Source organism: Buteo buteo, chromosome 1 (genome assembly GCF_964188355.1).
Source record: "Buteo buteo chromosome 1, bButBut1.hap1.1, whole genome shotgun sequence".
NCBI lineage: Eukaryota > Metazoa > Chordata > Aves > Accipitriformes > Accipitridae > Buteo > Buteo buteo.
The window spans coordinates 17,698,767-17,987,124 of NC_134171.1; the positions used below are offsets into that span (position 1 = coordinate 17,698,767).

Here is a 288,358-nt window from a genome sequence, read left to right on the forward strand (position 1 = left end):
TGACGTCACATGGTATGGAATATCCCTTTGGCCAGTTTGGGTCAGCTGCCCTGGCTGTGTCCCCTCCCAACTTCTTGTGCCCCTCCAGCCTTCTTGCTGACTGGGCATGAGAAGCTGAAAAATCCTTGACTTAGTGTAAAAAATACTTAGCAACAACTAAAAACATCAGTGTGTTATCAACATTATTCTCATACTGAATCCGGGACATAACACTATACCAGCTACTAGAAAGAAAATTAACTCTATCCCAGCCAAAACCAGGACACCTTACAAAAAAAACCAACTCATGAGGATTTGCTGTTGATTATAGTGTTTCTGTAGAGTGACTATTTCTCCAACATAAAATAAAAACTTTTAGAAAAAAGTTAACACATAAGATTCTATGTTACTCTCATACTTGTGCATACAGAATCCACTTCCTGCTCTCTACAAGCAGAAGAAGATTAGGCCAGATCCATATGTTTTAAAAGTTAATACAAAATACAAACGACTCACCTTTAAAAAGCAGGTATCTGTTTTAAACATACATAAATGCATGGTAGTACATTAAGTCAGGAAAAAACTGCCACATGTATAAATGATTTTAAAATTTATTTTTAGCTGTAAAATGGAACGCTTTTTCTCCTGCTGCTGCCCTCCATTCTTCACATACAGCTCATATACCCCATAATTCTTGACACAATTATAAAGAGAAAATCATTCCATTGTTTTATTGATAGAAAGGTGCTGCTTAAAGAAAACACTGGAAAGATTCAGATCTGGAACAACACTGACCCCTAGTGCTTATCTATTTTATTTGTTAGGTTTTTTTTTCTTAGCCAAAACCGACCCTTCTTCGGGATGGGTTCTGCCTATTTGACCTACTGTCATTTGCTGGTAGGTCATCTGTCCTTACAAACTAACTGTCATCACTTGAGGTAATCAGACACTTTTTTTTTAAAAGCCAAAACACATAAGAGATCTCAAATACCTAGTGTCCACAGTTAACTACTTCTATTCACATTTTTGAATGCTGTCTGTAAGTCTGTAATTAATATATGCTCAGAATGTTTCCCCTCAGCTAATCACCCCCTGCCTTGCTTCTCATTGAATATCAGTCCCTGTCTCACAGTATGTTCTGTAACCATAACATGTCTCTGGAGTTTGAGCTTAGTTGTCTTTCCTGTTTTTAATAAGACACAGAATTTATTACTATTCTCAATTTAAAGGATTTATGGGAAAACATTAGGTTCACAACAAATGCCTGAAAATTTTGGGAATATTTCCACTAGTAAAAGATTCAGACTGGAAGGAACACAAATATGCATTCCAAGAAGCCAGTTATGCATACTATCCATCTTTTCAGCCCCTCCTTACAGCTGATATAAAACATAAGGATGTTTCAGTAAGAAACACACAGTCTGCAAGTTGGATTCAGCCTAGGCAGTTCATCCAGGGAACTAAGTAACCAGTTACTTAACTGGTAACCTAGTGAACTTAGTCCCCTTTGTTACCTAAATCTTTAATATAGGCAAAAGTTAACTTTAAAATAGACAAACGTATCTCGCTCTAGATACAGTAGCTGAGCACTTTTTGTGTCACTGGATGACCATTCTCCAAAGGACACAGGCTGAGCTTTCTTGGTTTGCTACCCCAATTGCTTCGGTGTAAGGCTGCCGTTTACAAAATGCAACTGCACTCATTTTTCCAGATGATCGCGTCCGGAGAGGACTTTGGGAGAGCGGCTGAGGGCAGCACCAGAGTCTGTCAGGCTTATTCAACTATTTTGCACCAACATACATTCCGGAAATCCTCTTGCCCGACGCTTCTCCTCAGCCGCAGCAGAGCCGGTACCGAGGCTGCTTTGAAACAGCCGCTGCTGCCGTCAGCGCGGCCCAAGAGGCGGAGGCGAAGCCGGCCGCAACTACGCCGCCCCAGCCGCTGCCCTCGCCCTCTCGGCCCTCCCCGGAGGAAGATGGCGGCGGGGAGCTTCCCGCGCGCTCCCCGGCTAACGGCCGCTCCGGCTAACGGCCGCCCCGCCCGCCAGCGCCCGCCCTGTCAGCGGCGCGGCCCGGCCCAACCCCCGCCCCGCCTCCAGCGCGCGGAGACGAGCACGAGCGCGCGCCCGCGCCTCACCCCACCCCGCCCGAGTTTCTCGCGAGATCGGGAGCGGTCCTCGCGCCCAGTTTGAAGCTGGTGGCGCGGGCGCTGCGGCTGTTGCTGGTGCGCGCGCGGTGGCTGGCGGGGGACGGTTTCCGGTGGCGGCCCCCGGGGCTGCAGCAGGCGGTGAGGAGCGGCCGGGTCGGGCTGAGCTGAGCTGAGGGGTGGGAGCCGCCGTCCGCTTGCGGTGGGCTCGCCGTCGGCCGTTAGGAGCGGCCTCGCCGCTGTAGGAGCCTGTGTGGGAACAGCAGCTCTCCGCCTTCCCGGGGCGGCTCTGCGCTGAAGGGAGTCCGGAGCAGGGGAGTCGTTACCTGACCGTCCCCTTTCTCTGCAGCCATGGGAGCAAAAAAGAAGCTTCTGCAGATCAAAGAAGCCTTTCAGCTGGCCCAGAAGCCTCACCAGAACCACGCGAAACTTATTGCGGCTTTGAAGAGAACGTACGATCAGGTACGCTGGCTCTCGGGGCATGACAGCGCCTGGGAGGAGCGGTGACCCCCCGGGCTGAGGGGAAAGTGAGGGCAGGGCGCTCAGCAGCTGCTCTGATGTCCTTTAGAGGGAAGGGGGCCTCTTCGGCCTTGTTTCCCGTAAAACAAGCATTGAGGCCAGTATGCCTAAGAAAAGCCCTGCGACTTTAAAAAAAAAAAAAAAAAAGTAGCTACACGCTAAACTATTACGCATGTTTGTCTCCTGCGAACGTGGGTGTTAAGAACAGCCCACGGCAGATACTAATAATGTTGCTGGAAGGTGTTTGGATACCCGAGAAGGAGGTGTGACACAGGATAATAATGGATGAGGGTGTCGGTTGCCGTTCTGAAACCTGTTAGCAGGTAAATGTAAACTCCGGAATGGAGCTCGGCAGTCAAGACACATGCCTGCTGTGGAGTTAAAGTAAGCTATTCAGTGAAGAGTGCACAACAGCCGATGTGCCCTAACTGCTGGCTTTAGAGCTTTAAAAATTTAAATGGAAGCTGTGAATTATAAACCCACTTATTTTATTTTTCTGTGGTACTGCTTTTGAAAGATGAACTGGGTAGTTACCTTTTGTTGTGCTTTGATTTTTTTTTTTTTTTTTTCAGTTGGAAGATAAGAAAGATTTTCATGAAAAATTCATTCATTTCCTTAAGTATGCTATGATAATCTACAGACGGGAACCAGCAGTGGAACAAGTGATGAATTTTGTGGCTAAATTTGTTACTTCATTTTATCAAATGCAGAAAGAGGATGGTAGTGAGGAGGGAGAAGAAGATAATTTACTTATGAATTACATGTTTAACTTTCTGCTTGAGGTACTGTAACACTTATTAAATCTTTAACATAACAAATGGAAATGTCATGCAGTGGGGAAAAGATGCTGGCACTTGGGATGATACTTACTAACTAGAATTTAAGAAGTAAAAGCAAGGCAAAGCTAGTGCTTTGAGTAACACCACTCTCCGCAAATCCAAAAAACCCACCACACCTCCCCCAATAACCCAACAACTGGATTTCAAAAGTTAGGCCTGTGAGAAAATATGAACAGTTTTCTTATTTGGCTGTCCAATGTGTCATTATAGGCTTTACTATAGGTGCATTTATAAGTGTGAAATTGTGGAAGTGTTGTGGAAATTAATTTATACTGTTTCTTTGATAAGTAAGAATATTAGAAGATCTTTCATACAGGTGTGGTTGGCATATGTATTATTCCTTTCTGCTTATTGCAGGTGTTATATAGAATAGATGATCAACAGTTCCAATAGCATGAAAACACAAGTAGAATTACATTTTCTCAGACTAGTGTTTTGACATGGAAAAATTATTGATCGGGCCAAGATCACTAGTTGTCATTGCCAATGTATTTTTTGTTTTTTGCTTCTAATTTTTTACGGAGACAGAGTGGTAAGTTAGCTAATGTACTGTAGTCTACATTGAGTGGTAAGCTGTTCCTTTCTTGGTGAAGGCATTGCTAGTTATGTAAAGTGCCACTGATACAGGTGATGGGCTGTAATTGTTTTCCAGTTCTGTGACTTCTTAATCTTATTAAAAAGAAACTTAAATAGGAAAAGCTTTTGAAATACAAAAGTGCATATTTCACATACTGTATAGAATAGTAGCTACTTACATGTGCATGTTAATAGCCTTATGTTGGAAATGAGAAAAGTGTGATTATGAGAATACTTTTTTTTTTCTTTCCCTAAGTCTCACAATGCGAACAGCCATGCAGTTAGGTTTCGAACATGTCAGCTTGTTAATAAGATTTTGGGAAATATGCCAGAGAATGCCCAGATTGATGATGACTTATTTGATAAAATTAATGAAGCTATGCTGATTAGACTTAAAGATAAATTTTCAAATGTGAGAATTCAAGCTGTGTTGGCCCTGTCGAGACTTCAAGATCCAAAGGATGAAAACTGTCCTGTTGTTAATAGTAAGTAGTACTGTTTTTTTTCTTTTGTTTAGGAACATTTGTTGATTTACATTAAAACGTTTTTAAGCATTTTTTTAAGCATTGAGTAAACAAATCTTAGAGGGTATTCTTGTGATAATTTGTAAACTGTGGAGCTCTTTGCCAGAGGAGGTTGTAGATGTAAGAGTTGTGTATGTTTAAGGGGAAAAGACAGAACTGCTTCAAGGAGAGATCCACTGGGGATTAAATGACAGACAAATCATATTGGGCTTTGGCTATTCTGTGAACTGAATGTAGCTGAAGGATGGTGAGAATAATGGCATGTTGCGAATTGGGGTGGAGACATGATACATGCTTGCTCAGTTCTTACCATCTAAGCACCCTTTTTGTACTATTAATTGAATTGAATTTGTACAAAAACACTTAGAGGAGTAAGGATGATAATAGAAAAAACTAATTTTGTTTCAAATTATGGCTGTCTGCCCCATGAGAGAGGCAAACTGGTTACTGCCATTGTCGACCTATGCTTTTTTTTTTGCCTTTTTTTGGGGGGGATGGGGGGTGATCTCATCTTATTCATGGATCATTTCCTTTAAGAGACCAGCACCTCTGGAACCCAGGTTTCTTGATGTTGTTTTTGTGCTGTTTGTGGGTTTCTTTGGGTATGGTATGATTCTTGACTAAGCCTCTACTTCCAATGCCTCAAGGCAGACGGACTGTAGGTTTGTACCACCACAGCTATTATGTAAATTGTGCCCTGATTAAACTTTACATACTGTCTTTTGTGAAAAGAGTGAATTAGTTGGGGGTTTTTTGTTATTAAGGTACCTTCTTTGAAATTATATTTTCTAACTGTTTATAAGTTGCTTATTTAGGACCACATAAATTTCATAGTCAATCATCGTCTCGCAGAGCAAGAAGATGAATTCAAGTATTCTCTGATTAAATGCTTTTTATTGTTGGTTTTAATTTTGAAGAATGGTCAAGAATGTAACAAAAAGCATTATGTGAGAGATTTACTATTTAAGTTTTGGTAGGTTTAATGGAGATTGTAGTTTTCCATTTATAGGAAAATTTCAGGATCTACCTCATAGGTAATGATGATGTATAGCCAGTGAATAGAGGTCTTAAGGGGCCAACATTTGGAAGCTCTTTTTTTTTTTTTCTCTCCAGTAATGACAAAGTGGTTATTTATAGGTGGGATCTAGAATAGCAATTTTCAGAGTTATTAACTGAAGATCCTACTTAAGATTGTAAATACTGTTTTCATAGTTGAATTTCTTTTGAGGTTGTAGCTCAGCATGTAATTGCCATATAATCTTGGGGTTGTGACCCTAAAGTTTTCCCTAAATTTGTATGAGCTATGCAGGGGCACGGGAGGGGTTTTAATAACAGCTGCTGGTTTTGGGGCTTGGGGTAGGTTTTTTTTGAGTATTTTCTTGTTTTTTTATAATGTTTCAGACTCTTCCAAAAACATTATAATGACTATTTTACTTTCAGTTTACAACACGTTGCTTGAAAATGATTCAAATTCAGAAGTGAGGCGTGCAGTGCTGTCATGTATTGCTCCATCAGCAAGGACTTTGCCAAAAATTGTAGGCCGCACTATGGATGTAAAGGAAGCTGTCAGGAAACTGGCATATGAGGTAAATTGGATCACTTAATATTATTTCAAAGAGTGACTTAGGAAAAAAGGCTTTAAATATTTTATTATATTTCACTGGTTAAACACCAAGAATGGTTAAATAATTTTTTTTCACTTACCAGAATTTTGAGGGGGAGTAATTTAATACAAGTTTTCAAGATAAAACCCCTGAACTTGACTGCAGAACTTGCTTGATAGAAATTACTTTTGTCATAGAACTTGGGTCTTTGGGATCAGACAGTAAAAATATAAATTATGTATACAATCTATTATTTTCTATCTATATGTTTTGTGATGTTTGTGAAGCAATTTGTGTTCTCTGTTATTGCATAAGAGGTAATTAAGTACAGTTAGGATCACAGCAATACTAGTGTGAAAAAAAAAATTTGGTATTCCAATTTTGAGAAGTATCAATCATTACTTATGTTTACATGTAGAGGTAAGGGCAAGAAGGTACGCTACCATGTATATTTCTTGTGCAGGCATCTTTGGTGAGATCTTAAAAATGTTCTATTTTTTTTCACACAGACCTATCTTCTGTTCTTTCTTAACTTGGATTAAATTCTGTTTTTTAATTGAATCTCTCTGTTAGCAGGCTTACTTCAGTGATTTCATTGCATGTATTCCTTGCTCTTGGAGCTTTAAGGAGAGAGAATAGTTTTCATACCTAGGTGTTGCATTCAAGCGGAGCTGCCAAGCTTCTAAGCTATTTGTTAACTTTATTCTTACTTTATTTTATTTTACATTTTCTTCCATGCACAAGAATCTGCTTGTTAATGTATTGGTACAACGCTGATGGTATAGGTATTACAGGCTTTTATTGACTTATGAATTCTGTGGATGGATAAAACTGAGAGTTTAAAACCACAGGTAGTTAATGAATTCAGTTGTTACCGTTTGTAGAAATGCATTTTAATGGTTTGTGTGTTGTTTTTTTTTTTAAGGTTTTGGCAGAAAAAGTTCACTTGAGAGCTCTGTCAATAGCACAGAGAGTAAAATTGTTGCAACAAGGACTTAATGACAGATCAGGTAAGAGGTCATCTTTCTCAACATCTTAATACAAATGTTTAAGAGAGAATACTTCTTAAGGTTTTGGGGATGACTTGTGTGGAAGCTGTGATGGCAATAATAAGGAGCTCAAAGGGATTCATGAGGTACCATGAAATGTTTAAGCACAAGAAATTCTGCTTGCTGCTTTAGTTTTCCAGTCCCCTTATAGTGGATAAACCAGAAAAGGATTGCACTTTCAAAAAACTTGAAAGCCACTGAGCTTTAAAATAGGACCAAATACTATTAAAGTTAAAAAACAGCAATGTAATTATTTAATTCAGTGTCTTTTGAAACATGTTTCATTACAGATATTTTTGCAACAAATATATTAAAGAATTGAAATGTAAACATTAATATCAAATCTTCTCAGCTGGTTAGTTTTTTGTTTAACTAGCTTGGGTTTTTTTAATGAATTTTTGATTGACCCTCATTCATTTTGTCATGAAGCAGTTTTATTCTTTTTGATGTCTTCTGTACTGCATCATTTTTATATAAAAGAGCCATTCAGAATGTACCCATAATTGTGTGTAGTGTCGTTGCCAGAAGATCAAAAGATCACATGCATCTGAGTGAGACAATTTTGGCCTGCCTACATAGAACATGGCTTTTTTTTTTGCAACAATAGCAATTATGTACATGAATTTCACAATAAAAGCTGCCAGTTGTACTAAGTGCTACTGTGTTATCCACATACTTTGTTTGGAAACTCTGTACTAAGCCCTGTTGAGTTTTACTCTGAGAATTTTCCTTGCTTAGTATATGTGCTGTTTGTGAACTTTAAGAAATATGACCTATGTAGTTATTCACTTAGAGAGCAAAAGTACTGTGTTCATTGGTAACTGGAGCTCTTAAAGGTGTGTCATGTATGAGTGTGTTTTTATTGATCTACTTTTCTTTTTGGCTAGTTGGGGATCATATTAGTATGTTCTTGACAGCAAAGGAAGAGAGGGTCACCTGAGTGCTTTCTTATGCTGTATAGAACTACACTTAAAAAGAAGTCCTCCTTCTGTATAATAAGTTTTAATTAACGTTTTTCCCCGCCTACCCTGAATTGTTCTATAGTAGTCTAATGAAGTTTGTCAGGTTTTGTTTTTGAAGTCCAGCACTGAAAAACCCATGTTCTGAATTACTAATCCTTTGAATTACTAATTCTTATCAGTATACTAGTTTGCTGTAACTAGTTGCTGTTTGTCTGCTGGCTGCCCCCCGCCCCCCCCCATAATACTTGGTCTTGACAGATAATTCTTTAATTCTTTTGTCTTAGAGTGAATGCATTTCTGTCTTAATAATGTTTCAAAACTGGGGGGGAAGCTACCTTCACTATTTTTTCCATGATCCTTCATTTGCCAGGAACAAGGGTTTGTTGTATTCCCTTACTGAGAAGGTACAACCTTTCTACATGGCCTATATTTCCGTGACATTGAGGTGTTCAACATGAAGAACTGCCTTCTTTTATGATCCAGAGCAGATACTTTTCTGTTGGTGTCTGTCTCTTCCTTAGGATGATTCTTCATCCCAGCTGTTGAGGACTTGTTCTTTTTCTTGACACCTAGAATCCCAAGGGAAAATATCTGTCAGAGTACGTAGTGTCACTCATATCTTTGATATCATATGCTCTTTGCTGGGCAAAAGAGGTTTATGTTCCAAATTGGCTGCATTTATATATATATACGTCCACTAGTATTCCCTCATTTTGATCTGTTTTGCAAATTCTATGATCTGGAATATGTGTTTCTTTATCAAATTTGCTTCTCTGAGTAACTCCTAAGCTAACAACAGAGGAACCTGCTTGTTCAATGTTGGTAGGTTGAAATCTTGGATGTTTTTCCATATCGGCTTCAGAACAAGGGTTTATAATTACACAAGACCTAGAAGACATAATCCAGATTCTGCTAAGTTCTTTTCAGGATGCATTCAGCTGTCAATTCTCCGCTCTCATTCTCTTTCATTTTACTACATTCTGCTAGTTAATGCTTTTCACCACCTTGGAGAGGTTTCTCATTCTTAGGACCTTAATTTAGCTCTTTTGAGGCCTTTTTTACAGCTCTTTTTGAACTCTTGACTGTATTGAAGTGCTGTCTTTATGTTATCATAAGTTACGTATAAGATGAAAGATGAATGTTGTCAGTGTGTGTGGACTTTATTTCCCTTATATTGGATATTGTTTTCTAAAAGTCCTAAGAGCATACTTATATCACTCCCTAGTTATTATGTTTTTGCTTCCACCAGACTATTAGCCTTTGTACTTCCCTGCTTAAATCTTTGTATATGTATTAATGATGTATGTATTCTAGATGTTCCCATAAATACTTTTTTCCTTGATTAAATAATACTCTCCTGATCCAGAAGCTATCTGTTCATTGTGGCAATGGGGAGGAAGGACTTAAGGTATCTTTATGTAAATTTTATAATCCAGTTGCATAATTGAATTAACACAAGAATTCTGTGTGGCAGTTCAGACTAAAGGTCTGTGCAGTAGTATCCTGCCTCCAAAAGTGGCCAATTCCTAAATGCCTGAAACAAAGCACATATATAACAATGCTTCCCCAGAATATTTCCTTGTTCTACAAAACTTCATGGTTTGTAGATTCTCTGGGTTGAGGTGCTGTCTTTTAGATGTAACAGTTTTTGGATAAAGGGTTGTTTTTTTTTTTTAATTCCCTGTTGGGGGAGGAAAATGTTGTCTCAAAAATGTAGTAGTGCTCCATAGGTAGTTTTTATTTAACTGTTGGGTTTTTTTTTTTTTTAAGGTAACGCTAAGTTCAATTGTATAATAACTTCTTTCCAAAAAGCCTTCTGTAGAAAAATGATTTGTGAAAGTATGTTGAAAACTTGGTGGTTTTTTATGTTTAATGTTTTAAACCGTTTAAATTCCTGTCTTGTTAGGTGCTGTTAAGGAGGTAATGAAGAAGCTGCTTCAAGCCTGGTTACAATTCACTGAAGGGGATGTTTTAGAATTGCTTCATCGACTGGATGTGGAAAACTGCCCAGAAGTGGCCATCCCAGTACTAAATGCTGTGTTTTCATTATCTCCACTTCATGAATTGGTTCAAAACTGTAAACACCTTGACAGCAGGTATGCAGATCAGTTTTCATTTCCGAAAGATATTTTGTATAAGATTGTTAAATTAAAGGTTATATCTAAAAGGGGAGCAGAGTAACTGTTACCTGTGATAAAAGACTAATATTGTGGTGTAAGCCATGATGTCTCCCTGGTGTTTGTGTACTTAAGTGTTTTGGATAGGCTTTTTTCTTTTTTAAAAGATCTGTGTTCACCAGCTGAAAATGATTGTGCCAGATAAGCAAGAGGAAGAAATGAAAAATGACTTCTCAGTTCCTGAACACCCCAAAAATGACACTCTTAGAATTTAGAAGGATGCAGTAAATTAATCAACTAAACAAGCTTTTGTATGAGTAACAACTTAGAGCCTAATTTGTTTTATTTCATATACTGTCTACAGCTTACAATAAAGGCAATGCTTTAGTTTACCCCCACAAATGTAATTTCCTGTCTTAACCTGTGGTACTGAAAAACTCCTTTGCTCCCATTTGTCCTCCTTCTCAGTAAGGCTTCTGGTCTTTCTCACACATTGGCTAGTCCTCTTTGGCTTCCCTCTATCCTTTTTGCTGAGCTAGAGGCAGCACAATTTGGGGCTGGTTCAGTTATCCATGAACTGTTTGGAGAATCAATCAGAATGGAATTATTTGGCTTGTGTTTCAGCCTTCTTTCGGAGGTATTTTACTTGTAGTAACAGAGCTTGACAGAAGTTGGTATATTAGAGGCTTCTTCTCCTGTGTTAATGTTTGGTAAAATGAGTTCCTAAGCTATGAAGAAGATGGCATGGTGAATATTAAGATCTATAAAGCAAAAATGAAAGGGGGAAGAAAACAAGAAATTAGAAGTTGTAGGAAATTGCTAAGGGAGGCAAAAAGGGGTGAGAAGAAACAGCTTGAGTTAATTGAGGCAACCAGAGTGGAATGATTATTAACAGTGGTAGGATTCTAATATTAGATGATAAATGACAAATTGTCACTGATTAAAAAGTGATAACAAAATATTATTCCATGTTTTGGGGGAAAACGTGTAATGTCTTCATATGAAGTGTCTTGCCTTCTAGTAGTTTATGACAGATGGTTTGAAATCAGTAGTTGTTACATGCATTGTGCTCCAAAGCTATAGATGGGGGCCTGTCTGGCTTTCAAAAGCATCAGTAATGGTGAAATAACTTTCTTAGAGCCTCTGGAAATGTGCCAATATCTTAAGAGGTTCAAAGGAAAAATTTATGTAGTTATGGACTTGTCAGTCTAACTTTGATCCTGCGCAAAACAAGGCTTTCATTCTGAAAGACTGGGCTAACTGAGAATTTTTTTTAAATAGTGGATCTGTTAGACTAATGACATTTTGAGAAGTGAAATTATTCAGCTTGTAATGAGACTATTTGATTTATGGAAAATATTAGGCTTGTTCTTGTATGACGTTTCTGACTACAGCTTGAGTGATGCAGTATCAATATGATAAATGCTTAGATTTTTGAAGTCTATGATTTCTGTTTGTTAAATTTACTTTTAAATCAAGACTTTTCAGATTAATGGGAAGCCATCAAATGATCAGTTTTCAGTTTTCATCTACATGTTGCTGGGGGTTTTCTGTTTTGTTTTTGTTTTTTTTTTTTTTCTTTTTTTGTTGGTGGGGTTTTTTTGTGTGTGTGTGAGGAACCTAAAAGAAAAACGGAATTGTTATTGGTAGTTTGCAAGTAAAATGAAATTTGAGGGAGTGAAAAGTACCACTGACAGTGATACTCCGCTTTTTCTGTTTTGATTAATGCACAACTTCTGCTTCTGAAAACAAAAATTATATGCCATGCTTAGCATGGAAAAGACTATGATTATAAAAAGGAGTGGCGGTCCTATGACTGGTAAATAGAGGATGAGCTTACAGAGATGCTGAGAAGCAGTTATGTTACTTTTTGCATTTGACATACTATGATTGCTACTGGAATATTGTGTGAAGGTCTTGTATTAAGAACAGAAGAAACAATTCATAAACTGCAGCTGAAAAATAATTTAATGCAGTTGTTGCATTTCTGCAGATTAATGGAGTTCAGTATCCCAGGCTTGTACAGTGATAACAATGTTTCATAGAGTTAAAGTACTTGGGTGGTTGCTGTAGGAGGTCTGAAGGGCTGAGCAGAATCTTTCTGCAAACTGATATGAACAGCCTTGATTTAAAATAACGAGAAGTGCTCCGTGAGCACTCGGGGAGCTCCATGTCCTCACTTAAGAAAGAGGAAGTTATTTTCGTCAGTCCTTAAGTATTTCTGTGGAGAATACCTTTGACAAGATTTTATTTTCGTCTTGGGAAATAATCTATTTCTGTGCATTTGTTGTCTTTGACCCTATTTTATTTATATCTATTTATTTTTGTTTAGAAAACTGATTCCACTGGAAGACTTAACGGCTGAGAATGTGTTATATTGGCGATGTCTTTGTGAATATCTAAAATCAAAAGGTGAAGAAGGTGAAGATTTACTAGAACAGATGTTGCCAGAACCAGCTATATATGCAGATTATTTATTAAGGTACCTTTAATTTAAAAATAAATCTCTTGCCACTAAAACAGATATGTGTGTGTGTATATATATATATATATTTTTAAGTAGAGAATATTTCTTTTATTCAACTCTTCAGGTTTCCTCTGAAGCCAAAGTTGTGCTTGAACAGTGATTTTTAAATTTTTTTAAAACTTTTTTATAAGATTTTTGAGAGGATTTTTCTTGTTTTAAACAAAAACTGTAAAAGGCAAATTTGTAACTTGAAAACCATTTTTGGAGTGTCCTTTCTCATGAATTATCAGCAAAATGGACTTCTGGATCAATAGCATATAATTCTTTGCCAATTGAGATAATAGAATAATTGTCCTGTAATATGCAGCTATCCTTTGTCCATCTGCTATTATCTAGGTTACTATGTGTTTGCAAAGAGCTTGCAGAAAGAGGTTTTTAGAGTCTGCAGAAACTGATATTTTTTTAATTGTTGTAATTTGTGAAAATAAAGTAAAATTTGGCTGCTGTCCCCAAGGGAAGTGTTTTTGAAACTGAGAGTTCATTATCTTCTCTTTCCCCTGCTCAGGCAGGCATGCTTCTGAAAAACTTATGTTTGAAGGCAGTGACAGAGTTGCTAAATGAGCCAATTACAGAACATATAATTGGGGGGGAAAAAAAGAATGTTTTCTTAAGTCAGTCTTTTTACCAAAGTGAAGAAAGGTACATTTTTTTTTTTTTTCCTCTGAGGGATACTTCAGTCTTAACATAAAATTTGAACACAATTTATGTTTGTGAGCATGGAGAATGCTGAGAAATCTTAACTGAGGTATTGTACTTGCAAAATGTAGAGTGAAGTTTCCTGAAATGATTACAAATCAGATCTGCTGAAAAATGCATTGTTTTGATAGATGTTTTCAATTAAAAATATGCATACTCTTTTCTCACTTCAGTGGGTATAGTATATTAGTAGTACATACAGATATTATTGCTACTTTTCTATGTGGAATGTGCTAACATGTTTCATAAACATTTAATAAATGAAGCATCTGTGCTTCCTTAATTTTGAAATGTGGATCCAGTCTGGTGGGTGTAAATTGATTCATTCATAATTAATTTAAGAGTCCATAAAACATTTGTCCTCAAAAACCCCCAGTTTTCTTTTTTTCTATCCAATCTTACTCAAAATGCCTTCATTTATCTTCCCCTTCAGGAAGAGGCTGAGTAAGATTAATTAGGTTTGCTAGTACTTGTTTGTAGTATCAACTGTTAAACTATTCATTGGTGAGCTGTGCCACCAGTTGTTTCAGGTAAGATTTGCAATTGTACAATCCAAGTCTTTATTTGCACTGTGAGAGTATCAATTACGAGGAGCAAGAAACTACGAGTCATTGATACTTAAGAAAAAATGCAGGATTGTAAGCTTCATTTAGATATTTCACTATTATCTGGTGCAGGTAACATTATTGTTAAATTATCAGAAACAGCTGCCTACATTGTTGTAATTTCAGATGTTCTTAAATAGTAGCTACGTGCAAAGTTTTTGTCCTAACTTTGAAGAAATGTTTAAAATTTGCTAAATTTAATGAGCTGTTGCTGGAAAGTATCTGCAAAACTGTGGTAAAAATAAGCATCTTTTTCGCAGCTCATATCAGTATTTGTATTTTATATATTACACTACATTCAGTATTGAATTTTGTACATGAAGTGTTTCACTCCAGATTTTCTGAACACGTGTGCTTTCATTGATGGATAAAATTTTGATAAAAGAATGACTCTAGAAAAATAAACAAACAGAACAAACTGATTACACTTTCCATGCTATGTGGCTGAGCACATCTGACAACAAATTGTTGGTTTTCTGCGATGGCATACTTGATCAGCTAAAGAATTTTAAAATTCACTGCACACTTTAATGCTGTTCTTGTATTTTGTCTTGTAGGCAATATAACAAACACCTCTGAACATGTAGCAGAATACATGATACCTAAATATGCAGAAGACCAGTAGTTATATATATGAAAAATGGTACATGTGTACATGTATTACTAAGATTCTGCCTTTATGCAGGGGTACGGAACTGAAATCACATGTACCAGCATAACTTGTCATTTTCTGTTTCTTACTATTTTGTGTTTTCAAACAAGCGTTTTTTTGATGAAGTGCATTATTTTTAAACTGTACATTATTTGGTATAAATAAATTTCTGGAACTATTAATCTATGAAAAGGCGAACACAAACATTAATTTTAAGGTTTGTAACTAAGGTAACCACTTGTTTATAGAGGACAGGAAAATGGTGTGTGTTTGGGTTTTTTTGGGGGGGGGGGTGTGTGTTTGGGTTTGGGTTTGTTTGTTTTTTTTTTTTTACTTTCCAGCAGTGGTTCTGAATGTAATTATGTGTGTTTGATTTGGATTCAGTTACCTTCAAAATATGCCAGTTCTTACTGAAGAACAAAGAGAAGACTTTACTTGTTTTGAAAAGCTGATGACAAAAGAATTTATAGGCCAGCAACTGATTGTTATCATAGGCTGCATGGATACCACAGAAGAGGGAGGAAGGTAAACTTAAATATAAAGTCTTTGTTATTAAGCTTATGGCACTCATGCCTGTGGACAGGCATAGAGTCTCCGTTGGGAAAATAACCTGATCAAGCAGACAAAATACAATTCTAAAGCTAGCTGGAAAAAAAGGCACAGTCTCTCTAATAGAATTGTTCCCAAAAGTGTGCCAAATATCATCTGCTTACTTTTATTGAAAAATGAGTTTTAATGCAGATACAACATTGTTTGGGGAGAACAAATTCAGTTGTTTTCATAACATGTTCTCGAGATTATGAAGTTACAAGACTGTTCATTTGGAACGTAGTATATAAAAAGATAAAAGGAGATAAATGGATTACTTCTCGGCAGATGGCTTGTAGTGAGTAGCCTATATGTTTCCGTGTTTTTAAGCCCAGTCTGCGAAGGCCTAAAAGGTTACAGATGTTTTGGATGCCAAGCTGAATTGGACTGTGTTAACTGAGTCATTCCTATAATTTGAACAGCCTTTTGATGTGAAGTAATAAGACTGAATAAATTTGGAAGTTCATACCATCACAGACATTTTATGAAAAATTGCAGTTATGATAGTACAAACACAGCAATAACTTCAGACTCTGTGGAATGCATTATATGTATGCTGGACTGGCAGGATAGTTTAACTTGTAATTTTTTTTTTTTTTTTTTTTTTTTTGTAGTTTCCAGCCAGATAATTTCTATGAAAGCATTCTAAAGTATTGATACTCTTGACTATTCTGCTGGTATGACCTTTCATTGTACAGTAGTGACACCTGATTAAAAAAAAATCAGCATTTTCTAAGCAAGACAAATAAAGTAAAATTCCCAAAAGACAAACATTTCTAAGTAAGAAGACATATTCAGCAGTTAAGAAAAACTTCTCTATAGCTATATTATAATGTATTGTAAAGTCTTCATTAGACTAACTCTAAGTGGGTAAAATACTAACTCTTAATGTCTTCTACTTTCTTGAATAAGCAAACAGATTATTTGTTTTTTTTTTTTCTTTAATGTAGAAAGCATCTGTTAGTTACTTTACAAAAGATTCTCACTCTACCTGCAACTTCAACAGCCCTTATATCTCTGCTTGTGGAAAGATTACTCAATATTGTTAAGGATGATGACAGAAGGATTCAAATTGTGAGTAATTCTAAAGGCTCATTGTTTTCTAGGCTCTACCTTCTCTGTATAGCAATCAGCCTTTACGAAGCATTGTAACAGAAATATTGGGAGTTCAAATATTTTTAGTTTAGAAAAGCATTTATGTCCTCTCCCCTTTCTTTTTTTTCTTTTTAGCGTAGCTGCATTTTTGTCATTGTCTAAAGATCTTTATCTTTAGAGATTTGGCTGGTGTTGTAAATGTAATCCTCAAATTAGGAAAGTATTAACACTTCAACAGTCTGTTTCAGAATCCTTTGTCATATTAGATCCAAACAGTTTTGACTAAAACATTTGAAGTGAGGATAATGTACATTTCCAGGTTTCAAATTTCTCTTCCCTCCTTTTACCTAAGTACTAAAAATCCTTATAAGAAAAGTATTTTATATAGTAGAGTCTTTATATACAGCAGAATTATTTAAACTTGACTCCTGAAAAATAGACCCTTGGTTTTGCTCAAATATTTAAAATGAACCCTGGACTTAAGGAGAGAGACCACTTTTGGAAAACCTCAATCCAGTGGTTAAAGCTAGGATATAGGTTTGTTACATGATTATGTTGGAAGAACTATGGTAATCTTAGCATTATAGTACAATAGTACTAGTAAATGTGTGCATTTCTATCATGTAGTGAAATACACTGATTCAATACATTCCATTGATTTGGCACAGCTTGAGAGGAACTTAAACTGAGGTGATCTGATACAAGATAAATTAAGACTATCCTGTCTCATGTGGTCTTTAGTTTTCCTCATGTTTCATCTCATTTTTTAATGAACATAATGGGTCTGACTTTAAAGAAATCCCCTAACCAACTGAAAAACTCTCAGCCAAGTTCTGCTTCTAGTTCTATGCATGTATTTGGCTTGAAATTAAATTGCTTACGTGGCTTCTTATACTACATATGGTGGCTTATAGACCTTTAAATGATAGTGTTCTTTGTTGTATTTTGATTGAAGTAGTAACAGATGAAAAAACTTACTCGTTACCAGTAATTCTTTTTAAAGCATGTGTTCAGATCTAGAGGAGATAGTGCCTGTGAACTGTTGGCATAGAAACCGCTGAACGTATTTATGGATATATGGTCTTCTATTTTCTTGCTTACCTAGGTGAATGGTAGAAAACACTAGACTTTCATGGTTAGACTATGTATTGTCAAAATGCGGACTTATTTGCAGTGAATTAGCTGTTAAGGGAAACTGCACAAATGTTCAATAAGTTTTCAGAAGGTTGGTATTTAAATTTGGAAAAGTTAAATGCATAGTATCTGACATCTGAGCTGAAATTAATGGGACTAATATACCGTTTGTAACAACAGATTGCAGAAATTATATCAGAAGTTCGTGAGCCAATTGTTACAGTCAGCCAGCCTGTTGATGCAGCCGAAATAAGAAAGTGGGAGCTTAAGGTAAGCAGATTTTAGTCAACAAGAAAAATATTTTTTAAGCATATCTATCTAGTAAGAGTTTTATATAGTAGCGTATTATTGACTAGTGTCAATAGTGTATTGTTGGCTAATACCACAAAGGTTATGGCATTACGTTAATTTTCTTTTTACTTTGTATTTCAGTTGGCTGAAATAAAAGTGAAACTTTTTGAAGCAAAAGAAGCTTTGGAAGAATGCATTACTCTGCAGGATTTTAATAGAGCATCAGTACTAAAAGAGAAAATAACTGAGTTGGAACACAATAAAAATGATCTGATAAAAGAAGCAGAGCAACCTGAAATTAAAGAAATGCGTGTGGAGAAGGTATATTCCTTTCCTGTATTCGCATGTGCTGGTTAGGTCTTGATGTTTACTCATAGTTTTAGAAGAAAGTGTAGTTTGGCCTTGTATCATCTAAATTTTTAAAACTGAAAATGAACATTTATGGTATTGGTATTCTCCTTCTGCATGTATAGAAGCTGATGGTATGCTCTAGCAAAAAAATGAATTGTGGCTAAACTGCTCTTTTGTCCTTGAGTAACTAAAGGATTCTAAAAGGGTCTTGGTTTTACTGTTTTTGACTAACTGAAAACATAAACCTGAATCTCTTTTCATCATAGTTTATAGACAGATTTTGATTAATGTTCTTGTACAGCAAATGTGTAGTGGACAGGAAGTGTTTATTTGGGTAGGGAAAAATTATGATTAATGTCCCCGTTCTCCTTATCACAGCCACCATTTGTATTAATAATGTTTTTCTTTTTCCTGACCTACTTGAAGAATGATCCTGAAACACTGTTGAAGTGTCTGATGATGTGTTATGAGCTTCTGAAGATCATGTCCCTTTCTAAAGGAATTGGTCCAACCATTAATGAAATCACTGAATCTCTGGTATGTAGGATTAAATACTGTTTACATTATAATAAAAATGAATACATCATAGCTGGCCCTTAGGTGCTGGCAGGATGGTTTGTGGTTATTTCACAATCACTTTGCTGTATCTGTAGTGCTGTGTCTGGTTCTTTTAAGCCTTCTCAGAACCTAGTGTCCTGGAGGTGCAGAAAGACTGGAACTCATATAGACCTTTCATCCTTCCATGTACAAGGAGAAGTTTGGGGGGATTCCTTCCCACCCCCTCTGTTTTCTTAGCACCTTTGAAAAGCAAAATATTTCTGTATTGAAAAATAAGGCAGTGGCATTGCAGGCCTCTTACAGCCTACAAGATATATTTCCTAGTTTTCATTGTGAAGAGTATGGATTTTAAGATGAACATTTCTAAATATCACAGACTTTTAACTGTTACTGAGTGTGAAAACAAAATGGGGAAAAAAAATAATATGCCATTGTATGAATGGTGCAGCCACATCTGAATACTCAGTGCAATTCTTATGCCATCTATCTAGAAAGTTTATATTTGAATTGGAAGTGGTCAAGAAAAGGGCAGCAAAGAAAAGCATGGAATGGCTTCTGTATGAAGAATGACTAAATAGTTTACCTCTTTGTAACCTGGAGAAGAGAGAAGTTAAGGGCAGGGTCTAAGAGAGGGCAGAAGTCCTAAGATGTGAGTATTATGGAGAACATGAATAAGGATTGGTTGATCAGCCCATAAAGCTAGCAACCTCAAAACAAATGAAATAAGTTGATTCTTCACATCATATGTAATCTGTGGAATTTTTTGTCACAGGATGCGTGCGTGGTGGGCACTTGCATAAATTTCAAGGAAGACTGAGCAAATTCAAGAAAAATAAATATTATGGAATGATTAGGTAGATAGGAACAGCCTCCCAGCTCTGGTACCTCTCGGCTGCAAAATGTTGGGACCTTGACAAGAATTCTTGGGAAGTATCTACTTAGTCTGTTTATGTAATACTTCATAGGAATTTGGTTTTGATCTTTTTTGATAACAAGACAATGGGCTAGATGACCTGAGTCAGTATGGGCACATTCTTAGAATTCAAACTGCAAAGAAAATTGCAACACCAATTTAGAGTAACTTAAATGTAGTGGAACCATACGTGATTTGTTTCAGATGTATAGAAGTATTCTTAGAAATACTAATTAGTGTTATGTGTCCCCCAGAAACCTTTTTTATTAGGTCTTTAACTTCCACATTTGTTGTTTATTCTACTTTTCTTTCTCCAAGATCCTGCTTTCCTATTGTTGTTCCTGCTGGATTTTCACATATTACGTGATTTGGGATATCTTATTTGTTGTTTTAAACTCGAACTCTTTAGTAAATGCAAAAATATAAAACGATGCCATTGTAGCATTCACCCTGTATCTAGTCTGGCTTTTCTTTTGTGTGGATTTTTACCATTGTCTTCTCAAAACTATTTCAAGTACATGAAAGGGGCATCTGTATTTTTGCAACTTGAAACTGGGTATTGTTTCTCTGCAAGAATGCTAATGTCTTTTATGAAGAAATGTGTACGTTTGTTCTTGTGTGGTTTTTTTTTATTATTTCACAATGAGTGGTCAATTCAGTTTTGTTTGAAAACAAATATTTATTAAAAACAAAAAGCAAAACACTCATGATTTTTGCCATTATTTTATTACTGATTTCAAATGGCATACTCGATCTGCTTCTGTTTGTATCTAGATAAACAGAGTATATTCCAATCCTGTATCAAACTAAATTATTTTTAGTTTCAGGGTAAGCATGTTTTTAGTAGTCAGTTTTTTTATTTTCAATTTATGTATTTCAACTATAAGGTCTAATATTATTGTTTCCAGATACTTCCTGGCATAACTAATGTCCATCCAGCTGTGAGAAATATGGCAGTTCTGTGTTTGGGTTGCTGTGCCCTTCAGAACAAAGACTTTGCCCGACAACAGCTTGCATTGCTGTTACAGGTAAAATGTCTGATGGGGAATGGAATGATGGTCTGTGTGGCTTAGTAGATAAAAATAGTCTTGTATCTATAACAAACTATTCTACACAGTTACATTATTTGAGAACCAGTGATTCCTGATTTCCTAAAGATCTGGAGAGTGTGGTTTCACGTAGATTCCTCTGATGTCTAATAATATTCAAGCTGATATTGTGTCTTGGTAGTAGCATGCCTTTACTTTGTAAGGTTACCTGTTGTCTTCAAAGTTTGTAGGAATTCTTCATCTGTAAGGTCTCGCTTTCTCTTCTGAATCTGGGTGAAATCAGTCATGTATTTCTGCTATTACAACATAGAAAAGAGAAGCTGTAGGATTGTGTAAGCCTTCCTTCCTTGGGAGACCAAATTAAAAACATGACTGATTGTTTTTACATTTCTGTTGCATACTTACCTGTGATCTTGGGTGTCCAGTTTAATTTCTGAATTATTATTTTGTATGGATTAAGGAAGGGTTGTTAATTAGAGGATAAAGGAGTATTCAAACCAACAAATGATAGCATGGCCAAACATCTATGGATGTGGAACATGTTGGATGCCATAATACCCACATCGCCCACCTTTGTGGTAAATGTTCTGATGCTGAGCTAATTACATAAAAGATGACACAATTGTTAACTTTTCAGACCCTGGCTTCGAGAGAAGCATAGGTGGCCATCATGCTTTATTAAGAGTACACACTCAAGAGAACTGACAGCAGGCATTGAGATAATATGCTTGGCTCAGACAAGATGATAGAGCTGTCAGTCACCATAGCAGGAAAACTTTCGGTTCCCAAAAAGTTAGCATATACTACTGCTTTTAATTTGCCTTTGAGTATGTCTCATTAAAAATCATTTTGGTTGTTTAGGGAGGATTTTAGTTGCTTTAGCAACTTAGACTTTAGATTTAAGTAACTTCTGTAGGTACTAAACCCCAAATTCTTTGTGTAGGCTGCCATCAAAAGCAGGGTGTTGGGCTAAACAGATCTAGGATCTCTAGGCTAACCCACTATGTATGGTTTTTATTTGAATGTTAATTTGAACTATAATACCTGTAGTAACCTATGCAACTTTTGACTTTTATTACTCTTTTGCTCCCTGCTGTCTTTTCACATACTGTTTATTTTAATTAAGCTATACAGTATTTCAGAGCAGGGATTGTCTTATGTATTTTTTCTGTAGTGCTTGTGTTAGCCACTGTGGAGCTACTACAGGCAAATAAACTTTCTGTTTGTCCAATGTCTGCTTAGAAGCTGAACAATAAAATTACCTCTCACACATGCATGCACGCTCCGTGAGTGAAATTCAATTGATTTTATGTAATGGAAAATGCGTAGATGACTTGATAAATTATTTCCCAGACTGTATTACAAATTCAGGTTTAAACTTGTATTGCTGAGTCTGAAATTTGTCCCAAGTATTATAAAAAGTTTCCCAAATTAAACAATCTTATTAAAGTAAAAAATCTTATTATGCTTAATGTTAACATGGGTGGTCTACTGTAAGATGATGTATGTATTTTCCTTATTAAACCTAGGTTTTACAAATAGATAATATAAATGTAAAGCTCAGTGCTTTAAAGGCAATCTTTGATCAACTAATGCTGTTTGGAATTGAGCCATTTAAAGCCAGAAGAGGCAATGACTCTCAAAGTGAAGATGCACGCATTAGAGCTGAAAATTGTGAGGAAGAAAGTGAAACAATAGAGGAAGGAGAAGAGACTGCTACGATTCACAGCCTCCTGCAGCTTCTTTCTAGTTTCTTAGACAGTGAGGTAAGAAATACTATAAAATTTGCCTTAGTCTTGTTTAAAAATGATTTTTGCAGAAGGCTTACCATCCCATTAAGTTGCCTGTGAATATTACATGATGTGTAATTGAAATTAATGGTCTAATGTCAAAACAGTTGTCCTACAAAATGACCACAACTTTGTCACTGATACAGACTAAGCTCTTGAGCTAGCTTTGAATTCTGTGCAGGTGGAAATATGTGAATGTAGAGAATTGATTGGCAAAATAGAATGTAGACTTATACAGCATTAGTGAAAAACACTGTGGTTGGTGTGTTCTGTAAATGACCAGTTCTTTCTTCAGTTTTCAGAACTTAGGACAGAAACTGCAGAAGGCATAGCCAAACTGATGTTCTCTGGGAGGCTGATTAGTGCCAAGCTTCTTTCTCGTCTTGTTTTGTTGTGGTATAATCCTGTGACAGAAGAGGATACTCGGCTTAGACACTGTCTAGGAGTTTTCTTCCCTTTATTTGCTTATGCAAATAGGTATGGCTTTTGTAAATTATTATGTGAAAACATACATTGGTCTAGCAGCTTTAGGAACCTTTTTTGATCTTGCACAAGCAGAAATTGCACAAATGCAAATTAGACCTAAGGGTCTAGTTCAGCCTCATATGTGTGTTACTTTTGAACATATATAATCTCAACTATGACTATTCTGAAGACGTTCTATTAATTCCTTCTTACCCTTGTGGCCTTCCACTTTTTTTTTTCTTTCCTAAGCTTATGATTGAAACTGTTCTTCAAGATACTGAATAGAGATTAATTTAAAAGGATATGCTTTGCTTATTTACGCTGTTGAGCACTACAGGTAGACTTTGTCACTAAAAAGTAGCTAGCAGGAATGCTTCAAAAGAAAATAATCGGTGCCCAGCAGATATCAAAGCAGCAGGCTATTGCTTGTGGATTGGTTTTTTGTTTTGTTTTTGTTTTGTTTTTTATTTTTAAACATTTAAGCTTTTAACAGTGATAATCTTTTACCCTTCTGACCCTGTGAATTGCCCTCTCTCCTTTTTTTTTTTTTTTTTTTTAATTATGAGTCCTAATGATTGCCCACCTGAGTAATTCTGTGTATTTCAAAGTCACTTGCAAATGAGGCAACTCCTTCTGGCACCTCATAGATGATCTTTTTCTGGAAAAGAAAAACATAGTGTTTGCTTTAGGCAAAAATTGGAAAAATCAGCGGAGAAAAAAAATCCTAAATCTTAGTCTGGCTCATTGATTTGGAATCTCTGTTTAGTTAGGAAACCTCATTAATTTTCTGTCTCAAAACATTATCTGCATTCTGGATCACAAACAGTTCGTTTTAAGATGAATCATGGATTATCTTTGTTTAGCAATACTGTATTTTCAGAAAAGAATTATTAATTACCATGTGTAATTCAGAACTGTCTGCAAATTTGCCACTTGGAAAATGAAAACTCAGGTAATGAATGAGATTTGGCTGAGGTTCATACCTAATTTAGTACTGATCTCTCACCAAATTTTAAAATTCCATTTGTTTTCTGGGTGCTGCTCTGTTAACCTCATCATCTGGTTGCAGATATAATCAAGAGGTTTACTTTTTGAAATTAAATATTTGAATTCTGTATGAGGGGGGGAAAAATGTTGATGCTGACTTCTGTAAATATTCTGTCATGTCAATAGAGTGGCGTGGCACGCTAATAACAGGGACAAGATTCTGTAACCAGTGAACAATTCTTATTTGTGGAATGTTTTTTAAAGAGTAAAGAAAACTCTCTGGCAGCCTAAGAGGAGAAAGTTCTGCCTTGTGGCTATATGCTACTAGACTATTTCCTGTAAATTAAAAAAAAAAAAAAAATCTAAACGATTCTTTAGTTATGCTTGAGCCAATCTAAAGCCTTAAAGCTGCTGAAAGGGAGAGTTCTTGCTTCCATTCTTTCTTGCCCTGGTTTTAGTGCTCAAAAGGTCTTTTGGTCAGCTGATTTGGCTCAATAATCCAGCAGCAAACAACCTGCTTTTTTTTTAATTATTTCTTAGTTTTCTCCTGTAGTTATTTGGGTTCAAATATGAAGTTAAGAAGTATCAGAAACAAAAAAGGCTTCACTTCACCTACTAGTATCTTGTAGTTTTTGACACCCTACCTTTTAAATTGTTTTGACCTGTCTTGTGGAACTATGCTTTTAGACAACTTGCTGCAGAACCAAGTGCAACATGATTTTTAGGTTTGCTTGGCAGGAGTTACTAACTTCTGAGAAAAGAAAGCACAAGTATTTCTTCCAAAAATCTTGTTAAGCACTGCATTTTTTTGCCAGGCTTCCTTGCTTTCTTACACAATGAGAAGTATCCCCAAAGAAAAAAGCTAGCAGGAAGGAGGGATGAGCAGAAGACAGATTAATCTAAATAAAAGATTTAGAGAAATGTATTTCTGTCCCTTAAGAGAGAATGAGTCTGTATATATCAGTTAGGTTTTCAGTAGTAAGGATGAACTTTCAAACTGTTCAGAGGCAGGAAGTGTTACTTAAAACTTGCAATACCATGTGCTGAAGCTTAAAAGAAATTGGTTCTGTGAAGTAGTTTTGATATCTTGATCCTGCTGGCTGTCTCTACCAAGGTTTGCTGCTCCCACTTTGCTTTGATTGATGAATTGTAGTAGGTCTGTGAACTTTCATCATAGAAGAGAAAATTTAGGGGCAAATTAAGGTTTGTCTCATTATGCTACTAATGTTTGACTCAATTGAAACAGGTCTAACCAGGAATGCTTTGAAGAAGCTTATTTTCCAACTCTGCGAACACTGTTAAATGCTCCTGCAACTTCACCTTTGTCTGAAATAGATATCAGTAATGTTTCTGAACTGTTAGTTGACCTGACCAGACCAAGTGGACTGAAACCCCAGTCTAAAAAGTCTCAGGACTATCAGGTACAGTGTGTTAAACTGGAGGAAAACAATATTCGTGTCTAGAGATTAGGAACTGACCACCTTCACCTACTGCTAGCTGTTTGGGCCTTTCTGAGATTCCTAGTGTCAGAAGCTGGATTAAATGAGTGACTGTTCAGGTAATGAAATCTTTTAGCTTGACCTCCCTGCCCTCCCTTCCCTCAATTTCCTCTCCTTCTTACAATTAAAAAATGCTAGTAGGAACTTGCACCATGGCTAATTGTCTATATTGGGAAAAGTATTTATAAAAATCAGTTGGTGTATGTACTCAAAATACTGCATTTTAGTAAAATGTTTACTCTGTAAAATTAGTCATTAGCTGTTTAGATCAGAATGATCTCATTGCTATCTTTTGTAAATAGTTCCAAGTGAAACTTCTGATATCTAATTACTTTCCTTTACAGGACTTAACAGTGCATGACAGTTTAGCAATGAAAATTTGCAATGAAATCTTGATGGACCCAGCTGCACCAGATGTTCGGATTTATGCAAAAGCTTTAAATTCACTAGAACTTAGTAGCTCTTCCACAGAGAATCTTCTGGTTCTGCTCAATGAGATTCTAGAGGTAGTACATAAATAACATGGTTCTTACTTCTTTAATCATTAGCAATCTGATACCTTTTACAGTTTGGATGGCTTATCTTTAGTTACTGAAATTTTACGCCTAAACTTACGACGTAACTGTAAGATCATTAGGCAACATGAAGAGGGTGCTTGATTTAAGATGAAGTGGGAGGGGATTACAAGAGTGATGTGAAAGTTTTTACATTGATGCTTTTATTAATATGGGAAAATAAAGTAAAATTTGGGAGTGTGACAGAGGAATAGTATATAGAAATGTTGAAAAGAATGCTGATCTACTATGGGCATATTATCCAGAGGTAGCTATACTCCAGGACTCAGCCGGAAAGGTCCAGTTGCTTTAATGTTTTTTTAGGTTTCCTTTAAAAAAAGAACAAAAAAAGTATTTTTGGTTTCAATGCCTGGTGTTGATGGAGAAAGTGTTCCTCCTTTCAACTTGACTGATCATCTTCATGTCACACATTGTATCCTTCATACAGTAAATTTAACTAATCCTATTAGTGGGTAAACTTAATAGATAAAATAAATAGTTGTAAAATTAAGTAGCATTTAACATTAAATGTGACTTTTCCAGAAAGTGAAAGATAAACTGTGTCAAAGAGCTATTGAGAAGCTAAAGATGAACTTGACCAAAGATCCTAATCTGGGCAAAGACCACACTGAAAGGACTGAGGAAACAGGGCTCTCTGAAAGGATACAGGAAACTGACATCACATTATCTGAGAATACTATTCAAAATGAAGAAGGTATACAACTGACTTGTTTAGATGTGTATGAAAATAAGTTTTAGTTTTCCTGCGTTAAATTAATCTACTTTTTGAAAAATGGGAAATGGTAACATCCAGTAAATATGTATACAGTTTAAAATATTTGTACTGAAGTAATTTCCATTTTTTTTATTGCTTTTTGATCCAATTCTATTTTCCTGTTCTCCATATTACTCTAGTATAACCAGTGCTGTATTTTGAGTCCTAAGCTCTGCCCTGCAGCTCTCTCTTTTTAACAAAGACAGTATTAAAATAGGCTGCTCTTTTTTTTTTTTTTTTTTTTTTTAAGCTGTTTGGCACACTTGTATGCCTGCTAAATACTGGTGTTGACTAACTCATCTTTAGAATGTGACTTGCTAACTTGGAGAAAGAAACAAGTACTTTGTGGGGTATTTAGACTTTGGAGTTACCATGCCTGTGCTTCTTGCAGACTATATTATAGCAATATATAGCTGATATCTTCAGTGTTGACACTGGTCTGTCCTTGTTAGGAGCTCATATGTTGGAGCCAGATTTGGTTTTATTGCTATTTAAGAGCTTGAAGTGGAAGTAGCTGGAAGACTTTCCACAGTTTATGCAGCAGCATGTACCTTAGCAGTGTACATTGTGCTGATGGCACAGAAAGTCTAACATTTTTCAGCAGAAAAGCAATTGGATGAAACTTGTTTACGTTTGCTTGCAGCAGTAAAGCAAAGATATTGACAAGCAACTGTTTTAAGCAGATCATGTTTTCTTTTAACATTTCTTCTCATTATTTGTTTATATCTTCTAGTGAATTATTTCAGGGCTTTAATCTGGTGTTTCTGGAAGTGTCAAATACTTTTAATTTCTTATATCTTCTATGCTTATGTCTTCAAATATTTATTGGAAGTATGCTTTTGAGAAATAGTTGTACTGTCTTCTAACATCTGATAATACTTTTTGGTATGAATTTCTAATGGAAGAGAATTTTTGAGCACTTTTAAAAAGCAGGTTGTAGGAGAAAAGCATTGTTTCCTTCCCTTCTCCCAATCCTCCCCAGATACATTTGGAATCATTAAAAATAAAGCAGCATTTACTACTTCAAATTTTTAAGTGATAGCTGTGAGCAAAAAGGGCAACAGAAACTATTTTTGTCCTTCAGGTGCTGCAAAGGAGATTTAGATTTGATGGTAGGAGGAAGGCTTCCTAGCAATAACAGAGATTGCTGAAGAAAGAGATTTCCTGAAATTTTTAGAAATTTTAAGACTAGAATAGAATATTTCAGTTGGAAAGGATCTACAATGATCATCTAGTCCAATTGCCTGACTGCTTCAGGCTGACCAAAAGCTAAAGCATGTTAAGGTCATTGTCCAAATGCCTCTTAAACACTGACAGGCTTGGGGCATTGACCTTCTCTGTTGGAAGCCTGTTCCAGTGTTTGACCACCCTCTTGGTAAAGAAATGCTTCCCAATGTCCAGTCTAAACCTCCCCTGGCACAGCTTTGAACCATTCCCACACGTCCTATCACTGCATACCAGGGCGAAAAGCTCAGCACCTCCCTCTCCACTTCCCCTCCTGAGGAAGCTGTAGAGAGCAAAGAGGTTGCCCCTCAGCCTCCTTTTCTCCAAACCAGACAAACTGAGTCCTCAGCTGTTCCTCATGGGATATTCCTTCTAACCCTTTCACCAACTTTGTTGCCCTCCTCTGGGCACATTCAGGGACCTGAACATCCTTCTTAAATTGTGGGGCCCAGAACTGCAGACGGTACTCGAGGTGAGGCCGCACCAATGCTGAACACAGCAGGATCATCACCCCTCTTGACCGGCTGGTTGTACTGTGTTTGAGGCATCCCAGGATGGGGTTTGCCCTCTGGGCTGCCAGAGCACACTGCTGACCCGTATTGAGCTGGCTGTCAACCACCACCCCAGGAATAGTTTACATGTGATTAACCTGTGTTGGGGCAGGGTTATAGCTGAGTGACATTTTAAGCTTCCTTCTAGCCTTATTCTCTAATTTCTAGTTTAAGGAAAAAGTGGGGTTAAAATTGTGTGGCTTTTTTTGTATAACAGCCAAAACTTAAAATACTGGTACTTAAGATAAATTAAAATTTATTATCTATGACTTCTGCATGTGCTATTCTGTTTAACAGAAAATAATAAAGATGCTCTTCATACTCCAGTTAATGAAGTTAAAAGTAAAGCAACTGCAAAATTGAAATCCACAAGAAACAAAGCTGGCAGAGGTATGGCTTTTTCTGGCTACAATACTAGTTGTTTTTAATAAAATAATTTCATACTAACTCTGTGAAAATAAAGATATAAAAACAGTCAGTCTTCATACTCTGTTTTTAAAATTTTATTTGTTAAAAGATTAAAATAGTTTGTTTTGTGGAAATTTTTGTGCTGTTAGCCTCTCCCAACAACACAGATTTAAAAAAGAAAAAAAAGTTCGACTACAGGATTTCAAGATAACTTGGCCACAGTCATCTACAGTAATGTACAGGTGTTTATGGGAGAAGTGGTACATTGCAGGATTTTTGTTGTTGGTTTCGTTTTGTCACCACGTTCTAACTGTGGTGACTGCGTATTTATATGTTTCAATGCAATACCAAACACTGAAGAAAGATATAAAACTAGTTTAAGAAATGGTATCATGATATGAAAAGAGACTTTTGCTTATACTTAGGACAACGGAAAGCAGCAGCAGAAGCGAGGTCTGTGAGCAGAAGAAAACCTGGCACAACTGTAAAATGCAGTAGTGAAAGGTAAAATCCTTTTCTCTCCACCATCAAACCCATGATGTCTGTTCTAGCAAGGAATTTTTAATTCAAATGTTTTTCTTACCCCAAACCTGCATCTTTAATATCCTCTATTCCTAATACACAGATAAATATTCAAGAAAAAAACCCCTTTGAACTGGTACTTCTGAAACAATAGCAGGTTTGACAGCTTGACTTTTTAATCATTGTTGCCTAAGAGTCTGTAATTCTTTTTTTAACATACCTTTTGTGCATAGAGTTAATATACATTCTAGCAGACAAAAGTTAGTTTTTTGCCTTACATTGTTACTCTTCTTCCAATCACTTTTTCTGCTTTTTTAATAACTGTTCTGTGGAGGAATCAATTTTTTTATTTAAATTCTTTTTTCCCCTCCACATTTTTGTTGCTTCTTTTTCAACATGTAGTTGATAAGCTTCTACAAACGACTGGTAAGTGAATATACACAACGCACTCCTTTGCTTATGATCTTGTAGGAGATAAGCATTAAAACGACATTATCTTTGTAATTTTCAGCTGTGCTCACTCTTTCTCAAGCAAGTAAGCCACAGACTTTAGGGTGACCAGGGTCAATCATTCCCATTTGCCTGTTCAGTGTGTTTACTTTGATACCACCTAAACTTTTGGGGGTTTTGCTTATTTTGTAACTGCTAACACTTGGTTATCTTTACTGATACTGCTATGTCACTTAGAAAACATTAATATATTCCTCTCAAAAAATAAAAAGTTTATAATTAAAAAGAAGTACTTTTGCTCTTTAAGACCATGTTTCAAGTTTGTTAATATAAAAACTCTTCAGTTTGCTTAGTCTTTTTGGCCTTATTTTAAAATATTTTACATTTCAGTGGTGATGAAATTCCAGAATCGGTCCCAATGTCAAGTTCAAGGCCTTCAAGACGAGCAAAAACAGTGGCACTTGAAAAAACAAGAATGAATCTTTCAAGACTTTTGAATAGGGAAGCAGATCAATGAAGACAAAAGGAGAGAAAGTGTGCTTTGCTAACGCTGGAAGTTAACATCAGACTTGAAAAATAAATCTGTTGTTAGTCATATTTAACTCTTTTTATATTATGATCATTTATAATTCTAGATTTTTCTAGGAACTTAATTTTTTAAAAATAGATGCTTTTGATGATTTTTCACACTATGAAGTCCATCATTCATGTAATAAAAACATATTAAAATATTACCTGAACAAAATTTGGTTTGTTTTTTTTGTTGTGTTTGTTTTTTTTTTAACAGAGAATACTTTTTATCTGCAAATAAAAATTGCTGTTGGTGGTAAGTACTTAAAGCTGTTTTGATATTTAACATTATTCAGAGAGAATGTTTGACCTGGAGTGGTTGCTTGTGATGGCAGCAATTTTGAATGTACCTACCTTTTATGCACATACTTTCTGCATTTATTAGCCTGTGCATTGCTGACCAGGTCTTATTGTTCATGTTAACGTAGAATAGAATTGATCTTAACTGTGAATTCTGCTTTCTGCAGATATGTGTCCACTTTATTTCAAATAATGTTAAAATGGTAAAACTGAGTTGCTGATTTTACAAACCTAAGCCTGGAAGTCTGCTAATGATCTTGACCTTGTTACGGAAAATCAGTAAGGTGCTTTTAGAAAAGCATAAAAATACTTGTGGTATAAAATAAGATCCAATAAGGAAAGGAATACCTAAGTACAGAAAGGGCAAAGAATGAAGTACTTCAATAAGGTCTGTGTACTGTCTTTTTAAAGTGGCTTACAATTTTGATTTCTTTGTAGCTTTGAAGTTAACAAACCTTTTTCTAACAACATACCTAGGAATAGTCATGAGTTTTAGAGAGACAACAGAAGAGTAACTTTAAACTGCATGTAGTAGTCACTGGTGGCTGAGCAGACTGAGCAGACACCCTGGACATGCTAGTTTTTTGGTGTGGAAACACACTGTCAATCATGTCTGTTACAATATAGATAATTTCCAAGGCAGTTGGAGAAAAATGTCAATTGCTTGACAGGTGCATCTCAACTACTGATGCCGAATGTAGCTTTTGAAGGAACTTGCATTTAAAATAAGTAAATATACTGTAAATGATCTTTGGTAATTCTCCGAAATGGCTTAGGGACACAAGTGAAAAGTAGCGCTCCTGAAGGGTAATGCCCAAACTGTTACGCTATTTTCAAGCTTGCATATAGAAAACAGATAGAATTGTGTTGCTTTTCTTCCCTTTCAGTTTTTGTTAGAAACTTGTTAAACCACAAAATGCTGTGACACACTTTTCTGCTGATATGTGCTATTCAGAAGTTAATGTAACTGGTGAATTATTTTTATTCATCATTTTAAGCAGAATTTTGAAGTCCTGAGCTCCCTCTTTTGATAATTCTTCTCTTCAAATCTCCAGCTTGTGTTCTAGTGTGAGTTTGTGTACATGCAACCACTTGAGATCAGAGACAGTGTCTGTCCCCTGGAATGCTGCCTGAACGTAGGTAAAAAAGGTGAAGTATATATTTGATTGTCAAATAGAGCTTTCCTTGTGCTTTAAAGTTTAGTTTTGGTTTTTTTTTTATTTCAGTTGCAAGTTCTCTCTCGCCCTCACTCTCGTGAGTGGTTTGCTCCTCTGCCACAAATATACTTTCAGCAACTGCTGCTAGTCCACTCATTTTTGGTTAAAATGAGTTTCTAGGAAAAGCTGGAGCAATTAATTTATAAAGGCTTCTCTGGGAATGCCTCAGCTTTGCCTTCTTGCTGTTCTGTTGCACCTTCCCACATATGCAGGTTCTGTCTCTGGCATCTCTTAGGAATCCTGTACTGAGAAGATCAGGTTTCCCTGAAGTCGCCTGCCAATCAGTGGATGTCTCTGCTGTGGATGTGGCTTCACTGGTGTGTATTAATAGAAGAGGGACATTGACAATCTGGAGTGAGTTCAGTGGAGGCCCCCAGGCTGGTCGGGGCTGGAGTGCTTGCCCTGTGGGGAGAGGCAGAGGGACCTGGGCTTGTTCAGCCTGGGGGTGTTGGGAGGACCCCCAGTTACCTGCAAGGCGTCTGTTGAGGAGATGGAACCAGGCTCTTTGCATATGATGGGAGGTCAAAACCCAATGGGCATAAGTTGTAACTTGGACCAGAATACAAGGAGAAAAAGGCTGTGGAACAGGCTGAGAACAGTTGGAGCAGGTTGCCTGGAGAGGCTGTGCAGGCTCTGTCCTACGAGGTTTTTAAGATCTGACTAGGTAAGTCCAGAACAATGTGCTCTGACCTCACAGCTGGCCTGCCTTTGAGCAGCATGTAGAACTACAGACCTCCTGAGGTCCTTCTATGCCCGAATTACCCTGTGATCCTCTTTCAGGCTAGAAACTTGACCAGCAACTGGCATTTCCTTCCCCTCTGGGCTCTTCCCTTGCCCTGCGCCCTGTCAAGGGATAGGTTTTCTGTGCAATAGAAAATTTGGTATGCTCTTGCACAATTACTTCATCTTTTGAAGAAGGATGGCTGCTTAATTACAGGATAGGATGATCATATGTGTGTTGTATTTTTCAAAGCTGATTATTAAGCAATAATTAAGGTCTAAATGTATGTAGCTGACTTTCAAGCAAGTCACATGTGGTAGCAATAGTGTCCATCCAAAGGTGATAAGGAGCCAAGTCTGCAAGTATCTTACTACCTGAAGTGAAAAAATCTTGACTTAGTATGCATTACTCTCTCTAGCTAAAATAATGTTGCCGATTTTTATTTACTTTAATTCTATAGGTTGAAAGTACCTAACTTCCTGGCTGCTTAATTAAGAAATAAGATTTTAATCCCTAAAAGAATCTAATTGACTTAAAAACAGCCTCTTTGTTGCTCTGAACCAATTACTCCTTTTGCTGGCTGAACACCACATGGTGTCAAACATGAGGCATATGAGATCTAGACTTGATTCCATATTAAATAATGATAAATAGCAGTAGTCATTTGTTGTCAAACTTAAAATGATCCCATGTTTATTCCTACACTAGTTTTTTTTTCTTAAAACCAGTTTTGTGATTGGTTTTGTTTGCTTGCCTAGTCAGTCTCTTCAGACTACAAACTAAAAGACTTTCTCTTGATAAGTCTCCTTTGCCTGGTTGCTATCTCAAGGTGAAAGGTGAGTGCTGCACCAAGAACATTTCTTTTTCTAATTTTGTTGTTTATTGACTGACTTAAAGAAGTGGTTAGTGAGCTTGGGTTGTGCCTGCATCTGACTCCCACCTGAAAACCTTTTAACTCATCAGCTAATTGAAACTCAATATGACACAAAGGAATAGATCATAATTGTTAAAAGTTAAAAAACCAGACAGCTGCTTGGAGGTGAGACAGACATGTCCGTAACAGAAAGGTTCTGGTATTTACTCGGTCTTTGAAATGAATAAATCCATGTGGCATCTGCTTCTCCAGGCACACGAACAGGATACCGGCTGCATTAGTCTCACTGCTTGAAAGACTGTTTTTATGTCCCTCTTTGGATAGCCCTGACTCCTGAATGTTCCTTGTGCTTTGGTGGGGCTCCACGGAAGTCAACTTCAGCGCCTCTCCCCCAGGAAGTTTAATTCTCTTGTTGGCTTTCTTGCCCCATGGAATGCAAGTGCATTAAACAGTTGAGAATACATAAAGACCCTCTAGACAGTGTGGCATGATGATGAATGTTCATTCTTTTAATCATGTTCTGTGCTGTCTTAACAGCTGAGTGACTCAATATCCTTGTGGGATCTTGTGAGACTTGCCAGAATTCACAACAATCTTTATTTCAGTTACTGGATTGCACCTGCAAACCAACAAACTTGTGTAAAGAAGAACTGCATCATCACTTAAGTAAGATGATAATTCTAAGTGAATCTTTAAAACGTTTGTTTTATAAAATACAGTGTCTTCCAAGGAAATTTCCTTCTGGAAAATGACTTCTTGTTGGCAAGTAAAGGACAGACAACTTATTAGAAGTTGAACTAAGAAACCTCTACTCTAGCTGTTGAATGTATGACTCCAGAGAAGAGAAATATATCATATGGTTTTATTCTAACACTTTTGTTATAGCTCTATTAATAATAAAGTTTTGATGAATGACGTACATGAACCTTGCTGAAGCTGATCTAAGCATGGAATGTCTACAATGTTGTCAGCTACAACCATTTACTACTACTTTGAGTAGAGTTTAAAATTTTGATGTTTACATTGAATTTCCAAAGTACACGGGGGGAAAAAAATGAAATAGGAAGACCATTTACATCCATTTTAATTGGTGGCAGGCATAAATTCATAAAAACAAAAGGGGAAGAAAGACCGTTTAGCAGAAACCTCAAAAAGTGCAGATACAGATTTGTTGAATGACAATCTTTCGAGAGATTCTCCTGCAGGCTTGGCCTTTCTTTTAGACATTATGGTCATTAAACACTGTCACACAGAAGTTCTCAAGATAAATGAAGATGAAAGCATACTGCAGAAACAAACTGGTTGTTTGATACATTTCAATCCGTTTGCAAAGGAGATCTCCTCAGATAATTTACCTTTTCTTTTTACTGCTTTGCTTCGAGGTAGTCGGTCTCCACCTGTTACAGATTTGTTTGAATTGTTATTACCATAAATCTTTACATGGTGACCTATGCCACAAATTACATAATATATTAACTTTCGTGCACAAAAATAAAATTGGGAAATAATAATTCAACTTAAAGAGCATAGAAAAATCACAATACTATTAAAGGGGAACATCTGATTCTGATATAAATTTGTACTGCAAGAATTTCATGATGATCAGATGTGAAACTTTATATTTAAAAAAAGAAAAAGTACATCAAAATGAATAATGCTAGTAGTAATATAAAGCCAAATCACACAAGATAATTTCAAGATCAATGTAATAAATGCTTATTATTCAGCAGAAAAAAAAATCAGGAACAATGTACAAAATAATAGTGCAAGAACAGCTGCAATCTATTTGTTCTCATCAGTTTTGAGATTTTGGTTAAAAACTTTACAGCTGGCGAGAGATGCTGCTGAAAAACTCAGATTCCACTCAGTGGGCTGATTAAGGCACATCTTTATGGACTTCAAATGTTCATTTTCTGTGTTCATGTCTATTGAATTCTGCGGCTCCGAGACTTTCACTTGTAGCGTGCTGTGAGAAAAGAAGTGGGGGTGGGAGAGGGAAAAAAATGAGAAAGAGTTTAGTACACTTTCCTCTTCCCTTGCAAACAAGCAAACTGATAGGAGGCAAGATGAGGTGGTGGCACATTGCGTATATGGTTGGGGTTTTGTTGTTGTTTTACTGCACTATGTTCCAGAAACACCGAGATCAGAACCTGACTGTGCTGTGCTCTCCACGTTGTAAAAGTAGAACAGGCTTGTTTTGTGTTGAAATAGCTGAGGTCCTGTTAATTTGCAGAGACTGTCGTAGGTCAGTCTCCTGCTCGTGCTATTCCTTTGCACAGGAAGAGGTGTGTTCCGCAGGCTGGCCTTCCTTAAGTCGTGTCCAGCTGAATACTGTGAAACCACAGCAAGAACTGGGTGAGAATTTGGGGTTGGGTTTTTTTTTTTTTTGCTGGCATCGATAATTTAGTACAGCCATGAAAGAACTCGTATATAGACAGTTTTTATTTTGTTTCAGATCTAGGAAAATAAGTAATACAAGGGAAAGAAACCCAGCCCTTTGTGGGGATCAGTAAGCAGACTAGGATGTATATGTGATTGAATCATACTCTCGTTACCATACAGAATCATAGAATGGTTTGGGTTGGAAGGGACCTTTAAAGGTCATCTAGTCCAACTCCCCCTGCAATAAGCAGGGGCACCTTCAACTGGATCAGGTTGCTCAGAGCCCTGTCCAACCTCACGTTGAATGCTTCCAGGGATGGGGCATCTACCACCTCTCTGGGCAACCTGTGCCAGTGCCTCACCACCCTCATTGTAAAAAATTTCTTCCTTTAACATATAAAGCGCTGTAATTGTGCACACTCAGAAGAGAAGGTAGAGTTTACAACCCCTCTATCCCTACTATTTTTTTTTTAACTGCCTACCTCCTGCAGTGATCTGTGTCCTATATGCAATTCATTGTTTCTTGCCATCCTTTTCAAAGATTTCAAGAACTGCAAGAATGATACAAAGTTGGAAATATTTCTAATTACTGAGATACTAAAAATAAAGCTCTGTGTATTTTAATTAAGGGTAAGAATGATCATGCTATAAACTACCTGCACACAAAGGAGTGTTTAAGCTGCAAGAATACCTTAATGGCTCTTACTTGCTGCATTTCAGGAAACCAGGTCCATTACAGGACTTAGGTGCAAACTATCAAGGATTGACTGCTGAAGTATAGTGTTCACATGGGTGAACAGTCTAGCTTTGAACATTCAGTAATTTTAAGACTATAACCTGAAACATGGTAGCTTGTGTTACTCAAATACTGTTGACTGACTGATTAAACTTTTTCCTATGTCATGGCGTGAGGGAAAGACAGCCCATGTAACACCTGAAGTGACAATTCATTGTTCCTTTTCACACATCATCTGAAACACTTTTAATTCTTTTACATTTCTATGCAAGCTCTTTAGAAGGCTGTGTGCCTTTCTGACATGGCAGTGAAACAGGCATTTCTGATTTACTAACCCTAGCTCCTAACGCTCTTTAACTGGGGTACTTTTCCTATACCCTGCATTTCTTTGTGTCTTTATTCTTCTGCCTCTGTCTTTTGTCTTGTTTTTGCCTTGTACCATTTTCCTTCCTTCTTTTCTGGTTTGCATGCACTCTTGTTGCTCTGATCTTTTCCTTCCTGTAGGAAACACTGAATGCAAGCATAGGTGACAGAGAACACTTTAGTCATCAAGGTTACTTTCTTGAATTTACAGCCTCTTCAGACTTGAACCTTTGCCCTCGCTTGCTGTGAGGAAAGTCAAAGCCTTTTCTTAAGACTATGAGATTAAGTGTGTATATGAGCTGGTCCTAGTGCTGACTTCTGAAGTCTTTCCTTACCCCTACTGACTATATGCTTTCCAGGTGTGGCCAGGTTGCAAAACTTAAACTCTTAACAGAAATAATCAACAGCTAAATGAAGAGATAGAGCTGGAATGTTGTTTTGTTTTGGTGTTTGTTGTTGTGGGTTTTTTTTGTTGTTGTTGTTGGTTTTGGTGATGTGTTGGGTTTTGTTGGGGTTTTTTTTGTTTTTTTTTTTTCTTTTTTTTTTTTGTGGTGGTTGTTATCTGAAAGGAACATAAATGCCTTAGGAATCAAGAAATTGCAACCTATGAAGTAGTATATACCTGCAAAGTGCTTTACAGAACAGCATTTCTACTGTCTTTAAAGCAGTAAATACATAAACTTTTTTTAATGCTCAGCAAGCGCCAGACAGAAAAAGCTAAAGGTTCAGGCTTCTCAGATGAGTTGGCATGTTACTTCTGCATATAAAATAAGAATTGTACTTAGTCAGTATTGCCCATTTTCCAAATACCACTGCTAGTAGTAAGAGTGTATACTAGGATTTGGTGTAATTGTGACTGTAATTCCTCCCCATTGGCTTGGCTGCAAATGAAAATGCAGAGTGCTATAATACTACCAAACAGCACTTTCTGAGTAGTCGACTTGCCATAAGACTGTCCTACTCTTTATCTGTTAATTTTTGTACAAGTATCTGTACAACATGTAAAAGGCAGGACTGAACTTGCAAAACTAGAACTGAAGTATATGCTGGTAATTGTCAGGCAGTAATTTACCTTTTACAGAAGAACTCTGTAAATTTGGCATTTTAAGACAATGCATAAAAACAGGAATAGAAAAATGTTACATTAATGTTTTCATTTTTTTTTTTTTTTCAGTTCCCCAGTATGGGTAACATCAACGTAAAAAGCTCAAGTATTTTAGGAAATTTTACCTTGATAAAGTGGAAAATAATATGGCTAGAGATCTGCATTAATATATCCATTAACCAAGAAGAACCTAGTCTTTAATTCTTTTACCTGTAGTGATTTATTTTCTAGCTGTTGATGTAACAAGGTATGAAAATGGTGTATTTAAATAGTATTTTTAAAGCAGAGAATGTAATTAAGGCATAAAATTAAATAGAAACAGTTGAATTTCTCCAGCCAGATCCATCAATAGATTCTACTCTAAATTTTATTCCGCTCTGCTTACAAAAGCTTTACTGTGCATGAAGCATTCCTAGCAAAAGAAAGAGATGTGTCATACGGCAACCCTCCTGTCAGGAAGAACTGCAGGTTACAGCCTGATGCCACCAGGAGCTATGAAGCCTGTTTCACTAGAGCTTGGAATTAGGCTGTAGAGTCTCTCTACATCCTTCCGGAGTTCTCCACCACCACTGCTTGCACCAGTAAGAGGATGGAGGTCCCTTTAACTTCCTAGACAACAGGCATTTATTGACCTTATATAATGGTCTCTAAAAAGGTTAGAATTTTCAATTCTGAAGTCATCTGTTTACTATTCCAGCAATTATAATCTGTTTTGTTTTTATTCACTTAGGATTGACTCAGTTAATCAGCTTCCGTGCATATGATTTGTGGAAGTCAGGTACAGGTGGTTCTGTAATATGGAACATAAATTCCAGCCATGTTCTATTCAATAGTTCTGCTTTCACCAGTGAATTTGAAGACAGGCCAACAGTGCTAAAAGCCCAGTGAAAAAGAATAAAACAGGCTTTATTTTTTTAAAAATTCTTTGTATGATAAACTAGTGATATTTTTTGGAAATTCAGATGCTTTTCTTCATCTTGGATTACACTGGCCTTTACCAGCCCTTGCCCTCTAACTACTCTTGAAGTGCTGTAACATATTTAAAAGATTTCATATTTCAGAGTGTACAATAATTGATCCTGATCATTCTTGTCTCTTCTTAAGAAGTAAAAATTAAAAGGAAAAAAAAAAGTATACGGAAATTAGACTATACCTTTTTGATCTGAAAACAATAGCACTGTAAAAAAAAAAAATCTTTCAGGGAGCCAAGTTGTGTGTTTCTGCAGTTCTTTAACACGTGCTATATCCCTGCTCTGTATAAGGAGCACATTCACTCTTACAAAGATTTTTTGACTCCTCCCTGGAAGTGAGCATATGTGAACGAGCGGAGAGGCAGGAGGGGCCAGGTACTGCACGGAGGCTGTGGACACACGAAGGTCGCGTACAGTGACAGGACACACTGTTTTGTCAATGCACGCTGAGGGTGACCTCACATGCTCTTGGCTTTCTTTGGATGCTGCTGCACACAAACCCAATGGCTCTATAAAACTGTCAGTGATGACACCAGGATTTTTTTTTTCATATGCTGCAACCCTCAGTTCCCAAATGACCATTACTGAATCATCTCTGAATTTACTATCTTTCAACAGCGATGGAAAAAGAGGCAACTGCCTATGTTACTCTGACAAATCATAGCAGCCAAATCAGAATAATGCCAATGGACTCTGAAGTCCTATTTAGTCTCCCCTGGCTAAGCAGACAACTCTATGTGTGGTTAAGTCTCCAGGCCTGCTATGACCTAAAAGGAGCATCTCTCTCCACAAAAATTTCTTCCTATCATTAAAGCAAAAGGAATTAAACAGAAAGGTCTTTGAATTCAACCTTCTACTAAAGCAAGCAACAAGAGCTAAAGAAAACACTGCTCTTTTCCACACTCCCAGTTAAAACTGCTTGAATACAAGTATTTCTTTGCGAAATTTTGCATTTCTTTCTTTAGTTTTACCCAAATCATTGTTATGATAACAGAAATACTGATTTTTAATAGGAGCACATGAGAGCAATACTGTGTAAGTTGATAGGCTGCCAAGCACAAAAAGAAAATAATATTCTTTGAGCTTCTTATTTTCTGTGCAGTTTGGAACTGCGTTCTTCAGGAAAACCAGGAATTTGACACCTGTTGTATGATAATGACAAAGTTAAAAAAACCCCTAGATCAAGTCCATACATTTGCTGAGTTAATCTGTGTCTACGATATGTCAAGGCCATGCAGAGAAAGTAGGAATAGGGATAAATATTTCTTATCTGTTAGGTGACTCCTCAGCATTTCCTATCAAAGAGATTACCATTGAATGTTGTGTTTGTATGCTGTAAAATGACTAGGAAAGTATCACTGTAGAGTTATATTTCTCTAAATTTTTTGCAACACTTACTTATTTTATAGATAAAAACAACTCCTTCCCAACTAGCTGAGAGCTAGGTCAAACTGGTTTTTACCATCCTGTCTGACAAAAATTCTGCAAACTGCACTTGTTAAACACCACCATCAATGATGTGCAAATTGATAGCTTGGAAAGCTTAAGAGCATTTGTGATATATAGCACTGATTTGAGGCTTTTACAGAAATGTTTCAAAAATACTGAGTAGAAATAGTAAAACTTTAGTAGCATAAAAAAATTTTCTCTGTACAAACTACTCAAACATTTCCCAGAAGAGGAAATAGTGGAATATATTAGGTTAAAAATCTACAACGACTATACTAGCCTCAGCACACTTTCCAATAGAGATTGATTCAGTAATGCAACATACACTGAAACTAAAGTAAACCAAGCATGCACAGTCAGATTTATTGCCTCTAAACTCATCTTTCCACAATGCCAAAATGCAACAACAAAGAAATCTACAATGAAATTTTTTTATGTCTCATTTCCATTTATCAAATGGATTCTCATTGTAATAAGAAATAATATTTTTCAGCTGAGTGGACGGAATCCCATTTGGGAATCTGAGAGAAAAAAAATGCCCTGGAAATAGATGGCATACTCCACTAGATCAAAGCAAGCTGGGGAGATAAGCAATATCCAGGGAGTCTTTTAAAAATTAGACTCAAGAGCTGGGTTTAACACAGCTGAAGTACTAAGATGAATAAAATGGGACACAAGACAGAACCAAGACAGGAGGTGAACAGAATGGAGACAAAAAGACAGGGTAAGAAGTCAGAAGCAGCCATAGTCCCAGACTGAAATTATGATAGAAAAGCTTCTTTTGCTCTTCACACTAACTCAGTAAATGTTTTCTTGGTTTGAGGAAAAAAGAAGGGTGGTAAGATGAAAGGAAATAGGAAAGAAATACATACAAAATATATGAGAAAGATAACTAAAGGAGGCTAGTAGGAATTTGCTGAGCACTTCTGGCACATCAGTGAAAGAAGATTACTTACTGGTAGCTATTTCCTGAAGCTATACTGAAATTCCACACGCTGTTCAAGCTTTAAGTTTTACTTGCACAGAGACAAAATCATATAGCAGTGGATTTTGGTTACACCCTTTACATCACTAATTCATCTTCAAAGAACACAGCACAATAGGAAAACCAAACAGCATATTGTATGCACTTTCAGATAAAAGTTTGGGAAGTGGAATAGGTGACAACAGTTTCAGAGTGCAGTCACAGAAACAACATGACTTTCTCCCCAAAACCAGTCAGCTACAGAAAATGTTCTCAGTCCCTTAAACATAACAGATCATAGGTAACATAAAAGGTTTAAATTGCAACTTCATTGCAGAAATTGGGAACTGAACCATTTAAAAATAAGTAAATAAATAAATAAATTCATCAGACTTGCACAGCCATGGAAGTACAGAGCTCACTCCTGATGGCTCCCCAAAATACAGGACAGACTGAAACGTATGTTGACAAGTTCAGATAAAGACAACATTCCTGCCCCCTTTTTAAGTTATAATTATTCAATGCAGCCTGACTTAGAAAGTAATTTAGAACTGTGATCTTTTTGACAAGAATCACTATGTTTTGTGGTAATACAGATTATTTAGCAGTCCATAGAAGGCACAGGCTTCTTAGAGAACAAGGAAGCAAAATATTAATGTAAGCTGTCACTGAAATGGGCATAAAAAAGTGATAAAATTTTAGGGCATAATTTACTAGTGATGATAGTATTAAACCTGTTAAAGAAAAAAATAGTCCTATAATCTCAAATTGTTCATACCATGCTGCCTTCAAAGATCTTGGAAAGAAAAAAAGCTAAGAATCTAACAGTTGAAAGGAAGCATCATTAATTTTATGATGAACATAATTAATTCTTAGCATCTAGGCACCACCATGAAACAAGTCTGCCTCTGATCACCAGTTTCATGAAAGAAAACTACCTATTTTCTATGCATTATCAGAAGTTAGTAGCCTGCAAATAAATTTAAAAAACCCTAAATGCCTGTTGTGCAGATGAGTACTGTTGGATTTGCCTTAGAAACACACTATAACAGAAAAAAGTTTTTGCTATTTTTATTCTACTTAATCATAATTAAAAATGGTTTTGAACGAGGTACAATAAGGCTAAGGCTGGGAGGTTCAGGACTACTCATGCTGGTTCGGGCTGTTCTCAGAGGAAACAGAATGCCACCATCTCAATACTGTGATGAATGCAGCTATGTAAATCTTGCCATTTGAGCTGGATTAATCTCAAATCTTTAACTTATAATAGTTTTTTGACATTACAAATGCAATTATGTCATGGAGGGAGATAATCTTAGAAATACGATGAGACAGTCCCTGGGTAGTTCATAACCCACCAGACTTCTGAATTAAGGAAGGTCAAACAATAATTTACAAATAAGTAATTTCCTTTTCTGAGATTTCTACTACTTAAATATAATTTAAAAACAGCTATGAGTAGTCAGCTGATAAATATGAAATCTCAGCAACAAATATGATATACAAAAAAATTTCTTCAAACACACATCTCTAGAATTTTAAACTAGAAAGACAGGTAACAACAACCACCACAATTTTAAGAATGGATACCTTAAGTATAGCTCTTACATCTTTACTTGCATGCTTCAATTTTAAAAATAAATTATTATTACTGAATGTTTGAAATTTATGCTAAGTGCCCCAATAAAAACACTGAAACCTAACTTTACACACCCTCCCCCCCAATTTATCCTCCATTCATAAGTGAGCACCATCTATGTGAGAATAAGATTTTTTTTTTTGATTAAGAAAAATATCCTGTGACATTCTTACAGCTTCTAGACCAGAATTTTTCAGCTAGGCTTCCATTTCATGTACAGGAAAGTAATCCATTATTTGAAGCAAATAATCAAGATTTCAATAGTTTCAAATGGACAACTTTGAGGGCAAGTCTGTGTCAGTAAAATATCAAGTATAATCTCTGTACATTTATGAAATCCACACCTTAGATTATAGGAGCCTGTGTCAAGATCCATCTGAAAAGACTGATTTCCCTAAGCATCTTAATTTTTATGTATGCATGTATTTTAATATGAAATGTGAAAGTCTAATTATTCTAATTCCTAGCAGGACCACAATTTAGAAATACTCTGCCCTAAGCTGCAAAGTGAAAACCAAGAATAAGAATACCTACCTAACACCTGCTTGGAAAGACATGAATGTAGTCACTCGCTACTGGCTTGGCAACTGATATAAAACATTTGAGACCAAGGAGAAACGCATAGGCTTATACTTTTGAAAGGATTTTAAGTCCTAAGCTAATGTTAAATTAAGGCCATTTCTACTGGTAGGCATGCAATAAGAAAAGCAGGTCTAAAGTCGATCATTACTGAAGAAAGAGCTACAGCCAAGTTAAGATACCTGCCCCACTTACAGATAAACCACGATAAAAAACAGAAGCAGTTTCCTTTTAAGTATGCCTAGAAGTGGAGACAGAAAGGAGCATGTGGCAGTAAGTAGAGGATGGAGGGTAGGTGAGCTGGCACAGCCATTGAAAGAAAAGTTTGTGAAACTCCTGTCTACATTTAATTTGTGGCAAGGAACCAATAAAGCTGAATGCAGACATAAGTCAGGTGAGTTTCTGCTGTTGAAAGAACAAATCAGACAGGAAAATCTGTCAGATTGACAAAACCAAAAAGAATACAGAAAAAAAGCCTACGTCTCCATAAAGCATGGAGTTTCTCACTAAAGAACTACACCCTCTTAACAGGGCAAGAGATACCATTATTTGTACTCCAAAGAACATTGAAGAATAATCTAAGCAGCCTTTACTGATGTCTAGAACATGAGAGAAATCAGCATCAGAAAAAGGTCCTCTTCCTTCAGTTATGAAAAAATGGAAAGAGGAATACAAATGGCTTGACCTGTTCCACAAGAACAGAATGTACAATTTGCCATGAGAATGGGAGCAGGAACAGTAACTTTTCTAGAATTAGTGTCCAGAGCTGTTGGCCCAAAAGCACGCAGCTGGGACGACAAAGTCCGTTTATACATCCTGATTTTGGAAAGACATGTACCTTTATACTGTAGAAACAAAATTAAAAGTTACCTGGTCTTCAATAAGAAAAAGTGGATTAAAAAGTAGGTGTGGCTATTTAGAAAAAAATTTCCGTACCTGGGTTTGAAGAAATCTATGACAAAGGCTGAGTGACATCTTGTTCATATGATATTATAAATCTCTTATCAGGTGTTAGAGACTATGGACCAGCAGAAGTACACAATGACAAATATGCACTAAAAAACAAAACAGGGAATGAAATTTGGCTGTGCTCATTCTGCAATGCTCCTGAGAGTATGCTTTGGCACTCACAAACAAACAGCTTGGAAAAAAAGAAAGCTGATGTGTGATCTGAGAATCAGTTGAAGTTTGGTACCAAAGGAGAGCAAAGTATGAAGAGGATGCAGATGAATGTGCAGATCAATGTCTGAACGGTGGTTCAGACATGGGTCTGAACAAAATAAATGAATAAAAGGAATGGTATGAAATAAACAACAGTTCAGCAGGGACCATGGCAAAGTACCAATGCAGGTTAGACAGTTCTGTAACAAAGGCATAGGTGCCTATAGTAGATCACATATGAAGCACAAGTCAATGCTATGTTGCTGTAAAAATACAAGTAAGTAGCATGATATATAAAAAGCAGTGGGACAGCTAACATTGGAAGAGATAGCCAAAGACAATGGCGTAATTTTCATTATGGGAGCTGAGCCGTTATGAGAAGTGGTTAGACATCCTGTTTGGGCTCATCAGCCTCCCTGAAAAAGTGTGCTTCTGTGAGAGAGGAGAAAAGGTAGAAAGCTGCAGGGAAAACATAGCTGGTCTGATTTATTAAAGTGAGTAATATAAAAAATAATGTTGACAAAAATCACACATTGAGAAAAAAAATAAAGTGAGCATTTGGATGAGAAAACAAGTCAGTCAGCTGAAAGCTTGCAATCCAATAAGGAGGAAAAAGAAATAAGAGATGGAGGACATGAAAACTGAAGTAATTCAAGATGATACCTTATGTATGTACTGAAAGAAGAAGATGGAGAGGGATGTGTCTTAAGAACAGCATTACTTTATCAATGTACTGCAACCAATCAGAACATCATTTTGAGTCATGACCTGTTAGGAACCTGATAAAAATGTTTGGAGTACATTTAAATTATTGCTCAGTTACAATAACTTCAGTATTTTATTTGACTAGCAGTGAAATTAATTTCTATTTTCTTTTCTAGCTTTTTTATAAGGCAGTATTAAAAAAATTCTTGTAAAAAACAACAAAGTAATTAAAAAATTCAAATTCACTTCTAAATTGGGACCTCAATCTAGGTTCTATTTACAGTATTTCAAAGAAGTGATTTTCTCTTAAAATGGTACATTAGAAATGTTCTCAGTTCATAGGTAGCACATATCCCTATACAAATATATAGAGGTACAGGTCTATAAATCATACATTTTTATATACTTGTATTTGTTAACAAACAGCTTGGGTTTCCAAACATTTTCTTGTGATTTATCTTAAAATATCTAATAATATCTCTTAAATAACTAGGAAGTAAACTTTGTTAATGAGGAGTCTATAAACTTTCTTTGCTAGATTACACACCCAAGAACACCATCATGTTTTATATTACATTGAGACCACAAAGCATGATACTACCTCAATTACCACTAAGGGCAAAACTGTCAAGCTGTGATGTTGTAGTGGTGTGTGCATGTGAATGCAAAATGCTGCTCTTAAAATCTTGGGCTTCCCATATACAACAATTTCCATTCAGATACATCCATCTAATTAGTTGTTGATCACTGTTAAATATCTGGCTTAATTAGAACCTGAAGGCTGTCAAGACCTCTCAGAAACACTCAGTATGCTAGGGAACACTCAAGATTCAAGGCCATTTTAAAGGGCAGAGAGCCTTTCTTTTTCATGTTGACCATAGGAAACACCAGAGAAAAAAAAGCCTTATGATAAGAAAATGCTGTCCTTGAAATATAGCAAAAATCTTATTTGTATTAAATTAATATCCAGTTACCAAATGAATACAAGGAAGAAGGAATATAAAAAAAGAAATATAATTTCTAACAGCTACCAAATGTTTACCTACATTTGAAACAAAATCTCAGGTAAGTTAATAAGATTTAGCACCACTCTGTGAAGCCCTGCAAACAAATAACTAGACTTTCTCCTGAAATACTTTAAAATAACGAAAACATTTCTATTAGTCTCAAATCTTGTTTAAACAATATCTTTGAGGCACAACTCTGTAATTATAGCAAAATTAAAGGACACCGCTAGCAAAAGGATAAACAGTGAATAAATGTGGCATTATATTTGGCTTGAAAATCTGAAGGTGTTGAATCATCAAAGGACAGACTACAGCTATCTTTTGACTGAGTGAGAGGAATTAGGGAAGGAAAATCTAGCCAAGAATACATGCAAACAACAGCCCAGTCATCTCACACTATTTTAAATCTTCTCCTCGATTCTGGAACCAGAATCTGCTATTTTTGAATGTAATTAACTGAAGATTCTATTATAAGACACTTTACAAAAATTTGATGAAAGAAAAAAACCCACCACTACCTTTAGCACATAAATGATAGAGGAATGCAAACAAAGGCACAGCTACACATGCTTCTATGAATTAAGGTATCTCTCTTGAACAGGAATATTTTACCAGAGCTCAACACCAAAATGTGGAATTGTCTCAGAATAATTAACCTGCTTTGTGATGGTCAGACTACATAAATACTTTATTTACAAGTTAAGTCATCACAGGCTGTGTTGATTGACCTCTATCTAATATCTACTGAAGCTCCACTTTAAGGCTGTAAACTCTTAATAGAAGCGAAGATTTTCAAAAGGATACGTACTTGTCATATTTTCAGAAGTACTTGTCAGGCCTAGGAAAACTACTATTTTCTCTTCTAGAGAAAGGCTTAAGCAGAAAGACAGAAGCCTGCCCATATTATATAGCATTAGCAGTTCCCTAAAGAAAGCTTAAAAATTTAACCATTTCCTCAGGACTGAGGACAAATGGGAAAGCGTGAGTATGAGTTCCTCAGTTTTTGAGGAAGTAAAATTAAAAAGAGATAACAAAACAATACTGAATGATGAACGCCCCCCCTTATATATAAAACTGGGTATATAAATCCTGCACAAAGGCTTAATGATCATGACCCTAAACTACAGAAATGTCCTTGCAGGTAAAGGAAATGAAAGACTTCAGAATTGCGTTCTTTGAAAGAAGTCTACTATTCAAATAAGCAAAAGCAAAATTCCTTAGCTCAGAACCCTCAAAAGAACATGAAGAACAGCATACCCTAAGGCAGTATGTAAATGACCACAGTTTAAAACAAGACCGCACCCAAAATTTATACACCTCACACTAGATGCCATGATAGGAGAAAAAGACAAGGGAAGGAAAGACTATATAACTGCATTTGGCAAGTGGAATTCCAGAGTGTAAAACAAGGAGTATCAGACTGTGGTATTACAGCTGCTGTTGTTGCATTAAGGGGAATGAGGCAGAGATCATTAAGTTCATTAAATGAGTCAGGATTTATTATACATGTACAGTCAACTATATATCAAGTCTACCTTTCTGCTTTTATACTTTTAAAAATGGTCCACTTACTGAGAATAGTCATTCAGTTCACTATCGTTCCTACATTTTCTATTAATTTTCTTACAGTGTTTTATGGCTGGCTGTGAAAAAGTAACTTCTTGTCTGGTAATCACAGTTATGAAAATTTCTATCTGCTTACTCTGCATCACAGGTGAAACTTATTCTGCAGCCAAGTAACCTTCTGATGAAAAGCCTTTGTGAAAAAAGGGTTAAGACAGGGCTGTTGAAAAGGATTTCTGAAAATCAACAGATTTAATGACTGTTACACAATGTCTCTCTTGCATTTTACCTAACCCAATATTTTAAATTTGTCCCCTATTAGGAGTGTAGAATGTGCTCCTTCATGAAAGAGAAAGCTGAAGAGACTTGCTAAAAACAATCATTTTTGTCACTAGATCATTGGTGTGAGACTGATGTCTTCCGCAGTAGTAGGAAACTGATTCACATTGTGTAGCCTTATCACTACTGGATTGCACTACCATAAGCAAATAAGCAACAAACAATACTGGAATATTAATGCCATACTAATATAGATGTGTAAAAAGAGTTCACAAAATTTTCCCTCCCAATTTTAAGAAAATTTATGGTAATGGAAGTCAAGTTGAAGAAAAGTTTTGTCTGTTGTCATATTAATATAGATGTTATTCTACATGCACGATCAAGAGAGCAGTTAGACTCATAAAAATACCAAGTTTTCATAGTTAGATTCCTAACTCTTGTAGTCAACTTTGAAATGATTGCAAAGATTAGCAAATTCTCATTTTAAGTACTGTATTAACTTGATCTCATTAAGATAGCATTTAAAAACAGCATTCAAATATAATGAAAAATTAAAATTGAAAATTTATATTTTCTGCCAACAAATACAATAGATTTTCTTCTAAAACTCCAGACTACTTGAAGAAAAGCAAAATTACAAGGGAGAAAATGGAAAAGCTCATTTTTGATGAAGAAAATATCCTAGCTTCAAGTGACTGGAATTGCTTTTTAAAAGCTTTTCTGTGTGAACTCCCACCCTGATACAAAGGCTAAGTAAACAGGTATGTCATGTCATCCCAGCATGCAGTACTGCCTGCTACTGTACTAGGTCCACGGCCTCCTTTGCATCTGTGATAAATCCACACCCTCTGAAGTAGATTTTTAAAATATTCATTACATTCTAAGTTCCTAAAATGGAGTCTTTTATAGTGACCAATTTTATTGTTGGATAATAGTTTCTCTTATTTTAGCTTGGCTCTCTTGAAGCCTTTTTGGATCTAGTTTAGCCAAGTCCAAAGAACGTGAATGCGGTCTTTAGTGTTATAAGGAAACACAGTGAACCACTCTCATGGAAAAAAAACATAAATGCTTTCCTAAAACATGCTTACGTAATTTTCTTTGCCACCACAGACAGTAATAACATTTCAGTGTTGCTAAAGAAATTAAAATGGCCAGAACATAGATTTACAGTAAAAGGATACTGCCCCTCAACACATCAAATACATTGTGGAAGCAACAGTTCAGAAGTCAAGTAGTAACAAACAGCATATGGACCAATGTATCTACCATCCACCTTATCTTGAATAAAACAGACAATATGAAAAAGTGATTAACTCTCTTCTGTTGCTACAGTGAGTACATGGCTAGTTCTGGTTGCTTGATACTACCCTGAGCTGCAAGAACTCAATTGCTTTATTCCCACTTGTACATTCTAAGAAAAATTGAGTATACATAAAAATTTAATAACAATGTTCTGCCTACCTGCCACAATGCTTCACAATAAAACAGCATCACAACATCTGCCTCTTTCAAGAATATTTGGTAAGACACCGAGATCAGTAAAACTTGGAGAAAAACTTTAAATATTGACCATAAATGTGTATATAAGAACAATTCAAGTATGACAACAGAACAATGATATAATTTATGATATCACATCAACAAAAATACAGTCCAAAGAACATATGAATGAATAATGATGTTTTCATGTGCATTTAACTTCCAGATGCAGGAATTATGTTTGAAAATGCATGCACAGCTAGAAATCATGTTCCCTCTTTTTAGCCAGTAGCTATACTCTAGACTAAAAATGTTAGTATGATTTCCTTGGCTAGTGCAGACAGTACACAATGTTGAATCAACATGCCAAAACAAGACATCCTCTTCTATATCACGCAATCCCCTGATACTGCAACAGTACCCCTAAAAAAGATTTGGGGTTACAAGTGTGTAGAAAATTCCAGAATTGTAATTCTTTGTCTTTTAACATTTATCAATGAACTTTCTGTCATATCCTTTCTAGAGACAACGATTGATATGAGAAACTATGAGTAAAAGGGAAAATAACAAAAATTGTAAATGAAATAATGTAAAATACCAAAATAGTTATCAGATTTCCTAAAGATCCAAAACTAAAGGAGGAAAGTTATCAGGTAAATAAAATTGAGTCCCAATTAAAACTAACATGAGAGCATATCACAGTAATAAGTCTTACATTGCCATAGCAAGAAAAAGTTTAAAGATAAATATAATTTGAATGTGAAACTTTCTCAACTACAGTCAAAATTATGAAATAAAAGTATGAGAGAGCTCTTTCTTAATTTGCAAAAAAGAAACAGATAGATGTTGCCCTTTCCTTTTCTAGTTCTGGCTTTTTTACCGCAAAGTTGTGTCAAGGTTTGAACTTCTCAAAAACAAGTTTTTTATGTTGTTTCACCCCAAGTCAGTGAATTAAAATACAAAAGAATAGTCTAAATATAAAAAATGCTGTAATTTGGAAAAGCAGGGTTACATTGAATGATCTTAATATGAAGAATTTTATATATCACATAAAGCACAAAAGAAATAAAGAGCCATAACAAGAGCCATAATATTGTTTATATTACAACTTAAATTAACTTTTCAGTTTATTATCAGGGACAGTCTTCCACAACACAGAATACAAAGGGGGATGTAAGATTTTGCTCTAATATTTTGAATATGGTTTCTTTTCCTTCAGGCAATATAATCAGATTAGCTAATACAATATTGTTTCTACAACTGAATACTTCTGCAGTAATTTAATTCCTATTGCAGAACTTTTTTTTTTTTACTTGGTGAGTATTTCACACCTTAGTTATTTTATTGAAATGAGTTGAGACTTCTGTTTAAGGAGATCTCTTCATCCAACAGGAGAAATAATTTCACAAGTGTACCCTCTTTGTAAGTAATATAATGGCCTTTCTGAGATCACAGTTGTATTACAATGTATTATAAATATCTAGCTTTAAAAATGGATTTAATTTCACACTAGCCTAAAAAGATGCCAAGTCAATACATTTAGCATAGTAACTGTATATTGTACTTGTCTAGAATAATTTTGCATTTTAAATTGCTCTGTAAGGATTCAATGCGCAAACCCTTTAGAGTCAGCAGATTTCATTTGGCATTGAAAGGATACTAAAACGGATCTCTGAATGAATACTTCTCAGAAGTGCACAGTACTATTTTTTACTGTATAATTATAAAACCATTACAGATTTATATTATAAATCTTTCACTGACAATTTTTTTTAAACAACTATATGTTAATACATTGAATTTCTGCTTCCTTTTATAATTTACCCCTCCTCACAATATGAGAAACTACACAGCGGAATGAAATTCTGTTCCTTTTGAAATCAGTAACCATTGCAACTGACTTCAGACATGTCAGAACTTGATTTGTTGTCTGTCTGAACTATATTAGCTAGCTCTTTTTATCTTGCTGTGTTATAGCTTTCATAGAATGTAACACACCTACTGTAGCCAAAAGATGCGTGTAAAATATTATATAAATTTTAAAAATGCACTTTCTGCATTATTCTGATGCTATACAATGTTTAATTTAATGACTTCTCTGAAATTAAAATTAGTATCATGCAATAAAAAAATAATTCCAAAGTGCTTAGTTGTCTGACTTCTCCAATTCTTTAAGATTGCAATTTTAAGATGAAGGGGGGAACAGGAACTTACCTACTTGGTACTTTGGGTAATAAGTTGCCATTTGTCCACTACTGCATGATTGTCTCTTATGCCTTTTTCTTATATTTGTATCAGTGGTCTCCCATTGTGGACTTTTTCTTTTGTTTATTCTGATAAGAACTTCAGAACTACCAGCAGGATTGTCATCATGGTTTACATCACTAATAAATTTTCTGCTGTGAAACTGGTCATCCAGCCTTTCAGTCACTTTAGAAGAATTAGATCCTTTAGATGTTTCCATTTCATTTTCTTGTTTCTTAAATGCATTTTGCTTAGTAGAATGGGACCTTAAAAGAGGATGTCTTTTTTCTTCCATATAGGCCTGAGTGCTTTTACTTTCAACAGCTTCGGGAGAATAAATGACATTATTTAACTTAAATGAATTGTGCTGCTCAATATGGTTGATTTTTCTCAGAAATATCCTACAATCTTTAAAGGTTTTGGCTTTCCAAGTATTTTGAAACAGTTTATCTTGGCTTTGCTCTTTGCTAACATTTTGTTGGCAACAAATTGTTCCGTTTGTCTCTGCATGTGACTTAAGTATATTTGCTAAACCAGGATGTGGGTTAAAGTCAGAAGATCCCATCATCTGTTGAACAAATGCATCTCTGGCTTCATTTTCAGTTGGCAAGAGGCTACTCTGAGATTCTACCAAAGTCTGAGTGGGCTGGATTTCTACTGTATTTTTTTCCTGGAGCTTGGGCATTTCATCATTGGTTTCCCCACTTGTACTTTTAAACAACTGGCTTTGGCAAAAGAACTGCAAATTTTTCTTTTTTGATTTCCAGCCTCCAGGAGCCTGATTATAGAGCTTTTTTGTTTGTCCCCACCTATCACGCTGTAGCTTCTTAAATTCGTTTCTTTTTAATCTGGCTAATGTGAAATTACTTTTCATGCTTAAGACCGGAGACCTCACCATGTTATGTAATATTTGTAATTTCCCTGCTGGTTTTGAAGGAGAGGATAGTGCAAACTTTTTAAAGTGCTTTCTGAAAGGGCAAGTACTAAGATCAGCTTGTTTAGTTTCCATCTTTATCTCTCTAGTACTAACTACTTCTAAAGGATTGCGAGCATTTGCCTTTCTCACTAGAGAGAGAGACTGTGTTTCTGTAGTTTGCATAAACCAGGTGCAGAGTTCATTCATATTACACTTTTTCTGAAAAAGCATTTTTATAGGTGATGTTTCAAGTTCTACAAGGCAGGAGTCTAAAGGGTTTGACATTTCAGTATTACAGTCTTGTTCAACGGGATCCCTTTTTTCACATACACATTTATCAAACTCATTTCCCCCCACTCGCAACCAGGTATTATTTATCTGTTCAAATCTATTATTTAGTTCTTCCAACAAAGTGTCACTTGAAGTGGAAGTAGCCCACCACCTGAGAGAGGGATTCAATGAAAAAATGGAATCCGATGATACTTCATTAATGGGCCCGAGTTCACCCTCCTTAAGATCCTTTTTTGCATTTCCTGAATTTCTCAGTTCTGAGGTATCTTTGGATGCTGTGCTCCGATTTGATTGCCTATGTTTTTCTTTTCTATCTTTAGCTTTTCTCAAATGGACTTTGTAAGATTTATGTAGTAAGGCACTTCTACAAGTAAATGCACTAGAAGATGCTAATGAATGTAAAAAATGCAGTGAAGGTTTTCTGTCTCTAGCAGAATGCCTCAATGGAATTTCACGTTTTCCTGACACTGTTGTTATAACATTGTTTGATCCATCCTCTCTAGAATCTTTCTGTGTGCTCTTTACTTGACCCATATTATTGCACAGTTGATTTTTTCTCTCCTGTGGTATGTTTTTTTCTAACACATTCTGCTGTTGTAAAGGAGGCAAACAGTTGCTAATACTCACTTTTCTTTCCTGAGGTGAAACTCGATTAACAGTCACTGATATGCCAGAGATTTTTACTTTTGCTGGCCTACCAGGTTTTCGAATGGTGGTTAACGGTTTCTTAATTGGCCGTATAATATTGCTGCAAGGATGTGGCGATGCTAAGTTACTCTTGATAGGTCTGACATAGTCATAACCAGAGACCTCGTTTTCAGTGGAAGAATTCTGTAAGGCTTTTACTATTTCAGTCAAAGCATTTTCAGTTTCTGCATTGTGCCTCGCTTTGCTGTGGTCATTGGCAAAAGTAGAATCAATGTGTTGTGTGGGCAGAATGCTGATTACGTTTAGATTACCTTCAGAAACATGTCTCTTAGTTCTTCTTGACCGTCCGAAAACAACTGTCACAGTAATATTTTTCTTGCTGTTAACTTCTTCCATTACTGCTGCATCAGATTTGGTACTTTTACCGTCACTGCTAAGTTCAGGTCTAGGTTCTGTGCTTTCAGTCATGTCTATTTTTGGTTTTGGAGGCCGTCCAATAGGTCTCTTAACTTGCTTAACAACTTGAGGACCTATCTTCTTTGGTCTACCAGGTTTTCTTTTTAAAACTGATTCACTGCTACTGCTTGATTTCTCCACAACTTCATCATTTTGTTTCAAGTCATTTAAGTTAGTTTGATCAACTGGACAAGAGCTTGTAATTGCTTCCGCATAAACACAACCTGACTCCTCCTTGGTATCGTTTTCACTGTAATCACAATCCTTGATGCAGATTGCATGAGAAAGGTCTCCTGCGGCCTGTTTGTCTAACAAAGTGTTTGCGTGCCCCTGAAACAAACAAATATCTGTGCTTCCTTTAGAAGATGCAGCTGCAGATGTCAAAGTATATTTGACTCCTTCATTACTATTAACCTCTGAGACAAACATAAGCTTAATAGGACTAGAGTAATTTAAGGGAGATGAGATCTGCCCAGCTTCAAAAGTTGTATGCAAGTCCATGTTATTGGAAGTTGAACTGGATGAATCAAAGGTCAGAGATTTCAAAAGGCTGTCGGTAATTTCTTGATCTATAACCATTTCTTGTCTGTTTGTTGTCACACACAGAGTTTTGATTTTACTGCTGCTTGGCACGTGCAAATGTGGAAGGAAGTTTTGTCCTGTGTATCCCATTTCACTCAGAGGGAAAGGTAAGCCTCTTCTAGCAGCTGGGTTCATAACCTGTTCATAAGCATTATCTTTTAATTTCTGGCTTATTTTGTAACTATCCAGCAATGAGTTGTTAGTCTTTCTGGCTAGGTTTATTGTATCTTCTAAACGTTCTACAACAACTTGCAGATTTGTGTCTCTCATAATTTTGCTTATGTTTATGTCACTGCATCTTTCGGCATGAACATCTTTCTTTATTTTCATTTTTTCCAAAATTTCTAAAGGCTTTTTTGCATTGGATGACTTTCTAAACACAATATTGTTCGTTACATACACAGAGTACCATCCAGGAGGCACAATGTTACGTTTAGTTCTGCCCATGATTCCGTTACTCTCATCCTTTAGAGGAATCTGATCTGTCTCGCTTAAGGTTGCACAATCTCCTTGTGTTTTTGCGAGTTTTGCCTGGCTGGCTGCAATAGCACTGTTTTCTGAAAGAACTAGAAAGCCGGAGCTGGTCTGAAAATTAGGAAGAGGTAGTTTGAAAGACTCTGTTTGGTGTACTGGAAAGCACATTGGTTTGGTTTGGCAATTCATGCATGGATTACTTTCAAGATGTTGCAAAGCCTTATCTTCTATCACAGTAAAACTGTGTCTTTTATTTGGATATATTTTATCAATTTTTTTTGTAGACTTCTTTGCATTTCTCTCAGAAATTGACTTTTTTCTTACAAGAGTTTCATCAAGGTTTGCAAGCTCCCTCTTGATTTGCAAAGACTGTCGTCGAATGAGTGGTGAATCAGGAGAATTATACATTGCAAATAAAGTTTCCTGACGCTTGCGAAATCTTGTTTGGATAATTTTATTTTCCATTTGTTTATCATGTTGGCGAAGTAATTCCATAAAGCTGTAATCACTTGCCTTAGCACTATGCAAAAGAGAGGTTATGAAGTCTCCTAATTTGACATCATTTTCTGGTGCCCTGTCACTGCTAGAAAGTTTTACAAGATTTGTTGCTATATCTGTAGTGTCTATTGATTTTAACTTTTCATTAATACGGTCCATTAAATCTTGAAAAATGGCAGAATGTTCACCTTTCTCAGCCTTCTCAGAATTTATATAATAATTGTTGCTTTCTTGGTCTATTGATAGCAACGTTCCATCTGAATATTCGGTCTCTTTTCCTCTGCATGTTTTACCTTCATATTCAAATTCTCCTTTGCTTCCTTCAGCTGGCAAGAGGGACGGAGGCTGGCTGATGGATATTTCAAGCTTGTTATTGTCTAAAGTTGGAAAATCTATAACTGATCCTTCTGATGATTCAAATTCTTTACTCTGTACAGGTGATAGCGGAGGCGGTGATGGGCTGCGAGATCTATTCGAATTTTTAATGCTGTTCAAGAGATCAGAGTCCTTAGTTGAATACGTACATGCTGCTGCTTTCACAGAATGCCTGTTACAATTTTGCAATTGTTCAGCACAATACTTATGAGAACTACATGCTTTGTTCACCATTGTCTTAATACATCCAATTGCTACAGCTTGGCATGACAAAGAATGGAAATCTTTAATACAAACAGACAGAGGTGGTAAACAAGTGTTTGGTCTTTGATTTTGTAAACAGCACCTTTTTGTCAGCATATGTCCATTGCAATTGCAAAATGAAATGTGAACATCCTCTTCAGTAAGGGAACTGGGAGTTTCAGAGTGGACCAAATGTGTTTGCTTACAACCGCAAACTATAGGAACATTTTCATCTTGTATTAAAAATTTTAACATAGCCAAAGTCTGTTGCCAGTGATATGAACAAAAAGACTCCAAAACTTTGTTTAATGTTGATTTTCCTTTTTCCAAATTAGCTGTTTCCTCTGAATTTGCATCAGCTGTTGAGCTTGAACTGAAAATGAAAACAAATCAAAACAAAATATAAATTACAGTAAAACACCATATCTAATGTTTGTTTTAATGGTTAAACTCAAGCCTAGAAACCTGAAGTTTGCAAAACAGTTCTGTTCTATTTGCACTATTAATCATACTTGCAAGTGTCACTAGCAATGATGTGCATCTTATCTATAGCAGTGATACTCTTACCATAAGAAAAATAATCAGGAAGAAATTAAGGGACAAAAAGAATAGTTCGAAACATAGCTTCTCGTATCTAACGTAATTACAATAATGTTAACTTTCTGATATTTCAAACTACCTTAGTCATTAATGAAGGAAAACCTCACTAAGAACCTGGGGAGCTTAGTATTACTGTCATTTCACAAACTGAGGCACAGAGCGGATAAATGACTTGCCTAAGGCCACAATTCAAGGTTGTAGCAGAGGTGAGAATGGATCCATCTCTCCTGAATCCCACCCTAAGATATTTATATACCAAATTGTATTGAATGCTCTTGAGGATACTCTTTAAAAGATCCTTCTAAAGACATTTTTATTTACATACTTTTTTTAAAAGAACACTAAATAGCCTAACAGAAAATGGAAAAAATAGCCACTTGCTACCGTTACTGTTCTTTGTGGATAAATTTCCCTTCTAGTTTTTCAATAAATTGCAGCGGTGCATCACAGGCTCTTCATTGCAATATATTACACACACACACGCGCGCGCACACACACACGGTTTTCTTCATTAAACAAAAACAGATATAATCATCACTGGAATAAATAACTTCTCTGATAAAAGTTAATATCCTTTAAATCTCAAATACAGGGTAGGCCTATATCTAAAGACAACTTCTGAGCAGTTGTTGTCAAAGATATTAACTCAAAATAAAATAACTTATAAAATACTACCTTAACTATTTAATTAATTTCTTATAAATTATTAAAACTAATGTCACTACTTACCTAATCATTTATATTGAAAAGCTGAAATTTTTCCATGGTAGAAATTAATACAGATATTTCTTCAATTAAATACAAATCCTTGTGCTGGATAGCAACTATCAACAGATAGTTAATACCTAATTCAAGTGTTTTACTGAAACCAATTGCACGAGCAGAAAATATTAGAAGAATTCTGTTTTAGAAAAGTATGTATTGTTTAAACATATCACCAAACTCTGAACATGACACTAACTTTTTGCCCTACTATTATCTCCTGTAATTTTTTGCATTTAAGCCTGTACTTTGGAAAAATAGAATTTTGATTGGGTTTACAACTGTATTGATCAAAGAACAAACATATTTAAAATTTAACGTGCTGTGTTTATATAAAGTTACCTATTCATTAATTAGCTCATATCCAATGTTATCAGCATCAATAATAACTTTCAGCTTCAGGTTTCTTACTTGAAGTTATACATACTTCTTATTGTCCTACATGGATTTTAAAGTTTAGAGCTTAAAACCAGCCAACTATGCTTAATAATTCCTCACGATTTTTCCTTCTCCTGCAATATTTAGTACGAAATGGTATATATTCAAAATCAAGCAGCTAGATGGTACTGACTCATAAAAGCATAAGATAATTGTGATGGTACTAACTAAAATTGCGATTATGTTTAAACTGAAATAACTGAATTCTTGAAAAGAAAAAAACCCTCTTTGCACTTGCAATCTAAAGTAAAACCAGCATTATTCAAGGGCATGTCATTGTCAGGATTCAACTGTTTTTGAAACACCACTTCACTGAGAAGAGTCTGAGTGTTACTCAGTCCAAACAACTCAGGAGTCACGAGGTGTTGAAATGTATCACTATGCTTGTGAAAACAAAGCTTATTCTAGTAATACAATTATGGATAAAAACTAATTGCCCTCCCCACCATGACTTTAATTAAATAATGTTCTGAAAGGCCAGATAGAAAAAAAAATGAACATGGCACTCAGTCTTCAGTATTTTGCTTGTAAATCACAGTAAGTGTGTTACGTAGAATTTGCTAAAAAGATGGCTATAGTACAGTCTTTTTAGACCAAATCTCTAGACAGGTATCTTTCTGTCTGTCTAGACTTGCAAGGTATGTCTAATGGAGTTTCACTGGAGAGCTTTAATTGTAGAGGACCTCTATCCGTAACTGCTATTTAAAATATGCTCACTGGTGGAAGAAACTTCCAGAGCCCTAAAGCCTTCTCAAAGTCAGTAACCAAAATTTCCAAAGGCCCCCAAACTGCTTTGAATTTGCTATGTGGAGATCAACCTGTTGCATAAAGTAATAATATCCTGGTTATCACAGACATACTGGATATCCTTCTAATATGATTTCTTTCCTGGTTATCTGCCCTTGTTTAACGTCTATAATCTCCTTTCCTTTAGGCATGTGTTAGTTTCTAAAGCTAACAGACAACTTAACTTCATCTAGCCTATTGTAATAGTACCACATTCCAAATGATCTTCCAAGTTTGTGAAAACACATCAACCCTTTACTTGGTCGCCATTTGGGAACAGAGCTTATTATGCAAACAAAGATTAAAGCAACACATTTTCTTTCAAGGGTCTCTCTGTAGAGCTGTCCATATATTTAAACAAACTATTTTTTAATAGCCTTTCAATAAAATTATGGAATTATATTTCAATTTCCTGTAATTCCTTCCTATGGCCCTTTAAATTTGTGTTGTCACACAGTAGTTTAGACTATCCTCAAGATAAAAGGCTTACACAATAATTTCATAGAAGGAAGAGCTATCACTTTCATAATTGCATACTCCCTTCATAGAACAGTCTTACACTTCCTACAAAAAAAGAGGGCGAGAGGGGTTAGGAAATAGAGGGGTTGAAAGGCGAGAGGATCAGTACGCACTGCTCCCCCACTACCTTTTGTGCACAATATCTCTGAAGACAGAAGTTAAGCATGGAATGACATTATTTCCCTGCTGGAGGGCAGGGGCAGTTAATACCATGGAGCGGGGATTGACTGGAGTCCAAAACTGGCACAAAGGCAGAGACATGATAAGGTTAAATACTAGCCTTTCAGCTTATTATTTTATGTATAAAAAAAGTAAACCTTTGCCTCCTCCACAAATCCAAAAAACTATCAGGAAAGAGCTCTATCAGAGGACTCCTAAAAGATGTCCTTCCCTAGCATTCTATCCTCTGTTGTCTCAGCCACAGACAAGATAAATCAATCTAGCAACTTCTTTGCAGACCAGGAACAGGAACAAAACTGAGAACAGAACATACTTTCAAGTACTCATATGAACAGCAGAGAACGATTATAGAAGTTTTGTCTTATAGAAATGTTTGGGTTTTGACTTTACTTAGTAAATAAATCCCTCAAAAAAAGCTATATATTATCTGTAATATATAATAGATAATTTTTAGCTGCAAACTAAAGGATGTAATTGTTATAAAATTAGTTTTCTGAATTTCTTCTCATTTATGAATAATGCGTCAATTCTGAGAAATCATCCTTTCTTAAAGCTACTATTTCTGATATATAAAATTATCACAGTAAATTAGTCATTATGTGCTTAGTTTGTACAGTTCTTGATCTTATGTCACTGCTAATAAACTTGTGCCTCAGGAGTAAGTCAAATGAGTCAGTGTACAGGCTTTCGTTTCTTTCTTTTTTTTTTTACTGAATGAGCAAATCAATCACACATCAGTGTTGTAAATTTATGTGCAAAAGCATTGAAGTGCTTTACTACAAATTACAACGTAGAAACACGTTAACTAAACAATTAAATTCATACAATCAGATTTAGGAATATAACAACACAAAGAAGAAACAGAATTACAGTACATTTACAACACAAGACAAATACATGGAATTCATTAGAAAATATTGTAATAAATAATTCATGAATTATAGTGCAATTGATTTATGCATAAATATAACTAATTGCCTAAAAATCAGTTGTTAACAAAAATCTGTCAAAAATCAAGGCAGCCACAGAGTTTTACTAAATTACTGCGACAATGGAAATACTGCAATTAAAAAACAAATACAAGTATTTGTACTGTAAACAACTAAAAAAATCAGTCTCACTAAAGTTAATATACAATTTAATATAAAATTGTCATTAGCTACCAGAAATGGTTTAAACAGCTTTACTGAGCAGTAGTTCTAAAAACAGAGGCACTGTTTTTTAATATAAAATACTTGAGAAACATTCAAATAAGTAGAAAGCATGTAGGGCTTGCTTTCGCCTTCATTTAAAATTCTGCTGAAACAGGAATTTTCAGAAATTGTCAATTACTAAGTAGTGACTGGTAACTGAATTTATAAAACAGTTCAAAATGTGTAATTTAAATGACATTTAATGGAATACATAGGGATTGGGGAAGGAGAATTTACACATTTCCCTGCCTTTCCTTAGTTGTGTAATCAAAGGTTAGCCTAATAATTAGAAACAAATAATTCTGTTCCTTTAAACACTTACAGGTTGAGTATCATCTATAAACTATCAAAAAATATTTTAATATACTATTTCTGACCAAAAAATAAATACAAGTACTAAAATGTTGAAAATTAATTATAATATTACATACAAAACTACTGAGTACTGTTAAGTCAATAGTAAAATGATCCCTGATTTTATGAATCCTGTTAATTTTTTGGTCAGGTCATCTTTTAAATGATATAAAAAAGAGTACTGTAACTTGCCTTCAATATAAACTTCTGACTCAAATTTATAACATTGTCTGAGAAGTAGAAAACATCAGTATGGTACAAATATTAGGCAATGTATTGAAGTCCCAAATTTTTGCAAGTAAAACTGTATAAAGACAGATCTTGAAACATTTAAGGTTTTTTCAACTTCATTTTTCTGTGAGGATATATTCACAAATTAATCCTTCCGTCCCTCACAAAATATGGCTTAATTCTTTTAAAATAAAAGATGACCCTGACGTCTGCTGTTTTGTGACCTCCTTGTTATCAGGTACAGTTCTGCTTAAGAAAAGGATTCATTCTGTAATATGCAAGTAAACCTTAATCACTGAAGAAGATTCAGTATAGATCTGAGAGACCAAAGAACTGAGACACTGGTTGTGCAGTTTCAAAGCATTATTCTGTTTTAAAATGGAAGTTGTTATTTTTCAGTAGCGTTAAATAAATATGGGCTAGATTTTGCCATCGACATTGCAGTATGCTCTCCACTGAATTTAATGGCAAGTTTATAAATCAAATTACCTGATGTGGCCCATATGTATCTAATGTCCCATTTCATTTATATAATTAACCTATACACATGCAAATTTAAGTGGGGAAAAAAATGTATGCATGTGCACCAAATGCATAAAAGTTGGAGAAAAGTCTTTTTCTATGCCAAATTAGATGCATACAGAAAAAATTACATTTTGAGAGGAAAAGGGCATTGATGTTCAGTATTGAATGTATGAAGCAAGCCCCCATTCTTCATATGTAGACATATACTTTGTGATATTACACAAAAAAATTAAGTATGATATCAAGTCCAATGTGAATACTTTGAAATTCATGTAAAAACTGCAAAATGAAGGTAATTGGTCTCCCTTAAATTCTATTAAAAGTTACGTATTTAAAGTGAACTGCCTAACTTCTAACTACCAAATTTATAAAGAATTTATATTACTGAAAGTTCAAAACAGCTTCACTGTTTAATATTTGTATTTCTATCAAGACCCTGAACTGCAAATTTGGTTATTAGCAAAATGATAATGTAACTTGGTATTCATTTTGATAAACTGAAAATGTTTTGAAATGTCACAGCAGCAAATACATTACAGTTACAGTGAGGTTTTTCAATAGGAGTGTGACACAATCCTTAAATAAATTTTAAGTAGTCATAACATCAACTAACCAGCACATTTAAACAAAAAAACCCAAACAAACCCAAACCATTCTCAAGCTCATTCTGTGCACATTATGAACATGCTCTAAGTTGCATTCCAACTTTCTTTTTAAACCTTACAAGTTACCTTATTTGTCAAACTAAAAAGGAAAATTATGTTAAATTATTTTATGCTCTTAGTATTCCATCTTATTTCATATTTAATAATTCTATAACTACAGTAATTTCTCAGGTTTCATAAGTGTACACTTTGTAAACACCAATTTCTTTCTAAACCAACAACAAAATTTTCTTAAAATGATAAAAAATGCAGTTTATGCCTGCTAAACACACATTTTAGTAATGAAATGTTTTTCTTACTTGTATTGGATACTTAAGTAACGATGAACTTTTTTTCTTTCACAGAATGTACTATATCCTACTAATACTTCACAAATCCACTTCCTTGTAAGGAATTAGCTTTTTTAAAAAATCCCTTGCTTTGTATAATCTGAGTTACTTACAATTTATTGCAAGTATTCTGTGAAGTATAAAAGTCTGCTAACCCTTGGTTGTGTATTTCCATAATAAGATGGATTATTGAATGGGTAGAGTGGTTCTTCACCAATTAAAAATTATGCTTCACATGACAAATACTTGTTTTCCAAAACATCTTTATGCTATTGACTACTAAATAAAACCTGAATCTTTTCACCTATTTATACAAGGATTATATTAAATACACACTATCAGAATTAAGTGAGCAACTCTATAATTCTGTCCACAGTGAAAACCCTGAATAAAACTATTTTTCAAAAGGCATGTATGTGGTTTTTGAACTGTATAATTTCACGTTTTCTGTCAGAGTGAGCATATGTATTTCTCACACTGTGTGTGTATACAGACATACATACACACACACAAAACAATTTGCTAACTATTATTCTACACAGGCTTGCTACTATTTTTGCAGCTGCCAGTCCCTGAATCTGTCATATTAAATAAGCCAGTATCTGGTAATCGGAGTTTCTTCTTCGGCGGAGTCTTCAATGTTCCAGATCTCTCTTTTACTTTATATTCTAAAGTGCTGTGAGGTACCCCATAAATTCCTTGTGCTTTGGAAACACTCATTTTCCCACTCATTACCATTGCAATTGCTTCTTCCATTATTTCATGATCATACTGCCGATAGCGGCCACGTTTTTTTCTTGGTTGCTTATTATCTTTACGATCCAAACTATCTTCTGTATTTTCTGAGGTTCCATCTACTGTCCCATTCTTAGCATTAAGACACAAAGGAGAGAGGTCCCCATGCAGAAAGTAGGAGTCAACACTTGAGTGAGTTACAGGTCCAGAACATTCAATTTTGTTCTGTTTAGGGAGTATATTTTTCAATTTTTGAAGCGCTGATCCTTCTAAGACTGAGGAGGTTTTAGAAACGTGGTACATAACATCCAGAAGACCAGCAGTATCAGACTGTGGTTTGGATACAGAACTTATTCTTAGCTGAGGAATTTTTAATTGTACAGTAGGACTTGAAGTTTCATATTGTAGATTTTCACTTTTTTCTTTAAATTGAGTGACCATTCTCTGTAGAGTTAACTGGTGGAGGTAACTGGAAGCTGTTGGGAATTTTAATTCTGAGGTTTCAAGTAGACTGAGTTTACTTTTTTCTGTGCGCTCTGCTTGAGCTCTTGCCCACAAGGCTACTTTTTGTAGGACTGCACAAGTTTCTTTACTGTCTTTAAATGAATAACTATCATTGAAATCTCGAGTTTTGTTTTTAAAAGGTGCAGGCTTTCCTGCTGGTAAGGCTTCTAAGTGGAGAAGTAAAGTTTTTTGAGGTATGCCATAAAGTATGCCTGCTTTATTTATGTCCAGTGCTCCAGACTGAATGTCTTTCAAAGCTTTTGAGAGCAAACCATCTGCAAACTCAGCACTTCTTTCCACATAGTCCTCTCTGTGTCTGTGTAGTCTCCTGGATGGATGGAATGAAACGATGGTAAACTGATGTATGAGAGACTCTCACACAGCTATGGAAGGGAAGGGTCCACTCCTTTATTATACTCCTTGCTTCGGTAACATCACTGCTTCTGATACTTTTAAGCCTTTGAGATGTGGTAGTTAAATGATTATCCTAGCAAAATGTTACAGTTCTGGTAGGACAGTGCGTCAAAAATCATACGGTGGCTTCTACAGCAGCCCTTCCAAGAACTTTATATCCTAGCTCAGTATTTGATAATATTCTCATGTGCTTGCTATATTCCCTTGTTCACATGCTTGCAGAGCAACACTGTTATAAATTTAATTATACAATTAACGTTCCATTAAATACCCAAATCCTGAAGGAGTTTTTGTTAGTAGAAACGTGACGTTACCGCTAAACAAGTAATAAAAGAGTCAACCCCCTCATAGAAAATTTGCAGCAATAAGTACGTAACTACACACAAACATCCCAGACTTACACAAAACTAGGCTTTCTACAACAATAAGATAAAGTGCTGTAGTTAACAATCAAGTCCATTTTGGCAAATTAAAACACAGTTTTAAAAACTTCTAGCCACTATTTACAGCTCTCTAATTACAAAGTCATACTCATTTTAAAACTTTTTCATATCAGCAAATTAATAAAATGCAATTTTACATCATTCAACAAATACTGCTATCATAGTCCTATTTGTAATAAGTTATTTGGTAAGACGTACAGGTGACAAAAAGGGTCCTGCTATGGCTAGTGGATGGGACGATGCCAAGATCATAAAAAAATCCAACAAAACAATGCGTTTCACTAGTTTTGTGGTAGCTTTCAGCAGATCCAATAACATTTTTCTTGCTGAATAAAGAAATTTAACCATTTGCCACCACACACCATAGTCAGAACCATGATGTAAGTATAAGCATGATGATTAAGAGCTCTCTCTCGCGCGCTTGCTTTCTCTCTCTCTTATTAAGGAATGTTATAGATAATAGTCATTTAACTTGTTCATGTTAGTTGAAGAATATTTTAAATCTAAATATTAACGTGGTCATTTTTGTCCAAAATTGAAGTTTCCTAAATAAACTCCGAAAGAATATATTTACATTTTCTTCTACTATCCTATTACTTTTAATGTGTTATGTAATCAATTTTCAGTTCATTTTTAGTAACATGAACTAAAGTTTGGTGATTGTTCTGATAACTTTTCTTTAAACAGAAAAAAAGGAAAAAGACAAATGAAACATATGATATATACGTAGACACACACTTATGAGTGACAAAAATTCTTCTGAAAGCAAAATAGGAACCACATGTGTGTGTCAGTATATACAAATATGTTATGAACATAAAACCTGACTTCACAGAAGAGAAACCTGGATTATCTTTTTTACATAAGCCAAAGAGAGTCCTAAACGTTGCTTACCCAGACACTGAGTTTTCAGAACACAATGGATCATATTTTGGTTCTTCCAACCTTGCGCTTTTCTTTGTAGAGAGATCTAGCACTCCATCCCCTGCAAAGAACGAGCAGTGATGACAGGAGTTGTTTAAGGATGATCTCAAAAATTTTGTTAGCAAATGTTTGTACCTATGGCACAATTTTTAAGCAGTTACTTTACCATGTAAAATTTCTGACATCTTATTCCTTTAACAGTGTCAGCCGTCAGCAAATGGTTTTATATATTTGATTTGTAACAAAACTTTTTAAAATTAAGAAAAAAAAAACCATTCAGAAATAACAAAATTTAAAAGAAGAGTCTGTCTGGAACAAAAACATGTGGCTGCTTTCCTAAAAATCACATATGCATATATTTTGCACTGTTTACTTTCAATGCAACCAAAGCAATACACTTGATATTATTATTCACATACTCATATTTACATACTGTAAACAAACAAGCCTGATACTTAAGTTAAAATTGACATAACTAAATCATAGGTTTACAGGATAATTCAGGCTACTAGTGATCTCAGGAGGTCTCTAGACCAACCTCCTGCTCAGAGCAGGGTCAGCTATGAGACCAGACTAGGTTACTGGATGAGACCCCAGTAACTGGGAAGAGAGCTTGAGCTCATTATAGAGTTTTAAGCAGACGAGACCTATGTCATTAACGGTTCTAATAGTTTGCTTATACGTATTCCCCCTGCTGCCCCCACATGTATGTAATAATGAAACCAGAGAAATTGAAAGACCTAAACTGGGGTGGGAGTCCACTCTGTTAAGTCACTGGCAAATGTTAAATTTAAGATTCATAGTTGGCTGTTGAAGTTCATAAAGTATTGAAATAGAAAAATGCATTTTTTTAAAAACCAACATTTAAAAACAGTGAAAATTAAAGAAACTGATTAGCACCTGAAATAGACCTTTTAGTTTTGTTTGGTTTTTTTTTGTTTTTTTTTAAATCACATTTAAACTATATATAAATCCCCTAAATGTATTTAATTTTATACCTTTCTTCCTTGATCACTGTTTCAAACTTGGGCTGTTTTGTGTGCCTGAGCTCTGTGAATCTAACTTGGAGTTTCAACATGTAGCTCAACACTCAACTCTACAAGCAACCTTATGCTAGCCCTTTTTACATTAGTGTCATTTTCATGTTACTGCATATTATTTCTAAAACATCAATTAACTGTATATATTTTCCCACAGCCTCAGATGCAGACATGATGCATTGGCTGAATAGTCCAAATGCCAACACTTGGAATAAGAAGTCAAAAAAATTGTTAGGGTAACTCTCCTTTATCCTGATACTGCACAGAAATACAGTTTTGTGTATTAATTTTGTGTATAAATGCAGCTATTTGTTTTGGACTGGTTTTAACAAATTTTTAGTGTTTTTCCTCAACTATGTATTATTTGAAGAAGAGCAGAGACAAAAAGTAGCATCGTAAGTGAGCATAAGGGAAAAATATTTATAAACTTGCCACTTGTCAAAGATGCTCCTTTCCTCCTGATTATGTTCCTTTCAAAGTCTTCCTTAACTCTAAGAAAGTTAAAGGAAGGACTAGTTAATGTTAATCAACTCTTCTGATGCAGTCATATTCCAGAAGGAACAGCCAGTTAAAAACACTACAGAAATATTCTACAGGGACTATTTGGCCTACCCAGCTGTAAAACATCCCAAATCCCTAAGCTCACAATGTGCCTGAGTCCTGTGTAACAGACAGATTTCATCTGTTGTGTTCTGTCAGTCATACATCTCCCTTTCTTAAGTGTTTGTGTGTTCCCTTTCACAACAGTTTCTCCATCTTGAATTGATATACACAGGCACTATGATAAAAAGGTTTAGAAGAGATCACTGGACAAACTCACTGGAAAAAAACTTCAAAGTTCACAACTCATCAAGTTATGAAGGGGTAATCGTCTATCTCTATTCAATCTACAAAAAAATTGAAGCTAACTAGATTTTTAGGAAAAAAACCCCAAACCTAACAACCAAAACTCAAAGCCTCTTGCAAGATTCCATAATGAAATCTAACCAAAGCAATTTTCATTTCCAATCTTTCAGAACTGGCTTTGACAATACAAGGCCACCAATAAGTTGAAAAATGACTAAAAAGAACACAGTACTGAAAAATGCAGGCCCCTGAAACAAAAAATTAGATACATTTTCATCCTCCAAAAGGTAAAAAGAACTGAAGAGTCATTTTTGGTTCAAGACAGCTGGTTTCTCCAACACAGCAAATATATTCATTAAGTATATGACACCTCCCTGAAGACAATGCTTTATGGGAAGATGATCCTCAGTGAAAAGAGTGAAAGAGAACCATGCAAGAAATTTGATATATGTACAAGATACCAGATAAAATCACCACAAACCAGGCTTTTATTCAGTGATTTTGCTCCAATTAAAAAGCAAGCAAACAAACAAAAAAAACCCCACACCACCACAAAACCCCCAAAACTGATGCAGAAAGGGCTGACAAGTCAAAAAGATTCATTAAAAATACACAGTAGCTCCTGGTTTTGGTAGCTCTTCCTGCTTTGTAGCAGTATCAATTATAATGAAGGAGCACCTACAATTAGTAGGAAAGTGAAAGCATTTGCTATAAAGCTTCAAGACATAATGAAATGCTCCCTAATAAAATGCATGTACGTATATATACACAGTAGAGACGTTCACCTTGGTTCATCAGGTACAGGACCAAAAAGTTTGCAAAAAAGCATCCTACAGGTGGATAATGAAACTTGAAAACCTGTTACTTGCAAGGTAGGAATAGTTTTTTTTTTAAACTGAACCAGAACTTTCTATTTTCTATCAAATCACTCAAAACGGGTATTTAGGCAAGAATTCTAGACAGGAACTGAACAACATCAGGAACAGAAAACCCATTCTATGAGGCGGTTTTAATTAAAGACATGGAATTACTCCCATTCTTCAGCTGAAGCCATGACTACTAAGACAACAGTCTTCATAAACAATACTAGGTAACACTGGATAATACAGAAAAAAAATTATTAGAAGTTTTTCAGGTCTGCTGCTCATGGTCTTCTAAGGAAGTTATTTCTCTGAAAATTAAATGATTTTGATCTTCAAAGAAATGGCTCAACCTCTGGCCTTTGCTTCTCAGCACCAGATCATCAGGTGCAGCAATATGAAGATATAACTAAGTGTAATCAAAGGTCATCTTCAAAATAATCAGGACCACAATCACTTGAAACTCCTCCAGACTAGTGATGTTAGAGAAAGAGGGGGAAGAGCAAGTAACAGAAACTGTATGAGTCAGCCTTGAGTTCCTACAATTGGTATTTCTGTACTGATTCTAGCAAACTTCTCTGTTTTTTATTGGGTTTCAGGAACCCTCTCACTAGCTATTATGAACTACCTTTTTAAGCCAGACAACCTTCTCTACCCAGTCTCCAGTTGTGGGAAAAACTCCACTCCTACCACAGGAGAGCACATCAGCCTGGCCACTACCTGCAGCTCATTCCTTTCCTGCTTTCTCAGTAGCTGCTAGCATTGGATTAGGGACCTCAGAGGTTCATCCCTGCCTACTCCAGCTTTAATTTCTGGCTTTGATTCTGTTAGCTGGGAAGTTGCCTAAGGCCTTTTTTGAACCCAGTGATGCTGTCCATCTCCACAACCTCCTATCACAGCACTTCCTGCTGTTCACAAACTGCTGTGCAAAAGCTGCTGTTATCTGTTTTTCTCTTCTAAGAAGTTTCGGCAAGCCCTGCCTAGTTCTAATATTGTGAGATTTAGTAACTAACAACTCTCCCTTTACCTTATCCATCATACTGTGGTAAACCTTGATAAGGTTTTTCATAGCAATAAAATGAAACTGTCTTGTCTTCAACACCCTTCCCCATGATGCCTTGCCTTTTGCTGGCTCTTTTCTGTGCTGCTGCCCATGGAAAAATATTTTCAGAGAACTGTCAGTAAGAATGCAAAAGCCTTTTAGCTACTTAACTACTGCTTTGACTAGCCCCTTTTTGCTGACCCAATGTGCTGTTTTGTAAAATGAAAAACTGCCAGATAAAAAGTATATGGCTGTATTTTAGGTGTCCATGGCAAGGGCTTGGCAGCACCTGTGAGGAGAGGCGAGGGGCTGTCCTGTGCTGGACACAGTTCAAGCCAGTTCCAACAGACCCACTGCTGGGCACAGCTGACCCCAGCAGCCTTTTGGGCAGAGCTTCTGGGAAAACATACTTCAGAAAGGGCAAAAAGTGCCAGATAGAGAGAGAGAAAAAGGGAACAAAAAGAATGAGAAAACAGCAGAGGGAAACCCAATGGCAGAGGAAAATGGCAGAAAGAAACCATTACGTACAGACTGTTGACACCCCATACCCATTTCCCTTACACCACAGGGGTGGTGGCAGTCACAAGGGAAGGTGGAGTGAAGCTGAGCCGGGGAAAGGGGGGAGGAAAGGTGGTATTGTAATGTGTCTTTTTGTTTCCACTACCTGAATTAATAATTAAATATTTATTTTAAAAGGCAATAACTTAAGTTAATTTTCCCCAAGCAGAGTCTGTTTTGCCCATGATGGCAAGCAGTAAGCAATGACCACATCCTTATCTCAACTCGTGAGCTCTCCTTCCTGTTCTTCCCATTTTCTCCCCTGTACCACTGAGAGGGGCGCAAGCAAACAAGCATCTGACAAGGTGCTTGGCTGTTAGCCACCACGGCAGACAAGGAAGACATAAACACCTACTCCCCTCAAAAATTTATCTTTTTAGGAGGACCTTTTAATACAGAAGTATTAAACAGTTTCCTGAATAGGTTTACCGCTCATACAATTCATGTTTGGGAACATAATATACGTACCTTCAAAAAGCATAGTTTTTTGCCCAATACGTATGGTAAGAACAGTATATTATGAAAATAAAAGGTCATTCTCAGTAATGTTTGGAATTCTTTCAGTAGCCCTGAATGTAGCAATCAAGAGGCCACACATGATGTAATCCCAGTTGCTGTAACAACTTCAGTGTGGATTTTCAAGAGATATGAAAACACTTCTCAAAAATTGAGTTGTTTCCAAATTCTGGTCCATTATTCAGAAGTCTTTATTTTGCTACAAATTTTGGTGAAATCACATGCACACTGTTAAACTGGATAATAAAATGCTATTTTAAATCATTTAAACAGAATTTTTGACTTGGTTATCCTTATTTTTCTTACTTCTTCAATAACAGTCAACAACAATGACTAAGCTACGGGATAGCTGTAAAAAGTTCATGCAGCAAAACGTCACACATTGCCAGCTACCTTCTGATGTCTTCCAATCTATGATGGATCAATGAAACAAGGAAATTATGCAAATTCTCTTGCATTTTTCTGCTATGTTTCTTCCTAGAAGATACAGCAACAAGAATAAGCTTGTGTGGCTAAACAGATTATTTATTTGTACAGTTTATACTTCTGCCTCTTGCAAATCACTTTGCTTAGCAGCTTGAGAGTGATCAACTCTCCCGTATCTATCAAGGGAAAGAAACCTCTGCATCAAAGTTGGCTGCTGCTGGGAACACTCCCCAAAGAGCTTGGCATCATGACTGCACAAGAAAATAGTAAGTTGCTGCAGGATATTCCAAGACTGTTCCTCACTCAATGTTTTATTCTGCACGGATGCTGCTTTTTCATTGGCTTAGTTTGGAAGACAAATCATATTGCAAAAATACACAATACCACCCTATTTTTGTTAGATGCAGTGCACGTAAAACAAATTTTCTTTTGCTATGCAGAGTATTCTTTTCAAGGCTTGGGCAGTCTTAGAGTTAATGGATTAGAAAAAAAAAAGAAAAAAGAGCAAGACACAGGTATTTCCGGAGACAGTTGCTTCTAATTGACTGACAGTGAAGTAATTGCCTGATTAGTTACCAGCAAGGTGCACAGGAATTAAACCACCCTGCTAAGTTAGCACAATTCCACATGTAGAAGCAGAGCATAATTTGGGACTCTGCCATCAGTCAGGTGCCAGCTGGACATACCTGGATGCCAGTGCTTAAATACTCAGTACTGAATGATTCAGTACCAGGGGTGCAATGGGTTGACCTTGACCAGTAGCTAGTACCCCACCCAGCCCTTCTCTCACTCCCCCTCCTCAACACAGAGAAGGGGAGAAAAGATGAAAGAGGTCATCAAGATAAATACAGGGAGATCACTTACCAATTACCATCACAGGCAAAACAGACTTGGGGAAAATTTAATTTATTGCAAATTAAAATAGATTTGCATAATAAGAAAAAGACAAAAATTAAAGGACCCCCCCACCACACATTTTCCCAGGCTCAACTTCACTTCCAACTCCTCTACCTGTCCCCATCTCCAGGTGGGCAGGCAGGATTGGGAATGGGGGTTATGGTCAGTACAAGTCCTCTCTACAACTCCTTCCTCCTCACACTTTTCCCCTGCTCCATTGTGGCTTCTCCACAGGCCACAGTTACTACAGGAAGTATCCAGCTGCTCCAATGTGGGGTCTTCCATGGGTTGCAGTGTGAATATCTGCTCCAGAGTGGTCTCTTCGATGAACTGCATGGGAATACCTGCTCCACTGTGGTCCTCTCTATGTGCTGCAGGAAAAGACCTGCTCTGGTGCCTGGAGCACCTCCTTCCCCGACCTTGTTGTTCGCCCTGCTGTTTCTCACTCCTCTGCCTGTCCAGAATTTTTGTTCTTTTTAAAATATGTTTCCACAGAGGCACCACAAACCTCAATGATGTGCTCCACTTTTGCCTGTTGTGGGTCTGCTGTAGAGCTGGCTGTGCCTAGCACAGGGCAGCCCCTGGCCTCTTCTGATACATGCCACCCCTACAGCCCTTGCCAGCTACCAAAACCTTGCCATGTAAACCCAATACACAGGGGTATCAGCTCTGGAAGTGTCAGACCTGAATATTTTGGGAGTACTTCAGAGATGGCCCACAGATACTGGAGGAAAGTAAGAAGTTTTCTTAAATGAAGATAAGATCATCCAGACATCTTCAGTGGTGGAATCTTTCTTCAGTATTGAGCTAGCACTTAGCTTAAATCTGCTCAGTGCAAAAAAGAAGAATGCTTCTAGTGATCTGGAAAATAAACCTTGTTCCTCCCTCTCAACTTAAGTCCAAGAATTATTGCCACAGTAAAGGAACAAGACTATTTTATTATTTAGATCATTCATTTTAAAGATGACTACTATAAATACAAAGCACCTGCCTAAACAGAAAATGAACCTGAAGTATTTATATTTAGGTCATTATCTGCTTCACAGGATTTGAATTAAAAAGATTTCAACTTTGAGGATCCATCAGAGCAATGTACAAATTTGAACTTCCTCCTCTGCTACTGCCACTTCATTTGGAAATTGTAACAGGAATTACAAATAGCAAATAATAAAGAGAGTTGCACAACTATTAAAAGACACTACTAAGAAGGGAACCATGCTACAGCTTTTGTGAGTCTCCACACTGACTATTATGTTAAACACAGAATAATGCATTTTTAAAAATAATACAATTAAAAAAAATTTACAATTCCCTACTGTAAGCATGTAACACTTCAATATATCTAAGCTTTCTTCGGGAAAAGGACAGAAGTGAGGGGTAGGTAGAAAAATAATACATAGTCATTGACAATAGCTAATTGAAAGAACTTTTCATGAATCATTGCACCTAGAACACAATGCAAATAAAAAGAACAGGCTGACTTTTCCTGTCTTGATCTTATTTGCTTGTGTTGCTACCACTACAGTGGAAAGCTAGAAAGCTCAAAAGGGATATGTTCATGGGAAATGGGAAGTGCAATACAACTTCCCTGGTAGATAAGATAAGATGGCTTGAAACCTTTCTCCAGCTACTGTCTTGTTTCAATACTTCCTTTAATTTCAGTAGCTCTCAACTTCACAGCAAGGCTACTATCTTTAACATCTGCAAAGCACTCCAGCAAACATGGCAGTGTAAGTTCAGAGAATCTACAGTATCTTACACAGTATACAAGTTTTACATTGTAAACTATGCATGCTGAGCACTTACTTTAGCCCCAGATTCTTTGCTGAAGACACGCATTTCTAAACTTGCTGTTTAGCCTCATTATAAGAAATTCAAATGATATAAAAAAAGATTTAAATACCTCAACCTCTCGACACTCTAAATTTTTCTTCGACAAAAGATCAATGGATTTTCAAATAGCTGAGGCTGGCAGCAGAACTTTCTTCCTGTCCCTGCTGACTTCCCTTTCATTCCTTAGATTTATGTGGGCTCAATGAGGACCAGAACCTGTCTTTGGGGACTTTGCTCCCTCATGGACATTTTAAACTACTTGTTCTTTATAACCAGCTGCTGAAGTAAGCAACAGGCTATAGTGCTGATATCAGGAAAGTACTTTTTATTGCCCTTGCAAAAGAAACATACTTCAACCTGGCCAATTGTAAATCTCTAAAATCTGTAATTCATCCATAGCAGAGGTATGTCAAAGCACAACAGATATTTTCTCAGGATTTAATCTGCACAAAGTATTTGCTAAACCCAGGCATGAACTGGTTTCTGCTGACCATGCAGAATAAAAGCAGGAATTCCACAATTTCTTAAGGCTTCTGCTGTTAAAGAGAAAGGATGCTTAAAATTTAAGCTAGAATAGGCATGTTTAGCAAGGTAAATCCATATCAGAGTTCCCCCCCTCAAAAGGATGTGTCAATTAAATGACTGCATCATTAAGCACACACTTATGAAATCTGCTTTCATTCTGACCAGTGTATTTTTTTTTATTTTTTTGAAAAACTTAGTTCTGCAGTTCTACCTTCTCTTAACTTTTTTACTATGATATGTGACATACAGGTAAACTTTCCCCTTTGGTCTGCAATATCATTGGATTAACGTGCACCCTTGTATCTGTAAAAGATAAAAGCTGCTTTTGCCACTGCTTTCAGTCACACATGACAGTTACAACCCTTCCTGAAAACAGCTGCTAATCCAAATCAAGTTCAAAGTCCAAAACACTCTTGTGATTCTACCAGTTTTGGATAGCAATATTCCTTGAGGCAAAGAAATTATTTCCTTTTTGTAAATGGTAGTGAGACAGATTTTTATTTTTCTAGCTTTACTCTCAATTAAGAAAGTTGCACTGCTCTAAAATGATTAAGGCACGAAGTATGGAAATTTCCTCCTAAATTAAGCTTCTTTCCACCATTCTAACCAGTCTGTATTTAAAGAATCAAAGTGTCTAAGGGCTTACACAGACAGAATGACCTTTGCCCTCTGAAATCCCAGTATCTCTTTTCTCAGAAGGCAGTTCTAAGAGCCACTTCTTCAACAAAATCTTGAGCCACTGTTACCTGTGACAACCACAGGTGAGCTGACTTAGATTCAGTATTCTAAAGCTGAGAAATTCCAGTGCCACTTAAATATTCTCATTTATGAGTGCCTGTGTTATCTGCTAACACGCAATATGAAAAATGTTTCTAGAAAGAATGTGGTGGGGTTTTTTATTTTAAAGTTATCTTATAACATTTTACCTGGTGTTTAAAGGAAAATGTATGAGTTTCCTTTAAGCGTTGATGCAATGCCAATTTTCCTTAAACCTTATTTTAATCACATAGCATAATTTTTTTTCCCTATATACTGATTACTAGTTTGGAAAGACAAAACTTATAGATATTTGACACAGACTTTTTTTTTTTTAAGAGAATAAGACATAAGGTAATAAATGACAGCAAAACACAGATAAGCAGATACAGAAATTTACCTTGCTGAGTATTCTGTTCTTGAGTTCGATTCACAGTGAGGTCTAGAGGGCTATCCTGTTCTTCCTGAAGGGAGTTTTCCGTTTGGTTCATTTGGATACTTTTACATATGAGACTTGGTTCAAACGATGAACCATTTCTGTTCTCTTGAATTTTGCTACTTTTTGAAATGTACTCAATCGCAAACTGACGGATCATTTTTTTCATTAATTCCTGAGCAACTAGGGGAATGTTAGGATCACAGTTCTGAGGAAGATCTAGGAATAAAAAAAAACAACACCACAGGCAACAGATGTATTAAAAAACCCAAATTTAATTACTTTTCTTTAAATAAAGAAAATCCTATAAGCACAATAATTGTGAGTAGTAAGTACACATGTAATCAACACATTCAGATGTCTAGGAAGTTCTTCTTATGAGCATTCCTAACTGGAGGTCACTTGGAAGAACATGTTTAGCACATACCAGTAATTTTTACCTTATCCCTCTGTCACAGCATGCAAGTAAAACCATGTGGGTAGATAAATAATGCAAGTATGGGAGTCAGAATCTGTATTTATTAGTCAAATTTTCATTTGCAGACTGTTCATTTTCAGTTTTGAAAATGGAGTTTTGAATAAAAATAGTGAAACTTAAATAAAGCTATGAACTAATACATAAAGAAGTTACTTTCAAAGAACAACTATAAGAAAAATAATTAAAGTGCAGTTCTATAGATTAGTCCTTTTCATAACATAAAACATTTGGACTTTTGAGGAGCTGATCTTAAAAAAAAAAAAAAAGAAAAAATTTGTTTCACCTACATGTTACATTATAATCCCCATTGTAGATTCAGGATTGCAATGTCAAAACTGATGTGATGCTACTTGAAATGTCCCATACAAACTGTAGTATACAAGCAATCGAATTCTAAAGTAAAGTTGTAAATTTTTTATTGTAAAACCTTACAGGAATTTCAGGATATTTCCAGGACATTTCCAGGACATATTCAAAGTGCTACCAATGAAACCATTTGTGAGAAAAGCTTTATTTCCTATTCTAAACTGGATGTACCCTATTTTTTGTTTGTGTATGTAACAGTCCCACAGAAAGAAGTGTTTTGTTTTAAAAACAGAAAAATAATAAAAGGATCAAACATGAGATACCTATGACTTTATTTTAATGTTATCTGTCAGCTAGAAAAAAGTTAAACCTCTTATTAACAAGCACAGCTGAAACTAAGTTTGTGAATCACTGAAAAAAGAATCCTAATATAAATAGAAGTACCAGAAAGATCAACAAAATAAAGATATACTACTCAGCATAAGTAACAATGTAATTATGAAACTCAGAGTAGGCTGTGTTACTCATCAATGCAATACTGCATTGATGACTGCAATACTTCATTTCACAAGACAAGTACAATTGCCCATACTCAAGGATCTATGTTCTTCCTTAAAGTGGCAGTAGTAGTACTCATTTCACTATCCCACTCTTCCTTCTTTCCTTTAACTCTACACACACACACACAAAACAAAAGTATCTTTTTCAGTGTTTTAACCACTGCCCATCCTTGAGTTCATAGGTAATGAGTGAAACCTTTCATCAAGAAGGGATAGAGATTTAAAGTGTGAATGTGATACAGAAGAATTAGCTTTTAGGTCAGCCTTGATTGCCCGAAAGAAATGCCAAAGGACACGGTGGCAGTTACTGGAATACTTAAATTAGCCTGAAACTGATAAGAGAGACTATAAACTGAGTTTTGTTTTTGTGGAAGCAGAGAAACTGAACGACTGGATTGGGCAGATGTTTGCATGTAAAGTACAAATTTCCTAATAGATAGTTTGGAATATCACACAGCATATCTGCTCAAACATTTTATGCCAATGAAGCTTTGTCCATCTACTAGCAAGAGAGTGACCACTGAGACATATCAAAGAATGCTGCTAAAGTTTAGGATGAATGCATAGAAGTTTAGGGTTTTTTTGTTGCATGTTTATTCAAAATACATTCCGTTTTGAGAATTTATTTTCACCAATACAGTATTGCAAGGAATTGCAAACATGCACATATGCGATCTGCTGTCTAAAGCATACAAGAGGGCAGCTGACTGTTCAGATGCTTCTTGTCAATACCTTTTGGTTGGCCCTTCAGTAATGCTTTATGAGATAAGGTGAAGCTCCAACACCTTCAAAGACTGAGTATACGCTAGACACCTTGGCTTCAAGAGACCTTATCCAAGGCATAACAAAACAAGCCTGCTTATGGTTGGAGCTCTACCTTCTGACAATCTTTCAACCAATCTCTACCAAAATTTCTAAAATTGATAGCAGTTTTTAAAGGAGAGGTATATGAGGTAAAATTCTAAATGGTGGAGGATACCTACAAAGAAAAATATCTCTCCCCATCATGTAACACCCAGGCACAGGTATTCTTTGCTTATTGGTATTTCCCAATTCCTAAATAATGAATCCAATAAATGTTCAACTGGAATTTTATCATCCTAGAGACACTCTTACGAGGAAAGAAAAAAATTCAACAAAAGATACTGAAACAGTAAGGCAATAGGTGAAAAAATGCTAACGTAGATGCAAAAAATAACAAAAGAACAAGGAAAGTTAAGAGATGGAATTGAAAAACCTGAATTATCTAAGAACAAAAGTAAGTGTCTGCATGACAGGGGAATCATAGCTTTAGACAATGAAAGGCTAAGCTATTGGTCAGTAGTTAAAAACAAACCCAAAGACAAGCAAAGAAAAATCTGGCAGACAGTAATCAATAAACTAATACAAAATGAAATATATGAAACATCATCAACACTGAATAGTCTACCAGATATCTGGTTTGGAACAACCCTGATTATAAAGAGAAATTAGTTTGTTGCATGCACCCAAGAAAAACTTCTTTGAAGATTTCTGAAGAAGTGATCATCAGTGGAAATGGGAAAGACAGTTACTTTACATCCTGGTATGATCTGTGCACTTAAAAAGCAAAGGATCATAAAGCACAGGGGATGGCTACCATCAAGTGGAAAACACAACACCCTGGAATAAATTTCTGCTTATTAATCACCATCCCCAGCATCAATTATTATAAAACTGCAAGACAAAACTGCCAAGTTTCTATTGCCTTTCTATTCCATTTTAGAATCTTCACACTGGTAATATCCAACCATGAATCGCTTTTAGACACTTGCAGGAGAAGCCTACTTCTTCCATTAGGAGCAAAGTCATCTTTTGACCTAGTTGGAATAACAAAAGACTTTTTTTTTTTCCTATTATTTTCTTTAATTTTTTTTTTCTTCTAATAATTTCCAAATACTCCCTATGGGAGAATAAATGCAGCAAAATTTCTCACATATTCAACTGCTACAGCTACTGACAGTTTACAGATTTTAAGTTAGTTTACTCTAAAAAGGTAATCCTGGGGTGGGAGGGAAGTATCTCGGAGCATATTATCTGGAGGATGTGCTCCAGGGGTGCATCTGAAGTGCTTTTGCTGCTAATGCAAATTCAATCTACAGGGCTAGACCACACAGTTAGTCTAAGCTTAACTGCCATAAATGCAAATAGTGTTGCTATCACATCAACTGTTCTATTGTGTAAGTGATTAAATCGTAATTCATGTTGGAAGGACCTTGGGAGGTCTCTAATAAAACTGCCTGATCAAAGCAGAGCTGACTACGAGATCAAATGAGGTTGCTCTGGGTTTTATCTAGTTAGGTCTTGAATACTTCCATGGATGGAGACTGTACAACCTCTCTGATTAGCCTGTTCCACTACTTGCCTGTCCTCATTTTTCCTTACGTAAAAAAGAACCTCTCATTTCAATTTGTCTGTAATCTTGCATTGTCCTGCTACGCACCATTGGAATGATTTTGACCCTGCCTTCTCAGTAACCTCCTCAGAGGTACTGGAAAGCTGCTCTTGATCCATTCCTATTAACACTACTTTGCTTCCTAATATAGAATAAAGCTGTGGATGCATAACTTGTATTATGAAGTAATAATTGTATTAAGAAGTAACTTGGAGTATTTTTAAGTTAGAAATAATTTCCCACAGCTCTCCAAAGGACATAGAACAGAAATGAGAGAGATGTTAGATATATTCAAAGAAAATAAGAGTTATATGGTTTCATATGCTATTTTCTTTTTACAAACTGTACATTTCTTTAAAGAAAATAGACTTTTTAAGGGTAAATGCAACTTTTATATAATGCTTTATCAGTATAAGACTCCTGAGTGATCAGGATAGGGTACACACACTTGAAGTGTATTATATAAAGTCTAATTACTTACGTTCAATGGCTGTAAGTCTGTATTATTATATAAGTATACAATGAAAACATGTAGAGACCTGTAATTTTAAGTTCACAGTGGTAAAAGGTTTCACTACACATGGGAAATTTGTAATTAGTCATATACAAATTTTAAATGCAATTTAATATATTTTGGGGTAAGAAAAGTATTAGGTCTCTGAGCTTAGTAACACTGGCAAATATTTCTTAATTGTTATCAGCAGATGGCACCAGATATACTTTGTATGACCTAAAAAGACTTTATTCTAAGATGTTTTATTAGGAGTCATGATTATAGCTACTTACAAAGTTCTAGATCTACACGCCTACATCTGTTTAAACTTCTGTTTTTCACAGAGTTGATTTAAAACACAAGGCAGCTGTAATTACTCCATGGAACATGTATGTACATACATACTACTTCAAACCCAGCAGAACAGTCTCTAAGGATTTGGAGTAAAAGGTAGCTCTGATGTTCCTCTAGTTTCTTGCAGATCACTGTAGACCTCCTGATATTATTAGGATAAGAGAAGGTTAAATGACACATTTGTGTGATATAATCTCTCTTGTGATTGTCAAGATTACAGTCAGAATGCAAGAGAAGGCAGTAATAGAGATGATGTGTAATTATGACTAATTGCAATGATTTATTTTAATTCAAAGCTCACATTTAGGATTAAGACTTCCTCATTTAAATATTCAAATCCATACCCTTAACTATTCTGTATATTAACGCTATGTGTGATCATTAGACTGCAATGCACAATCTAAGAACTGATTTAACTGATAGTTCAGACTTACACATGTATTTGGCAGGACAATGGACGAGGAGTTAAAAGCTCCCAAAATAGTGCTTCACAATAGTATTCTATTTCTTGAAAAACAGTGTTTTTTTCATTAAGAAGTCAATAGTGACTTAATTTCTCTTCTCTCTTCCTGCAGTGGAAATCAGCAGGGAATCACAGCCCCCCTTGTACCTTACAATCCTCTTGTGTGAGTAGCAGAATGAAGAACACCTGGTTGCCTATCAGCATGTTTCTTGTATTCACTTCAGCTCTCCCCTTTTCACAAAAAGGCCATGTTTTCTAGAACCACCCTACCTCAACAGCCACCAAACTGTCCCAGCAATATTCTTAGCTCTACTCATAAACTTGTCCAGCTCAGTCAGATCACCAGCAAGTTAAAAACAGAATACAGCAATTTATTCTGAGCCATGTATCATGATTAGTTAACTTGACTGGTCAACAAACATTGGGAATAAGGGCGAAGTTCACTCTAGTTTTCTGTTCTTGTAAACATTGAATGTTTTTCCTTCCTCTACTCAGATGGTAATTTTCATTACATACAGTCATATTTCTAAGGATTTTCTTAAACATAGTTGAAAATTACCAAGAAATTCAGAACTCAGTAACACTGGCAGGCAGGCAGTCAACACAAAAAGTATGTTTTACTTCCTTAAGAAAGCAGCTGAAATCCTGCTAAACATTCCTTCCTGATGAACTTGAGGGATAGCAAAGATGTCATACAAGTTTACTGCACAAGCTGTGACAGTTCTTACAGAAAACCTTCCAGATTTTTAAAGGACAAATTAGATTTCTTAAAATTAGTAATAAAAAGGAACTGCAGGTATTGGATCAAGTAGTGTCCACATTGCAAAACTACACCTCAGAAAGTAACACTTTTTTGTAGTCTGAGATTATGTGTGCAAGATCACATTTTCATAGGTTTGCCAAATTACATATACGTTGTGCCAGAATCATAACCAGCTCGTGACTTCTATGTATCTGAGATATAACGAAGTGAAGAACAGGAGAACTCGAAGAGTTAAATGAAGGTATATAGTATGGTGTAAGAAAGCCATAGTTATGAATGGAAATATTTTAGAATGTTAAGACAGATACCTAGAAACAAGGAAGAACTTCAAAAAGCTTAGAGGGAAATTATTTTGGTATGGAAAACATGGCACTGAGGATACTTGACAGAGCTGCTCACAGAATCTGGAAAGATTCAGGTCATCCTGACCATTTTCTCCCTCTAATCTTGTGTCTCAATTCCTCGATTTCTACAAAAGCTTTTCAGGTTTCTTCTTCTCCTGGCAGATCATGTCCTGCAGATAGAACCTGATTCACAACCGTGAATGTATCTAAATAATCTTTTATATTTTGTTAGTTTTGTTTAAGAAGGTCACGTTAATATTACATAAAAAAAAAGCTTCCAAGAACATACAATGTGAGTCACTACAAACCCAGAAAATTATTAAAGCATGATCAAAATGGGTGATTAAGCTCTTAAACAACTATAGTTCTGCCTTTTAATGATAAATCATATATGCCACAGTCTGTAGTATTCATAGGAAAAAACCAGAAGAGACTAATATGTATTTTTTAAAGCACATCATGGTTTTTCCTCATAACTGCTTCTTTGAAGAAAGAAAATGGATGTGTTTTAATGTTATGTAAGTGGAAAAATATCACAGGCTACTTTACAACACCAAATGGGTAAAGAGAGATGTCATACTTAGGAAGAAAGCATCTGGGTTTCAGATACATTGTTTAATGGAAACAATCAATGTTTGATGACAAAAATTACTTTGGCTTTACTGAAGTGTCTGCTGAGGATAGGCCTTTTCTACAGACAACTGCCTACCAAATTGGTCTTTCGCTAACACATAGTGAAGATAGGCTCCTAATAGGAAGACTTCGTTACTTACAGCCTCTCAAGAGTTTACCCATCTTAGCAGTAATTCTATCATCCTCTTAAAAGGAAAGAGGAATCATCTTTGTCTGAGATTCTAGAGACAAATCCTCATCTACGAATGCCTGAAGGTTGTGTGCTGTAGACAGTGATATAACATGGCTGCATGTTTCAAGATCTTCTGAACTAGTTTCCTGATGTCAAAAAAAAATCCAAACCCCAAAACCAGTCTGCAAATTAAAAATCCCAGCCATATACTAACTTGTTCTAAAATAAAAGGATAATGAGACCAATAAACGCAACTTTCCCATTTGCTCACTAGTCTTAGAAGTTGTTCAGAGGCTCTAAATGAAACCATGCTAATTACAATAGTAAGAGACAGTATATGATCTTGAGCAGTTTGCAACCAAAACAAGTGAAACAAGCGTTACTTCCATTTTAATGCCAGTCAGCCAAGAATTTTACATTTTTGTTGACAAAGGGAAACTGTTTCAGTACCAGGTATAAAAACTGTTCCTTAGCTAAACAATTACTTGACATTTTTTTGATTCCTTTTTTCTTAAGTTGCTAACTGATCTCAAAAACCTACAAAAACTCAGAAAGCAGACTTGGGATTTTCCTCGTAAAACTCTTCATCTTACTTCTACAAAGCCAAGACAATTACTTAAATTCCTCATAAATTGGTTTCACATGCCCTTTGCAGATACAAAATTTTTTTTCCTTTTCACTTCCCGTAATTTGAACAACTTAAGAGACTTTGCCGGAACCTGAACTGAAGTAATATTCTTAGAAAACTCTTCAGCAAAGTACCTCTTACCTAGGAATACACAAGTCCTTCAGAGAATTACAAGAACAATTGGAAAAGACTTTGGTTTTGTTTTTCTATAGACAAAACCTTTTTAACCTAGCATTACTGATCTGGCAGATCAAAAAAACCTAAGGAAGATGTTAAAAGTCAATGCTCTTTGTGAAAAACTTCACAGAAGTCACTCTGGTAAGGTGAGGTCATGCCAAGTTTCACTTCTCCCATGATAAAAGTTCCTCTCAAGGAGTATCAAAACCCAGCATCTCCAGCAGAAGCATAAAGCAGGCAAATGTTGAGAAACACTGTACATCAAGACCCAAGGAAAAAAAGAAGATCTGAGAATGTAGAAATTTGAAGGAATTAATATACCTGTCTAGGGAGATGCCATGCAGCTGGGCCTGCAATGAAAATATTATAAGAATTTCAGAAGTAATGAGGTCGCAACTTCACTGGACATTTTATTTTGAATGGAAGATAGTTGGTTTTAAAGAAAGCCAAGGAATGAAGATGGACTCAAAGTCCTGTTGCACTCCATTTAAACTTCTTTAAAGCCCTAAGCAAAGTGTAGGCTGACCAGACAGATACTCCATACAGAAGATCCCACTCACCCCATGTTCAAGGGCATAGTAATCTCTTCCTGCTACAGCAAGGTAAGGGAAGAAAGTTAAATTTGTTTTTTTTCTGCCACTTATGTGAAGGAAGAGAATGTGTCTGACTCTCTCTAATTCTTTGTTAGAGCAAGAGAGGGCTGTCACCCTAGTCATAGTCAGCTATTTTGACATCCAATTACACCTACTAAAGCCAAGAAAGTTGTAGTTACTGAATAGTGCTGCATTCACATTACTTACACAGAAATTTAAGGAAGAAAATGAATATTTTTGCTGCTGTTGACAGTGACTAGCTAAATAACTCACATGAACCAAGCTGACTTGTCAGTCACTCATGTACTGCTATAACTTGCTGAGTGCCAAAGAACAAGGATAGTCAAAGAATCAATGAGCTACTAAATACCATATTTTGACAAGAATTTTAAACCTTTGACTTGGATGTATTTGAAGTAGCAGCTTTTGTGTGAGAAGATCCCAAATCCCATTTTGTAATTTGTAAGACATTCTCTCACCTAAAACAGTCTTCCTGCTGAAAACTAGAAATGAAAGTTTAGGAACAAAAAAATGTTTAAATGCTTAGAATTCCAGAGAATTGCACCTGAAATTGGCATGAAAAAAAGTAACGGCTCATGATAAAAAAAGATAAAAATATATAATGAACAGGGATTCAAGAGTGTACCACACAATGCAACAGGACTAAGAGCAATGGCAAGTAGGAAGAATGGTTCTTCATTTGGTGATTCAAGTTAGCAAAGAAAAAGATTAAGGAAAATCAAAGGAATAAAGAAGAAAAACAGCATTCAGTAAATAAATAAAGCCTACTTAAGAATCAAAATCAACCCTAAATCATTTGATTCTTCTAGATTTGTGTCATATCTCTTGATATAAAAGACATGCTTTTATTACCTTTCTTTCGAAAGAGTGCATTTAGATAGTTTTCTGCTTGGCATTCAATCTTATCAGTGTTGGACTGGCCCTGAGATGACAGTTCCTCTGTAGGCGTTGACTGTGAAGAACCGATAACTGATGCACGATCCTAGAAGACATATGAAGAATGTAACATCTTTCAGAAGTCAGTCTACTGGCAGTACAATACACAATTAAGTTATTGAGCTATTGAGTAAAAAAGAACCACTAAAAAGATATTTACTATAAAGCCTTCACTCACTCTACGCTTCACTCTCAGAGCCAAACTATCTTGAGTCAAAATGAAGTATTAACCTATTGGCAAAATGCAGTTCTCCCATTCTTACTTTCATACCAAAAATTGGGTGTTGAGGGGAGTCATGCTTGAGTATCATGTTCATACTTACACTGACTGCTTCTTTGTGTAAGTTACAAAAGGAACATTTCTCATCCATAGACCAGTCAGTTAGCTCTTCTGGCTCACAGTCTTAAAAGAAGAAAAAAAGCTAGATGTTTTAAACAAGTAAAAATTAATTTTGAGAACAAGATACACATCCTACAATTCTCTTAAATAAACTCCATCATAATCCAATATGCATTTATTGGTACAACGTAGTCAGCAGTAATCAATTTTTCAGATATTTCCCAAGTCTTGTCTGTCTCACGTGGCTCAACCTGCAAATAGCAGAAGGCACCTTTCTTAAAAGGAAAGGTAAACTCATGCATTTCAACTGATTACCTATAACAGTTACCGGACACATCTGAATACTGTAAATAAAGCTCTGAATTCCAGTCATCGTTCCTTTTAACAAAATGTGCAAACTTGTAGTAAACTAAACTAGGAATTAGGATATGGACTCCTCACCATTTGAGCTACACGTGTTGTACTTACAATATTTTAATTGATTTGATACCATCACTACAGGTAAACCAAAACACTATACTCACTTGTAGCACTTGATTTATTTGGAAAACTTTAACTTCACATGTTTTATCAGAAAATGTACTTTGGTCTTGAGGGAATATAGGACTTAAACAGATTACGTATATCAAGTCCAGCCTTCTACCGAATGGAGACACACCATCTGTGTTCTTTAAACAAGTTATTAAACTCCATTTTAAAAGTTAAAGAGTTTTCCACCGCATACCTTTCTCTTCCCAAACCACCAATTGCTTTAAAGCTTTTCCCAAACCAACTGTGCTAATAGTTAAAATTAACCTTCTCATTTATTGTTTAAATTTAGTCACAGCAAGTTATTCCAGTTTGCTTTTGTGGCAACATTGTTCTAATACCCATGAACAGTAACTGTTTAGGTATTTAGCACTTTGATGTATTTACGGAGAAGATTATCATTATCCCCCCTTTACACTTCATTTTGCTAGGCTAATCTAGTCCACCCAGTTTTCTCTCCTAAGTCAACCTTATCTTCTCCGCACCATTCTCACTTGAACAACTGTTTCCTGAACACTGCTGACCAAGATCTCAAGATGATGCCTTTCTTTTACATTTACAGGAGACTTCCTTAATCTGTAGACAGTACTCTTCCTACACTATCCTAGTTGCACATGAGTATCACAGGTGAATACGAACCTGATTAATTACAACACCAAGGTCCTCTCCATCCCATTCATTTCCAGTTCACATGCTTACACCCTAAACAACTTATTTCCCTCCTTATTAATTACCAAATATGTTTCCTCCTTGTCTCTGTAACACTAAGTTACAATCACAGTTCTGTTAGGGAGGTTCTTGAGATTATCTGCTTTCAATAATGCTCTGTGGTAGGTTGACCATGGCAGGTTGCCAACCCCCACCCAGTCGCCTTCTCACTCCCCCTCCTCAACAGGGCAGGGGGAGAAAATAAGATGGAAAAACTTGTGGGTCAGGATAGAGACAGGGATATCATTACCAATTACTGTCACAGGCAAGCCAGACTCAACTTGGGGAAAATTAATTTCATTTATTGCCAATAAAAATAACGAGAAAGGCAAAACTAAAACCACCTTACACCCCTTCTTCCCAGGCTTCAACTTCACTCCTTCATTCCTGACTCTTTTACCTCCTCTCCCACCCCAAACAGCACAAGGAGGATGGGGAACAGGGGCTGTCCTCAGTTCACAACAGTTCTTCTCCGCCTCTTCCTTCCTCCTCACATTTTTCTCCTGCTCCATTGTGGGGTCCTTCCCACAGGATCCAGACCTTCATGAACTGCCCTACCATGTACCTTTTCCGTGGGACACAGTACTTCAGGAAGGGACCACTCCACAGGCCCACAGTTTCTGCCAGAAATCCTGCTCCTGCATCAGCTCCTCTCCACAGGACACAATTTCTGCCAGGAGCCTGCTCCAGCATGGCCTCTCCATGGACTGTAGCTTCCTTCAGGACATCTCCACCTGCTCCAGCATGGGGTCCTTCATGGACTGCAGTGTGGATATCTGCCTGACATGGTCCTCTACAGGCTGCAGGTTCTACCTGCTTCACCATGGTCCTCTCCAGGGGCTGCAGGGGAATCTCTGCTCTGGTGCCCACAGCACCTCCTCTCCCCTCTTCCTTCTCGGACCTTGCCATCTGCAGGGTTGTTTCCCACTCCCCTCCTCCCCCATGCCCCCAGCTGCTGAGCTTTTACTCTTTCTTAAATATATGACCACAGAGGCACTACCAGAAATAAGAACCTAATTTTTTTCGGATTTGAGTGCAAACATAAACCAAGTGACACTGTAGTATTATTTAAATCTAGTTTACTCAACTCTAAAACACTAATTTAGAACAGGATTCTGCATTAACATGTTATATGCTTCCAGGGATGCAAACCAGCAGTTTTGACAAGTCGGACAGCTGATGAACAAAAACAGACACCGGATTTTTCTTGACTGGACAATAACAGAAGATAATGAGTTATTCTTGCTGAATTAACGTAGTCGTCCCAGCCTGTTAGAGCTATTCCTTTAAGATGTCCACAGATGAAAAACCCCACACTATTCTTTCATAACAAGTTCATGTTTTCATAATTTTCCTTGCAACCACAATAAATTTACTTATGGATGTTGGGATTCTGCGTGTAACTACAAGACAGGTTTTCAGAGAAATTCTTCTGCCTTGGAATCCTGACATTCCACTATCAAAAGTCTAGAGAGCAATCCTTGTGTGTTGCCAAAAAAACAAACCTTGAGAAACATCAGCTCTACATAACACTAAATTTATTCAAAGAAGTACAAGCCATGTACAGCATAACACATTAAGCATGCCAGTGAGCTAAGCAAAACTACCATCAGATAGCAGATGTATACCACATATATCAAATGCCAGGCATCCAACAGTCTCAGGTCACCACCACAGGAAACATACTGAGATCAGTATTAGTTTTTAACTACAGATAGACACAACCATTATCTCAGAAAGATCAGAGGCACAGATGGCACTTTAAGCAGAACAAACTTTCTCTTAGCTGCATTCAATTTAGGCTCATGATCATCTCCCCTCCCCATTTTATCTTGCTTGGGGTCAGCTGATGAAAGATTTGCTAACAACCTACAACACTAGCCAGCCCATGAGAAAAAGTTGTTATGATTGTGCAAAGAGCATTTTAATACAAAGCATGGTACAGATTACTTGAAACCAAAGTCACTTAGTACAAAGCTGTTAAATCTATTTCAAGTTTTTAGGAATAAAATGGTGAACTTTGACAAAAAAATACTACCTTTATTCATTTCTTAAGCTATTCAAATCTTTGTTTCCCCAAACCATTTTTCCCAAGGAGTCATGCTGAATTAAACAAATACAGACATCTGTAGTACTGAACAGATTCCATATTTATCTCTTAAAATGTGAAATAATTGTCTAGTAAATCTAAATGAGATAGCTTAAAAAATTCAACCCTTACTTTCCAGTATTTTCTGCATTATTATAATAATGTCCCAATAAATTTTCCAGCTATTTGTCACAAATCTGAACAAATCATCCCCTTCCTTTTTATAAGGCACTACTGCTTCCTATTAAGTACATTAGAATATCTGAGGTATTTATCATGTATCTTCATCTTTTTAATTTCATAAAAACTTTTAGGAAACCAGTGTTTCTAATACAATTTTTCACTCCATTACTTTATACATGAATAAATATTCCAGACAACCTAAGGAAAAATAAAACACACCCTTAAATAAACCTTTCATCCTGTATAAAGAGGTTTTTTTTCCCTGGCAGAGAAAGAATGGTAAGAGAGCTGCTTTTCTCCCACAAGACACTGTTTTTCCTCTGTCCATAAGGGACTAGAACCCCAGCACATAATCCCCAAAAAAAGAAAATTACACACATACCAGATGATTAGAGGAAAAGCTTTCTAACAGTTTGGCTAAATATCTGTAAGTAAATTGTTACTCTTTACATTCAACATGTGAATCTACTTAGCTGAAAATGGGTATAAGCAAAGGATTAGAAAGCCCTAAGGATTCAATGACACAAAAAGCCTTGAGCTCGTTCAGAGCATGACCAAGGCCAGACACCAAGATATAGAACTGGACACCTTTGCAACCAGAAGCTGCACTATCAAAGCAGTTGGGAGAAGAGAAAAAAAAAAAAGGAAAAAAAAAAAGGTGCTGAACAATGGAGGTGAAGTGAACCATTTAAGCAAGCCTAAGGTAAGCCCTACCTATACATCATATAAGAATTTCAAGATAGCGAAAAAAAATCTTGCCATCTTCAGGTAACTATTTGTTATTACGGGTGGCTACTTCAGTTTAATTAGTTTGGCTTCTCAGCAAGGTAGTTTGAGGTTTACAAGGTATTTTCTTTGAAAATTAAAAAAACTAGTAAAACTGAAGTTTATGTTTTACCATTTACATTTGTCATTACAATTTATTATTCTCTCAAGCAACTTTGAGAGATACTATACAATAATTTAAACTATATATCAAATTCTATTTCAAGACAGAACTAAGGAGACAATATATCAATTAAACACACACATGTTACACTTTAAACACATTATTAATTTTTTTCCTACATTACAAACAATAGTTAAACCAACAATGTAAGAGAAAAAATGCTATTGTAGCTAAGCAGCATGTATTCCAGCCACAATTCTGGATAAGAAAGCCATATAATTTCTTGAGGTTTGTTCAAGGAAACATTCACTCTTGCTAATGAGGCATAATGCTGCAAGTTGACAGTACTGGTTCAGTGGTTATGATGAGGAAAATGGACATCTTACAAGACACAGTGATTTAGGGACATTGCTAAGAGTTGAAAAACTTGGGTTCCGATTCTGATTCTACCAACTATCTATTTTGTTACCTAAGGCAAGTTATTTACATTGTATCTTAGTTTCATTACCTGAAAAGTGAAAAGTGGCACTTAAATTACGACAGTGGAAAGATTCATAACAAATTTTACTCAAGAGTTCTGTATTGATCTTTATAATACAATTCAGACCTCAAATTAGAAACAGCCTTGCATCCTATACTATAAGGTCTACCTCTACTGTGTTTGTACAAAACATGGCAATTTCAGACAGCATTATTGAAGTTACTATATCTATAAAAAAGAAGCAAAAATAGTAAGGTAAGGTGGGTACCCCTTCATCTCTTCTGCAGTTGCTCCAGAAGTAAAAATCAGATATGTCAAACATAGAAATAGGCTTTAACTGTTGAAAAATTCAGGCACATTACTGACAGACATTCTTGCAAATTAGAGAAATATTAGTTTTAAAACCTTAAATTTTAGATAATCATGAATTTAATTTGCAGGACAGTCACTGGGGCATCAAATATCAAAGGTCCTCTGCAAGCAATCAAGTAGCAGATCTTAAATAAGTTACAAGAAATCTTCAACAGCATGAGGCAAAATAAGCTAAAGCTTTTTCCCATGAGACAGCTCAAATATACGCATGCAGGAACTCTAAAGAAGCAATATAACACCTTGTTGTGTACTATCAGGCTCCTTTAACAGTAACACTTATTCTGGTGATTACCTTGGTACTTTCTGCCTTCTTACACAAAAGCAAAAAAAAAAAAAAGCGTCCTGAATTTTCTTTCAACATGTAAACCCTTTGATGCAAAAGAATAACAAAGCTTTAATCACTAATCAGTGTAAAGCCCAATACATAGCAACCCATTGGAATTACAGCCAGAAAAAAAGATTCTGTACACTACTGTAACAATGCCCTGTTCCCTTTTCAAAGCAGTAATGTGCTTGCTTATCACAGCAGATGGGAGCACTACTCATGAAAATAAGCTTTAACCCAAATTTACACATTTCTTAAATATTTTTAAGTCTGACTAGTGGTATGTTTAGCTTTATAAGTGGCAAAAAAAATATTCTTAAAACATCAGTAGTGTTTCAAGTTCTCCCCCTTTCCCCTGAAAATATTGTAAAATATGCATATGATACAGGCCAAGAAACTTGCACAATATGAAGAGGACAAAACCATAACCAAGTTAAAGCCATCATTCCAAACCTATCCTAATCAAACATGAACAGTATATGCCACTCTGCCTCATGTACTAGCAGTATATAAGTTACATGCTTTACATACTACACTATCAGATAATAAATTGTAAAGAAATGAAATGGAACATTTTGAAGGTTCGATAACAGAAAGAACATCTTAAAGCCATGAAAATTAACTTGATGGAACACTTCTTTCAACACTTCAAAGCAATTTTGTGCTGGATTTTCCTCTTCTGCTTTTGTTAAAGACAGATAAATAATTTCATACTTAAGTAACTAAGGACTCGGGTATTGACAGCTATTCCAGCAAAACCAAACCCATTTGGAATAAGGCTAGGTCTTAAAAGTGTAATGGAAAATATATATACTTTTTTTATACATACACATACACACACACTCTGAAATATTAATACACTTTTTATATTTATACAAAAATATATAAAAGTAAAAAGCTTAATTTATATATGTATATATATAAGATTAAGAAAAAGAATATATATATAAAGCTTAAACTGTCTTGACCACTACAAGAAAACCAAACTAGCATTCATTACCTTCCTTTTCCCAATTAATGTCAATAGGAAGCTGAGCAGCTTGTTTTCCCTTTCTAAAAGCTGTCCAAAAAGTGAAGTGGGAGATACAGTATTCCCCAAAAGTAAATATTTCTCAAGAGAGCTTCTCTGGAAAGCTTAGCTAATCCAAAATTTCCCTACATAGGAAGAAAACCTACGTACCATTTTACCTAGTGTTTTGACTATGCACAGTATTGACAAGAACATGATGAAATAAACATTAGAAAGAAAAACAACTGAAGATTTCCTTTTTAGAATTCAATATATACTTCTAACTAAAAGAAAAACTAATAAATTAAGGTCATTGCACTAAAAGCTGGCTCATTTACCTTCAAATAAACTGAGGTCTCTTCGTAGCCTTGGTCCATAAAGCCCTTCTAAAATACTTTCAAAACCTGGAGACAAAAGAAACATTTAAAACAGTAAATCAAAAGTTTCTCAAAAGAAAGCAAATTCAAGAACACTTGCGCTAAGTATTCTCTAATTCTGAGAGCAATTCCAAAAATTGTTACATTTATCACACAAATATTTACTCCTTCCACTATAGTACTATTCAACAGAATTAGAAGATAAAAATAAGGCAACTGCCATCTGCACACAATCAGCCTATTAAGCCATGCCCCAACAACCTCATTAGACTTAAAATAACTACCACAATCTTAAAGGTGGGAGGATTAGCTTCATAGCTCTACACAAGTGAAGTAGTCTTTCACACTGAGAATTAGAATCATGTATGGAAGGGGAAAAAAAAGAAGAAAAAAGTAGGAAACGTTCAAAATCAGAGACTTCTCATTTATGATCACCTGAAATTACATAATCTGAGTAGGCTCATATTTCTACAAATATAAGGAAGCAAGCTTTTTTTGCTTTTGATACCATAACGGTTCTCTCTAGTCCTCTGTATCTGTACAAAAACATTTTAAAATTGAGGATTAGATAAATCCAATTATTTTCCAGATTTACTGGCTAGTCTGTTTAGGTATTTGGTAAAATCACATAGAGTAACAAGGGAGAATAGACATAGAGCAAACCAAATGATTAAAAAAACCCCAACAAAAAAACAGAAGAGGAGATGCATGACAACTGGTGAAATAGGGTGAGAATTTACATCACCATCATCAATATAACAGAAGTTTCATTCAATATAGAAACTGTTTCCAAGTGCCCCCTCTTTTCTCCTTCCAAATAATAAGCTTATTTTCAACTAAGAGGATAATTCAAAGCAGTATTTGAAGGTGCTCATTCTTCATACTCACGACCTGTCTATATTAAAGATGTAGCTATTTTGCAGTACTTTGCAAGACTATTTTATCATCGCACCACATAAAAGATACCAATATCTTCAGGAAACAACTACCTACCATCAACAAAGAACATTTAAATTATAAAATTTGCTCATCAGCTGTGATACCCTCTAAGACAACACAATATTCTGCTCTCTCATCAAAAGTGACATTTACTTTTTGGTTTAGATTGTATGTGTACTAGTATAAGGAAGAATAAATATGTACCATATCTTAAGTAGCATGTTAAACAATATATTAAAATCGTAACATAGACAAGAGAAGACCTTAACACACAGGAGCTTTTCAGCTTGACAGGTCACATCTCTTTAAAATTTACCTTTCAATTTTGTATTATTTTATAATTTTAATATATTTATATTATTAAATTAAATGGATTATAATTATACCTTCTATAAATCTCTGAGCTATAAATGTATTTATTTCTTTTTTAATTTTCCACTTTTCTTTGTAATAAATATAGTCCCATGCAAGAACACAGATTAAGTGATAAACCCACTGTCCTCTCACAAATATATATATATACACACACACACACACACTTTTTAAACACAGTCTACAAAAACTGGAAAGCAAAAATCCAAAGCCCAGGCATACGCTAAAAATTACCTCAAAGCATTATCCACCAACTCTTAGATTCAATGTAATATAAATTCACATCAAACTAGCATTGCACAAATTCCCAGTTCTTCTGGCTTCAAAGGGTTATGGACAAAAAAAAGCAAGAGAGATGAAGAAGTCTGAAGTTAAGGTAGCAATTCCCCAACACAGCAGTCTGGAGATATAAAACACGCTACGTATATTATTATGATAACTGATGTTATAAACTGCAAGCCACTTTAGCTCAGAAGCTAGGCAATACTTAAGTTCTTGCAAGTTATTGTCACTGGGTAAAGACGTGAATGGAGTGAAGTATCTCTTGGAAACAGTTGTACTTATTCCAAAAGAACAAACTCTAACTCCCATTTCTTAGCACTTTGTAAATCAAATAACAGGAAGCTTGTTCCTGTCAGCACCAGCATGCCAGTCAGCACCCAAAACCTCTTTGTTTTTTGGATACCTACCTTCTCCCCCCTCTCCCCAGCATGTGGAGGGCATTACTTGTTTCTGCCTTACACATCTGCTTGCCCTACTGCCTGCTCCTGCCTATGCAGAACCATGAGCACAGAAAAGCTAGCTCTGTGAAACAGCAGTTTCTTAAGGAAGAATGCAATTTCCAAATAGACTTCTATACAGCTTGTATTAAAGATGGCAATTAGCACAACATGCGTTTTTTTTTCCTGAGCAAAGGACGCACCAACCCGCTTCTCCGCTAGTTTGCCAAACTTAGTTCCATCTCACCCATCCAAAGCAACGCTTCTCTTGCAAGTCCTCCCAGAACTTCCCCATGGAGCCACAGTTTAGACTTACTCAATGTGATGATTTGCTTCCTCAGCTTTGGATACTGGATCCTTTCTTTTAAAAAGAAAGCTTACTTGTACAACCTAACAACATAGAATCTTTTTCCAGCCTTGCTTCTAAAGTCTTCCCAGAAAAGATGTGTACCACTTCCACTTTGTGCAGTTTCCTACAAAGTTCTGTGCTGCTTTTCAGCAGGATTGATACATTTAAGTTTACCCTAAACAGGAAGATACAGCTGAGTTTCCAGTACAGCTACTGATGAGTATGTGCTGGCACTGTTTCATAAAATGTAACCACCCAAACGCAGGCATATCAATAAATCTTTGTTTTACTTCATGAGACAGTATGCATGAACAAACAGTAGTAGGAGTTTTGGAACTCTTCAGAGCCTGAAGAGCCTACAGATACCAGTCAGAAATATACTTTGCTTATACCTCTTGTGATTCACCAATAATAATAAAAAAACAACCAAACAAAACTACTTTAAATTAATTCCAAAGAATATTTTGTGTCTCTTGCTGGCCGATTGCCTCCTTGATTCTCAACTACCTTTCTAACTACTGTTACTTGAGCCCTGACACTTTCTAGCTCCAAACTGAACAGAAACACTGTTGGCTTTATTAACTTTCAATACCCCGATCTGTCAAACTGCCTTTACCTCTAATAAATTTCTTTTGTTACTTGTCTTCTTGTGTCTTCATGTAAAGAGTATCAGCTTTCTTCATTACCTGACACCCTTTATGATCGAAGTCAGGTTCCTCCAACAGTCTTAATAAGCAGAAATTTATGATACAGTTAAAAGCTTCCACAGTTTGCTTTCCTGAACAAAGTTGCAAACAGTTCTTTTCCCTGCATTAACTCTCCCCCCACCCCACAACCACCCTCTACCAAATCTATTGCTTTCCTCACTCAGGGCTAGGATGACTCCCAGGAGGGAAGTTGTGACCTCCAGCAACAGGAACAGGGCTCGCTCTTTCCCATCAGAGGCCATTCAGGTGCTGAAAAGGCACACAGTCCAGCAAAGAGGTGAGGAGGAACAAGCTCTGTCAGGTGTGGCATCTAAACCTGATTCATGGGTCACAGCCAATGCCACTAGAAAGAAGCAATAGGTGACAGCAATTGCAGACTCCCAAGTGGATAAAGGCTTCTGCACAGCAGCCAGACTGGCTCTTAAAAGCTCTGCTGCTTGCCCATGGTCCAAATCTGAAACGTTGCAGAGAAACTCTTACAGCTTACCTGGCCATTGCAATATTATCCTTTGTTGTCCATCTACATGGCCACCATGGTACTGCCAAAGGAGATCTTCAGCAGATCAAAGCTAACTACAGGAGTCCAGGGACAATGGTGAATGACACCAGAGCCCAGGTGTTGATCCAGGGGAAAGGCTTTGACAGGAGCAAACACATCCAGTGGATCAGCATCTGACTACATGGCTGCAGGCAGGACTTCAGCTCTTAAGACATTGAGACCCTCAGAGAAACAAAGAGTGCTTGAGAGACAGGATCCATTTAATAATTCAAATCGTCATTGCCAACACACTTGCCTCATAAGGAGGGCTTCAAACTAGGTTTGCCAGGGAAGTGGAGACTGAAGCCTAGAAACTAGAAGGGCAGAGAGGGTAAATGCACAGAACAAACAGTAAGGATCTTACCATCCCCCTGAAAAAGTGGCGTAAGCAGGGACACGTCTTAAGTAGCTGTATATGAATGCATTCAGCACAGGTAGCAAGCACAAGGGATTAGAAACCAGAGTGCATAAAAATCTCACTGGGAGTATGCAGTATGGTGAGACGGTTCACACAACTGGACAACTGCAGTGGATGGATACTGGCTTTAAGAAAGGAGAATTGAGAAAGTCAAGGACAGCATTTACACTTTATGCAGAGAACTTCAACAAATGGAGCTTTAGTATGGAACAGGCTACAGGACAGTTGAAAATCCATGGGTCAGGATTCAACCAGGGGAACATCATGGTGAACACCTGTTACAGACTGCCCAATCAAGGGTAAGCAGATGAAGCCTTCAAAATAACCAAGAAAAAATGCTGCACAATCACAGGCTTTAGCTCTCATGAAAAATATCAGTCACCCTGACATCTGCTGGAAATGCAAAATGGTAGCACACAACCAACCCAGGAGATTTCTGTGGTGCTTGGAGGACAAACCTGATTGAGATGGTGGACAAACTCAACAGGGGAGGCACTCTGACAGAGCCCCTACTCATTATTAAGGAAGAACTGATCAGTGATGTGACAGTTAACAGTGGTCTTGGCCAGAGCAGCCATGAGATGGAATTTAAGATCCCAAGGGAAGCAAGGAACTTGAGTAGCTGAATAATGGTCCCGGGCTTAGCAGTCACTGACTTACACCCCTCCCCTGGGGGTAGGGAAGTGCAATGGAGCTCGAATTAGGACTGCTGTACTGTCTTGTCTAACCCAGAGAAGTCTTAAGTGGGCCAAGGGCCCATGGAAAGGTTTTTAGTGAGTTATCCTACTAACTCTTTATAAAAAGTCAAAGAAATTGCAAAGGTAAGAGTAATTACCACTACTGAGTAATTCAGAAACCATTACTTTGTGAATTGTTTCCCATATGTTATTTAAGTGTCTCTACAAGTTTACTCAGATTTAAAAGACTATTAAAATAGGATTATTAAATCCAAAGTAAGTCTTTAGACTGCCTTCACAACTTTAAAATTAAGTATTCTTAAAGACAAACTACCATTCAAGTGCTCATAGAACTTAAAACATTACGGAAAACTTTATGATTTATCACTGTAAACTACTCGGTGCCTGTCACATCTTAAAAGCCTACCTACAATGGAAAGTGTATGTTGCCACATATGAACAGTACAGGCTGTACAATTCTTTGTTATGAATAAAACAGAAAAACAATTAAACAGATACATTCCATGGAAACTTCCCAGATTGTGCACCTTACACAGACTTACAGAGGTATTCAAGGAACACAACAGGACTCTTCCTCACTGCATGACCAAATACAGCCATTTTTCACCTACTCTGTAGCAGTAGTGTGGCTATGTACTACAAAGGCCTCTTCCATCCAGAAACTAATAAACAGCTAAGCTGTACCTGTCACTGTGGAAGCTATCTATATTCTATGTTGCACTGAGCCTAAAGGAAATCATAAGGTGCAGACTTGGAATTTTTAATACAAGGCTGGCCTAGGTTAACTTTGGACAGATGTAGTAATTGAACAATTTTACAATACAAAATGAGGTCAAACAGGTTTAGTTAGACATTGGCTATTGCTTTGCTAAAAGCTGTACCTCCATAATATTCTGAGAGGAAATAGTTATTTTAGCCTTACAGTTGATTCAAATTTGATACCTTCTCAAACCGCCCCTCTCTTCCTTCCCTCCCCCACATCCTCTAGGTGACCACAACTGAGACTGCAAGTACGTTTTCAACAAATTTGTTTGAATGACTCAGACTACATGTTAGGAGAACAGCCAAAAAAGAAAAAAATATCATGTAATAAATGGAAGCTGACATTTGAGTACTCCTTTCAAATGTGCCACTTGGCAGGTCTGAAGACAGAAGAGGTAAGTACTATACAGTTGGGAAAGAGAACGGTAGTATATGCGCAGGTTATATTAAAATGTTTTTGATAGGTTTGGTACACTCTACATCATGCTAATTTCTTGAGTCCCCTAGTCTTGTTTACAGCCATATTAACTCCAGTATTTTTATATTCTTTTCAAAAGAAAGCCTGTTTCATAAAAGCAGATGTATTTGCGTTCACTTTTGACTCTTCATTCCTTCACAAGTAGTCTTCCTCCCCCCCCCCTTACATGTTTCTGTTTCAGAAATAATTTGATTCTAGGGCTTTAGCTACAAGGCTTTTTTTTGTTAAAGCTACTGTGACACATTTTACGAAAATTTAATCCTTTAGTAGAAAAAAATTATGCCTTTTTCTTTGCTCTTTTACTCAGTACTGGAACATGATAATACTAAAATCTCAAGGAGGGGCCTCACAAGACTTAGGCAAACTATAATAATTACAATTGATGCAGAGGCACAGTGAGATACTTGCCTAATCACTTTTAACAGGATAACTGGGAATCCATGTAACTAGCTACCATGCTGTAGCCACTGATTTAAAAAAACAAACAAAAAAAGTTGGCAAAGGAAACCCCTATTAAAAACCCTGTATTTCACACCGTCATCACACCAACGACCTCACAATAAGCCACCTAGAAAAACCCTTCACTTCTCCTTGCTCCCCCCTCCCCTGATCTGCTGCAGCTTTTTCCAGTTAAGGAAAGTATGAGCAGATGAACTGATAAAAACTTTCAGTCAAAATACTTATAAATAAATTCACTTTTTAGTTTGATATTTTTCCAAGCCATAAACACCATTTTAATCATATCTATGGGTGCATACCAGAAATGGTAGATGACTGTTCCTTACATAGGTAGACAAAATTTAAATGGAAGAAGAATGTGCTTAACAATACTGCTCATCTGATTTGTATTTACTGCTCTATTTTTCATCTTAATGCTGAAAGGTTACCCATTAGAAGAGATCATATTGTTCTCTCCAACTATTTGCTAAGGAATTTGGAAAATACCAGGTGCATGCAAATTAAGTTCTGCTTTTTCCCCTCTTCTCCAGCATATTCTCAATTAGGCATAGGAAAAGACTGCTGAACACTGCTTTGAAGGTCAGGGCATGCATGTGTATTTTTACTACAATTAAAGTGAGACTTTTAGCTTAAAGCACTACAGCCTCTGCAGGCACCGCAGAAAAAAAAGGATCTTGAGGCTCTGTAAAACACACCTTTGTTAACCCACCCAACAAAGTTAGCAGAATCATGTCAGAATCTTCACAACTTCCATGTGCCTGAAAATTAACTTACCACAGGAGCTTCCATCACTCTCTACTTTGTGGCTTACTATACCAAGAATCACATCTGAATTATGGTAGTTCAAATGGTTTTACTAAAGTCCAAATCACTTGTTATTTAGCTTGTCAAGTAAATTCAGGCCTCACCCCTCCTCATATTTAAGGAAAAGATGCTGTTAAGTAACATGCATCAGCAAGGAAGATCCTGTCTCCTCCTTGTTTTATGAGTTTATTCACTATTCTAAGCAGAGTAAATGGAATGAAAAGTTAAAGTAGAAAAAAATTGCACATTTAAGCAGTGTGGAGTTTAGCCTATTAATGCTGCTTTTTAAAATCAAAACTAATGTGAAAGTAGGTTCAGAATTGCTGATTTCAATTCTACAAGTATTGTAAAATTTAACAAATGGTCTTTAAAATGTAATTAGGGAAATCCAAAGAATAGGATTACATTTAATGAGATTGGGTACAGTACCGCCAGACAGAGCATTAAAATGAAACTTCCTTCTTTTATTTTCTGGTGTTCTGTAATAGTAGTTAGTGTTACTTTACCTAGCGGTTAGAGACATCTGATTACAACTAGAGAGTTCAAATCCTGCTTCTGCATTTTCCTTTGACCACAGGAACAGTTACCTAGTTTTCATATAAATTCTGTTCCCATTCTGAAGTCATACAACCCATATTTCGAGGTAGTATTTCTTGATCTATGAGGACTATTACATAAATTGTATGAGGAGTCTCAGAAACTAAAATCACATTGGAAAGAAATTATGAACAAGTAAGGACCAAAAGACAGATCATGCACACTCCAGTTTATTGCCCTAACCAATAGGCTAAACTCCTCAACTGCTAGCCTCCTTTGCCCCATATGCTTTTATTTAAGTAGCAGTAACTTCATGGCAAGGTAGAACACACAAACACACAGTTCTGAGCTAAAACTTACTGACATAACCTACATTACCATGGGAAATAATTTGCTTTGTATATGAAAAATATATAAGCAGTTAAAGACATTAAGCTTGGTTCTTCCACACCAGAGCAATAACTTAACAGATATGTCCCATCCCCCCCCTCCGCCTTGGTACTTTGCCTTCTTTCACTCAACTAAAAAGTTATCCCTTCTGAAAATTATGTGTAATTCAAAAAAGTATTATATATAAATGACAAACTTCAGTTCTACTTCTCCCCATTCTATACAGTTTCATGACTGCATTAGTTTGGCTCAGTACAGGAGTATATCTGAAGGAAGTTTTGTTGTTTGTATTACCAAGTCGGGTACCTTGGATTTAAACAGTCATACCACAAACAGAATTCAGCTTCATTAGTTTCATCAAGCATTAGAACTGCTTTTAAATTTTTTTTTTAATTTTTTTTTAAAACAAGTAACCCAGGCAGACAGACCACCAAGTCCCTCAGTTTCTCTGAAAGAAAAACTTCTGCTTCTCTTCAAATTCTCTCTCAATGATGCTTCAATATTTATTTTAAAATACAGGTGCAATAGTAGGAAGCAGTATTTTGTTTTGGCTTACTTAAAATGGCAAAGAAGTCATTTACCTTTCTTAAAAGTTCTCCCTTTCATAAGGAAGGGAATTGGAGCTCATGTTCAGTCATCTTTTAGCTTCTAATCATATAAATTTACAACCTTCTGAAGTATATGCCCCATTTTACAGGTGCTGGTTGCGCTCTGTTCCACCATATTTGACACTGCCTGTCACTGGTTCCCCTGAAAAATGGTTATCTGCTTATACATTTTGCATTTTTTTGTCTCCAAATAAAGAAATGGTCTCCTGCTTCCAAGTGACAGAAAAAAATAATTAATTGCATCAGAAACCCAAACCCCTTAAGAATATCTGTGTTTATTACTCAGCCATCAGCAAGCTCCCTTGATATGTCAGACCACTCTCAAATGATTTAGAAAACACTTTACAAGTTTTCTGTTGCACTAACTCAAAATTTTGAAAAGCATTAAATAGTTATCTCAATCTTTTTCTTTATTACACCTAGTTACCTTTATCCCACCACTAGGATACAAGCAGCAACTCCCTTACAACCTGTTAAAGGAGAATATTCTGTAGAGAAGAGTTATTTTCATATTTTTTTTAAGAGTAGAGCAGAGCATTTAACAGAATAACTTAAATTAGATGTTAACATTTCCACCTGTTTCTTCTGCCTTTCCCTTCCACAGGCCAGCAGCTATCCTTTCTGCCCCCACCCCAGCCATAGACGGATTAATAATCTTAGTCTTGTTTATATATTGACATCACTCTCAAAGTCACAGAGGTTTTATTGGTGGTGTGTGTGTGTGTGTATGTGTGTTAGTTTTGGGGGGTTCTTCTTGTTTGTTTGTTTTTAAGTCTACTATAACAACAATTTGGAAAGGATCAACCAGGTTACAAAACCACTGAAGCACTGAGTTTAATAAAACAAAACAAAACAGCAACCAACAAGCAAACACTCAAACAATCACCTTTTTGCCATTTATACAAATTGTCAGGAAAAGTAAACTAGCTTGCTGGGCAGAATACTCAAGATACAAAGCATGACAACAAAAGCAAAAATTAACACTTGAATAAAGATTTATTATCTTTTTCCTGTTTGTAATGCCACTACAGAATACCCATCCAGTAAAATTCATTATTTGATAAAATGCTGGCCAGATTCTCGGGTAAAAACCTGCCCATTTTTCTTGCAGAAAAATTCTTGGGACATAATTTAGGACAGATTTTACATGGGGGTGAGGTAGGGAGGGGGCTTCTGTTGAATATCTTGTCTAGTGTGAATCCAGTTTTTGCTTATAGCACTAAAACAAAGTACTCTGATAATAGAAAGTTCTACACATTTTACTTAATACACTCATTTTCTTTACCATATTGATTCAGATCCCTGAGCAAACAGGAACCAACATACCAGAGATTCCAATGTGAAAGGGAGGAAATCCTCTATTTAGACTCCAATACAAATTCTGAACCATCACTAAAAAAGATACTTGTCCTTCTCTAATGCAAATCTTGACTCCAAGAATTAATGTAGTTGAGGATGCTGCTGCTGCCACTGAGAAGAGATCGGGTGACCAAAAGTTAATGTAGTTGAGGACACTGCTGCTGCCACTGAGAAAATATAGGGTGACCAAAAGTTGAAATGAGACTACAGAACAGCTTCAGTTCTAACTGGCTACTTTTCACTTAGGATAAAGATCCTTGCTTTCAACCTTCTATGCTGTGCTTTATTGAGGGGATACAGACAGTGATGGAACATAGTTTCCAGAAATAATATATACATCAACTGAATGAGCTATAATATTACACAGTTCAACAGAACACAAAGAGGGAGTAATATTCCAGTGCTAGGGAGACTGACATCGGCCATACCTTGGAGGCAAAACAATAAGAGGAAGTGTCCTGCCTCCCCCCTAGTTGTTCAACAATTTTAAAGAAAAGGGTGTCAGCCAACAGGAAAAAATAAAATAAAATAAAAGATTTGTAGGTTCAGTAAAGACTGAGATTAGCATAGATTCTGAGTTCAGGTCTATTTTTCAGGTACTTATAAATTACAGTAAGAGAAATAAGGTTCAATAAAAAAGGAAGCATCTCCACACTCCAAAGTAATCTTCTATGCCAGTAAGAATGTATCCTTGTAGACTTGCAAATAGGAAAGCCCACATGACACCTCTTAGTGTAGCTTCCAGACACTGTCAAAATTAATATTAGATTTAATTTCTAATGTAGTAGCAAGATATTTTGAGAGATTTGTGTTATTTATAATTCAAAAGGTGTAAGGAAAACACTTCAGAAGTGACTGTGCTGCTCTGTGGATGGGGGGGGAAAAAACACTTCTAAGTGACAGTTACTAGAACTTAATTTCTGTTCTCTCTAAAACCTCTTCTTTCTTTGAACAGTGATGTAATCCCAGCTGTCACACAGGGACATTTAGATGTGGAATTAGTGTGAATATCAGTATTCTTCAGACACTGAAGCTTATCCTACTGCCTTTCTTTTTTCAAGACACTACATCAAATAGTTATCTAGATACCAACTGTTAGTCAGAAAACAGTGCTGGCAATAATTTGGGCTAGTTTACAGTTTATATCCTTAGAGAAGAAAATTTAGAGGGAATAAGTCACTGTAAAAGAAAACAACATCCAGCTTGGAAAAACGCTTATGACTCTCATTTGGTAGCAATTTAACCATTTCACAACATGAGGAGAATAATGCCCAAGACTAAAACAGAGTTAACAACTGTCACTTTCAGAAGACCATGTGCCTGAAGCACATTCTTCTTTCTTAACCATAATTTTAAGATATACAAGTTTGACTATTTTACCTAAAAAGTTTAGGATTGCCAGACAAAGGCTTCTTTTCTCCATGAAGGCCTAGTCAGATGTTAACTAAATCATCACAGAAAAGTGAAGTCCACAGCAAATCTGTAACAATTAATAGGTCACAACGTTGCTTTACTACTATGCAGTATCACACATCTAACCAACATCTCGGAGAAAGGCTAGCAGTCAACTAATGAATAAATAGGTCTGGCACACTTCCTGGATTGTCAGAATCCAAGAACATGAAGCTTTCTGCTAAGAAAGGAGAGCTAGCTGAAAGCTGTTAGAGAAAAATACAGTTATCAGAAAACACCGGTTCACTGAGCCAAAAAATATTTAATTCAAAGCATTCCTAGCCTGATAGGCTTTTGAGAAACTGAAGCTTAGGATTCCGTACTACGCTGTGGGTCTACTAAAAGCTAATGAAGTCATGAGCCTTCAGGAACGTTCCATGAAACTGATGTCTGACAGTAAGTTTAACAAGTAAATGGAATTTCCCAAGAGATTCAGAGTTTCAGGGGAATTTTCAGAAGGTTTCTTCTAAATTATAATTTCTGTGTGATTCAAACAACCTGCCTATTCCCGGCAACCTGAAAACCATTTTGAAATGATGAACAAGAGAAAAGTCATTCTTATCTCCCAGTAGATCCAACTCCCTCATATTCAGAAACTATTTGTTGGTTTCTATTACTTTTTTAAAATAGCTTGATATTTATTGAAATCCTGCAACTAGGCTGCACTAACATGGTGGTTCCCTGAAATAAATTGACACATCTCTTACCTGCTGAAGCTACAGAATAAAAGGCATCTTGTATCTAGATGCCAAATTGTAACACAGTAAGTGAACTATGAACCCTATAAATCTCAGTCCTGCATTCTTCAAAGTATTTATTTCCAAAAAAGTAAAACAAACGCTGAAAACAGTTTATTAAAAAATACTTTTAACAATACTAGACATACCACAATTTTACCAAGAAATGAGTGCAAACATAACAAATTAACTGCTAGTTTAAAGGTAAGTTTGTTATAAGTTTACTTTTCTGCATTTTATAATACCTATGCCATGTATTTTCACCCAGTTTATTTTTATGAATACCTGGTTTAAAACAAAACAAAAAAACAACAAACCAAGAAAACCCCAGACAGCCATCATCTTTGTATCCAGCCAAAATTTGGCTTGGCAAATTAGACAAAGTTTAGAGCTGGCAACATGTCAACTAGGTCAACAAGAATTGGACACTCTTAATCTACGTAAAAACTTCATTTGAAATAAAAAGTATTAACTATGTCTGCTCTCTCTAGAAGAAATTCAAGGTTAAAATTTCAAGTGCCTCAGATGCTCCAGTGAGATTGTAAGAACTCTAAATTCAGCTAAACTGTGATTTCAAACAAGTTCTTAAACATGCTCAGTGCATAAAAGAAACGATGACATTGTTCAAAGTAGGTAGGTAGTGTATCTCAATTTACATGTCATGGACAACCAACCTGTAATCTACATCTTCTAAGTGTACTTCTGTTGAACTTCCATAATATACTGAAAAGAATACACACAAGTTTCTAATCGTTTAACATTTGATTAAGAGGGCTATAGTCCCTCATTTCCCACTAGAGATTGAAAAAGCAGAAATACAGAAACGGAGACTTTAAATAGAAATTTTATCTTCACATCAGATGTAAGCAGAGAACAGGAAAAAGTTAATTAGTCTCTATTTTTTGCTTTTAGCATTTGACACAATTCAAAGATTAAGCAGGTGTGTTTGGGTGGGGTTTTTTTGTTGTTTTTTGTTTGCTTTTTAATGCTATTAGCACACATCTCTACAAACTTTTGGTAAACTTCCTCACAATCATTAAGTGGCACAAGACAAAGCACGAAACAGTAAGATTCAAAAGTGTGGGACTCAGACTCTCATCTGCTGTGGAACAGAAGTTATATAGTACTCAGATGAAACCATATACCAGCTCTGAGAATTTATTGGGAGACAAAAAAACTTTGTAACAATTCTGTAATTAATTTCTGATCACATTCTATAAAACTCACATTACTAACAACTGTCCGTCCTGATTTGGGGAGCAGGGGGTAGAACACCACAAAGGAAAAACAGATACATATTTTGAGTCCCTAGTGGCAAAATTCTGAATACTTTAATCACATGCAGAACAGACAAGCTCTTACACAAGGCAGATAGATTAAACAGTAGACTCTCCTGTCTTAGAAACGCTCTGTTCCTTCTGTATTCCAGCAGTGGCTTGTCCTTAGCAGAAGCAAACATTCATTATTTCCAGACATTGATACTCAGTTCTAAATTTGTTAGTCTGCTGTAAAAATAATAAGAAATACCTCTTCTTTTTATACTGTGCAAAAAAAAGGATAAAAGTTATGTCCCTATTTTCCTCCTTAAAACAAAAAAAAAAAGCTCAGCACAGACTCTGTACTAAGTTTAAGCAGCTGAAAAAAAAACCACAACCCACCACTAAACACAGAATCAGAAGCTTTAAGCAAAACAGCTGCTAGGTTTTTTGATGTTGGTTTTTTTTTTTTCCAGAAGGACCATGAATTTTAAGATAAATAGAAAAGGTAGAATCTTTACCAGATTTCACCATTCCATTCACAATCTAGGGAGTTTTTTTGACCTAAGACAGCCACATCCTATTGCTCCACACATGTAAAGCAAGGCAAAACAGGAAAGTTCAGTACTTTGAGCTGATCTGCAAGTAGGATACTTTTCCCTGTTAATGAAACAATTTAGAAAGACAGCAGCAACCGCTTAGGGAAACCAACTGAACTGCAAGGTCAAGAATACAGGAATAGGATTTCTTAAGAGAAAGGTGTGATTACAGTGTGCATTTCCAGCAAGAGGGAAACTCCTGCAGGAACCAGATAAATCTTGGTTCCAGCATTCTGGAAAACTTCATATGACGTTACTTATCTGGTACCAAACTTCTTAATCAGTCTCATAGGTCAAGGTCACTCATATCCCACACAAAGAGCAAAACAGTCTTTATTACTGATCTGCAAGGTTGAGAATTATGGAGGACGAAATGCCAGATTACCACCAGAGATGTACAACTGATGAAGCTATCAAGTATCCCATTCGTAATTGTTCTGTATGCCACATAACCAAGTCAGTTCAGTTGGTTGTTAAAGGGCAAGTGGAGAAGTACAGCACTGCACAGAACAAAGGACAGTTAACAGCTCTTCAAATACACCATCCAAATCACTACCAAGTAGCTCTTGCAGACAACAGTAGAAGAGGCTGCTCTGGCTCTTCTGAGTTTGTGACGATTTGTGACACTGGTGATTGCATGAAGCACACAAGGTGAGCAAATAGCGTGCAATCCATTGTTCCTACCTAGGAAATTAATAAAAAGGCCTCGAGAAAACAAACAGTCACTGTAGTGCTTTTAAGATGCTCTGTTAATATCAGTTTCCTCAAAGTGATTTGATTCCTCAGAAGAGAGATTCTGAAAAGTTGCCAAGATCACCTCCAGACAATATGAAAGAACTAGAAATGACTTCCAAGTGACATCAAGTACCAGCCCTCAAAATGCTACTATATGTGATAACCTGAAGTAAAGGCCTTATACAAGGTTGAGCTTGGGCCAGAAAACCCCCTTCCTGAACCATTGGACAAGTATTCTTAAAGAGGCATATTCAGCAAGTAAGACCACAGATTTCAATAACCAAAGTCATTACCATAAAGGAAGTTTACTCAGGACACCCTACAGTGGGTTTCTCTCTCAGCTTTTTCTCCTGCAGTGTCACTGCAGGAAGCATTGACCTGTGAACTAAGAAATCCACGATCCTTTGAATTTTCAGTTCACTCCCTAAAGGTTTGTGGGACAAAGAGCGCGTGCCAGAGATGACAACAATAATTCAGACATGACTGATATACAGACAAATGCTTCCTCAAAAACTCTGATATTTGTAGGATTTACTAAGCAGTTTATCTCTAATGTGAGTTCTCCAGTGAAACCCTCATGTTTTCTCCAGAAACCCTAGTTTTAAGAAAACACTCTGCTCTGTGCAAGTGAAGTAGTGAGGTACTAAATGCAGGAGTATCCAGGACTCAAGTAATCTACCATTGTTTCTGAGGACTATGCACAAAAGCTGATCTAGGGTCAGTGCTGCAGTGCAGTTTTTCACATCAGCCCTATGCTCAGAGCACTCTGGACACTTCCAATGTTTCAAGATAAGAACTCCTGATGCCACAAGTTATAAACAGAGCATTTCTTACTAAAACCCATTTCCTTGGGGCAGACCACATTTGTTCAGGAGTCAGTAGACTTAGATGTGGGTGCAGACAGGAAATAAAACTGCTTTCCAATACATCCTACTCAGTCTGGTGGTCTTGGTGAAGAAATTCTCTCTGAGAAGGTCAAACATTTGGCATTCCAACAGAGAAGGCCAGTATCAGTTTGGGGTGGGTGGGGTAGTGTTGCTGTTTAAAAAGCAGTAAGAGATTAAAATAAACTGCAGGAAGACACCTAAGGAAAAAGGGAAAGGCCAAAATCAAGAGCCACCTCACATTTGTCAGCTCCACATTAGACAGTTAAGAGGACCTGATGACATGGAACAGGAGTGCATGTTTTTGCACACAGCTATAGTGGACTGGTATCAAGTGCCTATGGCATATACATCAGAGTTAGGACAGATATATGAATTGGGATCTAAAGACAAAACTTTGTCAAGCCTGAGGGGAATTTGCACAATGCATGTAAAACAGGCAGGGAACTGACAAAAAAAATGAGGAAGACAACAACAAGTAATGGTGATGGAGATGGTCCAGCCTGGACAAGGGTTATTAGACTGTTTCCTTAGGATTAAGTTTTACCTTGCTAAATACAGTTTACCAACAATCAAAAGCAGCATACAAGTATACCTGAAGTTCTGACTGATTGCATCAGCACAGAACATGATGTAGGCCTCAAAGATAAACACATGACACTTCATTTCATATCCAATCATATGAAGTGCAGGAACACTCACCTGGAAACAAGTGAAGAACCCACTAGGAGTTGCATAGTTGAAATACTTTGACCAAAGGATCTCGTTTCCTGATAGATCACAGGACAACTACAAGCCATTAATTGAACAATTCCTCAGATTTAGGCATCAGCAGAAAAAGGTGTGGCAAGTCGTCAATCAGAAGAGCTTTGAAACAAAGCCTCCTGAACCTCTTCCTTTTGGCAAAACTCTCTAAATGTCACCAGAAAATCTCTGACCTCAAAAGCCAGGTACCACGACAGAGTGGAACACACAACAGGTGGCAGAATTCCGAAGTAAATAGGTAAGATGGTAAAAGTGAGTTTATAAACCATATTTCCCCAAGAGCCATTGCACTATATCACTTCCAAGCTTGTTCTTAGTCAGCTAAATATTACCTGTGAGTTCTGTACAGCTTGATCTACAGAAGTCTTCATTTTCAACTCCTCAGGCTGAGCAGCTAACCTTTCTTTCTCTCCATCCCTTTTTTCTCCTTCCCATTTAACTCACCTTCCAGCTTAAGCTGAGAGTTCCCATCTTGTGGCCGTGATGGTCCGCTACATCCTATAGTCCCTAGGGCCTTCCCTCTGCCAAGCAAGTTCAGTTGATGGTAAGGAAGGAACAGTCTCTCCTGCTCCTCAGAGGGCCTACCTGACCCAGTCATACTATGATCAGTTTGTATAAGAAGTAAATAAAACATACTTCTTGTAATAACAGCCTCTTGTTGACAGGACAAAAAAAAAAGTAACAACAACAAGAAAAACTGAGAGGAGCTTGCAGATGATACACCTGAACTAGTACTTATGAAGAAATCAGCAAGCTCATTACCTCAACATCAGAGGACAGGAAAGGGGCAAAACCTACACCAAGCAACAAAAAAGCAATCAGCAACTGTGTATGCCTATCTTATACTGGCCTGTACACTCCTACCAGACACCTGCTTAGAATATATGCCAGCAAAGGCATACATAGAATCATTTAGGTTGGAAAAGACCCTTAGAGAACATCGAGTCCAACTCTAAAGCTAACACTGCCAAGTCCACCACTAATCCATGTCCCTAAGCACCACAACTACGTGTCTTTTAAGCACCTCCAGGGATGGTAACTCAACCACTTCCCCGGGCAGCCTGTTCCAGTGCTTCACAAACCTTTTAGTGAAGAAATTTTTCCTAATATCCAATCTAAACTCCCATGGGGCAACTTGAGGCCATTTCATAAACCAGCAAGCCAAAGGTTCATAACTGGGCAAATAAAATCCAAAGAACAGAACTCCCAGATGCATAAAGAATTATAATGTATTACTGAAGACCCAATACAACTTCTGTGAAGGGAAGTCTACCTCAAACATGACTGAGTTATTTGAAGATGTCAGTAGGCATGCAGACATGGGACACTAAGAGTAAATCAAGATTTCAGAAAGACATCTATTGACATCCATCTCCAAAAGCTTTAAAAATTTCTCAAGCAACAGAGGTGAAGTCCTTGCATCAATAAGTAACTGGTTAAAAGACAGAAGTAAATGGTTAGTTTTCACAGCAGCAGGTCACAAAGAAGAGTATCCCAGGGTTGCCTTTACTCTTCCACCCAAAGAGATGATCCAATGAAGTGACAATTCACTGCCCAGTACAGTCTAGTATTAGCAGCAAAGAAAATCAAGAGAATGTCAGAGGAACTTCAAAATATTGAGGTACTGAGGTGGTAGAATTCAAGATGATTACTAAAAGCAAGTACATATTAAGCTAAACAGTGGCAAAAGCAAATATTCATATTACCTAGACAGTAATGGGCTCTTAACTGACTTATCACGCAAGTTTTATCTTGGGCTTTGAATACACAGTTCTGTAAAAGGATGAACTCTGTAAAGGCATGTGAAATGCTTTGACTTCTTAAAGGAAGATCTTCTGTGTTGTTCCCTGATTTATCACCACACAAATACACCTGTATCACACATCAGTGTGTATCTTGAATACATGTAGTTCTAGTTTCCCCATTTCAAGAAGAAAGCAGAACTAAGAAAACACAAGAAAGGAAGGAAGGAAGAATGATCGAATTTAATAAACAGCTTCTCTACAAGAACATGTAAGAACTCTTCAGCTTGGGGGATGACCAAGGGAAGATAGGTCAGGTCTTCAGAAAAAAAAAAAATAATTGGAAAAACCCCAAAACCACATGAATAGGAACCACCTTTGCCATCCCTTGCCTTTTTTAAGTAATGGTTTCATATGGTGCTTCCAATTCTTGTTTTAGGACAAACAGAAGAGTCGCATTAAAAAAACATAACCAGGGGACACCAGAGATCCACCGAACCTTTATGTTGCTGCAAAATCACACACCCACACAACAATAACTTATGGTAGGAAAATCTAGTAAATCAGTTATAAAACCAAAGAAAACTGTTTTTCTCCCAAGGACCAAGACAAGTGTCACTGATGGCTGGAAGATATTTCAGATATATCATTACGTATTATTTTTTTTCCTAGCAGTCCACCAGTGGCTGCAGACAATAAATCCTAGACTACACAGACTTGCTCTGATTTAGCAGAGCTGTTCTTATCTGATGATGCAGAGACAGATTATTATGACCCCCACTCAACATGGTCCAGACTATACTTTGTTTGAAATACTGTTTAGCATGACTCTGTAGAACCCATTCAAACTGGAACAGGAGGAAAGGAAAATACTCAAACAGATCACAAGAACAGAGAACTTATTATAGCCTCTACACTGCAACTGGGATTGTACCACAATGCAGACAGTAAACTTTGGACAATATCCACTATTAACAGCTTGCACAAGCTTGTACATTTGTAGCTACATTTTTTTCACTTGTCTGTGAACTACTTGTTTAAAATTCAAATCCACTACAGCAACTTTTGAGTCACTAGTGCTCATTATCCATTAACACTCAGTTTTTACTATGTTAAATAAGCAATAATATCTGAATAGGAATAAATATGGAAGGGGAAAGAGGAAAAATAGAAGGGAAGAACCCTAAAGGACAGTGTTGCCACGATACATAAAAACCTGGGGATAAATTAAGGCTAGAAGTGTCCTAACTTCTAGCCAGAATGAGTTTGGGATCCATTTCCAAAAAAGAACAATTAAGTCCTTCCAAATGGCTACCGATTAGTATGTGAAAGACTAATGACAAGGTAGCAGACTTCTTGACCTGGCAAGATTGCCAGAGACTGACATTTCCTGAATAAGGTGGTAGGAAGATGCATACACCCTTTTTCCCCCAAGCACCACGAGATGGCATATCTAGCAGGAGTACATACAGAAACAAACAGATGGGATTAGACACTTGGAGGAAGACATCACATAAGTCTCCTGGACCAAAAGATGGAAAGTTTAAATTTGCCTTGGTGAGCATGTTTGTGGTGTAATGCAAGTCAATTGTAAAGACACTCCATATAAAAACATATAAAAACCAAAAGCTGAGAGAAAACTATTTGTGGAGACAGATGAAGTTGTAAAAATTGTTTTCATGTCACTGACAATAAATAAAAGGAAATGTTTGGAAGTAAAGACAAATGGGTATTTTTAAGGAGAAGTCAAAGATAGGAAATGACTGCTTACGAAAGTTGAAGGATGGAGAGATAGGGTAGTCCAGGAAGAATAAGAAAATTGAAGGAGCATGAACCAGAATCACAGGTAACTCCACAGTCACTGCATTATTCAGCTGGTAGCACAGCAAACTTTTGAGACCAAGTTTGGCACAGTTAGCACTAGAGCCCTTATACAGAGCAGTCTAAGGCAGCAGTGGATCCTATTTTTCTTCCCCCTCATCAGATGGCTAACACCAGAATGACCTACATCTGAACTACAGGTCACGAAGCAGTAGCCATTTGATAATCCTCCCCCATATTCAGATTAGGAGGCTTAATAGCTACACTTAGGTAAAGTCAAATCTTCACATTTAACTGGGCCTTGCTGTGGCACGCTCTCTGTTCTGTGAGCCAAACTGATAGCTGCAATCACAAGTTGGAATCCTTTGGGGCAGTCTTCTACAATCTACATCATATACGGCAGCAATATTAGTTCCGTTAATCAAAAGATATCCAGTAGTTTCACACCAGTAGTATTTTAACCTGGCATTATGAAATGGTGCAGTGCTTTTAGAATGGAAAATAAAACTTTTAAATAAGATGTACAAAAATTTTTGACAGTAGTTATGAAAAGCAGCAGCATATTCAACCCTAGATTAATTACACTGCCCTCTGACCTATTAGTGGCTCAGCAGACTAGGAATGCACTAAAGCTAGTTTATAAAGCAATGGAATTATGATGGTGAGAGCTATTATTCATATGTAAGATTTTAACTAGCTTTTAATTAATGTGATTTGAAGAAGCTAGGAACTGTGGAATGAGGAAGATAAGTATTTATAATCTGAAAATTAAGGATTTTTAGAAGTAGTCAGTAGCATTTTAGAATAAAACACATTGCAAACCAACAAATTTTTCCACTGAACAGCTCTTTAAACATGAATAATCAATCCCTAGGTGCCACAAAAGCTAGGATGCCTCATAACGGGAAAGCAGGACCCTACCAAGCCATACAGAAACTGAAAGCTGAGGAACATAGTTAAAGAGGTCACAAATTCAGTGAGCTTTCATTTACCAACAGACTTCAAAAAAATTCACATCTAGCAACATTTACCCAACTCTCACTCCTACAACACATGCTGCTATGGAGATGCAAGCCTGTGGATGGATGTTGAGAACCAAACACAATTAAAAGCAGCAGCTGAGACTCCACAAGAATTTTGCAAAGAATAAAGTGTTTATCTAAGAAGGGGTTAATCCAGCTTCCCAAGATACCACACAGGAACCTGGTCTGTGCCAGAAGTGGAAATAAAAAGAAAGATGACAACCCAACACATGGGTCTTTGATCTGCAGAGTCACATGCTGCTGACCACACCTCATAAAAAGGAATTCAACCCCTACTGCTCAATGCAATTCTGCAGATTCAGAGCCCTCTACTCTTTGTAATACATCTTCTACCCCCCTACAGGCAGAGCCACTACCATCCATCTTCCCTTCCCTACTCTCTCCTCCCTTCTTCCTGGCTTCTCTATGCCTTTAGTGGATGGAAGGATAAAGTGGTAGATTAGCAGTAGGGGGAGGGGGGGAAGATATATCACATAACAGCTTTACAGCCTTAAACAAGGTTGGGGTTTTGTTTGTTTGTTTGTTTTTGGTTTTTTTTTTTTTGTTTTTTCCTTATGTATGTATGGTAGCTAAATTTATAATACCATCCTATTTTTCAGAAGTTTGATACTGGACATGTGAATCACACAAATTCAGTTCTGTTCCAACCTCTATCAATGTTCCAACCTATCTTACCAAAGTTCCCTCCAAGCACATGGAAGAGAACAAGGTTCAAGAATGACATAAAAGACAGTGGTCCTAACTGGGATGAAGAATTTTAAGTTCGTGAAGTCTACAAATCTCTGGCTGACCTCTACACTTTACATAAACACACTAAACTCTAAAGGTTAGAATAACAACCTTGTTTGAAGCCCAGATACTTGAGTCGTATTCAAGAAGAAGGGATCCATTATAGCTGTTCAAAACACCCATATAATACAGCTGAAAAATAAAAAATACGAGGGCGGATAAGGGGAAGAGGTACTAATTTTTCCCATTTTAGCTGTAGGCAGTACAAGCCCTGGCTACTTGCCAGTAGCTGGAATACAGCTCCTCAAAAGCATATACTGATCTGATAATAATAGAAGCATGTCATGCTGATCAATTTATTTCCCTTATACAACTACTAGTACTTATTACCATAGCAAGACAGCTCAGGAGACTCAACTAACAGAAAAACAATCCAGAGCAACAACAACAAAAATCACAGCAGGCCCCCCCCGACTAGCTTAAAACAGAAGGGCAGTTCACTGTTACATCAGACAAGTTCCACTTGTGGTGGGTTGACCCTGGCTGGACACCAGGTGCCCACCACAGCAGCTCTAACACTCCCCCTCCTTGGCTGGAGAGGGGAGAGAAAATATAACAAAAGGCTCATGGGTCAAGATAAGGACAGGGAAAGATCACCCAGCAATTACCGTCACAGGCAAAACAACAGACTTGACTTGGGGAAAATTAATTTCATTTATTGCCAATCAAATCAGCGTACGATAATGAGAAATAAAACCAAATCTTAAACACCTTCCCCCCCTTCTTCCCTTGCTTAAGTTTATTCCAGATTTTCTCTACCTCCTCCCTGCCAGCAGCACAGGGGGACAGAGAATGGGGGCTGCAGTCAGTTCATCACACATTGTCTCTGCCGCTCCTTCCTCCTCAGGGGCAGGACTCCTCACTCTTCCCCTGATCCAGCATAGGGTCCCACCCATAGGAGACAGTCCTCCACAAACTGCTCCAGCGTGGGTCCTTCCCACTGGCTGTAGTCCTTCAGGCACAGACTGCTCCAGCGTGGGTCCCCCACAGGGTCACAAGTCCTGCCAGAAAACCTGCTCCAGTGTGGGCTCCTCTCCACGGGGCCACAAGTCCTGCCAGGAGCCTGCTCCAGCACGGGGTTCCCATGGGGTCACAGCCTCCTTCGGGCACCCACCTGCTCCAGCATGGGGTCCTCCCCGGGCTGCAGGTGGATATCTGCTCCACCGTGGACCTCCCTGGACTGCAGGGGGACAACCTGCCTCACCAGGGTCTTCACCACGGGCTGCAGGGGAATCTTCGCTCTGGCGCCTGGAGCATCTCCTCCCCCTCCTTCTTCACTGACCTTGGTGTCCGCAGGCTTGTTTCTCTTACATGTTCTCACTCCTCTCTTCAGCTGCCATTTCTGTACCTGCCACCAACTTTTTTTCCCTTCTTAAATATGTTATCAGAGGCACTACCACTGTTGCTGATGGGCTCGGCCTTGGCCAGTGGTGGGTCCATCTTAGAGCCGGCTGGTATGGGCTCTGTTGGACACAGGGGAAGCTTCTGGCAGCTTCTCACTGAAGCCACCCCTGTAAACCCCCCCCACTACCAAAACCTTGCCACGCAAACCCAATACACACTACAAAGGGAGAACAAGCGGAAAGATGTTATCGTCAGTGGTACTGTATTCTTGCTCTTGTCAACAATCTTGTTGATTAGGATGCTGTTCAGCCAACTTAGTTTCCAGCTCACTTCAAACCCCCCCAAAACTGCTGTTAAAATAGGCAGTTACTAAAAAAACAGAAGCCTTGTTCTCTACAGTAAAGCTACTTATACTTGACTCAGGAGAAAATGCAGGTACATAGTAAACCTGATTAGGAAACTGATCTAAGTTAAACTAGATCTGACCTTTTCTTTCCTGTTCTTCCTCCTGCCATGTTTCTCACCCCGTTTTCTAGGTTAGTGTTAAGCTAGATTAGTTTTACAGTCTAGTTTGTTGAGCTGTTTAATAAATGAATGCTCATACCAGTTGACATAAATCATGAAGGTAGGTACAGTGAGTCCAGAAAGAAAAACAACAAAATCATGTTATGCATCAAAAAACAAACACCCCCCCAAAAAAACCAACCCCAAACCCCTAAAGTTACCAACCTCAAGCATCAGGACACAGTTAGTTACTGAATACCAATTCAAGGGAAGAACTGAAACTGCGTTGCAGTGACAATATCTATACTCCACATTTTCAGTTTACACAAGTTCCAGCTTAGGAAGCTTTTAGTGCCTACAATGTAGAAAGGCTATCAGAGTTTAAATTTCTCAGCTCACTATCAGCCACATAAAAAGTAAACAGCTACCATATAAGAACATACAAAAAGAAAATTCAAGCCATGCCTAAAAACATTGACAAAGATTACAGCAGTTCCTGGAACACTTAAAAATTGAACTGCTTCCACATACCAGTATCTAAACATAAGGAACACCAAAAACATAGTCACCGGTTTTATCAACACTACTGAAGATACGTATATCTACTTGCATGCTCTGCAACACATTTCTGTTCTAAGTGCAAAGAATTCAAACAAAGCATTGCTTGCATCCCACACAGTCCATGGATTAGTCTGTAGCAGGTACAGTTCTGTCTTTCATAAAATTATGCTCCATACATCTTTAAAATTGCAGGTTCACAAGAGATCAGTGAACTAGTAGTACTGTATCTAGTGCTAGATGCACAGAACTGCCCCCCCCCCTTTAAACTAAGCCTCTGAGTGTCATTACTCTAACTTTTCTTGTAGTTTTCCCCAAGTAAAAACATCTCACTAGTCAAACATAAGAAATCCCTTCAAAAACACATAATGACAGCAGTAGGCAATTACTTCTGAGAGAAAAGCTGATTAGTTGAAACAGATTGTGAGAGGACATGGAAAAGAAGCTGATTTAACACTACATATTTGAAACAATGATAGTTCAACACAAGCAAAACAAACCCCATGTGTTTTCTCTTGTTTCAATCTAAAGACAGTCAATGTGATACATATACCACAGCAACTTCCAATGACATATATACACACACTGACCATTTTTTCCTCTTTTGTTAACCTGCTTAGTTCAGGGGAAATCAGGATGGTACTTTTAGCACTATGTTCCATTCCAGGCAGCTGACAGTGCCACGGGCAGCTAAACCAATCCAATGGCTTATTTCTGCTATTACCTATCCTGCTTCTGTCACACAGTTCCACCCCTGTCCTTGTGCTAGCACCAGCATCCATCAGACTTTTTTTTTTTTTTTTTGCAAGCCCCTAACTCCTCTCAACAGACAGTTGACCATCTACTGAGTTAAAACAGATCAGACAGGGGTCCAATGAGTGCTGATGCAGGAACACAAGCAGCGGGAGCATGCAGTCAGGAGTGTGATTTCTCCTTTCTGGTGAGAGTTCTGTGAGACTTGATGATGCAAGATGGCACTTTACTGTATTGTTAGATTGTGGTTTCATAATAAGTGTTCAACACTAATGCTGACTTACACACCTGCCTCTAATACTAGTTTGAGTTATTCCCTTACACGATACCATCTTCCCCCACTGCACCAAACACTGCTTGTGAACCTGTGCTGTGATTCTAATCTAGATTTAATCCCCGTTCCTCTTCCAACATTTGCAGTAACACTGAAATTACTTCCTTGATCTGTTTTACACTGGAATCACTCCAAGAGTTTCACATCACAGCTCGAAGCATGACAGATCCACAGGAACCCCTTACCGCAGTATTGCCGCCCATCATATTGGATGATGGCACTACGGCCATAGCAAGCTTGTTCGCCGTTTAAAGAAGCTGGAGTGCCAAGGAAGCAAAACAGTTCAAAGCAAGTATCATTTTGAAGTCATTCTTGCATACAGTCTGTTAGTGGCTTAACAGGTAATAGAGCATCAAGCCATCAAAACAATCACTAGTAGACAAGAACATTACAGATGTATAGTAAAATAACTATTTCTCCTACTACTACTGTAGCAACCATGGAAAATCACCTGCAACCGCAGCAGTATTACAAAAAAAAAGTGACACTAACCTACTGCAAAATACTTACAGCCACAGCAAAAGTGAGAACACTTCTGCATATTGTGGGAATAAAGACATAAACTACTTAATGCAGGAGTGTTGCAAGTGTGGAGATAATGTCAAATAGAGTAGCTACAAATCTTTTGCTTGGGGGGGAATTCTTCTTCCTGGAAAGTGCACTTGAGAGACAGCTTGTTCAAAAATAGTAAGCAGGAGCAGAAGTTTAAATTTTTTTTTTTTTAAATATTTTAAGTCTAGATCCATCAAAACAGAATTAGATGCACCAACACATCCTAGTTTAGAGGGGAAAAAGTCTGGAAAAAAATACAAGAGCAAAGAAATATTTGTCGGCTAGATTTCAGAAGCATACAGAAATGGATTTTCACTTTGATCAAATTTCAGTTTTCATAAGAAAGTAATACCGAGGCTATTTCCTGTCAAGTGTGTGCCCTTGAGGTGCAGCAGAGGAACAGTAAAACTTCTACCCTTCCCCTCCCCCCAAACAGCAATATATTTATTTTTTTTTAAAGTAGTTGAGATACTATTTTAAACTTTCATTGTGAAAATGAGGCTTTTATATTTTAACAATACAATGCAAGGCCCTACCAAGAAGATTACAACATCCATTACTGGAGTTACCTGGCACTTTCCGTTAAAGAGCCTTAAGTTACTGCTCCAAGCTTTACCCACAGAATACCGTGATAACATAGTAAAAAGCACCACCTCATGCTGAAGCTTTTTCTTGCACCCCAGGAATTACTAGGTCTCTCCTCTGTGCCTATTCATGTGGGGACTCAATGTACTTGCAATCATGCTACCTGTAAAGTTCAAATGAAATCGGTCAGTGGGATCAATGGCTGCTTAGAAAAACTGCATAAACCCTTTTTTCTTAAGGCTGACCACAGTATGAAGCTAGACTTTTATAGCTCCATACTACCAAAGCCTCTCAATCCAATGGAATGCATTTAACCAATTCACATTACAAAGTTTTAACCAAAGAGCACCAAAGAGCAATTTTCAACCATTCCAATATTCACCTCTATAAAATATCTTGCAATTTAAACCACCATGGAACTCAGTTGCTGGCTAAATTAGGTACTTCAACTCTGAGCTTTCTGGTGCTTTTCCATAAACACAGAAAGTGAATTAGGGTATTTCGTGAGTTATGTCACAAAGACCATACCTAGGACAAAACATACCAGTAAGCGCTGCTATAAAGAGTACTTGTTAGCACGTATCATGCATGCTGCAACAACACTGACAGAATCAAGATCTTCAGGTGCCTTCTAAGAGGATCTAGTTTTGAACTCTGATTGTCATGCAAGAGTTAGGTACATCCATCAGCACAAGTCTAGGCATCTGAGGAATGTTAGTGCTTAACATAACACACACAAGACTACCATCTGAACAGCCATTTTATACTGAACACCTATTTAGAATTTCTGTGAATATATTCCATTCATTTACAATGTGAAGTCTTTTGTACCTCCAAATGTTTAGATACCAAGCAAGAGAATTCTCAGTAATGTCAGTGAAATTTTATCACTGCTTTTCTTCTCAAATTCTTTAAATGCTTGAACATTTTGACCTGAGACTTTAAATCATATTCTGCAGGTCACAAATTAACATATAGGCTGGCAAAACCCAAGCTTTTAATTCTGAAGCCCATGCAAGCATTCAAATCTGTAGACAGGTTTTGACACACAATTCGGCAATCAAGCCCTTCGTGCAGAGGCCCCCCCCTAACCATCACTGACCCTCAAGCAAGCAGTATACTGCAGGCAGCTGAGCATTATTTCTGTCTCACTGTTGTGGATATGAACAATCTGTTGACCATGAGCCTCAAGCTGAGCAATCACGGTCTTGGAAGTGTTATCCCTGGCTCAGTTTACCATTTCCATAAAGTAAGTGGATGAGGACTCCTTTACAGATAAAGGATTACAAAGTGCTCAAGTGACTACACTACAGACATGCAAATATCAAATTTAGTATCAATAGAGTAAGTAATACAAGACATCAAAGTAAAGTTGCTCATCTAAAGGGTTTAGCAGAAACAATATGACATGTTCAAGGAGTCTGTACTTTCTTGCTTCGCCCTCTGAACATAATGCTTGACAAATGATAGTCCACAGAACCATATCACCTTTCAACATTTTTTTAATTAAAAAAATGCTAAAGGTGGAATGATCCGAGTTTTTTGTTGTTGGTGGTTTTTTGTTTGTTTTAGGATTGACAGGAAGCTAGTTCAAGAATTGGGGGGCTACTACTTTACCAAATAATTTTTCTCACTTTGCTACAAATGTATGATTCTTGATAAGGGCAGAGAAAGAAAAAATAAGTTATGCCAAATCCACCATATTCACCGCTCCTCCCCCCACCATGTTACTGTTTCAGCCATCAACTTGACAACTGTTTAGACCTTCCAGTTAATACTAACTTTGTTAGACTCTTCAAAACCTTAGGAATACTTCGCCGAGTGAGAACAATGAACCATTTTTACCTTGGAAGTTAATTTGAGCTAATGTAAGAGGTTATTTTACAGAAGGTAACGCTACAGAATTTCAAAGGAGTAAAGAAAAAAACCAAGCCACCCCAAACCTGTTAAGTGTACTCTACCTCCATTATCCTGACCACTCACTTTCTTGCCACTTTGTTTACACTTTCACTCAGATAAGGGCTGCTCAACAGGCATGCCAAGTAACAGTTCTTAACCGAGATAGCTCTTGACTAACTATTAAACCACAACCAATATCCTTCCTCCTTAGCAGTTCCTAATAATTTCAGGGCTCCTTTCTATTAACTGAGTTTTGCATCATGAACATACAAAGAAATCATATTGTAAATAAGTTTTCTTCTGCTTGGAACAAAAGTAAGTGTGAAGCAACACCACAGTGCAATCAGTGTAAAATGTAAGTAATTATGTTAATGGTTTTACACTTTGCAGTTCTCAGTAACAGAGTAACCCCAAAAAACAACTTTGAAGAAGTTCCCTAAACACAACGGATCTGCCCAGCAGAGGACCCAACATATGGTGGAATTTTGTCTTACGGAGCATTCATTACATTTCTTTGCAGTCCTTGTCAGTGTTGGTCATGCTGTGCAACTGTGTTCCCTGAAGACATCTGGCGGCATACCATTATCGCCTGAAACTCCCTTCAGTCATCAATTGTCAAACAGACTTTTAGGATTTTAGTTTACACGTAAAACTGAAATGCCATTAAAAAACAGGTAACCAGAGGAACGGCCACTTCTATGTTCTGAGATATATCGGTCCATCAGATTTAACAGTTTGTCACAGTATCTATGCCAATGAACTAGCTCTCCCTATACATTCTAACTAAACTGCACTCTTTCCACAAGAAGCATTATATAATGTATTAGTGTATGGAAACACATAAGCATTGTTTTCCTAAATCATACTATAACTCGAACGATTAAAAAGACAGTCACAAGCATACACAGGTATCATGATACATGCACAGGTGTTATAACGAGTGTTTGAAAGTGTTATTGGGGCAAAAGAGCAAGAACAAGAAGTACATGTGCACGAAGCAGCTACCAAGTTACTGAAAACAGGTAAAAATAAAAAAACACAAACCCGGACAAAGCTAATCGCCTGTAATTGTAAGCGTACCTACTTGTTAGGTGTTTACTTCTTACTTTGATCTCGTCCCAAGCACAGGCAGAAACACTGAATGAATCGCTGCTCACCCTCCCGCTTACATCTTAGATGTGTTTCCACCGCTCAGCCATCAGGGAGGATCAGTACTGACACTAGCATACTACTTGAAGATCAAGGATTTTACCTATTTCCCTAAGAAGGGAAATGTCTGTTGAAACGTTACAAATAAGCAGTTCCTGCCATCGAAGTGTTCACACACACACAGGCACCCCCTCCCCCCCCCCAACAAAAAAACCCCAACCGAAGCGTCCCCCGCCCTGAGGTGGCAGCGCGGCGGCGGCAGCACACGTAACACATGCCAGCGCTGAAGGCGGGCAGCCTGCCCGCTGGAAAGGGGCAGGGAAGCGAGGGCAGAGGCGCGAGCCGTTAAGCCGGCAGGCCGCCGCGGCACGGGTATCCGCCGGGGCGGAGCGGGAGCGGCTCCGGGCTCCGTCCCCCGCCGCCGCCCGTCGCCTCGGCCGGGCTCTGCCCGCGCGGGAACGCCGCCGAGGCGGCCGCCAGGGACCGCGCTCCCCCGCCTAGACACGCGGGGAAGTCACGTGAGCCGGGGGGGGACCCTCGCGGCACGAGAGGCACCGGGGCAGCCCCCCGGGGGGGGGGGGGGCGCGAGGAGGAGGGCGAGGGGAGAACTGCCGTCGCCATGACAACTTCCAGGGGGGAGGGAAAACTTCAAATCCCAACCGTCAGTGCAGGAGCGGCTCCCTCTTAAAGGCGCACACACACACACACGCTCTCACACACAGGCGGGCTCCCCCCCCCCCCCGCCCCCCAGGCACTGGCGATGGAGGAGGAGAGGAGGGGGGCAGCCACCGGCACTCGCCGCGCCAACGACGAGATGCCGAGACAAAAGGACCCGAGCCGAGAAAGGGTCTCGGTCGGCGGCGAAGGGAGGGACCGAGCGGCCCCAACCGAAGCCCCAACACCCACCCTCCGCTGCCTGGAGGCGGCTTAGGACCTTCGCTCTCCCCCACAGACCCCGTCTCCGCTTCCGCCCTCCAAGAAAGCCGCCGGAGCCGCTCCTCCATCCCCGCTCCCCCCCTCCGCCCACCCGAGAGAGCCGGGCTCGGGGCGCCTCGCCCGCTCCCCCCGCCGAGACCCCCCGCTCCCCGGCTCGCCACCCCGCTCCCCTCAAGGACCCCACCGCCGCTTACCCTCCCCCTCCCGCCCGCCCCCCCTCCCCGGCCGGGATACCCCGCCGCCTCCCCCCCCCTCTCTTACCCACACAGTGCATGAGCCGGTGCCGCCAGGAGTCGAGTTCTCGGCGGACTCCCCTGCGCTCCGCCGTGCAGCGGGGGCTCCGGCACTGGGAGGCGGCGGCGGCAGGAGGAGCGGGAGCCGCGGCGGCCATTCTGTCTGTTCCCTTTTCCATCTGCCTCTGACCTCACGCCCGCTCATTTACATACGAGCGCGCGCTCCCCCGGCTCCTCTCCCTCCCCCCCCCCCCACCCCCCCCTTCTTGCCTCGTCGAGAGCGTGCCCGCGCCCCCCCTCCCCCCCCCCGCCCGCTCAGCATCCGGGGCGGGGAGCGCGCGCCGCCTGGCGGGGTGACGGACACGTGTCCCCGCTCCCCGCGGCGCCCCCGCCCCGCCGCGGGCCCTCCCGGGCTCCAGCCCCCCCCCCCTCCTCCCCCTTTCCGCGGGCAGCGGGCCGGTTCGGTAACCGGGCCGAAACCGGACACCACCCCCCCCTCCCTCCCCGCCACCGCCCCGTTTCCCATCGAGGTCCCCCCGGCCTACAACTCCCGCAGGGCAGCGCGCCACCTGCTCCGGCCCAGCCAGGGCGGGCAGCAGCGATGCACGCCGGGAGTTGTAGTTCGTTGAGGGAGGGGGAACGGCACCCGCCCGCCAAGCTCTTCCCACCGGGAAGACACCCCCTCCCCTTCCCCCGCCCCGGGCGGCCCTTCCTAGGGCTCCACGCTGCCTGAGCCCCAGCACCGCGGGGCGACCCTCGCCCCACGCCTCCCGGCACCGCAGCTCGGTGGGAGGCAGCTCCGGGTTCAGAGGATTTCAACCACCGGCGCAGGTCTCGTCCTCGTCCCACGGCGCTGCCCCGGGCGCTGCTCGGAGCGGGGCTTGCTCGTGGCCCACCGTCCCCACTGCAGCCTCTTCCACCCCCACGCGTGACCCCCCGGAGCCGCTGCCCATCATGGCAGTCCGCCCCTGCTTCCATCCCTTATTCCACCACCTGCGTGGACGTGGCTGTCGCGCGAGGGAAGGCACAACGCTACGCCTTCCCAGGTCGCTTGCCGAATTCGCTCTGTCGGGAGATTTTCAAAGTTCTCCAAACTACTGCTCGGTTCACCAGGCTGCTTTTAACGGCTCTGCCTTCAGCCTGCTCGTCCTAAGGGTGTTGATCACATAGTGCCAGACAGGGAGGTGTGCTGGGGACCGGCGTCACGCGAAACAGAGCGTTACCTCCCACCCCCCCTTTGGAAAAGGCTAGCATGGAAACTAGAAGCAAGTCGGTTTCGTTCAGTATCTGGGAGCACGCCTGAGAAAGCTTGCTATCAACCTATGAATGACTTCAGAACTAAAGTCAGATTAAGGTAACTGCAAGAAAGTTAACACACAAACGTCAGACTGGATTACTTGGAGCATCTGACAACCTCTTGGACAGTCGGTTTTGCTGCTCTGCACGCAGCCACCCTCATGCTTTACCTCCAGACTCCAGCACAAGGCAGACATCCCTCAGCACCAGTCTAATGTGACAATTGCTACCCATGCCTTACAAGAGAGCGATTAGCAGTCTTGAATTCCCCAGACAGAAAAATCAAGAGCTTGCTGTTTTCTCAGATCCTGGTGCATCTCTGAGTGCCTCCTCCTCCCCCACGCTCCCCTTCTCAGAACAGTCTCTGTATGCAGTGTTACTTCAGCGAGAAATGGCATTTTCTGTGCCCATTTGCAGGTTGTGATAGAAAACAGGATTTAATGAGGCCATAGAAAAGACAAGACACCCTTGCTTCTCCCCTCCCTCCCCCATAAGGGCCAAAGGAGCAATGCTAGGAAGAATCCTGTCACCCCTATCTATACACAACATTTTTCTTGTGCTGGAGGATGAGCAGAGTTAACGACGGTGATACTGCGTCTAAGCTGCAGAAGGGCTTCAACTTTGAACAAAAAACGGGAAGCCGTTCCCCACTCATTCGTCCCTCTACCCATCTGTGTAGAGCATCACTGCAACCAGAAGCGGGGCTGTTTGGGAATGGAGCCCTTACCACCTTTCAGTGGAGCACTTGAGAATGGCGAGACTGGAAGTGCAGGTGAAAAGGCAGCCTATTGCTTCCTCCAGCTTTTCATCATGGCAGCCAGCAATAAATAGCAAGCAGCAGCTTGCCAGTGTCCTGGCTACCTCCTTCTTCACCTCAGATCTGTTGCGAGTATCTTGGCTCTCTTATTTGCACTGGACTTCCAAACAGCAAGAAAAACCATCAGCCTTGCCTCAGAGAAGTGGCAAAAGCCAAGGCAACTCTGGGAAGACATTGTCAAAACCCACACAAACTAAAATGTAACCTTATTTGGATAGAATGCATCAGTTTCAAACTAATAATATTCTCCAGTAAAAGATAATTTTTTTGCCATAAGGTGGGCTTAAAAAAAACACAAGCTGTCGTGCATTTGCTTCTCATGCAAACCTTCCATGGTGGGTATCTCCTTCTGAACTCCTTAAAGATGTTCTTTTTTGTGGGTGAAGGACATATTCAGGGATTGCTTGTAGAGCACAGCCCTGAAGATCAGCTCTGCTTCCACTGGAATGAACAAAACTTTGGTAACAGATGGCAGGTCACGTCTTTTTTTGTAAAGAAATTTCATAAAAATAAACTTTGTCACTTCTGTAAAACAGCTAATTGAGCTTAATGAATTCAACACACAGGAATTTTAAACACTATTCATTTAACTGAATCCCTGAGGTTATCTGACATGAATCAGTTTTGTAGGGACACAAATGCCCTGCATCTGAAGAGTTTTATTGTGAGATGTCTATGATTAAATAAAGAGTAGCGGAGAAACTACACCGCCTCCCCCCGCCACCCCGTTTTGTTAATTTAACACACTTTTTGTTGTAGTTTCAAGGTTCCTCCTGTTTGAGAGGATTCCCCATGCATGAAAGAAAAAAGAAGTAAACCTGGCTAGCAAAGTTGGCGGGCAGGTTTCAGGGAGCAGGAGGAGGAAAAGGGAAAGAAAGAATTTCAAACTGAATTTTTATAGTCGCCTAGATTTTGAACTCCTAGGCCTTCTGAAAATACTGCCTAGACATCAGATATGCTGTAGAGACTAGGTTTTGAACCATTCCCTCCCTTTGAGATGTTTTATTCTTCCAAACTTAAAACTGAACCAGGTAACCGAAGGATCTTGCTTTGTCAAACCATCAGGGGTGTTATTTTTACGTTAGCCGTACTGGTTTTTCTTCTCTATGAAAATGACTTTCCAGCCAAGAGGTCACTTCTTAGGTGGATTTGTACTTGATTTTATAGAAGTGATTCCACTTTTCTGAACAAGGGTTGGATCAAAACTCAAAGTCTGATTGAGGACAGAAGCTGGAGCAGTGAGGGATAATTTTGATTTAGTTAATTTTAGCTGCCTATCCTACCTAATTTTTATGGGATCAGGGAGTCAGTTACTTAGAAATGGCTCTGGAGGCAAAGTCCAGTGCAATTCTGTCTGAAGATACAGGAATTATTACTGCCATTCTTTCTGTATGTTTCATCTCATATTAATTTGGGGGTAAAGAGAAATTAAAACAGTCACAGATGCTGACAGTTTGATACCACAACCCCATCAAAATCTGACATTTTGAATTAATTTTTTTGAACACACATTGGGGAGATTTAACTCTCTTATTGAAACATTGCAAAATTGTTCATCACCAAAACCTCTTTATAATTAATCCCCAAAGGTGAAATTCACTTCTGTACAGACAGCTTTACATGGCTCTTTGTCGCGTAAGTACTGCTTTGCGGAAACTGGGGGTAAGATGAAGTGTAATTAAAACAGTCTAACTTGAACAGTCAAAACCCTGTAGTAAGTCTTTTGCAGATGCTATCTTGGAGTACCTCCTGAAGTGGTGAGCCCCCTCTTTCACATGAATGCAATTTGTAAACTTGGAAATTGTCAGTGTCCTGGTAAAACAAGAAAGAGTTAAATGATGAATTGTGTGATAGCTTTATGAATAAGTATTGCAGAGAATCATTCATACTTGAACGATACACCACAGCAGAAAATAAAAGGGTAAAAAAAAAATGACACTAGAGGAGATTTCACCATAAACACTAACATGATCATTTAGGTACAGGATCTAGCCAAACAGAATAAGGGTTATTTAGTAATTAGTGTGAGTATTAGATTGCCAATACAATACCTGACTACTTAAACCTGTTTGCAATATTCACTTTTTAACAATTTAGCACATTATAAAGAATTCAGAAATGCTCATAAGATATACCACTTTTGCAGTGTTAGATGTAGGAAAAATGTCATTTTCAGCAATCAAGTATATAGGCCATTTTCCCCCTTTTTTTTTTTAAATTGCCATTTTTTTTTCCTGATTGATCATTGAGGACTTAATCTAAAAAAATGCTAGGGGACTTAGCACATAGCTTCCACAGAAGAAGCTCTGACAAGCAAACCTTCCAGTTCTGTTCAGCTATCTGCACATGCTTTTATTCATGCTTTTAAGGCAGAATCCCTGTGGTCACTCCTAAAGGCACATTCATACAAAGTATTTAAGTTGCTCTAGAGTTGCCTGCATAAAGCTGAGTTCGAATTCAGGACCTGGAAAAGTACACCTATTCAAAAGCAACAGGATTTTTCAGGTGCAATCTCGTCCTTAGATTCAGGCTGTGATGAGTGGACAGCCAGCACAGCAGTTTTGTGACGGTCTGACAAGATGCAGAAGAGCACAGTCTCATCAGCTAGAATACCATGAATTTCAGAGATTTAAACTGATACACTGTACTGTGAAAAGCTGTGGCTGAGGAGGTTGGCAGCCTCCAAAAGAGAGGTAAGCACAAACAGCTAGGGAAGAATAATTATTTTCCACTGCAGCTGGATTTCTGTAGTTTGAGGCACCACTGCTCCACCTACTATTTCACCTACTGCCAGCAGATACCTCCACTATTCCAAATTTGATATACAGCCTATTCTTTTTCCTCCAGTGGAGGAGGAAGGTAACATCCAGCAGGAGAACCTGGACCAGCAGCGGTAGTGCTGTACGGCAAGAATGCTGTGAGAGGTGTGCCATCCCGTTACCTACTGCCTCCCAGCCTGTGGTGGCAAGCAGCACGGCCCAGGTGAAAAGATTATGCCTAATCTAATAGTTTAGACTTTGAATTTTCATAACAACCTCAATCAGTGTGAAGTTACACAAAAATATCTTTAAGATCCAGAATTATTTTGTAAAAAAAGCTAAAATCCTTCACAGTTAGTGGCTGACACCTGGGTTAGGGGCCATGTGAGCCTTGACACTTTAACCCAAAACATTTCCTTGCATTTTCATCAGTTCTAGTAAGGAAAGTGAAAGCTCAAACTCAAATAAGAATGATTGGAGAAGTTTCCACTTAACACACAGGTGAAAGAATTATCTTTTTAACAAGGCAGAAAAGTCAGGCGACTTCAGGTCTGCTCATCGGCTTTTGGATCACCAGGAAGAAGTAAGATTTGCAAGCGTTCCAGGCCCCTGAGGTTTAGGCCTTTTATCTCCCTGTGCTCCTGTAAAATTCAAAATAGTTTACAAATGGTGATGTGTGAAGGAGACACTATAATTTAATATGAAATCTCTTAAAGATGAAGAAAGAAATGGCACTTGTTTACATCTGAAATCTCAGGGTTTAATATTTGGTGTTCAGTGACTGTGTATTTCAGCAATATATATGATGAAAAGTACTGCTGTGTCCTAATTACAGGGTCTGCTTTTGTGAATCTCATCAGCATTAGCTGATATCACTATCTTTCAACATATGTGCACCACTGTGTCTGTGCACAGGTTAATAGAAAGCTAGCCAAGGTGAATTTCTAAGTGTACACTAACATTTTTTAGCTAAAACCTGCTCCTTGAATCTCTACCTAGAGAAAAGTACCAGGAAATTCATGAAGTGAAGCTTTCCTCAAGTAGAAGGGCAGCACTAAGCCAGTCAAGTCAGCGCTGTATTTGTGCCCCTGTTATTGACCTAATTCTAAGTACATGAAACATGATTATTGCAGGCAGATGACCGTTTTTCACAAACATCTTTATCCCTCGTACAGGAAGGCAAAAAATGGGAAAATGCTTCTTATCGTATGTTCTAGCAGTAGTGCTCTTAAAGCTGTGAGGATCTAAATAGGTAAAACAAAGTTTGTATCTGAGCGGATGTTTTCTTATCAGACCATCTAATTAACTTAGCAAAAAGCAGCCAAGCTTTCAAGAACACCAATATTCTTCATGTCCTGTCTACTTTAACTATACTAGCTGATTTAATAGAGATGTCACTTCCATGTATCAAACTAGCCTTGTTTGTAGCAAGCAAGCATTGTAATAAAACTCTACAGTAAATGTTCATGAAATAGATTCACTTGGTTTTACATGGGTAACTAAAACATGAATAGAGCTCTCAGTTTATACCATATTAGAATATACAGTGACATTTTCATAGGTTATTTTCAGATCTTTGTTTATCACTACTCTTTAGAGGCTAAGGTTCTGGTGCTACTGTGGCCGAAGCGCCATGGTCTCATCACACACATGTTCTGCTACGCCAGAACACACGTGTATGAAGGCTGCATTACATTTAGACAAACCCCTAGAGCTAGAAAAAAATCACACAACTTTTGTGGTGAGCTGAGCACATTTGGTCAGAGTGGAATCCAAATTGTTACTTTACAGAATCACTGCTTAAAGCAGAGCTACGTTTCAGTGCACAGTAAGGTAGAAAAAATAGGGCTTTAAACAATACAGGCTTGTAAGGTGAAATCAAATACTAATACACAAAATACACGAAAGACTATGGCGTTATCTTAGAAAAAACAGGACACTTTGCAACTAGAAATATAGCAACTTTTGTTCAGTACTAATTTAAAACATTTATTATTCTTAAAGTGTTCTTATGAGGATGATATATCCTATGCTTCAGTACTAGCCTGGAAGAAAAAGGTGTGTAAGTGAAAGGAGACAGCTTGAAATGCCAAAAAATAACAAATTAGTCTTCTATAGATTAGACTGCTGTTTTAACATGTCATTATTTGACTATTAAAATTAAATTTAGAGGGAAGGTAAAATCCGATATATACTCCTAAGTGATGTCTCCATAGCACTATCCATCAAATATGGCTGTTTTTTCCTTCCATTTAAACTGTTATCCTATGTTCCACACAGCTGAGTAATGTCACTCACTCTCTCTAAAGTTTCCCAAGTGGCCAAGTAATTTAAGTATGCCATCACCAGAGCAACTCTGCAGCTGAAAATATACTGCTATTAAACCCAGAGAGAATAGATCACTAATTGCAGCTTAATATTAGAGACAGACATGAAATACTGAGCCAGCCATCAGAGCATGCGCTGGTGATCCAAACTTATGCTATTATTGAAAAGACAACTGTTTACTGTCTTCATGAATTACTTTTACAATTACACTAGATAAGAACTCGCTAAAGCTAAGTCATACAAGGGCTGCTAGTCCTGCTGCAGATGACAGATTAATTATTATTTAAGCTAAAAAGGAAGTTTTTTCCCCCAAACGTACTCTTCCTTGCGTGGAATGTCACACTGGGTGGGTTTCCCTGGATGACAGTAGTGCCAACAGAGCATGTGACAAGATGCAGCACACTTGGAGCATCAAACAGAGGATGTGGTTCCTTCTCCCAGAAGGATTACAGTCTAAATAGAGAGGGAGAGTATCACATAAGCAACACCCAATCCACAAGCTTGTTGCTCCAGCAGAGTCATTGCCCAGGAAGCAGAGCGTAGGGTAACACCGCCTAGGTCTCTAGCATCTCCCCAGGAGTGGATGTGTGTGTGATTCTGGGAGGAGGAAGGTGTATGCCCATAACGGGTCTTTTGTTTTTGTTTTTACTGCAGAAATCCATGTTTTAGAGTCCTTTGCATCTCTTTCCAGCTGTGGTTTCCAGCATAGGCTACAATTTTATAGCCAACCCAAGCCGCATCTGCCATGGGAGGTGGTAGGAAATGAGACTGAATGGCTCATTGGTCGCTTGAGTAAAGCAGTTTATTTCCTGTAACATCACTTGCAGAGTTATTGCCTCTTGCAGTAGACCTCTTCATGGTTTGATTTAGAACAACTATTTTTATTACATCTATAAGCTTCATCTTATCAATTTTATGTATAACCTTTCTTTTAGCTGAATTTGTCTGTGGTTCAGGTTATGTTATCTTCTGAATCCCCCACTCAACTCCCTTCTGCCTCCTTTCCCACCAATTCCATGTCTTCAATTTTCAAGCTAAATATCTCAAATTGAAAAAAAGTAGAAGAAAGGAGGAACATTGTGGGTGAAATTCACAACTCTTTTAGCAAAATAAACAGAGTGCAACATGATTTCTCAGACCCAAACTAATAAGAAAATAAGGACCTGGTTATTCTTGAAATGCAACTATTTCACTAGCTAGATCAGTGCTGTGGCGTTTAGTTTTCTATGGCCTTGTATGGCTTCACAAAACTGCATTCTTGAAATGTTTGGGTTTTTGTCTGCTGCTTCTCAATAGGTATCTTTTCATGTGGTTTTAATCAATCTTAGTAGTGCTGCAAAAGGACTGAAAATAACATTTCTATTTTGCAAGGCAATTCAACATAAACAAGATATTTTCTTATTGTCCCTTTTTTTCATACTTATATTTTAAAATCAAACACATGGAATGATTTTTTGGTTCATGTTATTTCTCAAGTAGCTTTTTTAAAACTTGATTTTATGATTTTCTTACATTGTCTGACCATTTGCACATTAATTTTTAAAGACTATTTTTGTATTAGGTTAATTCAAACAAATTAACAGAACAATTATAGATTCACATTAAGTATTCCTTTTTGGGACTACATGAAGTAATCCCCTCAGCTAATAAAAAAATGAAGTCACAGTAGGCTGAGTATGACAGACTGAACAGTTCCTCATTGGATTCCTGCTGAGAAAAGCAGACGGCAGAGTAGATGTACTGCAGATCATCATAAGAAAAAGAGTAACATTGCTGTTGTCCTTTCCCATAATTTGGTCATCCCTGGAAAGGCCTTTTTCATTCCAAGTATTCATGGGTTCAGATGCAAACAGAACTACTCTTTTCCTTCTCTATCTTAAGCAAGTCCACTTCCTCTAAAAATGCAAACATTTGTTTCTTCCCTTTCTTCCTCTTGTTTAAAAATTTAAGCGTTTAAGTTCCCACCATTTGCCTTGAAGGATGTTTTCACAGCTAGATATCTATATTCCCTGGTAATACCTCCCCACAGCACAGAGCAAGATGGCTAAGAAACTGGTGTGCATCTAAGTGTGCTATAACCACTTCAGAGCAATGCTGGGATCCTGCTCCTTCAAGTTTGGGCACAGTGCCACAATGATTCAGATATATTCCTTCTCCATCCAGTTTCTCTATTGCATTACTTTCCATTGTGCAATTTTTCTTGCCTTGCTGCTTAGGCTTGAATCAAGGTATGTTTTCAACCTTTTCTGCACTATTATGTATTTAATTTCTTTCAAAGGGATACAAAGAGGCTCCTGTCTTCACTGATTCTACAGTCTTGGGCTTAAAGAAATAACAGAATTTGTAATGCGAGTGTGAGAGCTGGCAATGTTTTGCTCTTTAAGGTAGGCACTCTATCTTACACTGTAGTGTTTTACTATTAAAAATAAAAAATTAACCATAGACTTGAGTGTTAACATGAATACTGTTACAAGCCACGGCTGTACCACCACTTCAGATTTGGTTGACAAGGTTTCATACTGAGTACTTCTCACACCCTTGTAACAAGCCCTCTCTGTTTAGATTATTTCTCATATTCTTAGGTTTTTAGGCATTCTCACAGTCAGCTTTTCTCAACATTTATCAACCAGGTGTTGCTGCCATAAAATAGATTCCACTGTGATTCATTCAACTAGTCATTCAGACTGGAGAGTCAAGGGAGGTGGTAGGAATGTCTTAAACCAACAGCATCGGTTGCTGATGATTAAAGCGGGTTCTAATCTTCTATCGTTGTATCTAGAGGTCTATGAAAGTGGAATAGATTTAGCTACAAACTCATTGTAGAAAGCATACAAGCTTTTAAAATCCAAAGCAATTTTGATCTTTTTAAAAATTGTATTTATTTGGAAGATAGCTAATCTCTAGGGATGCTATCTCCAGTCCTCAGATTCAAAAAAGCTATAAGAGGTCATACACTTCCACTAGTAATTCAGCTGTTTCAATCTGGAATTCTTTTAGAACTCAAGTGAATACTCAAGTCCTGGTGATTTATTTTTAGTGTTTATTTTAGCAACTTGTTCCATATCTCTTGCACAGCCACTTTGATTTCAGACAACTCCTCTGCCAAGTTCCCTCCTCCCAGAAATAAAGGGTTCAGCATAAGGATCTCCCTAGCTTCTCCCACCTCCAACACTGATGCAAAGAACTCATTAAGCTCCTCAGCAGTGGCCTTGTCCCCTGTGAATGCTCCTTTTATACATGGAGCGCTGCTTCGAAAATAAATCTCAGCTCCATTTCGACATTGACCTTGTACAACTGTTTTGCATGGTTATTAGCAACAGATTATTGGAAATAGCATATTTGCACTGCTAGGATCAATATTTCTTATCAGTGAAAATATTTTAGTTTAAAACATCTTGCATTTCCTTTGTAGAAAAGGAAAGGGTAGGAAGAACTTACTAGCTGGAATATAGAGTCAGAATGTGACAGAATGTTCATTGTGCTTTCAGGGATATTAGGACTTTCAGCGGAGATGGTTTTCTGTTTGGTGTAGACTTACCAGGTGTGGCCTGCAAGACAGGAGCTTGATCTGTTGCTGGGGAATTCCTGTGTAGCTCTGTGTAGATCTGTAGGTTGCTTGACAGGAGCTTGTGCATATTTGAAAAATGATCTCCCCAAAACTACCTGATGAGCTAAGATGGAACTTGGCCTGTCAGGTAGAAACCAGTCAAGGTCAGCATAACCTGCTATGATGCACAAGCAGCTTTATGTGTAGAGTGCTACATAAGTATATAAATTCACCCACACAAAATCCCCACTCCCTGGAATTCCAGTGCTTACCAGCTTTCCCTTACCACAGCTATCATGTGCTGACCCTGGTTATCACCACCCTCCCCACAAAGGGTCCCTGGCTAGGTATGTCAGAGCTTCAACAAGGTTTGCACACTCCAGCACTGAAAAGGTTGTGCAAGTAGTAACTAAAACTCCTCTCCCCTTATTTTCATATATGGGCAATTAGTTGGTTAAGTGTGGGGGAAACTGGTAAAACATGTTATCTCCCAAAGATTTAGGCTAACTCTGTGCCCAGTCAGGGGATAACAGTAACAAGTTTCCTACCTCTGTGCAATTACAAAACATTTCTGAAATTTAACCAAACATGACAATTCTAATCTTGCTGTTTCTTGTCTCTGCAGAGCTAAATGCAGTCACAGCATTCTGGTTTTTTTTTTTTCCTATGACACACACTCTCCTGTTACTCTCAGCTGCTCAAAGCATTTGGTTAAAACAGCCATACTTTCTCTTGTTAAAGTTACCTAAGAGCACTGTGCTTAATGTTTAAACAGCTCCATGTGTACCCAATTATGAAAGCAATTAATTTAGTCAAAGACTAGATTAACTGCCATCTGTGGCCTGATTGTTTGTTAAATTTGAGTACTTCTGATCAAAATTGTCATGAACAAAGTCTTATACAGCATGTGACAAATCAATGTAGCCCAAGGATGTCTTGGTATGGAGAGGGTTCAACATTAAGTGTTAAATATTATTATACCACTTCTATCACCAATTTGTACAGCATATATTATTTGGGATGCATTTTATTTGTTTCACAGAAGTGAGACCTTGGAATTTGCTAATAAAATAATGCTGCTGTTAGTGGTGTAATAGATGATACAAGAACCATGGCTAGGATAAGATGATAAACATATACACAGTAGAGGACAAAAAACCGAGGGTAAGGTATAAAACAAAACCAAGCTGGAGAAACAAATGAAGCAGAAGCTTGAACTCCAATCAGCCCTCATGACAGGACCCTACATGGATATCCAGCTAGTCACCAAATAGGCAATGCAACTATTTAGCTAATCCATACAAAGTGGACACCTGTAAAAAGAAAGAGCACGTGAGTCAGCAGACAAGCAAGCCTTGCCCTAAGCCCTCGGTGGTATGATAGCTATCAGGCTCTTCTCAGTACTCGGAGATGTCTGTTCTAACTTCCTAGGGCAGAGGATAACATGCTTTGTTTGTGTCTCCCATGACCTGGGTGAACATCATAGACTGTTTTGGAAGGAAAACATGACCAAATGGCAGAGTTCCTCTTTCCCCTCCTACCCCCATGCCCCAGCCTTTGTTAAAAGTGCACAAAGGTATCATTTCAGGAACACCATCACTCTCAGGCTGAAAATACTCGAGGGATATGGTCAACATTTGTGACATTTTTCAGGTAGTCCTCAAACTGTATTTTTTAAACAGGTAAACAATGACAACATTCTTTTAAGAAACATGCTTCACCATGAAATATATTGATTTATATTTTGGAGTCACGTTTATTAAGTGGATGAGAGGAAAAAAATCAGGTTTGATATGGTGACTTAGAAATATTTTGGTATAATACTAAGCCTCTCATAAGTGAGAGAGGAAGCAGAGGTATTTCTACACTGCAGTTACAAAATAAGCCATATTCTAGAGTTCAAATTTATTTTTTTTTTAATGATCCTTGCTGGCATGTTTTCTAGATTCTCAATGCACTTAAAAAGGAAGAAGAAAAACAGGCAGCGGAATGAAAAAAAAAATATCTCAAAAGTGAGATATTGGAAGTAAAATTACTTCAGTTAAAGGATACTCATTACTTCCCTGCTAGAATATAACTGTCTGAATCACATTAGCCTTTCTAGAGGAACTCATGGGGTCTGTCCTATTGTCCCTGCATTTTTTTGACCATCACTGCCTAAAATATGGTTCTCCATTTTGTAGGAAATGCCTATGTTTCTTTTTTCCTATAAATGTTCAGTGTTCCACCTGGCTATAGTGAGACCCACATTTTATTTAATAAGCTGAGTACAGTGCAACAAGCTCATTCTCACCATCCTTGACAAATTCAACAAATTTTGCATCAGATGCACATTTTCATCTTTTGGATCTTCTGTTTACTTTCAGATCACTAAAGAAAACTTTGAAATAGCAATCCATTTTTTTAAGTATCAAATAGTGTTGGAGCTTTCTGTCAACCTTTACTGAGGCCTGCTAAACAAAATTATTCAGTAAGGATTCCCTATTAACCACTACATTGTCAGATGCTTCACATCTTCAGATAAGGATTAAAAATATTGTGCTATATTTCTAATAAAACAATGTCACTCAAGACAAAGTCAAATACAAAAGTATAGAATGTCACAATTTATAATTTTTCCCTCATTATTTCAACAGTCAATAACTTTATATGTGGTTTAATGTAGAGAGAATGGTAATTAAGTAGAACAAGAAATAATTTCCAATATGTAAAAGACAGGTGGAAAATGCTTTAGTGTAAAATGTGTGAAATTTAACACAGCCTTGAAAGACTGGGCTTTTATACTTAATAATATTACGAGGTAAATAAATTCAATATCTATTAAGACCTTCTCCTCTAAAGGTATGTAAAGTTTCTTCTCCCCGTTATTTCATGTCTCATTTGTCAAAACTTTTAATATACTTGGGATGATTAAGGCGTCACATCTAGTTTGATTTTGTTTTTCTCTTGCACGCTTCACAGTGACCCTTCATCCAGTGTCTGATGCAACTGTTCTCACCAACAGGGGAATTGGCTATACTGTCTACAGCTAGATTTTACTCTCGGAAGCACAGCTGTGCTCCCACTAGAAGCAGAAACGATGATGTAGTGGGCCTCTCTAAAGATATAAACTTAAGTGATGGTGGCGATTCCAGACATGGGAAAACAGTCACCCTTTTGGTTATCTGGAAAGACATTTCCTCTTGGTTACAGAGGTGTTCAGTCAAGAAATAGCATGCCTCGGAGCAGGGAAATGCATTTAAAACAAGTCTTCTGGAGCCAATATGCTTCCTTAAAATGCCAGTTTGTAACATTAAACACAAACAAACCTTCAAGGTGAAGAAACAGTTCAACTCTATGCAGAATCCTGATGACCTGCAGCAGATTTTTCTCTCTCAGAAACAAAGCCATATATATATACACGCACCTATCCCTAGGTACACACACATAAACCAGCAGCAATCCCTCGTCATGCAAGCAAAGCTCAGTATGAAAATGAAAGTAAAAAAAAAAAAAAGAATATTGATACATATTATTAAACATTTTTTCCTCCTTTACATTGCTTCTTATAAATATGACAGAATTAGAGAGACAGGTGAATATAGTGTTACGAAGTCTGCAAAAATATATAAAGAAAGGGTCATTATGACAAGTTTTTTTCTGCTGTATATTGAGAACAAATTTTGCTTCTTTGTATAAGTGACAGGCAAGAGTAGCTAAAGGAAAAGGTTATAAGGAAATCCTCTTGGTACAAGCTATACAAACCTCCAAGCTACATAAGCTTCCTGAAGTTTCATTTTAGTGAGCTTTCATTTCATTTTGATATAGCTTGCTTGAGAAATGATGACTTAGAAATCGCCTTTCCTCAAAATATTGAAGTGATCTGGTAGTCATCTTGCTTCTTTGCCTGAGGAGGAGTAAGGATCCTGGAGTTTATGGAAAGGTTGCTTGAGGATCTGCTAACTTGCCTCTAACATAACCAATGCTCCTGACTCCAGCACATATTGTGGGCTTTGTAGGCAGTGTCAGCAATTTTTTTTTTTTTTAAAAAACCAACAACTAGAATCAGAAAACTTTAATGTGCTATCTTCAAAAGAATTAGAGCAAAGGAAAAAGTATTCAAATACTCACCCAGTACAAGCACTGAATAATGCAAGGCACAAGCTAATCACTCCCCAAATGAAGGCTATAAACCAGCATCTCTTTTTTTTGTTCTTCCAAGAGAGACGTATTTCAGATTAGAAAATAGGACACAAAGGTTATTTTTATCTAACCTGATCACTCAAGCTTAGAGCTATAACCAGTCTGATTATGATAGTCAATTTAACTTTTTGTACACAGTTTACTCTATGTTGTGTTTTGTTAATAAACCCATGACTGGGCACAGAGAGAATAGCTACCTATCTGTATTGCTCTGGCTGTCACACTCTGGTTGGGTGAAGTCCATAGGGTAGAGGGAGGTGGTTCCCCTGGGAGTAGTTAACCATGTTCACCTGGGAGAAGGTTTAGGTGTGAAAGAATAGGATTATTACAATAAGTGATTTCTTTCATGAAGAGAAAAAAATCTTGCCTCTTTAGAAGGGTGAGAAAGAGTCCGAGGAAGAGGACATAGTGAATTTGCAACTGGAAACAAATTTGTAAAGGAGTTAAGTTACAGTAGTGTGAACACTCAAAGAGTTAAGTCTCAGAGGGAATAGAAAGAACATGGCTTTCTTGAGCAGATTATGCAGCATGTATTGAGTTTGGGAAACTTCTGGGTAAGAAAAATGGACTGTAAGGAAGGTCATAGCCTTTAGGGGCCCAGCAGGTAGGGAACAGATTTGTTCTCAAATCATTTTTCAAACATATGTCTTGATATTTCTGAATTTGCTCTAGTTACAGGATTAGTTTGTTCTCTTCCATTGTTATTTGTCTAATGGGACCTCTTTTTAGGGATTATAAATCTATAGCATCTTTGGGTGAGTTTACCTTTAAAAAGGGTGAAACTGAGCTAATATCAAGCTTCTGGCTAAATTTGGGTTCTTTTCTGAATAAGTTCAGGCCTTGCTTCTGCAAGACAATTTATGTGGACAAGTGTTTGCTCTTGTAGCAATTTTCCAAAAATTCCATCCTAGCTTACCTGACTGCAAATAAATGGATATACATATAGCTCAAAACCAAAGATATCTGTGTTCTTGTTTCATTACTCAGATCTGTATCTGCAAAATATTTCTTTTGTCATCCTGTAGCCATTTTTTTGTCACTTTTTCACAGGTGAATTTTTAGTAAAGCTTGGTTTAAAATATGCAAGACTGAGGCTATATGGTATCTTTTTGTTCTGGAGAAAAGAGTAACACCAAATCTGAAATATAATCTGCACAGGGATGGTTTTCGTACCCCTGAAATAAAATGTAGTGAGTATTTAGTAACCTGAACAACACTTCAGAGAGTGAAGATCAAACCTTGGACTAACAGGTGCCCTTGCTGATGTTGTAACTGCATCTGGCTGGATTCTGGTGTAAGCAGAATAAACTGCATTTACTGAAACCTGGGAGTTTTTCAGAATGGCTAACAATATTGTTTCCACTTTTTATGAAGTATGTTGGAGAGTGTTTAGCAAACACAAAGGTGTGCAAGGGTTTTTGTACGAATTCAATGAACAGAAAATATTCTGTCCTGAATGATCATTCTCAAGAATAAATGTTGTGTTGTTTACAGTGATCAATAGGATTATACTGACTCTAGCTCATGTTTTCTTATTTGTTTTGATTTTTCATTTGATTTAATCATATCAGCTTCATGTATTTCTTATTCTTTAAAAAAATAACATTTTAATTAAACTGTACTGAAATAATTTCTTTGTAAATATTTACTCAGAAAGCTGCTTCACCAGGGTGAGGCACAGGAAACAGCTCTCTGCCATATACACTGAACAGTTATGGTTGGAATTACTGCAAACCTAACAACTGTATCTATTTAGCAATAGAAGTAAGAAATGGTACAAATTATTATAATATGAGGAAAAATGAAAAGCAAAGGGGAAAGGAAGAAATGTTTTTCCTTCCAGGAATAGTCTATTGCTTAGAAACATATCAATCTCAAATGGCAAAAATCAAACAGATTTCTAAATAAAGGTCAAACTGGTATGACAGCATTAAGAAAGCCAACAAAACTAGTATGAACAGAATTTGCTCAGCTTCGTTCCCCCTTCTTTAATCTGAATACTTTCCTTTTCTGCTTCTGTATAGAATTATAAAATGGAGTCTACGTAAAGATGTAGTTATTGGTTATACCAGTGTATGGCTGTAAGTCAGGAAAGCACTTAAGTAGGTGATTAACTTCAAGCATCCACTTACCCACTTTCCTAATTATGAACCTAAGCACATACCAAAAGTTCTTTCCTGGATTGGTTTTATGCTATGCCTGTTGACTGCAGCAGAGCACAGAGCTATCTGAGCTAGTTTGAAAGCAGCTTGCTCAGGGGCTGGAAACAGTCTGTAACCACAGCTGCCTGGCGCTCGGGGTGATTTCACTGACTTGCTTCCAGTGCTCAGGCTGCCTTGGTAAAGCCTGTTAAGTTATGCAGCCTGCAGTATACGCTTCCTTCTGTTAGTTTGCTCTAGTTTCTGCAGAGCAGTTGCCTGCCTTTATTTTCCCAAGGTCCGGCTATTTCTTTTGTAGGGAAAGTACTTACAGACCTCAAAATCAGAGGAATCGGATAGAAGCTCAAATAAAGGGCTTATGATCATGAAGCCTAAAATATGATCCCAAAAGATCTTGCTCAGTAGCAGTTTCATTCTAGATGCACTTGACTTTCTTTGTTTCTTTGCCTTTAAAGGTGCAAACGTGTCTAGCCTTTTGGTTTTGTGCATGTCAAAGGCTGTTTGGAGCTTGCACTAGTGATCAGGTCTTATGTCCCCATTATTTATATTTTTGGAGGTTTACTTTGGAGTTGCTGTAGTCTGGCCCCATGGATTAGTTGTCCAGCCAGGAGTGGATACTATTAGGTGTGCTCCTGGAACATACCTTCTAGCTTAGTTTCATCTGAAAATAATGCACCTTTTGCACTCTAAACCAGCTCTGTAATGTGAAGTGGAGCATAGGATGTGGCAATAAGTGGGAGACAGGCTTGAAAACACTAATTTTTGATTGAACTAAAATGCTAAAGTAGGTGGTCCCAACATAATTTTCTTTTGGTAAAGATAATGATCCAGTTCCAACTTATTAATAGCGAAATACCTTGTCTGACAGTGTTGAAACATGAGTGTGATTTTACTCATAACCTCAGGTATCACTTTGATATATCTGAAAGAACTACGTAAGTAAATATATGACGGTAACCTCATACTATCTCAGAGCAAGAAATGAATTAAATGACTAAAGCATTAAGTTTTTTTGTTAGATGGGTGCTTATTTTCTAACAAAGTGAAGCGATGGTCTTTTAGCGTCTTTCAACACACAAACACAAAAATATTTTTTCCTAGTAGATAATCCTGCAAAAAAAAAACAACTCAAAACTTTTGGAAAGTCTTTTTAAAGGCTTGCTTCTGGCACTTAAGAATTCTTTGGTTTATTCTTTGGTTTTTAGTACCACACCACAATGGAGTACAATGTCAGCTGATTATATTTCAAATTAAAAAACTGTCCCCTCAGATTTTGTGCCTGAAAATGACCAGTTGAATAAGGTGTTCTGGATAATCTTTTCACAGCTCCAGTGATCTGTCACCATCTTCATGCTTGGTAATACTTATAAGTAGAAGGGAAAGCAAATTCAGGGGCACGTATTACCATACTCATTATAAGTGGGTGCTTTAGTCTACATTGTGTTCAGCTGCACGAAGCATGTACTTAAATACTATGTTGAATGAGAATGTATTTAGCACGGTTAGTGTAGAAGCCTGGCCAAACGGGAGCTAAACTGAAGTAGTAGGACTTTTGACTTCAAGAGAGGCAGTAGGGTTGAGGACACTTGCACTGGTCTTACATTAAAAAATTATTCAGAACTGGGGTAAAATAGGACCAGTGCTGATCTGCTGCTGGCTATAAATGCAGACAGAGTTTATGTGAGTTTAATTTTAACCATGTTGTTTGTAATATCTTATTTCTTGGTTCAGTATTCTTGCTGCTCTGCAAGAGAGCTAGTTTCACTTAAGTTAATAGGATTATTTGCTCAAATATCCTGTTAGTGGAAACCCTATGGCTGTTAAAACCCACATCTGCTGTTTGGAATTGTAATTAACTCATTGAAAGTGTTTTAAAGACTTATAAAAACTGTAGACATGATTTCAACAAAAAAGACTCTCAAGTCTGCATAGAAGTTTGATGTGAGGATGGAGTGTCAGCATTTAATGTCAGCTGGGTTACTGAAGATTTTGATCACATAATTGGGATTGTTTCAGTGCATTTTATTGCAGTAAATACACTAGGGCATGCTCAAGTCAATATGAATCATCAGTGTACTATCAGAAAGATATAAAGTAAATAAGTACTCATGTAAGTAAAGCTATTACTCACAGAAGAGACAGGTAATCGCATACATAAAAGTAACAACCTTGCTGCAAATTTGTCCCCTAGTTGTAACTCCATTATCTCTCTCTCCAGGTTCTCACTAAAGTTATGATGGACATTAATTTTGCACACACTGCGCTCAGTAGTACTGTCATCTTCTTCCCTTGTATCAGATAACTGATTTGATTTAGAAGATTTTTGCTGTATTGTGCCTAAGAAATAGAAAGAACTTCACTTTCTATATTCTTGCTATCAAACCAATGCCGGCATAGTATAGGGCTGTTTACTGTTGCTTCCTTGCTTCTAGTTTCAGTTCTGATAACTAGCAACTACTGTCTTTCCATACAGGCTATAAAGTCTTGTCACTTATCTTGCATGGACCATGTCTTGGTCACTCAATAGCCCAATATATTTTTGTATAAACATACATAATTACGTTTAAGATTTGTGGAATATTACTTCAGTGTTACAGGGTTGCATTTATTTCTAAATTTTATTACAGGAAAATTCAGGCAGTCTTTTGATTAATGTTATATTGATTAATGTTCTAGACTAACTAAATTTGCAGTTAAGAAAAAAATATCATTATTTAGGTCTTAAAAAGTGAGACTATGAATTGAGGATTTTGTTTGAGTTTTTGGGGTGTCACTGCTAAGTATAAATGAAACATTAAGTATATATTAAAACATTGACTCTCTTTTTAAAAGTTTATTTAATAAACAGGCACAATTTGTGTCTTAGAGCCATACTCTCACATGGGGAAGTGAAATAGCAGGTTATGTCTGTCTGGTTTTCTAGTTTGACCGCAGTGCAATTTAATATAGTGCTGTGCTCAAGCCAGCATATGAGTCTTTAGGGACCAGGTATTAACTGGAGACTGCCAGTGGGCAATATCACCCTCCATCAGTCTCCTGACTTCTCCTTCTGTCCCTGACAATACCTACACATTTCTGTAGCAGTGGTGGTAGAGACAGGGAGAGAAGGGGCTGGACTGGTGGGCTGAACGGAGCTGACCTTATTGGCTCTGTCGTTCTCAAAACCTCTTCTACGCTCTCCTCGCTCATACTGGGAAACTTCCAATCCATTTGCAAAACAGGGCTGAAAAGACCAAGACAGGGAAATGGCTGTTTATTATGTAAATTTATCTTATTTTTAGGTATTCTTGTGCCTTGTTAGGAGTTAATGCACAAAATTTTATTTGACATTCTCATTGTTTAATCCATTAAACAACTACTGTTTGCAGAAATGAAGTCTAATCTGGAAGTCAAAGCATTTCATGTTGTGTCATAAACTATTTTTGTGGCAAGTAAAATAATTTTTAAAGATGTACAGTATTTTGCAACCATTGTGAAAGAAGAATCAGAATAAATTATTTATTTTCTTTTAAAAAATAAGTATAGCATATTTTTACTGTGAGAATTCACCAAAAAATAAGCTTTGTAGACAGGATTTCATAGGTAGCATTCTTTAATAGCTACCTAAAAAAAAAAAGAAAATACAAATTAATACAGTATTTTGAGCTCCATAGTTACTCATTATAGTCTAATAACATATTACAAGTTTAAAGATGAAAACTGACATAAGTTGTTAAATACTTTAATTTTATCTGCATTTTTTGTGTCAAAAATAATTTTAATATTAAAGGACAACTGTAGACTCCTAATGACTTGAATATAGTTTGACTGTTTTCATGAAGTGCTCTGTGGGATGTCAGAATATTTAATTCAGGATGTTAAAAACATCCCAAAATGTCACAATAATTATATCACAGCAGGCAATTAAAACACTGGAAAATGCCAACTGACTAAGTGTGTTCTCTGTTATTTAGGAAACTAATGAGTGAGTGACACATAAAGCAGAAAATACAAATTATAACCACAGAATCCAATGTACATTATAATTAATTTTAATATAAAATGTATATTAAAATAAAGCAACCTGTCTTAAGAAAAGCAGAGAAATACTTATTTAAAGCTGCCATTTGAGCCTTAGGGTCTATAATTCCCCAGGCACAAGAAACTGTTTTTATGTTTCCCTTTCATTATTTAGTTAATTAGTTATATATTTGTATTATGACACTGTAATACGGGCTTGCTCATGAAGCCCTTACTAACTACAGTGGTTCCATTCACTGCACTGTAATAGCCTCTGCCAAATTCTCCATGTGTCCTTAAATTAGTCTAAGAGCAGCTAGGGAAGATCTGTGTGCTTGCGGAGTGGAAAATACAACTCCCTTCACAGTAGGTCAGAGGCACTGTAAATTCTGCATTGACTCAGGGAAGGTACAGTGCAAGTAAGGATGCTGATTCCTAGAGAGAAAACAATAGAGGCTTAGAGTTCTTCTAGAAAAATTCTTGCATTTGAATGGCAATGGGTTAATCAAAGTGGTGATGCAATAAGACTTTTGATTTAATTTGTACGGGGATTTAAACCATAATTATTAAACCAACATCCTATTCTAGCAGACACTGTGGAAATCAACTCATCCTATTCGACTTAGGGGAAAGAAGTGCTGTAAGAAGCATGACTATTTAAAAGAAAAGAAAAAGAAAAAGGAGGGATTTAATAAAGATGACAATAGGCAATTATTCTCATTAGTTAATGAGGCTGAAATAACTATTATTACTGCAAATGAATAGCTTAACAGAAAAATATATCAAGTGCCAGGCTGAAAAAGAAACTGCAAGAAGTGGCTGAGGAATCACTGTCACTGATCCTATGCAAAGCTACAGTAGGCAACAGTCTGTTTGCTCCATTTTAAGGTTTTCTGTGGCAACCATTACCTGGGGATCGAACAGCAGTTTAACTGGCATAAATCATCGTAGCTACTGAAGAGCACAGCCTTAGTTGTTTATTCTTGCCCCCTCCCTTGAGCAGACATGAACGTGCATGGAGCTGCAAGGTGAACTGGACCTGGCACTGATCTGGTTAGAAACTAACCCCCCAAATGCAATTTACATGGAGATGAGATCTCTGTCTGGTGCACCACGTGCCTTCCTGAGTGCTAGTGCTAGAACAAGAGAGGGGACAGGAATTGGGAAGGGGGGAAAGAGACGGGTTCAACTCCTTCAACAGTAGTGTGGATCTGCACTGAGTTAAACTAATTGGGGAATCATGACATAAAGTGTCACGTTGCATTCCTGATTGCAACAGTTCAGACAGAATGAATTGTTGCTGCATTGACCTGAGCACTGGAAACGTCTGTATTTAGCAGTCTTTTAAAATTACTACCCTTTTACAGTTCCTTGACATGAAATAATTCTCAGATTTCTGTAAGAGATCTGCATGCACTGAATGCTCAAAGCCGTCTCAGGAAAAAGAGTAACAGTTAATCTGTTTTTTGTAGCCTCCCAATGCTTGTACTTAAAAACTTAAGCAGTATTTTGCACTTCCTTGATTGTTTTTTTACATGCCCGGAGTTTTGGCTCTGGTTGGGGATGATCCATTTGTAGCTGAGTTTCCTTTTTGTATCTGGCATCATGTGGTGGTCAGCGATCACTCAGCCCTTACGCTTGCATTGTGTGTTATCTTGAGGTGTCTCATTTTGCTCCTGGATCTATATTCATGTCATTCCTTGGGCAGGTGGTTGAGACCTAGCATTTGGCTCCTTACACAGCCTTTGAGCATGACTTGTTGGTGGCAGGCCTTCAAGAGCAGGATTTTGGGGCCAACTGATTACCTGTGCTACTACTTCTGGAAAAAAAATACCCACCTACTCTTCCGTCTAGCTTTGAGTCAGACTGAAGGGAAGAGATCAAAATCTTGTCTTTCTTCATTTGGTTGCTGTTAGATAAGCGTACATATGACACCTACCTGAAGGGTGATTCCTATTCTTATTGAAGTCCGACCCAGTGCCCTGAAAGAGACCCTGGTACCCTGGGGGTCTAAAACCTAAGTAGCTGAGGCATAAAAACTGATATTCTTCCATGTCCTCACATACAGACTAAATGAACTGAAATAAAACTGAGGCTCCTAATTCTGTCACTTTTATCTGTATATGTCCTTTTTTTTTTGGTTATAAACACCTTCAGGAGTGTTCTTTTTGAGTCATCAAGAAAGTTCTAGGAGTAGTTTGTCTTCTGGTGATGGTTATCGTAAGTGAGGTCATGGGATATATATATTTATCTAAGTTATATAGAAAATGCTTAGAAATATTTATATGTATATATCTCAAAAAATTTTTGCTTCGCAGGAAAGCCAAGGTAGAGAGAGAGCCAGTAAGACTACTGGTTAGTTCCAGTACACCATTTTGTTCCACAAAGGTCAATATAATTCTCTCTCTGCTAGTTGCCATGAAATAAAGAACATTTTTACACTGCATATTAAGAAAGGGATGATAATTAAAAAACCCCAAACAATTTCATACCCTAGATGTTAGGAGTTCTTATATTTAATATAGACCTTACTGGTTTACTCAGCTACATATTTCAATGTCTTGTTTGGTTTATTGCATTAAGGAGAGCACTAAATAAACAGAGAAAAATGTACCCCATGAGATCTCTTAAAACAGCAGACAGGATGCACTTGCCCGAGAACTCTGCAATGTCTTCAGCTTCACTACCTGTTCATATTGTTATAGATTTAATGCAAAAACTGCTGAAGATTAATTTTGAAAGGTACATCAGTAGCTACTTTTGCCCTTCAGGACTTATTTTACATGCGTTCTGGTGTTGGGAACAACTATGGTTGAGGGCCATCTAAGGAAACAATGAAAATGGCAATCCTACTTTTTAATCTGGTTTTCTTGTGTTTCTCTATATCAATCCAGAAATGTTTCACTTTGTTTCACACACTGAAGAACTGATTTTTTTTTCCTCTGAAGTCTGTCTTCCTGAAGTCCGCCCCCCCCCCAAAGATAGACTTTCAGTCTACTTTGCAATGATGCCAGCTACTCCTTTTAAACAGGTTTATTTTTTTCTCCTTTGCTATGAAAGGATGAATCTTGCAGAGCACCTGGAAAGAAAAGAGTTAAAGAAACCAATTTAACAGGTAGAAATTACCAAATTGTGATTTCCTTGAAAAAGAAAATCTGGACAAAGATTATACTCATTATTATGAAGCTCTTTTCAGTCACAAAGGCATTAGAAAAGGTATTTATAGCTGACCTTTGAAGATTCATAATTCCTTTTAGTGGAGAACTATAGAATTTTGTACTAAATATTTTATTACATTCTTATAGTTAAAAATGACACATACTTTTTATAACAGAAGTTCTAAAACAATTTTTAGAAGACCATTGAAGGAGTATTGTAATATGTGAACAATTTCTATTGTTTAAAAATGTGTAAGAACTTGGAGGATATTTTTAGTCCATATAAAGTAGAAGGTAAAATATAAATAAAGAAATACCTATTATATATTTCTGAGCTTGAACTTTGTACTTTTGCTACACAACAAAAATTTCTTCCTGTTGTCCTGAGGGAAGAAATTTTTTTTTTTTTCTCCTGACAAAAGCATGGCTTCAACGGTTTCAAAAAAAGTATGGAAGCAGAAAACTATAAAATAATTATTGTTTCTGAATAACAGTAAAAAAATTATAGTCTTTTTGGATTAAGAAATTGTGAAAGACTTTGGTTTTTCAAAGGTGATGTTTCTTTCCTTTATATTTGTTTCATATTTTTCCCTAGTTGAGCCTGCTTTTCTAAAAACACATTTGAAGTAGAGCACCATGCTGCAAGCTGGTATTCTGTAAATGTGTAGGAATGACTGTACTCACAGTAGCTAAACGCCTTTTAGTATCTGCTGGGTTACTCAATATAGATAAAATTATAGCCATTAGGGTATAATAATATATCCCACATAACTTTTACCTCTCAGTTCAGGTAGCTATAAAGTAAAAAAAAAAAAAAAAAAAAAAAAAAGCCTGCAAACATTAAATTAGATTTACTAGATGCCTTAGGAAGTTTCTCTATCTAAATGATTGGTATTTTACTATCTTTTTAGGTGTATTAATCTTCTATGGTATAAAGAAATAATATCTAAAAAATATTAAAACAGTCCTAAAAGGTTTTATAGTAGTAAAATGTTCCCTTCCTGTTAATTATTTTTAATATAAATTCAAAATATTATTTCCAGCTATTTTTACTTTATTTTCTGCCAAAAATATCTATTAAAAAGAAAATCTATAGCAGCATTATACAATACAAACAATGGCTGCAGTTCCTGATTTGAAAGAAATACATTTTATTAACAATCTTGAAACTGAAAGTTGCAGTGAAATTAACTCCCCCTTTTCATGTTCTTTGTGTGGCCAGAACACTGCAGAATAAAGCATCCACATTTTAAAATTATAGATTAAATAAAAAATTGCACATCTAGTTCTGTTATCTTCTGAAGAATAATTTTTTGCAGATTTGTGATTATTAAATTGTGAAACCAAGTGTGTTTAATCTAGGTGAAGGTCTAACAGTGCATACAACCTTAACCATGTTGCTGAACAATCTCTGTATTTCTACTTTCTCTTTTGTCACCTTGAGTGGGCTGAAAATTCATCATCATAGTATTTTCCAATTTAAAAAAAATTCTTGCATCAAAATTAGTAATTTTTGTTCTACAGCTTTATTGAAAAATAAGAACTTAGCAGGTTTTGGGGGTGATTTTTTGTTTGTTTGTTTGTTTTTGTTTTGCTAAGGGATTGTAAAAGGAATACAGTAAATGAGAGAACAACATTTTGGGAATATTTGGTATTTCCAATATTGATGGCTTTCTGACAGGGAAATTTGCAGGCAAGAACAAACAAATAAAAATTAATTTCTGCAAAACTATAAAGAACAATAGTACAGCTGCTGTTATTACATGGTGGTGAGGAGCATGCAGCTCCACTAGAAATCTCAGTGCAAAAGGGTGGAGCTTGGGACAGGTGGTTGATACATGTCCTGTAGGTTCCTGCGGTCATAACTGAAATGCACAAAATCCAGTTAGCTCTTTTAAGACTGAAAAAAATCAACACATTCCTTAAAACAGGATTACAGAGGTGTATACACAACATGGGACTGGGAAAGCATCTGTATGTTCTTTGACAGACTTGACACTCCTACCATTTTTACATCTGTCTTAGTCCCAATATAATTTTCCATGAGGAATAAACTGTTCATCTCAAAAAGGCAATTAATCCCTATAAGCAATGTCGTTTGTGTTTATCGGAAGCAAGTGTGAAAAGACGTGATAGTTGCCTTTAGGAATCATAGACATGGATCAGTGCAGTCAGTGGCTTGTTTTACACTTGGGCCAAGGTCAGAGGATGCAGATCCTCACAATCAAGGCAGTGTAATTAGATGTCAGGTACCTCTCTTTGAACCCTCCTAATCATCTGATATTTAAGTTCTGGATCTCTTTGATGTAGCTTGTACCTGAGAGTTTATTAATATTTAATTAGGAGTCTGCAAATAATGACTACTTCATTTTGGTGAATATATTGAAAAATTTGAAGGGGAAAAAAAAGAAGTCGTGAGCAGTAAAACTATTAGAGACTAGCTTTCAGTTGATCAGTGTCTTAAATCTCTCACTCTCATCTCACAGAACATCCTGATGTGCTAATGCTCCTGTCCTCTCCCCCTGTTTTTTTTCCTAGCTCCTAAATCACTTCCATGCTTGGCTGGGCATGTAGCAGCTCATGCAGAGGCTGGCTTAGTCCATGCATATACTGTCTGGGTAACAGGAAACTGTTGGAGTTACACTGTCTTGCTTTAAATAGGGACATAAATTTTGGTCTATCTTCCCCCCACAGCTGTCAATTATCAGACACATTTGTAGAAATTTGTATCTTTGTATAATCTATTTTAAAGCGGTCAATGGGATGAAAAGCTATTGGAAGACATGGAGCATAGATGACAATTGACAGTGCTGTTACATAAACCTCATTTACTTAGGAAATCAGAATAAGATTGATGTGGGAGGGCTCAGGATAGAAATTGGGACATATGAAAAGTTTCTTAGGGCAAAAAAAGCAAAATCATATTAGCTTGAAAAGCATTCTTTTATGTTGTTCAGGTCAGGTACAGCTGCATTGAAATGAAATGTATGATTTCTGGGTTATTTCACATCTTATAAATTGCTTCTGTTTCAAAACAAATACATAGTCCTTAAACAAAAATAATAATAATTCTTGTAGAAAACGTCTGATGTACTCAATTCCCCCCCTATTTCTGACATTTAATTTTTCAACAGATCTACTATTTATTCATTTGCCTTGGTTAACTTTTTTGTAGAATTATAGATTTGATACTGTAAGTGGTATAATAATTGTTTCAGACATTACATTATCCATGCATAGATCATTTACTTGGACACTTTTTGGTGATTTATGAGACAGACTATATTTGTGATAATAATGTCCTTTGACTTCATCCTAATAAGCGTAATTGTCTGCTTATTTAGGGGGTAGGTCTCTGAAATCTTCCAGTCTCTTGTTTGCTATGATTTGCCTTGATCTGGCCTCTTAACCCAACCCGCCTCTTCTGTTCTTCCACTGCTCATCTGTCTCTTGGCAGAGACAGAGAGATATGAAAGGCAAGAAGATCGAATTAGCCTGACCATGGAAAGTAGGTCAGAAAGCAGTGATAGATTTCTAGTGTTTTTCAGTCTGAAAGCTACTTGACTGTAAAAACCTTTGAGTATTAGTTTTTGGGCTAATTAATTTTTTAGTCAAAAATCACCCCCCTGATTTAATTACTGATTCTTTCACATTTTGACTCTCATTCATTTCCTATAACTTTAAGAAATCATCACTGCAGCTGTACATAAACAACAGGGAAAAATACATATAGTTGGGATTTCCCCTCCTGTGCACTAATGATGTTATTCCTGAGAGACTGTTGTGAGTTCGTTACCTGTTAAACCAAATCCCTTTCTGTCTTTTCTCTTTAAGTGATTTTAAATATTAAAAAGTCATAATTTTTCTGTCTATGAACTCCTGTTACAACTGATGATAATACAAATTTGAAAAGCACTCATTTAATGTGGAAAGGTGAAGATATCAATCTAGCCTTGAGAGGTTTCAACAACCCTTTTCTTCCTTAATGTCCTCTCCTTGTGAACTGAAAGACTTCAGCCGGCTTCTGTAGCCCTATACTTATGCATGATCTTTCAGTAGGGATTTAGCAGGGTTGCTTAGGAAAACAGCACAAATAAATAACTCTCACAGTTGGAAGACTAATGGCATACAATGAACAATCATTAGAAAAAAATCTAGTGTCAAGTTAATAACTGGAAGAAGCAAAGACAGTTTAATCCATGACTTCAGGTTATTTAAAAGGACCAGTGTCCCAAACTTTCCAGCAAATCTACTTAGAACTGGGTATCCAAAGCACTGAAATAAATTCCATGATTTTCAGCATTAGAAGAACTAGCTCTGATTTTCTGCGCTGAATAACCACTTCAGGCTTGTTTTTTTTCCGCTGTCACAAGCGATATTTCCTTGGCACTGCAAACTGTAAAACTGGTAAATTGCCGTCATTAAGTAATTGTGCTCTCTGTGTGACCAAGGCAGTTTCTAACCTGCTCTGGTCCCGTGCCCCTTCCCACCTCTGTGTGACACGTGCCATGCCAGGTTCAGTGATGGGAGCATTGTCTGCTAGAATTTGGAGAAAAAACATCCCTTGCTTCACTCAGGATAAATAAACAATCATTGATCTGCCCGGGTTCAAAAGGAGAATGGACACAAGGCAATTTCTGCCTCTTTCAAGCCGCCTTTTGAGACAGTGAATGCTTGTGAGGTATTTTAAAATGACAGAGAAGCGAAAAAGTGGAATGGCTCCTGCGTTGTTGCTGGCAGGTTTGTGCTCCGTTCCTGAGCCTGTGTCCTCGTTACCCAGGGAACCGAGGCACAAGGCACCTCCGTCGGGCACCCGCTCGGGCTGCCAGGTTGTTAGCAGAATTTAGGGTGGAGTCTTTTATAGCGATTGAAAAGTTCCACAATTTATTTATTTATTTTTAATCTGTAAAAGAGATTAGATGTGTCTGCTTTCAAGTAGTTTACAGTTGAAGAGTACACTTTGGAGTGCAGTTAGAGAGGACTGTCTGGGGAATGGATGTAGTTTGGGTTGGGTCAGTCACTGTGAGCGCTCAAAAGCACACCAAAGCTTTCCTGACTGCTGCGAAAAATATTTAAATGCTACATCCAGAATGCAAGTAGCGATGAAGGAGTGACTGCAGTCTTTAATCCATGTGTTGTGGTATCTACAGAAAAATTCCTTTACATTTGCAATCTTATAGGAAGCTTCAAGAACAAGCAATATGGAGTGTATGTGGTAGTGAGGGTTTTGTTGGGAAGGCTCTGAGTGGCTGAGTGCCCTTTGCTTGTGGCACTTGCTCCAGTGCCACTATTAATATTTACAGAAGGCGGCACCTACAGCTTTCAGACTTTATAGGAGGCAAAGTCTTTGTCTCAAATTTATGAGCCACCTCAGAGGAATTCACCAGTACTGCACATAATCTAGTAGTGTAACTAAGAAACACTGTTTAAGCTTTTTTCAGCTTTGTTAATTTGTATAGGTAGCACTTTTGTCTTTTCAGTCTGTGAAGCTATAATACTTTATCAATGTAATAAACAAGACGATACATATACTGGAACTGACACAGTGGATCAAACCCACAGCCAGACTTTTCCAATAGCAACCAGTAGTACAGATTGAAGAAGACAGTACCAAAAACTTCAATAAGCAGCTACAGTAAAAAATTTTCCCATACATTGAATGCCATCCTAACTTCTAATACACAGTGATTGGTTTAAAGCATGAGTTTAGTTTTTCTCCTAGGTCTTTCAGTTAAAAGTTTTAGAGTATCTTTAATTAATATATATTAGAAACTCTGTCCCCAAATATCTAATCCTTTCTTGGATTTTATTAAGTTGTATCTGCTGTTGTAATAAGCTCCACGGAAATGTCTGAATTTATTCTGTCAGTTTTGGTTTTGTCATTGTTCTGATCAAGAAACCCCCTTTTATTTTGTGACTTTTATTTCCTCTTTGTGTGTGGGGGTGGGGGGTAGGAGAAAGAAAAAAGCACTTAGACTGTAAATCTGAAGTGCTCTGTGAGAGAGAGAAACCGTGATTCATTACTTCAGAGGAAGACACAGTATGTGACAGTTAGAAATCTGCTTGCCTGCTCTGACCCAAGAAATCCCTACAAAAACTGCAGTACAGTTTGGCTGTTTATGTTCTGCTTTACTAGATCATCCTGTGTTCTCTGTTGTGAAATGCAAAACTTCAAAATGGATTAAAAGGATTATCTCTAAAAATGCATGTTTTGATTATATGACTGATGACTCTAAGTAGGAGGTTTATTGCTAATGTTTTAAAAGTTTTGGGAGAGACTGGAATCCTAGTAGTACAATGCAATAATCTACAAGTTTCCAGTTATGTTCCTTTACAAGACAGTATGTTCAGACCAGCGTGACCTAGCAGTGAATATTTCCAGACCTGGCCTAAAATATTTAAAAATCTTTTTTCTGATACCTAGTGAAGGGGTAGGATAAAGAAGGAATTTACATATATTTATGTGTATAGTATGTATATGAAGCTGTTGAAAGCCTCACACAAATACATAATAGTGAATAAACTAGGTGAATGACAAACAGGCTCAAACTCTGAAAATGTAATAAAATACATTTTTCCAAAATATAACATAAAAATTTGTGCTAGTGTGTGTGGATGGGAAAGGGTGGGGAAGGAGAGGAATAAAGATTTTATTGGCACTTCTAAGAATGAGTTGTGTAACTTCTTTGTGAGGAATGTACTCTTCCCAGAATCATGGCTATAAAACCTTTTATCATTATGTGTCCTGTACCTATTTGATGGTCTTTTCATGTCACTGTCTTTAATTGCATAAAATAGAAAAAGGTGGATGCAAAATAGGATGATGTAACTGTTCCACAAGTTACACAAGTTAAAGGTTAAATACTAGTTATACAAGCTCTGGATTAAGAGTTTTATATAATTAATTGCTGGAGCCTGATTTCAGTTTCAAGAAAAGTCAACCTCAAATCATAGTATAATGTATCTCTTCAGAAGAGCAACTGACAACTTGTCAGTTTAGTTGAAGAGCTAAGATAAATGAAACCAACTTTGGCCAATACTTTTGAAAGGACTGAATGGACAAGGAATTCCCAGTGTCCCTTGTCCTGGAGGAACTGGTCTTCAGAAAGCAAGTTTGGGGCTTCCTGAAAATCAAAACCACTTGATATATTTCAAGTTGGGCACCTGAAGATAAAGTACACTCAACCAGCTTTTGAACTCCCCCCCCACCCCCTGAGTTTTCTTTTAATTTTCTAAGCTTTTTACATTTCTCCTGTTTGCTCTGCCTTTTAGGTGGGACAAAAAGGGTGTGGGTTCCACAAGGTGTCATAGCAGCAGTTTTTCACTAGTGACCTCCACATTGCTGAAGAAAATGATTAATCAGTATTTTGAAATATCAAGCAACATTCTGAATTTGAATTGCTATATGTTTCAGGTGTTGCTTGTCAGTTTATAGAGAATATGGATAATAAGCTAACAATGGTCATACTGGTTTCCAAATCTTCTTCCCTGCTCTGAACACAGTTTTGGAGAAAACCTTGTGCTTCAGAAGGGTGTGAAGACACTCTTTAAAATAAGCATGAACTTGGACCGCACATAAAAGTTTTCCTGGTTCAGTGTCTGCAGAGTAACAAAAAGATAATTCTCCAAGAGGTCATCAAGTATCAAAGGTGTTGTAAAGACTTACTAGAGACAACTGGAAGCCAAAATATGTGGTATTTATTATGGGATGTAGTAGTGACAACTTTTCTTCTACCCTTATTTCTACGAACAAGACAACAGCCAGGCTTTTCCACCTGGCCTACACTTTATAGGAAAAAAAGACAGAATTGATGCTGAGGAAGATCTGTGAGGTGATGCAGGCCAGATCTGCAAAGCTGTGATTAGGCAGCATCTAGATGAGGTGAGAGCTTCAGTGAAAATGCTTCACCTGGGAAACAGCTGAGCTGAATCAGGATGAATATAAGTGATGTGGATGACTGAACTAGAGATTCAACCCCTTCAAGGTTCCTGGAGTAGGATTAAGGGTATGAAAGAGCTGATTCTTTTCCTGCAGGGAACAGTGAGATGAGGTGCCTTAAACATTGTGTTAATGCTCTGTTGTTTGGGTTTGGCATGTTTAATTCTCCACAGATGCTCTCTTCTGCTGTTGCCACTCTGTGGGACTCATTGGAGGCTTGTTCTGCTGAACTTATTACAATAAGTTCAGTTTCCATTTATGCTGGAGAAAGTTACCACTTCATGTTTAAAGTGATGTTTGTTTATGGATTTAGTCTGTGCCTGACCTAAAGGTGTTTGCATGTACAGGTTATGAGCAAGAGTCTTGTCCTAAACACTGGGAGGCATGCTTCCCTTAATCTGCTTCCAGAACACCCCATTTTGCTTGTGGAAGTATGTAATAACAAGGCCATAATTCTAATTCTATTTGAGAAGACGTAATCTGTAAGGACTGAATATATACAGGCTATGAGTTTAAGCAATGCCTCATGATTTTTCATAATGTGCTGATTAACACGAACTAACATTTTCTGTAAGTAGTTGACTGTACCTTATACTTCTCAAGAACCTTTCACAGGCGTACAGGATGAATATACCATATAACATTTAGACAAGTGCCATCTGATGTCTGAATATACCTTAAGCAACTACAAAGAGAAATTAAACATCTACATAAAGCAGTAAACCTTTTTAGAACATAAAATTGAGTGCCATTAGCAGCTGGAATTTGCATAGAACCTTTTAAATCTAAAACCACTTTTGCTGCACTCAGAAACTGGCAACATATGGTGGTGGAGCACAGAATCAGGCTATATTTAGTCCTGTATGACAGGTGTAAAAACAAATGTTTAGGTGAAAGCGGATGGGCTTTTTGTTGATACCATATCCTGAAATGTGTATTTTTGCAGAAGCTAAATGCTTGTGGATTTGTCTTTTGGCTAGCCAATATCTTCTTCCTTATAAGCAGAGAAATTCTGTGGTGATACAGAGCTCAATTTTTGCCTACAAGGTTTAACTGCTCTTACTAAAGGTAGTTCAAAACTTTCACATTACCAAAAGCATTAGATGGCCCTTATAATTATAATGGAAGAAAGAAAGCAAATTGAAAAAATTGTAACTTTAAAAAAATTATGTGGTAGCATGGCTAAAATGCATAATTCTGTAGGCAAATGCTGTGGGAAATCCATTACGTAAAAATGAAGGAGTAAGCATGGAATAATTTCTGTGCTTTCCCTGGGGCAAAAGCCTTCCTTGTAGTAGACTTGAGTGGAGTGTGCTGGTCCCTGCTAGACAATGGGCTCGGTGGGTTTAGTCTGAGCAGTATGCAATTCCTTACTTTAGTGCTGGATCAAGGCACTATTAAGAATTCAGACTGCAGTTTTATCTAGTAAGGGAGAGAAAAAGGCGTTCAGGTATATGACATTGGCACTAGGGTAGGCAGTTCCAAGCACCCTACAGCTGCGGAGCAGATCTGTGAATAATTGGTCTACATTTTGGTTTCTAAGCCCACAAGGTGCACCCAGGTCATGTGTTCAAGAATGTGCTTGCAACTATGACAGTCTGAAATCATTATTTCAATTACATGAAAGCTGCAAGTCTCATTTCATGGCATCAGTTTGAGAGCTAAGGCCTTAAAAAAACCTTTTGTACTGAAAGTTTGTGACTTCTGGCAAAAGTGGTAGTGAAATTGTCAGCAATCAAGCTCCTGTGCAAGCAGTGTATTGTGACTCCCATTGGTTATTAGCAGTAGGGTACAGTCTTGAATCTGGCGTTTGTTTTCGTTACCAGCATATTAGGGTCAATTGTCCAGCAACTTGAATGAAACTTACACCTCTCCTTCACCAATGTCTAATCAGTACCTTAGACAAAATCCTATAGATTATAATTTTCATCGTGTGCCTTTTTAATTGGTTAATTAATTTATTGATATGCAAAACATGTAGACAAAACTTAGCCATTAGTAGCACCACATGTTCAGTACAAACTATATATGTTTGAAAGCTTTTTTTGGTACTTTCCAGGCTGCATGTCTCTCTCCACACAGTGCCACAAGAAGAGTTTCGGTTGTCCTTCAATGGACTATGGGCATCTTTCCTGCCAGTCTCTACTTTAGTTGCACAGCTACAACAGTTAGACTTTGAATTTTTTTGTATCGTCATATCATTGTTAATGACCTTTGCCTAGTGTCACTTGAGCATTCATCTGGTCAATGAGAATCTTTTTAAGCTTGGGATGTAAGCTGGCTGAGATAGGGACCTCTCGTTACATACATGTACAGTGCTGGGCACAGTTCTCAATCTGGAGCCACCAGGACTCTACTCTTGAAGTGTTTCAAAGCATCTGAAACTGGCAGCAGAATTTAACACTTCCAGTTTGTATCCAGTTGGCATTATCAATCTGTTTCGGTATGTGCCTGAGTGCTGTTTAAAGATCTGTAATAATCAACAAATTTCTATCATTACAGAGCTGAGACTATGGCATTTAATTTCAAAATAGCAGCACGAGCTCACAATTTAAACAGGAATCACTTAAGAATGCTGCTTCTAATTCCTTTTCTAGAATACACCAATCTACTGTGATTTGCATTAAAAATAATTTGTAAGCTAGGGATTCTTTAAGTTATAATACCTGTTAGTGTCATGTATTCACTGTGTGCAATTAAAAGTTGAGAGTGACATACTGTCAGCTGAAATAAACACTAGAAATAAATAAAAAGTCCAGTTTTGCACAAAAAAGGACCCAGTCCTGCTCTGCAAGCCACACACCACCTCACTGTTGTGAATTGGGCAGTACTCTATTTGCACATCACAGTGAAAATCAGGGTCCTAATGACAACTGATTATTATTGTATGTACTATAATTAAATTACAGACAGCTTCCATTTTCTACTTGTCTCTCACTGCACGTGGGAATAGAGTTGTATTTAATAATTCAAGCATCAATTTTTGCAAAATGCATGCCCTGATCCCAGTTTTTTTCCATTATTACAAAAAGATCTCAGGTCACAAAATGATCTGTAGTTGAAAAAAAGTCATAGTAACAAAAAGTCAAAGACGATGCACACAAACGAATAAGGATGGCTATAATAAGATATCTGGAATTAGAGAAATTTATGGCATACATATGGGAGGAAAAAGGAGACGGAAACAGAGCAAATACACTACAGCAATGAATGACAGCCTTTAATGACAGTCTTGATTACTAGAGCATCTTACAAACCTGATGGTATTCAGGACATTGGAATGAACTCTGTAGTGATCTAAAAAGGCAGTATTTTTAAGGAAAGATACCTTTAATAGTCCAACCACAGTATGATAAAAAGAGGAGAGCCTTCAGGTGTGTATCTTTATTTTCCACACAGACTTTCAACACCATCCTCTGTTTTGAAGCGTTCATTTCCCAAAAGAGTTGAATCTTTTCCAGCAGTTTGTCAACATATTCTGGAAAACAAATGATCTGCCTCTTTGAAGATTTTGTCAGAAAATCAAGTGCTACTATTAACTTCCAATGTACAATTGGATTTAATTTGGATCAGCTTGTATCACAAGAATATAAAAAATATCCTACAACTGTTCAGGAGTATTTCGCTATTACCTCCAAAGGTAATACAAGAGGCTTTCCTTACCAAGAGCCTTGCATAATGTATTTGTGTTCTCTCATACTTAAATGTAATCAAATTGCTGAACGCAACGCTGTACTGGGTTTACGTGGTGAGGTGTTGGCAGCAGGGCAGGGGGCTGCAGGCCGGCCTCTGTGAGGAGAGGCCGGGGCTGCCCCGGGCCGGACACAGCCGGTTCCAGCCGGTTCCACCACAGGGCACAGCTGAGCCTTGCGGCCATGTACATATAAAGCGTCCAGATAAACGTATTTAAGAAAGAGAAGAAAACACTGGACAGATTGAGGCTGGGAGAGAAAGAGAGTGAGGAACAGCCCTGCGAACACCAAGGGCAGAGAAGAAAGAGGGGAAAAACTGCTGAGGTGCTGGAGCAGGTATTTCCCTGTAGCCTGTGGAGGATCCCACGCCAGAGTAGGTGGATATCCCCTGAGGGAACTGTGGCCTGTAGAGGACCCATGCTGGAGCAGAGGAAAAGTGTGAGGAGGAAGGAGGGGCAGAGAGGAGCCATTATGGACTGATCCCAACCCCCCATTCCCCTCGCCACTCCGCACCACTCAGGCTTGGGGGAAGGTAAGAAAAAGTGGGAGTGAAGGAGTGAAGTTGCCTGGGAAAAAAGTGGGGGAAGGTGTTTCAATTTTTGGTTTCGTTTCTCATTGCCCAAATCTCTTTTAATTGGTACAAAATGATACTAATTTTTCCCAAGTCGAGCCTGTTTTGCCCATGATGATAACTGGTAAGCAATCTCCCTGTCTTTGTCCCAGCCCATGAGTATTTCCCTCTTATTTTCTCCCCCTGCCCTGTTGAAGGGGGGAGTGACAGAGCAGCTGGGTGGGAGTTTGGTCCTTGGCCAAGAGTAACCTGCTACAAACCCATTTATTTTCCTTAAGACAAATACACTGTAATTCAATTTTCCATAAAGTAGAATCCAAATGTACATATAATTCCTAATTTTCTATATTTCTATAATTTTGCCTTTTAGTAAGAGAAAGCCATCATAAAGTATTTTGTTACTGTATTTTATCTTTTCTTTTAGGCTGAAAGCTCAGAAAGAGCTGAGCAAACATGTCTTCACATTCAGTGATCCAGTTCTTAAAAAATGTTTTCATCCTAGTCCTGTTTTTCCTATTTGCTACACTGCAGAGTTCAGTTTCTGTGTGTAAACAGAATATTTGATCTACTTCCTTGTATATGATCTATAATTATTTTATTAACATTCTGTTATTCAAAGAACCAAACTGGGAACAAAAAAAAAAAAGAAAAAAAGAGGCAAAAATGTGTTCTGAGCATTGCAAACACCTGCAAGAGGGCACAGCTATTTCCTGATGAGCATTCAGCCATTATCAATCTGCCCTCGTACACCTTTACGGTCATTGGAAGAAGATACCTTCCTTGCTTCTTAATTGCTGAAAGCCCTTTACAAGGCTTTCCCTTTCCACCTTTTTCATTATTATAACAGCTACTAAATGCGATTACTTAAAATAAATACATGGCTCCTCAGCAACACTTTTGAATAGGAGCGTAGCTTGATCCGCTGCCCTGTGAAGGCAACGTCCGTTGCCTCCAGCGGGCTGTGGAGAGGTGCATTGTGCATCGCTCTCTAAAACCCCGCTTGGCCGCTTTCCCAGATCACCCTCCATTCAGATCTGAGTTCTGAATGGTTTTCAATTAATGTAACAAGACTAATTAAGTGTATAAGAGTAGGGATTTTCTTAGCGTTACTGACAATGCATCTATTTAATAGTACCTTGGAAATTCAGTGCTTCTTATTCCAAAAGAAAAGTATACAAAGCCAGTGGGTTACTGGGGGTGAAAATAAGGAGCATGAATTTCTTTCTTTGCCTCTGAACCTGAACAAATTACAAAGTTACTAGAAACAAGTAGTCTAATCAGAATGAGACACCTTTCTGACCGATTCTCCGATAACTTTACCAGACAGCCTCTGCTGAAAGCAATATCATACAGCATTGCTGTTTTGATTTCCAAACTGAAGATTATCCCTGTACCGGTACCTAGCACTCAAGAATAAGAACTGTTAAAAATAGCCATCATGTAAAAAAGAAAACTATCCCCTGGGCTCTTTTTCATGGTATTGTAATATGTTTGTGATCAAGTTTCAATAGCAGACAGTGTTAATGAAAAGTTCCCTGTATCATTTTGCCTAAACCCTGGTTTGGTGTAGCACCCTGAATGTTGAAGGATCATTCAAACCTCTAATATTTAAGATTCTTACCTTAAGTTTGCCACCAAGTTTGCCAGTTAGTATCTCTTTTTGTTGTGGGGAGAACATCACTTGTTGCAAGAAAGTTGAGTGTGACTTGGATTATGTGAGCTGTTAAACACCATCATATGGTAATAAGTTTTGATAACCACAACCTTTTGACACTTGAATCATCTACCTGAACCTGAAAGTATAGCTATCCATTTGCTAATCCTCTGAAACATCTGATTGAAGGTTTTATGGAAATGTATTTAAGAAAGATTTTGAAATATAACCTTATCTGTATAAGAAAGGCATTTTAGTAACATACTGTACTGGATACTTCATATATGATTCTGTGGCTGTGATGAGTACAATATATGGTATTGTAATAAGTATGTTATCTGATTCATGATTCCTTACTATCATCTTTATGCATGTTTCTGGGTTAGAAAAGACTTATTTTTATTATGAGACCTAGTTGCTAAAGAATGCTCATTATTTTTTTCATATGACACCTGAAAGTCAGTAGTAAAAGAAGGAATGAGAAGATGAAAGAAAATAGTAACACTTGCTTGTTTCATCTTATTGAATAGTAAACATCAAGATCTGGAAGGAACACACTTTACTAAGAAGAAAATTTATTAATATGCAATAATATAGGCATCTTTCTAAAAATATTAGTCTTAGCCTTGGCACTAACTTGTTATGCTAGTATTTTGTGTTAAAAGCATTCTACTTAATACATGTGTATTTTCAGTCTGCAAACCAAGAATGATGCTCAAATTATAAGTAGCCCCTACAGTACAGACTGTTTAAGCATGAGGAGGGAAATTCTCCCAGGAGTCTGGATGCATGCAAACTTGTAGGTGTTTGGGGTATTTTTTTGGGGGAGGGGGGTGTTTTGTTTTTTTTTTTTCTCCAGTTAAGCTGAATCTTGAATGTTGTGGTCAGCAACTAAGAAGTAAACTGTGGTAATGGTATTTTCAGTTATTTCTTTGTTATTCTGCAGTCTCATCTTTACAGTTTTCTACTTTTCAAAAACAGCATTAGAAGTCACTAGGGAGTCACTTCTGCCCTTAAAGAGATTTCTTTGACTATAATATAAGTCAGGCCTATTCAGGATCTGTTCTGAAGTTTATTCAACAAAAATAGAAAGATTCCCACTGATTTTACTGAGGTTTGAGTCAGACTTTTAAGTGGTGCATTGTGATCCCCTGTGTTTTTAGTGGCATTTGTCTGAAGGAAAAGGTCCTCGCTATCTTTTGATGTGGACAATAGGTAGTTACTTTCGTCTCAGCAAAACAGATGCAAAACTTTACTGTTCTGATTCTCCTCTTTGTGCTGAAGTAAATGTCTGAAAGATTCAAGGCAATGAAATATCAAACTAGGGTAGGATCAAAGAATAATTTAAGGACAATAAACTGGCCAATGGAGACATATCTACTGAAGGGAAGAGCTCCTACTGATAATTAATGGAAACCCAATCAATAAATCACCTCTGAAGTGTAGCAAATAACTCATTAGGAGCCACCTACTGAAACTGCTTACCTGATTAAAGACATATATGTCATGTGTTGTATATAGAATGAGGCCATTACTAATGCTCCATTCATGTACAGTATATGAAAACTTCAATTTCTTTTCAAACCACTTCTGAGGAGACGCTCATAGCAACAAACTAAACCATTCATTGCTGACCTATGTCATCCTTTTTCATTTTCTTTTTAGAAAATCAGTTAGACAAAGATCAACAAATGTATTTTGCAATCTGTTACTGTAAGTTAAAAAACGTGGTACAGGAGCCAAAAATTAGAAAAGTGCTATCAGCGGCTTTGGCATTACTGCCTTCAAAAACACAGCAAGCCATCAACAGTATAGGGGAGTGACAGCTTAGGGACAAAAATGGGAAATATGAACAAAAAAACCTATAAATGTTTATGTTGTTGTCTTTCTAACAGCATTTCATCCTTCATATTACTCTCAAATTGTCTATGCACTTCTTTTCCATCTTTCTCCCATTTGTATGTGACAAGAGCTGTACCTTTTGTCATATAAAAATGAAACTCTTCCAACTGTAACTTCTAATACTTCTAACTTCCCCAAATTCCTATAATTCAAAAGCCTATAATTACCAAAATTGTTGTTAGGACACTAGACCTATTTAAAACCAATACCATAGTTACTATTCTCTATTTTTTTATATGGAAATATCCTCAAAAGCACTTACACTTTAAACTCTCAAATGCTATAAATTAACTTAGAAAAGTATTACATTTGTGAAACAGCTTTTTTACATTTGCTGGTGTCTCCTTACATGAATCGTAGGCTTTTTCTAGTTCTCTCAGTAATCTGCATTTAGCCAGTTTCCCAACCATTGCACACTTCACAGCACAGCATAAATTGGAAGGGACCTCTGGAGATCTAGTGCAACCCCCTTGCTCAGAGCAGGTTGTCCAGCACTGTGTCCAGCTGGGTTTTGAATATCTCCAAGGATGGAAACTCTCCAATCTCTCCAGGCAACGTGTTCCAGTGTTCAACCACCCTCACAGTAAAGATATATTTTCTTATATTCTTTTTTTTTTTTTGTCTGTTTAGCTAAGACTTGCTTCAGTTAAGTGTCTGCATAACTTCCAAACACAAAAGAGCTCTTCAAGAACAAAAGCAAAAGAGCAGATCTACTGACAAGTTTCTTTCTAGGGCAGGATGGATGCACAAAAATAAGGGTTAGTGAAGGCTACTGGTAAGAAGTAGTCTTCTTTAAACATAAATAAATTTCTAAATTTAAATATAAATTTAAATTCTCAAGTAGTTAAGGACTATATCCATTACTTCAGATTAAAAAAAAGCAAGATCAAGCCATTAAGTCATAAAGCATGTTATTTGGGTAATTAGTGCCAAGTGGGTGAAGGGAGGAGGAGTACTGTACAAAATATTACCGAGTATATTGTTATGACAGAATTTCCATTATACTTACAGAAAGCTACTAGAAAACACATAATTCTTACTGGCCTTGGTTTTGTTTGCTAATATTACACCTCAAGTGGGTAACCACTTTCTTTGTAACTCCCATGCAACAAAACTCTAGAAAAGAAGCATCCTTTCAAGTCAGAGTTCATAACTCCAAATTCCCATCCTGAGGATAAGAAGTGTGCTTTTCTTCTGTTCAACAGACAGGTTTACCTTGAAGACTCTAAATGGTTCTGACTTGAGAACAAACTTGTTCTTTCATCACATCATGATTTAAATTATACCCAGTCATAATTTTTTGAGTTGATTTCCAGCGAGGCTTTGCTTGTTTTAAGTTTGGTTTTGTTTTGTTGATTGAGGAGAAAGTTTGGGATTTTCTCACTCCAAGTTTGAGAGGTTTGTATTCCATTTCAGACCCCCTTGCACCCTTTCCTACTGACACAAACACATGAATGCTCTCAAAGGGGTTACTAAGGAAACCAGAAACTATGGTAACCTAGACTAGAAGCACTCTTATTTGTCCGAGGAGAGCGAAAGGAAAATTCAGGCAATGCACACTGCAGTCACACTGAAGGTCCTGATCTTTCCTTTTCCCTTCAGCTCTAGCAGACCTACTGTTTCTCATATTCCCCTTCCAGCAAAGCTATCAAACCAGAATTTTGATAGATAAAAGGAGAGAAACATCACTGCAGTAATGTAGATGAACGTAAATGAGCTTAAATCGATTTGAGCAGTATTACTACGCCAAACTGGTAAATGTATTTAATTTTTCCATTTACCATTAGGTCAAAACCCCCTTTAACTTCAATTATTCTTCTAGCATTAAGATAGCAGCTAGGTCAGCAGTGCACCACATTGCCTGCCTTTGCTCTGAGGAGTAAAGTGTTGTGTTAGGAATACTCTTTGCAGAACCTCTTGTCAAAGCTGTCACCCTGCACATGCCTATACTCACTTTTAGTTCTGCTGTCATAAATAGCCTTAGTCAATAAAAGCTATCGATAGCTAGCAAATGCTCTATCATTGCTAAGTAATGGTGCTTCATTAGAAGTGAAGGGAGCTCAGAAGCTCTTCAAACTGGTCAGGAGATATTTCATTTGTGCCTTGTAGAAACAATCCTTTTACCACTGAACTCAGCAACAGAACATTCTTTGCGGGGCACCCAGCAAAATTTAGGCATGTATAATGAAAAAATAACAGATGTCATAATAAAGGAATATTTCAATCTTGACCATGTTCATTCCTTTAAAGCTTTGTGGAAAATAAGAGCTGTTTATGCTGCAGGATAAACTCATTAATTTAGAAACAGGGAAATACAAATTGCCTATGGCTGAATACATTTGTATATCTTTGCTAATGGTCTGATTCAGCAAGCCGGACTGGAATATTGAACAGCAGCAATGCAAATACATTTGCTGAAATTAGTGAGATTATTCCCATGGGGTCATTTGAATCAGGGTTGCAGGACTGGACCTTGTGTTAGCAAAAAGTGTAAGTTGTGTCAGAAAAAATTGGCTACAATATTCAGTGTAATGCTTAATGTATTGGTGCAATAAATTGGTAGCATCAAGTATTTTTCTAAGCAAAGCATCTGGAGAAGAATGTGGTTTTCTTATTTAAGCAAGAATAGCAAGTAGATTTGTAAAAGTTCATGCTCTTTAAGCATGGCTTCTGGAAAATTCAAAAATCAGGAAGAAACTGTCTGTATATACCATACATCACTGAATTAGGAAAGAACACGGAACAGACAAGTTATATGATTGATATATTTCTATTACTGAGTAGATGTGGTCATCAACAGCAAATTGATTAGCATCACACACAAAATGGTTGTTGCTGAAAAAAACATTCCAAGCAGAACTGTGGCATTTTGTGGATGTAAGCTAGAGAGACAAGAGATGATGTGAAATCCCTCCCATTTAGCATATCCACTTCAGAGGTAGCCAGGATTTTGTTGCTATGCGAGAGGAAGGAAGCTGACCTGTGCTGAATGGTACACAGAGCTTTTTAGTGACACAAGCAAAAACACAGGAGCTAGGAAAAAAAGTCTGATACTAACAGATTAAAGGAGTTAATTAAATGAGGAAGTCACATTATAAAATGGCACGAAGTCCTCTTTGCTATCTGCATGAATTACGACCTGAGGCTGCAGTACATATTTTGTTAGATTAGCAAATATTTACAAAGTAAACTATGGTTCAGAGGACATAAAATGTGTGAATTAGGTATTACAAACATACATGAAATTTTACTGCTATCATTTGCTAATTAATATTTTAATGGGAGGGTTGACCATATCATATGGAGAACTATTTTCCATAATCACAATTTAGATGAACGTTATTCTTGCTTTGACAAATACTTTGGAGAAAAAAAAGAAAGCTAATGCATATATTGGCTAGAAAAAATGGTTTTATGCTTAGTCCATTTGTACTGTATGTGATATGCTAATATGCACCTTTTGAATCAACAGTTTCACTCCCTGTTTGCATTTGCAGGTTAAAACTTGTTTATGCAATTAGGGGCACAGATTACAAAGGAGCTGTTGCTCAGTTTTCATGCTGGAAGCACTGCAGAAACCCCACAAACTCCTCTTGGGGAGCCCATGGATCTTGTTGGGAGGAACATTAAAGACGGAGAACAGAAAGCGGAGAAAGCAAATTAAAAGTAGGAACATTTCTCTGCTCCAGAATCCAGATGTACCAAAGGAGGAGGAAATTCTCACCTGAGAGCTCCAGAGAAGAAGGAAACCTTTGCTGCTCAGCAAATCTGTAGAGGGGGAGACGTGAGGAATGGAGGCATGAAGGGAAATAGCTAAACTGCTCTTTCCCTACCTGCTCACAAACCTGCAGACAGAGCTCTAGAAAAGTGGCTAATAGTTTGCTTGATGACTTGTCAGGCTTGACTTATCTGTCCTCTTCCCTGTAAGTGGAAGGGAAGAAACAAGATACAGAAAATAATGGGTTTCCTTATATCTTCCTTCTTTATTAAACCCCTCTACTGTTATACTGTATGTCTCCTATGGCAGCATGATAGGACCTGCAAGTTCTTCTTAAGCAGAACTTTATTATGACCGATGTTAACCGTGCCTTCTGGTTCTGTCTTACTCAGTGTTTATGGTATTGTGCTTTTGCTCTGTCAGACATGGTAGCTGTATTTTCTCCGTGCGAATTGTTAGAGTAGCTAATCCAAAAAAAGAGGGAGCATAACTTACTGCTGGAGGCTTGCTTTTGTTGCCTTATGACTAAGCCACTACTTTAAACTTTCAGGAGCAGTGAAGAACGACTGGTTGTAAGGACATTATCCTTGAAAAGAAAGGCAATGCTGTCTTTTGCTTAAAATCAGCCTATTAATATGATTTCACCAGATTTTCGTAACAAATTTGGCTCTATAAGCAGATATAAGTCCATGCCAAAAAATAAAATCATTCTTTGATTCCTTGTTTTGGCTGTATCTGTCCACTTTAATTCCATTCCCTTTCATGTCTCACTGATTTATCTCAATATTTTAAACCAGGCCTATTCCCTAACTCATTGCCATAATTTAGGTGGCCCATTGCAATTTTTCAATATATAGATTTAATCTTCTAAATTTAGCCATTTGATTTTCAATATGAAACTGAACAAAATAATGGGGAAGGAAAATAAAAACTGATGTTGAGGATGTGTACACTTTTTTCATTTCTAGCATATAGAAAATCCAGTCTCTTTCCTGGGGAATAACAGGAAGATTTAAGAGCCCAAACAGTTTATGACTGTTAAATGGACTTTTGCTACCTATTGGTATTCATGTGTCCAGACATATTTTTCACTTTAGATTCCCTATTGCTTCTGGCTACAAGTACAGAAAGTGATGAGTCTACCAACCAGTCAAGCGTGGATAACTCCAGTTTCTGGAGCATCTAAAATTTTCACCTGTGTTTAGGCAACTGAATTCTTCTCAATCTGCCTACTATACAGAATAAAGCTTACCTGTTGAATTAGGTTTTCTATTGAATATCTGCTGTTAGTGATCCAGTGGTCCATGAAATTCATTCTATGGAGCCATTCTGCCTCTGAGCCCATGACTCCATCACAGCTGGGTCTGTATTTCTATTTTATTTTTCTTCTGTGTTCAAGTTCTTGGCTGTTTCTTTAAGTAGAGAATATGCAAGTCAGATTTTTCAGCAGATCTACTTGCTGAAGAATACCATTTAATCACCTAGTGTGACTTTCTGTATGTCAAAGGCAGTTACATTGCGTACTGATCTCCCCTTATAATCTGAAGATTTCTGTTAGCAAAAATCATTCCAAATGTCAGGAGACTAAACAGTGGCATATTCATTGTCCTGGATGATCTATTGCAAGCAGCAGCAGAAGTTCACACTTTCCAAATATAGTGATGGAGATATGAACTTGTGAGCTGAATACTTCAGTCAGACATGCTAAGAAAGTGGACTGCAGCAAAGAAAGGAGATTGACCTTCTCTGTTGTTGACCAATATAACGTCTTAAAAAAAAGCTTTCTCTCCCTTTGATTGCATCTCTCAGTTGCGTGTTGCAGAGGAAAGGAAGGGAAATATTCCTAATGTAATTAAGGAACTGACTAAATCCCTGAGGCATGAATTTTGATAAATAAAATACTACATGAATGCCAGACCAGTCTTACTGTTCTCCAGTTCTTTTTAAAATTGGCAGGTGGGGATTAACCAGAGGCTAAACTGACCCCAGGCCCTCATTCAGATCACTCTCTCTCCCGGTTGTTCCCATCACAGATCCATGCATGCTGCTTTGGCTTTTTTCCATCTCCTGGGACACCAACTTTGTGGAGGAATGTGCCTGCTTCTGCTCCTTTGCTGGCGAGAGCTCCTGACGCATGTGTGAAGCTGGAGCACAGCATCCTAACAGAGGCCTCTGTACCACTCCCAGGGGCAGTTCATACCTGCAAACCCCTGCTTACACATTGCTGGCAATGTGAGCCATTGTACAGCTGGGCATGGGAGCCCTTCTTTGCCGCAGGGGGTGATTGCTGGCCTGGAGTCCCTTATTCACCCTCGAGCTTGTCCATGTCTGACATTGGAACTACACCAAGAGCCCCCAGTCCTAGTCAGAATAGCCCTAGACTGTTGCAGTGAGCTCCTCAGCTAGTCTGTGTGGATCTTGGATGTAAGATACTCAGCTTTAACTGAAATAATTCATTCTAGCAAATTCTCCTTCACATCTTTCTTTGTCAACAGATGGTAAACTTTTATTGCATCCTTGACATCATATGGGATGTAACATCTCCTTCTGCTTCATTACAAATACAGAATAGAAATAAATAATGGATAGTTCTGTCAAATATACATCACTACTTGTGACTTCAATATCTAAATCTAGCAACAAACATAGTAATGGACTTTGGGGTTTTTCGGTGTTTTGGCATAGTCAGCCCTGGATTATACTGGAGAAAGGTGACTAGGAAGCTCTAGGCTAGTGGAAAAACCTGGATGTTGTGAATATTATGAATCTGGCTGAAAAGCAAAATTTTTTTGTAGTTATTTGGAACTTACTTTGGGCTCAGTAAAGCTTTTTTAGCTCCAAAGCTCAGCAGTGGCTTTTCCAGGTACTTGCTGGCTTTGTACCTCGGGTGTCTTTTCGTCATATACCTGGGTAACTTGGGTGCTGGGCTTAAGCCTGCTCACATTCTGCTGTTCACATGCTACTGTGCCCATTTAAGAAGCTCTCCTGGAATTAGGGGGCTGGGAAGTGCAATCCTGAGGCACTGAGATGATTCTCCAGGAGCAAAATTAGGGCTTCTGAGTTTACAACTTCAGCCTTTGTATCACATGAAAGAAGTTGAACTGTTGCTGGGCAAGAGTTGTCCTGGGATTAATGTACCTCTGTCTTGTCATTTCTGGGGTTGAGCCAGCAAAGCTCTGTCAGACCCAGCGTGTTCTGCATCTATAGCAATAATAATTCACAATCTTGGTAAATGTCGGTTGACTTTGTGTTTAAATAAGTAGTTCCATGAACAGTGGAACTAATGAAGTCTGGTTTGTTATGAGTTTGTATCTTGTGGTTAATTGACTTTTTAACTATATTATACTAAACCACAGCACGATCCCACCCTTCTTTGACATCAAATAGCATAAGCAGAATTTGTATAATCATGTTTAAAGTGTGAAGTACAGAAGTTTATATTTTTGGGTCCCTTCCAGTATGAAGTCAGCCTTTTTTTAATCAACTGCAACCTTTAATATGCCTAAAAGGATCTGTAATCAAAAGCTGATGATATACCCAGCAAATATGACAACAAACTCAATTTTTCTTATTACCCAGGCTCTCATAACAATAGAGTTTGGAATGGGAACGATTAAAAGAGTTTGCAGAGGGAGGAAAGCATAGCATAATTAAGCTTAGATTTTGTTTACCTGATTGCCTGGGGTGAGAGGAAAAGACATGCCACTTATTTATAAATCTAAATAACTAATTGAAATAAAATGTGAGTATGCAAGAGCAGAGAAGCATTAGAACCAGATCATAGAGTTTAATTGTGTGTTGTATTTGCCAAAGACATGCTGTTACACTGAGATCAAATTAATAGCTGAAATCAGGCAGGTGAAAACAAGTATGTGTGGGGCCTTCATCATGCCTTTTATCAGGGCATTCAGTTTTTAATAAACAGATAAGAAAACTGTGCACTGTATCCACTTTTATTAAAAACAAATTGAGGTTCTGGTCTTCTGGGAGATCATCATTTTTTGCAGAGGCCAAAAGGTGAAGAAAGAATAAAAACTACTCCTCTGCAAATGATGAACAAACTTTTACCTCAGTATGAGCTCTCAGAAAGATTTCTCAAACATACAAACGCTAAATAAAAGTGTAATGAACATTGGTATATTCTATTTTTGTACAAGATCTGTTAATAGGGTACCTGATTCTCCTTATACCTGTTTTACATCAGTTTTATAGTCAGTGAAGTGACACCCAGGTTTTGTTTTCCTTGCTTTTCTCTGCCTTAGAAGGAACATAGCTCTTGTGAGCTGCTATTCTGTACAAGATTTGTAACTTAAGTTATATTTAAAATTAATGACAAATAGCCATTGGATAGATGTAAACTATGATAAATCTTCCTCAACTGTACTGAAAATAAATTTAAAAATATGGCACCACTGCCTCCACCCCCCAGATGTGAGGAAGGGCCATTGCCCAATTAAAAACATGTTTACGCCTTTTCTGAGTACAGGTATTTTTTCTGTTAAAATTCCCTTTATTTCTCCATAGAAGTAAGTTCTCCCTCCATTAAGAAACCAGAATAATTAGAGTTGAGGTCAAAACCTGACAAAGGCAATGCTTTTGAGAAGGATGTGGGACAACATGTGGGATGATGTGGGATTTCCAGTCCATCAACATTATGAGTTTTCATTTTCCCTTAGGAAACAACACGCAATATTTACAAGCCCTTGTAAAATTTTAGAGTCTTGAAGTAAACAGTTTAATAATGATTGCTTACAATTTTCAATCTAATATTCTAAAAAATGAGCATTGAAAACCAAACCCGAAAAAATAGAACTCCTCTGTTACTGAGCAGTGCCTCCAAGAAAATCATATCGCTTGTGCTTAGCTCATTGTACATCCTTTATTCTGGTGCCTAACTTTAGGCATCCATGTCTGAAAACTGTGGTATGGTTTTCAGTAATAGACACTTTCGAGAGTGTCTGCTGAGTTCTGCACACAAGCCCTTCCCCTCTGCTTTCATCTTGAATTACTATTGGAATTCATATAGGCACACTTTGGTGTATCTCTAGCATAGTATTGAGAAGTCCGTGTAAGCACTAACAAAAACAACTACAAAAGGGAATCTGTTAAAGACCACTTAATAAAAATAGAAAACATCTGACTGTAAAGTGTGGAGAGGAAAAAGTATAATTACTTTTAAAAGCAAGTGTAGGAGAATTTATGGAGCAAGAACCTCTAATCACTGTTAGAGGTTTTAAAATCAAATGCAATAATTTTATAATACATGAATTCAGCATGAAGCAATGATATTTTGAACTTCATTATAATGGATAAATTTGACTGAGCTGGAAGTTCAAAAAATTTGGCTCCTTTAGAAAGAGTTATTAGAAAGTAGGTGTTCTGATTAAATCTAGAGAATGATCAGAAAAATTTCAAAGTCATGATTCTGTATCAGGAAAGACTAATTTTCTTAAAAGCTCACCCTAGTTCAGTGATGCAATGAAGATAACAGAAATAGAAAAACAGTCTATGAAATTGAAGAAAAACAAAAGAGAGAGAAATGAACTTCGATCTAGAGCATAGAAAGTTGATAATAAAATAGGAATTGCAAAAAAGTCATGGCTGCCAGTAAAAAGGGTAATAGAATTTTTTTTTCAATTACATTGGGAACAAAGAAGTTCCTAGTAATGGGATAGGCCATTATGAAATTGGACATGGCTAAAGTGAAGATAATTACTCAGGAAATATTCAACAACTGTTCCTGTTCCCTATTTGGAAAGGTTGATGTACAGGAGTTACATAAGAACAAGGAAGAACTTTCTAGCATGCTCACAGAAGTAGAACTGATACCACTGCTGATGTCAATAACTGGAGTCTAGAGTTTGAAAAGAGTTGGCTAAGATATCTAGTCTGCTTGTGTTAATTTTAATAAACATTTGAACACCAGGGAAGTTCCATACAGTTGAAAACTAACCACATTTGTGCCAGTAATTCAAAAGGGCAAAAGAGGTAGCTATGTAAATATATTCTGGTTATCCTGAAGTCAAACCCAAGTGAAATAATGTGAAAGGTGTTATCTGATAAAACATTAAAGAATAGGAATACAATTTATTGTAGTTAATGTGACTTTAAGGAAATAGATCATTTCAAACAGGCCTGATTTTTTTTTTTATTGCATTGAATGTAAAGTTTGGTGCTTAAAATTTCCTGTAGATACAGAATATATAAAGTTTTTGTAATAAGTACAGTGAATAATATTCTGGTGAAAATTAGATTTATAGCACAGCAACAAAGCACTTTGTGAATGGACTGAGGGGATTATATGTATGTCAGATTTCAAGTGCTTGCCAATGGTGACTCATCATCAAATCGTGGATTTCCTAGTAAGGTACTACTCAGATTTATTTTAGGCTGTTTTTTCAATATTTCAGCAATGGTATGAGGAAGTAAATATGAAATCAGTGATGATAAAATGTGCGGATGGAGATGTAAATAACACTGAAGATTTGGCAGTGTTTTATAGGAATCTGGACTGCTTGATTAGCTGGATCTATTCAATAAATACTCCTATTCAGGAGTACCATATGTAAGACTGTTTGTTCATCAATGAACTGAGACTTTAGGCGACTTATAGTTTCGGTCTTACCTGTGTCTTTTGCTGTGTGAGTTTTCCTCTAACACAGTCTACATTTCTGTATCTATAAGTTTAGCCCAGCAGTTCTGGTCCTTTTCATAGATGTTCAGATTTTTTGGCAATGGTTTTCTTCCACTTCTCATGCATGAAAATATTTCTTGTGAGGATTCTTAGTATAATCTTGTGGTGGGTTGACCCTGGCTGGACGCCAGGTGCCCGCCAAAGCCGTTCTATCACTCCCCCCTCCTCAGCTGGACAGGGGAGAGAAAATATAACAAAGGGCTTGTGGGTAGAGATAAGGACAGGAGAGATCACTCACCAATTACCATCATGGGCAAAACAGACTCAGCTCGGGGAAAATTAACTCAATTTATTACAAATCAAACAGAGTAGGGTAATGAGAAATAAAACCAAATCTCAGAACACGTTCCCTACACCCCTCCCTTCTTCCCGGGCACAACTTCACTCCCGGATTCTCTACCTAACCCCCCCAGTGGCATGCGGGGACGGGGATGGGGTTTATGGTCAGTTCATCACACGTTATTTCTGCCACTTCATCCTCCTCAGGGGCAGGACTCATCACACTCTTCCCCTGCTCCAGCATGGGATCCCTCCCATGGGAGACAGTCCTCCACAAACTTCTCCAACGTGGGTCCTTCCCACGGGCTGCAGTTCTTCACGAACTGCTCCAGCATGGGTCCCTTCCACGGGGTGCAGTCCTTCAGGAGCACACTGCTCCAGCATGGGTCCCCCACGGGGTCACAAGTCCTGCCAGAAAACCTGCTCTGTGGGCTCCTCTCTCCACAGATCTGCAGGTCCTGCCAGGATCCAGCTCCAGCGCAGGCTTCCCACGGGGTCACAGCCTCCTAGGGGCACATCCACCTGCTACGGCGTGGGGTCCTCCATGGGCTGCAGGTGGATATCTGCTCCACCATGGACCTCCATGGGCTCCAGGGGGACAACATGCCTCACCATGGTCTTCCCCACGGGCTGCAGGAGAATCTCTGCTCCGGCGCCTGGAGCATCTCCTCCCTCTCCTTCTTCAGTGACCTTGGTGTCTGCAGGGCTGTTTCTCTTACATGTTCTCACTCTCTCTCTGGCTGCCGTTTCTGTCTGTCCTAGCAACTTTTTTTCCTTCTTAAAAATGTTATCACAGAGGCGTTACAACTATCGCTGATGGGCTTGGGCTTGGCCAGCGCCAGGTCTGTCTTAGAGCCGGCTGGTATTGGCTCTGTTGGACACAGGGGAAGCTTCCAGCAGCTTCTTACAGAAGCCACCCCTGTAACCCTCCCTGCTACCAAAACCTTGCCACACAAAGCCAATACAAATTTGTATGGTAAAATGTACACACACAACATATATGTGTGTCCCTTGAACTTTCAGTATTTTGGCTATGGAATGTAACGGGAGTAGCAGTGCAACAGTCACCTAAAAGATAAATTGAACATACACAGGTGTACACAGTATTTTTGGAAGGGTGGCTACCCGCACATATGTAACATATTTCTTACATTAAAAAAAAAAATTAAACTTAGCCTTCTCTCATAAAATCTCTGAAGTACTGGAAAATATCCCTAATCTATGTATTCTACCATTTAACTTAAACAATGCATTGTCTTGTTGGTTTTTTTTTTCTTTTTCTCTAGCAGTGATCACCACATGCAACTATTCTGCTGGTTCTTTTGTTTGCTCTTTGACTCCCAGAGTGATGTGTCTCTTCTGATATGCATCCTTTCCCTTGGGACAAAGTGAAAGTTTGGGCTCCATTACCTGTATTCTATACTCCGGTGAGAAAAATATCCACCTGGGAAGTCACCTTAAACTCTCCCTCAGTTGTTTTAGCCCCCTTTTCCTTCAGTAAACATGTTCATTCATTTAAAAATATACTAATACTACTGCAAATTCCATATTTTCCAGTTTATTTACTATCAGATTAAGTTCACATTGTTTGTTTACCTGGGCAGTATTTTTTACAACCCTGTGTGCTATCAGTATAAATTTTTAAAACATGAGGCTTTTTTGAAACTAATATAACTGCTTTTGGCACCATACCACCAATGCACTAATTGAAAACTAACATATCTTTTGCAACAAGGCTCTTAGTATTATCATCTGCTGCTGCAGTTCTGTGCCTTGTGCCTATGAAGTGAACTTTGAGCTAAAGGGCTTTCTTCTCTTTGCTTTTACTGCTTTACATCTTCTTTCAAATATTGGATCATAATTTGGTTTGTATTGTTTAGCCAAGTGACTTTAGTGCAGCTCTTTAAGACTCATTTGAAGTATGTCTGCTTGGCTGCTTACAGGTTCATTTCTTGTAGTATTTTGTGTTCTTCATAACATCAGAATGTCATCTAGGTTGCATAAACCTTACTTTCATTTGGGTGACTTTGCTTAGCAAGTTCTAAGTACTATTTTAGGATAAATCTCACTCTACAGATTTTATATCCCAGATCCCAATTATGATTTTTTTACTTTAGCAGAAACTCAATCTCCAACAATTGCAATATTAGCTTTTCAGTTTTCTATCAGTCAAAAAAATAGCTTCTTCATTGTTTGTACTGTTACATAAAACATATAAACTGTGTTTTATTTTTAATGTGACAATGCAGAACTTCTCACATTTCAAAATCACAACTTCATAGCTATCCTCCTCTGCCTGAATTAACTGAAATCTGTTAAAAACACGTACATTAGAATAATTGCTTATCAGAGCTGCTCCTGATTCTTCCCTTTAGCTAGCAACTGTTTAATATTATGGGAAGTTTTAGGAAAAACATAATGCTAGTTTAAGACATGCTCAGAAAGTAAGTGAGGTTATTGGCTTAGAATTCTGTAGAAGAAAATGTGAACTACACCAAGCTAACTGTGGCTTTTATATTCATAAGAATCATTCATGTATGTGCAAGTGCATGTGCAAGTGCGGGCAAATTAAAAAAAACAGAGGACAGTTAAATGTTCAAATGTGAATGACTCAATTTTTCAAAATGTTGAATATTAGGAGCAAATTAATATGGTATCCATCCTCATAAGGACAAACGCTTTATCAGGTTACAGCAAACAATGTTTGCATGGATTTATAATAAACACAGATTCTCAATTTTAATTGAAAAGCAATCTGTGTGCCTGAAAGCTTCTTGTTTTTTTCCAACTATGTCAGTAGATATAATAGCAGTTATATCCTTGCTTCATTTTAATTGACTGCATCCTCCATATTGGCTTTCTATAACATTTCCAAGTTTGAAGTTACTTTGGCAGGTGTTGGCAGTGAGACATTGTGCAGGTCCTGAGAAACAAATGGATGCTACAGCGTAGGGTAGGGTAGGGTACTGTTGGGCTCCCAGTGGCTTCCCTTCTTGCTGAAAAGGATGCTCAGCTGCCGGAGGGATTGTTGGTGAGGATATGGGGCTCTGAGGGATTCCCCACATGGGCCTAATGACTTGATAATTTCCAGCGAGGGAGAGCAACCATGAAAGAAAGAGGAGAGACACAGTAGGATGGCCCTTAGCTTCTGTGATTTTTAAGATGACTAAAAAATAAGATATTGCTCTGCTGCAGATTATATAAAGCTACTATTATTAATCGTTCAGAGTGTCTGGACGTCAGTGCAGACAAACTTGTGGGTTCCACCTTGAAATACTGCCAGGTTTGGCTCCGAGTTCACAGAAATTGAGGTACTGCCTAAGGCTTATACAAGAATGCAAACTGTATGTCAGAATATCTAATTAGTGGCGTTATCACTTCAGTGAGCCCTTATGTGGATGGCGTTCCACACACTACGAGGTGGAGGTAAAAAATTGAAAGAATCCATGAGTATCTGTAAAAAGACCTGACCTGCAGAAACCTGATGCAGGTGCTGCAGCCCAGCATAGAAGCTGTTGAGAAAATTCAAAGACTTTATATTGAGGACATTGACTAATAGATTTTAAAAAACAGTAGCTGCAGAACTCCATGACTGAAGAAGAATATTGCCTCATGTTTCTATATGATCCGGGGGTGGAAATGTTAGAAAGCATTAATTTACCCTCTGTGATATATGAAAGAAATAGTTTCTGAGAATTTCAGATTCATAAGAAGGAGATAAAGTTTTTTGGCTCCAAACACTAAGCTTTGTGTTGCTATACCATTGCAAGCATGTGCCTTCAACCCCTCTACCAACATGAATCTCAGACAATGAGGAAAATCATTGCTCAAAGAATTCTTTAGAGCTGCTCCTCCCTTGTGTCCAAATTAATCTGAATTAGTCATCTAAAGGGAGAGAAGGTGGAGCTAAATGATTTTTATATATATTTATGTTAAGAGGAGTCTTAAATCTGCTGAATATAAGTTTACTTATGGAGTTTATAAATACAATAGAAAAATCTAAAAAGCACCAGGTGAAAGTGGGTGTAACTGCCAAAGACCAGCACATAACTGGCTCTTGATGAATGGTAAAGCTAATGACTTCTTTGCATCTGTAATATAATACTTAATGACTTATTTTATTAAAAATGTGTTTGTGGGAAAAATGGGTAGGCACAAGTGTGAAGAGATATGTCATTTCTGTAAAAGACAAGTAGGAGGGGAATGAGAGAAAATTTTATATAAAGCTTAACAGAGAAGCTGAGAGAAGATCATTAAAGACTGGTGTTTTCTGAGGTTAGTAAGTTTGTTCAAAGCTTTTACACTTGTTAAAAAAAATCACAGGAAGGGATTTTCCACCTGACACAGGACAGTTGGTTGTTGTTTTTATTTATTATTATGTAGTCATACCAGCAGAAATATTGGCCTTTGTGTACACTTGACTGTCACTAAGAATGTGACTGTTTCAGGGTTCTTTGAAAATTGGGCCCATAAACTTTTTAAGGCTTTGTGTGAAGGACTTTTAACATACAGACTTCTGTGCTTTTGAAGGATTTGGCTTATGATTTAAAAAAGGAATAAGTAAAAGTATTATATTAGAAGTTTTTACAGTTGTGTTTTATGGAACATTTAATACCAAATTATTGAGTGTCTATGAGACATCTTTTCTTCACCAAAAATCATTCAAAGTAGAGATCTCTGAAGCTATACAGTTATTGCTGTCATTTCATTTAGAAAGGGTGGATTGCTTTATTCTCAAGGGTTACATAAATTTATGCAGAGGACTTTCCACTTTAAAAGCAATTTAATTTTTATGACATATGCTTACACTTGTTTTTCCCTTAGATGTTTTATGTTATAATTGAGCTGAACATGAAACTTGCAGTTACAAATTCCACATATTTCTGTTAAAAGTAGTTCTCTTGAGGATGACGTGAATTATTTGCAAAGATATTTCATAGGTAACAAGCAATTTCCATCTTTAAGGAAGCTAATAATACAGTTTAGACTAGAAACTTGGTATAGTGATACAAATCTTTGGGAACACAGCAGACAGAATATCCTGTGTGACTTTATTTGGTCTAACCATGCATATACATCTTTTACTAGTTTCTGATCATCACTCTAATGTATTTCTTACACTTTCAAACAGAGTGTATAGCATGAAGTTCACACAAATTTGGGTTAAGGGTCAAAAAAGATAAAGCGTCTCTGGCAGAGCTTTCTCTCTAGGATGCAGAGGAAGCTTTCTTTGTGTATAGCTAGCACATATTTTTAATCTGATGGATGGAAGAGATTATGTGTGCCCTGGGAGAAGTGCTACATCACCAAAGGCTTCCCTGGAATGTCAGTGTATTTTTCCTTATACTTATATATGCTATACAAAAGCCTTACCAAGTTATACTCTACTGGACAGCACACTGTTAATTCCCATCTGTACTTAGTGAAGACATGTTACAAAATTAAATGCTTCTCAGGGGAAAATTAGTAAATGAATTATTAAAATACATTTTGACCAATAGTTTTCTATTTTGCCGAGAATTAGGTGGAACAGCTACAGATGTAGCAGGTAAATATGGCTCACAGATTGACATGTTACATTTATTTTATATTCATGTTATTTTAAACTGAAATTTTAGTTTTTGTTTTTTTTCATTTCCAGAAGGCAGAAAATCTGAAAAATACAGAGTACATAATTTAATAGAGTTCAGGATATAGGAAACCAATTAGGTCTTGAAATCCAAGGCTGAGATTCACTGGTTTAAGTAAGTGATTTTTTTTTTCATTTTCCATTAAACCACCAGATTAGTGATTGGCTTGGCATGATCACCAAAAGATTTATAGAACTGTACTTAAAGGAGTGCTACAGGCTTTTATTGTGCTACAGGAGTACACTCAATAGACTACGGAGCTCTCACTAATGTAAATAAAAACCATAGTTTATATTCATATGCAAAGTAAAGCTTTCTTTAAAGTCTGTGATTAGTAACATGTTTGAGGTTAAGCAAGTATTTATATAAATTGCTGGATAAGGGCTAGTCTGTTCAGCATTTTGGAGAATTGAATCCAAACGTCCTGAATCAACTACTACTGATTTAATTTCCATTGCTGTGAGATCTGTCCCTGTGGACTGTGGGAAAAAAAAAGGGGGGGGGGGGAGGAGAAGAAGCAGCCCTAGCCGTTGTAATGAAGACCTTCTTCACTGAGGCGTGCTTTAGCCTTAGAATCGAGCAAAGTGCTGTATGAGGAACCATCTCTTCCACGAAAGTAAGAGAAGTGAGAAGATACAGATCAAAAACGAAAAGAGAATTGCACAGGAATATAGGGCTGGAAATGGCCACCTGCATCATCAGATCTAATTCTCTGTAATCCTCAGCAATCATATCAAGTTTGAAGGGTCCACAGTATCATCTGTGCTACACACTATCTATGCATCTCATGGGCCATAAAACACTTCTGCATTCCCTTAAAGATGCAAGGTCTGTAATAAAAGATGAAAGTCAGCTAAAATGTTCCACAGGAAGAGATCAGGAGAGACTGTGGTCATTGTCAGTGCACTAGCAGGATATTTATTACATAACATTTCCATATGAGAACAACACTCCATATGAACAAAAATCCTGGTGGTTCTTGACTCTCTGATACAAGAAAACTCCTCAGTCCCAGTTCTAGTGGTTTTCTTAAGTGTAATGATTACTGTAAATGGTGTATTTATTATTTTGTGTATTTATTATTTTGGATTAACTCCACAAAGTGAAACTAAGACAACTTCTGTTTTTACATATGCATTGATGGATGTGGAAAAATCCTTGAATACAGAACTGTTATGCTGTCTACCTGTAAATGAGCTAGGTATTTAAATAATAATTAAACTATGGTGGATCTAGCTATGTCGTGGTTTAACCCCAGTCAGCAACTAAGCACTACACAGCCACTCACTCACTTCCCCCCCACTCAGTGGGGTGGGGGAGAAAATTGGGAAAAGAAGTAAAACTTGTGGGTTGAGTTAAGAATGGTTTAATAGAACAGAAAAGAAGAAACTAATAATGATAATGATAACACTAATAAAATGACAATAGTAATAATAAAAGGATTGGAATGTGCAAATGATGCACAGTGCAATTGCTCACCAGCTGCCGATCGACACCCAGTTAGTCCCCGAGTGGCGATCCCCCCACCCCCACTCCCCCCAGTTTATATACTAGATGTGACATCACATGGTATGGAATACCCCGTTGGCCAGTTTGGGTGATCTGCCCTGGCTGTGTCCCTTCCAAACTTCTTGTGACCCTCCAGCCTTCTTGCTGGCTGGGCATAAGAAGCTGAAAAATCCTTGACTTTAGACTAAACACTACTTGGCAACAACTGAAAACATCAGTGTTATCAACATTCTTCTCATACCCAACTCAAAACCAGCACTGTACCAGCTACTAGGAAGACAATTAGCATGTTCACAAGATAAATATGTTAAGCATCACAAGGCTAGGGACCACTGAAGTACTCAGATAGTGTACGTACTGGTTGATAGTATCTCTAAGCCACGTGATACTGCATTCACTTCAGCTAGCTTCATCCTTTCAGAAAGAACTAGCAGATCAATTGTTTCCAGAGCTGTGAAGCAGCAAGGTTAGGCCTTTTGCTCAGCATCTGTGTTAAAAAGAAAATGTTATTGTAACCTTCATTGACTGAAGAATACTCGGAGCACAAAAATAGTACTCTTTATAATTGCTTTTGTAAAGCAGTCTTAAACAAAGAAATTGGAGAGCTTTATACAGTGAAGGCAGAACAATGAGTGTCAGGGAAAGCTGTACTGTTCTAAACACTGCAGGACAATGGAGCTTCACAGAGCATTTTGGTAATCCTTCACCAGGCCAAGGAGACACAGCTATAAGGTTTTTCACTGAAGTATGGGTAGGAAGGATTTGTATTTGTTTGCTTGTTTCTTGTACAATTTTTGGAGCCTGAAATATGTCCTATTCAAGAAAGAAATGCAATATCAAAATCTCAAAAAGTCTTCACAACCAAAATGAGGAAAATAGTCACCTCGATTCACTTGAAGTGCTTTATTTAATAGCTTCAAATATTTCTCCTCTATTTGACTGTGGGTTTTTTGAACGTTTTGTTTTATTATAATTATATTCTAAACTTATTTTTAGTTTGGGAAAAGTAATTTTAAAATTTCAAAGCACTAGGATGAAATGTTTTGATGTTTTCTGAACTTTTTGTATGCCATTTTCTAGATTTTCCAAGGTCAATTCTTTCCTGATTCAAATGAATAGGTATTTTCTGATTAAATATATATAACTGAAAGATTCCACTGTTGTTTTTAAAGGCTCTTTTTACAACAAGGACAAAGCTATTACTATTTGATACCTATATTACCTGTATTCTAGTGTCTGTAATTAATGCAGAATGTTTTCATTATCAGCTGAATTTTGGGACCTCCTAATGGATATCTTTTGTTTCTTGGAAATCTTCCTTTTGTTATCGTGTTTCCAGTAGGATTTAGTATAGATTGTCAGTGTCCTCTGCAGACCATTAATGCAACTACTGGCCATGGGAACCTTAGTGTCTGTAGTGTTTCCAATACAGAATATGAGAAGTGTATATGAAGGTCCATAAAACTATTTAGGCAGTGGTCTAAAGTGTTTAGGAGCCATTGCTCCAGATACTTGCTGTATTCTTTTAGCCTTAGGGAAGAGCCGCAGCTTAGTTTCAGAAAGACCAAGGGTAAATTACTCAGTTGTTTAAGTGTTTTAGGCATTACAGCAGCTAAATGGATCCCACTGCTGTTCTGGCATCCTGAAGCAGTTCTGCTGTGACTCACAGAGGTACTAATGAAGTTATCTGGGCACATTGCTGATGAGCAACTGTCCCTGCAAGTCATTGCCGGTTCCTGCCCTGCAGGACCCCAGGCCCTGTCTGCTGCGAGGGTGATGCCCGACTGAGATGGGGCAGCTGGGGACAAGAAGAGTGTGAGCCAGCACACACAGCACGGTGGCTTCAGGTTTACCCTCCTGTCTCTAAGAACAGATTTTGGCTCAAACTCCCCAGGGTGATGTATTAGGGCAATGGGTGAAGACAGAGCAATTGCTAAAGGCCATGAGGTCTTGTGGAGCACTAAGTTTAGGCCCAGGAGCCTCACTGCACATTCAGCTACATTGGTGGGACTATGTGGTCAGAAGGAAGGGAAGAACTGGCAATGTAATACAACAGGAACAGTGAGGTAGCTCTATTTTTTGATTCTCAATTAATAGAGAGAATTAATGTAGCAAAGTGAAAGAATTAGTTTTGAGTGAAAATAAGACAAGCTCACATCTCAGAGCTGTGATGGTATCTTGCTGTACCTGAAAGTTCTTCACAAAAGATGAGAAAATACTTGATTTTGGAAACCCAGCAAATCATCCTTATGGAGGAAGTCCTGTTTGAATGAAAGAAATGTAGCTTGAGAGGGTGCAAATATTATCCTCCTTAAATGTGATTTGTAATACACAAGTGAGCTGACAGAGCTTGGTGTGATTTTGCAGGCGATGTAGAAAAGACAAGTTCTGGTAGTAATCATATCATACACTCAAACTGAAGCTGTATTCTCAATGAGTTTAAGTACAGCTAGCTGACATGATGCTGAACATGACTTGTCCTTTGCTATATCAGCTGCAAAATCAGCATTATATTTGCTACTGTTAAAAATGGAATAGGATAAAAATGTCCTGTGTAAGCAGGACTGTTGAACTACTTGTGTAAATAAAGAGCTTTTATTACTATTTTATTATACTCTCACACATAATGGAAAAAACTGTTACAATATCCAACATTGAGCTCACATTTCTAAAGTAATTTTGAAAGATGATGTGATAGATGTTAACAAATTTGCTTTTGGCTTTGCTGCTGTATGAAGTAATATATCATAAAATGACCAAAAGATATAACGCCTTGGTTGATTTCCTAGCAATATTCTGTCAGAAGGTTTTCCTGTCCCTCCCATAAAGACTCATACAACAAACATATTAATAGAGCTGAGTATTTCATATTCACACTTTAACAACCTCTACATTAAAAAAGTAGCTTCCTCCTTCTTTGTGAATGTTTAATAACAAACACTGTGCTGTTGTCAAATCTTATTTTGTGAAGAACTTGTCGTATACAGAAAATATTTCAGAGGACATTTACTGAAAGAGTATTAAGGAACTAACCAAGAAATTAAATGAATTTATGTTTATGTATTGTAGGTTTTTTCTCTCAACTCTAATGAAAAAGTTTGGGAAATATTTATGTAAATTTTGAGGTCTGATAGAATACTTTAAGTTGGTTCCAGTACACTGAGCAACAGAATTTCATTAATAGCAGCAACATCTCCTCCAAATCAAATCAACCAACCTTAATTTTCATTTTCATCTACAAGAAAATGCCATAAAATTCAAACAAATGAATGTGCAGGTTTGGATTTTAAAATTACTTGGTAGATTTAAGTGATTCAATTTCTATTGACTTCAGAAAACCCCATCAGGGAGTTAGTTATTTGCAAAATCAGTATCAACATTTCAATCCACTAAGATCTGTTCAAGGCTGTAGGAAACACAACATTAACACCCTAATCAGAAAGCTGGATCAGGAATTTTTCCCTCTCTTTTTTGTCGTACTCTTCAAGATCCAGCTGTCTTTACTTTTCCTCATCTTCTCCTCCTCCCAAAGAGGAGAACCCTATCTGCTCATCCCTTCCTAAATGTGAAGACACTCATACTACTCCATCACATCTCAGCGGCCTTTCTGTCTTCTTTCTGCTCTGTCCTTGTTTTGCCTGGAATAGTTAATTTTCTTCCTAGTAGCTTAGTATAGTGTTATGTCTTAGATTTAGTATGAGAATAATGTTGATAACACACTGCTGTTTTCAGTTGTTGCCAAGTAGTGTTTAGACTAAGTCAAGGATTTTTCAGCTTCTGATGCCCAGCCAGCAAGAAGGCTGGAGGGGCACAAGGAGTTTGGAGGGGACAGAGCCAGGGCAGCTGACCCAAACTGGCCAACGGGGTATTCCATATCATGTGACGTCACATCTAGTATATAAACTGGGGGGAGTTGGCCTTGGGGATCGCTGCTCAGGAACTAACTAGGCATCGGTCAGCAAGTGGTGAGCAATTGCGTTGTGCATCACTTGTTTTCTATATTCCAATCCTTTTATTAGTATTGTCATTTTATTATTGTTATTATTATCATTATTAGTTTCTTCCTTTCTGTTCTATTAAACTGTTCTTATCTCAACCCATGAGTTTTACTTTTTTTTTTTTCTGATTCTCTCCCCCATCCCACTGGGTGGGGGGGAAGTGAGTGAGTGGCTGTGTGGTGCTTAGTTGCTAGATGGGCTTAAACCACGACATGCTCCCGGTCTCAAAACAAGAGGACTGGTCTAACTCTTCTAGCACTGGTCTCAGTACTGACAACTCTACATACTGCTTTCTTGCGTCTTAGCCCAAGATTTCCACTCATTTTTTGGCCCCTGTTTGATCCTTCAGTTCTGTATTTGTGGTCCTTGTTCTTAGTGCCCCTTGAATAAATGCAAATAGCTGATTGTGGTTCCTCATGCTTCAAAAGCAGAACAGCAGCAGATAAGCAGCAGCTTTGCCTGTATACAATACAGGGTGTTACTGAAACAGCCCTATTGGTCATGCTTAAGCTGTTCCATGGAGAAGTGGCATCTTAATGTATTCTATGACTTTCTGCTCTTCAAGCAGCTATTCAGGCTTCCTCCATAAAGAAAGTTCTTTCTTTTAGGGAGCTGTCAGGCTTCTTTCCATGTGTGTTGGGGTAAGCTATGCCTCTGCAGATGTCCCAACCTGACAAGCACTCTTCTATGGTTCCCTAACAGTGGGGGAGAAACATCTATCAGAGGTCATATGTGCTGGGCTTCCTCTTTGGCAAGGGAGCAGAGCAGGAATTACCCCTGTGGAGCCTTGCAGACTGTAAAAACAAAGAAATGAGCTACTGTAGCACTCGATCTTTTGATGTTAAAGCAATTGCTCCCTGCCAGGACTTCAGAGCTTCATTCTTCTTCCTGGGGCCAACCTCTTCTGTAATACTCACATCAGACACTGATGCCCTAGGCGCTGCTTGATCCCTCTCACTACTTCCCTTGGCATTTGCCAAATCACCCACACTGTCCGTCTTCATACTGTGAGTCATACCCAGTCACTTTGAAGCCCTTATGCACAGTTTGCTCTCCCCAAATGCACTGTGGTGACCCTCTTTTCTCCATCTGCTGTTCATTCAGCATAGCTGTTCTATGTCTCCCCAGACTTGATCCATGTGCTGCTGCTTCTGTCTTTCTCCCTTCCTCATTCACAAACCACCCCAAAGATGGTCTGCAGGCAGTGAGATCTCCAAGTCAGAATAAGTGATCAGTGCTCTGAGCCTGAACTATCTGTGTCATGTTTTTTAAACAGAACAGTAGGTAAACTAAAAAACAGGAGGAAAGTTCAGAAGGAAGGCATTTGCAGCTTAGTCAGGCTGCCTGCCAACCTTAACACACAAAAAGTAGTTTTAAACTGAAAAGTCCAAGGGTTGTTACATTTCTAGCTCAAGGACATTATCTTTGTTCAACTCAAGTCCTAAGAGCTGATTTTAACCCTTTTTTACAGGAGTCTCTATTCTGGATAACTCCAAGTGCTCTGGAAAGCTCCTTATCTGCTCTTTAGGCTTTGTGTGTGAACACAAAGGAGCCTTGTGTGTCTTCGTTCCTGTATATCACTCCAGGACCTTTGAGGCTCTGTTATTCTTCCCTTACAATCAGTGTTATGACTGAAGTCTTCCCAGCTTCAGCCTGATAACTCATAAGGCTTTCGGGGTTTCCATTGCCTCTTTGGGATCACCTGCCAATAAGAGTGGATATAATGAGGCTCAGCTAAGTAATAAGTTTGAGTTAGGCCAAACTCAAGGGAGACAGTGGTGGCTTCCCCTGAAGACTGTGATGCTTCTTAAGCTGTATCTAGCTCTAGCAGTGCCTTGTCAGCACTGAGACAACGCCAAGAAAGGCAAAAGAGGAATTTAGAAGTGTTCCTGTATGTCTAACTCTTGATGAGACTGATCCAGTGATTTTTTGAGAGGGATCAACAGGTACATGCTAGGAGATGAGTGTGAAGGGGTCTGCAGGATTCAGGACATAACAGTAGAAGGGGAGGCACTGGATGTAAGGCTGCATCTTGGTCAGAAGAACATCTGCTCTCTTGAGTGTCCCACAACAGTGAATTGTGAATGGGTTAGACCCTTCAGTCAAGTGAGGATTTCCTTGTAGATGGTGTTTTTCTTGACCCTGAGACACACCAAAGGCCTGTAATCTTGTAGTGTGTATGTGTGGGTATGTTTGTTGCCAGGTTTGCCACTCCCACGTGTGGACACAAGGACATTGGTATCCCTGAGTAAGTTTTCTCCTTTAGCCATTTACGACTGATAGAAATGATGGGAAACTTCTCTTCACTTGTTGGACCAGAGGGGAAGGAGAGGTTATAGCAGCTCTCTCCTCCTGTGCCTAATGTGGCCCAGCATGGGTCTGGATGGTCAGGACTAGCTTGACTGTCTGGAGAAGAAGTTGTTTTGGGGTCAAGAAGTAGAAAGAAGAGGACAAGGAGCAAGAATGATGTATGACTGGTCTGATTCCTTCATTATCTCATATCCTCTGCTGTTCCCAGTTCTCTGGCTGCACAGATGTCATGGGTTGTGAGAACTAGGTCAGACCATGGCTTTAAGGCTCTGCAGGTCTGTGCTTAGCTATTCTGGCTTTAAGTCTAGCAATAAATCAAAACTATTTGATTTATCTCACTATTTATTTCATAAGTATTCCAGGTTTAAAGTGTCTTAGACCTTAATTCTTAACCATATACCTTAATCATAAACTGTATCCTTCTTAAAGACTACTCTAAAATTTCTCTTTCAAGTCTCCATTTCACATACATATTTTCAGAGTCGGAAGATAGCAGTAATTTTAAGTTTGTTTGAATAAATCTAATTGTGCATAACTATATTTTAGAATAGAATAGAATAGGACTCTTTCAGTTGGAAAGGATCTACAGCAATCATCTAGTCCAACTGCCTGACCAATTCAGGGCTGACCAAGTTAATAATTTTATAGGATATTTTTGAATTTGTTTTTGCCTTCCTTTTAAAATATTTGTCTTGAAAGAATATTGTAGCATTCTCTTTAGCTTTCTCCTTTCTTTCTTGTGTGCTGCTGATTGACAAATACAAACTTAGGAGCAGCTTAGCATTTCTGGGATCCCTGTCAGTGTAGGCTACTATACTGAGCTTTTCACCTCAGCTAGAACATTAATAACTTGTGCTTTCAGGAAATAAACATCATATTCACAGTTTCTTTGATTCTTTTTATATTGGTTTTCTTTGAACAAAAGGAACTGTTGTAATGGTCCCAACTCAGAGTGATAGAGACCAGAGGACATTTTTTTCCCCTTTGGATTATTTTTTGACAGCCTTTCTATTTTTGTCACATTGTTCAGTGTATCATTTTCCTCACATGAGAGAATGCAGTTATTGTGTTTTACTTGCCAATGGTGCAGAAAATGACACAAATGTTTTGCTTACTGAGCATTCTTAAAGTTCTTCCTAAGCATTAGGCATCTATAAAAATAGGGTATTACTTTTGGTTAGCACCAAGAGATTTTTTTTTTTGCCTTTAAGGTACATCTATTTTGGGTGCGAATAATTTAGAACAGTGTCATTAGTAAAATAGATGAGAGATACTATTGAGCAGAGAGACACATGCATTAAGTGTTCTGGTGTCAATATGAACATAAGCTTGTTACAGAGACCTCTTGTTGGCAAGCTCATTTTTAAAAAGTCATTATTACAAATTGCTTCAACTAGTCAGATCATATAAAATCTACTTGTACTGTAATATTCCAGATGCTTGATTACTGTTCTTCAGTGTAGTGAGTTGCCAATTTCTCCCTCCTGAGAATGTGTGACAGATTGTAATACAATCTGTTGACGTTCTTGATTGTAACTAAAGTACATCATTGCCACCCATGCTAAAAAGCTGGGACATATACTGTAAATGTATAATTTTGTGAAATGTATGCTAGTGTTTTATGTTCCAGCAATTTCAAATGGTACATGACAACGTACTTGATATGGTGAGGAGGAGTATCAGAGGCAGAGGAAAACAAAGCAGATAATTAGAGCAGCAAAATGTAGTGGATACACTAATTCTGTGAACAATACGGGTTCAATTGTCTTTGGTGTGCGTGCTGTTGTTTGGGGAAAGGGAGACGAAAAGAAAAGAGGAAATTATACTTGTGTTGGTCCCTACCCTCCATTTTCCTCTCCAAAAGGCCCAGGCACAACAGCCATCCTGGTACAAAGTTGCAAATGGCTTGAAAGTGAACGGCAGAAAGGAGGGAAGGTCACACACTTGCGCTACACCACCTCACTGAGCTTTCACAGAGGGGCAGGGGTATGGCATGGTGTGTACTGTCCCTTTGTGTCCTCTGGTCCATGAAGGGAGGAAGAAGAGACTTTTGCTGGCTGATGATATGCTTGTGCCATGGGGTCAAAAAGAGAATTTGTGGTGGATTAAAAGAATGATAAACATTACAGCCAAGTCAATGACTGGCAATAAATCAGGAAATGTGGATTGTTTATTCCCTCCCTTTCCCTTTTGAGGAAGATCAGTGTTAGAAAGGCTTTTTTTCTTTCTCCCAACACCACAACTTCTTTCTGCATCTTCCCCCCTCAATGTCCTTTCCCATCATAGCATTTCTTCACTGAAGTTCATTAAGGTTGCAGCTCACATCCCCACTCAGCAAATGACTTAATTGCCTAAAATATAACTGATTTGATGTGGTCCTCTCAACGCTTCACAACTATACTTGTTGTAGTTTCCTCTCCCAGCACTTTGGTCATGAGGCTGGAGACCAAGACCTGCACCAGCTTTGGGTAATGCCACTATGTCATACCCTGGTAGCTCTTATATCTCAGCATGGGTTTGATGTGTAGCTCCATCTAACAGTGACTGCCTCTGAGAGTGGCAGTCCCACCCCCCCTGTACGTCTTTGGCCCCTTCCCCTTGATTGGAAATTGCAGTTTTGCAGCTGTAGATTCAACTGGGTTCAGCTGGCTTGTACAGCAGAACACCACACTGCAAAATCATACCTTATTTTTACTGGCTCCATCACCTGTCGCCGCACAGACTCGGGGTCAGACTCAAGACAATTTTAGGAACCTACCCCTGCAGGTAGGGCAGGTGTTTTGGGAGTGGGGCTGCACATTCCAGGAATGCCAGTTCAGATGGGCTCCATAGAGCTGTAACACAAAATTGTGCCCTCAGATTTCCCAGTGGAGATAGTGGTACTTTCTTCCTTTCTGCACATAGTGCTTCTGTGTTCGTGGATGCAATGTGCCCCACAGCCATGAGATATTAAAGTTTGGTTACAACAACAAAGAGAAAGGACTTGTGTTTTCCATGTTTTAAATGCATAAACATGGGTGTATGACAGGAACTCTTTTGTGGTGTCCGTAGACCACACATATACCTGAGGGTGAGTCCTGAAGTAAGACAGAAAGGAATAAAATAAGACATGGTGGTTTTAAACCTTTTTCCTTTTAACCATAATTTTGCCTTGTCTGCTTTAGCTGACTGTTTTCCACTGCTTCAGGGTTTTTTTTATTTTTAATTTTTCCCCCTCCATGTTAATTTTGGAATACCTGGATTAATAGAACAAAGAGAAGAGCTGAGTTGGTGGCTTTACTGCTAGTCTTCTACTAAATGTCTTGGAGACATACAATAATCTATGAGAAACTGTGACTCTTGGAACTTAGATGTAAGATCAGGCTCTGACATAGTGAAGGGCACGAGACATGGCTGCTCTACTAAAACTCTAAATAGGGCATGCACCTTGGTAAATGTACTTTATGGAATTTGCTGGAAACAGCATACAGTTATCTCGGTATAATTTGGTCTGAGGAGGAAAATAACTTCATGTTAATTCACAGCTCTATTAATTACACTGAAAGTGCTAGTTTTTAAATGTCACTTTGAAAACAGCTTTTGTTCTTGGCCATATTTAATTCAAGTAGAGAAGCTCTGTAATTTCCATAGTGTATGGGGTAGCTGTGATACACACTGAAACAAAAAGCTGGCTTATGAAAGGTGGATATATCTGAAAGGTATTACTAGATTCTGCCTGCATCTTTGAAAGGAGCACATAAAGTCAAATAGGTAGTCCTGCTTCCCTGGCAGTTTGTGAGGCTATCCAGTGAGAACATGATTAACTTTTAGGTAAGCATGTTGCTTAGGTCATGTTCTCCTATCTTTGCTTGTGCTGAATAATACCTCTCACTAGGAAGTCAATCATTTCCGTGTTGTCAAACCAGTAATTGTAAAGGTGGCAAAATAGGTAGGTTACTGTACAGGCGAATATTATTTACATGACATTTTTAGTCTTAGGAGGACTAGGAGTGCTTTCAGTCTTAGGAGGATGGATGTAGTTTCCTGGATAGTATTCTAGAATAGTATATAGTTAAATTATTTATTTTAAATATTGCATAAAACTCAGTAAGTAGCTGTTTATTTAATACCAGCCAATATTCAAATACATAATATTAAATTCACCAGGCTATGGGTTTTCTCCTTTCTGAACATGACCGGTCCTATCTGTGGAATATGTTACTGTTCCAAGGGAAAATACTAACTGCATATGAAGATGTGAAAAAGTATACATGTATGTACTTGCTTTTTCTGGTAGCACATGGTGCTGAAAGATCATCTCAAAGGGGTCATTACAGGGTAATATGGAGATCAAACAAACAAATTTATGTCTTAAGTAATATTCAGTAACATAGACTCTCATTTTAAGGTGAGACATTGCTGACAGCTTAAATATTAACTAAAAATTTTCTATGGTGCCCAATACTTATGCATGCAAGTAGGCCTGTTGATGTCAAAAGTTTCCAGGTTAATAACCTTTGTCTGTTTGTTATTTTTATAACAGCTATTTCCTTAAAATTTGTCACAAGATGAGCTAGTGATAGTGTGTCGTGGTTTAACCCCAGCCAGCAACTAAGCACCACGCAGCCGCTCACTCACTCCCCCCCACCCAGTGGGATGGGGGAGAAAATCAGGAAAAGAAGTAAAACTCATGGGTTGAGATAAGAACGGTTTAATAGAACAGAAAAGAAGAAACTAATAATGATAATGATAACACTAATAAAATGACAGCAGTAGTAATAAAAGGATTGAAATGTACAAATGATGCACAGGGCAATTGCTCACCACCCACCGACCGACACCCAGCCAGTCCCCGAGCGGCAAATCCCTGCCCCCCCTTCCCAGTTCCTAAACTAGATGGGACGTCCCAAGGTATGGAATACACCGTTGGCCAGTTTGGGTCAGGTGCCCTGGCTGGGCATGAGAAGCTGAAAAATCCTTGACTATAGTCTAAACACTACTGAGCAACAACTGAAAACATCAGTGTGTTATCAACATTCTTCACATACTGAACACAAAACATAGTACTGCACCAGCTACTAGGAAGACAGTTAACTCTATCCCAGCTGAAACCAGGACATAGTGTTATTAAAACTGAATATAATGAAAAGAGAAAACTGAGGCACAATCACCCATTTTCTGCAGAGATACCCATAAAAGGTTATCTCTAAAACAGCAATAAAAGTGCCATAAACTTTGTCTTGGATTCTTTTCAAGGCTTTGGTCTGTTCTGACATGAAGCTTAGCAGATCCAGCTGTTTTCTAAGTATGCATTTCTGCTCAGACAGTGGTGAGTTTGGAGGTCCTGGCTGCTTTTTTTGGGGAGCAGCCCTTCCTTTAGCTATGTCTGCTCACGGGCTTTTGCTGTAGGAGAGCTCCCACAACTCATGAATATATTTATATATAACTATAAAATAATCTCAGTGTGCAAAAATTTTAAAGTGATCTGAACTGCCATGGGAAAATTTTTAGGGATTCATCTAGCTGAACATTGCTGAGCCAGGCTGAGCCATTTCCTGGTTTCTCTTCCTGCATGTCGCTAGCTTGTGATGGAGGGATCTCTGCAGCAATGTGGGACTGGGCCATAGAGATGAATGTGCCCTTTCTAGTCTGCTTAGAAGTAGTCTGAGCACTAAGTATTACAGTGAAAGGCAAAACTCCCATAATGATAAAATGTAACGCTGAATAAAGGGTGTCTGCAGCAACCCTTTAGGCGGTCATGTAATATGACTTAGAAAATTGGAAAGCTTGCTTCTCTTGTGTGAAACATTAATTTGAAACACTTGCATGGAAACATTTGGGCTTTGGTTTTTTTTGTTTTTTGTTTTTTCCTTTTTTTTTCAGGGAAGAAAACAAAATTAATAATGACAGACTTTGTATGTGTATGTATTCATTTGTGTGAAGAATGCTCTATAAACATAAGCCATATTTTACCGTGGGTTGAGATATGTCACATTCTCTTCTACACCAGGACCATTCTTTTGTCCTCCAACAAATAGAGGTTTCTCTTTAAAGGTTAAGAAATGAGAACCATGGCAGTAGGTCAGTGGGTAATATATACCTGCTCTCACTTGTTTAAATTATATTTCCTCTTTACACTGTGGCTCAGCAGTATCTGGAGACTATTGTTCCCTAGGCTAATGCAATCTTTCCACACGAAAAGCTCTTGATCTGTTCCTTATCTACACTCCAGTTGCTGGCACCAGTGTTTCATCCATTTGTGCTAAAATGCACAGAAAGCAAATACATATCATTTCAGTGTTGAGGTATCCTTCTTCCAGAATCTTTAGCTCAGCTTATTTTCATTAAGCAAAGTTTTTCCTGTCAGCAATATACATGCCCTCATGTCCTTCACCCTAGAGAAAGAGTGAGAAATGAAGAAAGGGAAAGGGTCTATGAGGCTTTAAAAGCGAGTGTTTGGAGCCAAGCTGCCTTTCAAACAAAGATAGTGAGATTTACCTTGTGTATGTGAACACAGACAGAATTATTACATCTTTATTATTGCACATTTTTACATAGATGCATATGCACACATTCACTCATTTTAGTTGTGACACGGCAGCTATTAACAATGGTGTTATCTAAAATAAATAAAAAAAGACCTGGTGCTTTTTGATGCTAAAACCTTTTTTCTGCTCTTGGCATCAATGCAAATCCATGCTGCACATTAGCTAGCAGAATTAGTTCAATTTATCATGTTCTTTTTTATTCTTGAGCTTTTATGAGGTATTTATGGATGTTAATTTGAAAATGTACATCTGCATAACAGATTGATTTTTTTTTAGAGAAGCGAAGGCTTATTTGCTCTTATTAGCTTGAAGTGGTATGACTGGGGACTCAATATTTCTGAAAATCAGATTCACATCAATCTACCTAAATTCATCACAGTTTTACTTATAGTGTGACATTCTGAAATCTGGAATATCTCTTAGATCTCAATCAAGTAAACTCAGAGATTATTTTATGAATATTAAAAGTAAAAATATTGTCAAAAGTTACTTTCTATACAAAACCAGATTTGCAAAGATTTAAATTAATTTTCCCTGTATAACTCCACAAATCTCTCCACATCAGAGATCATTAAAAAAAAAATTAAGAATTACAGAGGTGATGAACTGCCACAATAGCTTAGCCATGCACAAACCATTCAATTACCAGATTACCAACAGAGAACTGTAAATCATTATGTTGAAAAAATTCACTTACTTGCCACAAGACATGTATCGTAACAGTCAGAACAAAAAGAATGTAAGAAGGTAGCAAAAGTAAACCCTATAATTTACTGATCATGTGCTAAGAAAATTAAATATTGTAATAGTTATTTATAAGCTTTTATATGAATAATTTCATAAGAGAAAGCAGGATCTTATAGGAAGACAATCTTAATACATTAATAGGTCTTGGTTTTCATATGCCTCTATTTCAGATTATTGTTAATTGTAAATATGAATACTTCTAAGTACCTTCACGTGTAATATTTAATGATCAATAATTTGTAGTTTATTATCTTTGCATAGTCAACACGCATTGGTATTATAATTACTTGTTTTTAATTAAAATTAATACAAAATTTGACAAATGTAAAAACCCTAGCATTATATAGAGATAATTATTTTTATAAAAAGTAAAGTCTCTCATTACCTTGGGAGATAAAAAGGCCTTTAACAGTAGGAACGTTATCATCCTCTAGTGACCAACTGTTTTCTCCTCAATAATTAAAGAAGCAAGTAAATGTACCCAAAATTTAGCCTTTTTAACCTCTGCAGTTATGCAGACTCTGTGCTGACTGTAAACAGTAGTGAAAGATACTGGCTTTATGCCAGGGACATTTTTCTCTATCTTAAATAAATACCATAGAACTGTAATCAACATACTGTGTGAGGATCCTGCTGAGTTATGTTTCTTTTCATAATGAGTGTTCTTAAGCATTTGAAATAGAAATAAAAATGAGAAATAATTTTTATAAGGGATTAAAAAAAAAGTGAATTACTCAGGTATTTACCTTTGAAGGTTTGCTATTGTAAACAACTGTGGTCAAACCCAACTTCTGAGATAAAGTTATTCATTCTTTCATTCTGCTGAATCTTCATGGGGGTTGAATCAATGGTCTAGTAACTAAAGGGTCCAATTCCCAGAACTATTTCACTATAATTTTGGTTTACCAGACTTTCCCTTATACTAGGAGTCAGTCTTTTGCAGCACCAGTCCCTGGGGTATAGGCATGAACTGACTTTTAGGCTTATTCTCTGAAGAGGATTCAGGCTTACTTATGCCCAGGTGGGGTTTCCATTTACAATTGCTCTGGAGCCCAGTGATGTGGTAGGCTGCAAGAAGGTTTGTGGGATTAAGACTATTATTGTGAGTACACATCTTTATTTTCAAAACATGGCCTGTTTGTATTATTTTTGAGAGGTTACTGAATATGCAGAACAACTCAAAATGAGACTTAACTGACCAGCTGGCCTGAAAGATTTATCACCAGGAGGTTCATTAGCATCTCTATTTCAGTATTACATCCAGTTGCCCTAGTATTGTTGCAGCTGCAAAAAATACAGCCCATTTGAAGCTTAATTTCTCAAACATAGCTCACCATGAGTGGTGTTAAATGACCTCAGCAAGCATATAATCCAGATTTTTAAGGAAATATATAGGTCTCAAGATACTGAAAAGCTTCATGCTTATTGGCAGAGATGGCAGTTACCTGAGTAAGTGCTTTTGAAAATTCTTTAAAGCATGTGTCTATGTTGCAAAGCACCTAAATACCTCTTCACTTAAGTAAATAACTTATTATACCCTTATGAGCTACTATAAACTCCTGAAAATCAAAGGCAGAAGAAGCATTAAGTGCAGCATTTGAACAGTCTGTGAATTAGGGCAGCCTGTGCAGGTCCAAGGGTTAAACAGCCAAGATACTCGGTGGGAGAGATTAGAACCTGGTGGCTCTATTCATATCTAAGTACATCTCCCCCATTTTATCAGCTCATGGCTCGCTGTTCTCCCTGGGGCAGACAGCTTGTCACCTCAGTTTAGGAGATAGCAAGGTGTCAGTAAGATTTGGCTCAGTGAGACTTCCCCTTGTCGATTCAGTTCTTGCTTTGGGGACTTTGCGCTTAAATGCTTATTAAGAAGATTTTACACATTACCTTTTTCTCCACTTCAGATCTATTACAAAATTACAATACTGTTTGTGATATAGTTCACTAAGTTAATTATCGCTTGTGAAGCTCTCCCTCCTCCCACCCACCATTTTTTTCTACAGCTATTTAGACATACCATTTTTCTCCATTGGCAGCAACCATGCCAAGGCCCTAATTTACTAACATTTAAAATGTTTTGTCATCTCAGGTATCTCCCTGAGTTTCTTTTAGTCAATTGGGTGTTGCCAGAATTCTGTTAGAATCGGTTGAACCCTCACTTCAGGATGTCGTGTTTACTAGACCATAATAGTGGTGGTTGGTGGTTGAGAACAAAGGCTGCTGAAATCAGCAGAAAGAATTCAATCCCTCTGAGAAAATGAATATTCAGAAAATGGTACCTTACCAAAGATACATCATTAATTTGTTAGAAGTATTTGCTGCATGCAGGCCAAGACTGCTGTTTGACATTTACCTGAGTAATAAAGGGAAAAAATCTAGCTAGGAAAGGAAATCATTGAAAGCAGTGTGCTAAGAGTGGGGAGGATTCCTAGCCATCTAAGTCATCTAAAAGTTTTTCCCTAAATAAACACAAGTTAGAAATTAGCAAAAAACACATTGAGTAAGAATTTTCATTGCAGCAGGCTATGAGAAGAAATCTAACAATTTATTCCACTTGCAAGTCAGCACCAGTACTTCTCTTTGGGTGACACTGTGCTATGTTATCTGTAATAGACACTGTAACAGACACTGTGCAGTGGTGGTAAAAGCAGACTCCCTTCCCATCCCAGAAAGGCTGTGATATAAATGTGGCAGTCCCGGTGTGAGTCTAGGACTCTACTGATCAATGTGGTGGCAGCAGCACGAGGCACATGGCACATTTGAGGCTGGCCCTGTGGAGGAAGCACACCTTCCGCCTCCTCCTCCTCCTCCAGCTCTCACACGCACACTGCCTGTGCAGGACATGCTCCTTCCCCTAACTCCAAAACATGCTTGGACATGCTGATAACCGTCAAAGCAGGAATGCACCTCTCCAAATCCCTGCGGGCACTGGTAGGGCAATGGCATGTCACTCCTCTGTATGCCACATGCCTCTGTGCTTTTGCTCAGAAAGGTGGAGGCAGGTGACTTGGGATGCTTTTCCCCACCACGAGACACAGCAGATACTCTAAGTCCTATGTGTGCAAAAATCTACCCCCTGCCTTGCCTTGCTTTGGATGAGGTAGCACCTTGGTTTGCACTGGTACTGCACAAGGATCTGCACAACAGCTATTTTCTTGGGGAAAAATGTCATTGTGGGTGAAATGGAAGAATCACTCAGGATGAATTTTGCTTCCAGGCAACGTGTTGGTTCAATCTGGGCTAAGTGAACAAAATACAGCAGGTGGAAAAGGAAGCCTGGAGCAATGGAGTGACTTACTTCAAAGGCTGAAATTCAGTTCCTATTTAAATGTAGATTTATTTTTCTTAAGCTGAAGGTAAGTGACTGTTGAATCATCTAATAAAAAAGTCATATATTCTCTATTACCTGAAGTTTCAAAATCAGGATGTGAGGTCTTTCTGTGACCAGATTCAGAAGATTATCACAAAAACCTCTGTGTAGGGCCTTTAAAAACTACAGGTCTGTTATTTATTCAGTGTCACAAAGGACAAATTGTGGAGGAGAGAATGAACTTCACGTTGAATACCATGGCTGGCTGATATCCTCAGTGCTAACCTACAGATCCTGATGGGATCACTTGTGTTTGACGTAAATATACTCTGAAATAAATGACTAAAACCACTCTCAGAGGGTGAGTTCTATAAATTAAGCGTAATCCCATAGGCAATGTACACAAGCACTTTTTCATAGTAATGCATCTTGCCTATCCTAAAAGTACCTGTTTATGACAATATGCTCTGATTTAATTTACTAAAATAGGGCATTTATCAAAGCCACAGAAACATGTGTTTGTCTTTTCAGGTGAAAGAAATGTGTTAACAGCTTTTGAATGATATACAGTATATATAGCACATTCTTTAGACGTCAGGGATATAGAGGAGCAGTAGTTTTGTTTATGGGCACAAAATCTGATATTCCTCCATTAGGTTTGCTCACTTTTGCTAATTTCTTCTAAACCTTGAAATTTCATCTCTTTAAATATTATTTTGTTTTGCAAGTAATGTGTTGGAATTATGAGGACTCTCTGAAGAACAAAACACTAATCAATGTGAAAAGACATGTATGAACTATACCTTACTTTCTTTCAAAATAAATGTCTTGGAGTTTGGATACCTAGCCATGATCTATGTAGTGATGATCTACCCCCGACTTTGCTAGAGCTGTAGGATTTACACCAAGTAAAGACTTGGAGAAGAATCTCTTTAACTTTTGTTTTAACATCCAAGTTATTTCCCTTTTGGTATAATCAAACACCTTGATTCTATTGACTTAATTTGTCTTTCTATATAATTAAAGTATGTTTTGTCCCCCAGAGTTATCATTACTTCACTTTTCCAGGAAGTTCCTAGGGGCTGTCTTCTATTTGCAGTTGATGTTTACACTCTTTTTCTGCTGATTTTACTGTCAGTTTAATTGCTGTTGAAAACAAATTGTAGGATATGTGCAGGTTGGACAGCTCTAATCTCTTTTAAAGTCTCATTTTTACTGTAGCATTTACAAATCCAGGCTACTTATCACAGAGATGGGTTTACAATGATTACATCTTTACTAGTTTTTCCATCATTTCATACACTAACATTTATTTCATCTATTCATGTGATGCAGTCCCACATGAATTAGTTTAACTGAGCTAATGTATAATTAGTGTTTCTCTCCACCCCCATGTTTGCTACCTTAACCAACTGGGAATTCTACTTATACTTTATGTTCCAGAGAAATCAGAGATTATCAGTGTTTGAACTATTTTCTTACTCTATGTATTCTTCTTTGGAAATGTGATTCATTTGTATAGCAGAATTTCAGAATCCCTTTAGTTTTTTAAATACAGTAAGAGATATGAACAAGGGTATTTTTTAGTCTCTTTTAAACTCAGTCATTTACTCTTATAAATTCCTACTTTTGTGGCCTCCTCTAAAATTTCTGCTTTTATGCAAATGGCTCCATACCTATCTATGATGCATAGTTATCATTGCAGAATATGACCTCTGAGGTCATCTGGTCCAATCCCATGCTCAAAGAAGGTCTTTGCAGTTGACCAGGTTGCCTGAAGCCATATCCAGGAGAGTTTTAGATACCTCCAAGGACAGAGACCACCTCTCTGGACAACCTGCTGCAGGGTTCAGCTTTGTTCATTGGGAGATATTTTTTTCCTCATAGAATTGTCCTTCCTGTGACTTGTGTCCATTTCTTTACATCCTTTCACTATGCCTCTCCAAGGAGACTTTGGCACTGTCTTTCCTATGATCACCCATGAGGTAGAGGGCAATAAGGTTCCCCCTCAGTCCCCTCTTATCTAGGCTGAACAAACCCTCCTTCAGCTTCTCCATGTATGCCATGTGCCCCAGCCCTTGCCCGCCTTGGCGGCCCTCCACATCTTGCAAAAAATGCTGTTCATGTGTTACAATACTGCATACCATATATTTAATGAATCCTCACAATACATTGAATTTTGGCAGCCTGGTGGACAGAATACAGGAAAATGCTATGGAGATCAAATGGTTTTCACTCTTCACCTTTCTTTTCCAAGTGCAGATGGCAGGCAGTATATGTATGGTATACAGCAGTGGAGATCTCCCTAACTACCTAATGGACACTGTCTTTTGGGGGATAAATTTTTTGTGTGCTGACCTCTACCCCAAGGTTTCTGGCAAATTTAAAATCTGCAAATTGCAACAGATTTTTTTTTAGGAGATATCTTACAATTCTGTATGGTAAATTATTAATGTATTAATAGTTGCTTTATAGTCTGGTAACTGTAGCACCTGTGAAATCTTTAATAAAAAGAAAATATCTAAAAAACTAACACATCAGGATTCATGCTCCCTTGTGGGTATATCCTATGTATTTAATGGAAGATTCTTTAGCTTTCATATATTTTTAAATTTTATTCCTTCATATGATTGTGAATATCATTAATTATTTAGAAGCTTATGATGGCATTTTGTCTTCTCACACTCTTGTTTGAGCAGTGTTATTTCTATAGTGGTGGATTTTTAGGGCTCTAACACATCTGCTTTGGGGAAAAAGGACTCCACAAGACCTAATTTTTTCCATTTTGTCAACGTTTTTCTCCAGGACTGTGATTCAAGAATACCATGTCAGTATCTCCATAACACCATGAATTTACTTCAGGCAAAGTTTGTGTTCAAAGGAGGACTGTAAAGGCAGTCCTGCTTACCTGATCATTTTGTGGCAATAGAAGTTGAAAATTACTTCCTGTCTATTTGTCTGCCTTTAGGAACATCCTTCCCTTACTTAACTTATGCTACATGCTGCCCACCCTACCCCATACCAGTAGTTGCCATCAGCGAAAAAATACAATTGGCACATGATTCTTTTAAATGAAAGATGCATATGTATCTTAGATGTGGTTTTCTGTTTTCCTAGACTGAAATGCCTGTCTATATAGCTTTTACTATATTCCCACTATGGCATCTTCATTTATTCCAGCTTCCTTTCAAAATCTTTTTCATGCATTTTTTCTACTACTGTCCTGGTTTCAGCTGGGATAGAGTTAATTGTCTTCCTAGTAGCTGGTACAGTGCTATGTTTTGAGTTCAGGATGTGAAGAATGTTGATAATGCTGATGTTTTCAGTTGTTGCTAAGTGATGTTTAGTCTAAAGTCAAGGATTTTTCAGCTTCTTGTGCCCAGCCAGCGAGAAAGCTGGAGGGGCACAAGAAGTTGGCACAGGACACAGCCAGGGCACCTGACCCAAACTGGCCAACGGTGTATTCCATACCATGGGACATCCCATTTAGTATAGGAACTGGGAAGCGGGGGCAGGGAATCGCCTCTCGGGGACTAGCTGGGTGTCAATTGGCGGGTGGTGCGCATTTGCACTGTGCATCACTTGTATATTCCAATCCTTTCATTATTGCTGTTGTCATTTTATTAGTGTTATCATTATCATTATTAGTTTCTTCTTTTCTGTTCTATTAAGCCGTTCTTATCTCAACCCACGAGTTTTACTTCTTTTCCCGATTTTCTCCCCCATCCCACTGGGTGGGGGGGAGTGAGTAAGTGGCTGCGTGGTGCTTAGTTGCTGGCTGGGGTTAAACCATGACAACAACTATCTGGAATTTTCTCACACCCTCCCTTTATTTTTATATATACATATATATATATATATGTATATGTATGGGTGTATGTGAGTGAGAGAGCCCTACAGGAATAAAGGAAACACTCTAAAACTTGCCCTGATGACCTAGGCAATGACTGCATGCCAGGAAAAAGCAAAGCCATTTCAGAAGCAAAACAAAGGTGTAAGGTCAAATGCTTCACTACCTGGCCCCACCACCCTTCTAAAGCACTTTGGTTTTGTTCACTTTGACAAAAGGCTGTACTGGTCGTTTTTGTTAGTACATGAACCTGGCAGTCTGAAACACTAATGACTATGTAAAGGACATCTATGAATTCTCAGACCAGTCCCTTAGACCTAGGGGGCTGGGATTTGCTGATGTTAATCCCCCCGGGATTTCAGGCTTTAATTATCCTCAGGAAATCTTTTCCATGGTGCCATAAGTTAAGTAGATCTAAGTTCTCTGATAAACGTAAAGGTTAATGAATATTATAATAAAATTCCAAGTACTGTTAACAAGCATAACTACATTTATAGCCTGCTTTTGGCGACTGATATTAAATCCTAGTTTCCCACAAGACTCAGCTCAGAGGTGCTTCAGTATTGTTTTGTGGTGTGTAAAATGCAATATACTTTTCTAAGTGCAGGATACCTTCCTGAGGCAGAACACTTTGTTTCAGTAGTTACATGTTTTTTGGTTTGCTAAGGCTCTCAAGTTATGTTACTAGTTCATAGCTGGGATTTATTCTGCCAAGAAGTTTACAAGGGGAAGAAGGCAAATGGCAGCAGTATAACCTAGTTGTGTGTGCAAAGGGGATTTTCAAGGTAGGTGAATTCACTGTGAACATGAAATTTTGCCTGGTGAGCCTGTATATTTATTCTATGGACCAAACCACTTGGTTATACATAGGTGAATTATAATCTGCTCTGTAGAAATCTGTGGTGCCATTTCATAATTTTTCAAATGAGCTTGGTACCACAACATGCTAGTTTATCTTCAACTTTTTGAAAGTTTTGAGCTTTTAGCTAAACTGTCCTTGTACTGCCCCTGTGTTCACAGCAGCTTGTTTCCCCCTAGGATGAAAGAGTGAGAAGTGGCTGTAACCACTGATCTTATTCCCTCTATGTTTTACTTCTTCTACCTCAAGTATCTGGACTGCTATCAGTGATTAAAGGGAATTTGCAATTCCCTGGATAGTGTAAACATCTGTAGTTAGTAATTACAGAGGCTTTTCACTCTCCTGGCCCTGAAGAAAATGAGCTGCTGAGAACTAATAAATAACTGTTTCTAAGTTTCGTGGTATCCTTCCAATTGGCAATTCCCTCTTTAACCTTTTTCTGATACTTCCATCAATGATGACTTACAAAATGTCTATAGTGTTAGGTGTCTATGAAGTCGATGAGCTCTCTCAAGCTAAAAAAACCTTTTTTCTCTTAATAAACAAAATGGGCATAATTCTCAGACCTGGGGGAGTGCAAGTTCCAAGACAGAGAGGGAGAAAGATTCTCTATTCCTGCCTTGTAGTCCTTGAAGGGTTGGAGGACTATCATTGTAAGCCCTTGTACACCTCAGAGTATCTTGCCCTAGACAAATTACCAGTCAATGAAAGCAGCTTCAGTGCCTGAAGTAGCAGCTGAACAAGACAAAGGTGCTGCATCGAAGCCAGAGATAGGACCCATTCTTCTTGGCATTGTGTCAAAACACTGGGTCCTAATTTATTCAGCGATTAATCCCTACCTCCTAGCAGAAATCAAACCACTGCAGCTAGGCATGACCACTAGTTATTAGGGGTCATGGTCGAGATCTGAGGCGTTGGTATAACGCACTGCCTCAGACTGCAGTGGTTGCCTCATCTGTTTCCCCACGAGACTTGTGCTGTGGAGCGGAGAAGCTGTGGGGTGCTCAGGGCAAACCAGGTTATTCCCAGCACTCATTTGACATCTGAATACTCACATCCATGCTGTCAGAACTAACAAATTTGTCTGAAGTCCCCCTTGTAGGGCTACCACTGGTTTGTCAGCAGGCTTTGGAAAGGGGATTCCCAAAGGTCCTCACAGTGCTATGTGCCAGTCTCTCAGTTTGGGAGTCTAGAGACAAATCCAAATGCAATACTAACTCTGGTGAGCCCTTTCTATTGAGGTAAATATGCTGCACAGGGCAGAGTGGAAACCTTTTAGCAGCTGATGAAAGACAGAGCTTTTTACAGCAATTGCTTTAAAATATTCCCATTTTCAGAGCTGCAACATGCACCTGGTAGGACTTGAAGTTAAAACTGGGGAAACCTCCCTTGCATTAGTAGGCAGGGACTGTATGACCACAAGGTTTCCCAGAGAGCAGGCAGGAAAGACAAGAATGATCAAGACAAAGGACCTGTGAAAAATCACCAAACTCTCAACAAAGGTGCAACTGTTATTACTTTTGACTGTATGCAATGCATTGCATTCTTGAGAGTTTGCAAAGAGCTTAAAACAGTCGTTCTTTGATGCAGACTTTTCTGGTCATCTTGAAATGTGTTATCTCAAAAGTCAATTGATGCTTTATCTGCAATTTAGATTTATTAAGTGGTTTATTGGAATTGAATATACACTTGTTTCTGTGGTTTAGCTTTCAGACTGGATGCTGTGGTTGAGGTTTTGAGAGGGAGGACTCTGACCCATACCAGAGAAATAATCCTCCTGTAATATATTTTCATTACATAATTTTTGCTTTAAAATGAAGCCAAGTCAGCAGACATTTATTTCAGAAAAAAAAAAGAAGAAAAAATAGCAAATGATGAACAGGGGTATGTTATTTAAGGACTTCATTGTGGAAAAATGGATCAGACTTGGTAAATTGCAACCACCTTTGGGGAGTTTCAATCTCCAGTGCCACAAAAGTAGTTTTTTTGTTCAGTTATGACTATACTTTTGGTGAAGAGGTGTTCATATTGGAAACATTTCTAATTCCTTATTTTGATTACTGCTTCACTTAATTTTAGGACATTTACTTTTAATGGGTTGTTTCAAGCTTTCTAGCCTCATCAGCATGAAAAGAGGTTACTAGGGTGTTACCCATCATCTGTGAGTACCTCCATCCACAGGTTCTGTTCTACACCAGATTTGATTTTATCTTTGCTACTTGATCTTAATAAACTGATTTTATTACTCTTCTAGCTTAATATAATTCATTTTCTTATCCCATAGTTGTCCATCTATTGTTCAGATAGGTCAAGCTTTTCTAGGCCTATTATGCAAATTTCGGTTTTAACACTTACTCCCATTAGTTCACAGTTCACACTGCAGCTTTATCAATGGTGTGTTTTCAGATGTTACCCAGATACCACACTGCAATATTGGCAGCTATTTACTCATTAAATCCATAGAAAAGCAGAGGAAGAATCTTGTAATGAAGAGATACAAAATCTTCTAAGAGTGACTGCTCATATTAACTAACTTCTAAATCTCAGTAAAGGTTTAATACACATCTGTGGTAGAGCCTCATATTGCACCTCGTTTGGGGCACTTTTTTCAAGAAAGAGGAAAAGTATTTGAAAGAGTCCAAAAAAGAGTAATGAGGTCAAACTTTGTAACATGCTGTTGTGGGGTGTGGTGGGTTGACCCTGGCAGAATGCCAGGTGGCCACCAAGCTGCTCTATCACTCCCCCTCCTCAACTGGACAGGGGAAGAAATATATGACCGCAGGCTTGTGGGTCAAGATAAGGACAAGGAAGATCACTTAGCAATTACTGTCAAGGGCAAAACAGACTCGACTCAGGGAAATTAATTTAACTTATTACCAGTCAAATCAGAGTAGGGTAATGAGAAATAAAACCAAATCTTAAACCACCTTCCCCTCACCCCTCCCATCTTCCTGGGCTCAATTTTGCTCCTGAGATTCACTACCTCCTCCATCTCCCTGAGCGGTGCAGGGGGATGGGGAATGGGGGTTGCAGTCACTTCATCACATGTTGTCCCTGCCGCTCCTTCCTCCTCACTCTCTTCTCCTCCCATGGGAGACAGTCCTCCACAAACTTCTCCGACGTGAGTCCTTCCCACAGGCTGCAGTTCTTCTTGAACTGCTCCAGCGTGGATCCTTTCCATGCAGCGCAATCCTTTAGGAGCACACTGCTCCAGCGTGGGTCCCCCATGGGGTTGCAAGTCCTGCCAGAAAACTTGCTCCAGTGTGGGCTCCTCTCTCTATGGGCCCACAGGTCCTGCCAGGAGCCTGCTCCAGCGTGGGGTTCCCACGGGCTCACAGCCTCCTTCGGGAACCCACCTGCTACGGCGTGGGGTCCTCCCCGGGCTGCAGGTGGAGATCTGCTCCACCGTGGACCTCCATGGACTGCAGGGGGACAGCCTGCCTCACCATGGTCTTCCCCACGGGCTGCAGGGGAATCTCTGCTTCGACGCCTGGAGCAGCTCCTCCCCCTCCTTCTTCACTGACCTGGGGGTCTGCAGGGCTGTTTCTCCCACACATTCTCACTCCACTCTTCTGGCAGCTGTTGCACAGCTGTTTTTTCCCCTTCTTAAATATGTTATCACAGAGGTGCTACCACCATTGCTGATTGCTTCAGCTTTGTCAAGTGGCAGGTCCATCTTGGAGTCGGCTGGCATTGGCTTTCTCGGACATGGGGCAGCTTCTGGTGTCTTCTCACAGAATCCACCCCTGTAGCCCCCCACTACCAAAACCTTGACAAGCAAACACAGTACATGGGGGAAGAGTGAATGATATGGGGATGTTTAGCCTATTGAAAGGAAGAGTATGGAGTGATGAACAATCTTCTGTATGTAAAGGCTGCTGCAGAGAAGGGGGGGTTCTGTGCTCTGTCTCTGCAGTGGCTGAAAGAAGATGAATCCCAAGCAAGCGAGGTTCAGATGGGATGTTAGAAAGTATTTGCCAAGGCTCTTGAAATACTAGACTGGATTGTCCAGGAAAGGTTATGAATCTTCATCACTAGAAGACTTTAAGAGCAGGCTGGACAAACTGGTCAGGTATGATATATAGTTGATTCTGGCTGGGGTCATGGGCACTTTCTAAATGTCTGAGATTTCTTTCAACCCCATAATTAGATGTTTCTATCATAAGTGATGCTGTAGCATTCCTTTCTTTGGGACTTCATACATGCATGCAGAATTTACCTTAAGAGCCAAAAGAGTAAGGAACAAAAAGATATTTGTGGCTTCAGTGTCTTCTCTCGTTTATGTATTTTTTTCTGGTCACAGCAGATACTGAAAGTATCAATTTATTCCTATTAACATTTAAAACTAGAGCTTACTTTATAGGTGTTAAATGCCCAATAATTAACGTTACTGGCTTTGGTGAAAATAATACAGGAACATTTCTAAAAGATAAATTAATATTAACAGAATATTAGCTACAGAACCTAAGTCAAATCACAAGCACTGCCTGGCCTGCTAATTAATTTGAATGCCTTACAGTAGGATCATTTTTTTTCCAAGGCTCTTCCATCTATGCTGATTCTTATGATAAATCCTGACAATTGTCATTATAGGATAATTTACATTTCACTTAAGAAAATCATTTAAGTGGGATCAATACTTACAGGCAATTCAGAAGTTCAAGTAATTACTTAAGATGCCAGTACGTTAAATAAGCATCTGTCTTGATTTGGACAGTATGTCAATTAAAACTTAGCCCAAGTACTACTTAGTAAAAGTTACAGCACTGGTTTTAATGCTGGTGTCAGACATGCTAAGTAAAGGGACTAAGTTTAACTCTGCTTTAAGTTTTCATAAACCTGAATGATTCAGGAGTGGGGAGACCATGAATGTATGATCATACACTCCCTGGACCAAATATAAAGGTACCATCTCCTGCCATGACTGAAGGAAGTGGTGGCAGTGGAAATGCAATCTGTCATTGCAAGGTGATTTATTTCTCAGTGGAGCAGGAGACCTTCCTGGCCCACAGAACTGCTGTTTAACTTGCACCTCATTGAGCCAGCAAGGATGAAGCCAGCCAAAAATCACTAAAATATGTTTGCATAAGAAGAAAGAACTAAAAAGTGCTTCCAATGCTTGAGTGAAAGCCTAAAACTACGAGTAATAAACACTGTTTGTCTATTGCTATGGCAATACAATGACATTCCCACCTCTGTGCTGTCATATTCCATTATGGTAGCTATAATGTCACAAACATACTTGTATTTTGCAGGCAAAACAGAAAGAGGAAAGGGAATGAAACAAAAAGCACTACTGTTCACATGCTTTGGTGCTAAAGGGATGCACAGAAAATATGCATCGCATCTTAATTTTGGCTTAACTTTGTCAATAGACTCTAAAGCTCTTCTCTATATAAAAAAAAATTTCAATAGATGGAAAAATAGAAACGTTAGTGAGGAACGAGACATCTTGCTTACTCCACCCCCCAAAAAAGAAACTAAAGAAAATACTCAGCTTCCTCTTGGCTCCTGTGGCCTATTTGAAGTACTGGTTACCTTGGAAATTCTCAAAAGCACAGATGCTAGAGGTGGAAAAGATTTATGAGGTCACCTATAGCATTACCTTGCCAGCATAAAAAAGTTTTGTGTTGTCAAGATTTTTTTCAAGGGAAAATCATGTTCACTGTTAGCTTTCTTCCTCAGGTTAGACCTATAGTTAATCTCTGGAAAGCTGATTATTTCCTTGAAGTTGCTACAAGGGACACTATCTCTCCAAAGATAAAGTTTACTCTAGATACTTAGTATAAAGATGATTTTCTACTTTCAGTAACTATACTTGAACAAAACTTCATCTTTAGAACAGGTAGATTTTTGGGGAAAATGTTTCTCTTTTATAGAGAAACTATATATAAAGGTACTTTTATAACCCACCATCACTTTAGCTTTTGTAGAAAACTGTTGAATTCATGAGTGTAAATTAGTGCAAATTCATAGAATCATAGAATCATTTAGGTTGGAAAAGACCTTCAAGATCATTGAGTCCAACCATCAGCCATGCCCACTAAACCATGTCCTGGAGTATCCCGTCTACTCGCTTTTTGAACACCTCCAGGGATGGTGACTCAACCACTTCCCTGGGCAGCCTATTCCAGTGTCTGACAACCCTCTCGGTAAAAAATTTTTTCCTAATATCTAACCTAAATCTCCCTTGCCTCAACTTGAGGCCATTTCCTCTTGTCCTATATCCAGCCACCTGACAGAAGAGACCAGCACTCACCTCACTACAACCCCCCTTCAGGTAGTTGTAGAGAGCGATAAGGTCTCCCCTCAGCCTCCTCTTCTCCAGACTAAACAGCCCCAGCTCCCTCAGCCGCTCCTCATAAGACTTGTGCTCCAGGCCCCTCACCAACTTGGTTGCCCTCCTCTGAACACGCTCCAGCACCTCAGTGTCTTTCCTGTAGTGAGGGGCCCAAAACTGAACACAGTACTCGGGGTGCGGCCTCACCAGTGCCGAGTACAGGGGAACAGTCACCTTCCTGCTCCTGCTGGCCACACTATTTCTGATGCAGGCCAGGATGCTGTTGGCCTTCTTGGCCACCTGGGCACACTGCTGGCTCATATTCAGCCGGCTGTCGACCAGCACCCCCAGGTCTTTCTCTGCCGGGCAGCTTTCCAGCCACTCTTCCCCAAACCTGTAGCGCTGCATGGGGTTGTTGTGACCCAAGTGCAGGACCTGGCACTTGGCCTTGTTGAACCTCGTATGATTGGCCTCAGCCCATCGATCCAGCCTGTCCAGATCTCTCTGTAGAGCCTCCCTACCCTCAAGCAGACCGACCCTGCCTCCCAGCTTGGTGTCCTCTGCAAACTTGCTGAGGGTGCACTCAATCCCCTCATCCAAATCATTGATAAAGATATTAAACAGAACGGGGCCCAACACCGAGCCCTGAGGAACACCACTTGTGACCCGCCACCAACTGGATTTCACCCCATTCACCACAACCCTCTGGGCTTGTCCATCCAGCCAGTTTTTCACCCAGCGAAGAGTACGCTTGTCCAAGCCATGAGCTGCCAGCTTCTCAAGGAGTATGCCATGAGACACAGTGTCAAAGGCCTTGCTGAAGTCAAGAAAGATAACGTCCACAGCCTTTCCCTCATCCACTAGGCAGGTCACCTGGTCATAGAAGGAGATCAGGTTGGTCAAGCAGGACCTGCCTTTTGTAAACCCATGCTGACTGGGCCTGATCCCCTTCTTATCCTGGACTTGCCATGTGAGTGCTCTCAAGACAAATTCGTGAGCGCCCATTGGAGATCTGGTCCTTCATCTTTGTCCTGAATATAGGAAGGTGTACACTTTTGTCCATCTGCTGCACTGGAATGTGCTGGAAACTGCCTGTTTGCTAAAAACATTCAATCACTGGTGGTTGTTTTTTGTTTTTTTTTTTTTTTGTTTTATTTTGTTTTTTTTTTTTGTGGGCTTCCAGCAGCTTTCAAGTTGCTAGCCTAGCAGAAAATGCATTAGAAGATAACTAAGGAGATGAAGTTTCTTCTCCTGTTCTCATCCTTAGAGAATATCTCCTTCCCAAATGTTTTTGTTTCCTGTGTGTAAAATGCAGATAATGGTAATCCTTTGTAAAGAGCTTTGAAATCTGTATTTGAAACATGCTGTTCGTAGAAATAGCCTGCAGGCTGTTACTACATTCAAATGGACTGCCACCCTGATTTGGCAGAGGGAGGTGGTGTTATTGCTGAAGCCTCTTGGACTATAGGACAAGGTTTCAGACTTGGCTTCCCCACTCACTAATCTTCCAGGCATGTGCAAAGCTCGTCTCTTTTTTCCTTTGAGGAGGCATGGTCTGAGGTACTGAGTGGTGAGACACCCAGTCTGATTCTCAGTTTGGTGGTGCTAATAATAAATATTGTGATTGTTTTAAAAATAATTGTACTGACCTTTAAGAGGGCTGCCAGAATCTGGGCTGGGCACTGCAGAATTTGCCTTTTCAATTAATATATTCAATGGATGACATTAAAAAAAGGTTGCATTTCCTCCCTACCAACAGCTGAGCTATAAACTGATTATACATTAAAGACAAAATAATGTAAGTCTCATTTATCATCAATAAAATCCTACAATTACATTGTGCACTTGAAATAAATTTGCCACTTCCAGTGTAATTGCCAAGAATATTCTGACTCTTGTCTCTAAAAATCATTGTTTTTTCTTATCTCACTAATGTTTCTGAGGGAGGAATGCAGGGGGTCCTTAAGGCTGAGAAAGATAGTGATGTTATTCCATAAGCTTTTCTGAATAAACAACAGTGATTCTTTGCTCCATGAGTGTTTACAATTTTCTTTGATTATTTTTTTCAGCAGGAAAATGATTTAATCTGTCTCTAAGTAGAACACATCTGAGATTCCAGACTCTTTATGGTCCATTTGGATATCAGAAAAGCTGGAGGAAAAATTAAACATTCACTTGGATGCCCCTTTTCCTTTGCCTCTGTTGCTCCCTGAGGACCTCCTACCATACTGGCTGTCTGTGAATTGCCATTTCAGAGGGTACTGTGGGTTGGAACAGACACATGTAGCCTTCCACAGGCTTTCTCTTTGGTGGTGGGATATTAGGGAGCGATTGCTATAGAAATTGCTATTTGAGTCTTTGCTGCTTTTGATATTCCTTCCCTGCAAAGTAGAACTGTGCAGCAGCGCAGCAGAAGGAGGAAGTATGGTGCCCAGTAGGACTAAGGTGCGTTCAGAAGTACACATGAGAACTTGAAATAGATTCTTCTTCCCCCGCCCCCATCTCTGTTTTGACTGTTTTCCTTAAATGACTGGAGAATTGGTTGCAGATGGAGAAAGCTCTCCCACATACACTGCAGCAAACAGTATTAAGGCACACTCAAGGTAGATGGTGCTGCCTCTTAGCTTTTCTAGGCCCTCCCTGGGAGCCGGGGGTCCAGGCAAACCTTGTGTAATGGCAGAAAAGTGGTGGAATGGCCTGAAGTTCTAGGGAGCACTGCTTGATTCTTATCCTGCAATATTGGAGAAGGTGTAAAAAACATCCTCTGACCAAGCCATGGTGTGAGAAGAACTGTAAGCTAGCAGAGTACTTTGTTTCTGAGGTCTAGACTCATGCTTTGTGAGAGTTCAACACTTTTGATTATGCACTTTAATTATTGGGCTTAAAACCTGGTGGAAAACAGAAAAGGACTGCTTGCTATAATTAGCTGTGTCACTTCCCATGTGCTGAGATGTATTGATAAAATGCAGCCGAGGCTATCTTTTTTTTCATTTGTTCTTGTTTCTGTGAGTCCTGTTAGTGCTATTCACTTTGTTGCCTTTTTTTTTCTTTTTTTTTTAATTTTCTTTCTTATTTCTACCTCTGGCCTGCAGGTTTAGGAAAAGTAGCAGTGCTGCCTATTGAATTTCATACCACAGCACTTCTCACTAGTGATCTATCTGAGACCAGTTTTTCAATATGTGGTCCACATAGGATGTAAGAAAATGATGTGTAAAATGTTTGTGTTCAAATAAAAACCACATCCACAAATAGACACTCATATACAAAAGGAAGTGTAAATAATTGCCTCCTGAACTTTCCAGGGAAAGAAACAAGCTATATGTTATCTTATGCTGAACCTCCCTTGAAACATAGTGTTCCTTTACTGGGGGGGGGGGGGGGAAGGAAGAAACAACGTTGCTTGGTTTCAACGCGAAGCATTTTTTGCTTGAAGATCCATTTTTGGATTGAAGCATATGGAATCTCAACACCTTTCATATTTCTATACAAAACTGTCAGCAGAAGTTGTCAGAACAAAACAACAGATTTTGGGACTGACAATTTTTCCTTCTGTCTCCTGATGCTGTATTTGTTTTCTATGAAATTGCATGGAAAGAAAAATTCTTATATGCACACAGTTTTAATTTTCATCATAGTATACTGACTGGTAGTGCAGACTTTTGGCTGTAACATAATCCTGACCTTTTCTCTGAAATCTATGAAATTTTGTAAAGTTTCAAAAGGCAAAATCTGTGTAAGGGTGCTGTACATTTAAAGTAAGGGTATTGAAAAAAAGAAAAGCATGGCGTTTCACCTAGCCGAAATTAATCTGTCCTTTTGATCTCATGCACCCTTTTGTTAGATTAACCAGCAATTTATCAAGTCAGACATCCTTACTATTCTAAATTGTCCCCCACAGAGGCCTTACTCAGTTTAGCTTACACTCTCAGTGGAGAGCCAACAGTATTTGTTATGAGGTCTGAACAGCAGGATAATAATTTACACTGTTTGGGAAATTCTGATGTAACCCTTTTACATCTTGTGACAGAAATTACCAATTTTAAGCAACATGTCAACACAGAAACAAAAAATCACTCTTCTGTGAACCTAAGAGTTTTGTAAAGGAATGAGTTACAAAGGACTGGTTACAAAGAAATTGAAAAAAATGCATAAACTACTATTGATTTTACTGGGCTTCACCCCAGACTTAGTGTATCACTTTAGTGTACTTGCGTGTATATGTGCACACATACAGAAAACATTACAGAGTGTTTCTTATCTTCTTAGTGTTACTTATAGAATTTATAATGCTTTTCAAAAGCAGAATGAAACATGACAAAATATTTGCAGTACTGAGGAAATGACTCCCAATTCTCACATGTGATACCTGATGTAACATGACAGTAGATAGCAGGGATGTTCTTTCATATTAAGTAAAACACCGCTTATGTCAATTAAATAATTGACCAGGTGCCTCTAACAAACAGGTATACATCAGGAGAAATGTCATGTCAAGAACATTCAGTTTGGATTAGCAGAAGCTTAGAAACAGAGGAAGAACTGGAAAAAAAAGTGATGAAATAAAACTGAACTTATTCCATCTCTAGAAAACACCTTTAATTGTTCAGATTCAATTTTACATTACCCAGGAAAAGAAAGGAAGCGCATGTACTAGTATTTGTAAAGAGCTACGAGCACTAAACTGCTCATCCTAAAATAAAGTGCATTCAGATGTAAGATTTTGCTTTAATCAACTATATGGACAGGATACAATTGGGACTTCCAGATCACAGCTCAGCTTCTCTTCTAAAAAGCGGTTCCTCTTGTTCCCTCAGTGCTTAAGGCAGCCATTTTTGAAAGAGTGATTTGTATTAGGAGAGCTACTAATTTCTAAATATTATTTTAAAAGTTGTAGGCAAACAGTTTATGTAAATTTTTAATAATACTTTAAGGAATTGTTCCTTTGCTTTCTGCAAGTCCTTTCAAGTCAGAGTCCTATTTCCTTCCCTAAATAACTCACATTAATTTACCAGAAATACAAATGTTCAACAGAGGAAACATAAATTGACTTAAATTTTTCTCTAAACAGGGTCATAATTTTAAAAATAATTGCCAAAAAGTGAATTGATTTGAACATGAGGCTATGCCAAGCTTGTTTAGAAATGTGGATTTTAAGTTATTAGTCTTGATATCTGCAGTCATGTTAGCTTATTGATCCTCTATCAGCCGGGATGCTTTGGCTGGCACTCCAAGTGTTAAGAACCACTCTGAGTTGGAAGCAAGCTAGGAAATGACACTTCATGAATAGCCCAAACTTTTCTCCCTGCATCTCACTGAGGTGGAGTGAGCGAGGGGGTGTGTGGTGCTTAGTTGCTGGCTGGGATTAAACCACAACACTGCAGCAGCACATTTCTGTTACACATCATTCTGGCTTTAGTTTAACATTTGATGACAACTGGCAATAAGACAATTAGGAAGATGCTACTGCTGACTTGATTTATAAATACTCTATTAAATGCAAAACCCCTTATGTTCACTGTTGAACTGTACTATTGTTGCATTATACACTTAAAGCCAGGAAATGTCAAAGTTAGAAGTGGCCTTTACTCTGCCCCCTGGTGTATATGTATTACAATACAGTCTTTAATTACATGGTTTAAACAATTTCTTATATAATAGAGTGCAAAAATATCCCATCGTTTTGAATTTTAGCTACAAACACAAAGCTCACTCTAGTACTCATTTTTCACTCTTCTTCTGTACAAATTAAATGGTCATGATGTATCAGAGCCTGCTCCCTAAACAATGTGTTAAAAAAACTTCCGTAGAAAAGAAAAGGTATGATTAAAGTAAATATTTGCAGCAAATAACACATCTATATGTGAAAAAACATCTTGTCAGAGTAAATTCTCCTTTTGTAATTTATATTTTAGACAGCTTTTATTTAATTTTTGACAAATATGCTTAGAAATGGGACAAAATTTGTTTTCGTGAAATGTCTCTGTATAAAAATGTAACGAAAGCTAGATTTTTTGAACATTATTACTGTTACTGCAATTACTGCATTTCCTAATCTCTAGGTTATTTACATTTTAGGATTCAGAACATGCATTGAAAAAAGGGACGTGCGACTCTCCTTGTGTGAGGTGGAGAATTAAAGCACAAAGAGATAGGTCCCTAAATGGTTTTTGTATTCACAGTGCCTTTTGGACTGCTGTCACTGACATAGCTGGAGCTCAAGACAACATATACAGGTTGCCTTTAAAAACTAGACAATCCTGTCTCAAGTGCTAGTCCATACTGCAGTCTGTGCTACTGGACCCATGCTAAGCAGTCTGTGCTTTCTTCTCTGATAACTTGCACAGTCCAGGCTGCTTTCTCCACTAGCAGTGTCTGCCTTGTGTAGTGGCATGACCACTTAGCATGGATAAATCCATTTTACCTTACACTAGCTATCCAAAGCTCAGCAAAATCCTAAATTCTAAGCTCCATTTGCAGTCAGTTAGTACGACTACAGGCACCAGGAGTACAAGGTCAGTTAGTACCACTACCACATCTCAGAAATCTCTTTTAGGATGAAATAAATATCTCTGGAGAAGCACATCTTTTTCTTTGCACTGTTGGGAGGAAACCTTGATATCCTATGTAGATTGGATACTTTGCATCATCTGAAGTTAAACAAGATCCACCTGGTTCAAAGGGTCTTGCCCGAAGTTATGTTGTGAGCCTATGGCCAATCAGGACACAAGATCAGGACTGTCAAATCCAGACTGTTACCCTTAGCAATGGGACATGCTTCTTGCATGTGCTGTAAAACCAAAACACGGAGCATTGAAAGCTAAAGAAACAGACTCATCCTCTGTGGCTTGCTAAAAATCCCGTGAACTGGAATCAGTTCAATTCTTATGCCCTTTTCAACTAAATAAAATATGATTTAGTGAAACACAACTGCATTACCAATAATGCTAGCCAGCATGCTTGACTGAAAGTTATAGTGCATTGGCCAAGCCTGAGAGATTATTGAGAAGATGGGACTGCATAAATCTTGCCCATGGAGGTGCTCAGCAGCTACTAAATGTGCATGTAGTCATTAAACTATGAGATACCATTTTAGGGGCTACAATGGAATTTCAAAGTAGAATTTCTTACTAGCTGTCCTATTACTGAATAGTTCTTTGTTACAGCTAGTAGAAAGTAAAATAAAAGGCTCAAAGAAAAGAATGCTTAGGTAAAGCTTGAAAAAAAAGTATGAAGTTGTGCATAATGTTGCTGCAGATTTTTTTCCTTCCAAAACCCCTTACTTTTTCATAAAGGGCCAATGGTATTTACATGGTTAGATGGCTTAATGAGAAGAACAAACTTGTTAGAGAAATGTATATCACAGTAGTGCATCAGAATTGAGTGAGAGTCAAAGAGACATTGCTTTCATCCTGTTGTGCTGTAACATTTTTTATACTATACTTTCTAATCTGCTGCCATAAACTGATTTCGTTTTGAGTAATGGAGTATTCTGCTCTATTGAGGCAAAATTTCTTGTGATTAAGACTTCTTCGTTCAGTGAAAATGAATATAATATACTGAAAGTGTGTTTGAGTGTTCTGTTTATTTTTGCTTTTGCCATCTGTGTTAATTGCAACAGGAAAACCTAGCTTCTAATCTTAATACAGCACTTACAATGGTTTTGAATAATGACCAGGTGAAATATGAAAAAGGACAACTAATTTTACCTCTAGAAACAAAAGGACATTTTAAAGGGCAAGCTATTATTTTCAGCATCTACTTGTTCTAATTCCAGAATGCTTCTGCTAGTTTCATTTCCACCTAAGAAGTCCGCTGATCAGAGGTCACAGTTCTGTTACATATAGACAAAGTTCCATCTACTGCACTTCCCAGAGAGTACCAAAAACCCTCTCCAAGCTTAATTTTGTGTTCGTATCTCTTCCTAAGTCTCTGGTCACATACATATTAATAATATGTACAAATCAAATTAATCTAGCTCAATTATATATTATTCCTTTAAAATGTTTTCTTGTTGGATTTTATAAGCTCTGTTGAGATAGGAATTGCTGAGCCAATGTTAAAACTAATAAAATCAGTTAATAATAATAAAAAACCCCTTAGCATCATTTTCATCATTGAGAACTGAAAGAAAGTAGGAAAACAAACTTACTTTTGCCTTTTTTCTAATGCCCCAGGTTCTCGTCTATATATGACAACACAAATCCAGTATGTTGTAAACATGTTGAAATGTTCCGGCCTTTACAGTTTTCCCAGCCTGAGGTAAGAAAACGGGTTATTTAATCTCTTGTCTGGATCAGACTCATTAGGACTGCGGCATGTCTTCCTCATTCACAAATGGCAAGCAGAGACCTGATGTCTTATTTCTCAAGGGCTCTTAATTGTGTTACATGCTGTTTTCTCAAAACAATCTCTTCCTTGATTATCTGTGCAATGTCAGGCTCCCTTCCTCCTAAATACATACATTGTTATATTTACTATCACTGGCCTATGTGTACTGTGAAAAAGCACCTTTGAAGGCTGTCCAGCTTCTCACTATATTAAGTCAAACTGTTTGGTACAGTTTTTGGGTGACATACCTGATTTCCTTCTTGAGGGGCCCAGTAACAATTTCCTTGAAACTAGTTAAGGTATATCTCAATGTCAGGTTGTGCTCTTCAGCTTGGGATGATTAAATCATCTCAAGTGGGCTATCCAATGTTCAGAACTCCAAATTATATAAAATTGTACATTTCTATCTGAAAAAATGTTGTGAATCTTAGTCTGCTTTACAAAATAACCAAGGGTAGCAGTAGGTATTGGACAAGGTACCAGATAAAGTATCTTAAGAAACAGAACATCATCTGTCTTTTAGAATTCGGGTTAATAACAGATCAAATCCTTAGCAGTGATAGATCTTGACCTGCCTTTCCTGCCAGTTTACTACCTCAGAAAAATTAGCAACATACACACCCCTAAACTGAAACGATTAAGCAGAACCTCACACAATTCTTCCAATAACTGAAACACACACATGCACATGTACATGCCTGTGACCGTTTAACTTAATACATGCTGTGCAAATGCCACAGGAAAACCCGTTTTGCTTCCCAAATTTGTGATGAGCGTTAGCCAGATTTGTGGTTTGTTTTATTGGGATAGATCATGGAGTAAATTATTACTCAGCATGAGTTAGGATACCAGAAGGAGGCCCTAAATAATTATGTAGACGTATTATGATTAATAAATAATAACCACAATTATTGAGGAATGGCTTAACCAATAAGGTCTTTAATAAATGTTTAATAGTTAAAATCCATGATAAACAAAACCAGATGGCAATATAGCATATTGCCAAGTCCCAGTTGTGCAGCACAGAGTATACAGCCTTATTAGTTTTGAAAACCCAAATGAAATGTTTCTCGAATGAATTGACCTTAAGAAAAAGTAATTGGAATGTGTTTTCATTCTTTGTGACTTTGCGTGACTATATAGTGCCCATCCATATACCCCCAGAATAGAAATGTTTTTTTGTATAGTTGACTGGTTTATTGAAATTATCCATACGCTCTAAACAAGTTACTTCATCTTATTTCTTTTAATTGCTAGTTTCAGAATAAAACTCAATAGCAGATGGGAATATATGGCCTATGTCTATACCAAACCTTCTAATATCACATAGCTTTTAGATGAATTCCATAGATACCCTACTGCTCCTTGTTTCTCTACAAAAGAGAAATATCTATTTTATTTTTCATTGGAGCTGTGGTTAATCTGTCTTTGTGTAGAGGATCTTGGTCTAGATTCCGTGTTCTCAATGCATCACATTTAATGGGAGTTGGGACATTTTAAAATGAAATACAAACAGTCAATACTTGGATTAACTTCTTGAGTTTCTAGTTTGTCTTACTTAAAGTTGTGATCCAAAAATGACTGAAGTTAGTACGTGCCTTTCTATTGATTAATAGCTTTGAGATTACCTTTCTACCCAGAGTAGTCCTGTGATCATGATATGGCTGATCGTTGACAGCTAAAGAGCTGCTCTGTAACAGGGTTCTCAATGTTCTCTCTAAATTAACTTAATTAATTTAAGTCTGGTTTTGCCGGGCCTGCTCCTGGTCTTGCTGACGTTATTTTCCATTTGTTGTGTTTGCTAGGTCCTCCCTATCATTCTTGTCATTTATGAGGTAAGCATTTAACTACTGTGCTGGTTTTGACTGGGATAGAGTTAATTCTTTCCATAGTATGGAGCTACGTTTTGGATTTGTGCTGAAAACAGTGCTGATAACACAGGGATGTTTTTGTTACTGCTGAGCAGTGCTCAGACAGAGTCCAGGCCTTTTCTGCTTCTTACCCCACCCCACCAGGGAGCAGGTTGTGGGGGCACAGGGAGTTGGGAGGGGACACAGCCGGGACAACTGACCCCAACTGACCAAAGGGATATTCCTGACCATATGATGTCATGCTCAGCAATAAAAAGCTGGGGGAAGAAGAAGGAGGAAGGGGATGTTCAGAGTGATGGCGTTTGTCTTCCCAAGTAACCGTTATGCATGATGGAGGCCTGCTTTCCTGGAGAAGGCTGAACACCTGCCTGTCGATGTCAAGGAATGAATTCCTTGTTTGGTTTGCTTGGATGCACAGCTTTTGCTTTACCTGTTAAACTGTCCTTATCTGAACCCATGAGTTTTCTCACTTTTACTCTTCTGATTCTCTCCCCCATCCCACCGGGGGGGAGTGAGCGAGTGGCTGTGTGGTGCTTAGCTGCTGGCTGGGGTTAATCCACAACACCTATGAGAGTAATGTTTGACCTTTATGATAAAGGAATGTGAAAGCAGATTCAGTTTTAATGTACCCTGAGTATTACCTGTCTGTCCCATGTAATGTATCAAAATACACTCAGAGGTAAGAAAAAACCTCTTCCTAATGAGGCAGCAAATTATTAGAATCATTTATTCAAAGAAAATATATGCATTGACACAACATCAATAGCCTGGTGGCTAGGGTCCTAGGTCCAGATTTCAGTCTAGCTACTGATTCACCTAAGCTAGGTTTTGTCTTTGCTTTTAAGAAAACAGGAAAAGTGTACCCTTAACTTGAATTCGCTTTTAGTCAAGATCTGCATAAAACCAAGACAGTTTGTAATTATTGTAGGAGTATAAAAATTTGTGGTATAGGCTGGTCTTGCTTCCTGCTAGTCAGCTCACCAAATACTACAGCTTTTGATGTTTATAATTCAAAAATGTCTCTTTCCAGCAAAAAAGAGGAATGCAGTAACTCAGCTCTGCTGTATTAACCTCAGCAAAAGCAAGGAACTTGATGTGGCTCCAGCCAAAGCACTTAAGCTTCCTCTGAAGGAAGTAGCTGCTCTCACTTCAACAGCTCACCCTTCCTATACTGGGAGGCTTTTAAACCAGGGAGAAGGGACTAAAACCCTCCCTTTCTCCTTGTTTCTGAGCCAATTCTCTTGCTTGCACCCATTTTAGCAATTAGATCCAGCTGCCCTTTGGTGTTTCTTGCAGGGCTCATGCCCTTTGTCTCAAGGGAAATCCAGAATTTTTCTTAACAACAGCAACAGACTGCTTTTCATCGTTTGTTCTCTCAAGTTAGCTTTCTTGCATTGGTAGTCTTGCATAAAATGCTGTCTTTCTGGCCGAGGTGAAGACCAGAACCTACTCTCTTCAGCTAAAGCTGCACAAGCAAACTTTAAACAGGGCCAGGGCCAAAAAACTATCACTTGTTGCAGTGTTCGAGTCTTCCCTGTCGTGCTTTTGGTCTGTGCTAACCAGCATCTTCCTAAACAGCTCTGGGGTTTGCTTTGGGAGTGAGTACAGGCAGAGGAGCATTTCTAAAAATCAACTTTTTGGCGACCCCTGTTTAAAAATACAAGCACAAACTGTTTTGGTCTACATGGCTGTAGCGCTGGAGAATGGCTGCAAATGTGTTAAATTTCCTAACAGGGATTGACATGGTATAGACATAAACCTTTTGTCTTGGTTCTTTTGTAAACAAAGGTAAAAGTACTTCCACACATAACACTTCCAGGAGCTTAACAGAAAACTCATTAAAGTTGATGAAGCACTTATGTATGAAGCTGTCCATAGTTATATAAATATCCCAATTAGGCCGCAAATTACTGGATTTATATAACAGTATAGATTAGTATTGCTATGCAGAGCATAGCATCGTTATAGAACAAGAAAAAGAATATATTCAGTGACAATAAAAAAGGCTACAAAAATAAGCCTGATAGAAAATAGTTATTTGTATGGTATAAAATTAGCCCATGGAAATCATTGTCACAAGTTTAATTAAAGCATTTTGCTCGGTACAATTCAAACATGATTAGAATTTATATAAATAAATAACTAACTGGAACCAGGCTACCTTGGTTAAAATGTGGCTTCAAACCCCCATGTAGTTAATAAGTAAGTCTATAAATAGTCCCTTAGGGCTTCTTACATCTTGTGCTAGTGAAAGTTTGCAACTGATATGAGCACAAAGTGACTTAGAGACATGGACTCCCCAAAAAAAAAAAAAAAAAGAAAGTTCATTTGGATCTTTTAATCTTAATTCTTAACAGTACCAAAAGGATAAAAAGACATTTTTGTAATGTCTGGTGGAAAACCGTGGAAGGCAAGGAAATGCTTAATTCTGTTTATGTTTGAGTTGCAGAGACAGAGTGGGTGAGAGGTGAAGAAGAATGAAATGGGAAGAGGGTGATGTCCAAATGCAAATCCTCAGAGACCTTAGTTCCTTTGAAAATAATTTACTGAAGCACTGAATGCAGGGATTGAGTACTGAATACTAGTGATAAATACTATCTACTAAAATTAAGAAATAATTTAAATATAAAAACCTTTATATTTCCTTACTAGATAGAAAATTGAATATTGTTTTTTCTGAATATTTTCAAAATATTTTGCAGAAAAATTTTTATGATATGAAGGAAAATTTTTCAAAGCAGAATAACGTTTTTTGCATGATTGGTGATGCACTTTTTTTACCAACTTCCATTTTAAAAAGGACAATTGAACCAAATGTTAAAACTTAAAAAAAATCTGAATTAACTGGGACTGGAAGGCAATTTTTTTCAGCAACTAGAAGTTTGGCTAAATGCTTGACTAATAGAATTAAAGGGAGAGTATGAAACAGATGGAAAATGACAGAAAATACATGTCTTCCCCTCTTTCCGGTTAACTTGTTTTTTTAATGTAATTTTCCACTATCTGCATTGTCTTTTCCTTTTTTAAATCTCATTTTTCTCCTCCTTTCTTCTTTCTCCTCCTTTTCAATGTATTGCCTCCTCTTACTTTCTTGCCATCCGTTTTTATGCTTGCTGGTCTTCATATAACCCCTGCTCATCTTATTCCCAGTCTGAATTTCTCTTTCTTTGTCTCTTTTTTCCCTTCCTAACTCTTCCCACTTTCCTCATGCAGAAAAAGTTTTTCTGTGACTCCAGAATTTTCTGGCTTGGAGAGGTAATAGTGATGTATTGTAAGCGGGCTGACCTTAGAAACTGATGTTCCTTCTGCGTAATTCCAGACAGACTAATTTGACACAGTGAGATACTTATGGGTTAAGAGAGAAGGTAGTATCTCAGTCCGCTAAGAGGATTTCTACTTGCAGAACAGATGGCAGGTATGAGCAAGCTCTCTCGCTTCCATTTATGAGGTTCTGTGTGGAAATATGTGGAAATTTTTCTTCTGCTGCTTAGAGAAGCATTAAAATCCTCACCAGTGATGTGGCAGAGTAATAAAATGCCATCCAATACACGTATTATTTCTCTTCTGTAAGACATTTGTCATACTAATTCTTAAGAAAGGATGAAATTACAGTTCAAAGAGATAGAATTACATAACAAATACTAATATTATAATTACAATTATGTTGGATTATAAACGTATTCAGAGAAGTGCTCTAGAAAGGTAATTTGCACTATAACAGCTGGATTTAAACTGTCAGTATTTTTCTGAGATTTTTACTAACTCTGCTGATTTTTACTAATGATGCCTATCAATCTATACATTTGCAACTGAACCTGCACCACATAATTGTAGAAACAATAGCAAGAAATAAAACACAGGTAGATGTTTTCACTCCTGTTGCCAATATATTCTTCGTATTACATTGTGACTTTATAGAGGCATTCCCTTTTCCAAGAGGAGTTTGTCGTCACTGTATGACCTAAGTTCAACTTAATTAGTTTTACTTTTTCCACTACACAGCTTTTGTGCTGTTGACTATGGGATAGTCCTTTCTGATATGAATTGGGAAGCCTCTAAGAATGCAAAGTGTGTCAAAATCAGAAATGTCTACATGTGTACAATTTCTGAATGTTTAGAATGGGAAAGAAATGCCAAAAAAGATATAATCTCATCAAATATGGGCTTCCATACTGTGGCATTAAAACATATAAAAATAAAATTTATACTTTTATTGCCAAATTTCTCCCTGTTGAGAATAAGCACACCACATTTGTGTTGAAAGAATGAAATGTGACATCACAAAACTAGAGCTTTATTAAATAAAAAAATTCCAAGTAGATGTTTATTTCATAAGCAGCTATCCTACCAGAGTATCATATCAGCAGTCTATGTTAACAAAAAACCTTTTGTGAATTTTGTATAAAGTGCCTTAGGTGTGCAAAACACTGTATGACAAAGACCATACACACACTTTCTGCCCCAAATGATTTACCTTCTTGACATGACACTGTATGCCTGAAATTGGGAAAGATGATATAGAATATAATTCTAAAACAGAAAGTAAGTGTTTTTTCCTCATCTTATTTCTTAAAAACCTTTAGTATAAATGAGGGAATTGCTGGAGAGGTACAAGAAGCAGATTTTGAGAACACCTTTGAAGTGGGAGCAGACTGGATGGTGGGCAGAGCCACTAAGGCAATTTGGCAGGACTTGTAACTTCCAGGTACTCCAGAGGTGTCCGTGCTGCTATCTTACCTGCAGGCTGGGGCGTATTCCTCAACACACTTGACTCTTCTGCTACATCTTGTTGGCCATCAAAGTGAGGGAGGCTGGAAGGAAAATCTAATATCACCCCCTGTGCCCCCAGCTGTAAATAGCATCATGGAAACACGAGTGCGTCTGCAATGGAGCCATCCAAAACAGTCTCTGTGTTTCAGTGCCTTTTCTCTTCCACAGTGCTCCTGCACTAGTTCTGTTTTCAGGGTCACTATGACATTTTTTACAGCTGTCACTCAAAGAAATAACATGGAAACTAGCTGCAGTTACAATGGCTATGGTAGCAATTTCAGTTGTTTAAAAGAACTAAAATAACCAGAAAGTTCAATTGGTGAACAGCCTATTTATCTTGTGATTCAGACATCATTTGAAGATAATGTTTCCTGGAATTGATGCATATCTGTATATGTGCTCAATCCAGGAGAGACCTTTTACATCTTGTAAGAGGGCAATCAGCTAAGCGCTACACTTCCTCTATCTGATCTGTTATCTTAGACACTAAGTTAAGAGTTTGGAATTTTTCAAGAGGTAGCTTTTAAAATGTAAGGTATTCTGAGGAATAAAATAAGTTGTTTTTCTCATTCATTCACTTTCTGAAGTCTTATGAATTAAACAGCTGACATTCCATTCCTTGCCATTCATGAAACTTCAGTTAGTAAGGATTTCTCCCTATGGCTTTACTCAGTGGAGGGTTTCTACATGAGCAGCATTTAGTCACATGTAGATGTGGATATCATTAATAAACTTCAGTATTTCAGTCCTCAAAGCTGATCCAATACTGCACTGAAGCTAGTCATTCCAGGGCAAAATGATGAAAAACTGCGCATGCTACAAATAATACCATGGCACTATTTTAGATTCCCTTTATACTGCTGTGAATGACTTAATGAAGTGCAAACAAAGAGGGGATCATTAGTGAAATGGGAAATAGGTTTCCCCACATCTAAAATGGGAATCTAAAATGGGGATAATCATTCTTACTTTTCCTGAAGAGTATTAATAGCTGCTAGAAAAATATGCTTTGGTGTTATAATTATTACTGTTAGAAGACAAGCAAAATGAAATGATTTATAATATGTTTTTAAATGGATATCCAGACTATGGAACAAATACTTCCTAGGGCTGTCTGAACACAGTTTGAACACTAATTAACTGGATTAGAATCTGATTTAATGAAATTCTCTTTGTATGAAAAAATTCTTTTGGATGAAGAATGCTCTATTCCTTTAATGTTTTTTTTTTTTGTGATTTTTATTTACTGGTTAAACAAAACTGAAGAAGGGAATAGTGAATTTAAAGTAAGAATGCTTGTGGGAGCAATATATAAAACTTAAATTAAATTGGTCTCTGGACCAATTCAAGCTGTAAAAATAAGGTCATCTAGCTCTGTTACCTAGATGTCGACTGAGCTGTGACTGTTTATGCGCATATACCCACACAGAAACTAGAGTGGACTCCTCAGTCTAGATTACTGTCAGTCTCTTCTATAAACAAGTCTTTTGCTGAGGTGCTGATTGGGAAGAGAAAGGAAGATTTTTAGCAGAATGAAGACCGTCATTTCAGTAAACCTGATTGAAGGATTGTTCACATGTTGGGAAAGGCTAAAGCATCTGTGCATTAATATTTACATAATAAAATCTATATAGGTCTACCTTGATGGTGCAGATAATACTAATGTATTTACTTGGCCTGTGCTTCAATGCAGGACACTTTGGCCTTGGAAGCCATTCCACCATGGTATCATGATAGTATATCTAAATTAGTAACCCCTGTGAGAGGCAGTAGGTCCAAAGTAGCTCTGATGTGTCTGCAGGGCTTCTGACCTCCTCCTGGTCCCCACTGAGGCCAGGTACTATGAGGAAGGTGGTGGGGCACTTCTGCATCAGGCATCCCAACACCCATGTGGCCCTGGACAGTTACTCCCTAGCGATATTTCGATGAGGTGTCTTGTAAGTGTTTCATGACCAATAAACATGCCGTGCAACTGCTGCTCATTGATCATGGTATTTATCACAGAGATGTAAACCGACTGTTAAATAGACAATCTGAGTATTTCTTAGGGTCTTAAAAGCTCGCCTGTAACATCTAAAAATGCTTTCAGGTTTCCTTCTTCCTTTTTCATTTTTGAAGTGCTGTATGAAAAAAAGGTGTGGATCTTCATTTTTCCCAACTGCAATAGGCTTTGAAGTGGCCATGTTCTCCTCTAAAATGTTTAAGTTCCCTCCTCCGCTGACTACCCCTGGAGCTGAAAATACTCTGCATCTTCAGTGCCCTGAGACATAGTAAAAGCTTATTCATTATTGCATGAAAGCTCAAGTACTTTGATAACTTTAAAAAGTCTTATATAAGTATGTATTTACATGTATATACACATAGGTACACACGCACTCATGAGCATAAGAGGTTCTGTATTGCTTTCCTAATTACTTTGGGATTTTGAGCAATAATCTTTATATAGGTTTTATTTCGAACTTTCCTCATCCAGAAAAGAAAATGAGAATGTTAAGCATATGATCTAAAGAATTACAAGGGCATTTGGAAGTGCTGTTTTTACCATATAAGGCTTGTGATTTACAGTATTCTAATCATGAAGTGCATTTTCAAATTACAGAAGGCTTTAGTGGGAGATGAGAGAGATTGAAGTAAAAATGAAGCTGCGAAAATACACTACTTTGCTTAGTTAGGTAATTTCCCAGTGTGTTTGAATTGTATTGTAGTGTTCCAATCCAAATTGCATTTGTAAGTGTTATCATGTATTAATTCACATCATAGTTATTTGTGTAATTATATTTACTGGCTTTGTAGTAAATTGCTTTTGGAGCGACCTAGTGATTAAAATATAGTTTCTAAAAAGCACTGTTCATTAAGCTTAGTAAATACTCTAGATGTGTTGACTTCAACTGATTAACTAGTCATTTGTATCACAGGAGAAAGAACTTTTATTTGGAACTGGTTATAAAATACTCAGCTTGTGGTGTACTAACAGTTTACCCCAAAGAGACAGCCATGGTAATATTTTAAAAAAACGTGAATAATGATGGAAAATCTTATGTCATCTAGCTATAAGTGAGACATTTCACTTGCTTATTTAAAAAGTACAATACTCTGGACATTATAATTTGTGCTACAATGCTCTTTAACCACATGTTCTTGTTTATAGAAAACCAAGTGTCGCTGAGTTTACCATCTGATAGTCATATTGAATTAAGTGGAAACTCCAGAATTAGGAATATTTCTGCAGTAGAAGTAAGAGGCACAAGTTAACAGTGACTCTTTGTAAGGAAGAATGTGATGCTTAGCTGGCTGTGGGCCCCAGCTGTAAACACAATGGTCTGGTTTTCAGAATATTCTCACAAAAAATTGGGCTTTTCTCTGGTGAGAGTCCATGGGAATGCTGAGTCCTGGTGTATTGTCATGACCCTAGGGACCCTGGCCAAGAGCTGAAGGGGACGCACTTGGACCTGGTCTTCTGAAGAGTCATCCTGGGCTCAAAGAAAGGCAGAAGAGTCCTCCAGGAGATGTGGCACTACGCAGCGGTCAGAGTGACCAGGCTGGCTCAATGCAAAGACCTGCCATGGGAACCTTCTGCTTTAATTAGCCTCAAAGGCCACATCTGTATTAGTGAATGAAGCGTACTTGAGAACAGCCCTGGATACGGTGGCCAAGGGGAGGGGGACAGCGCACATCCCTGCAGCTAAACGCCTCCAAGGTGCCTCCTGGAAATGACTCTGGGAAAGCTCAGCTCTGCCTCTTGAACTGCACCCAGGAACTATTTGGGAAATTGCTAGCTGGCAGAGAAGAAGTATGCCAAGAACCATGCTAGCAATTTATTAGTACATGTAATTGTGTTCCTGTGTCTGGGAAAGGTTCTGGGCTTTAGCTGAGCCGACTAGTGTAGGACAGCGTACTTTCTTAGCAAAGGTTCTGCTTCCTAGGAGCTGATAAGTAGAGAAAGGAGGTGCTTTTGCTCAATTTGTGTACCTGCATCTGAAATACAAAGTAGATCATGGATATGTTTAATTAAGCTTTTGCAAACACTGTCTTTCGTGGGGCTGTTTTCTGAGAATGTGTTTCACTTCTGATTCAAAAGCAGTGCAGCCATACTTACTGAGCCAGCAGATGCAAGCTAATAAATCCTGCTTATTAGGAGGAATGTCTATAAATCATGGAGATTTTGAAGTAAAGAGCCTTATTGAAATGTATTGGGCTGATGCTCATGGCAAAATTTTGGTCTCTCTGAAGCCATTATAACTCCAGTGGAAGTGGTGTTTGGTCCTGCCGCAACTTATTGTAATTAAACCTCTAATCTTCCAATGAAAGAGGTTAAAGACAAAGGCTTTTATGTAAAGACTTTTTTTTTTTTTTTTTTTTTTTTTTTTGGTAACTGTAGTTCCCTGCTGTGAGAGTTCTGCAATTTAATTTAAGCATGAACTACCTCAAGGCTTTCTGAAATAGCAGCTTGACTGCAGTTTAGCTCTGGGATCCCTGCAGACAAGGCTCCCAGGAGAAAAGGCCTGAAATATCTTGAGGAAAGATTAAAAGCTTCAGTAATGTTCCATTAAACCTTACTGCTTTTAAAATAAATGGACACTTCATTGCTATAAGACATTTTACCTGTAGACATTCGTTTGGTGTCTCATGTTTTTAAATGACTTTGCCCCCATATTGCAGTCAAACCTTAAGATATTACAGGAAAGAAGGATTAAGGAGAAATATATATAATGGCTGGTAAGATCAGTAATGATAAGCAGAATGACTCAAGCTCAAATTTTAATTTCATGTGATGCTTGATGTGGTTTCAGGATGTTATTGTGGTTGTTGCTTCGTAGTATCAATTCATTAAAATAATTAGATGTGGCCTGGAAGCTAAAACCATTCCACCTATGTCTTTTAGAGATGGTCAGATTAAAGTGTGTGGGGTTTTTAATAAGCACAAATGGATATGTGCTAAGTATTTTAATGGAAACCTGAAACCACAAACCATTTTCCTGCCTGTATGTTTTGTAAGCAAAGCACTAAAACTTGCAATAGAGTTCAAACTCCCAGATCTTTCACTCTAACCTGATTCCTGTTTTAAATGAATTTAGGTGAATGTATGGTTTTAACCTCAGGACTAAATCTATTACAGTAACCCTTGATTTCATCAATATTTGTGTTACTTATTAGTGCTGTGGTAGCAGGTGTAGACCCTTTTAAGCAGTTAATATATCTTTGTTACAGGTAGTGTGCACCTGTATAAGAAGGGGTGGGGGCTCTATTCCACAAAAAGTTAAAGTATGTTGTCTTAGCATTTTTAGTAATACGGAAATAAGTAAAATTTGGAAGTCCCACTTCAGCTGTTGCTCTGAAGCTTTGGGCTCATAGGAGCCTGACATTCAGAAACAGGGATGACTGAAATCACAACAGGAGTTTTGCAGGAGGTTATAATATACTCCGGTATTACTGACTATATAGGCTGTCTTACAAGGCTTGCTTCTGTATGTTTGAGTCACTCTAGTAATATTCAGGAGTCATTTTTTCTTTCTCTATATTGCTTTTTCTACAAGCCTCAGGTAGTTATTTTTTTAAGTTTCAAGTAACTGATTTTGGGGAATGTGGAAGGCAATATCATTCCTGAAAGTCCTGTGACTACTTTCATTTTCTTCAGAAATTATTTCCTTGTGTTCCGTAAAGTCTTGTCCTCATCATGGCAGGTTTGTGTCTGTCGACTATTGGCTTGTGGTTCTGGTGGGAAAGAGCAGCTACAGAAAGCAGTAGTCACGGACAGAGAGGTGATCTCGGAGATTGTAAAGGTCAGTCCCGTGACAGAGTCCAGTTAGCTGGGGTGCACCGTGCATTTGCCTATTTTTAACGGGGAGTCAGTGCAGAGATTGGAGCCGTGCTGTGGTGTGCTCATGGTGGCCTCAGCTGGTGGGCAGTTGCACTTGTATCAGATGGGGCTTTCTCAGGAACATGCAGTTTCTGTCCCTGCTTACCTGTTGCAGTAATCTAGCACAGGAATCAAATACACGGGTATTCATACCAGTCAAACTGTTTCTAAAACTGACCAGCAAAGAGCTGTAGTGAGGCCACAAGCGGAAAAGGCAGTGTGTTTGGATATTCAGTTACAAATAGACTTGAAAAGCTTTTAGGAGAAGCCTCTAATAGAAAGGGGCATTGTGAAGAAGGTAGTTGGACCCAGGTGTTTTCCACTTTGCAGTTACTGCCTTTACTGGTCCAGCTGCTGACCTCTGCTAGGCACTGAGGAACTCGAAAGATGGCTCTGTATACCACAGGTGGGTATGGACACTCAGTGATAAGACAAAAAAGTATTTTTGCTCTTTAAGAAGAATCTGCCCCCCAGATAAGTGATAAAAGTTTGGCGATGAATAACTGATCTGATAAAATCTTCATAGCAATAGCTGATGGACTCTGCCTAGGGTCTGTGGGTAGGTGCTGTACCTAACATTTTAACATACTTACCCTCTTTTTTTTTTCTCTTCTTTTTTAATTTAGACCAGGGATGTACAAGGGACTCATGCTGACCTTTCCAAATTCAGCCTTTCATTTGGCTTTTCGTTTTCCTATGTTTTTCTTTTCTCCTAAAACTAAGACAAAATGTCGGAAGTGGAAATATTTATGAGAGCTCTTTAGAAATATAGAAGAATTCAGCTCAAATGAGTTGTGATTGAATAGTCTTCACAATTGCTGTAGCAGGGAAACTTAATACAGAGTTGCCATGGAGACCGGTTCTTTGGCCACTGGTCTAACACATTAAAGCCTTTTAGTTCAGCAATATGCTATTTGCAGATGATGCCATACATGATATTAACAAGTGGTTTGCCTCCATTAAGAGGAAAATATCTCTAAAATTACAGCACTTCTCTTGAAAGAGGAGATATGCAAAACTCCTTGAAGTTATGTGAATACTCAGTGACCTGCATGATATCAGTTCATGAAAATACTGTGTTCATATAGGAGCAAAACATGTTTACTGCATCAAAACTTAACCAGTCATCCCAGTCAGTGCTATTGAAATGTAAGCAAGATTGAATGGAGGCTGACAAGGTGTAAGGCTGGCAAACCAACCTTCTTCCAGGTGAATTCTTTGCTCAGTTTTGGGGTGATCTGACCTTTTTTCCCATTAGCTTTATTCCAAGTAATTCTTCTTTTGAGGGCAAGGGTGCTTTGAATACCAGGCATGCTCTGTAGCATGAAGAGTTCCTTTCCCCCCAGAAGGTTTATATTTATCACTGTTTAATTAAATCTTTTTTTTATAAATGGCATGCTGTATTTTTAACATGTAGCCATTGCACACAGTTCTGTAGGGTGCATTTAATGGAATAAATGGGAGCACACTAAACAGAAATGCAGAAACTCATCAGAGGTAAACCAACTAATAGCAGTGCCTGTAATGAATTTTCTAACTAACTGGCCCCCTTCATAAACTGATAACATAGATAGAGACTCAGCTATAAAGGCCCCTGATCAAGCAATGGGCAGAAACAAAATGAGAGGCAGAGCTGTAGCTATCAAAACACATTCTGGTCAGGCAAGAGCCTGGGGCTCTCCCTGTAATGGCCTATTTGCTGGCTAAGTCAATATTTCATTCCAGCAGTCCAGCTGGACTGGAATGCTAAAATACAGAGTTCCTCGGTCCACCAATGCTGTTTCAAATAGAGCCCGAATAACATTGGGATCCTTTAACTTTTGCAGAGGTTTAGCATGAAGCTCTCTACAGAACAGCTATATCAGGCACGAAGGTGACCCAGAGAGGCCAGAGGCTAGATCAGGACATACTGTTGTCATGGTATGCCATTATTTCACTGGTATCTTGTACTCATCATTCCTGCTAGAGTGTAACAGCATCCACACTAGTTAGTAATTTTTAGGAAGAAAGATTTATTCTCCATGCAGAAATTGAGTCTCCAAATATTACTCACTGTTGTGATATTTTTAAAAATGTCCTGTGGTTCCTGGCAGAGATTTTGGGCTCAAGAGTTTGGGAAAGCCTGTCAGTATCAGTATGAAATTTATATATATTCCAGTATCCACAGATCTTGCTCCTGTTACAGGGACAAAATTCATATTACGGTCAATGATAGAGCTATATGCTCTTGTTTGGTCAGTTACTTTATTAAGGTTGTTTGGCATAAGAGGGCTGTGGGTTAAGGATGTATAGCAATGCTTTTGGAACTTCTCTTTGCAGAGGGACATCATCTTCCCTCTCTGGGAGCGATGTGGTTCAGCTCACCCCTCTTCCCACTATGCAGAGTGCTCTGTACAAGGGCCCTATTTTAATTTTCATTTTCCACATTTGTCTGCAGTTCATTTAAACCCAGCAAAATGTATAAATAAATCAAAATGTTCCTTTCACTTTGTCCTACACTACACTAATTAATAGAGCTAGTTGATGTATTTTCAGTTTGTCACAATACGTCATTTTGCTGAAGTCAAACAAGAATGGGAGTCTGAGCCTCACTACGATGCATAAGGATTAGCAAATTAGTAATGTGAGACACCTACATTCAAATCGTGATGTTGTGAATAACGTGGGGTGTAAGATTCTGATATAAAATAAACAGATTTCAGCTATGGATGATTTTTCAAAAAATGTGAAAAATAAATATAATTCTTCCAGAAAATGTTTTCTTTACTATGGTCTGTCTTTGAAAGAAAGCAAGATTTCAAAATCTTTAGATGTGGGGAGAAAGCCCAGAGCTGTCACCTTCTTCTCAGCTCTAGTAATCTGCAATGAATTCCATTGCCATATTGATTTTTATTTTCCTAATTACATGAGGCTTCTCTGAAATTCCCTAAAATTTTCCCTTATATTCCTTAATATAAATATAATTTATATTTTCAGGGGTATATTCCCAGTAAGCAAAATATGCTAGTACTCTGGGCTTTAAATTGGGCCTCAAAATACAGAAAAATGATCAATTTTTAAAATGAGGTCCTTCTCCTGAAAAAAATCACAGAAAAAATGGTCCATTGCTGCTATTGTGAGACACAAAGAGCAAAGAAATAAAATTTTTCCTTTGATACCTTTTATCTTATCTGAAGTCTTCAATTCTAATAAAGTTGATACACTCATTCATTTAAATATTACTGCATTGGACACAATTTCTTAAAAAGACATGATACTTCTTATCTGTTAGCATCTTTGGAATGTACTGCAAAGCCTGTTGAATCAGTAGCAGTACAAAGATTTTAGTAACACATGGAGATAAATGAAGTTCATGGTCGTAATTTGTCATGGAGCTGGATGGGTGTCCTGGTTTCGGCTGGAATAGAGTTAACTTTCTTCCTAGTAGCTGGTATAGTGTTGTCTTGGATTTAGTATGAGAAGAATATTGATAACACACTGATGTTTTCAGTTGTTGCCAAGTAGTGTATACTAAGTCAAGGATTTTTCAGCTTCTGATGCCCAGCCAGCAAGAAGGCTGGAGGGGCACAGGGAGTTGGGAGGGGACACAGCCAGGGCAGCTGACCCAAACTGGCCAACAGGGTATTCCATGCCATGTGACATCATGCCCAGTATATAAACTGGGGGAGTTGGCCAGGGGGGCGGATCTCTGCTCAGGAACTAACTGGGCATCAGGTGAGCAATTGCATTGTGCATCACTTGTTTTCTATATTCTGATTCTTTTTATTATTGTCATTTTATTATTGTTATTATTATCATTATTCGTTTCTTCCTTTCTGTTCTATTAAACTGGTCTTATCTCAACTCATGAGTCTTACTTTTTTTTCTGATTCTCTCCCCCATCCCACTGGGTGGAGTAGGGAAGTGAGTGAGTGGCTGCGTGGTGCTTAGTTGATGGCTGGGGTTAAACCACAACAATGGAAAAAATGCCTGGATGGTGTGTGGGCAAGGTGAGAGGGATGAGGATCAGAAGCAATGTATTGCCTCCACTGCAGCTGGCTGCAGCATTGCCCCAGGTGTCCCGAGGGCCTGGGGGAAAAGGAGGTTTTGTCTTACTGTTCAACACATGCAAACAGCAAAGGGAACTTCTGCTTCCCAGTATCACCCCAGCTGACAATTGAAAAGGAGGGTGGGCTTCAAGACTGGTGGTTAGCTCTGGTTGCTCTTTATACAGCACTTACTGCTGCAAAGGACTATGACACCCAGGAGGGACATCTCTGGTATCTTAATCAAAGAGATGCAACACAAGTGCCCAGCCCTCTGGATATTGGGACCCAATCCTGCAAATTGCCGTGCACTTGCTGGGGAGCACTCAGCACTTCCCTGACAGCTGGCATCAATGAGAGTTGGGGCTAGGGGACCTCAGTAGCCCAAGGGACCTCAGTAGTCCCAAGAGATGCTGAGCAACTGGCTGGCTGGCTACCTCCCTCTTCAGGCCCAAGGGACTATTGAACAAGTCAAACTACTGCAGAGAAGATCAAAACCTTCAGATGGAAGAGAAAAAATTATTCATCTGCCTAGGAAAAAAGACAACCTTGAATGATTAAGAACTGTGTGTGTGTGAGAGAGAGATATTAATAATCACATGACTGAGCATAGTATCTGATACAATACATAATTCATGAACTCACAGAAAAGAATGATTCACCTCTCCTTGAAAAATAATTAAGAAAGATGCCTGGTGATGCTAAGAATTCACCAAAGTCCATCATTCTGAAAGAGAATGAAAACATGTCTGTATTTGTATGTACTAAAGGATTCCAAGATTCTTATAGAAAGGGGAATGAAACACAATGTTTCGAATAAATATGTCTCCTATGTAATCATCAGAAAATCAGCTTCCAAAAAAACCCAGTTTCCAAAAAATCTAAATTTACATAAGAAATAATACAGCCGTAAAGCAATCCACAAATCAGGCAAGAAAAATTCACCAAATACTCATCAAATAAAGCTTACAGTTTTGTTTTTCAAAAGAAGCTGAAGAGGTTCAGTCTTTTGTCAGGAATGGTTGGCCAGTGCTGTGTTCCTTGTACTGAATTGCTTTGCTTCTTCCCAGAAGGACAGGAAACGTGTTTCCTTATCAGGTTATAAAACAATACTGGAAAATTTGCAATTGTAATTAATGTTGGCTGAGGTCAGTAGTTCAGTAATGTGAAAAGCTAAATTCGAGATGTGTTGGAAGCATTTTGCAATGCACTTGCCCCAGAATATTTTCATTTTCTCCTGTGCCAAAACAAATTAATCTGAGAAAACTCTCTCCCAGATCATATACTGAATGAAATACATAATTTGGAAGTATTAGGGATAAAACACAACATTTTTCTTATTAGCTAAAACATTTCTTCTGTGCTGAATTTCAGTGTAATGCACCAACTATGTCAGAAAGCAAAATATACCAGTGTGATTCCATGGTCTTTGCAAGGGCCAAGCAAAAGAGAATCGCAAATGAGTCTGAAGCACCCAGTGCTGGGAGAAGGTCCTTTCTTTGCAGACTGTGCTTGCTACCAATAGGAATTTTGTGGCATTTTACACCTGGTCAGGATTGCATTATTTCAAGGAGAGGGACTGTCTGTACAGGCTGTTCTCAGCCTTGGCATTTCAAGTGGGACCATGCTGGGAGTGCAGTAGTCGCCAGGTGTAGGATGACGTTCTGAGAATTGCCTTTAAAGGCAACTGAGAGATGTATAAAAAGATGATAAAATGACCATGTGTGGGATGTTGTCCTTCCATGGGCAGCAAAACATCTCCCTGTAGCTCTGGAGGCACGCTTATTAAATGGCAACAAAACTTTCAGGTAATTAGCTCTTTTCTCACCAGTTAGTATCATAGGGGACAGTAGATTAAATGCAGTGTGTTCTTTGGGTGAGGGAGAAAAACATTTCACCTGCATGAAATTAAAATTTCCTGGGGATTTTTTTTTCTAATATTTGTTCTAATAAGCTTGTTTGTGTGAGTTTGTACATGCGTGTTATTATTATTTCACAATAATAGTGGAAAATTGGTTATAGCACTCACCCAATTCATTTTATATGATAGAAGCTTAAATAACTGACTCATTATGAAGCAACAGATGAAGGTCCCCTTAACAATATCATGCAGATAAGTTACTTAGGTGCATATAGGTAATACTCACAGAGGAATTGTATATGTGCTAAAGGTGCTTTTCCTTCAAATTTGTGGTTAATGTGAGATATCAAACATATGATGTTTGCCCTGCTAAGCATTGTTTTGTTAAGAAAGAAAAGGTTACTAAATATTCACACATGCTCTAGCCTAGCTGTGTGACTACACAGAGGTCAAGACCGTTGTCTTAACAAAAGAGCACATCTCTTGTGGAGAGCGAAGACCAGCTCTAGTATTGTTGTATTTCCTCCTGATAATGGTAATTACTTTGCTTTGTCCGCTTTGCATTGCTTTTTCCGAATTTAACTAGATGAAAGCCTTCAGCCAGTAATGATAGCCAGCTTTCCTTTGGATCTCTGCCAGCAGCAGAGATTAAATTAAAGTGTTTTCTTGAGAGAGGACCACTGTATAGTACCTATTGTGCATTATGTCCTTGGAACTTGACTGCAGTAATTGAAAAAAAATCTCCAATTTATACCTCTTTCTGTAGCTAGTCACCTCATGGGACTATCGCAAGTGAAATTTTATAACTGTTTTTCATGGGAATGTAAAAATAGACATAATAAAATATCTTACAGTGAATTAAGCTAACTAGAATGAAGGGACTGGTTCCAAAATAGAAGTGTTCACACATGGAATTATCAGGAGTGCCTACTGAGCTTTAAGCACACACCCAACATTAATCTTTTTAAGTTTTCTGGCATAGAGACGACCTAAAAGTTCAAGTCTTTTTTGTTATGTAAGTTAATATTGCTGAGCAAAAGGATTTCATAGTGGCTTCAGTCAGAGACCTTTGAGAAGCTGCTGTATATGCTCAGCTCCATCAGGCAGATGGAATGGCTCTTTGTTTACTAAGAGCCGAACCAGAAGAAACCATCATCCAATGCCTGGGCTGTCATGGTAAAGCTGGAAAGATTTCCATGGCTGACAGTTGTGGGGTGTGGGGTTTTGATGACTTCTATCTTCTGCCAAAACCAGATATACCTGGAAGTCAAGAACGAACCAGCAGAAAGCATTATTATTTTTCTTTAGATAGAGGAGAAACAGTGCATTTCAGGTACATGGGTTATGAAAAAAGAAAAGCGTAAAGACTATGAATAAGAAAGTTGTCTTACATTAATTCCTACCAATCTTACTGTTGGTATTTTTTATTTTGGTTATATGAAACAATACTGTTTGTATAGTTTAAGGGTAAATGGACTGCTTTACCCTGCTTGTGCCAAAGACATACCTGGGTTATTTGTAACGACAATCAAGTCAGGATCCCTACCTAGAAATTTTTCAGCAAGCTCTGAACATTCACTAAATTGCTGAGGTCAAGGGCCAAAAATATCCGTAGAATATTGCTCCATACTTGGTACGCCTCAGTAGAGATGCAGCTATAATTAACTGCTACTGAAGCAGAAACTACTAAGTATTCATGACTTAGTTCTTTTCCCAGTGAAAGCTGGGAAATTTGATGCAGACTCTCTGTTTAAAACCTTAAGCCTCTTTTTTAGTTTCTTATTTAAAGAAAGACACTAAAAGCAAATCTATCAAGTTACAGGATGTGTACTTTAGAGTTGTGTACTTTATTTTTGTGTTATCTCAGCCACATATCTATGGTAAGACAGGTTAAACACCTTGCTCCGGGTGGCTTTCTGATCATCTCTGTATCAAAGACACTTGCAGAAGTGCAAAGTCAGACTATGCTTCAGGAACTGTAGGGAAACAGAAATTACTTTTTCAATGGGAAGAAGTATTCAGAAGCTTTCTATACATTTTCTGACATGAGCAAGAGTCTAGAAAGAAGCACATTTTGATAAAATTCTTGGATGAAAGTCTGGCTGCATTTAGATTAACAAAATCCAGCTTTTTACATGGAATTTACACACTGTTCCTTGCAATGTTATTACTGAAATGAACCTCAGTATACTGATGATCTACATAGAGTTTATACACTTTGTTTTTTGGGAATTTCTTAATATATACATGCAAACTCTGCTATGAATACTGTACTTGTCTTGAATTCACCTTAGTTTCTTTTTTGTTGTGTTGCATTAAAATTCCAAGTGATGGTGACATATGAATGATGTTAAACTCTGAGGATCTTTTATTCACGTGGAAGCTGCTTTAACAGAGAATTACTTATTCTCTTGAGTAAGTCAGGATTTCAAGTGTCATTGTGCTGGAAAAGTCTATTTATATATAGGATCTGCCAACATCCCATTTGTTTCCAGCAGCAATGCCAAATAACCATAAGTGATGGCAGAACTCTTCAGTTTGTTAAAAAAAAAAAAAAAAAAAAAGAAAAATTATCAGAGAAATTAGTTTAAGACCTATATAATTAATATCTCCTGTATAATCCTCAGTAGGATGTGGAGCATTCCAGATTACATGGCGATCTAAGGAATCGCTAGGGCCAATAGTCTGGTTCCTTTGCCCAGAGGAAAAATAGATCCAGGAAACAAGAAACTTGGAAGCAAAGCTGGAGAAGAAAGGCATTTTGGAGTATGTTTTTAAAAAACCCCAAACACAAAAAACTTTAGTTTGTTTGTACAACTCAGAGTACATTATGAACTTACTCCTTCCGTGTACCAAAACATATGGTAGAAAACTTTCACGGACAGCTAGAATCCTTGGAAATATGAGGCCTCTAAGATCAGCAAATTTAGTTTTACAGCAGAGGCTTTTCCTCGAGATCCTCCCCTTTGCCAGTTACTGATTCTGCAAGGCCAGCCTGTTCAATACACCACGAGCAGATGAGCTCACTGTCTTAACTTCTAATGCTCTGTCCAAATCACACTGGCAGACTGCTGCCAGGTGTAATCAGGTCTGAAATAACTCTGCTCCACAGGTGGGGGCGAGGGACTCCTGGCTGGCTCTCTAGTCTTCTTTAAGTATGGCTATTCATTTTCTTATCAAGGAAATTTGCTCTTTATTGTTCCTGCTACAATGGGAGAGGAGACCAGAGATTTTTTCCCTCAACTGTAGATGGGTTAGGGGATCTCTCCTACCTTTTTGAAGCCTGAAAGATGGTGTTTAGATGCCTTTCCCCTTGCCTGAGCTAATGCAATGCAAACCAGAGTGAAACATTTCGGAGCCCAAAGTGCATTTCCGTGTATGGATGCAGTGCCTGAATCTAAAACTGGGGCTAGGCAGAGACCTTCACTGAATGTGTGATTCCTCTTTGCCTTTTTCTTCAAGCAAGTATTCACCAGTCTATAATCTCATCAGTTTCTTTTGTACTAAATCATTGTACTTATTTAGTATTTTAACCAGCTGCTTATGCATTTCTGTTATGGTTATCAATTTTAGACTTCTATATTATAGTAACATAGTTAAGAGGCCATTTCAGACAGCTTTTGTGTGATCTTTTTCCCAGCTAATAACTGTACCTGGGCCCATTGCTTATCCAATTTTTTATCCTGTGTTTGTTTTACAGTTCATTTAACTGATTTTTTTTTTCTATTGTCCACAATCAGATGCACTTCTGAATGCTTAAAGAGGTTTTGCCTTCAGAAAAAAAACCATAATCCAAATAATTTCCTGGCAATCAGACATCAGTGCAAAGGTTTGTTTAAGCCAGAGATATTAATGATATATGAGTTAAAGTAAGCAAGTTTGGAAGTTCAAGATTCCCTCTGGAGATTAGTATTTCAAAATTTTTCTAACTCCATATCACTGATCCAATGGAATTTGGAATTGAAGTTTGTAAGGTCTTTAATCATAGTATCCAAATGAAAGTGGTACAGGAATGAGATAACATTTGCAAAATGTAATTTTGGTCCAATTCCAGGGAGAACATCTTGTTTTGCTACAGATGTGCTTTAGTACTAATTGATTATTGCTTTAGCAGAAAAGCTATTTAGAAGTGTTCCAAGATACAAAACTGACACTGCAACACAAATGGTATGGCATTGAGCTACACTGTGTTTTCTCTTCGTTCATCTTGCTGAAATTAAATATGGCCAGAAGGAGTGATACAGCTTCAGTGAATCTTATGCTAATGCTTTCCCAGAAAATGTTTTCTTTTCTCCTTAAATTATTGATTGAGCTATTAGAGGTCTGAAATAAAACTTTAATTAGTTGTTAGAGGCTTCACAAAGTATGACCTGCTGGAACATATGAATGGAGTTGAAAGAGAGCCATCTGACTACAGAAATTGCAGCCAGCAGAACAAGACACATGGGCAGAAACTTAACATCTGTTGCAGATTTCTAGTGTTTTGGGCAAAGTGATTTTTAGCTGAAAGTTGACTGATGGTTTTTAGTTGACTGCATTATGAAGTATAACAAAATATATAAAATACTGTCTTGAATCATGTGTACTGTCATTTTGAACTGGTAATTTCACATTGGAGTGTCCTTGTCTGTCCACAAGGTAAAACTCATCAGTCTAAGGGCATGTAAAACTGTGCCCATTGTCTGCTCCTGAGATTGTTATATTCAGATGCTCTCCACTCTGTATTCTATAGCTTTTTGCCTGAGACAGAGAGAGAAAAGTGAGCTGAAGTTTTGAAAGCAACAGAAGGAACCTACATGCCTACCTGTCACTAAAACCCACCCCTGTAATATAGTTGAAATAGAAAAAAAATTCCTACTTTATGTGAATTCAGATGACAGTGAGGATCAATAATTTGATGATCTGTCTTCCCGGCTGTCTACTTAGACAGGAACATCTCTTTGCCCCATCCTATTTAAGTTTGTCATAGTTGCATTATGTGCACCCATCTCAGACTGTAGCGTTGCTCTGGTGATTTAATTTCAGGATAAAAGCTTGGACTTAATTATCAGTATAATTGTTTCAGGAAAAGTGACTTTCAGCAGATGGGAAAATAACAGTATTAGCAATTAGCATGATTTTATTGCAGGATTTGCAAAGTTTGGGAAGGTTTATTAATGATTCTGAAGTCAGATATATTGTCATATCCAAAATACCCACCACTTCTTATTATTGTCATTGGGACTTAATATTTTGTCATGGAGTACAGGGGTTCCAAAAAACCCTGGTGAAAAGTTGAGAACATGAAATGCTGTGTAATAATAATAAACTTTGTGATAAGTGAGTAAGGGTTTATGTGCCACGACAACAAAGGGGGACGGGGCTGCTTTTCTCCAGACAGGTAAAGGAAGACACAGATAAAAATAAAGCAATCCTCATTAATGATTGTGCGGTCTTCTGCTTTTCTCCCCAGTGAGGTTGGGGTTAGTTTACAAAACACAGGACACCAAAGAACAACTAGGGCAGCAGAAAGTGGTTAAGAGAATAGAAAGCTGCCTAATATCAAACTTCAAGAGTAGTAAGAGGGGGAAAAAGTCTTGTTGAATGAAACAGGAAGACTCAAGAGAAAGGAAGAAATAGGAATCAGATCATGGTGGCACCAGAGTGTTCAGAAAAAAACAGTATGCCACAGCAATAGAGCTGGCTGTATTGCAGGCTTTACAGTTCACAGATTTATATCTTTTTTTTCTTTTCAATTTGGCTTAGTTTCAAATTGGAACAAATCCATTTTTTTAAGAAAAATTTCTTCAGAAAAAAAATTCCAGGAAAATGTTTTGGAAACACTGACATACTGTGTTTCCAAAACCACACATTTCCCCCTGACCCTACAGCTGCTAAATGGAACTGGCATTCATGGAGCAGCTCCGTGGGAAGGCGAGGTCTGTGGCTGGACTTAGGACATTCTGGTTTCGGGTCAGCCACCATGGGCAGGCAACAAATAATGGGTTTAAACTGAACTATGAGACGCTTTAGGTTAGGATTTATGTTAAAAATTATTTTTCTGTTTTATATGTATTTTACATGTGTTTATATAGCTATTTTTATATATATGTATACATTTACCTATTTTCTCGGAAAAGTTTGTCTAGAAGGAATTTTGGAATTGGTTGTAGAGGGTTTGTATGTGCTTTTTGACTTTTTCACATCCCTGCATAGCAATTCTAAGCATAACAACAGTTGACTTGCTTTTGTTATTTTGCTTTTCACAATCCATTTTAAAAGAAATCCATAGGTCATCAAACATTTGCAACGCAAAGACTAAAAAACTGAAGTAGATAGATGACACTCTGCAATCTCTCCCACTCATATTTATTGTGATTATTTGAGTTACCTGAGACATGTTGATGTAGCCTGGAAAGATAATGGTTAATTTTTTTGTAATGTTCCCTGTATCCTACTTTTTTGCAATCTTTCTCTAAACACTTCCTTTCCCAAAAAGTTTGGCTTCTTCAAGCCACTCTATGATTATACTCTTAAGATCCAAGAATAGAAACAACAGCCTTTTTCTTTCTTTTTTGTGGCATAGCAACTAAGCAACACAGTTTGAATTTTTGAAATATTAAGTGTCCAATAATCACACTTTCATGATCTACTTGTACAGAAAAAAACCCTGAAAAACAAAGAAGCCAACACCTTGCAAAACCATGGCTAGTTTAAAATGACAAATAAATTACAATCTGCTGGTGGATACCAGCATGCAGCAAAAGTATGAATAGCTCATGTCAATTATTGGTAATGAATCATTCACTCAGACTAACAGTGAAAGAAAAAAAAACCAGCAAAAGATATGAAAGAAGAGAAGCAGGAAAACCACAGAAATCAGAGAAAATACAGAAGGTCTAGATTTTTGTCTAGGTGTGAAATTATTTAAAGCTCTTATAAATGTTGGCATGTATATTTTTGATTAAAAGCTTTAGTGTGATTTGCTATCTGAAAAGCTAACTGAATGTCTTTTACTTCAGCTAGCAAAAGTCTTCTTCTTGCACATGAAATTTGCAGTTCTTAGCTGATCAATATTTCGAGAACATCTCCTAATACATTCACATTATGTGCAGAGTGTTCGTTTTGTTAAAATTGGGAATCCAAAGAAGTTAAACTTTCGATATGACTTGGTATGTTTAGGAAAGTTTTCCCAGCTTTGTTGCTCTTTTCTATAAATAAAAGGTTCTTTATTAGTACTTCATTGATTAGATTAGGTAATTGAAATAAGTTACGTATCAGCTTTTCCAATGAGTTAGCTGTAACATAAGCTCTTGATAATGACTGAGATATGTTTCCCTTGAACAATGATGTCTTTGCTGGCAATGGAGGCCCAAATGCAAACGAAAGATGCTTCACAGCTCTCGCTGAAATGAGCTTAAGTATTTTTGTAATTAAAAAATTAAGACAGGAAGTTGAATTCCAAATTACTACATTTTGAAATTCGCAAAATATTTGAAGACACAACTGAACCCACATTTAGGATGCTTTCATTTAGGTATTTATGAATGTCTTTATGTTTAGGAGGCGAACTTACTTTAATAGAAATTTTATAGCTTTAAAACATTCCTGCAGACAAATTTCTGATGTAAACAAGTACACAATTACACATAGGACTTTGCTCTCCCATTTTCAAAAATGTGTGAACAGTCAGTATTTGTAAATGTGTTCTTTTTCTATTTTTATTTTTTTTTAATAATTCACTCTTACAGTTCAAATAAGTTTGGCTTACTGCTTGAAATTTCAGCTCTGTTTCTTCGTTACAGGACTGAATATGACACTTAAAAGTTATTTCCTTAGATTTCTGGTTAGATAGATGTAAATCTTATAATCCAGTTTATGCTGAATATGTTTATAGGAAAAGAATGGTACATTTATCTTACACAAGTTTTTGAATGCATTTTATGAAAATTTGCTTTTCTTGAGCATTCAGACTGAGAATTTATGAAAATTTTTGAAAGCAAAACCATAAGAAATTACAATGCATTTGAAACAAATTATCTACAATGCCAATGAAAAGATTTCTTTGCCTTTAGCAGCAAGTCAGTAACATACTTGGGAGCAGAATTCTGGTGTTTTAACATCTTTATCCCAAGTTTAAATGAGGTTCAAATGAATAGCTAATGCCAACTACCAAATATAATTGTATTAAAGTCACTTAAATAAGCAGATTCGAGAGTTCTTGTATTTCTGTGTATCTCTATAAATAGATAAATGCATATTAAGGAATTGAATATAGATTAGTTTTCAGGGTTTGATTCTACTTTTAACATGCTTTAATATTCATTTTAAAATGGTGATTCCTTTCTATTGAGGGAACTCACTACAGTTTTACGGCCTACAAACTCTTCTACAACACACTTTGCTCTGTATTCTGAGAGACTTTGTACATTTTCAGCAGTTGGCCCTTGGCAATTTTTGCTTACTGAAATATAAAACTGAACAGTTAATCTTGCATAAATATTTATAGATAATAAAACTGGCATGTAATTCGATACTTTTCTCAATTTAAAGGAAAACATTTGGTGAACTCTTGGTTATATTAATTGTGAATAACTTGGCAGTGTTCCCATTTTTTAAGGTGTCAGTTTACAGTTGCATTGTAACATAATCTTATCTGAACTCTGTACAATCTGTTCTAAGGCTAGGGAGATGAAAGAAGAGAAAAATGAAAGGGAAAAATGTGTTTTCAATCAATAGCTAATATATACATGCAAGAGATTATTTTTAGTTTTAAATGCATGTTGTTGTATTTGGAAATTCTTAGTTTAAAATGAAATGTTAGAGTGTAAGAGCATGCAAGGATATCTCATTACATTAAACAGAAATCATGTTCAAGGCCTTCATTTTCAGTGGTTGCCTTTTCTACAGTTTCACCCAGCTTGTTCTGAAAAGTCTTTTGGTAGTACTTATTGTAATAAGCTGGATTCTTGAGAATCCATTCAGGGAATTATAGTTGGGCTATTTTACCCTAATATCCCCAAATACTATGGAATACAATAAACCCCAATGTGATTAGAAAATGGTTGTAGAGGTTGTGCTGTACTGCAGTTTGACGTGAGTCTTACTGCTCTCTCCCTCAACAGGGATACATGGCCTGGGACACAGTGATTAAAACCAAGGAAGAGCCTTCAACTAAACCAGAATCAGTCTTCTTACTGAAAGAACACTTCCTCATTGTCACTAAAATTTGGAAAAGGCAAAGCACATGGACTGGACATAGTGTGTATCTTTAAATGCATTTACTGGTTGTAAGTGTACTGGTTGAAATTCTGGGATAATTAATGGATAAAAACCCTCTAAGGTCTTTGGCTTGGTTTTCTTACTTTTAGTTTTTAGGATGTCTTGTCCAGGTGCTTACACATTTTCAAATATTTGATTTTCTTTTAAGTGCGGTCTTAACTCAGAATTTCCTGGCATTGGCAAATAAACATCAGAGGCAACCTTCCATTTTATATAGATGGAGAAACCAAGTTGCATCTCAAGTTTTGTACTGCTTGGGCCTCAGACTAGTAATCCTTCTTAAAAATCAATATTGACTTAGTAATCTTAATTAAAAATAATCCTGTTTATCCTCTTTTGAATTTGTGTTTTTTTATACAGCTGTATAACTTTACAGTACTAGCTCTAGTCACCTATAACATATTGTGTTAAACCAAATACTGAGTACTAACCTTCCTTTCCCCTCTCCACTCCTCCCAAGCCTTCAGGTAGCTAGCAGTTGATAAATCTAGTTTCTAGGTTACCAGCGAACCAGATGGTAACACACAGAAAAAAAAAAGAAAAGAGAAAAACATGGTTTTTTTCTGCACTTATTTAATTATGTTTTCATATTGTTCAGTAGATAAGTTAACTTGTGCTAAACCCACATTTCATTCCAGGAAAAAGATGCTGCTTTTCAAAATGTGACTAAAATAACTATAAGGGTTTTGAGATGTAAGTTCCTAACTGTTAAAACATGCTGTCATCCAATATAACATTTAATACATGCAACCATGTAATTATGCATAATAACCAGTGATCATTGAGTATGCTGATAGGAAGGATAAGGGGGGGCTGTTGTGTATTTAGCCGGTCATCTGCACCTGCAGAAAGCAGACAACTCTTCTCACTGTGGAGGAAACAAGATAATGACAGTATGATATTAAATGCAAACATTAATTCTTTGGAATAAAATACTAGGAAGAAGTGTAACAATTAAGGTTTGTTATTGTGAACAACAAAATTACGTTGCGTGTCAGCTTAAAGACAAATAAAAGACTAGTGGAATGAAATCCTTAATTCTCTGTTTACCACATAGCTGCTAAATCCATTATTACTGCTTTGGAGAAGATTTATATTGGCTATTTAAGCTTCTGTTTGTGACAAACTCTCTCTCCATATTAAACTCTACTTGGTTTCTGAAGTAAATAATGAAATCGTCAGCCTGTGTGATCTAATATTTTAGACTAAAAGAAAAACAAGCTGCTGTGAAAACATAATTGTACTAATACTGGGACTCTCAGCAGGTCTTATTAGCTCAGGCGTAGTCCTGCATTAATGTAGCTAAATGGCTTTTGGACACGAGGTGGCTTGCATCCAGCCAATTTGGAGTGTGGGTGGGGCTAGCCCACAGCTTTCTACATCCAACAGTATTAGCACACACTAAGCTGATCGGTTATTTATAAAAAACAACTTAATGTGTTTGGGAAAGATTACATTCTGCTGAGATATTTGTGCTAGCATAGGGACGTGGATACCTGCCATCTGGGGCTGATGAAAGCTGGTAAAGACTGCTCCCAGAGATAAACCCCACTGCTTTCAGAGAGGGAAGCACCCCACAACGCTGTAGCTGTCAAGAAACCAGTACGTGTTACCAGTGTTTTCTCCATGACTTTCCCCATTAAAGGTCTTTGGAAGAAGAGTAATTGGAAACTGTTCTCTCTCACTAACAAGATTTATCTGATCTTTAAATTATTAAGGATATTGTGTCGCATCGTTTGTACTCTGAGCCTTGGACCAGGATCTCAAGTAGAGATGATTCAACAGTGCTGGTGGGCAGGTTCCTTGTGGCATCTCAGAGGCCCCTTCTGTTGTTGGTTTCACAAGTAGAGCTGTTGCGTGGTGATGTTAAAGTATAGCAGATACAAATATGAGGTGGAGAAGGCAGTCCTCAGTCCTCGTAGTTAGACTTCAGTCAGTCACGATAGCTAATCTTTCCTTTTTGAGGGAAATATCTCCCTGGGACTTGTTGACAAATTAACAAATTAAAATTAACAAATTAAAATTAACAAATTTTAACTACTCTTCAGTAGTTAGCTTGGCTTCCTTACGTACCAAACCTTTTTAAAAGGAAAATGGACCCTACACCATAGCACTGGCAATGGATAGCGTTAACAAGTTTTTGTAGTGGTTGGTATCAGTACTGTCACGTAATTGTCACAGTAGCTATCTGAACAGAGTCTTTCATTTCAGCATAGGGCAGATAAGAAGGCAATGAACTTAAATGCACAGGTTAAATAAATGCTTTGAAAGTAAGGTCAGATGAAACTGGCTCCAGACAAATACTGATATTGTAAGGTTAGATTGAAGCAGAGGGTCTTACTGTAGTTACTGTTTAACAGTTAGGCTGCTAAGCATATACCAACAAGTGCATCAACAAGATAATTGCTTGTTTGCTGTTCAGGTCTTAGAACATTCCTGCAAATCCAGAATTCTCCCACTGTGGCCAACTACATTGTGTCAGATTTAAATCAGTAGCTACATGCAGAACCTCAACAATGCAGTCCTAACTCATTGTCATAGTCTGGATTGCTGTGATAGGTGCAGGGACACAGTACAAAAATGCTCCTATGGAACAGCCCATCTGCTTCTAATAAAGAATATATTAACAATAATTAAATACAGTAGAACCAAGAGGGAGAACACAACTCATGTTTATATCATACTAGAGGAACATTACTATATACTCAGCATTAATGTGCAATAATCATATTCGCAAACTGACAATTCCAATCAGCACTGTAGGACTATACAATTAAAGTCTCGGTGTTATTAAGAGCAAAGCTTTCTGATAGCCCACATTACAAACAAATGACTATAAATTTGAATAATGTGTTCATCATGTAATTGGCTGTTAATCAGATTGTAATCAACATTATAGCCAATTATAAAAGAAATGCATTATCTGGCTTAATAACAGAACAACGCCCTTCAGTTCATCTACAGTACGGTTTATATGTGTGAGTGCATATTATATCTTGGAGTCCTGGTTTCCGGAGCCTCTGATTTCCTCTTCTATGATTTTGTGATTTTTGCATACAGTTGAGGTAATACATGTCAGAATTGCGTAAATGGAAGTGAGACAGTAGTCACTCAGTCACTCTAAATCCTTCAAAATGAAGAAACTGTGAAGAAGTACAAATGAAGACTATGAACATTGTTTAATTTTTTCCCTTCAGGAAAGCCATTTTCAACTGTGCAGATTCCATTAGCATAAACAGAGTTATTGGTGATATCAGTTTCAAGCTTACTGTTAACAGAATATTTTCACAAATGGCTCAAGAGACGTAAGTGTCACAGATGACTTCCAAAACTCTATTACTCCTAAAAGGAGAGTGGATGTACTTGCCTACTTTTTCCTTGGCATTATCTTCAGCCCTTGTGTGGTGAGTTGTATTAGTTTCTTGGTCTGACTGGAAGCTGATTTTCTCAGCAAAATGTTTTCATTTGGACAAATCGACTGAGCTGGTTCACCCTAGAATCACCACAGCCCAAACAAAGCAGCAGGGCAGAGAGGCAAGATGGGGCCAGAGGTTTAGAGCAGCTTAAGCAAACCTTGAAACTCATTCTGAAGGTGATCATTTTGATGATTTCTGACTTGCGCCAAAGCCTCAGAAATCAGCTAGAGTAGTTTAATGGAGTGCAGTAGGCTTTGAATTGAAATAAACACCAGGTAGTTTATCTGGGAGCTTTCAGTTACTTGTATAAAAGAGGATTGTAAGGCTTGCAACTCCAAATGCTATTTTATTACAAATAAATAAAATATTACTGATATAATAATTATAATGATGATGGATTTTGACTGCTTTTTTGTAACTAACAATCTAAAGACTGATTAGCAATCTGGAAACTAATTCTCCTAGCTTGAAAGTGTGAATTAGTGCTTCAGGGTATTTATCTATTAATAATATTATTGTTGTTTTACCTGTGATAATAAAAATAAAGAAATAAGATTAATTTTGTTGAACAAAGATATGTTGCTATTAGACCCACTTGGTACAGCTGTAAAAGATTTTTTTAGTTATGTAAAGCTTTCTTCCAAGGCTGAAATTGAAGCAAAATTTTTCAAGCTGAATATGGTTGGAGAATAATTGATTTTAGTTTATGTAATTTCATTAAATAATTAGACAATCTGAAAGAAAATGTGACTGGGTTGGTACCTGTGAAGCAAAGGGTAGTGTTTCCAAGCAGAGAAGTGATAAGCCTATTGGCTGGAATGGAACAATAACCTAATACGTTAAGGTAATTATTATGTTAGAACAATTGTGAGTCCCTAGAAATCTCATTCCCTGGAAAAATCATGCAGCTCTTGGGATTCAGTCCCAAGCACCTGAAGGGCAAAGATATTAATCAAGAAACTCAACACAGATTTGCTAGGCCGTATAATGCTTGACCAAGCTGATTGCCTTCTTTAATGGTATGACTGGTTCTGTGCATGAGAGGAGAATGGTGAATGTGATATATCTTGACTTTCATGAAGTTTTGGACACCATCTCCCACAGCATTTTTCTTTGTAAGCTGAGGGAGTGTGGGCTGAATGATGGGACTGCTAGGAGAAAATTGGCTGGACCAACAAGGCTGAAGGGCAGTAATCCACAGTTTGAGATCTGGCTGGTGGTCAGTAATGACCATAACACCCTGGGCTTGATATTGGGCCTGATATTGTTCAGTGACCTTCAACAGTGTTGTGAGTGATGACACAGAGTGTACCCTCAGCAAGTCGGTAATGGGAAAGCAGCTGACTGAGAATGTCAACACCTCAGTCTGGAGAGACTTGAATAAATCTGAGGATTGTGTCTACAGAAATCTTGTAAGCTTCAACATGGAAAAGTGGAAAGTTCTTTTTCAGGGGAAAAATTACCCTGTGCAGACTGGGAAGTGAATAGGTGAGAGATCTGCAGAAAAGGGCTGAGATGTTATGGGTGATGTCAGGCTGTATGAGCCAACAGCATGTTCTCGCTGGGAATAAATTGTGCAAACAGTGAACTGAGCTGAATTTTGAGAAGATGGCCACCAGCTAGAAAACTTATTATCTTCTTTACTTGTCATTGGCAAGGCCACCCAGGAAAGGTTTATCCCATTTGGGCCCCAGACATTCAAAACATACATAAAGAAATGGGAGAAGATCCAACTGTGGGGCTACCAAGATGCTCTAGTGCCTGGAGAATATCTCCAAAGAGAAGCTAAAGGATCTGGGTTTGTTAGTCTGGTGGAAATGACACTAAGGGCCAAGCTAACATCTGCTTACAACTATTTCAAAGGCAGATATGAAGATGATGGGGCTACATTCTTCTTGGTAGGACAGATAGTGTAGCAAGGGCAATGGCCACATGTATCAGACATTATGAAAAACATTTTCACTAGCAGGGAGATGCAGTACTGGAGCAAGTTTACCAGACAAGTTATAGGTTCTCCATCTCTGGAGGTATTTGAGGTTTGGCTAGACCAAGCCTTGGCCTACCTGATCAAGTGCTGGCTGTAGTTCTGCTTGGAGCAGGATGTTGTACTAGATGATCTTCAGAGCTCCTGCCCACCAACACAATTCTGTGCTTCTCAGCTTTGAAGGCTGATGCTTCCATTTCAGACTTAAAGAAGGCATTGTGTGCTGCAAAGCTTTGTTTCTTATACAATCAGGTGAGCAAATAAAACATACCACTTCCACAGCCTTTCCTTTATTGACAAGGTTAAGCTTCTGCCTGCTGTCATCAGTATCCTGACACACCAAACCCCTCTTCCAATAGTTTCACTTTTGATTACTGTCTTCTTTTGGGACTCATGTCAGTCAGACTGTTGTAAATGTATATGAAACTCCAGTGGTTTCCTCCAGTGGTTTATTCAGTGACTTCTAGTTTATGTTGCTATAGATGATAACTGTAGAGATTTGCCCTAAGCTGATGAGAACTCAGTGGGTATAAAATCAGTATTAATGTGTCAACAATAATGATTGCATTGATTGCATAGATTTTATGATCATGCTTTCTATTACATAGGATTGCAAGGTTATCATGAGGTTAGAATTCAAGATTTATGCTTTTTAAACTCATGTTATAAAGACCAAATACTTGGAAGGTGATAATATTTTAGGAATGCTGGTGGAAATACTTTCTGTGTGTAAGCAATAGATATCATTTCTTCTTAACTTCTGACAGTCAATAGATATTTTAAACTCTTGTTTGAAAGAAAGGCGATAAACCCCACCTATGCTCCTACTCCACTGCATACCTTGTTCTAAATCATTAATTTTTTTAGAGAGAGCCTGTATGTGATATATATAAAACATACTGTATGTGAAGTTTAACAGACAATTATTATAAGCAACAGGAATCGACATTATGACAAGACAAGAATGTCATTCATGGCAAAAGAGAGAGAGAGGTATATTCTGATGATCTCTTCCACAAACTTTTTTTTCTAATATTTAATGTAATTGTACAAAACAGTGAGCTTTTTTCCTTCCTAGTTGTGTAATTTCAAGGCAATAAAAAGAAGCATAATAAGAACATATGGAACATAGACTTTCAAAAAGAAACAGTTGGCAAAACTGTGCTTCAGATTGCTGTCAGAATATCAGCCTCACGGCAAGCTTGGAGTAGAACAGATGGGAAAAGTCAAAACTGGTAATAGTTTTCCGCGCTTAACACAGGAGAGCAAGTTAACAGTCTAATTCATCCTTGGCATAAGATAATTGCCTCTTCATTTTTTCTTTTAACAGTATTTATGGCCAGGGTCTTTTTGTTCTCTCTATTTCTGTACTAGGGCCAGAGAATCACTATGGATTACACGTATGTGCTGAGGCTTATGCATTAGACTATGAAGACTGAGGTAGGACATGAGGACTATCTGTCAGTGGAGCACTGGACTCCATTTCATCCACACTGCATGAAATGAAAGCAATATGATGAATGGGAATGGGATAAATGGCTGTGCCTTGCTCCAGGACCTGTTTCCACAGGGTGCCTAGGTTTGAAAGGCTTCATTTTAACCACTCGGATAATCCCTTTGGTTTCAGAAGCTTTTTTTTTTAGGACCTCAGTGGAACTTTGCATGGACTAAAAGCTATGCATATGCTTAGGTTTCTTGGGGCTCGTGCTTTACTGGAATGATGATGCATCTCTGTATTGAAGTGACTTTACAGGTTCTCAGCACTTTACAAATACAACTTGAATATATTTAACCTCAAAAATAATAACAACACAGTTGCATCTTGCTGAGATATAGATAATGTCATACAACAGCAGATACAGGACTATGTTCTTGGTTCTTGGTTTAGGGGAGAATCTGTTCTCTACACACATTTAAATGCTAAACCAAAGGCCAGATGAAGAACTCAGTTTTTTGACCTCCAGTGACTGTACCAAATTTTCACCTAAATAGCTGGCAATAGGCTGATTTGCATATGTCAGTTGCTCTGAAAAAAATAACTATGCAAATATTACTCAGGTGAACTGTGCACCCTAGAGGACTGCAAGTCTTCATTTACAAGCAGCTTACGTGTGAGACACAAAGGCCATTCATGCTCTGAATTCAAGTTTAAAATGTTGAAAAACTCTGGTGTCTCCATATACTGGTATCTGCTGTACCATGCCTTAAAGTGGGTAGTATAAGGGAAGCGGGTGACAAGAGCTGTAAAGCTGATTGCATATGTAATACCACAGTATAGAGACAATAATGATAAACTTTGCAAAATATCACTTTGCAATTCAGCTTCTGATAACTTGTATCCAAAATAATTTAGGGACCCAGCTGGGGCTTCCCATCTCAAAAGTAGATGGAGGATGTCTTTGAGGGACCACTGAAGATCTGACTGCCTTGCAAGGTGACCAGGGTCCACCTTTGCAGTGATGTCAATGAAAGCTGGGGAAAATAAGTATCTTCTAAAATTAGGTGTTCTTGAATAGATGGAAGCCTTCTGGAATAGAGATAGCTTTCAGGATAGGGGTTATTATGATAATCATTCAGCAATCAGGGTCATACGCTGACTTTGCGAAAGGTATCCTCTACTTACTTATTTCACAGCAGCCTAGAATTTATGTAATTTGAAAGCCAGTCTTCCCTGGTACCCTTGCTTCACCTCAATGCTACTGTACCTAAGAAGAACATTTTTCAAACTCTTCACCATGCATGGGTTTGATACCTACTTTTGTAAATTTTACACTTGGAAGGTAAGAATTGCACCTACAACCCTTGGATAATGTGCAACTTTTGAAGGAATATAATAATTTTTAGTGGAATAGCACTTGAACTGCATTAAATTTATGTATGAAATTTGAACTTAATAAAAACACATAGAAACTACATAATTCCATTTGTTTGCTCTTTCTGATTATTTTTTTTTCCCCAAAACTTTGGAGTCTTCTTAAATGGCTGCAGAGATACATGCAGGCTAATAGAACTAAAGCTGTTGAGCTTTATTGAAACTTGGATCATGAATCTTATGCTATCAGCTTAGTTAATTTTAAACCACCTCATTATAACAACTAAAAGGATAATGTATACTACAAGCCTTCTTAATTTTGAAGCAGGAGAAAGACTGTGTATTCAGGAGCAGTTAGGATGAGAAAATGAAAATACTTAGGCAATATAGTTTAATATTTATTATCTCAGAACAGAAATGAGATTTCAACCAATGCACTGTTCCACATTTACACATATGCCTTCTGATCTGAGCCTTTCTACCATGGTGGCTCATATGATGTTTTCAGACTCACATGAGAAGAAAGTATTTTTAGGAGAAAGAGGGATAGAGGGAAATACAGTGATACCTTTTGCTTTTCTCTTGGCAAAAGGAGTTGTTGAATTGTCTAATTAATTGATAATTTGTCTCAGCCAGAAATGGTTGATTTTAATTTTTATACTTGTATGAGAGAGAGTACATAGAATGCCATATCAAAGGTGGAAGGTAACTGATAAGAATTTCTTGGTGTTCTTCCTGGCATTGTTCTATTACTTCCTGTGATAACTCTGAGGACAGTTAGATTTGACACAAATTCTAATCACTTCCCATTGGAAGCCCTTATGAAGCAGCACTAGCTCTGTATACTGTGTAGCTGACCATTAAAACATCTAATGTGAACTAGTAAATAGTAGGACAGATCAGTACATAATGTCTTCTGCACTCTCTCTGCTTATGTTCTTTTCTTAAATGTCTGTGGAATCAGCAGGCATGCTGTGGTCGCTATGAATATCGTGGTGCAGCCTGGAAAAATAAGCAGCATGTCCTCTTCCTTCTCTACCTTGCTACGTTGCTGCATCACATATTGCTTTTAAAATTTTCCTGTCAGTGATGCAATATGGCCAATTATGATGTAGTTCCTAGGAAAAAAGATTGGTAGGACTAGGCAAAAAGTGCTTTATTTAGCTCAGTACATCTTTCACAGTAATTTCTACTAAACAGGTTGAATTTCAGAAATGCCATTTACCAGGTAAATGTCAGATTTTATGAGAAATCTGTGATTTTGGAAACATGAATAGTTGTAATGTCATCCCAAAGAAATAAGGCCACGTGGCAATGTGTAAATTGAAGGAAACTCAGAAGCTGATGGCTTTGTGAAACAACCAAGAACATATTGCATCATGCTCTTAGGGAGGGTTCACACTTTATCTGCGCTTGACCTTGAAAACAAAGTGATTCAAACTGTTCCAGGATTTCTAAAAGACATAAAAGGAAAACACAGATCAGTAAGAGCCCAAATATGCTTCAATAACTAAGTTTATAATGCTATGTTTATTTAATATATTACATTATGCTTGGTTCTTTTGGGAACATTTTACTTAGTTTACTGTTCCATTACTGTGTAGACTATTTTCATGTAATTTATTTAACTGAGAAGCTCTTGCAAAGTACATGAACAATGACTTGCTAAACAGTCCCAGAAAAATAATTCTCAAAATATTTCTGTGCCCAAAGTCTTGTTGCTGAAATGGATGTAGGAACAAATGGAATTCTCTGATTTTCTACATCAAAGTCAGACTTGAGGTGTGGAAAAAATCTAAATGCTCTGCATGCCTACTTAAATGATAGGAATTGTTCTTCCTGTTTTTCCTTTGGAGTTTGAAGATAAAAATACCTTTAATTCATGCTGGAAGCAACTGTAATAGCAACTGTGCACAAACTGTGGTTCATGCATTTTTACCTTCATATGACATTTCAAACTCTTGCATGTTAACTCAGTTTCTTGTAGAACAAACTGAAATGAACAGATCTCAAAGGAAATGAAATATTAACGGAAAAAATAGATCTGTGCCAGATGATAACATATGCCACGGAACAGGTAAGTTAATAATTGACAAAAGAGTCATTTCTTTAACACGCTGAATCATATACAGTGTACAGTTAAGAAGGAAATGTTCTAGTTTCAGGCAGTACTGACAGGTGACCTTGGTACTATTAATTTAAAAAATGAAATTAGATAGATGTGTAATCAGAGTCCATTAGTGACTTAAGTCTCCAGAAGTTAATATCGAATGAAAAACACAGAGAAATGTTGTTGTTGGTTTGGGGTTCTTTTTGCCATAGTTTTTGAGATTTGATACAAGTAATTGGTATAATTTATTATCTTGGTGATCGGTGAGGCAACATTTGGAAAAAACAGGTAGAAAACCAGGATCTATTTTTGGATATGCTGGAGGCTTACTTGTTCTGAAAGATAAGAGATTAATTTTCTGTTCATAAAAATGAGCTAATAAAAGGTCTTGTAGACCACTTCAATGCTATTAAACACTTACAAAATGCATCTGGTCTTATGTTGATCCTATAAAATGGGTTTAGTTCCAGTCTTAATGGGGATCACCCATCGGGATGGATCCATTTCAGGTGTTGATTGCATAATAACTTGCTAAAAATCAGGCTTGAATTCTTTAGGTAGTTTCTGGCATGTATATATTTTATTTTGCTCTGCAGTAATCAAAACCATTAGTTTTTCAGTGCCAATTTTAGCTCAGTAAAGATTCTTGAATGTCCACTTTGTGTCTTAACAGGATTTGCTGTTGTCTGGCCATTGCCCTTGTAATAAGAACTGCTAAAGGTATTACATTCTACAGTAATATGGCACAAATGAGTATACTGATTACTTCCTAAGAAAAGGTAACTGCTTTTGCAATATCCCCACCAACAACCTCAACTGTTTGCTCCCTTCAATATCATGTGCAGTATCATCTATTTGCTCTCATCAGTAAGGGCTCTTTTGTGTGTAAATTCAACTTTGGACTGTCATTTACTCTAAGAATCTGTTTACTCATATACTCTGAAAATCTCTTTAATTGTGGCTGAGCTTAAGATCATGGCAGCCATACATGTAGCCTAAAATGCAAACATTCTTGCCAGGTCAACAGGACTCAGATCTGTCAATGTAATTAGAAAGGAAATGGGGAAAGATACATATTTGTATTTCTGTGATGCCTTCTATGGGGACTGCATCAAGGGTGACAACTGGCAATGCATAGGTGGATGCAGCTCCTCATTACACTAAAGACAGGGCAAATCATGATCAAGCCAAATAGTTTTGACTCTCAGTTTTAGTTCAGTCCATGACTCAACCTCTTCTCTTCAGAAAAGCTGAAAATAATTCAATTTTGTTATCTTCTCCTTAATGGAGGGACTTAGTGGGACTCAGCTATTTTTTTGGACAGGGCATCTGAGAAAAAGCTATTCACATTTTTATTCTAATGTTTACAAAAAGCCAAGTGTGATTAGGACAGGTTTTAACTCTTCTTATTTAATAAGTTTGGTGATTGGAATAATGTAACTTCTGATCTTTGAATTTTCTTTCAAAAGACCTTTTCCTCTATTGGATTTCTCTTAGATGATTGAAGAATTACTAGAGGCATTATGGATCTTTCATAGTAAATGATTATTCTCTACCTTAGAGTGAATAAGAAAGGCTTTATTTCTTCTTTAACTTACTTGGCTGAGGAGCAAAGCAATTTTTGTACTACAAGACTCTTAGCAGAACTCTGTCACCTGAAGTTATTCTCACAGATCGACAGTAGGCTCGACAGATCTGTAGTTCAATTAATAATCTTAATATGTTGATTTGGGTCTTTGATTGACACCTATTACTTGTGTGAAATGTTTGTTCTTTGAAACTATCTGCACTTTAAGACTTGAGGAAAAGCGTGTAATAGAGGGATATGCTCTAAATCTACAGACATGATCGCCTAAAAGTAATTTTTTGCCATGCTTATTTTGTTGGTAAAGAAAAAAAAAGGGGTGGTCTTAAAACCACCTCCATGCTATGGCTTTTAAGCATGCTGTTAAAGCAGCACATGATCTTTTAGTTATGGTATTTCTTTAATTTGCTATTATAATATATAGCTATATTATTGAAATAATTTTTCTTAAGTATCTAATTCCATCAAATTCCTGCAAATGCATTAAGAAACAAATTTTTGGTTAATAACTGAGAATGAGGTCACTGTCAGACTATGACATGCTGTCACTGCTGGTACTGATTCAAGAAAACTAGCAAGAGACTTCCTGGATGTAGAAAGTCTATGTATTGGCTAATGCGTATAGCAGTTTTAAACCAGCTTCTACAAGGTAGCGTGCACGTTGGTTATAACAGTTTGTCTGATTGCCCAACATGTGGAAATATTCAATGAGGTGAAATCAGGGCTGTTTATAAAGCTTGTACTTTCCCAGAGAACAAGAAAGGGAAATGATGGCTGATTAACTTTGCTTTGGACATGACTCCTGGATTATTCTAGCCTTGCAGTCACCTACCACTGCACCATGAGTTGGTGGGTACCTCTCTGTAAAAGGAAAGATACAGAAACTGGAGTCTATGGTGATTTTAACCTCCTAGCCGTCAGCTGAAACCCAGCACAGGTTGACACTAGCTGGCACTTGTTTTCAACAATTTCAGTATTTTAGATGACTGTGTGATAGCCTATGTAAAATTATTTTGCCATCCTAGACCTGTAGATAAGAAAATGGGCTCCAGTCAGGACTCTGAGGAGAAACAGAAAAGGGTTTCAATTCACATTTTCAGGAGGAAGAAAGGGAAAAAGAAAAAGAGGAGGTCACAAATCACACCTCACAGTCACGATCAGAACTTCGACACTGTTCTGGCAGCAGCAATTGCTATATTTTGGGGTTTTCTTTTTGTGGGCAGAGGAATCCTGTCTCCAGGACTTCCTTTCAAAAACTTTCCATTGGCATGAAATTAATTTAATATTTGGGATTTTTAAAACTAAAATCTACCCTAAACTAAAAGTCACTCTGGTGTCTTCTTGTCAAGGCCTCGAGTACAACAACTGGCTATAATTGCCCTGGCTACCCTCATCTGTAGTCTTGACACATGTACTCTGCTTTTTGGTCTGGGGGATGCCACTAAGCTCAGGCCTTTGCCCCTAGTCCTTGCCTGAGCTACATTGTACTCCTGTACCTGAGTCTGCTTTCACTTTCTGACTTGACCTTGGATTTGCCTTGTCACTGCAAACTTCACTGAACTGGGGGTTGAACCTGGTTACCCTCATCAGATGTGCTCTTGTTTTGTTGTTCGGGTCTGCGGGGCTGTGCCCCTTGTCTCTGTCCCTGTCTGCCTTGCAGTCCCTGTAGCGCCTGGCTTGCCTTCCATTGTGGAGCAGCCCACTTTATCACAGGAGGCATCTGAACCCAAGGTGTGGCTCAGAACCACTGCCGCTAAAAGGAAGCAATGGGTGATGATGATCAGAGGCATCCTTCTGCAGGGATTGAAATGCCCAGGACTTGCTGTTTTAGAAGATCTGCTGCTTGCCTGGGGTCCAGGTCTGGGATGTTGCAGAGAGACTGCTGGACTTGGAGAAGTGGCTGGACTTCTCCTGGACGGGAGTTACTGTCCTTTGCTGCTCAGCCATGTGGGCACCAATGACACTGACAAGGGAAACCTTGAGCAGGCAAGGGTAATAGTCTAGGTGATGTTCTCCTTGATCCTGAGAGTCAAGGAGAAGGTCTTGTCTGAGCAAGAGCAAACATGTCCTGCAAGTAAATAACTTGCTGGACAGCTGGTGTTGCAGGTAGGAATGAGGACTGCTGGGGACAGAAGGGATCCATTTGAGAAGGAGTTGCAAAAGTCCTTTTGCCAGCAGGTTTGTTAACCTAGAGAAGACAACTTTTAACTAGACTTGCTAGGGAATGGAGACTAAAATCTGAAGAGAAGCAGGGAAAAGGGTAGAGAGAACTTGGTGGGGGACAGCGTAAGCAGGAGGGTCTCCCTGTTCTCCTGAGAAAGCAGTGTGATTGGAGGCCCATCCCAAATGTCTGTACATGAACACATGCAGCATGGGAAACAAGCAGGAGGAATGAGATGCTGATGTGCAGAACTGCGACCTCATTGGGGTGACAGAGATGTGGTGAGATAGTCCACTGGAGCACTGCAGTGGATGGATACAAGCTCTTTAGGAAGCAGATGTCATTCCCCACATCTCCCCCTCCAATCTCCCCATTCATCTCCCCTAGAAGGACAGGAGGGTTACATATTTTATAAAGGAGGGTTCTGAATGCACAGAACTTTTCTATGGAAAGGCTGGTCAAGAGTTTATGTGTCAGGATCAGAGCAGTGATCAAAAAGGAGGAAATCATGCTGGTCATCTTCTACAGACACCAAATCAAGAGAAAGTGTGTGAAACTTTGTTTAAAGGACTGGAAGAAGCCCTAGTTTTCCCAAAGGACTTCAGCCATCCTGACACCTACTGGAAAAGTAACACTGCAGGGTGCAAGCAATCCTCAAGATTTCTGGGGTGCTTTGAGGACAATTTTTGATGGTGATGGCAGACAAGCTGAATAGGGGAGGCACTTTGATCAACTTGTTACTCATGAATCAGAAGAACTGATCGGGGATGTGATGACTGACAGCAGTCTGGGCTGTCATGAGATGGAAAGGTTTAACATCGTGAGAGAAGTGAGGAAGGTGAACAGCTGTATAATGAATCTGGGCTGTGGGAAACAAGACTTTGGCTTGTTCTGGAAACTATAAAATATGACCTCATTGCCTTGGGGGGAGCCAGGGGGAAAGTAAGTACTGGTGTCCAGCATAGCTTGCTGATCTTCAAGGAAAACCACAAGTACTTCAAAGCACAAGACTGCATTGCAATGTGCAGGAAGTAAGCAACACCACAGCCTGGCTGATTAGGAGACTCCTGATTAAGCTTAAACTCAGAATGGAAGATGGAATAGGCTGTAGGCTACCAGAAGAAATATATTGCCTGGAAACACAGGGTTGAATTGCAAAAGCCAAAGCTCAGATGGAAGTGAAATTGGTGAGGGATGAAGACAGTAACAAGACAGGCTTCTGTAGGTACATGTATTGGGTTTACATGGCAAGCTTTTGGTAGTGGGGGGTCTAGAGGGGTGGAGTCTGTGAGAAAATGCCAGAAGCTGCCCCTATGTCCGACACAGCCAATGCTAGCCGGCTCCAATACAGACCTGCCACAGGCCAAGGCTGAGCCCATCAGCGATGGTGGTAGCACCTCATATTTAAGAAGGGGAAAAACCAGCTGCACAACAGCAGCCAGAAGAGAAGAGTGAAAATATGTGAGCGAAACAGCTCTGCAGACACCAAGGTCAGTGAAGAAAGAGGGGGAGGAGGTGGTCCAGGGGCCAGAGCAGAGATTCCCCTGCAGCCCGTGGGGAAGACCACGGTGAGGCACGTTGTCCCCCTGCAGCTCATGGATGTCCACGGTGGAGCAGATCTCCACCTGCAGCCTGGGGAGGACTCCACACCGGAGCAGGTGGATGCCCAAAGGAGTCTGTGACCCTGTGGGAAGCCCGCGCTGGAGCAGGATCCTGGCAGGACTTGTGCACCCATGGAGAGAGGAGCCCATGCTGGAGCAGGTTTTCTGGCAGGACTTGTGACCCTGTGGGGGACCCACACTGGAGCAGTCTGTGCCTAAAGGACTGCACCCTGTGGAAGGGATCTATGCTGGAGCAGTTTGTGAAGAACTGCAGCCCATGAGAAGGACTCATGTTGGAGAAGTTTGTGGAGGACTGTCTCCCACAGGAGGGATCTCACGCTGGAGCAGGGGAAGAGAGTGAGGAGGAAGGAGCAGCAGGGACAATGTGTGATGAACTGACCGCGAGTCCCATTCCCCATCTTCCTGCACTGCTGGGGGATGAGGGAGGAGGTAGATAAATTGGGAGTGAAGTTGAGCCTGGGAAGAAGGGAGGAGTGGAGGGAAGGTGTTTTTAAGATTTGGTTTTATTTCTCATTACTCTACTCAGAATATTGATTGGTAATAAATCAATTTCCCTGAGTCGTCTGTTTTGCCCATGACAGTAGCTGCTGAGTGATGTCTCCCTGTCCTTACCTCGACCCATGAGCCTGTTGTTGTATTCTTCTCCCCCTGTCCAGCTGAGGACAGGGAGTGACAGAGTGGCTTGGTGGGCACCTGGCATCCAGCCAGGGTCAACCCACCACAGTACAGCAGCAACAAATGGAAGACCAAGGAAAACAGAGGACCCTTGTGAAAAAGGACATGAAAAAGCTGAAGTACTCCATATTTTCTGGCACTGATTTTTTTATATATATATATATAAGTTAAACCATGACAATATATTTATAATTTTTTATATATATATAAAGTGCCTATCACCATATTGATAAACATTCATTGGAACCACTCTGATGGCAGAGGCAAGAAGAGGAGTCAGCCTGTCAGTACATCTGCACTTCTGTTTCCAACCAATTTAAAAAAAAAAAAGCCATGAGATCTTTCTGCCAGCCTGTCTGGCTGGTGTTTAATACTGTTACTCCATCAGGGTTGGAAGGAGACCTATTGTGAATTGCGACAGTTTGCACTGTGACTTCAACTATGCTGCAGAAGAGCACAGGTGTTGCAGAAGGCTTTCAGGCCTTCTGTGTCCCTGCGGCAGACTCTGGGGGAGTGAAGTACTACGCATGCTAGAGGAAAATCAAGTTAGGGACCACTTCAGCAAAAAGAAAAGGAAGAGGCTAATGGACATAAGTTGTATCATGGAAAATTCTAATTAGATATGAGGAAAAAACCTGTCTCATTGAGCTGGTTCAAACACTGCCAGCAGATTGTCTTTGGACACATCCAAAACTCACCTTGACACCTTGGAAACCTGGTCATACTGCAAAAATGGACCAAGCTGTGATCCCACATGGTCGGCTGAGGCCAGACACTGGAATTAGGATCTTTCTGTCTCATTTTGCTGTCAAGAAGTTCAGAGTAGCTGCTTGATTTTTATCTATTTGAGACAAAAGACCTCATGAGAGAAGGTGATGAGGGAAAGAAGTGTGGTGAGACTGGAAGGAGACTCTGTATTGAGAGCAAGCGAGAGAATCAATTAGCTGCCAGGGTGGGACCAAAGACTGGAACAGTTTGGGGAAAAGACACACAGTGACGTGCTCTTCTGGTCCTCACAGCATGGTGTGCTGAGGAAGGTGTTGGGACGAGGGAGGAATAATATGTGATCAAGTAATTAAAAATCTATCTTAAAGCCTATTCAAAAGGGAGATGAAATTAATTTTTCAGATTAAGCTAATTCTGGAATTTTTAGTTGTTTACTCAATGTTGCAGCTTTATTTTTCTTTTCACGTACTTTGTGTGCGTATCTCATTTGAAGTATTCTTCAGTATATGGAAAGGTTGTCTGAAATTGTTTTTAATTCAAATTACAGTGGAGCTGGGTTGAGGGTCTGGTTTCAATTGAAGGGGAGTAAAAGATAGTAAACAGATCTAATTTAAATATACATTTTAGTGGAATTGCTTTCCTGGTAAGGATTAATTCACACATTACTATTCCCCTAACTTTTTAAAATAACATAAACAGACAAACCACACAGTAAGGGAAATTTGCCCTTAAAAATAAGCAAAAAATCTTTCCTCAGCAGGCTTGCAAAATTGGTATTTAAAAACCTCACTTCTTCCCCACTATTTTAAAGGCTAAAACACCGGGCACAGATCTGTTTCTGATCATTTATGAGCTAATTACTGCACTTTGTACTGAAATAGCTCTCTGAGATTAAAAATTCTGGTTGCAGCTGTGGAAAGAGAAATTCAGAATATTAATGAAGCAAAGATTTTTATCCTGAGTATTTTTATTCAATTTTTTGTATTCTATCCTTTTCCAGTATAAACTGCAAGCGAAATATAGAACAACAGCAAAAACTGACAATGGTTATTTGATTATTTTTTAAACTTTCATAACAGAGAGAAGAGAAAGACATATACTTTATATTAATACTTTAAATTACTGTACATTAAATACAACTTCACCACCTTAATATCACTGGAATAATAAGAACATATAAGGGGGAACAGCAGAAGAGGACAAAAGCTCTGCAAAGCTGAGACTAACTTTTCATATTTTGTCCTTTTTAAGATTACAAGGTATAATGCAAATGAAGACAATTATTTGAAAAGATATGCAAAGAATTAAACTAATCTCTTTTTTTTTTCCTGCAAAATATTCATTGGGTCAACACTGCTACCTAAAATCTCTGGACATTTGTATTTTTTGGGGGTATGTGTGCCTGAGCAGAGACAATGACCCTGGGGCTTTAGGCTTCCAGTGCTAGATTTCAGCCCCAGCAACCACCCACGTGCGAAGTAACCATCTGCCTTCAACTGGACATGCTGCTGCTGCTGAGATGCTTTGATTAAAATTGGTGGAACATGGCTAAGCTACCTTGCAGGAAGAAGCAGACCACTGAAATCTAGTATTTCCTCTGAACCTTATTCCTGTGGTAGAGGAAGTTCTTCCTCTCAGCACCATGACTCGTCCGTGTGGCATTTGCCATACAGCTGGTTCATGAATCTGCAGATAAATACATGTACACTCTAACCAGCCACTTCTCCAAGGTGCTCCTCACACCCACGCAGGACCAGCCAGGAGCAGGTTGTCCTGCCAGCGCAGGTCCTGCCTCTGGCAAAGCATTTTCCCCGGGGCCTTCAGGCAGGAGCAGGATCTGCGCTGGCTGATCTTGGCATGCCACACCCAGCAGACAACCCCCTAGTTCCTAAAACATTTTTCTCTTAAAAGTGGAATGAAATTGCCACTAGACTGCTTTTTACTTCTGCCACTTGAATTAAAAGAAAGCTTTCTGGAAACATACTTTTCAAAGGATAAAAAGGAAAAAGAACATTATTTCAAATTTGTGACTCACAGTGTTGTTGGTGTAAGTCTTAAACTGTCAATAAAACTCAGGCTGACAAATACAGTTCTGCATTTGTTGATAATGGAGGGAGCTGTAAAATATTTATTGAGTAAATAAACATATTTGAAAGGCCATTATTTTTGTCTGCATGTTTTCTTAAAAACAAAAAGGAAGGAATATTTTTAGTGGCATTAACTATTATAGTTTTGCTTGGGAATCACAGCTTTTCCTCTAGGAAGAGGCTTCTATGAGGCGCAGTGATTTACCTGCTCAAATGCATATAATTTCTCTGGATCTCTTTGGGCTTTTAATATTGACAGAAATGAGTTGGGCTGAGCCAGAATTATGCAATGAATACAACAGAATAGCCCAACTAGCCCAGGAAAAGTGTTTTGAGCAGCTGGACCACATGCTTGCAGAAAGCTTACCCATTGTGCGGCAGCAGAGCATTACACATCAAAAGTTACAAAATAGAGGCCTTGTCCATGCATGCAGTTATTAGAAAACTCACAGAAACAGTTTAACCACAGCACTCTGATTAAAGTTGAATTAAACAAAATGGTTTAAAAACTGCTTTGGAATGCCATTTTTCCGGAGTAAAGCACTTTTTGCATGTATTTAACTTCACTATGAATACTCCCATTGATTCCAATGGGACTGCTCTTAGAAATAAATTAAACACTTGTAAAAATTTGCAAGATTAGCCCTTTCCCACTGGAATTATTTTGAATATATATTGGCTCAATAGTGATGGGAGTAGGTCTAATTTATCTAAGAAGTATTTCTCAGATAAGGTGATTTATAGAAGTGTATCTCTAAACATAGAGTTCTGAGACTCCAAACTTCAGTCTAAATTTGGGATAGGTGTACTCCACACCATGCTTCAAAGTCCACAGGTCTGGTGTCCTGAATGTTAGATTCAGATCCTAAATTATTTAAGATGTAGTGATGATCAGGCTGTAGTTCCATTATTTGGGATATGAGAGCTTTGGAAGCAATGCTATTTTAAGGAAGACCTGCCTCTCTCCATCATATCAGTGTGTGTATATGCATGGGTATCTACATATATCTATGTATAAATATATATATGCATGAATTCATCAATTTTTTTTGACTTGGAGAACAGCTCTTCAAACACCTGTACTGCACAATATAGATGTGGTATGGTGGGAATGCCGTAAGCTCAAAATGTAGCCACAGCTTCTCCATTATGGAATTACTGCTTCAGTCTTTCCATGCCTACCTTTAAGGGGCTGAGCCCAGGGGTGAAACCGTAACGTTTAGCAAAGAGCCTCAGGCCTCTAGAAGATGGGAGTTAGATGGTTAGGATTGGAATGTGTAACACCCACTGCTAGGATCATACTGAAGTCACCCATTGTGAAATGGAAAGGAGAAGGGTTTCTGCATTTTGTTGGAGGCAAGTCTTTTTGTGAAAGAATAGTAGCAGAACATACAATGCCAAAAGAGAAAGTAAATTGTTTTAGGGCAAACTGCTTAATATCTGAACCCAGAGCAGAGAATCAGGTAATAATAACTTACCACCTACAAGTTTTAGATATAAAGAAGTAGAAGATAAAAAGTGAATGTGATTTCAAGTGTTTTATGGAAATACACTAAAAGGATATCAGAAAGAAAATGAACCAGTGGAAGAAAAAGAGTTCCTGTGTACTCTGCAATTGGCCTTTAAAAAGCAACGAAAAGCAAAAGTGGCATGGCAGTAATTAAAAATATATCGTATCATCTTTCTCTGTAAAGCATTGCCATCAGAGTCAGTGAAAGTCTGTACAGGGATCATTGACAATTTGTGACTTTTGAGGAACAAAGAATACCTTTAAATATTCTGTAGTTGCTGATAAAAATCAGGTAAAGGGATACTTGGAAATTAGTACCTGTTCTCTTTCCCTGCAGACAGAGAGGCAGAATTTCTCGTACCTATCTGCTGTCAGTTTGATTGATATAACTGTGGAGAGGGAGTTCATGCTTAGTTTGCTTAGCAGTTGTTGTTTATTAGGAATGGAAAATGGTACCCCATGACAGATCTAGCTCTGTTGTGGTAGTCGCAGTCCTTCCCAAAGAGCTGACATTTACACAATAATAAATAACTATAAACAATGAACAACTATTGTATGGCTGGAACCTAAAGAACATTTATTGTTTGGTTCTTCCCTGGAGTCTCTTGGTGCTTTTGTGCTTGTGACTTTCCCAGGTACGGCATTTTGCACTTGTTTCAAAGAAACTGTTTCGAGACAGCAACTGCTTAAAAGCCATTATGCTGCTAACATAAGAAATTGCATCTTCAAAATATCATTACACTGTTGTTGACAGTAGTTGAGTTACACTCTGTTCTGTCTTTAGCTTGCAATTGCAATTAGGAACTGCTTATAATCACAACAGAAAATGTTTGGCAAAAAATGACAGCCTGAGTAGATTTCTGAACAGCGATTTTTTCTTTTGTTAACATAAACTTAAAAATTATAAGCTGCAATATAATATTGAAGTAGTCAAATCCTAAAATATATTTTAATGTAAAGAACATCCATTAAAATAAAGGAAAACAAATAGCAAAGATCTATTAACAACTGCGTGTATAACAAATCTACCATGGAGGAATGAATGATCCTACTCTCACACATACACTTCCACTCTCACACATACTGGTTTGCATTATAAATTAATGTGGAAGCCTTTCATTGGTGAAATGGGAGAGCCAGTTGTTTCCAATCACATGCACAAGTGAAAGCATGGGTGTAACTAATTATGCAGTCACTTGTGTCTCAGATGGAAAAAGGATTAACTCTCCATGTGCTGCCTTTTTCCTCTCCAAATGCAGAATAGGGTCAACTAACATTTTAAGTCTTCAGATATGTAAGAAAAGACTCTTAAACTAGAAATGTGAAAGAAAAGGCTTGTGAAATGTTACTTTTAAAAATGTGGTTACACTCTGAATGGATTTCTTTGTTGTAAATTGCAACTATCCACTGGATTAGATCGATGTAAATACAAAAAGTAGTATTTTAGAATGTTTTGTAAGTGTCAAAATATTTACATGTATTTGTATAATCATAAACTTGATCTTGGAAATGTTGTACTTTTAGATTGTTGTATATGGTTTCCTTAGCAATGTGTAAACATTACAAATGAAAATCTGAGCTCTCCTTTCTTCTTTCAGCCTGACTTCAGTTTTGGAATGAGCAGAAATCATCCTTTCACTGTGTGGTTTTTTTTTTTCCATATTTAGTAAGGTTTTATTTAATATGCAGTTCTAATATGTATTTGCTTCACTATGCCTTAATTTCTTTATATCTCATGCTAATATATATATTAGGAATGTATAAGGAAATTATTCTGTACAGGTCATTAAATATAGTGTGAAGATTTTCCCTGAAATGATTTTATTTAAATTGGACCATTTCTGTTTGTTTGTTTGAGTGGTCATGACTAACAAAAGCACACTTACGCTCTGTGGTGCATGCTTCTTCACATTTAAATAAATAGGCTGGAATCTCCTTTTGTGTCAAATGGTATCTTTGCCACAATGTAATATTTTGTTAGAGAAACTTGTAAGAAAAACAAAGAAAATTAAAGGCCAGTTAGCACATGTTATATTGGTTACATTTAGCATCTTCATGAGTTTGAGAAAGTAGGCATAAACTGAAAGTGAATTTGAATGTGCTTTCTCATGTAAGCGTTATAGTCACTGGGCTACAGGGTATCAACAGTGTATCTCCTCAAGTCTCTCTCTCCTGTGTGGTACTTTTCCGTTTTGCACACAATAATGTTCATTAAAGCAGACAGTGTGAGATGTGAGTAACATTTTAGCCTGTGGGTTAAGACACCTGCGTTCCAGTCCCCGGTCTGGAAAACATTTAATGATTTATGCAAAGGGAACAGCCTCAAAAGGAAATACTGAGGAAGCCCATTGAAGGGGCTTTGCAGCTTCTAATTCCAGGCTTAGCAGACATCTTTGTATGGACATTTTGTATGGCAGCTGTAAGCACTCCTTGCTCCTGAAAATCAGGTCTCTAGAGCTGTAAGAAGATTTCTAGAAATTCATACACAATTACTGAAGCTTTTCAGTCTTGATCTAAGAGGAGGAAAGAGTTTATGCTGCTTATGTTTATGCACAGCCTCAGTCAGATAACTGTACTCTGTCTTTTTTTTTTTATAGTGAATGGAAGAAGAGTAAGAGATACTTCTCTGTAGGGTGATCTGGAACGTGAATCTAAAGCACGTGCTCTGATTTTTCTCTTTGGAACTGTCTATTAAATATCAGACTGGTTCTTGAGAGTCTGTGCCTCAAGTTAGGCAGTATGACTACCCCTGCTACTGTAGTAACCAGCCTCTCCCTAACATGGGAAGCATTTGCATATTTAGGTGCCTAAGAACGGAGCAGGATAAATGCCCAGTGGGCACATACAGTAGTATGTATATGATGCTTCTAGGCATTTGAAAGGTCTCTCTTATTAAAATGTTAGTTTTTTTCTAGTCCTAAAGAAATCATTAACTTCTCTATGCGTGAGCATAAGTACTTGAAGAGGAAAGGAAAAAATAAAGAAAAGAAAAAAAGACAGAGGAGACAGGAAAAGAGAGAGAGATGACCTTCCTACTTTCCTGAGTCAGTGCCTCTACTAGAAATGCACATGGGCTAATTTACTGGCAAATTTGACCTCTCAGTTACAGTAAAACCTTTCTGGTACTTTTATTTCGATAGTTGTTGTTGAACCAGCTTTTGTGACTGACCTCTTCAGGGAGATCATGAACATAAGACTGAAGAAGAGCAGAAGGAACAGGGGAGAGGACAGAAGTGTTTCTCACAGTGAATATGTTTCTCTGAAGTTACTCTTACAGTATTTACTGAAAGGCTTTCCTTTTTAACTGTTTCTCTGCTACGAAGAACTATGATAAACTCCTGCTATAACAGATACCAAAACATACTTGGGGGAGTACAGGAAGGCAGGGATTGTATGATTAGCATCACTTCCATATCCATTCCCTCCGAAGAATCCAGCAGTTCTCAAACGGGAATTGCTTCGGCTTTGCTGAAGAATGTTTCCAAACAGCAAGAATTGGAAAACACTGCTATCTTGTGGCCGAAGGGCTAGCAACAACTGGAAAATACAAAAGGGTTTACTTCCTCATCTGCGTATTAGATTTGGCTTTGTATCTATAATAATAAAAATATCTTCAGTAAAAACTGAAGTCTTGAAAAAATAGATAATTTGTGAGACTTTGGACATGGGAGGACTGAAGAACTTCTCCAGATAAACTGAGTTTTCCTCTGGCTATGACTTATGTTACACTCCTAAGTTCAAAATATCAGTCTCAGGTTTTTAATTCTGGAGTTTGCAAGCCCATCTGGTCAAATACAGTTTAAGCATGCTGACTTGACAGAAGCAATGCCGCTGGTGCATGTTATCTGGAATTTTCTGAGAAAGTTTGTGAATGCTAGTGCATTGCAAGGTTTAGTTGAGACAAATAGGTGGTTTAAGTTTTTAGAAGTTCTTTGCACTTTATTTTAGAAAGTTCAGGCATTTGGTTTCTGACTTCCAGTGCTTCAACTGACTCTAATAATGCAGGGCTGAGGTCTTTGTGATGAATTTCCATTGACTTCAGTGGAGTTCTGTGCAGTTTGGTAGAATCAAAAAATTTAGGTGTTAATTTTGTTTGTTAGTTAACACTTAACAATATCCTATCAAGGAAAAATATGCTTCCAATTTCTGTCTATTCTTTCCAATTTTATCTGTGAATTTTATTTCCAGGATATGATCCTGCCTTAATTACAGCTATTGGATTTCCCTTTGTAACATCTGTCTTCTGTGACTGATAATCTGTTCTCTGTCCAAATCCCAGTGAAGGCTTCAATCCATAAAATTATTTGCTTAGTTCATTAATATCTTAAAACTGGGAGAAAACTAGAGACTTTGGGTACAGAGATTTCTCTTAAAATAAGATGTTCTAATTTACTAGTATCTTTACTACAACATAAAACGTAATGTTATTTGTTTGGGAATACTCTCACTGTAATGTTGGAGTTCCTAACATTTAAACGTAAATGTTAATCTTTTTTCTTCCCATACAGCTGACATCCTTTTTTTTTTCTAGATATGCTGATAAAATTCTTGAACCAAAGAAGACAACTTCTGATTCGGTCCTTATACTGATCACAATAATCCACAAAAAGTGACAGTAATAAGACATGAATTCAAGTCATCAAGGACTAAAACTTTCAAATGGTAGAGCTCAGATCAAACTTTAACCCTCCAACACTAAACTTAAAATATTATTCTCAGGCTGTTGATATATCAACTCAAAAAGGAAACAAGAACTGTATTGCCAGAAAGGAAGTAGTATGTCCGGCAGTAAGGAGCGCCTGCTTTGCATTTAATCCTTCAGCATGGACCCCATCTGAAAAGTGATGATTTGACAGAATTGGTGGTGGCATGGTTAATTGCACAAGTCTTAGTGCTGTATGGTTGAAAGATGGCCGTGATCCCTAAATACACAGAGAAGGAATAACTAATAGAAGAAACAGGAAAATGTGTGACCACATGTAACATTGTGATAGGAGATAGGATAGGAAGTCAGGAGTGGGCTGGAAGACTGACTCAAGGTTGAAGAACCCTTTCTGCTCATGTACATTTCTCTGCTTTTATTCCTCTCAGATCCACATTTTGTCATCACAAGAAGAATGTTGAGTCATCTCAGAATTTGAGACCTGTAGTAATAATGGATGGAATTCTCTTTCAAAAAACCAAAATGCCTTGCTTTTATTTAGCTGCAACAATTCTTCATGTGTGCTGGAGAGCACCCTAGGTCAGTAGGAATAGCCGTGCACACATTCTGTGCTCTAGTACTGCACAACAGAGCACTTAGTTTGAATAAAGTCTGTATGATTATCTGAAAGGCATCCAGCTGCTTTGCTTCCTTCCTCATTCCTCAGTATCTAAACTATGTCAAACCTTACCCTCCAAACTTAATTTCTTTGATATCCCTTAATTCTTAACATCTCTTCAAAGCATTGGTCATTTTGGGCGCTGGACATTGTGATGTGGATGGGTCAACAGCGGGCATCTAGCCAGTCCTGTTCAGCAAAATGAGTTAATGACAGGCTTTGGCCCAGATTAGTGAATTATGACCTATGCAATGTATCGCAACAGATACAGAAGTCCTTTCTTTATAGAAACATTGGCAATACTTTCTTACAAATTATTCTTGTATGGTATTTAAGTGGAATGCATATGACATAGTGCTTAATGAAGGTTGACTTCCCCCTTTAAAATAGTCTAACAGATTCTCTTGGTCTGTTTAATCTTTGTAACAAATTAAAATATTTGATTAATGTACTAATTTTTTGCCTCTGGACTCATTAGTTAGAATGTTTTTATTTCAGGCCCTGGAAAAATAATTCTCTTTCTCCTAGAGCTTAGTTGCCTGAATGTACTGCATTTCAGATTAAATATTCTCTAAACTTGTCTCTGTCCAAAGAAGCAAACCAATCTACATGGTTACTGGTACAATACTTTGTAAGAATTTAAAAGATCTCTAGGTAATATTTACTGTATGAGTACTGTTTCTACAGTAGCAGTCTTTCAGCTGTTTCATTGTTGCTTTCCGGACTAGCTATGTATAAACCAGATGGCAAGTGGGTTGACATTTCAGTTTGAGTCATGTCAATTGAAATTGACAACCTCATGTTAAGTATGCTAATCCTTAATTGGAAAGTATATCCCATTTGGACTACTGAATTTGCTGAGCTTTCATTGAAGAAGTCTCCCTGCAAATCTCTGTTGAAATCTGCTAGGATAAAGCAGACTATACAAGCAGGACAAATACCATCTTCTCTTGAAAAAGATTCATTGGGAGGAGCTGATGCAATACTTAAGATTAGACAGTGGTTGTTGGGTGTTTTTTGTTTGTTTGTTTGTTTTAAGGAAGAATGCCTTTTTTGGACTTGGGGACAGCATTTAATGAGGCCGTAGGAGTGCTGGATGAACTGCAAAATCCCCAAATTTTGGCTTATGTTGACACCTTGGGTTTTTTTAAATTGGGCTCAAAGCCATACATCCAGAAGGCTAAGGGATCCTACAGGGGCTGCTCCTGCTGCTAAAAGAACTGATCATTTCCAAGGGTTCCCATTACTCCAGTTAGATTCTCAGGGAATGGGGCAGAAAGCAAGCAGCAGGGATACCAAAGGAAAAATAGGTGCTCTTGATGAGCTCAGCTGGTGATCTGAAAGGCAGGCTGCATCCTGTCTTCACATATCATCACTAAGGGAAATGTAATACTTGTTTATGTTGAACACACCGTTTCCTATGGTTGTATAGCTGGTTGAAAAAAAAAAAAAGTGTTTTTTTTTTCTTTTTTTTCCTTTCCTTTCTTTCTTTTGAAATTAGAGAAATTGACTCAAGTGTTTGGGGGAGGATGGAATCATACATTTTAATGAAATTTCTTTTCTGTATTTTGAATGAGAAATTCATGCAAAGGTTGAGGTTTTCTTTTTAAGGACTAACCTTAAAGGATCAGGTCATCTCCTGCAGTTTTAACTTCTTAAGTGCTTGTCCTTTGCTCCTCATATTTAGCATCTTGTCCAAATGAGAAGCAGGAAAAGATGAGGGAATGTTTTCAAAGCACTTGATTTTCCCCATTTGGAATGAAATATTTCTTTTGAAAGTTCAGCCAATTTAATAATTTGTAATGATGTAACTTTATTTGGTTGAAAAGATACTTTCTGTAATGTTGGTCCCTAAAATGAAGTTAATTACATTTCTTCTCTTATATATTTCTTCATTTTTTTTAAGAAAAAAGAGGAGGAGAAAAAAAAAATCCCTTACACATCCCTGGTAAATTAACTCTCAGGTTTCATAGCCATTAGGTTTGTGGTGTTCATGTTTTACCTTGGAAGACCTGACATTTGAGGGAATCCAGAACTGAAGATTGAGTAAAAGAAACAGCAACAAATTTCATAAGATACATGATAAACTCCAAGAGTTTAAATCTCTGAAATAATTCATGGGGGAGGATAGGAACACTGGAAACAGTATGAGCCATGTTTTGGCTAAAGACTGACTATGGTCTTTATTGAAGGAGTTTTGCATTATTCTAGGAGTTTTGCATAACCAGCATTCAGTTTTCTACAGATCTCTGCTAACGCAGCTACAGAGGGAGGGTGTCACCTAACTGACATGGCTAAGGTATAAAAAGCCCATTGTTAAAATGCTGTGGCAAAATTTGACTTGTTACTTGTGCAGGCTTAGCAAAGGGTTTTAAAAGGTCTACAACTCCCCATTAACATCTCCTGCTGTAGAGTGTGTATTTTCTGATTTTTGTGATCCTGTGATTATTGCACGCCTGGCAAATTTTTCTCATCCATACTTTGGCTGTATCCATGCTGGTTCTGCATAGCTTGTTTCTATTCTGTGTGGCTAGAATAAGCCATATGGATTAAAGCATGTAGTTTGGCAGATAGAACCTATGTTTGTGTTGCTAGTGTTTTGCCAATGCATTATAGTATGTCTATAAAGTAGTCCTGGTGTTGGATAAAAGAAGGGCAGCGTAAAACCCCTCTCATCTCAGATTGTGTAATGAAGATATGCTTCAAGTTTTCTCCAGTGCCTGTAACTGCTGCATGGGAACAGGGAGTCAGAGAAGTCATGGTGTTACTCAGGGACCATTTGAATTCCCACTCTTTAGGCAGTCTAACAGTTGTTGGGTCTGTAGATAAAGAGATGGGTCAGATTATTCTTAGCATTTCTTCTACAGAGTCTGCATCTGTAGGTAGCCTTGAAGATTGTGACTAGACCATGTAAGCATCTCAGCCTGCCATAGTCTGGCTAACAGACTTGAATCTCTGAGTGAGGACAGGGACAAGCTGTCTGATGGGAAACAGCGAAGATGCAAATCAAAAGACATGCATTTTTTTATTAGGCAAATAGAGCTTGTACCCCTGTGACTACATTTCCTGAGTTCAATCTCAACATTTAACAATCGACCAAAGAGAATTAAATTACGTATGTGCTATGCATCACTTACAGATGAGCAGAATGAGTCCTCCTATACAAAAGTATTTACCATTGTGACTGCAGCTGCAGAATTGGGCACATTTTCAGCTTTCAGATGAGAAGAAACATGGCTGGAAAAATAAATGAAATGTGGTTGAAGCCCCTTTGCAGAAGAAATCTTCAATAAGTTGGGTTGTTTTATATTTTGCTCTACTTTGTAGACATTTGCTGGAGAAGAAATTAAGAATTCCTTATTAACAGAAAGATTTGGTATCCTACTCCAGTCTATGTTAATTGTTTTGAGTACAATCTCATCCTACAGGTGCTATGTGAACAAAAATAATAGATAAGCAGTAAGCAGTATTATTAAATTGCCTGAAAATGGCAAACTCTTTTACTTAATCTTGTTCCACTACATAGAATGAAATTCTTTAAATATTATATTCATACAGATTCATAGACCAGTCAATGTTTAAACTTTTAGAAGATTTCTATTTTTGATGAATCAGTATTACATGTTAAACTAGTTTTGAATGCAAATTGCTCTATTAACTTACAAATGTAGTAGCTACATAATTTTGCAGATTGTGGAAGTGTTAGGGATCCAAGGGAATCATGGTGTTCAAAATCTCATTACTTATCTTGAATTTCAGCCCTGCCTATAGTCACATTTGTCATCTTGTAATTGTTATTTGAGTTATAGCCCAGTAAATTCTAAGAAATATTTAGTGGCTTAACTTTTCTATCGTCTATGCAGGTGCATAACTTTGGCTCCCTAAAACAAGTTTTGCCAAAGACTGATGACTTTTATGGAGTCAAGAAGTGGAGTCTGAAGTAATCAGCTGCACCTACTAGCAAAAACATAAAAGTCTGGGACTTAAGCAGCACATGTAAAATTAGTTTAAAACCACTGCACACACACATATATATATATATGATTTGATTTAACCATTTTGTTCCGTTAGACATTGGTTTTTTTTAGAACCTCCAGTAAATGCATTTTTTATATAGCTTAAGGGGAAATTTTGAAATAAAGGCACACATCTTAATTCAGAGGTGCAAGTGCACAAAGACTTTAGTATACAGAAGCTGCAGCTAGAGCATGACAAGTGATGTTAGTGGAAGTGATGCCAGATTTGTATACAGAAGACCAAAACTACAAAAGATGACAAGAACAAAAGTCCAATGATCACTCTAAACTTCTTAACACTTTGGACTTAAAGGAACTGTTTCTTCATGGCCCTCTGAAGAGCCCAAGGCTCTCAGGATATGGACTGGTGAGATTCTGTTAGCAAGATGATACACCACTGTGCAGTTTTCCCTATCTGTATATGCACTCAGCAAAGCTCATCTGTTAGAAGACAGATGATATTTGTCTTGCTTGCTGAATATTCAGTTGTCCAGTATCCTGATGGAGGACTTTGGCAATAGCCAGAAGTCTGTTCCAGCTTTAGCTTAAAGTAAGTATATTAAAAGATATCAAACACAGGCATCTGAACTTCAATGGTGAAATATCTTACACTAAAGACAGATTGCATCTGTTGAGTGGAAAAGTTTAAAACCAAAGTTTTGAAGACAAATCCCTTCTCTACTCTGCTCACTCCTGGTAGAGTCTATTTTTTTTTCCCCTCTGGTCTGACTTTGTAGTTCAACAACTTTCTCTGACTTCCTTGGTTGCAGCAAACTATATCCAGCCCTGTCTGGGGCCCCAGGAAAGTTTCCTTCTTTCTGTCTTCTCTTGACTCTTGGTTTGCTCGGCTTACAAGCAAGTTCCCTGGTCCACTCAGAGAAACTACAAGTCTTGCCCTCAGCCTTTTGCTGTCTGCCAACAGGGAAATTTCTCTCACCTTAGTATTCTTAGTTGTTTGTGGGGTAGACGCCCTCTAGACAGTCTGCCTGACCTGGGATGAAGTAAACAGAGTAGCTTCTCCCTTGCTGCCCTGTTGTGCCACTTTTAAACAAAACATAAAATGTGAACTGCAAATAAACAAAGACAGCAGTTTTTACACCCCTCAAAATTTGCTGCCACACACAAAAATTTGAACTGAGAAACAATTGGTATCACAGTCAGACAAATCTCAGCATACATTTGTTCCTTGCAGTGTACTTGTTTCATTATAAATGCAAATGTATTTGTAACCTTTGAACAATTGTAACCTCTGAAAAAAACATCTTTTTGGAGTCGGCCTGCTCAACAGCAGCACTTGGAATTAAATCACTCAGCTGTTTGTTACTTGCCATCGATTAAAGCTATCTTGTGGCCCGGCTGAGGGGAGGTATGGCTCTCCAGAGGTGTACTGTGACTGGAGAGGGAAAGCAAGGCGTTACTTAGAGAGAAAGCCTTAGTTTAGCATGTGTCAAAATACTGACACGGTCCATGCTTATACCTGTTTTCCCAGATTTCAGAAACAGGCGTGTCTTTGAAGAAATGTTTGAGTGTGTGCCTGGTCTTAGCATTTCTCTGCCATCCCTGACTGTCCCTGTCACCCCCCCTCCGGGGCTCTCCACACCCTACCCACGGCCCAGGACCCCATTTCAGCCCCCCAGCGGGGCTGCTGGTCGCTGACTCAGCGATGCAGCAGAAGGGCTGGTCTCCAGGTCCCCACAGGCCTGCCTGGCCAAAGGCCCTGCTGAGCCAGGCCCACCTGCGGGCCCATGTCCCAGCCATCACCACGGGCTTGCCTGATGTCCTGGTCGCGGTCTCCGGCCTGCCCAGCTCCCTCCTGGTGTGGTGGGACGGGCCCTGGCGAAGGAGCACCCGAGGGCTCCCAGCTCCTGCCCTGCGAGGAGCCGCCAGCCATTGCTGCTTCCTCAGCTTCTCGAGGGTAAGTCTGGGGGTTTCTTCAGGTTTTAATTTAAGCCATTTTGGTTTTGGTCTAGAAACGGACTGGTGTAGCCTCTAGGCATTCACAAACTGTTTCAATTTTTAAATGCCTGTCATCAGCTCTCAGCTGGTTTTGTTTCCCTTTCCTCAGTCACCCGACTGGGAGTGCGTGGGCACCCAGGGCCCCCCAGCAGTGCCGGGCCCATCTCGGCACAACCCCCGCGCCCTCCGAGGCTGTGCCGTAGGTGCCTTTGGAGCGTGCTTGGGGTTGGGGGCAGGACCCCTCCCAAACACGATGGCAGCTGTCTGAGAGGTGACCCCAGCAATGCGGCAGGGCTGCCACATGCGGGATGGAGCCATTCCAGGGGTTCTCCTCACACCTGAGCCGCAGGCTGGGTGATGCCAGGTGGCCATATAGGGCGGCCCACATGCTGTGCCTCCCTCCGCCCCATGGGGTTCAGGGAAGGGAAATGCCCCTTCTCCAGGGAGCGATTAGCTCAGTAGCTGGTGGGACCTCAGTTTCGCCCCACCTCAGAGCAGCAGTTTCTGAGCATCTTTTACTGCGGCAACCAAGTTGGGCAAAGCTGTCCCACTTGGTTGCATTCTTCCATGCGACTGCCTTCTGTGCCTGGGAGAGCACCAGTCCATGACTGACTGCTTGATGTGGGAGGACAATACGCTCACAGACTGTTTTGTCTCTGTTTTCTATGTAGAAAATGCTGAATGAATGAATGAATAAGATATCCATCATAAGAAGCGAAACATACTTTTTTTTTTTGTCCTCTTTTTTCCTTTCTAGCATCTCTTGCATAAAATATTAAACCTAAAGTGCCACCCTAGATTTCTGTTATAAGAAAATGCCATGTTGGCAGGCATACTTTGGATTGCTTCCTAGATTTTGCCTAAGTTATTTCATGTGTTTAATAACTAGGCTTAACTTTTGTTATAGGAAGTGCACAAGTATTATTTATGGCTAGTGATATCTTGACTATATTATATATACTATTTTGTGTGTGCTTTTGTATGTGCATATATGGGCATGTGTATAAAATACACAACATTTTTAGGCATTTTGTAATAGGCATTATATCTTTAACCAACTGATTTAGAAGGGAGATGTTTAAACAACAGCAAACCCTACTATTTAGAACATTAACAGATATTGTTTCCACATGCAGCTCAAATATTGGGACATACTTCAATGCTTTGGGTATTTCTGTGTGTCATGAAACAATACTCCTAAGAATATTTATTGTCTTGTCAAAAGCTGCAGTTTCACCAACTAAAACTGAACAGCACTTAAGACAATTCATTCCGGTGGTGGAAACATTTTGCACAGTAACTATAGCATGTTACAAATGCTTCCTTAATACTTTGTCAGTTGCTGCCATGTAGAAGTTGGATAGCTCCACCAGGAATGTACTGGAATTGAGATCTGTATGGAAGAAACATTACCTTGTATGGGAAAAAAGAATTCTGATAGAAAAAAACCAAAAAATCTATCAGTGGTTTTGTTCCTAGCCAGGAAGCTGGTTTCATACTACGGGGATCCTCTGTGTGCCAATTAGATTTAAAGTAATGTCTTAAGCCTGCTGCTGCTTCATTATCATTTTTGGATTTGATTAAACTTACTCAAATAAAGGCACCATGGATTAACATATTAGCTGCAAAACAATACAGTAACATCAAAGTTCTTTTGTCACAGTGGAAAGGATGGAAATCAAAGAGAGCATGAAACAAAACATGAACTAGGGAAGAAAGTCATAACAGAAATCATAGAAAATATATGAGGTACCTAACTGGTATGAAAGCTTGTCACCAGGAACAAATGCTCACCATAGCAATTTTTTTCTATGGTTGTTTATGCTTTCAGGGTTATTTCCTTAGTCCATTGTTCAAGTTTGTATCAGTAAACATTATTTTAATTTGTATCCATTTACTTTTAACTTCTGGAGAAAGCTTTATTTAAATAACATCCCTACTATTGAAATTGTGTAGGTGTGTGTGCCTCGCATAGAAGACATGGAAGAAGATGACCCCTGATCTTTAAATGTTTTATTTCTATAAGCTTTCAGGGAGAATAGGAGAGAAAGGAAGGGGAAGATGCTTAGATTGAAAAATTGATTTAGAATTGAGACTACAATTCAGGGTAAAATATATTACAGTACATTTCGCTTTATCTTTGACCAAGATCATAAATCCAAGAAACTTCAGAGTAGAGCTTTCAAATTTGGGGTATCTTAAAGTCTGACATTTCAGTTTACATTTCTTGTGTTAATAAAGTTGACTGATGACAAAGCCGAACATTGCTGAAATAGATTTGACATTTTGGATAAACAGTTTCCTTAAAAAACCAAAAACCCTGATTGTCCTCTGGAACTTGTAGTGCCATTAGTGTGAACACTCTGGCTATACTTTATCATAATAAGGTTTTAACTCTGCTGTTAGTGAAACAATGAAATATCCATGGAGGATTTATAAAGCACTTCCTCTTTGAACCCTTTCCTTGTGTCTTTTCAGGCAAAGTTAAGGTTAAAGGGATTAGGTGAGAACCTGGAACGTGAGCAAGAGGGCGGACAGGACGAACATAGTAAAGGACAGAAGTTTGATTTATAAACTGGAGGGGCAGAGAATAAATACTAGCAGAAAACTACTTCAGGTTAACTGGATGAGCTACCTACATAAGAAATGCAGCAGCCTTTCAGTACTTAAAGGGGGCTTATAATAAAAATGAGGACAAACTTTTTAGCAGGGCCTGTTGTGATAGGACAAGGAGTAATCATTTTAAACTGAAAGAGAGTAGATTCAAGCTAGATATAAGGAAGAAATTTTTTACAATGAGGGTGGTGAAACAGTGGAACCTGTTGCCCAGAGAGGTGGTAGATGCCCCATCCCTGGAAACATTCAAGGTCAGGTTGGATGGGGCTCTGAGCAACCTGACCTAGTTGAAGGTGTCCTTGCTCATTGCAGGGTGGGATTGGACTAGATGACCTTTAAAGGTCCCTTTCAACCCACACTATTATGTGATTCTTTGATTCTCTTGTATTTCAGGCTACCATGTTGACTAGCAAATGGTTACATGACTGAGATTGTTTGAGAGATGTCTGGCAATGCACTGCTTGTAGCAACTACATTGGCTTGAGGGTGTTACTGTTCACCTAATAATTTGCCATCATGGACAAAATGGGGGTATTATTTGCCTGGCTTTTGAGGTGTCTGTATTCAGTAAAACATTGTCTCTATTGTTTGGACTATCCCTAGGATTGAATCTTCACCTAAAAGGAGATTTGGTACATAGTGAAGCAGTTGGGCTTTGTATCAGTATAAAGTACTGGTTTGGGGTTTCTCTTATGCTGTGTTTCCCGGAGTTTAAACAGGAAAAAGCATTCTCATTATAAACCAAGTACGTCCACAAATGGAGATTATATATTTATAATTATCTATTTGGCTGTGCTAGCATTATTAATGGTAGTAAATTCCATTGTAAGTAATAGCTATTCAGCATAAACCTGAAGAATGAGGGTTGCCCAGTAGTATGGGAACGGCTTTTATTCTCCATCCAGCTGTATTGAAGAAGGCTACATGTCTTCTCTTTGACATGGTCTTGGTTTTGGAATGCTTCCTACAATCTGAGAAATACCTGGTGCTGTGAATGAGGTTGGGTAGACAATGCAGTCATTTGTTTCTTTTATCAGGATTCTCTGATGTCTTCAATGTCTCTCACAAAAAGAAAAATGTTTTGCTTTTTGTGGAGTTCTAGGGAAATCTACCATCTGCAGTCTCTTAAACTTCCGAACAATTTCAAGTGGTGGCAGTAGCAAGCTTGATGCTTTTAATTGGATAGGTTAACACAGGAAATCAGTAGGCCAGTTTGAAGAGTCAGATGACCTCCACTGAGATTTTGGAATTTGAGATGGTTCTCCAGATCCCACTGCTTCATTCTTCACTTAGCAACTGCCAAGACTCTGAAGATGTCCATGTAGAGTTCAGGAGCTGTAGTGACCTTCCTCCTACACCCCAGTTAGCCTTGCCTTTCACAGCCTGAACCATTACTGGCCAGTAGCCACCACTGTGTCTCATGATGTTCTAGAGTTATAATAGCTCCCAGCTGTTAAGGACCCCTTTTCTTACCTGTCCACATCTAAGCCATCTGGCTAGGCAAAGCTGAAAGATCAGGAGGTCAGCATGGAAGTTCAAATTACCCTTACTGAGTCTTTGGAGCCTCTCAGGTCCCAAATGTCTGGGATCTCAGCCAGTGCAGAACCCCTCTGGGAATTTTCTGCCCAGTGCAAAAGCCAAAGGCAGAAACATGCTGTGTCCTGATTGATCTCCTGATAATTCAAAAGGTAGATGGAAAAACCAAATTACTTGTACATATAAAAGAAAAAAACACTAGTTTCTAGATTAGTCATAGCTCATGGGAGGTCTGACTCATGAACACTTAAGGCTTGGGGACGGTAATACTGCATTCAGTGTGCTTTCTATTTCATACATAAAACTTGTATTCATGCAAAGTGATGGTTGAAAAATTACACAGCTTGCAGTCCAAATTCAGAGTTACAGTTGAAAGCTCAGCTTGAACATTGGCAATTGTGTTATGCCTTAAAATGAAGTGTTAGAGATTACAGGGTAACACAAACTCTGCTATTTTCCTCCTCAGAATGTGACAATCTGGTAAACCTCTGCGGTTCCCATCTAGTGCTTCTCAAAAGTGAGGGACAGACTGGGATGCTATGAGATGGCAAGACTGAGTGGCCATCATGTGCAATGAATGGACCATAACACAGAGGGATATAAACTAGCACCACCAGCAATTGTTAAGTAGCATGGTTAACGTGCACAGACTAGTGTAAGCCCATTTGTGTGGCCTTGAGCTGAGAAAGACTGCCTCTCAGCCATGCCACACTGCCACTACTTCATCACCTGTGTGACCTTTGCAGCTCTTACCATACCCACTGTGCCCCATTGTAGAGTATTGGTAAATGCAGACTCTTCCCTGCAAAACTGCTATGGAAAAACTTCCTGGATGAGGATGTGTGGAAAGAACTGAGGAATCAAACACCAGTTTTCCTTCTCAAAGAAAGATTTGAACTTCTTTGCTTTCTGTCTCCTCCTGAGTCCTCTTCGTGTCAGTGTATTTACCTGAGGCTGCCTACGCTTTGCAATATGGTGCCATTTAAAGACACCTAAGCTGCCTCAGAATAATTGGTCTGGAACAGGAAGAGGCTGACCCTGTTCAGAAGAGCTCTCTGTGGGAGCCCAAGAGCAGTGCTTTTCTGCTGCATTTCACTATTTCCAGGACCCATGCTTACCCTTACAGCTGGACATGGGAGCTAGATATTTTGCAGTATCTGTTGTTGCTCCTCACCCCATTGGCTGTATGTGATAGAGCACTAGAGCTCGAGACAACATGCCTTTTAATTGTCAGTCAGTTCAAAGGAGAATTGCCTGGAAGGATGACAGTTGTGGCTAATACCCCACCTATGTTCTTAAATATACTCAAAGGTATTTGAGTATAGTCTATGAATTTACTCAATTAAAAAAAAAATTATACACAAAAGTTGGTGTCTTTTTAGCACCTTTCTCTAGTATGAGATAGACTGACTACTTTTTAGAAGTGCCTGCCTCTGCTTATTGACTTCAGAGCTGACTATTAGCTGTGAGTAAATATCTCAACTTTAGGGCAAGAGATGAAATCTGCCCTGAACTGGGAGATGAAAAGCAGTGAAAATGTGTGATATAGAGTATCAATTTTCATCTCTCTTTTTTTTTAACATGTAATTTCCTAGGATTTATTCACTAGTAAGCCAAAGAGTGTGGAGCAGTGAATGCTGCCCACCACAGATTGTTTTCTGGCTATATAGATCATCAAAGTGATATTGAGCTGCTAGAATAGGCAGGCAAATGACAGCTTGAATATCCAGTAAGGCCAGTGGCATTTGTTTTGTTTTATTTTCCTCCTGGGTTCTTTCTCACTTCATGAGTAGAGACAGAAATTCTACAAAAAATTTGCAAGCATGAAGGCAAAAAAGGAAACTACAGATGCAAGAGAGAATGGACAATTGGTCCATATAGGTCTTCAGTCTTGACATTCATCTGATCTCTTTCATTATGCAAATTCACTACAACTTGAAGAATAACTACTTGGAAATTAATTATTCAGGAAGGTAGAAGCCTACCTGAACTACATCTGATATCACACTATGCCTAGGTAACTAAGGTATTGTCTCTTTTTAAAAAAAATATAAAATTCCTGGATATTCATAATCATTAGAATACAACCGTTGTTAGCTTAATGTCTGGTGGGTTGTTTTTTTGGTGTGGGTTTTTTCAAGTGTAGCCAGTACCCAATATTTCAATTTATTTAGTGATATGAAAAGGATCAAGGATCTATATTATCTCTGCACTAAAATATTTGGGATAAAGAAAAGAGTGACTCTGATGCTAAACTTAAGTTTTAATTATTTTTATCTCTTATTAATGGCTTTGCTTTTTAATGCTTGTAAAACTCATTGTGTGCTTGAAAAAATGAGCACTGATTTTTTGAAAGAATACAATGCAGTTTTTAAATAAACCCCCAAATCTGAATTTCTGCTTTAGTTGCTGAATAAAATCTTGATTCAACTGTGCATCTCCAAAACACTGCTAGTGTATTAAGAGTTAATGAAACAGTAGATGGCGCTCAATAATTTGCAGGATTTTTAATACCTTTTTAGAAACAGTAAAACTTGTTCTCTTCAAATTAAAGTAAGGATAAATTTAGTGGCAGCAATACTATAATTTACATCATTCTAATCTCCAGTGAAGGGGTCTGCTACACAAGCAGCAGGCTGATTAAGGGATTAGAGGCCCACTCAAACTGTGAATTTTTCCTTGTTTCACAGTGCAAATGATGTTTGGTAGTATACTCGTCAGATTATTGCTAAATGTCATCCGTTATAGTCTTATTTATTATTCTGTTCAAGCATTTGATTACTTATTGTTCATTGGTCTTGTTATCAACAGCCATGATATTCTCAACTACTAGATTTGTATAAAGAGGTAGACCACTTTGGCTTCACTGCAGAATGGCATCTAATTTTGATTTACTGTGTTTTGATGTGGAAACACCGATTTTTAAGATGTTGTCTTTTTTATTTTTCATGTTAAAAATACGTTTCTGCTGGACACTGTTACTTGGTCTCTCCCTACATGAAATGTGGGGAGATGAAATCCATCCCCCATGGTTCTTTCCAGAGGCAAAACAATTCTCATGTACAGTCTACTGTAGTCTTGTGGAGAAAGTCCCCTTTGTGACATGGAGGATTAGGTGCTACTCAGCTTTGTAGCTCTTAACATAACTGTTAAAACTTCTGAGCCTAAAGTCAGGACTTAAGAGGGAAGGTAGGTGAAAGGTAAAGATTCTAGCCTGGTCTTCAGAAGATCAAGCTCAGTTCCTTTCTGCCCTGAAAGACGTCCTGTGTGGTCTTGCACAACTTAAATCCTCAAAGAATGCAAGTGTCAACAGCAAGGCATCTCAGCCTGTGCTGAGGATAGGTACCTTAATCCCTCTGTTCCTGAGTTCTCTGTTTGTAAAATGGGAAGAGTAATACTGTTCTGCTTGCAAGGATAAACGTATTATCTGTTACTGTGCTATGGGGTAGGGAGTGGAGCAAAAAAGTACCTAAAATTGATATTTAAATCAATACACTTGGAGGAGTGGTGATGGAAGGAAGCTCTGTACTGTAGACCACTGTAGGGTTCGGCGTTCGGAAGATCTTGCGATGTCACGGAAAGTTAGAGGGTTAGTCGCAGCCTTGTGATGTACCTGTAACCCCACCTCCCCTTGTTAGTATAAAAGGAATTAACTGCGCAATAAAAGGCGGAAGTTGGCGCTCACACTGTGTGTGTTATCTGTCTCTTTCCCTGGTCCGGGCCGACCAGTGATCTAAGCGTGGCACCTTGATATGTAGTGAATGCTACAGATCACAATGATTGTACATCTATATGTTTATTCTAATCAATCTTCCTAAAAACACAAGCAATATGGACAAGAGGAACAAAAAAGCTGAGTTCTGTGCGGTAGGGGTGATTTATTTGAAAGAGACTATACAAAGTCATAGTTCACTGAAATTCAATGGGAACTAAATTCTGTTACTCTCCTTTGAAAATTCTCTGAATATACAAAGAATCAGCAAAAAGCTGGTAAACACAACTTTTTTTTTTTGTGCATTCTCAAAATTCCTATGCATTCTCATAAATCCTATGCATTCTCTTTTCCATGATGAATCAAAAGCTATTTATTGTAATCAGTGAAATGGAATCTTGATGAGAACTATATTGGGTACTGACGGCTACTTATGTAAGTCTGCATCCAGTCTAATGTGTTACAAAAGGTTTTCTAGCTGTGGTGATTTCTACTTAAGATTGCCCCAGTTCCCTTTCCGTTTTTATATTCCACCCAATTTCAACTTCATTGCAGAATCTTAGATGTCTACCAAATTCAGAATGGTTTAACTTTGTGCATGGTTAGTGCCAGTTCTTCCTCCTCTGAGATACCATGAATCAGTTTGTGTTCTGTAGTGGTGTCATTTTCTCGGTTATTTCTCATGTGACATGTTTGCTTTGCAGGTTCCTGGTAATGTCCAAGGTGTCTGTTTTCTTTCTTCAATCAATGCTTTCATTGCAAAAACAGCTGGGCTGGCCCACTGCTTCAGCTTACAGCTAGAAGCAGTTGAAGCATGACTGTCAGACCTGTCATAAACTGGAAATGCTCCTGTCTTTATGTTGACATTGGCACTGAAACTGCTGCACTGAAACAATAAAAAATGGACCCAAAGGAAACAGGAAGTAAAACAGAGTATTAGAGCAAAATGAGAAAAGCTCATTTCTAAGAAACAGAGATTTTATTATAAAATGTCTACAGTTGTGGTTTTTTGGGGGGAAGAAAGCCCTATATGAAACTCTCTGTTCTCTCAGTGCAAAGCCTTGCCAACCTTGGCAGAAAACAGAATGCCAAATTCTGTGGTGAGTTTCCCTTCTCTAAAAGCCAAACCACTGTGTTACTAAACACTGAATTACCATAACAGGGCCTATCACCTCCTTGACCACTCTGTACCTCCTTTCTTACCTCTTGTTTGTCTTGTCATTTTTGGATTAGAAAGTATCTTTCCTTTTACACCTTTCTGATGCCTAACTCCTTCTGGGTAGTACTGGAAAAAACAACAACAAAAATATTGGGAAATAAAAGAAGACAGAAAAATCTGTTATTGTAGTGGTAGTATCAGTTGAGGAATGTTAACTGGTACTCCCTTGGTGCAACTCAGTAAAATAAAACAAATAGTGGTCCGACAAATATTCAGAAGCAAGTTTGAACAGTTTTCCTTGTAAGCTCTTAGGGTATATTCTTTTGCAGAAAAAACATGACAAGCATGGCTGAAATCTTCTCAAACCTGTTCATAGGGGAATATTAATCTCCAGGAAGCACAATAAACACAGGCTTTGATTTCCTTTTCCTTCCTTATATAGACAACCCAAGAAATGCTGCAGAAAATGAGGAAACCAGAAGCCAGGCAGGAAGCAATATACAGAATCTGAAGCACTGCAGGTCTTGTTAGCATTAGATAACCATATAGCTCTGTCGTGGTTTAACCCCAGCCGGCAACTAAGCACCACACAGCCACTCGCTCACTCCCCCCCGGTGGGATGGGGGAGAGAATCAGAAGAGTAAAAGTGAGAAAACTCATGGGTTCAGATAAGGACAGTTTAACAGGTAAAGCAAAAGCTGTGCATCCAAGCAAAGCAAACAAGGAATTCATTCCTTACTTGACATTGACAGGCAGGTGTTCAGCCTTCTCCAGGAAAGCAGGCCTCCATCATGCATAACGGTTACTTGGGAAGACAAACGCCATCACTCTGAACGTCCCCCCTTCTTTCTTCTTCCCCCAGCTTTTTATTGCTGAGCATGACATCATATGGTCAGGAATATCCCTTTGGTCAGTTGGGGTCAGTTGTCCCGGCTGTGTCCCCTCCCAGCTCCCTGTGCCCCCCCAGCCTGCTCCCTGGTGGGGTGAGAAGCAGAAAAGGCCTGGACTCTGTGTGAGCACTGCTCAGCAGTAACGAAAACATCCCTGTGTTATCAGCACTGTTTTCAGCACAAATCCAAAACACAGCCTCATACTAGCTACTGTGAAAAAAATTAACTCTATCCCAGCCCAAACCAGTACAGGCTCTACAGAAATGATAGAATAACAGCCATCCTAACTATAGATCAATGATGAAAGCAAACTTAACATTAACCCCATTAAAACAGCAGCTGAGGAGATCTCATCACAATGGAAAATGCAGTAGAGTGAAAAGTATGCCCTGAGAATGATATCTGAAGAACCATGGTAACAATTTGTGTATGGTCTTACAACAGTTGTGCTAACTTGATTTGCTTTTAACATGTACTATCTTTGTTGCAACTCTTGTCAGAGTAATGAATATCCTGGTTCCTTGCCTTGGACAGCATTTTTCAAACAGTTGCAAGCTTTGCTACCTGCTGTTCATGAGAATTCCCTTAATTTTGCTGATGTGTGCTTTATGTTTTTTTTTTGTTTGTTGTTGTTTTTGGCTTTGGTTTTGGTTTTTTTCAGTTATGACATTAGCCAGCTCATTGAAATTCCAGACAGTCAAATTTTAAGCTGTGCATACCTTTACGCATGAGGCAATTCCCTTCCTTCTAGGCTATTTCCTGGGTCTAGCCACCATTTCAGTGTCTGCAGTAACTGAGCTCCTGGTGTCCTCTCTGCTGACAGTATTCCTCTGCTGTAGCTGATCATTGTTTGACAGGGCTGAAGATCTTTTGTTTCAGAGGAAGTGGGGGAACATACTGGTGGAAACTATCATGTGCTTTCAGTGACTTCCACTTCTTGACTTTGACTCTTCACCAATCCAGTTCTGCACTGACTTTGTCTAAAGGAAAAGCCTCTGGCCCACAATACAGACTAAAGTTATACAAGATGTTTCTGACATATATAGAAATACTCCTAATGTTTCCAGTAGAAAAGTCTTAAAATTTTAGCCAAGAAATTATAACTTATGTTAGGGATCTTATTTTTGTTCTTTTTATGACAATTTTGTTTGTTTTATGGTAGAAATCTGGACAATGGATGAATTTACCTGCTAGTGTAAATCTGCTGCA

General features: G+C 37.9%; 2 protein-coding genes across 9 annotated transcripts; one reads left to right on the plus strand and one right to left on the minus strand.

The window, feature by feature from the left end:
* Positions 1-2,185: 2,185 nt before the first annotated feature.
* NCAPG (non-SMC condensin I complex subunit G) lies at positions 2,186-31,010 on the plus strand. Its single transcript, XM_075023741.1, has 22 exons — positions 2,186-2,265; positions 2,474-2,586; positions 3,216-3,425; positions 4,315-4,543; positions 6,023-6,168; positions 7,112-7,196; positions 10,104-10,293; positions 12,647-12,796; positions 15,179-15,319; positions 16,333-16,456; positions 17,792-17,881; positions 18,044-18,223; positions 18,680-18,790; positions 20,633-20,752; positions 22,303-22,539; positions 22,859-23,040; positions 25,262-25,436; positions 25,859-26,020; positions 26,612-26,783; positions 28,916-29,008; positions 29,452-29,530; positions 30,389-31,010. Exons 2-22 carry the CDS (start codon positions 2,476-2,478, stop codon positions 30,513-30,515), a joined length of 3,114 nt encoding a protein of 1,037 aa, XP_074879842.1. The 5' UTR covers positions 2,186-2,265; positions 2,474-2,475; the 3' UTR covers positions 30,516-31,010.
* On the minus strand, positions 23,664-123,793 carry LCORL (ligand dependent nuclear receptor corepressor like). Of its 8 annotated transcripts, none has more exons than XM_075023683.1 (8): positions 123,597-123,793; positions 92,723-92,788; positions 85,784-85,863; positions 85,377-85,506; positions 76,091-76,345; positions 66,362-66,452; positions 52,277-57,162; positions 23,664-23,686 (listed from the first exon to the last, which is right to left on the minus strand). In XM_075023683.1, exons 1-8 carry the CDS (start codon positions 123,745-123,747, stop codon positions 23,670-23,672), a joined length of 5,676 nt encoding a protein of 1,891 aa, XP_074879784.1. In that variant the 5' UTR covers positions 123,748-123,793; the 3' UTR covers positions 23,664-23,669. The 8 variants fall into 8 exon arrangements, with proteins under 8 accessions (XP_074879784.1, XP_074879820.1, XP_074879766.1 ...); XM_075023665.1 differs by lacking the exon at positions 23,664-23,686 and adding an exon at positions 35,448-35,646 and having other exon boundaries at positions 52,281-57,162; XM_075023702.1 differs by lacking the exon at positions 23,664-23,686 and adding an exon at positions 35,448-35,646 and having other exon boundaries at positions 52,281-57,162; positions 123,601-123,709.
* Between the last annotated feature and the right edge of the window lie 164,565 nt (positions 123,794-288,358).

Coding starts and splice junctions, on each gene's coding strand:
- NCAPG (XM_075023741.1), top strand. CDS start 2,476: ATGGGAGCAAAAAAGAAGCTTCTGCAGATCAAAGAAGCCTTTCAGCTG. Junction 16,457..17,791: donor ATGACAGAAGGATTCAAATT/GTGAGTAATTCT, acceptor TTGTAACAACAG/ATTGCAGAAATTATATCAGA. Junction 18,224..18,679: donor AAGAAATGCGTGTGGAGAAG/GTATATTCCTTT, acceptor ACCTACTTGAAG/AATGATCCTGAAACACTGTT.
- LCORL (XM_075023665.1), bottom strand. CDS start 123,747: ATGGAAAAGGGAACAGACAGAATGGCCGCCGCGGCTCCCGCTCCTCCT. Junction 92,789..123,596: donor CCGGCTCATGCACTGTGTGG/GTAAGAGAGGGG, acceptor TTTTGTCTCCAG/GTTTTGAAAGTATTTTAGAA. Junction 76,346..85,376: donor TGCACTCTTTCGAAAGAAAG/GTAATAAAAGCA, acceptor TTTTATTCCTAG/ATCTTCCTCAGAACTGTGAT.